Below are 263,260 nucleotides of genomic sequence, written 5' to 3' on the forward strand. Positions count from 1 at the left end.
TCTATTTAATAAATGTTTGGTTATAATGCATTATGACACATTACAGCACTTCTCTATGAGCGTTTACAACTGACTAAGTTAGGGTAGTTATAATGTGCTGTTCCACTGAGCATAATAACGCATTATGACCAGCAGTTACAATACGTTATAAATGTGGTTATAAGTCGTTATACATGATTATAAACATTTATAACGAGAATTATAATGCCTTATAAGGGCATTATAATGCATTATAAATGAGCTTATAAAGCATTATAGAGGCAACCTTCATAGAAAGTGTTACCAAAAGGGTGTGTATTGATTGTTTTTAATGTTCCGTATAATCAACACAGTCTTCTGAGTTATGCAAACTAATCTGAAGGAATCGTGCAATCTCAGCCCCCTGCCACAGGACCACAGGATTTTATGAAAGACATCTTGACAAACTGTTACAATGTGATCGTAAGATGTTATGTTAACTCTCTCAGTGCCACGCCCCGAGATATCCCAAGTTTTTCCCGAGTACCCTCCGTGCCAGCACGAGAAATCCCGAGTTTTTACTTTTGACTGTGGTCGCGCTATTTATTTATTTTTCATGATCACTTTCGCTTCCTGAGTCCTTCAGACTCATTGGGTTCCGGTTTCATGACGCAGATTCCGTTTCCGGTTCTCATTTTTTTTCCCGCGGTCATTTTCGGCCAGAATAGTGAAAGTCACGTTTTTTCACACGGTATAAAAAACGAACGGAGAGGTCCACGTCTACTCTCTTTGGTCTGGGTGACGATCAGTCATGTGTCAAGTCGTGTATCGCATCGTAATTTAGCCCGATCAACGATTGTCGAAAATGTCAACATCCGGTTATGACCGGATGTGACGTGAGCCTGTTTGGGAGGGGGCGAGTGAGCCAGCGAGGTCATCAATGTGTCGATTTGTTGCTCTCTACTGGTAGAACTGTATTATGGGTTTAAAAACCCAATCAGATCATTTATTTGAATGAAAAATTACAAAATAAAATAAAATAAAAAACGCAAATTGCTGGCACTGGGGGAGTACTTTATGAACATACTCTTGGCACTGAGAGAGAGAGAGTTAAAGGTAGGGTAAGTGATATTTTTGGGTTAAAACAAAAAGTATTTTGTTAAAAGGTTAAAGCACTATATTCTGATAGTAATCATTGCTATAGAGTGTTTGTTCAGTAACAGGAGTCTCCCCGTCTCTCCAGCTCTTTAATAAACAGAAAATACATTTTCTGGTAGGTGTCAAAATCTCAGCCAATCAGGAGAAAGTACCCATTTTTAAGCTTCATTTTTATAGTGTTCCTGTTCAAATTTTGCCTGCTCATTTCTTAGTGTCATCACTTCCAATTTCACTTGTTTAATCTATATCCTGATTGAGTTCTCTATCCTGATTGGATAAAATTGGAAATGAAACTGAAACTGAAACGAAAATGCATTTTCTGTTTTATAAAGAGCTGGAGAGACATGGAGACTCCTTATATGGACAGGACACTCTATAGTAACGAGCACTATCAGAACATAGACCCATTTTGCAATTATTTGAATAATTGCAAATCACTTACCCTACCTTTAATGATTATTACATCCTGTAGTTTGAGCATAGCTTTACAAACTCACAACTATATTTTGTGATATCAAGTGCTCAGCTGTATCAGATTAAATGATTACAAATATAGGCTGAGTGGTAACCTCAGATATTCCTGTAGATGTTGCAAACATACTGTACCAAGAAAGCTTTGCAAATAAAACACCAAAACTGTTCTGATTCAGTTTTACTCACTGTTGGGAGGCAAGTCCATGCTGCTGGAGCTGGGCCATTTCTGAGGATTCACAGGAGCCTGGCCGTCTGTAACAATATAAACATAAGAAAAATACAGTTATACATTCAATAATTCAAAATCACAACCCATGTAATGTATCTCTTTTCAATGCATTCAATCTCAGTTAATTCCTGCATCAGGAGAGTAATTGATTTAACTCTTGACAGATGTGTCTGGTTTTCAGGCTACTGTAGCACCAGCTGCTCTTTCTATGAAACACTGAAAGTTAAGAAAACCTTCTTGCTCTGACAGCAACACACACACTGCTGCATGCTGCCTGCCTGTATGTTAGATGAGAGGCAGGCAGCTCCGCAGGAGGAAACAGTGCAGTTGGAACACATAATGTAACGCAGTAACGCACCCATCTAAATCACAGTAACTATAACGCCGTTACTGAATGGGAAAAGGTAACTAGTTACGTTATTAGTTACCGCAAAAAGTAGTGTGTGTGTGTGTGTGTGTGTGTGTGTGTGTGTGTGTGTGTGTGTGTGTGTGTGTGTGTGTGTGTGTGTGTGTGTGTGTGTGTGTGTGTGTGTGTGTGTGTGTGTGTGTGTGTGTCTTCTGTATGTTTAGTCAGCTAGTAAAACAACCATATAAGGACTGACCAACTGTTCTTGTGTGACTCTGTGTATCACTTGTAGAAGGGATCACTTGGCCGGACGCCAGATGTCTCTCTATCTGTGATGAAGTTCCTAAATAAAAAGATAAAGATTGATTCCTGACATGCAGTGGTTCTTCCCCTATCTCTGAACAACTTAACATTTGAGGCCAGTCCACACCAATGCAACTCCTTGCAACTGCCATTGGGGATAATGGTTGCAAGGAGATGCATTGCTGTGGACTGGCCTGGACTTTGAGACCTTGAGAACATTATTCTTTCAAATGTGATGCTTTGTTTCCACCAAATAGATCGAAGTACAACATTGATATTCACTGGAAGTTAACTTAGATGAGGTAATGTTTGACTGCACTCACCAGGTTTCTCCAACATGGATTCTTGTTCATGTTGTTGTACATCAAGTTGCTTGAAGTATTCTGAGCCAGCCATAATGTCACACTGCTGGTTTGTTGGGGGAAAAATATTTTTTAACACCACATGGCTTAAACACTTAGTTTTGCCTTCTTAATGTGTTCATGACAGCTCAATAATATATTCATTAAAAGTAACAACAAATGTATACAACAATAATACAATATATATATATGAGAGAGAGAGAGAGAGAGAGAGAGAGAGAGAGAGAGAGAGAGAGAGAGAGAGAGAGAGAGAGAGAGAGAGAGAGAGAGAGAGAGAGAGAGAGAGAGAGAGAGAGAGAGAGAGAGAGAGAGAGAGAGAAACCACTTTAACCCCATATACATCAGCTATTTGAAAATAGCAGATCTACAAGCTCACAACACGTCCCACCGGGTTGTTGTTGTGAGCTTGTAGATCTGCTATTTTCAAATTGTTGAGATTTCAGTTTCTTATTTATTTTTCTCAGTTCTCTGCCTGCTAAGGCCTAGTTGTTGTTTTTTTGTTTATTTTTATTGATTGATTGTCATAAATGTAAACAACATGTGGTACAGTAAGACATTAAGTATAAAAGTCAACACATTATGTATGGTTTGTCCACAAGTGTTTTTCCAATTTACTTAGTTAGTTGTAGTTGAAAAAACTGTAGCAACTTACTAAAGAAGTAACACACATTGATATGCTGCCAGGGTCATTCCTGTGTTCAATAGTAGTAATAGTGTTCATTCATATACTTGACAAAGCCAGATATATCATGGTGGATTGGTGTCCACAACATGGAAAAGCACTTTACCACCTGAGCACCCCTCTATTATAGTTCTATAGGTTACCATAGACAATATTTGTGTCTGACAATCACATACGCACAACACACATCCACCATGTCTACATTCCTGAGCATAACGATTGGCTATGAATCATATTTACACTAGTTCTTGCTGATGAGACAAATACAATCCAAAAATATTGCATACTGCACATTATAGTTGTGTACGTCACGTTTCATTTCAGCATCAATTCATTCATAAATAGGGTTAACAGACTCCTCTGCATTATTGTGCTCACAGCTGCTCTGTCACACTTAACACATTGGGTGCGAAAACCGGGAATTCCCGGTTTTGCAAAAAGTGATGTTGAGTGCCAAAACCGGGATTCTCCGTGAAGTCAATCTTTCTGTTCTTTTCGTTTTTTTCCACAAGGGGGGGGGGGGGGCTTGCGCAGCTCTGGAATCACCCACGGTGACTCTGAGAAGGAAGGGACAGATGGATCACCGTGCCAGAAAACCTGGCTCCGTCCGCTCCCATTCTACTGTATCTCCTTGCAAAAAATACTCCATATTTCCATAACTTTTTACAGTGGGGAAAAACACTCATTTTCGATCTGAGATCACTCCGCCATGGTGACTCGCGTGAGAGATGTTATTGTTCCAGGCGTTAGCCAGGACCATCCACTATCGTGCACGCATATATTGTTTACATTTGGGTGCGTGCCGTGTTGTCTACAGCTGTAAACAGCGTAGCGTTACAAACGGTGAGATCTCTGGCACTCAACGTACACTTTTTAAATAAAACTCTGGCACCGAATGTGTTAATACTCTGCAGGGAGAATCTGAGGTCATAGTCACTCTCTACCAACCGCTGTACATTCCTCTCCTATTCCCACAAATGACTTGTCTTGTCCCAACCTGTGTGTTTGTATGACCCTGATAGAAACTGGGCCATGATTACAGATATCTTCACATTCATCTTGTTTCAAAATGCATTAATAATTGAGGTAGGGAATGGCTTCCAAACTGACCCAAAACTGTAAAAGAATATGAAAAAGGAAGCTCCCTGAATAAAGAAATATCATGTAATGTTCCTATAAAGCAGGGCACGGTTCAAGCACCTTACAAGCCAGTAACACTAGAAGGCTGTCAACACATGCATGTAGAGTTCTGTCTGAGGATTATAGTCTATAATCTTATATATAGCACTATTATGTGTTTTTATGAATTCAAGGAGATTCCTTTACCATGTTATTTTATTACATTTTATTTTCCCTTTTTGTAAATACAGTAATAATCCTGCATATACAATCTCAATAAACATAGAATAGGCTCATGACCTGTTATTGCACATCTATTAATGAATGGTTTATAGGGAAAGTTAAAGGGATAGTTCACCCCCGAAATGACTTTTTTTCTATGGTTCAGTCACCCCATGGAGACTTGAATTCATGGATATGTTTTAGTTTTTGTCTCATTCTTAAGACAATAATTTGATGACCGGCAGTGGTTCCAGTAGGAGACACAAACATTTTTGTTTGTGTCTCCTACCAGAACCAAACAAGCTCACAACGCGTCCCACCGGGTTGTTGTGAGCTTGTAGATCTGCTATTTTCAAATTGTTGAGATTTCAGTTCCTTATTTATTTTTCCCAGTTCTCTGTATGCTAAGGTCTATGTTGTTGTTGTTTTTTCTTTGATTGATTGATTGATTGATTGATTGATTGATTGATTGATTGAATAATCAGTCATAAATGTAAAAAGCGTGTACAGTAAGACATTAAGGATAAAAGTCAACACATTACGTGTGGTTTGTCCTCAAGTGTCTTTCCAAGTTACTTAGTTAGTTGTAGTTGAAAAAACTGTAGCAACTTACTAAAGAAGTAACACACATTGATATGCTGCCAGGGTCCAGGGTATAATTATATGAACACAACTGGACCAAACATGTTCATTCATATACACACTTGACAAAGTCGGATGTATCATGGCGGATTTGAACCCACAACCGCAGAGGCGGTGGGCAGCACTTTACCACTGAGTGCCCCTACATAATGTTCCATAGGTTATCATAGACTATATTTGTGTCTGACAATCACATACACACACCACACATCCACCATGTCTACATTCCTGAGCATAACGATCGGCTATGAATCATATTTACACTAAAGCAGGAGTTATAGTTGTAGTTCTTGCTGATGAGACAAATACAATTTTTAAATACTGCGTACAACACATTATAGTTGTGCACGTCACGTTTCATTTCAGCATCAATTCATTATTTAACAGAGTTAACAGCTTCTCTCACACTTAAGACTCTGCAGGGAGTATCTGAGGTCATAGTCACTCTCTACCAACTGCTGTGCATTCCTCTCCTATCGTGACAAATGACTTGTCTTGTCCCAACCTGTGTGTTTGTGTCCTTATGGTACGTGTTGTGTGTCTGTATGACCCTGTTAGAAACTGGGCCATAATTATAGATATCAAAATGCAGTAATAATTGAGGTAATGGCTTCCAAACTGACCCAAAACTGTAAAATAATATGAAAAATAGTGAATGCAGAAATAACATGTAATGTTCCTATACAGCAGTGCACGGTTCAACAAGCACCTTTAAAAGCCAGTAACACTAGAAGGCTGTCAACACAACATGCAACACAACATGTATGTAGAGTTTTGTCTGAAGATTAGTCTGCTTAGCACCATTATGTGTTTTTATGAATCAAGGAGCTTCCTTTTCCATGTTATTTTATTTTCCCTTTTTGTAAATACATTAATAACCCTGCATATACAATCTTAATAAACATAAAATAGGGTCATGACCTATTATTGCACATCTATGAATGAATGGTTTATAGGGAAACGTAACACTTTTAGACAACATTGTTAGAACTTTAAAATAATGATGCCTTCAATGCCAATCCAGCCATTAGTTTTGAGATATTTGGACCAAACAGCATAATTATACCTTAGAACAGTGATTACAAAATGGGGACTGAGACTCCAGTGGTCCTTGAGGGGGTTCCAGGGGGTCCCCAGCAAAATGTCAATATAGCATCGAAAGGCAGTTTAATCACTTTAACCCCATATATACGTCAGCTATTTGAAAATAGCAGATCTACAAGCTCACAACGCGTCCCACCGGGTTGTTGTTGTTGTTGTGAGCTTGTAGATCTGCTATTTTCAAATTGTTGAGATTTCAGATCGTTATTTATTTTTCTCAGGTCTGCTAAGGCCTAGTTGTTGTTTTTTTTCTCATTGATTGATTTAATAATCAGTCATAAATGTAAACAGCATGTGGTACAGTAAGACATTAAGGATAAAAGTCAACACATGTGTGGTTTGTCTGCAATTGTCTTTCCAAGTTACTTAGTTAGTTGTAGTTGAACAAACTGTAGCAACTTACTAAAGAAGTAACACACATTGATATGCTGCCAGCCGCCAGGGTCATTCCTGTGTTCATTATATGAACACAACTGGACCAAACATGGTCCAGTAGTGTTCATATAGACCCTTGACAAAGCCAGATATACAAGTAAGACGCGCAAAAGCGGGAAGCGAACGCCAAAAGAAATTATAATAATGAAAAAGAAATATAAAAAAAAAGTAACCAATAAAAAAATATATAAAAAATACAAAAAAAATCTGCGTTAAAGGGAGCATCTTAGAAAAATACAAATTCACAAAAAAATTACTTTGAATGTTTTTGAACAATTCAACAAAGTGTTTGAAGTGCCTGTTTCACCCACTTCCGGGGGGCGGAGCCAAAATCCGAGGCTGATGTATTTGTTCGTAGACCCCCCACGTAGAAAAAGTTTTGGAGCGATTCGGGCACTTTTCATTTAACATGGGGTTTCAATGGGGAGTTTTTAGGAGCCTTCTCCGGGGCGTGGCTTCCGGGGGAAGGGGCGGGCTTAAGCGCAACCTTGACAGGTGTGTTCAGTTTTCAAAGACCTTTCATTTGATGTATGGTACGTCTATATTGGACATTTACTTGGCTGCACACAGGCAGTGCACACAATACTGCACACAGAGACGCAGAGAGACACACAAGCCGAGCACAGTGTCATAGTAAGCTCCACTTGTGCGCGCCTCCTTCCGCTGCGTTCGCAATCATGGTGGATTTTAACCTAAAACCTCCGGGGTGGTGGGCAGTACTTTACCACTGCACCACCTGAGGGCCCTTTGTATACTTCTATAGTAGCATAGACTATATCTGTGGTTGACAACCACATACACACAACAAACAGCCACCATGTCTACATTCCTGAGCATAACGATCGGCTATGAATCATATTTACACTAAAGCTCAAGTTATAGTTGTAGTTCTTGCTGATGAAACAAATACAATCTTAAAATACTGCGTACCGCTCATTATACTGTAGTTGTGTATAGTATAGTCACGTTTCATTTCAGCATTAATTAAATCAATCATTAATAGGGTTAACAGACTGCTCTACTGCATCATTGTGCACACAGCTTCTCTCACTCTGCAGGGAGAATCTGAGTCACTCTCTGCCAACCGCTGTACATTCCTCTCCTATCACAAATGACTTGTCTTGTCCCAACCTGTGTGTTTGTGTTGTTATGGTACGTGTTGTGTTTCTGTATGACCCTGTTAGACACTGGGCCATAATTACAGGTATCTTCTTCATACAGTACATACATCAACATACAGTAATAATTTAGGAAGGGAATGGCTTCCAAACTGACCCAAAACCATGAAATGATAATGACAAATAGTGAATGCATAAATAACATGTAATGTTCCTATACAGCAGTGCACGCAGTTCAACAAGCACCTTTAAAAGCCAGTAACACTAGAGGTCTGTCAACACAACATGCATGTTGATGAGATCTTACTTGGAGGGTAGAGAACAAGTGGTTGACATCAACGAAACCATGTCCTCATCCCTCCCGGTGAGCTGCGGGGTTCCTCAAGGCAGCATTCTAGGGCCGTTACTGTTTCTTCTATACATTAACGACATGAATGCTGCCTGTAACTGCAAACTGTTCCTGTTCGCTGATGACTCGGCACTCCTGATCTCGGGTGAGGACAAGTTGCAAGTCGAGGAAGCTCTCAGCTCTGAACTCTCAAAAATCCGTACCTGGCTTACCGATAACAAACTGTCACTACACCTTGGGAAAACTGAATCCATCCTATTTGGAACCAAACATTCCCTCAGTAAAATGAAGGTAAATGACTTCAAGGTCAAAGTCGATGACACAATCATCACTAGCAAAGAAGAGATGACCTATTTGGGATGTATTCTTGACAAATACCTGACAGGTGAAAGCATGGCAACAAAGGTGGTCAAAGGAGTAAACCAGAGAACCAGATTTATGGGCAGAGTTTCCTCTTTTGTCAACCCTCAGGCACTCAGGACCCTCTCAGGGGCCCTGATTCAGCCCCCTTTTTACTATGCTAGCTCCTCTTGGTACTCCAACACCTCAGTGTCACTGAAGACTAAGCTTCAAACCTCCCAAAACAAACTGATTCGACTACTTTTCGGACTGGGGCCCATGACCCACCTCTCTCCCACTCACTTTGCCAGCCTAGGCTGGCTCAGGGTGGAAGACAGGGTTAAACAACTATATATATATATATATATATATATATATATATATGTATATATATATATATATATATATATATATATATATATATATATATATATATATATATATATATATATATATATATATATATATATATATATATATATACACACAGTATATATATACACACACACACACACACACACACACACACACACACACACACACACACACACACACACACACACACACACACACACACACACACACACACACACACACACACAACCACATATTAAACTATTTGAAAATAGCAGATCTACAAGCTCACAACGCGTCCCACGGGTTGTTGTTGTGAGCTTGTAGATCTGCTATTTTCAAATAGTTGAGATTCAGTTCCTTTTTTTCAGTTCTCTGTGCTAAGGTCTAGTTTTTTTTTTTTTTTTGATTACTTGATTGATTGAATAATCAGTCATAAATGTAAACATAACATGGTGCAGTAAGACATTAAGGATAAAAGTCAACATATTATGTGTGGTTTGTCCACTAGTGTCTTTCCAAGTTACTTAGTTATTTGTAGTTGAAAAAACATCATGCTCAGGCTTGGCTTGAACGTGAACCCCAAAAAGTCATATTAGCACAGTGGCTCAAATCATACAATACCTTATTTTATGAATATTTTGTTATTATTATTATTAATATTAATACATACATACATACATACATACATACATACATACATACATACATACATACATACATACAGTACATACATACATACATACATACATACATACATACATACATACATACATACATACATACATACATACATACATACATACATACATACATACATACATACATACATACATATTTAGCTCATCTTATTTGATCGTACAGACAGTACATAAACTTAATTTAATTTACCCAGGGGAGGTTAGCTGAGCATGAATACTTTCTGTTCAACAACACCCTGCTTCACATTCACACACAACCATTAGGGAGCTGACCAGTACAACCACAGTCTGATATTGTTGTACTGGGAGCTGACCAGTACAACCACAGTCTTGTTGGCCACTAAGCAGCTCCACTAGAGCAGTTGAGAGTTCAGTGCCTTGCTCAAGGGCTCTTCAGCTGTGTTGGGGGTGAGGGGTAATCTCTCAAGATAAAACAATACTTCAGAAAAAAGAAACAAGAAAATCATCAGAACTAAGGATTTCAATTAATCTGTCAGATAAATATTGTGGAAAATCTACAGGCTCACAGCGCCTCGCATTGCAAGGTGTTGTAAGCTTGTAGATCGGCTACTTAAAAAAAAAAAATTGCCACTTTCTTAGGAAATGTTTTTTTTGTATGGATTGTTGGTTACTTTTGACGTAGTAATGGTCTTATTATTTGTTTTTGTTTTTTTTTATTTTAGAGGTATTAAAAAGGTCTTAAAAGTCATTAAATTGTAACTTTATAAATGTGATGATACCCTGTATACACTTTGTTTACTGAGAAAACAATGTTGCACATTAAGATAATCATCTGGGGACCCCCCCCAAAAAAATATTTGGGGACCCACCTGGGGGCCCTGACCCCCAGTTTGTGAACCCTTGACCTATAGTACATGTTGTCAGTGCTGTGTTTGGAATGTTCTGAATCTAGTGAAGCATCAAGATGTTATCTCTCCTACCAGCTTTAAAGTTAGAGACATTATGCTGTCTCGTCTGCAACCAGGAATTCATTGCCTATAGTACATTAATTCAGCATACATTAATTACCACCTCTAGTTTATTCTGAAATGACGCCCTCTGCTGTCTGTCTGTCTGTCTGTCTATCTGTCTGTCTGTCTGTCTGTCTGTCTGTCTGTCTGTCTGTCTGTCTGTCTGTCTGTCTGTCTGTCTGTCTGTCTGTCTGTCTGTCTGTGTGTGTGTGTGTGTGTGTGTGTCTCTCTCTCTCTCTCTCTCTCTCTCTCTCTCTCTCTCTCTCTCTCTCTCTCTCTCTCTCTCTCTCTCTCTCTCTCTCTCTCTCTCTCTCACACACGCATGCTCTCTCGCTTGCTCGCACAAATGCATGCACATGCAGTGTATACATTGCATCATAAAATCTTAAAATACATGCATGCACACACAGTTTATACATTGCATCATAAAACCTTAAAAATACGTTCCCAAAAAATATCTAAAACGAATGTAAAAATGTCTTTTTTTTAAAGAATTTTAGGAAGAAGTGAAATAACTTTACTGTTAGTTAAGAATATCAATAAAAGATTAATTAGAACAACAAATAACATTCCCAATTTTCTCCTTGGGTGATTACTATTATTGATCAAACATGTACAGTATGTCTATTAAAAGATATTTTGTTCAGTTAATTGTCTTTACTCACCAACAGATTGTTCCTGCTCCTCTGAAGGATGTAAGAAAAGTGAACGGTAACATGATGAGAGACAAGCCTTATATGTAGACAGAGGGAGTGGTCTAATCTGTCTCTGTATGTGTTAATGCTACATGCCTATTCTCCTTGTGCTGTATTGTGTGATACAGTATATATTTGATTATATATATTTGATTTTATACAATCATAATTCTAAGTCTTGCAAGGTTTTGCTATCTCTTCTATAATACCCCAAATATATATTTGCATTCATTTTATGAATATCTTAATAATAATAATAATAATAATAATAATAAGGGTAATAATAATAATAATAATAATAATAATAATAATACAATTATGTTATGACATTTGAATATGGAGAATTGGATGTGTGTGTGTGTTTGTTATATAATAAGATTATGTCATTTGAAAATAGCAGATCTACAAGCTCACAATGCGTGGCATTGTGAGCTTGTAGATCTGCTATTTTCAAAAGATGAAATGGGACATTCTTTATAATGAGTACTTTAACTTTTGGTACTTTAAGTACATTCTTATGCCAATACTTTTGTTATGTAACTTATAACTGGGCCGTCTTCTTCTCAGTTTTTCAAGGCGGTTGGTAATCATATCATTAAATGTGCTTTACAGCACGAGGGATGAGCTGGCAGATGAGCTTGTGATGAGGTGAATAGTGTACTTAGTCACATATTTCAACAGGATTTAAAAACAGGTAAAGGTAAAACAAAATCAAGTGTGTGGCCGTGCTTGTGCGTAGGGAAAATTATACTTTGTACAAGATTATGAGTCAACATGCTTTTAAAAAGCCTGTAGCCTAAAGGTCTAGAGGCAGCTGACATGAATATTCAAGTTACCAGAATTTAGATTCAATCTAATTTACACAACAACAAGGAGAGAAAGCTCTTTAATAATGTTCTTACATGATTTAGTAAGTGGTCTGCACACTACTGCAAAAAAGCACCAGGTTTGAGAGTACAACTTCATATAACCGAGTAGAGGTTAATGGTAAATAGACGGGAGTGGAAGTGCGTTTTAAACATAGAAGCTAGATCCCCATTCTGACCAAGCAGCGGTCCTAGAGGAACTGGAAATGGGAACTGTGCACACACAATCACACATAAATATGCAAATAACTTCTTCTTATACACACAATCCAACCTCCATTGACTTCCAATATAAAACGTGTGTGGGTGGTGTGTGTGCACACACACACACACACACACACACACACACACACACACACACACACACACACACACACACACACACACACACACACACACACACACACACACACACACACGTTTGTGCAGTTGCCACATGTTCTGCAATAGTGTTGAGGTTTATGTTTGTTGTTTATGTCCTTGTCTTTCATTAGAGTTGCTTAGCTCTGCTCCCTGTTCTGATTGGTTGATATTTGTCCCCAACGTGGGGTGCGAGGGCCCGGTCATCGCTGCTTGCAGCTTATACAATTATTATTTTACTTTTATTCATTATTTTACTTTTATTAATTGGACATATCAAGACAAACTCAAACTTGGATTTAGGTAGGAAATACTGATTTAAATGGATTGTTTTAACGTACATGAAGACAAAAACATGTATGCCATTCTTGTTTTAGTTATTTTAGATAAACTACATTATTAGGTTATTCATGTTCTGATAGTTTGGTGATGTGGTACAGTACAGCCACTTGGACTTTCTCTCCCCAAAAATGATGACCATCATTAACTTATGGCCTATTATTATGTCACCTAACTCCCATTCAGAATGACCTAATTTGTCTTTTTCAGGGGAGAATAAAACTGGGGAAATAAAACTGTACTAGATATCTCCATACAACCACCGTATATTGATTAATAGCATCCTAGGAAATGCAGTAACAGCAGATTAGACAGGAATTTATGTTTTTCTTAAATGAGAGAAATTAAAGGAGTCCCTATCAGCACAAAAGTACAATTTCCGCCTAAACTAAAGGTATGTTTAAAGGATTCAGTATTTCTTAAGGTGAATTACATTCGGACTCATTGGTGATGCAGGGTAGACACCTGATTCATACCTCAGCAAATGTTATGAAGATTAGAGTGAGCATTCTCAAGATAAAGGCTTTTTGTCACCTTTGCCCTATTCGGACTGGCCTTTTTCAGAGATTGGGGTAGGTCTAAACCAGTGGTTCTCAACCTGTGGTACACGAGCCCACCTCTGGTGGTACGCAGTGGAGTCTCCCAAAAAAAAAAGACAAAAGACAAAAGTGGAGTGAAATATTTATATTATACTACAGTTCTTCTGACCAAGCAATTGTTTGATATAGGCTTTCTAGCCGTGCTGAAATGAACATGAAAGTCCTAGCCGTTAAGATTTGAGAACGGATTAATTACATTTAGAAATATCATCAATTATGCTGATTAGACGCTGTGGGCAGAGCAGCAAGCAGCGCTCAGTGTTGCCAGATTTTGCGAGAGAAATAAGCAACCAGGTCTATGAAAACAAGATTTTTTGGGGGTTTTCTGTGTTTTTCCCCACACAAAAAGGCAGAAAGACAGTGCAAACACCAGGTTGAAGTTCATCCATGACCGTAACAGACTGCTATGATCCATAAAATATATATATATTATAAAAAATAAAATAAAACGTTTTTTTTTTCTTTTTTTTTTTTTTTCCATCACCAGGGGGGCTGCTCCCATCACCAGGGGGGCTGCAGCCCCCATAGCCCCCCCCTTCCCGCGCCACATGAGCACTTAAAACCTATGCAAATTTTTTAAGCAAGCCTAAGCTAGTACACTTTAGAAACAAGCCCCCAAAAAACGCAACCCACAACGACCAACATTTTTGGTAAACTGTCAGAAGAACAGTAGGAAGCAGAGCAGGAAGAAGCTTTGTTGCTGAGCGCTCCAGGTCCACATGTCTTCCTCTATGTTGTCCAGCTGGGACACTTCACCGAACAGGAACGGAAGGCCTGGAACTGTCTGTCTGTGGCTCTGTCTGTCTCATCTGTGACTCTGTCTGTAAATGGTGCGTTTATATATATATATGTCTGTCTGTCTGTCTGTGGCATTGTGTGACAAATGCAGGAGTTAAAGGAGTAGTTAATCAAAAAATGACTTATTTTCTACACACCCATGAAGCCTTGAATTCATGGAGATCTTTTAGTTAATGATGTACCGTCCATGTTAAAATCATGTATACCTTACATGATTTCCAACCATTTCCTAAGGCATACAATTATTCTTTATTTGAATAAAAACTAAAACAGACTAAAACAGATACCCGTATTTTCCGTATTGTTCAATAAAAATTAATTTAATTCGATTGGTGGCCATTTTCGCACAATTTTCTCCATGCTTTCAACTACGTGACCCTATCGGTTGAGAGGTGTATTGCACTCGTATACATTATAACTCTATGAGAAAATGGCCACCAATCGGATTAAAATTATTTTTATTGAACAATACGGAAGATACGGGTACTTATACTCATCCGAAGTGAATTGTAACATCCGTAGCCATGGGGTAAGCACTTTATATTTGAAATCTGAATGTTTATGTACATCTACGGGTTGTAAATGGAGAAGTGCAAAAACCAGGTTGAAGTTCAGCCATGACGCTCAGTGCGTCATGACGACACACAGCAGTGCCAACACGATCCATGTGCCTGACCCTGACCAGAACACGTTTTTCATAGCATCACATGACGACAGGCAAACCACATAAATTAACTCAAATCCCTTTCCTAGTAGGCATATCTATCATTTCCATACAAAGCAATATATCTTCAAAGCTTTTTCAATAATATAATAATAATAATAATAATAATAATAATAATAATAATAATAATAATAATAATAATAATAACACATTTGTTTATTGCACTGCACAGCATTTACGCACAGCCTCGTTTGGTTTGAGACACAGTGTCCACTGTCCAGTCTGGTCTAATATCAAACTGTCGGTGGACAGCTGTGCGCAATCTCATCTCATGGACGCCTCTTGAAGACTTCATTTATGGGCATATGAAGTGGACTTATTACTTATTATAGTAAGTGGACAGATTAAGGTGAAAGTTTAATGTCATCATACTTCTGGTGGTGACAGAGACATTAGAATCACAGACAGTTGTTGTGAATTAGGTGAGAAAAATCCTTCTGAATGTGGCAATTTGGAGTGCTCCAAGTTGCGCACGGATGCTTAATTTATTTTTCCTAGTTCCTTAAATGCTACAGTTTCTTCGAAAATATGTAATCTCCTAGTTCACAAGGCATGGCGCTGTGATGCATCCAAGTTCATGTTCATGTTACCAAGCCATATTGTAGTACAGTCAATAGTAGGCTAATAAGCTGCTTTTAAATCTACAATGAAATGACAACGGATCTCTCTCCCATGAGCATGTCGTTCTGCAATGATTTTTCATTCATTAGAGACAGCAAATAAGCAACACATTTAACATATTAAGCTCAGATGATTCCAACCAGGAGGAAAGAGACGGGAGGGCAGGAGAGAGGAGAGGGAGAGAGACGGTATAATGCTTTTTCTTTTCTTTTTGTTGCGTGTCGACCTGCGCAGCGCGCCCCATCCCGCACCGCGATAATGGACTCTGAAATCTTGGCTCATGTGTAGCCTATCATAATTATTCACAAAAGTAACATATACACTTAGGATTTAGGGAGAACCCTGAACTATTGCGCTTGAGATTTGGGTACATTCTGGGTTAAAACTGAATCTCTCCATTGTCTCCAAACTAAAGGCCCAGAATTAATTGGAGACGACCAAAAAGAAAGCAGTGCTGTTCACAAAAATGACATAGGCCTATGGTTGAGGCAGGTGTAAACTTTAATTTTATTTAATAAAGGAGGATTAATGAAGCATTAATACACACAGGTGCTTTGATATTGGGCTAAATTGACAATAGATCAGATGCGAGTGTCTCATTAATGCGCATGAGATGCTTTACCAAGTATGCCTACATTAATTCACATTCATTGTGATTATATATTCGGAATAGTGGTGTGTATAAATAGCAATGCGTCACTGTCGGAATAGCGATGTCTTTAAAACAAATGGGAAACACCTCCATTCAGAAGAATGGAAGTCAATCTTCTAAATAGCGATGTGGCGGAATAGCGATGTGTAACCCTATTTTGGATTTTTCGATTTTGTAACGCACAAGAAAATGTACATTTTGACATCATATTCTTTTCACTGTACCAGTTTATTTTGTGTTGTGTGTATGTCCAGTGGCAGACACCTATCCTGGGCGCGCGGCAAAGCCGCGCGCCCGGAAAAATTTGGGGGTCAAACCCTCCCAATAACCTGAAATGCATAGAAAACTATGCATTATACCTGTAACAATTGACGCACCTGTATGTATGTCTGTCTGTTTGTTTTTGAAAAATGTTTTAGCAACCCATATATTTGAACGGAAATGTATATTTTTATCCTGTGCTTTTTTTTTTTTTTTTTTTTTGACCATGAGGGGGCCGCCAAGACGCTGCGATCGGGCCGCATGCGGCCCGCGGGCCGCGGGTTGAGTAGCGCTGATCTAGCCTTTATATATATCTATGTTTTGGTCTGCCTTCAGCGCATCACTTCCGGTGGTGCGACTATGTTTTCATTCCCACTAACAATATTTCTACACGGAACACTAACACTAGCCTGGTAAACCCTCCCTCCGGAAATCTCATTTCCATTTGATTTCAGGAGTGAGTCTGGCCTGATCGCCCATTCTGCAATATTGGCTGTGGGCTGTAGTTGGGCGGGAGTAATACCGTTGACTGACAACCCCTTCAGCCAATGATCGTTTTTCCCCTTCAGCCAATCAGCAGTTCACCAGACTAATGTGACGCAACGGGACTTTTGAGACGGCCATGCCCAAAATAGGTTGCCTTATTCGGATACATGCGTGTCACTGCCCGCCCCTGCCGGTTCTCTAAATTTTTATTTTTAAATAGGCTCTGTCATGATTAATTGACCACATATATGAAGTTAAACAACTAAATTCTATCCAAACGATATCTTATAAGTAAATTCCGTGCCTCAAAATAGAAGTTTGAGAGCTTTTTTAAGTAAAAAAACTGCTGAGAAAATAGCGCACAGAAAAGATGGCTGCCGTTCGTGTTTTGTCGGCTGCATTCAGGCTGCACTCGGTGCCATTCGGGCTCACTCGAACTCGCCACCTGATTGGCCAACTGTCGCTGTCAATCACAGAACGATGTGCGACGACGCTGATAGGCTTGTCCATTTGGTGTACACAGCCAATATTGCAGAATGGGCGATCAGGCCAGACTCACTCCTGAAATCAAATGGAAATGAGATTTCCGGAGGGAGGGTTTACCAGGCTACACTAACACCACTTCTCGCAGAGAACATGGATCTTGAGAGATTACACTGTACCAAAATAATGAATGACAGTACTGTCCTGTCCTCGCTATGTGTACATTTAGTGTACATAGTTAGACAGTCAGCCAAACTCCTTTCAAAAATGACATGGGAGTCAGGAAATAGCATCCAAGCTCCTGTGTTTTATTGTCACACTTGTACATCAAGAAATGGAATAAAACTATTGTTGAACATCTGGAAATGTAGTAGAACGTAATTTATGTTGAACAGCTCACTTTAGGATATAGGCTTTAAATTATGTTATCACTTGATTTGCCTAAAGAAAGAATATGATATTGACTGGTTGAAATGACTGCTGAGGTGCACTCGAAGGCTTGCAGCAGGCAGAGGCCTGCATTTCCTTTATGTGCATTTCTCGATGAGAGCTGCACTCACTGCATACGTGACATACAGCCTGCATCTATGGCTGATCAGTCAGTGAGGTCAAAGAGTACCCAAGATTTGATAGTTTTAACCAAATGTTACATGCACACATGCAAGTGTGAATCATTTGATTTTCTGATGTTATTAATGATTTAATTTAATCATATATAATTGCTGATAATATGCAGTATACTGTAATTGCATTTACGGAATTATCCTCAGGTATAAGACACCTTTTGGGGGACATTTAACCCCTCAGTATGCCCATATATGGCCATGCTGATAATGTCGTGCAAGGTGCAAAGTAAGCGTTTTTTGTGTGTGTGGGTGGCTGTTGGACAAGTCACACATACACCCACATACAGACACACTGACTTCTGAGAATCACCTATAGCGTCTGACTTCTAAGAATAGGCATGCACGCCTATTTGCACGCAAATACACACTCACTGACTTTCTTAACTTTCGAAAAGTCACCTACGTGCACACCTACGTGCACACACATACACACACTGGTGTCTGGAGAGCTTCCTTTAGACCGTACTACCGTATAAAGGGGCTCTCACAAGAGCATCACAGCAGAGGCTGGGGAGACAGAGGCTGAGGGAGACTTGGGAGGTTTTGGACACGGACGGCTGTCGGGGGCCCTTTGGGCCCCTTGGGCTTTTGGGGCTTCTTCTCTTGCACCTTGCTCAGATGTTAAACCGTCATGGCTCCATATGGAGGAAGGAAACAATTGCTTAAATTAAGAAGGTACAAAATTACTTAAATTAAGAAGGTAAAAATTACTTAAATTAGGAAGGTAAACTATTAGTTAAATCAAAAAGGGTAAATTTCTCTATTTTGAGATTAAACCTATTTAGTGCTACTTAAAGGACATTTCTGGAATTACCAAATTTAGACTAGCCTGTATTTCAGGCTGAATGAGATCTAAATGGAACCTCCTCTTTTTAATCTAAATTCTAAATTAGTTTAGGACAAGCCTAAATTAAGACATGAAACATTACTAGATTTCATTTCTATTGGTATTTTGTATTTGTATTTTGTATTGTTAAATACACATCTGTAATCCCACTATGAACTGAGCAAATAAAGGGAAGCTTTTAATCTTCCAAAAAGCCTCATTTTCTGAGTTAGTGTTATAAAGATTTAAATAGATTAGGGGTTTCTTTTGAAGGACACCATCACGCCCTCGGTGAGTATGAGAATTCCACACTACGGCAACATACATACATTCAATTCACACCCCATACAGGTAGAGATTTGTAACTGATGCAAAGTTTGATGCCAACGTTTGATGCAATGCTGTGCGGAGTAATGTATCAAGTAATGTTTTTGGAGTGCAATGTTTGGTATGCAAGGAATTGTGAGCATTGAGATGTTTTTGCAATGACTGTGTGCTAGGATGATGTGCTGTGGGTTGGCATGGTGGCGTACAGAGTGATATGGTTTGCATGTGTTGGCTCATTATCCCTATGTGACTGGACTTAAGAGTAACAATAATTCTCTGGGTGGTAGGCAATGGGGATGTAGTGGGTTGGTATAACACATGAGCTTCAGTGCATTTCTCTAGTCAGAGGAGTAGGATAGGTTATTTCAGTAGAGTCTCTTGATCGAGTGAGTGAAGTTCATCAAGTGGATATTCCTACTGAAGCGGGCCAGTACGTTTAGGGGGCCCCTCTGCCTCCTGCCTTTCTTATAACGGTGTTATCCTCAGATCCATAGTTTGTCTTAAGTCAGGGACTGGATATTATGGTAGTGGATCAAGTTATTAAAGGGCTTACAGGTGGTGACCAGACTTAGACTAAAAATTTGCCGCTAATTCCCTGAAGGCCACGGGCCTGCTAACACAGTCGAATTTGCTCTGAAATCACCATGGCGGAGAACAGGTGGTTCTTCCGTCGCCACAAGTAAATATACAGTTTATGCACTTCTGTGTGTTGCTTGTTTAAAAGGTCCCTGAGGACGGGGGACCTCCTATCTGTATCCAGTCGTGGTCTGGAACGGTTAATACTATGAAAAAGAAAGAAAAAGACAGGCTGTAACAAACAAACAAACAAGCAAGCAGGTGAACACAGCTAATATACACACAGTGAATGTTAAATAAATCAATTATGCATAAAATACACTACAAAGTTGCCTACAAATCATAAACTAGTCTCCTGTCATAAGAAAAGGTACAGATCCCACTTACAGACAATGATGTCCACGGCTCAACAAGAGATGGTGAAATGAGGAATATCAGAGCACACACATATTGAAGAGCACATTTACACCTGTGTGCTTCTCCTAATCAGGACAATACAGTACACCTGTTGTATAAAATAAATTGAATGACCAGTAGGTTGCTCTGGCAACACTTAATACACTGAATGGGGAGTTTTATACAATACAATATTCAATGTATATCTGTTCATAAAATACTAATGTTTTGCCATCTTTATCAAGTCACAATCCCTGAAATCTGTTTAATCTTTAAAAAAAAAACACACCTAAGAGTGCTATCTGTTCTATTCTGAGATACTAGTCCCACAGTGCCGTCCGGTGGAGGAAAATGGAATGAAACTATTGAGAACATCTTTCATGATAGAATACATTGTTTTATTACATTGAGTGTGACATGGCAGTAGTTGTATGATTATTTAATTTAGCAAATATAATATTGAGTCATCTAAGGACTTAACTTAGATATTGTCATGTAAGGACAATGACATAGACTATATGTAATGCAACCATGATGCATCCTACACCTGGGATTAGATAATGATATACTCATTAGGCCATGATGAAACATAATATCCCCAGTGGAGATGGTAGTGAGAAAACTACCATACAGATGATTCATATGATAAGGCTACTTCTATATTTTAAATGAAATGAAAAGGTTTGAGAAAAAGGTTACATTTATGTTTTAACGTAACAACAAAAGATTAGAAAAATACACTCTAAATCGTAAGTAAAAAGTTACTTCTGCCCACTGCATCTAATTTCAGGATCAATTACAAGATCAGTTTTAGCCAATACTGACTGACAAGTGTATGTATTGTGACCCATAAACAGTATAACCATTGTATTGTGCAGTACATTGTCACAATGTAGAATAAATTGATGGGAAAATGATTGATTTTGAAACCAAAATGATAAAGTGGCCTTATGGCTAGAGTGTCCGCCCTGAGACTGGGAGGTCCAAAGACTATACAATGGCATCCGATGGCTCCCTGCTTAGTTGACACTCAGCATCAAGGGCTGGATTGGGGGTAAGTCCTGCTGCATGCTAGCATCATGTCCAGGGTGTGTACTTGTACATCATGCTACCTCATGCTAAGGAACCAGAAGAGCCACATGGCTTGAAGGCTACTTAATTATACAACCAAGGCAATTGCCCTCATCGTCATATACTGAGGAATGCCTCAAGTGACCCTTGCTGTTGGCTGACTCAAGTTGTTTTCAACAACTGAACAACTTCTTGCCACTTAACATTGTTAATCAATTATTGATTATATACATGATCTATAGGGATCAATATGTACCAAGATGACTAAAAGATACATAATAAGAAGACAGGGTCAGTAAAGCTGACCCCTCACCCACTCTACTGCTCGCCCCAAGTCACAAGTTGAAGTAATAGCACACCTGGAGCTATTTAAAGACTCATTGCAATATGCAACTGACCACTACAGTAATAAGAAAGTGATCACACGAGTGAAGTGCATGACTTGTGACACAGCACAAAATAGATTTGGACATAGGACATCCCAGCAAAGCCTAACTAAAGGTCAAGACGCTCAACAAGCTACTTTTAGAAAAGGACTGGCGAGATGAAACAGGGTTTCCCTGCTTGACCATTGATTGTGACATAGACCTGGAAAGGTCAAGACTCTCAAGTGGGTAGCCTGTTCTGCTAATAACGTTGGTGAATGTACTTGGATTACACTGTGACGACATTCATCTCATGTATAAAGACACCCTGAATCCTGTAACATCCTTATCAGACCAGCCGCGGTATTGCTTGTGTTATTGGCCTTGCATGGCTGACTATTGGAATAAACTGACATAAATATAACACGTCGTTGTTCTGTCGATTACTTTTATTAATAAGTAACAACATCAAAAGTGTTTTGATGTCTTCCACACTGACATTTGCGGAATTTCAGCCATAATTAATATTACTGGATCTCAGTGCTACATTTGACACATTCGCCCACAATATGACTAGACCGGCTGGGAAACTGGGTGGTACTTTCTGGCACAGTACTATATTGGTTTGCAAAAAAGACAAAAAAGACATGCTGCAGAGTTCCACAAGGCTCCATTCTGGGCCCTCTTCTGTTTATCTACATGCTCCCACTGGCTCAGATCATGAAAAACAACAAAATATATTATCATAATTATTCAGATGACGTCCAATACAAGCACTGAGTAAATGCAAACCAATGCCTGCCACAATGTCCCTGCCTTTCACTAAGGTTTGGATAGATTCATTGTGCTGCACTGCAATTTTATTCTCTCATTTCTATATCTGCTTTATTTTAGCTTATTCTTATTTTCTATACTCTCAATTCTTATTCAAATGTCCTTTTATAATGTGTTTATTTTCTTAATGTTTTGTGTGAAGCACTTTGAATTGCCTTGTTGTTGCCGCAATGTTCTACACAAACTACACAAATTAACGTGCCTTGCTTTGCCTTGATGAAATGAACTATGACTGTGGTATATGTTTTCATTGGCATGGACATTGAGTCATTCAAAGACTGTAGTCAATGATGTGCTTCACACTGTACCAAAATAATGAATGACAAACTGTACTGTCCTCGCTATGTGTACATTTAGTGTACATAGTTAGACAGTCAGCCAAACTCCTTTCAAAAATGACATGGGAGTCAGGAAATAGCGTCCAAGCTCCTGTGTTTTATTGGCACACTTGTACATCAAGAAATGGATTAAAACTATGAAAAAGAAAGAAAAAGACAGGCTGTAACAAACAAGCAAGCAGGTGAACACAGCTAATCTACACACAGTGAATGTTAAATAAATCAATTATGCATGAAATACACTCTACAAAGTTGCCTATAAATCAGAAACTAGTCTCCTGTCATAAGAAAAGGTACAGATCCCACTGGACAATACAGTACACCTGTTGTATAAAATAAATTGTATGACCAGTAGGTTGCTCTGGCAGAACACAAACAGTCTAGATCTAAATCCATCTATTAAAAGAATCTCAAATACAACATTATAGTGCATCTTGATCTTCTGCTATTTGTATACACGTCTTAATCTGTTGTAAAGCTCATGATCACTTAAAATTTGGAGTTTAAATGACTGATTATAATTTATATAACAAGTCAGAAAGTAAAATATACTCGTTTTTTCTCCTTTACAGCCAAAAAGAAAAACAATTTCATATGCTGTCCCTGTCCCAGTAGATTTGCCCTCAACAATATCCTGCAACTGAACATAATTTAAAGTATGTTCAATTAGCTATGAAAACACATTGAATTCAACAATGAATAAATGCTAGGAGGAAAATGACAAGGCCTCTTGAGCCCTCTGTGAATTATGATGGGGTCCCATGAGGAGAACATGTATGAACTTGCCATTTTAATTAGCTTGATGATGAACATGTAAACATACAATAAACACATGAGATACCAACAAAACCTCTTTAAAATCACTTATATTTAAATACATTGGCCATAGCTAGACCAATATGAAGATTATAAACTGCTGATATAGTATAGACCAATATCCTCCATTCAGGCACAGAGCAAAGAAACATAAGCAAATGAACACCAGCTTGATTTCCCAATGCCATCAATTACATCATACATCCATTGTTCTGCAGCTAATTGCCTTGTTCCTTTGTGTCTTTTAACAAGCTCCAAGGACATGGAAGCGAATAGGAGAGCAAAGCCTAGAGCCAGCTGTGTATGCAACAATCCTCTTGGTGGCTCATTCATGGTATCATCAGCCTGTTTAGTCGGGCATCAACAATAACCACACACAGTAACCTCTGAGGTGGCGTGAATTCTCTCTGTTTTTCTGTCAATGGGATTCAAATACAAACTTGCAGTACTTAAAAGGGCATACTGCTCAAATAGAAGACTGACATACAGTATGTTAGTCTTATGACCAGGGGCAACCTAATTAGTATTTATGAACATTCAAGCCCTCCCAAATCTGGAGAGCATAGAATATAAGCTCTGATGCTGTATTGCTGTATAGCCTGGAGCTGCTCCATTCATAATGAAAGAGACTTGTTAGTTGCATACAATGTTTGAAACTTAACATCTACATTAGTGGTATAAGAATCAAACTTGATTCTATTATTACAATTTATAGCGCATGATAGTAATAATTATGATTATTATCTTCATAATAATTCAACAAAAACTGTGACGGCTGTTGTTAAACTGTGACAATATTCTGTGGGGAAACTGTGGGGAATAATAGTTAATTTGCAACAAAAAAATAAGCCATTTAAGCCAATTAAGACATTCTTAAAATGAATAAATAATGATTGATTGATACTCTTCAATGTTTATAAAGTAAAATATGATGTAAAACACTGCAATATGGGATATAATAATCAAAGGTTAGCTACTGAGCTGTTGACAGAAATTGTATCTCCATGAAGAAATGTTGGCACTAATGGTGCCCATAGGTGGTATAGGAGGAATGTAATGTACCCACAGGTATAACAGATCAACTCTTTATTTCTGATAGTGGTAGACATACATGCAGTGCACGGTATGACGATTTGAATATTCTCTTACCATCTTACCATCTTAACATGTGACATAAGCAAGACATTTCAAATCTTAAACTCAGAGCTATTGTCCTTTAGCTCAAGCTCTTGGCTCTATTTTTTTGTTTGTTTTGCTTTGTTGCCCTCTGAGACAATCTGACTCTCTTCTTTGCATGCCCTTAATTCACTGCCAGACTTATTTCTGGCCGTGTTTGCCCACTGCCAGCGATTTCTCGATTGTCTTACCTTTTTCAAGTAGTCACAGAATATTTATCTCCAGTATGATCGATCCCCTTGTGGTTGCTAATCACTGAGGGTTGCACTGTGTGGTTTCACAATGTCAACGAGGTCATCGCGACCTCGTTGACATTTGTTGTCTGCCTTTGAAAATAGCATGTCTGGACCAAAAATACATAGTAAAAAAAAAAGTACACAGGAGCCGAGATACAGCCTTTTTAAGTAATAAGTTAACCAAGAAGTGAATGGAGCAGCAAATCTTCGGATCACGATATCTTGGGTTTTGCTACATTGCTCTCTCGGTGTTCACATATGGGAAACAGCGCCCTCTGGCGATGTACAGAAGCTTCACATTCACTCCCTCAGGGCCAAACCCTTTTTGGCCCGATGGGTCTTCCGTCGCTTTCCGGTAGCCTCCTTACCCGAGGGCATAAAAGGAGACCGGAACGCGTAAGTCATTCTCTTGGCTTCCTTCTGCCTACGATGAAGGAGCTTCTCACTTTTCTACAAGATCGAGGTCTGCAGGTTCTACTAACTCTGAAGCGACGGGTAGGATTCTCGGTCCATTGAGAGTTCCCCGGACCTCCTTCTCTCCCTCCTATCCCCGCTGTGCTTTTCCGGACGAGGAAAACACAGCATTCTACGGACGTTAAACTAACCAGACTAGTTACCTTGGCCTAGCTAAAACAGCCTTTAGCTTAGCCTGGCCTCTAGCTAGCTCAGTGGCCTTGGCCTAGTCTAGCCTAGCCTAGCCACCTACGTCCTCTACGATGACTCGACGAGAGCTTAACACTACCGCCGATCGCCGCGACCGGGGAGCCAGCTTGGATCTCCCCTCCCCCCCAGGTGAGGACGCGACACCCGTTCCTGCTCACAGCCCCTGGATGAGTGGGACACACTGTTAGAGTTAAAACTATGTCTTTTGTCGACAATATTGATATATATGCCCTCATATCCTATTTTAGTGTGCCATCTTGGCATAACTCAAGTTTGCCTACCAATCTTATGATTTTATTAAGTTCGAGGTTGGACAAAACTAATCCTAGTATCAGGTCTCTCCTTTCCTCTAGAGACTGCATGTGTTTTGAGCTGTACAGAGCGCAGGCCCTCCAAGGTCACTGATTATCTCTGGAGGAATACAATAACAGCTCATTGGAGTTAACTTGACCATCTATGACAAAGCAACAACACCTCCATATTTGCCATCTGGTGCCGGCTCCATATGTTTCATATCAGTAAAACATGTCTTGGTCAACGCTTTGTGATCTAATGTCCTAATGACCTATATCTCTGTATGACCTGACATCGTCACTAATGTACTCTGTCAGCTGTCACCCTGTCACAGATAAACCTGCCACATGTCCTATGCTATCGAAGGGATAACTTGTTTATGAAACCATAAGATGTACACAAGGATACTATAAGATCAACAACAACTTATTATGATGACACCCTGATGCCTGACAGCTCATCAGATATGATCTGACGTCTGAGGGTCTTAACCAATCGTTAGGATCCACCTCATAACTGATGTCCGGACTCCAACTTGTGTATAAATACTATTGCCTGTCTTTGTAATGGCAGAGAGATATTTTTGCTGTACGGTGCCTCGTGGATGGATTCTTTCTCTTAATACAATGTCAACCTTTTAATTTGAGAACCAGCCTGTGTCTGCCTTTGATTTCGTCTCATCCTTTTTACACTGGGTTTTCAGCTGTTTAACTACAAATAGTTTTAATTAACATAGAGCAGGATTTACGACCCTTTATAAACTCTAATAATTGGTCCTTCGAACGGTTAAAGGCCTGTCCGACATTATTATCATAATTATTATTAATACTTTTTTCGGACGGTGCGTTTAGAATCAGCCTTAAAAAAAAAAAAAAAAAAAAAAAAAAAAGATTCTCCCATCTTTCTTTTTCACGGTCGACTCTGAGGGGCTCCGGACGACTCCTCTTCGCGCGAGGACTCTTTCCGGTCAGCTATCTTAGAATCAGCCTCTTTTTAAATATTGTTTTTGGAGACAAGCGGCTCACAGACATTCCTCAAACGTGTGGGGATTCTCCGTCCAGCTGACTACAAGACACAGGTTCCCTTTTGGTTCAGTTCCTTGACTTATAATTTTGACATTGCATTAACTTTAACACGAGGCTCATTGGCCGTACTTGTACATATATATATATATTTGTAAAATTGTTATCAGTATTGTTGTTATATCTTTTGGACAGATACTGTCAATACATATATATGCGCATATCAGCCACTTCATATGTGTCTACCAGTGTGTGCATAGATATTTATTGCCTGGTACATTTGTTCCTTTGTTTTTAACTGCAGTTGTACATAGATACATGTATTCAGATCTGTTTGGATAGGGGGTTACAGATATATATATATATATGCATTTGCCTGTTCAATTGACAACAATTAGGTGTTGTTTACTTGACTTGTATATGTGCGGTGTATATATATATATATGTAATCTTTTGTAAACTAGTTGTCAGGCAAAATTAGATTTGTCTACATGTAATTATTTCATTTTTTTGGTTTTATTTTTTGGTACCACAACTTATGACTCAGGCAGAACACAGATTCTGTACTTTATGACTCAGGCAGAACCCATATTCTGTACTTTAGGACTCAGGCAGAACCCAGATTCTGTACTTTAGGACTCAGGCAGAACCCAGATTCTGTACTTTAGGACTCAGGCAGAACCCAGATTCTGTACTTTATGACTCAGGCAGAACCGACATTCTGTATTTTATGACTCAGGCAGAACCGACATTCTGTATCCTATGTTACTTTGATTTTGTAAATCAATTAAACCTTGACACACACAGATACCTTCTGTGTGTGCCAATCAGAGGGGAATTATTATAGTAATATAATATAATATAATATAATATAGTAATATAGTCCAGATACACCAATACTGAACCCAGCTAGCCCATCCAAAGTCACTAATACTAGCCAAACTCCGTTTCTGACTCATGAGCTGCAGATCATGAATCAAAAAGGACAGAGGTTAGATATTAAACTAATAAGACCATACTGTCCTATTATTTAGATCTTGTTCTATTCCTACCTTTGGTCAATTAAAACATTATATATGTTTTTAATATTTGATTTCATTCCCATTTACCTAGAAACCAGCCACCTTTGCTCCAGGCAACCTCTGTATCACTAAAACCAGCTACAGGCATCTCATCCAATCAGACCCTAAACAGCATTACATCAGCACTGAACCGTTTGTATGATATTTACTTATTTTCTAGGATAAGACACAGCCTGCTGATTTGAGTATTTTAAATAAACTAGAAACTAGTCATTTAAACCTTCCACTTGGCCACAGACAGAAGTATTTAACCTTGGGTAGGGCTGACGGCCTCTTTATCTCACTCACTCACTCACTCACTCTCTCGGTCCCTTGAACGTGTCAACAATCTGTAGTCACTGTCACTGTTTCTCTCTCTCTCTCCCACAAGCCGTGCATCTGCTCAGAATTGTTTCATTAACATTTTATATCAGTAAATTGTCTACCTGCCCACCCACTTCTTGATAGATACTAAATAGATTTTGAACACCGTCTTTTACGTTTTAGTCACGTCTGAATAATTAAATTTTTACATTATGGGAAATATCCTTTCCCCGTCACAGGGACCCACCAGTGGTAACAAAGCACAGTGCACCACTCACACTGACATACTACCTTCATTTGATAAGTCAATGTTTGAAAGTGAGGATGATGACGAGGTTTTAACAAAAATTACTCTTTCTCCACGTTCTCAGGATGTGGACCTGCTTGGACCTGCTGTCGGTGAGCCTTCAGGACTTTCACCCCTACCCCACGTTCCATCTGACACAAGCACTAGTAAGAGATCAAAATCTTCACATGAACGTCGGGTTAACACTAAAACACACCCTACACAATCACTTACTGCACAGCATACAGTAGATCAGATAGAAACACTGATTGCTCCCTTAATGGCCTATACACAGGGGGATGGCAATTTGGCTTATAGGTACAGGAAATGGTCTCCTGAAGATATGAAGAACATTGCAGAAACTTTACCTAATATTCAGGACAATCCAGAGGGGTGGGAGACTCAAAGCAGAGATAATAGAACACCAGCTTAACACTACGGAAGTCAGGGACCTTATTGCAAAAAGTAGCCCCAAAGCCATGTCACATCAGATTTCAGAGGGGGCCCACCTCCTCGACCTACATGGCCGTGCGATCCAATGTTTCCGTACCGAGCCACCAGCTCTGGACGAACAGAGACCCCATATGATAAGACAGGTAGACCACGAGGAAGCTGTAAACAAAATGATAGGGAACGCACTAGGTCTCCTGCGTGCTAACACTAATTTATCTGTCCTCACCGACATCAAGCAGAAAGACGGAGAGGATGTCTCGGAATTCATTCAGAAATTTAAAACCCAGTTTAACCGCCACTCAGGCCTAACCAGTGGCCAGGTGGGCTACCAGAAATTGTTTAACCTCCTCTTAATGGAGGCTCTACGCCCTCACTTAAAACAGGCCATCACTATGAATGATCCCTTATGGAAAATGAAAACCACAGAGGAACTCACTACTCTAGCTCAGTATTACAACAATTGCATAGCCGAACCAAAGCCTAGGGCTAAACTACAGGCCGTGATTACTGGGGAGGGACACATCAGCCTACAGGCACCACAGAATAACCAAAACCACAACGGGGGATCCGGGGCAAACCGACAGCAGAACCAACCAGGACCATGGAATCAAGGTAATACATCACACACCCAGTCAACCTTTGGGCCACAGGGCTCACCAAATACAAGTCAGGCCCCGCGTCGAGATTATAAGACCATGCAGTGTTATAGTTGTGGAAAATATGGACATACCCAGGCAAGGTGTTACAACCTAAATGATGAACTTCCCTTTAAACGGACAAAGCCACACAGGCCTCAAACTGATGAATTTGAAAAGGACATAGATGAAATTGATTCAGAGATAAATGAACTTGATGTGTCCTAACTTTTAAAACACTTAAAAGGAATTAGTCCTTGTAGATCTGCTATTTTGCATTTCATGAATCCTGGTACAATTTGATTAGTTTAATTAATTCATATCCATTCACTTAAATAACTTTATTTTATTTTATATCAAGTTGGTTTTAAAGTCTTACACTTATTCCTCATGGTTACTTTACCCATTACTAAGTATATTAGATAATCAAATTCATCCTAGGTTCTCTGAAAAAAATTATATCTATATATGAGTTTAATATATATATATATTTCATATATATAAAATCATCTACCCTAGCCCACTCACTTCATGCAAATTGATACAGAGGTTCTAATATGATATGTGTCAATATAGTATTTATGAATACCCATCTTGAAATAATCTGATACCTGTTACATTTATATTTACCAAAGACAATTCAGAATGTTAACCCATTTAGTATTAATCTCTCACATTGTTGTCTTGTTCCCATTTATATGGGTCCCACTTTCAATTGTTAACAGAAAATTTACTCAAATATATACAGAATTAGTCCTTGATGTTACAGTATGTGCTCGCACACCCCATACCACTGTTGTTCACTAATGTTGCTTTGTTTGTGTTTAGTGTCTATCCTCCCTGCTGGTTTTGGGGCCCTCATATTGGCTAGACACCCACCTATGACCCCTATGACGCTGCCCTCTCCTTCTCTGCTGTGCCTAATGTGTGATTAGGACTTGGCTATTCTCCACGACACCCAGGGCACACCAGCATATTAATTCCATTTGAGTATTTTACATTAATTAGTCCAGTTTCTGATGGGTTGGTTTTAAGTTATATATCTAATGTTTTTTTTTCTTTTCTCGTTAGCGGGTAGTTCAAGCTTTTATTTTGTTTTGGTAGCTAAGGGGGTCCTGTTTATGACGACGGGGAAATCTTTTCTGGCATAAACGGAATCCCACCCTTTTGTTTATTTGATCTACCCATCAATTTTGACTTCATGTTAAAATTCCACCCTATAGTATTTGTTGTAAAAACCTATTTTTTTTTCCACAAATATTACCATCTATATATATTTTTTCATTTGGAAAGGAGGTAAGAGAAGGGTAGAACGAGCGTAGCCATTTGTGGCTCGAGGGTAGAAAAAGAGTAAAGAAAGTGAAAGAAAGTAAAGAGAAAGTGAAAGAAAGTAAAGTGAAGGTAAAGAAAGTCAGTTATGTCGTAGTGAAGGTAAAGAAAGTCAGTTATGTCGAGTAGTGAAAGTAAAGAAAGTGATCAGACAGAATGTAGAATGCAAAGGATTTCATTTTATTTTATTTTTCACCAGTTTTGCTGTCTCAGAAAAGTCTGTGACTGAATTGTTATGAGAACATTCTGACCTTGTGAGGGCCATTGGGCTCAATATAACTTTAACCCATTCCTTCCAATTACAGTAACTCCCTTATAGCAATATCTATCTATCTATATATATATAATATCAGTTCTATTACTGTCAGCCCATTATTAATATTATTTCCTTTATTTTTGCCATAATGTCAGCACCATCAGCATATGTGAATGAGTTTGTTCATCTAATTTAGTAACTTTAACTGTTAAGCAAACTCCAATATCCACAATCCCTTGTGGAGATTTCCGTTTCCGTTAGGGTCTGTAACAGCCACGTTGCTATGGCAACTCATTCCAAAATGACATCTTATCTACTCCATTACCCATAATTCCTTACAGGCAGTGTTAGCTTCCCTGGTAACTAACACATAACTATGGCAATACCATCCTAACGACATTGAATTCCTCCATTGAATTCAATTTAACCCATCTTAAATTAACCCTTATAAGATTCAATATGTTATAATATTATTTAGAAAACATTAACACATAATATTACAAAGATTATAACTCATTTTGATTTATTAAAAAAAAAAAACGTTTTTTAACACATTGCATGCCAGTCGCGTAGATCTACGCGAACCTATTTAAAGCCGCAGCGTGCCAGTCGCGTAGATCTACGCGAACCGCCGATTCCCATGTTAAGTGCCCCAGGTGCACTTTCCGAATTTTTTTGATCCATTTCCGTTTCCGGTTTCCGGTCGGAAACGGAATTATTCGGGTTCCGGTTTTTTCGATCGTATCCGCTTCCTGTCTGGGATCCTGTTTAAAACTCGATTTTCTCTGGTTGTTGTTTTTCTCCTCGCTGATCACTGTTTACCGTTGATCGGCTGTAGCTTCAAGATGGCGGCACGGATTTGGAAACTGTTTTCGCTCGCCGTTTCTCACGGATCCGCTGTGTGTTTAGAACCAAATGAACGCGCACTTTTAACTTATTTAGCGAGGTCTGTGGCGACATGAAAAAAACTAAAAAACAACAATAAAACGCTGGCACTGGTGAGTACATTATGAGATTAAACTCTGGCATGGAATGTGTTTTAATATTTAATCATTTTAACTTAAGATTTTTTTGTGAGCTTTTGTAGATTAACTACTTTTCGAAACTGTTTAATTCTCTACTTATCTCATTTCAATATACTCTTCAGAACAAAGATGTTTATTCCTTATTTTTCATTGTTATATTTTAATTTTAAATATTTTAATTATAACTTTAAAAAAAAATATCTTGATTTTCAGTTTGATTTTTTTTCCCTTTCTCATCTGACACACACTATATTATAGATATATGGGTGTCAAATAGAGGGGAGTTTGATTAACTTGATTTAAATGTGATTTGCTTAATATCTTTTTGATGTTGTTTTTTTGTCCTTTATCATAGTCATTTAACGATAAATACTAACTTACAGTCTTAGTCACATTCATCCATTTCAGATCTTGCCCCAGGAGTCATTGAAGTTTACAAAACCTCCCCAGGGGAGACTGAGGGTCTAAAACTCCGATGGACAACCTTTGTATTATATTATTCAAGAATTCTTAACTGTTTTAAACTACTTATGTTTTGTCAAATACATTTCATGTACACTTTCTACACACAGTAATTCTGTATTTAATTCATTTACAGATTAAATAATCTTCCTGGTTAAATTGAGTGACAGAAGCCTCTCCTCTCGACTGCTCAAAGAGGAAAAGTAGGTCCTATACGTCTGTGTGAGTAAAGAGGCATCACGTGAGTTTTTCCCGCCATAAATTATTTTGCTTAGGGTTAACATATAATTGATGGGTCACCTACCCAATCAACCCACAGTATTGCTTCAAGGAGAAGTAGGGCTAAAATTCGAATGAGCCTATACACACTTGGGGGCGGGACCTGAAACAACAGCTTCTTGGAAACAAGACTATGCTGGCTAAAGTTCCTGGTGGTACATACATTGTGGGATTTTCAGGAAAAGTTAAAAGTTAAAAAATTCAGATCCTGCCAAGGGATGGCCTTCAAAATAAAATAAAATAAAGAAAGGTTTGATCTGTTCATAATTATAATACCTTATTCTGGGAACTTATGAGGTGATGTCATTTTTCTCATTTAACAGCATATAGAACCCACTTACCATTTTAATTGTTCTATAGTCTATGTAAGATTTCATCCTACTAACGCTGATTATTTACTCATGAAATATAACCATTTTGCTTCCAAATTAATAAACAATTCAGTCCTTTTGAAGATGAAAAAATTTGTATGTTATCTGAACAAAGAAACATTTGTTTTTGCCCTTATAGTCCTTTAATACAATTTAAAAAGGTATTTAAGTCTACATGTATCTGTTTTCTTATATTAATTAATTAATTACATATTATTTTGACGTCATCTACCAATCTTGTCCACAAGAACTGGGGACTTGTTAGAGTTAAAACTATGTCTTTTGTCGACAATATTGATATATATGCCCTCATATCCTATTTTAGTGTGCCATCTTGGCATAACTCAAGTTTGCCTACCAATCTTATGATTTTATTAAGTTCGAGGTTGGACAAAACTAATCCTAGTATCAGGTCTCTCCTTTCCTCTAGAGACTGCATGTGTTTTGAGCTGTACAGAGCGCAGGCCCTCCAAGGTCACTGATTATCTCTGGAGGAATACAATAACAGCTCATTGGAGTTAACTTGACCATCTATGACAAAGCAACAACACCTCCATATTTGCCATCTGGTGCCGGCTCCATATGTTTCATATCAGTAAAAACATGTCTTGGTCAACGCTTTGTGATCTAATGTCCTAATGACCTATATCTCTGTATGACCTGACATCGTCACTAATGTACTCTGTCAGCTGTCACCCTGTCACAGATAAACCTGCCACATGTCCTATGCTATCGAAGGGATAACTTGTTTATGAAACCATAAGATGTACACAAGGATACTATAAGATCAACAACAACTTATTATGATGACACCCTGATGCCTGACAGCTCATCAGATATGATCTGACGTCTGAGGGTCTTAACCAATCGTTAGGATCCACCTCATAACTGATGTCCGGACTCCAACTTGTGTATAAATACTATTGCCTGTCTTTGTAATGGCAGAGAGATATTTTTGCTGTACGGTGCCTCGTGGATGGATTCTTTCTCTTAATACAATGTCAACCTTTTAATTTGAGAACCAGCCTGTGTCTGCCTTTGATTTCGTCTCATCCTTTTTACACTGGGTTTTCAGCTGTTTAACTACAAATAGTTTTAATTAACATAGAGCAGGATTTACGACCCTTTATAAACTCTAATACACACAGTCTACCATGACGCACACGCCATCGTGGACCACCAGGCTCAGTTCTCGCCACCTTCCCTTGGGCTCCCCAGCCCTGGAAGAAGCCGCGACACACACACATCAGTATACAGATCCGGCTGAATGGTCATGCCTATGTGTTCCCTTTGTTTGTGTGGCTCGAAATGTTTTTCCATGACAAAGTAAGTGTCTGTGTAAATTTAAAAAAGCAACTCGAGACCGGAGACGCCGCTATACCAGCGCTAGCTGAGATGCGACGCCTCACACAGGAGATCTTTCTCGACAAATACTCCACAGAATGGGCTGGTAGAGTACTCGGCTTGCGTCACCCACGGAAGGGCACGGTGGTTCACCACAGATCCGGCAGGTAGGTCCAGCTTGCTTTTCCCAGTTTTCCTCCGCCCCACCCGCTACCGACCAGAGGCGAGCAGCTTGACCGGAGGGACAGCGACCGCCTCCCCGCCTTCCAAACCTCACCAAAGAGGGCCCCCCCCCCCCCTCCTCCCAGACGGGGGATTTGCACCTGGACAAGGTGGCCACGGGCCCCAGTCCCAGGACGCAGAGGAAGAGGAGGAGATCCTCACCGGAGCTAGCGGCGACAGAGAATTGCGCCACGAGCCCCGAGTTACAAGACACACACACACACACACAATTCATAGTACAGGATTACGTGAATGTGCATGCACTTGTGTCCCCTGCTTCCGTTGCAAATGTTTCTTATATGACAATACAGTGCTTGTGTAATAAAAAACAAAATATAATTGCAACCAAAAGCCCTGCCGTCGCAATCGCAACGAAATACAGTAAAGTCTTCACTGGAGCCAGCGGAGATGGCGGACGATCACTCCCCTAGCCCCTGGAAGAAGTTCCGACACACACACGCACACACATGTCAGGGTACAAGTTTACATGACCATGCATGCCTCTGTGCCCCGCTGCTGTTGTTTGCTTGACTTGTTTTTGTCATAACCAAGGTTCGTGTATTAAAAGCATGGAATCGCAACGAAATACAGCAAAGTCTTCACTGGAGCCAGCGGAGACGGCGAAGGATCGCTCCTCTAGCCCCTGGAAGAAGTCCCGACACACACACACTTTCAGAAAGTAGTCCTACAAGTTTACTTGAACATGCATGTATCTGTGTCCGATGTTATTGTTGCTCAGAATGTTTTTTTTTATGACAAGTGCTTGTGTATTAAGAAATACGCACCCGAGCCCACATGTTACAACAAGCACGGTTGCCGGGCCAACGAGTACAGCCAAGATGGCGGCTCTCAAAATGGCCGCGCACATACACACAGATGTAACAACAAACATGGTTGCCGGGCCAACGAGTACAGCCAAGATGGCGGCTCGCGTACGCCCGACATTAATAACAACCAATCCAAATCCTTTGTCACTCCGCATCGAGCGATGCAAAGAATGCAACGCCGACCCCTGGGTGCTTCATATGAGAGCACGGGGTACAGGCCGCAGTTTCCACAAAACCACCCATGTCCAACAGAGCTTTGTTGTCACACACGAGTGGACAGTATAGTGATGTGTCGGTTATGATCGATTCTTTCACAAGAACTAGTGCTTGACGTGAACGAACGGACACTCTTCACTTTTTGGAAACGTTACGTTCACGATTTCGTTCATGCCCCCCCCAGCACACCGCACACACGAAAGGCGGACTGGTTAACTCCTCCTGCGACTGTGCTTTGTGCAGTCATGTTAGTGGGATCAGATGCACACGGTTGCATGCACATAGTAGCCCCTTACGCCCCACCGGGACCGGAAGCGCTACCGAACTTGAACGAATCATTGAACGAATCGTTTGAACGAATCTTTGAACGAATCTTTGAACGAATCTTTGAACGAATCTTTGAACGAATCTTTGAACGAATCTTTGGTCATTGCCGTGAACGTGAATTAAATCGTTCGTTCACTGAAATGAACTGTTGGCGGTTTGAACGATTCTTGAACGAATCTTTTGAACAAATCATTGCTGTGAACGTGAATTAAATCGTTTGTTCACTGAAATGAACTGTTTGGTGTTACATACTGCTTTTTCCACCAGACCACCCATGTCCAACAGAGCACTGTTGTTACACGCTAGTGGTCAAGCGGCGGTGACGTTGCGAGAGGAGACTGCCTCCCTTTACGCAAGAACGCCGTAAGGACAGTGTCACCAGGAGAAAGCCGGCTCGTTTTCGGCTCGATCTAAGAGCTCACTAGATCTCAAGGACGCCCTTCTCCACATCCCTATCTACCCGCCGCACAGGAAAATCCTGCGCTTCGAGTTCGAGGGTCGTGTGTACAGGTACCTGGTCCTCTCGTTTGAAATGTCTTGAGTCCCAGGATGTTCATGAAATGCACTCAAGCGATAGCTCCTCTGAGACAGAGGGGAGTCCGCATCGCAACCTACATAGAACAATTGGTTGCTGAGTGCGGACTCGCGTTCAGGATGCATGTCATCACCATAGACTGGTGGTGTCGTACCTGACCTCCCCGGGATTCACACTGAACTTCGAGAAGTGCACGAAGTGTGTGCTCATCCAGTCCCATCACGCTACCTTATAGGTATCGCACTGGATGCGGTCTCTCTGGTTGGGCTCCCTCAGGTTTTTTGCCGTGTGACAGTGTCCGCGGCATGCATGCAGTCCCTCCAACAAGGGAAAGTAGCTTCTTTCCTGTCGGAGGGCGTCCCGGTAGGGAGGATCATCTCAAGAATGATGATCGCCACCGATGACAGCCTCACAGGGTGGGTCACCACCTTCGGGGGCCGGACGGCCAGGGGTCTGTGGAACCGCAGCTTGAGGACAGCATACATTAACTGCTTGGAGTTGATGGCAGTGCTTTTGGCGGTAAAACAGTTTGAGCCCCACATCAGTGGACGTCACGTTCAGGTCAGGACGGACAATACCACGACCATGGCCTGTACCAACAAGCAAGGAGGTCTGAGATCTCCTACCTTGAACAGTCTGGCACGGAGGTTTGATTTTGTGGTGCGACGCACACTTGGAATCAATCAGCGCCTCTCATGTACCTGGCCTTCTGAACAGGGGAACCGATCCTCTGTCCAGAGGCGAGACTTTTATTCAGATTGGTTTCCGCACCGGGGTCGCGGACCAGATCTGGACCTAGTTGCCGCAGAGGAGAACGCAGATTGCTCGCTGTTCCTCTCAATGAGAGAGCAGGCTCCGCTGGACCTGGACGCCCCTGCGCACGAATGGCCGGGGGGACTGCCTTATGCGTGCCCTCCGCTGGAACTGATCCACCCCACTCCGGAACGGATCAGACTCCAAGGCTTGGTGGCGTTGCTGGTGGCTCCGGTACGGGGCTCCTGGAGGTCGGGGATAGCTCCCCTCCTCTACGAGCAACCTTGGCCCCTCCCGCTACGCAGGGATCCGCGACAGCAGGCGAAGGGCGAAACCTTTCATCCCAGACCCGCAGAAATAGAATTGTGGGTCTGGCCCGTGGAGGGAAAACTTGACTGCGACTGGTTTTCCACCTAGAATGGTGGCTACCAGTGGGGTATCGTTCAGGTTCGACTCGCTCAAAATAACTAGTTCCTTGCCGTGAATGTGAACGAGTTCGTTCTTTTTCTGGGACGGTTACGTTCACACTATAGTGCATGCCCCCATCCCCTCCCCCCGTATATAGGACGGGAGGTTGGGCTGTACGTGCGACGTAGAAAACAAAAACGCTCCCACGAGGAACGAGAACGTGAACGAGTCAATTGAACTATTCATTGCCGTGAACGTGGACAAAGTCGTTCGTTCGCTGAAATGACTGTTTTTCCACCACTAGTGGATACTATTCAGGCCGCTAGGGCACACTCCACTAGGTCTCTCTACGGGACAAAGTAGGGCGTGTGCGAGGAATGGTATCTGGGATGGTCCCCGGCTGTGCATGGTTCCGCTCCAGGTTTCGGTCGCAGACGTCCTGATCTTCCTACAGGATGGGAAATGTTTTCTCCACAATCGAAGGGTACCTGCCGGCTATCTCAGTGAGCCACGGTTGGCTTCGAGGGGAAAACCGCGTAAAACAGCCCCTGGTGGGCCAGTTCATGAAGTGCGCTGCGTGCACATCCTGTCTCAAGGTCCCTGTTCGCCGCGTTGGGACTTGGTCCTGGTGCTTGACTCACTCTCTCGTCCTCCTTTTGAGCCGTTGGAGACGGAGGAACCAAAGTTCCTTACGTTCAAGACGGTACTCCTGGTTGCGCTGTTGACAGCGGAACGGGTGAGCGATATTCGTGCCCTCTCGGTGACTCCAGAGTGCATGAGGTTCGCTGGAGGTGACGGTAGGGTTGTCTTCAAACCCAACCCGGCGTTTGTCCCCAAGACTACCTAGCAGTGGTTAAAGCCTACTGAGGTGGTGGCTTTTCACCTGCCTCCGGTTGCCCGGAGGAGGATCGGAGGCTGCACTGTCTCTGGCCAGTGAAGGCCCTGGGGGTGTATGTCCGAAGGACTGTGGCCCAGAACCGACCCAGCCGGTTGTTCGTTTCTTTGGGGCCCGGGTCACGGGGAAGGCGGTGGCTTAGTCAACGCCTTCCCGGTGGATTTTGGATGCTATTCGCCTAGCGTACACTAGTAGCGGAGCCCCAGTGCCTGACGGCCTGAGAGCGCACTCTACTAGGGGTGTGTCGAAGTCCTGGGCCCTCTGCAGAGGTGTGTTTTTCAGGATGCCTACACGGCAGCAAGTTAGTCGTCTACCTCGACTTTCGCTGCTCTCTTTGGCCTGGACGTGGCAGCGCCCTCCATGGCGCACGCAGTCCTGGGCGTGGTTTCCACCTGACGGTGGGGTAGATGCATGGAACAGACGTAAGGTCGGTTCATGCCCTTGTGCCTCCTAGGGGGTATTGACGTGCTGGGCCCTCTGCAGAGGCGTGTCTTTCAGGACGTCTACATGACAGCGAGTTGGTAGTCTCCTTGACTTTTTCTAGCCTGGACGTGGCGGCGTCTTCCTTGGCGCTCGCAGTCCGGGGTGTGGCTTCCACCTGAAGGTGGGTAGGTGCATAGAACGGATGTAGGATCTGTTCATGCCCTTGTGACTAGTATGTCATAGGCCGACGTCCGGGCCTTAGGTCAGTAAGGCGGACTTCGGTCTGTTAGGGCCCTCCACGAAGATGGACAGGCTGTGCCTGTCTTTTAGTTCTTAGGGCTGACAATGGTTTGTCAGGGCCCTACTTTCCTGATCCTTGCCTCAGACCCGGTGGGTCTGATGGCGCCCGGTACTGGGGCAGGTACTGTGGTATCCTAACAGGCTGTGTCACGGCCTGGTACGGGAACTGCACTGCCCGAGAAAAGGTCAGCCTACAACGAGTAGTGCGATCGGCAGAGCGGATAATGGGAATCGAGCTCCCAGCGCTCCAGGAACTGTACAAAAAGCGGTGCGTGGTCAAAGCCAAGCGCATCATCAAGGACAAGCACCACCCAAGTCACAGACTGTTCAACCCCCTACAACGACCGCGACCGGGCAAGGGGCTCTACCGCAGTATCAAGAGTTCCACCACCAGATTTTGGTGTAGTTTCAATCCAGCCGCTGTCAGAATGCTGAATGGGGCATAAGCCTGGATGAGTTCAGCAGCCTGACAGCAGGCGGCGCAGACTTTTCTGGCTCTTCCTGAACACACCTGTGGATTATACCAGGACAATTACTTGGACTTTAGCCCCCCCCTCGGACACACCTGTGGACTACACCAGGTACAAATGACTTTTTGTTGCACTCCCTCATGGAGCTACATGCGGATTATACTAGGGTCAGTCCACTCTAGGTGGACACGCACTGACCTTTTGCACCTTAATCCCTTGTATAACGCACTGACTTTTTTGGGGTCTTTTTATTGTGCTCCTTTTCCTCTAAGCACCTTAACGTCCTTTGTCTATCATGCACAGTATAAGTATAACATGCACAGTATACAATACATTGCTGCTATGCTCAGGCACCTTAGTTTAGTTTTTTAGTTTTTTTATTATCTCAGGTAATTTGTAAATATGTAGATAACTTGTCTGGCCTTCTGTTGCTCTCTTGTTTTTGATCTCCTTCCCACCTGCCCCCCACCCTCTTCTTCTCCCCCCCCCCCTCTTCTTTCTATGGAAACTAACGTTGCGATGGGAACGATGTACAAAAAAGAATTTCACCCACTTTTTTACCTTGTAAACCTGTGATGTGACAATAAAACTGATTCTGATTCTGATTCTGATTCTGGTATCTCGATTTGTAGATACATTCCGGGGGTTTATATCTCCCATATGTGAACACCGAGAGAGCAATGTAGCAAAACTAAGGGTTACTTCCGTAACCCCGGTTTTGTAAATTGTGAACGAGGTGTTCACAAAAACACCCTTCTTTTTGCTTCACCGTAGGCAGAAGGAAGCTGGTGTATCAAGTGAATGACTTCCGCGTTCCGGTCTCCTTTTATGCCCTTGGGTAAGGAGGCTACCGGAAAGCGACGGAAGACCCATCGGGCCAAAAAGGGTTTGGCCCTGAGGGAGTGAATGTGAAGCTTCTGTACATCGCCAGAGGGCGCTGTTTCCCATATGTGAACACCTCGTTCGCAATTTACAAAACCGGGGTTACGGAAGTAACCCTTAGTTCTGTATGAGAAAACAATATATATATATATTTTTTTTTTCTTCAAAAAGTCGCTTTAGTTGTCCTTGGCAGTCTGGGCCTTTGTAAAAAAGTAGTCTAAGTCGTCCTATGGCAGTGAATGAGTTAATTTTGGAAGGAGTGGGATGAATTGTGTAATGTTGCCCTATGTTCTCTAGGGCATGGGAGACTATAAATTGAAATTACATGCACTATTACAGTTTACACTGTACGTTTCATTATCACCTGCATTTTCAGGTAGGGTCATCATTTTAACTGAGAGGTTTTGTAGAAGGGATGTTCAGATATTCAAGTTTGGCATGTCAATTGGGATGATGTTTAGTATCTGATTCTGTATTTTTATTTCTGTTTACCTACAGTACTCCTAGTTTTTTTGTAGAATTGTAGAATCTACAAGTAGCTTCTACAATGTTTAAATTCTTGGCTTATAGACCAATTATTTGTTTACAAACATTGAGACTGGACGCACCACAGGTGACTGTTTCATGTAATTAATTCCCAACAGATCTTCAAAAGCTTTTTTAGGGTGCGCTGGTTTGGGGGACAACTGCTTTGAATTGTTATTATTGTTTACACACAACAGAAACCAAGAAATATATATTTCAAGAGCCAGAGATCACAGTAAAAATCCTAAGCATTCTTCATCCATACTGGGAGAAAAACAGCATCTTAAAGTTTGATAGAATGCATTTTTACACGTGAGACTGTGACCACTTTTACATTGCATCTTATGAGCGGTGGGGTTCTTTTGCTGCCGATCTGCGCGTGCATACTGGTTCTTATCAGTGTGACGTTGTCTGTTAAAGGAGTAGTTCACCCAAAAAAGTACTTATTTTCTATCAATTACACACCCCATGAAGCATTGTATTCATATAGATTTTTTTTTTGTCACATTCCCAAGCCAATAATTTGATGACCAGCGGTCTCTCCGGTAGGAGACTCAAAGAGTCTCCTTTGAGTCTCCTACCGGATACATTAGCATCTTTCCGGCGGTAATCAAATTATTGGCTTAGGAATGCGACAAAAACAAAAACATCTCCATGAATTCAATGCTTCATGGGGTGAGTAGTTGATAGAAAATAAGTACTTTTTGGGGTGAACTACTCCTTTAAGGCGTCTATTGCTCCATTTTGACGTAGGCTATTTCCTGTTGATGAAGTTAAACTGACATTATGTTTGCTAGTGTAATCTCCTATCCACAAGTTTCCTAGGGCGTTGTGGGCATCACTTCCTGTCGCCAACCTGATGCTGCTGCTGACGATGCGTAGCCCAGACGATGACCGTGTTCGGGCTCAGGGACCTGCTAAACGACCCCGGCTGCAAGTGGTGATCTACAGTGTACGCCTATCGCAACGGCCGCACCTTGTCCGTCTGCATCACCTGCATGCTCCGTGTGTTCCAGGCAAGCTTATTATAGTTTTACATTTTTACTTTATGTTTGAGTGGTGCTAGCCACTCCAAGGACTGACTTTGTGTGTGTGTGTGTGTGTGTGTGTGTGTGTGTGTGTGTGTGTGTGTGTGTGTGTGTGTGTGTGTGTGTGTGTGTGTGTGTGTCTGTCCGTCCGTCCGTATGAGCACGGCCTCAACACCTCTGTGTCCGTATGAGCACGGCCTCAACAGCTGCAGCTGATTGCAACACAACGATGCAACCAGTTACACTAATTAATTCTAGCCTGGTAAAGCCCTGGAGGGAGGAGCTTTACCAGGCTAAATTAACTCATCAAGGCACCACTCTCTTCACACTGGGTGTGATTTTTGAGTGGTGCTAGCCACTCCAAGGACTGACTTTGTGTGTGTGTGTGTGTCTGTCCGTCCGTCCGTCCGTATGAGCACGGCCTCAACACCTCTGTGTCCGTATGAGCACGGCCTCAACAGCTGCAGCTGATTGCAACACAACGATGCAACCAGTTACACTAATTAATTCTAGCCTGGTAAAGCCCTGGAGGGAGGAGCTTTACCAGGCTAAATGAACTCATCAAGGCACCACTCTCTTCACACTGGGTGTGATTTTTGAGTGGTGCTAGCCACTCCAAGGACTGACTTTGTGTGTGTGTGTGTCTGTCCGTCCGTGCGTCCGTCCGTATGAGCACGGCCTCAACAGCTGCAGCTGATTGCAACACAAAGATGCAACCAGTTACACTAATTAACTCATCAAAGGCACCACTCTCTTCACACTGGGTGTGATTTTTTATTTTGTTTTGACTTTTTGTTTTCAGTTTAGTTTTAATTAGTTTTATTTTAAAGCGGGTTTGCTAGTTGTTGTTTTTTTTTAAAAGGCTTAATTTTAGTTTGGGTTTTATTAGTTTTAGTTTTAGTCAGGGTCGAGATTCAACAAGCTCAGTAAAAATGGTGAAATAGCCGATCTACAAGCTCACAACGCGTTGCATCGTGACGATGATAGATCTTTGTCAGTTCTTAACAGGACTTAAACAAGTGGTTATTACGTGTCCTACTGTGTAAGCTTGCTGTTATGTTTGTTTAATTCAAGTATGATTAAGTATAACTGTTTATCGTACTCTCACTTATGCATGAAGGTAAAATTTTATTATCATTTGATCATTATTATTCATTATTCATGATTCATTATATTTCCAATATTCTTTCTAAATAGGAACCAGATGTGTGACACTGAGTTACATTGGGAGAATATCAAGTATAATGAATAACTCCTTGTAGGGAATTAACTTTAGGTTGAGTTAATTAGTTAGTGTTCCGATTTCTCTCTTCTTCCCCCCTCTCTTTGTAAATATACTGTACCTTTCTGTGTTTCAGCCGATGACAGGGAGAGGAATGAGTTTCACATGGTATTTAGGATGGAGAATAAATTACCATCTCCTCATGCCCAAGACCCAGTCTTGTCTGGTCTGGTCTTATTTACGTTTGTATGCCAAATTCTTGTTTTCGTGTCAGTTCGGTGTATTTTAGTTTTGTTCAATTTGAATGGGAACTCCAAGATTCATTGACATTTTCCAGTCATTCAATATTGCGTTCATCTACTGCAAAGGAATCAAAGTTGTGCCTTTCAACAACAGTGAAAAGTTGACAGTGGAAAGTCGAGAGACCTACAATCTCTCTTTCGTGAAGAATATAGACTCTAAAGAAGAATATAGACTCTAAAGAAGAATATAGACTCTAAAGACGGCTGTTGTTAACAGTGAAGACTTGCTGGCACTTGAGGAGTGTCGAAGAAAGCCAGGCGGGCAGGCAGGCGACCAACAGCCCAGAACGCTACTTGAAGAAGTGACCCCTGTCAATCAAAGGTCTGTTCCCATCGTCTGATGTGCAACGGCAATAGGATTGTATGTGTATTAGGCCTGTTTTCATCAACTTATTGACAGGGCTCTTTTAACTACTGTCTCTATTTCTTTTCAGCCCGTGCATACCTTCCCCATCTCTTTCTGTCTAGGAGCTCACAACAATTAGTATACCAAATTTAGCACATAAAGTTCTAATCAGGGACCACAGCAGAAATTACATCTTGTATGGCTGTATTGGAACATTAAGATGGTTCTCAGTGGGGGCAAAAAAAATCCCTCTTAATATGGAGTCGTGGTATAAAAAAGTTTGAGAACCCCTGGCCTATGTCATATGCATTTGAATTAATTCTTAGCTTGGTTTATTACGACAGGCCTGTCTGGGTTAAAAGTGTTATGTGTTAAGTGTTATAAAAGTGTCCTTCCTACACATCTGTTATCCATTGCTGAAGAGAACAACACAGATAGATCATTACATGCAGTGGTGGAAAAATACTCAAAATGTGTTATTTAAGTAAAAGTATCAATACTGCAATGTATAAATACTCTGTTACAAGTAAAAGTCCGGAAGGAATGTCCCAGACTCCTGGGTCTTTGGCCATGAAGGACTACGAGGAGACCACAGCCTTCCTTGGACAGTGGGGATGCTTCCAGCAGATCGTGTTCTTCCTGCTCTGTGCCAGCACCATTCCCAATGGCTTCAGTGCGTTCTCTGTCATCTTCCTGGCTGACACCCCCCGCCACCACTGCCTGGTTCCAGATGTCAACCTAACTGCAGAGTGGCGCAAGGCCATCATCCCAGTAGAGGTGAGCACCTGACGCCAGTATATTGTTCTTTAGGATATGTTTCCATATGTTAATATACAGTATGGCTTAATGCATTCCCTGCTGAAAAAAAACAGCTTAGACCAGCCTAAGCTGGACCAGCTGGTTTTAGCTGGTCTTGGTGGTTGACCAGCTTAAGGTGTGTTTTGGACACGTTTTAGCTGGTCTTGGTGGTTGACCAGCTTAAGCTGGTAGGTTTTGCTGGTTTAAACTGGTAGCTGGTTTAAGCTGGTAGCTGGTATTTATGATGATTTTGCTGGTCAAGGCTGGTTTAAGCTGGTAGCTAGTATTCATGATGGTTTAGCTGGTTTAAGCTGGGTTAAGCTGCTATCTGGTATTTATGTGTATTCAGGTGTATTCTGATATGCAGTGACCAACTTTGCTGGAGAGTATGCATGATCATGGTGAATTTCAGCCAGGTGCCCACAGCACGTGGTATATTTAAAAAACAGTAGCCTACAGTAGCTTATATAAAAGTGAGCAAAATCCACGAAGGAATAAATAATCATGTATCAATTTCATACATAACAATAATTTATTAAATACTTATAAAAAACCTAAAAAACAACATTCAAATAACAAATATGTAAATAACCAAATAAATTCATAAACGTCAACCTGAGGAACACACACACACACACACACACACACACACACACACACACACACACACACACACACACACACACACACACACACACACACACACACACACACACACACACACACACACACACACACACACAAAGAAAACAAACAAGAACCCCCACCAATAAAACAAATATAATTAGCTTAGACATGCAGGGGGAGAGTTGTATGAATTGTGATGTTTTGAGAATAACTTAAAGAAACTTAAACTTCACCCATTTTCAACCTTATCTTCATATAACTGGTCCTCGCTAATGTTCATTATACAAGGCACCATTTCTGTCTACTTGTTCTGCCACTCATTGGTGGAATGTGGACAGTTCAGAAACCTGCCTACCAGTGACATCACCAATGGAAATTCCAAGCTAATAGAAACTACAGTCTGTCTCTGCCTGGAAAGTTTGCATGCAGAAGTAGAAGCCATTGTTCTTGCATTAATAATTAACAAATAAAAAAGTAAAAAATGTTGTTCAAAATGACCAAACCTGCCTACCGATGATGTCAAAGGTAGGCAGGTTTCTAAACTGTCCACGACCCATCAATGAAACACAGAGTGAGTAGACATAAATGGTGCCATCTTAAAATGTGTATTAGTGAGGACCAATTATATGAAGATGAGTTGAAAATGGGGTGAAGTGTTTTTTTAAACCCCTGTTTCAGTTATGGAAAAATGCATTTGAATGGAAAAGGTGGGTGGGCAGTGGGCAGGCAATAAGCCAGATGGCTACAATGGACAACAACAATTGGGGGAAAAAAGCTACCCCTGCCACACATGCATGTAGGGCTGCCACTACCAATTATTCTACACGATTATTCTATTGATTACTTTTTTGATCTACAAGCTCACAACGAGTTGCAAGCTTGTAGATCGGCAATTTTTTCAGCCCTAAAATCGATTATTTTATTACAATAGAGTCTTTTCTTTAATGATTGATTAATAAGCTTAATAAGGCTTGCATAATAAACTAATAAGACTTGCATAATAAACTATTAAGGCTTCTGTGCATGACTGTAGTTCTCTTTTCCAGAAGGTGACATTCCCATTTCCCGTTCAGTTTTTCATAGCTTCAGTTGATTGGCTCGGCAGCAGATATAATTGGAAACACCCAACATCTCTATATGTGTTTCTGGTTGAAATTGATGCCACTGAGACAACCAAATGAAGGTATGAACAGTAACGCTAACAGGAATTCCACCTTCTGGAAAAGAGAACTACAGTCATGCACAGAGCCAAAACAGATTGAATTATGAGATCAAGTCATAATGAACCCCCCCCCCCCCCCCCACCCCCACCCCTCAGTAAACATACCTCTGAGTCCTGGGGTCAGGGGGGATTGGCCTCGCCCTTGCTTGTGGGGCATTCTTTGTCTGTAAGGCTCATGGTCTTCAGGGTTCTTGTCCCCCAAATGGCAACAGCAAGCTCCTTCATGAACAGGGAGTCCTTGGTGTTTGCTGCCACCATCTTCCAGATCTCCTTTTGGAGCCACACACCAGAGCCAATGTGGACCTGAAACAGAAGAAAACAAGACATGGTTTAGAAAACAAGACATGTTTTAGAACAAGACATGTTTTGGACAAAAGCAGGCACACTTCAAACAGAGTTTACTGTAAAGAAATGACATTTTCATGTCAAGGACCCCCAAATGTGAACCCCATTTGGAAAAGAGTTGGTGCCATGGACCTCCAATAGAGAAGATGTTAATTGTTGGATTAGATTTAGTACAGAATTCTACAACTGTGAGTTGTAGAAGAGAGTTAAAGTAATTGTTATACTGTACATTGTCATTGGATTACATTCTAGCTGGTAAAACAGTAGTGAAATAACCCTTTGCGCCTGGCATCCCTATTTTGTGCATGCCATAGGCAAAACTGTTCAAAAATAGTTCAGAAATAGCAAAACATAGCTGATCTACATCAGCTCACGATGCATCATGACACGTTGCCTATTTTTGAAATAGTGCTTTTGTGCTTAACTGTTTCTTATTTAGCTGGGGACACTGTGGAACCCCCTGGGGACCCCACTTTTAAGAACCACTGTCCTACACAGTATGTTTCTTCAATACCTTGTCACCGTTGGTGTCAAACATCCCAGGTGTCGATTCCAAATCGTCTGACTCGGGGGAAGAGGAAACAGAGGAAGTACTGAAAATGTAGAGAATCATATTTAAGCTCCTTTTGGCAGTATCACAGTACTTATATTGTACACATTGTCACCATTTTCCGTAGAACAGTATCACTGTCTAAACACACCTATGCTGTCACTGGTTTGCTTATCTGCAGCAGGTATGTCAGGCTTTGCTGCAGAGCTATATTGGGGCCCTTCCTCCAGTTTCTGTTTTGCAATCTCTAATTTGTTGCATCTTAAAGCATGAACAGGGTACGGGAATTGATGAACTGAATTGATGTATGCCTTAGTAGGATACCAGTTTAATAATGAACCTAGCATCTGTCCACTCCATATAACATGCTTTCTATATAATGTTTTTTTTAACATTTGTGGTCAAGATCTAAGTAAAAAAGAACATGTAAGGTCCTGTTTTTCTTATTGGCTGACTACTGAAGGTTCCTTAAAACTGTCAACGCATCTCTACACTACTGTCTGTCACCGATACCACTTCCTGAACAGTAACTGGACAATAAACTTTATTAAAAAAAAAAGAAAAAAAGAACATGAGAACAAATAACCAACATATAGATATATACAAAAAGAGAAGAGCAAACTCATGCAACTGTTTCGTTAAAATTAGTCATTGCTTACTTAGTTTTAAGATGCTGCAGGTCCAGCTCCAACTCTTTGGCCTTCTTCTGGGTACGACTGTACTTGACATTTCGTCGTGGATAGCTTGCGGTACAACAGCATCTCCACTGTATTCAGACGAGTCAGAGTCTAAAGGTAGTGCAAGTGATATATTTTGGATAAAACAAGATGTTTTTTGTTAGAAAGTTAAAGTGGAATAAAATGTAATTTTATGCAATCTGTATCGTAGAGTATATTAATACAATATAACTTATACAATCTGTATGTTAGACTATGTTAATACAAATAATAATATATAACTTATACAATTGGGGTGGTTGTATTTCGTCTCCCTGCTCTTCTATTGAGACATTTAGATGGTGTCAAAGGTCATGTCTCACCTAGACACAGGATCTGACATGAATTTTGATCTGATGGTCAAGATTCAATTTATCACCTGAGCAAGCAGGCATGTCTCTATTAGCTCAATGGTAAAAGGTTACAGCACTTGCTCAGGAAACCGGGTTCAAATCCGGGGTAGAAGAGGAAAGTTACATAGTGCAGCTTTAAAGCAGGGGTCTCTCCATCTCTTTAATAAGTAGACAATTCAGTTTCAGATGGGTTGCCAATTACAGGAGAGAGTACCTATTCATTAGCTTCAATGTTAGTGTTCCTGTTCCAATGTTGTATGCCAACTTCTTTGTATCATCACTTCCAATTGCACTCCTTTATCCTGTATGAGTTCTGAGTTCTTAAATTTGGTATTCCTGGAAATGCCTTTTCGGCTTACTAAAGAGGTGGAGAGTCTGGGAGACCCCTGTTACTGAACAACAGTTTTGAGACAGACAGACAGACAGACAGACGTCAGATTCTGAATTTAGTTTTGAGCAGCACACAGGCAAGCAGTACAGACAGTGCTTATAAATTATATTGTATATTCCCAGTATAATTTCTTGTAATTATTGTCATAATCCCTTTATCAAGACAAATTAAATAACTAAACAATGTGTAGAGTTGGGTCATGACTTGTGATTGACTTCGAACGCAGCAGCCATTCGCACTTATCAATACAGTAATAGTAGGCTAAAAAGCCTACATAAATAGTATTTCTGTGTGTCAACACTCACCTAAAATGTCCACCGCTTCTTCTTCTTTCTTTTATCTTCTGTGGAGCCGGTTTATAATTATTTTTGATGAATCCAAAGCAACGCAATTTATCTAACTTTCTATTGATGGGTTTCCGCGCGACGTCATCACAGAGCAGAGTGCGCAATCTGCGCATGCGGGTGGTAGAACGAACCGGAAGCGCCATTCACTCTGTTGTTATTTTCGGGATTTAGATAGGCATAATGCTGCTATTTTAGGCATAATAGGCATAATGCTGCTATTATATACAAACAGATCCAACTTCCGACAAATCATTTTTATTGAGTAAAGAAGATATTACAAACTGCATCATTTAATCTACTTTCATTAAACCCGGTGAAGACCATTTCTTTTTTGAATGTACATTTGACTAGAGCTGCTGCGGGTAATAGCGCCCTCTACTGCTCAACCCTCCACTGCGCGCATCATCCTCTCATGTTTACAAACAGGAAACCCATCTATAGAAGTGAGAAGCTCTAGACAGCATTCATTCTCCCCGCGACTTCAAGGGTCGCGAGCCAGCCTGCTGAGACATTGTTGCCAGATTTTGTGAGAGAAATAAGCAGCCAGGTCTGTGAAAACAATTAAGCCCAAAATAAGCGACATTTGCACTTTAAACCTATATACATGGCTATTTGAAAATAGCCGATCTACAAGCTCACAGTGCGTCGCATTTGCAACACATTGTGAGCTTGTAGATCTGCTATTTTCAAAAAGAAGAAGTGAAATATTTCACTAATATTTACAAGCAACTTTACAGAAAAACATGCTCACAACACGTCGAATTGTGACAAGATGTAGATCTGTTCATTTTGGTAACCATAGCAAAAAAAAGTGTTATTTAGAATCAAACTTGCATATTATTTGCCAATTGCGAAATTAAGTAAGTAAGTTTGGATGAATGTTGTCATGATAATAATAATACATTATTATTATTATTATTATTATTATTATTATTATTATTATTATTATTATTATTATTATTATTATTATTATTAAATATATTATTTATGTCACATCACAAGAAAAGGACAAGAAATGTAAAATAAAATAAAATAAAATAAAATAAAATAAAATAAAATAAAATAAAATAAAATAAAATAAAATAAAATAAAATAAAATAAAATAAAATAAAATAAAATAAAATAAAATAAAATAAAATAAAATAAAATATACTGTATACTGTATATACTGGGGGGGGGGGCAATTGTAACAGAAGAAAATCTTCACAGTCTAATGGCAGGTATGATGTCTCCTCGGGATCCAAACTAGTTAAAATAGCAGATCTGCAAGCTCACAACGCTTGTAGATCTGCTATTTTCACTGCATGCTTTTTTTTAATTAATTGATGGAATTTCTTAGATTTTGTATTTATTTGTTTTTTTATTGATGAAGATTTTAGATTTTTGGGTGGGAAATGTTTTGAAATAATATAGTAATATATTTTTGTAGGAAACAAAAAAAGGGATCTTTCCTCGTGATGTGTCCACCATGACCCACAAATGGGCCCCGAACCACTGTTTGGGAAACAGTGATCTAACCCAGTGGTTCTCAACCCTTTCAGGTCGCGACGTCCCAAAATAATCATATTTGAACTGGGGACCCCCCACCCTGATAAGCACTTGGAATGTAGGAGTTGATGCATTACGTTTAGTTTGACTCTATTGTGAAAATAGCAGATCTTCAAGTTCACAATGCCTCGCAAGGAAGGTGTTGTGAGCTTGTAGATCTGCTATTTTCAAAATGTTTTCTTATATTATTATTATTGTTAGACAATTTGGCCAATGTTTGACATTTTTTTATAGTATAGTTTGTTGATTACTTTTGATGCAGTAATGGTGTTTTTTTTTTTTGTATTAAAAAGGTCTTAAAGGAGGAGTTCACCAAAAAAATGACTTATTTTCTATCAATTGCACACCCTATGAAGCCTTGAATCCATGGATTCTTTTTTGTTTCTGTCGCATTCCTAAGCTAATAATTTGATTCCCATCTCCTACCGGCTAATGTATCCGTTAGGAGACACAAAGTAGATTATTTGTGTCTCCAGGGTCCTTGAGGGGGTTCCGGGGGTCCCCAGCTAAATGATGGATATGAAGCAAAAGGACACTTACGGGTCTGTAACTCTGAGAGTATACAAAATGGAATTTGTAAATGTTTTCAATCATGAAGATGTATTTGCTTTTTTAAATTTGAATTAATAACCAAAACAAAATCGGTATTGGCTATGGCCCAGGATTTCCATATCGGTGCACCCCTAGTTGCCATAAATACCATAGATACGGCTTATTGCACTGTAATAGAGGTTATTATGTTTGAAAAGGTGGTGAACGGACAGGAGGAGCAGAGCCGATGCCACCGGTACAGACTGGACGAGGTCAGGAACCTGTCTGCTCTGGGCTACATCCCCGGTCGGGACGTGAACCTCACTGAACTGAGACAGGAGAGCTGTGTGGACGGATGGAGCTACAGCCAAGACATCTACCAGTCCACCATCGTCACGGAGGTTAGTGTGTGCGTGCGTCAGTGGTGGAAAAAAGTACTCAAATTCTTGCACCCGGAAGTGTCAATCTTTCTTTACTGTAAATTCTCAACATGCAGTTTGACCTGGTATGCAGCAACCAGTGGAAGCAACCGTTCACCTCCTCAGTGTACTATCTGGGAGTTCTGTGTGGATCCTTCTTCTCTGGACAGATCTCAGACAGGTATTTTAAACCCATGGCATGATTATTTAATAATGACCCATGACGCTCCGTCTCTTCAGGCTTGTGGGGAAATGGTCTGAAATGAATGAGTACTTCACAGCCTTCCTAGAGCAGTGGAGTCAAAAGTAAAATATTTGTCTTTGAAATGTTGTGGAGTGAAAGTAATCAATAACTATACTATATCTGTGAACGTGTATGTTGGGTGAAAGTACCACTTCTAGATGTGTTGTGAGCTTGTAGATCTGCTATTTTCAAACATTTTAGTACTTTTGGTACTTTAAGTATATTTTGATGCCAATACTTTTGTACTTATACTCAAGTAACATTTTGAACACAGGCCTTTTACTTGTAACAGAGTATTTTTATATTGTGGTATTGCTACTTTTACTTTTACTAAATAAAACATTTGAGTACTTTTTCCACCACTGCTAACATGTAAATTGTAAATGGCAAAGGAAAGAGAAACAAAACACAAGTTGGCTAATTTTGTCTCCTTTTTTCTTTTTTAAAGGTTTGGAAGAAAGCCTGTTATGTTTGCAACCATGGCAGTCCAGACGTTGTTTACCTTTGTCCAAATCTTCTCTCCCTCGTGGACGGTGTTCTCTATCCTCTTCTTCATCGTTGCTTTGGGCCAGAACTCCAACCATATTGCTGCTTTTGTCATAGGTATGCAACACACATGTTGAGAATGGATGGGAATGTGCTGAATGTAACATGTAGCCTACTATTTAAGCCTGATTTATACTTTGTTGTGCGACGGAGTCATGGCTGAAAATAACTGATCAACAAGCTCACAACACGGCACGGTAGCTTGTAGATCTGCTATTTTCGGCCTGCGACTCCAGCATTAGGAAAGCAATGAAATGATACATTAGACATACTGTGCATACCGATACTATTGCAAAATACAGTGTCTAGGTCTAGGTTTATGGAAATCTGTGGAACGGAGGAGCTCTTGCCGATAAACGTGTTTTATTTTGGTGTATTTCTCTCCCTCTGCTTCCCTCCAGGTACTGAGATCTTGACAGGAAACGTGCGTTACCTGTTTTTGTCTCTGGGAATGAATCTGTTCTTTGGTGTTGGCTACATGATGCTGCCTCTCTTTGCTTATTTCATAAGGGACTGGAGGTATCTTCTGCTGGCTTTATCTCTGCCAGGCCTGGTCTACACACCCCTCTGGTGGTGAGTTGCAGTCATTGTAGAAGAACCATCACTACTGAGCCAGTTTTTTTTTTGCTCATAATATTGGGGTCTTAATATTATTTATCACTATTACCTGTGACAGCTCGCTGTAGAATAGATGCTAATAGTTTCTTTAATTATTTTATGAATTCAAATTCTAAAGTTTTTTTTAAATTTATAATTCCATTTGAACCATGATGGATTCCTTGGTTCTGGTGACTGATTGTCCTTCTAATGTTTGAGGGGCCGTGTTTTTTCAATTACTTACTTTTCATTTATTTTTTCATTTTCCAAAACAATAATTACAGAAAAAAAAGAAAAGAAAAAAAAAACATGCCCCCCTCACACGTTAGAAGTACAATATCAGTCACGTTTAACTAGCCTCGCGTAGCCAGACTGGTGGTGCTATTTTTCTTTGCACTGGCAGATTCGTCTGGTCCCAGGCTATCGTTTAACTGGTATCCTTCTTTGAAGCACTACATTGAAACTGCATACACACTTGTGCACTTCCCCTCTGGATAAGAGCATCTGCTTAAAGACTAAATTATAACGTAGCATTTTCAGTATAGATTTGAAGGTTATTTTAGTTTTTTGGAGACGTCTTTTTCTCTTAAAATTATTACATTTTAAAAGGATGATATTTTCTGTTCGCTGTAATCACCTGTATGGGACCATGAATTGCTTTTGAGGTAAAGCCCTTCCGACTGTCTGAGCGTGAACCTCTCTCTACTGTGTTCCATAACCAAAGCGTGGACCTTCTCTCTCCTACCTGCGAGGCAGGTTCATCCCAGAGTCTCCTCGGTGGCTGATCTCTCAGGGAAGGATAAAGGAGGCTGAGGCCGTACTGAGAGAAGCTGCTAAGAAGAACAACGTAGAGGCTCCGCAGGTCATCCTTAAAGGTTATGATGTAAGTTGACTTTAAGTCATACTGTTTAACCTTTTCAATGACATTTATTTCTAATATATATAATTCTTCACTTGCATATTTTTCACAATAACCATTCCACATACATGTGTTGTGTGAACACTTCCCTAAACACTATAAAATACTATTTGTAATCCCAATGTTCTGGCCCCAACAACACTGGGAATCACATTTCTTTCTAACAGATGCTGTAATGACCAAGTAGCTACAAGAGGTGTCTGTCACCAAAATCACTGAAAAATAATTTTGCACAGACGTTTTGGAGGGCAAGGCATGAAGCCTAATGTACTCTGTCATCTTCCTGGCCCTTTATACAGTATAAAGGGGCCTGCTATCTAACATTATGTTCAGAAATAGACAGCGACCATTATAATTGACTTCAAATTTGTCTTTGATGACAGCGTAGACACATAACATTTTGGCATGGAGGGAGAATACACAATGAACTGAGAGGGAGGCTGATGCTTTTTGTCCTGCAGAGCAGTGGTGTAAAGTAACTTTTACTAAAGTACTGTACTTAAGTACAGTTTTGAGGATTTTTTACTTTAGTGGAGTATTTCCAAATTTCAATACTTTTACTTCTACTCCACTACATCTCAGAGGAAAATATTGTACTTTTACAATCATTTGAAAACTTTAGTTACTTTTTAGATTTAGATTTTTATTACTAAACATAACATTAACCACTTAAGCTCTATATATATTTTAGCTATTTGAAAATAGCCAATCTACAAGCTCACAAGTGAGCTTGTAGATCTGCTATTTTCAAAAGATTTTTATACATTTTGAAAACTTGAAATGGGACATTCTGCATAATGAGTATTTTTACTTTTGGTACTTTAAGAACATTTTGATGCCAATACTTTTGTACTTTCACTCAAGTAAGTATTTCTACATTGCACTATTGATACTTCTACTTAAGTTAAAAAAAATGTACTTTTTCCACCACTGCTGCAGAGTGACATGGCAAAGGACAAATGCGATCCAAAGGAGCGCCACAGCGTTCTAGACCTGCTAAGGTTCACCAAAACCAGAAACGCAACACTCATACTCTTCCTAGTGTGGTGAGTATCCACAGGTTGTTTTGCACTCACCTTACCACACATACTGTAGAAGGGTATGTCTATAAGTATGTGCTTCTTTTGCATGTCTTAAGACAAATAGACGTAGTATATGCAGTGGTGTAAAGTAACTAAGTACATTTACTCAAGTACAGTACTTAAGTACAATTTTCAGTACTTTTACTTCTGCTCCACTACATCTCAGAGGCAAATATTGTACTTTTTACTCCACTATTATTTGAAAACTTTAGTTACTTGTTACTTTTTAGATTTAGATTATTATAAAAAAAACATACATTACCCACAGCCCTATATCAATTTCGGCCATTTGAAAATAGCCGATCTACAAGCTGAAATGTTTTGTTCTATCAAATGCAGCATTATAATTAGCTCCCACTTGTAGCAGCATTTCTTATGAACTGAATTATAAATAAAACATTACGAAACAGCAGTTCCCCAAAGGTTTCCCCCCCCCCCCCCTTTTTTTATTTTTCTCGATATTGCTAAAAATCATGAATATCGGCCCCGATAATCGGCCGTTTCGTTAATCGGTCGATCCCTAGTGTGTATACAGGCACTTTTGTGACCGACGGGAAGGGAAAGTGAGGGTGCCTTTTGTCCGTGTGAATATGTGAGCGCATGTCAGTGGGGATGAATGTTTGACCTGCAAAATATCACCAATTGTACTTTTTTAAAGTTAAAAGACTGCAAATTCACAAAATAGCACACTAAAAACAAAAGCTGAACGGGTTGGCAAAGAGAATATAAGAAATATTCAGTAATAACAGTCAGTGTGTGCTTCAAAACAGTGTATAGTTTTGGTCTGTATTCTAGTGAATGTTCTATACTAGGGAGAAACATCCATATATATATATACAGTATATATATATATATATATATATATATATATATATATATATATATATATATATATATATATATATATATATATATATATATATATATATATATATATATATATATATATATATATATATATCAATCTGCCCATCCATCTAGCCATCATCCATCCATCTGTCAATCATTGATCAGTTGTACTGCTGGGACAGATACTGTTGCTGTGTGTGTGTGTCTCCCAGGTTCACTATAAACACTGGCTACTTTGGCCTGTCCCTGAACACATCCCGTCTTCACGGCGACCGCTTTCTCAACTGTTTCATCTCGGCAGCCCTGGGGGTGCCGGCGTCCGTCTCCAGCTGGCTGGCGCTGAAGTATCTTCCCAGGCGGCTGTCTGTGTCGCTCTGTATGGCTCTCGGAGGAGGAATGCTGTTCTGCATTCAGCTGGTGCCACAAGGTGGCTGTAGGGACTTTATCATAGGAATCTAATGAATGTTGGAAGTTACAAGACTACTCCTTCTCAGTCTAAAGATGAAACAAAATGTCATCCTTAACTGCATTCCATACAGCTTTGGGACGTAATCTTATCTAAAAGAGGAAGGCCAGGCTCCAAGAGTGGCTAACTTGGCATTAATGGCAAATAAAACCAATGCCAGTCAGAATTGTGCGTGCGTGCGTGCGTGTCTACATATTCTGCTAATCATTGCAAATTTTGGATATACTGTACTGTACATTCAGTAATGTGAAGCACTTACATGCACATATGTACATACATTCATAAATATATACACACATACAACACTAAATAGATAGATACATGCATCTATTCTACTTTATTCTCTTCTATTCTTCTGTTTGCTTAGGTCTACCTTACCTGTCCATAACACTGGAGATGCTGGGTAAACTGTGCATTTCCACCAGTTTCCAAACGATTTTTGCCTACACCGGAGAGCTGTACCCAACAGTCATCAGAAACACAGCTGTTGGCACCTGTGCCATGTTTTCCAAAGTGGGCGGTAGCCTTGCTCCTTATCTCATGCAACTGAGTACGTTTCTGTCCATATATATCTGCAATGTCAAATTTTACTCTGTCAAAGAGTAATAACTATTACTATTAGTAGTAATAACTACTATTGCATCTGAACAGATACTTCCGAAGTGAGTTACTGGCACAGAAAAGTGTACCAATTTGACACAGTACTTGGCAAATGGTCTCGCATTTCTATAGTGCCTTTATCCAAATCGCTTTACAAAGTGTGTTACATTCACCCATTCACACACCGATGGTGCAGACAACCATCAAATGACACACGTCTACGGTTGTATTGAAAATGTATTGATATAAATGTGTGGGAACCTTGTGCAGTGCTGCTGCAGGGAGTATTCCCAAGAGTAGTTAGCGTACCACCAAGTCAAACTATAATTGCTATCTCCATAGGCAATAATTAGTTAATTAATTGGCCGTTTCCTGACAGAAGTATGGTACTGGTAACATTTGTGAACTCCCATGCATATGCTGCATACTAAACTATTAAGTCATTAAAATGTGCTCTTCTCCATATGCAGGTATATACTACAAGTATCTACCATATCTAGTGCTGGGTTCTCTGGCTCTTCTGTCTGCCCTGTTCACTCTCTTCCTTCCAGAGACCTTTGGTCGACCTTTGCCTGAAACTTTCCAGCAGATGCCTGAGAGAGAAAGGTATGCTCCTGGGAGAATTACTAGTTGTGATCTTGGAGATAAAGATAGGACATTTGTCCTACTTTTTTGGGCATGTTTTAGGCCAGAATTTTATTTTTTCCTAAATGTTCAAAAAGTAGCAAGAATAGCCAATCTACATGTTTGTACATCTGCAAGTTATGCAATAACTAGTATATAGGGCTTTAGTGGTTTCGCATTTATACACATCACTAATCCTATGCCTTTTCTTTGCCAGGATAAAGTGTGCATGTGTGACGCCCGGGATACGAACCCGGGTCTCCCGCATGGAAAGCCAACATCTTAACCACCAAGCCAAAGAGAATTCCCCTTGTCTTGTGGGAGATATTAGAGTTTCAGGCCATCAGGCTGAGGTTGTGAACCACTGATGGGTCTAATTTTGTACCATTTTCTTATCTAAAGTGTACCATTTTCCATTTGTATGTGTTAATATGGTTGAAAGTGTCAGTGCCTCTCAGGCAGCCTGCAACATTGTTTTGGTCTGATGGGCTCCTTCTGGTATGTCAACAATATTAGATAGCAGGTTAACCTCGTTGCTACACGGATTTGTTGTTATAAACTCTGTGCATAAATGATGCCCCAACCTTGGTTGCCCAGGAAACGGAGCCATTCAAGACATAACTGATGGCTGATGTGATGACGAAAGGCGTAACCCCACGTTATGTGTATAATTACTCTGTATCTCTGTTTTAACGTCAGAAGAATATATCTGGAATATATCTCGACGCTTGTAAGATCTCTTCTCTGGAATAAACCCAAATACTATTATTAACACGTTTCCTTCCTCCGTTTATTGATGTCATTAATTCTTATCTGACCGATAGATATGGACCGGTATTTACTAGGAAAAATAAAGCTATCAACCACTCTTACATTCACCCCCTTTTGACCTCCTCCCACGGGGAAACCCAACCAGGGCATGGCACCATTATAACGCCCGGGATTCCCGCGTAGAAAGCCAACATCTTCACCACTAAGCCAAAGGGAATTCCCGCTGGCTCAGGGGAGATATTAGACTTTCAGGCCATCAGGCTGAGGTTTTGAACCACTCTGTTACACATGTTTCGTCATTACAGAGGATGAGACCCCATCTGTGCCCCATCTACAACAAAATTCTACAAAATGTTAATGTTTGTACATTTCTGTATATTTTCAAACATACATTTATTTTACTAGTATTGGTTGAAATGTGTCAGAAATGTGTATTAATTACCATCATTTAGAACATGATTTCCCAAAAGAAAGCAGAGATGTTTCATTTTAAATTGAGCCAATTATCCTAATATTAATCACTATTCATATTTTTTATTATGTCTTTGCTTCTCAAATTATGCTGTATGACCTTTCATTTGGATGAATACACTCATTTAAGAGAAGTTTTCAATGTTGTATTAACAATTGCAAATATTATAAGGTTCTGAATAACAAACTTTATTTAATTGGTTTTATATTGTTTAAATACCAAATAGACTATTTGCCAAAGGGAAAGGGAAAAAGGGAAAATACATAAGTAAAAAGTGGTTCATCTTACCACACACACACACACACACACACACACACACACACACACACACACACACAGGGTGCATTTACTTGCTGCAGGTCCTTCAAAATATCTAGCACACAGTGTTGGGGCTGTTATTATCTCAGCCTTGGATTTTCTTTGCAATATTTCAATCGTTAAACATTGCACTGTGCCATGCTGTTGCAGCTCAGTCCGTGTCTAACTATAAGCTAGTATGCTATACTAACGTAACCTCACATGCAGCAACTTATTTTCGGTAGAGCAATGTTAGAGGCACTTTTTTTTTCGTGTGTTTGAACACCTCTGTGTTGGGGGCATTCTGTCCGGTGGCTAAATATGTCTTTTTTTTACACAATAACCCGGCGTTTTCTTTATTATTATTTACAGTAGCTCTTCTAGACCCCAATAACTTACATCTGGCCATCAAAGACCACAGGACCTTTTTTATTGTGTAAAAAAAGCATATTTAGCCACCGGACAGAATGCCCCCGCCCACTGTAAAAAATATCGCGAAAATTGCTAAAACTATAGAAAGCAGTAAATGAAAAAAAAATAACACTCAGCTTTTATTTACTTTAATTACAAGCTAAAATATAAACCTTGGTTGTAAAAAAAACAAAGTTGTCCTTTAACACAGTTTTTCTTCCCACTGTTTGCTAGAACGCACACACACATACATACACACGCACGCACAGACACGCGCGCGAGCGGCACCCCCAGGGTCCTAGCGCCCTTCGGATATAGCACTCAAACACATAGGCAGTTCGGATACAGCACACAAACATATGGGTGCGTTCGGAAATACAGCACTGAGCGCACTGGCCAATACAAACTAATAGGCGAGTGCGCTCCGGTGTGCAATATCCGAACGCACCTATAGGCAGGCAGACAGATGCACTGCCTGGCGCACACACAGAAAAATATATATTTGACTATGCATCTGATCTTCCCTTTACCCGGGACAAGTGAAGCACCGTACGGGATGCGCCTCTTTAGGTCAAAATTGTGGACTTAAGTTGGTTTGCTTCCATAATCCATAATGATGCATTTTTTAACTAAATTAATTAGACTATTTGCACTTCTACCATGGACAGACAGCTAAAACAACTCACTCACATAATTCACTGAGCTGAGCCCTGATTTAATCTTCTTGAGCCCTGTCTTAATCTTCTTGCATGAAATTCTTGGACGGGATGCGAGTTCTTTTTTTCTTTTTTTTTGGGTCCCCCTGAGGTTCGGGCCCGTTTCAATTGAAACGGGTGAAACATAGCAAAGGCTGCCACTTATACTTAATATACTTGTTATAACTTAATCTTCCAATTTAACCACTTAACAAAAATCTCACAGTTTTGTCTGCCTCAGTAGCCTCGGTCCCAGCCTCACTCATCTGCGCTGCCTCAGTGTGTTCAACATTCTAGTTTTGGTTCCTAGTATGATGCCACACTGCCCCCCTCTGTCTGTATTAAGTATAACACGAGACATTATCTTTTAGAGAAAAAAACTAAATCTTAAAAATAATCAGAGTTTGTAAAAAGGAATTCCGTGCATTCAAATAAAACATAATAAAACTGCATAATAAATATAATAAAACTGACAAGATAGCAACATAGTCATGCATTATTTTTTAATGCAAAATACAATGTGTAAACTGAATGTTTCTATTTTCTATTACACTTACATTTACACTTTGACCTTTGCCTCTTCCTGTAAATAGATAGCATTACTTATATCATATACAGTATTATGTTGTCTTCTTCCCAGTGGTGGAAAAAGTACTAACATTTTTTACCTAACTAAAAGTACTGCAAGGTAGAAATACTCTGTTACAGGTAAACGTCTGGAATTAAAAATTTACTTCAGAAAAGTACAAAAGTATTGGCATCAAAATGTACTTAAAGTACCAAAAGTAAAAGTACTCTTTATGCAGAATGTCCCGTTTCACAAGTTATCATTTGTTTAAAAATGTATCAAAATATTTATATAATAGCATATCTACAAGCACGTAGATTTACAAGCTTGTAGATCGGCTATTTTCAAATACCCAAAGTTCAATAGGGGCTGAAGTGGTTTGTATGTTTTGTAATAATAATCAAAATCTACAAAGTAACTAAAGTTTTCAAATAATTGTAGTGGAGTAAAAGTATAATATTTGCCTCTGAGATGTAGTGGAGTAGAAGTAAAAGTATAGAAAACTGGAAACACTCCAGTAAAGTAAAACATACATCAAAACTGTACTTAAGTACAGTACTTGAGTAAATGCACTCAGTTACTTTACACCACTGCTTCTTCTTCTTCTTCTTCTTCTTCTTCTTCTTCTTCTTCTTCTTCTTCTTCTTCTTCTTCTTCTTCTTCTTCTTCTTCTACTTCTTCTTCTTCTTCTTCTTCTTCTTTCAATTAGGCCTATATTTTTGGGCGGTGAAACCGCCCCTATAAGTGAGATTTGGAAAAATGTACAAATATCTTGGGCAGTGAAACCGGCCCTAAAAGTGAGGTTTGGAAATTTGTACAATTATCCTGCGCTGTGATTGGCCAATCACAATCTATTCAGGACTATGATTGGCCAGTGTCACATGACACATGTGCATAGCCCTATATAAGCAACCATAACTTAAAAAAAACCAAATTATTGTTTTTTTTAAGTTATGGTTTTGTCCATCATAAAGTGTGTTTTACAAAAGATAAATGTATTTATCTTTTGTACATGATTGATCGACTCTGTTAGCCATTCCATTCCATTCCATTCCGACTCCATTCAGTATTGTGATTAGCTAGCAAGACACATGCTGACACTAAGTGGCTCTTTCAGATCAAAGCATATATATTGGTTGACTCCATTCAGTATTGTGGTTAGCTAGGAAGACACCGCCCACTTCACACAGGGTGTGATTTTTAATATAGAACATATATTGTTTTATTATTCTATCATTGCATTGTAACAGGTCTATGTATAAGTATGTGAGGGGAATGTGATGGAGTCCTTAAAGTAATCCCTTAACCATGGTAGTGATATTCCCTTGTTCTACTCATTGAGCCATCATATACTATACTAATAGCCTCTACACACTGTACGATATTTGACCCGATTTAGTCTCTGACATGGCCTCAGGCGGCTCAGATGTGTTTGAGACAGTTCAGTTGCTTGTGGTTGGCTGACCTATGTTATGAATCTGTCACATGTGGGTGTTTGTGAGAGGGCAGACCTGAGACCGTGGGTGGAAGATGGCAGCTGCTGATGTCAAATGTGAAAAGATGGCATGATAAGGTAGCAGAGATTGAGATAATCACCCTCACATGTTTATTCTTTAAGCTGCGGTGCATCCATCCAGTTCTTAATTTTTTTTTATCATTCTTCATGGTCATGGATACACACAGGTTTCTGTAACTATAACTTCATAGGCAATGTTTGACGTGTTACACCTTAGTTCCATTCCTTGAAAAGCACAGCATAATATTAAGATAATAACAGAAATATCTATTTAGTGTATATGTTAGAAGTTCTTAGAAGTTCCTTGAAGTTTCCTGAAGCAAGACAAATACATTTTACATGTGAAAGATGTGCCATTGATGTGTTCACAGGGCACACACAGTTGATAAAATTAAGCAACCCATTGGTAGCCATTATTATGTAAATGTGGCTGAACCGGAAGCTAAAATGGAGCTCCAAGCATGAGCAGTTCTGCAGAGTGCACACACGAGCGCATGCATACATGCACATACACACATCTGCATGACAGAGAGAAAGAAAGAAACCCCATAATGAAAACCTCAAACAGCACAACTACAGCTAATCACTTAGGCAAACCACATAGACATTCATACACCTGCTAAAACACACACACACACACACACACACACACACACACACACACACACACACACACACACACACACACACACACACACACACACACACACACACACACACACACAGAGAGAGAGAGAGAGAGACACACACACACACACACAGAGAGAGAGAGAGAGAGACACACACACACACACACACGCGCGCGCGCACACACACACACACACACACACACACACACACACACACACACACACACACACACACACACACACACGCGCACACGCACACGCACACACACACGCACACGCACACGCACACACACACACACACACACACACACACAGACACACACACACACACACACACACACACACACACACACACACACACACACACACACACACACACACACACACACACACACACACACACACACACACAGAGAGAGAGAGAGAGAGAGAGAGAGAGAGAGAGAGAGAGAGAGAGAGAGAGAGAGAGACACACACACACACACACAGAGAGAGATAGAGAGAGAGAGAGAGAGAGAGAGAGAGAGAGAGAGAGAGAGAGAGAGAGACACACACCACACACACACACACACACACACACACACACACACACACACACACACACACACACACACACACACACACACACACACACACACACACACACTCAGGAAACAAAACTGGCTTATGTAAATGAACTGTAAAACGTTTGAGAGAACAGAATAATGATGGAGGCGTGGTGGAGGAGGAGTGGTAACTCTAGGGTGAGAGGCAGTAGGAAGGTGTTTGAGTGAGTGATTGAGGGAGGGAGTGCAGTTGTGTAGAACAGAAACAAGAAAGGACTACAGGAGAAAGAAAGTCTCTCTTTCAGTTAATGTTCTCAGCAGTTAAATGAGGTTAGTTGTAGAGCAATTTGTGCGTGACTGAGTGTGTGTGTGTGTGTGTGTGTGTGTGTGTGTGTGTGTGTGTGTGTGTGTGTGTGTGTGTGTGTGTGTATGTGCGCGCGCGCATGCGTGTGCACAGGGGTGCATAGGAGTGAGTGTCTGTAGGAGTTGTCTGCCTACATTCATTGTGTATTGGAGATATACATGTATAGCAGGTTACTGTTTTGTGTGTGTGTGTGTGAGACAGAGTGATTGTGTATTTGTGAGTGGGTACCTACCATGCCCAGGCTGCCATATCATTAGTATCATTGGAGATGGATTCCCAACACCGGGCAGCTCTGGACATCTCCACCAGGAACCCTCAAGATGACTTTGAGATCATGCTGAGGGTCGGAGGAGGAACATATGGAGATGTTTATAAGGTCAGCGCTATCACCTGTTCTCTTTGTAAAAGTGTGCTTTTTTTGGGTTGAAAATGCTCACTGTAAAATTAATTGATTTGTTACTGGGGAACTATAATCAAATTGTTATTTTTTCTTCCTTTAAAAAAGAAGAAGCTAACCATGACTCACACCTCTAATATACCCTAATATTGCCCCCTATAAAAGCCAGTGGTGTAAAGTAACTAAGTACATGTACTCAAGTACTGTACTTAAGTACAATTTTGAGGTATTTTTACTTCACTGGAGTATTTCCAATTTTCTGTAGGCTACTTTTACTTCTACTCCACTACATCTCAGAGGCAAATGTTGTACTTCTTCCTTTTTTATACCTAGGCTAAAATAGCCGATCTACAAGCTCACAACGTGTCACGATGCGACGCGTTGTGAGCTTGTAGATCTGCTATTTTAAAACATTTAGTACTTTTACTTTTAGTACTTTAAGTACATTTTGTACCAATACTTTGTATCAATACTTTTACTTAAGTAAAACATTTGAATACTTTTTCCACCACTGATAAAAGCCTATGTAGTATGGTAGATAATTTTTTCTTCTTTTAGTTCTTTTACACCCATTTAGCTCTGATTTAATGACTTGCTACGATTGCTCAGATTGTGTTGGATTTGCAGTACGGTTACAGTAAGTGAAGTCAGAAATGTCATGCAGCCGAGAGGCCTGTTAGGAGGAAGTGGTTTTTAGAAGTGAAAGTGCACTAAATACTGCTTTATGCATTTATCACCAAACTCTGCTCAACAAACCCCTGAAACCTTTTAACAAATTATTACTCAGAAAGTTGTCTTGGTGTTTTCCAGTTTCATTGATTGCTTCTTGTATATTATTATGTATGGATAATATGGTAAAGACTGAGGCCAGTGCCATACTCTAACAACATATTATGCAAAGTGTGTTTCACAAACCATTTCTAATTGAGAGTTGCTTCACCCCAAACACCAAATATGAAGAACTGAGAGTGCACAAATATCAGGGCACGCTGAGAGTTTTTGTAAAAAGGAACAGGGTTAAATAAGATGGTATCTCTGATTGTCACATAGATATTAGACATCCTCCACTGCATGTCTGTAGCTCAACATTTGTTTGTCACAATGCCGCTTTCTTGGCCAAAAATGTATCTATCTAGTTTATTTCAACTAGTTGGGATAAATAAAGGTTAAATAAACATAAATACTGTAAAAGAATTGCATCCATTAATGTTTTGACATGGTCTGTCTTTATGGCCTAGTTTAAAAATTAGGTCAGTCAAGTCTGAGGTTGAGGTTCATCTGTCCATGTGCCTGATGCTCAGTTATACTTAAACCCTGTATACTTTGCTGACAGGGGTCCCCCATGGGTCTGTACTTGGCCCCCTCCTTTTTCTCCCACTATACAAAATCTCTAAACCAAAAATAGCTGATCTATAAGCTCACAACGCATAACGCAACGATTGTTTGCCTATTTTGACCAAATGTTTACGGGTAAATGCCCACCCCAGAGTAGGTTCGCTAGAGTCCACAGACTATATATAATTAAGTAACCTCAAGAACCACTGTTTCCCGAACCATGTGGCCCATAGGTCATGGGCCACTCAGCGTCCCAGTCTCAGGGCGAACAGTCTAGCAAGAAGTCCACTGAGGGTTGTGGTTAAGTGTAAAAAAAAGAAATCCTGTAGGGGTGTATTGCATTGTGAATTTGCCATACCAGTGGCAGCATCATGTGTTTGTCAGTCACAGGGATGAAAGTACCAAAACCCAAAGGAGATCTAGGGTCTTGCTTGGCCCTCTGCACTTGGACTGCCCAGGATGAACATGTTGTCTGATATAAACTAGGTATACACTAGGTATAAAAATCGACAGTGTATAATGATGAATATACAATCTATACCTGGGAAACAATGTATACCTAGTGTTATACTATAGGCCCGCATGTATGGTGTGTGTGGGTGTGTGTTGTGTGTGTGTGTGTGTGTGTGTGTGTGTGTGTGTGTGTGTGTGTGTGTGTGTGCGTGCGCGCGCGTGCGTGCGTGCACGTGCGTGTGCATGCGTGTGTGCGGCTGTGCGCAGAAGTAAAAGAGGAATATACAATATTAGCAATATAAACATACAGCTTTTTGATCATTGGAACGTCTTGGGATCTTTGGCTGAAGTTGAATTAGAATTCATTGTGTTTCTGATCACAGTATTAGACAGGCTGTAGCTTTATGGTAACCTTTTGCTTCCCCATGCTGAGGTTGTCAGGGACACAAATGGATAAATGAATTCCATGGAGTTGTAAAGTGAATGGTTTAAGTCTGGATACCTTGGTACTTTCCACTGCATACATGGTACTATAGACAGCTACGGCCTTTGTAAAATATTGATTCACTCTCTACAGTAATTATTCAGAGCAGAGTGAGTCATCAATGTTTCGGTGTTGCAATTAATTATAATATAAACCTACTGAGGAGTAGTAGACTGATGGGGAAAAGGTCACACTGGAAGCAAATCAGTGTGCACTATATCCTCGGCCCCCTGGCGAAGATGATGACTGTACTGGTCTGAACCCAGTTTACGGTACTGGGCTTGCATGTGATGCAAAGCATGGAGGCTGTGGAGTGGAGCACACTTCCTCTCAACACATGGCCACCAGACCTGCTGTTTTCTCTCACAGGGAGATTTGCATGTGCTTTCACACACACACACACACACACACACACACACACACACACACACACACACACACACACACATATATATATATATATATATACATATATATATATATATATATATATATATATATATATATATATATATATATATATATATATATATATATATATATAGCTGTACTGTATGTGGCAATAAACACCTTGAGCCAGAATGCAGGCATGTGAGGTGAAATGAGGCGAGGTGGATAGAAAGAACAGGTTTGTTGAGAGTGCCACCCTTGTTTTCAGTGAATGGTCAACAAAACCAACCAGGGGACAGGTTAGGAGCGCACTCACTGACGTCACAGCAGTCAGAAACAAGTAAACAGTGGTGGAAAATGTACTCAAGTGTTTTACTTAAATAAAAGTATCAATACTGCAATGTAGAATAAAAGGCCTGTGTTCAAATTGTTACTTGAGTAAAAGTACAAAAGTATTGGCATCAAAATACACTTAACGTACCAAAAGTACTAGAATGTTTGAAAATAGCAGATCTACAAGCTCACAACGCGTCGCGACGCGTTGTGAGCTTGTAGATCGGCTATTTTCAAATAGCCTATAGGTATACAATAGGGTGGTTAATGTATAGTGGTTAATGTATGTTTTATAATGTAATCATTTATATCTGAAAAGTAACTAGTAAGTAAAGTTTTCAACTAATTGTAGTAGAGTAAAAGTACAATATTTGCCTCTGAGATGTAGTGGAGTAGAAGTAAAAGTACTGAAAACTGGAAATACTCCAGTAAAGTAAAGTGGCATTGACTGGCTTTGTCAAAAGTTCACCCAGCACAGGTTTATTTAGTTGTATTTATTTGTATTTTAGTCTTGTAAGTTTTATTAGGTTATTATGACTTTATTTATATAGGAGGACAAAGAGAGTCAGGAAGCTGAGATAGACAGAGGGAAAGACACGTGGCTTTGGCTGGAATGGAATCAACTGGTTGATATTGTCGGTGCACTACAGTAACCCTTCACCCAACCAACTGGTACGCCCCAGCTCAATGTAGTGTTTTGCTTCCTACTTGCATGAATGCTGGTTTTACCTGTTGGACAACAACATATAATAAAGGGTGGATACCCATAGCTTTTACATAATTGGTCCTCGCTGATGCGCGTCATAAGATGGCAACATTTCTATCTGCTCTCTGTGTCTCAGAGGAGGGCTGTGGTCTGTGGACAGTTCAGAAACCCGCCTGAGGCCTACCTGTGACATTATCGGTAGGCAGGTTTGGTCACTTCAAACAAGATTTCAAACTTGTTTTAAGTGTTTTATTGCCCCATACCTTGGGGCATAAGGTATGCCCTTTGACTGTACTGTTAATAATCTTGTTAATAAAGTATTCAATCGATCGATCAATCGACCGATCAATTGATCGATCAATCAACCAATCAACCAATCAATCAATCAATCAATCAATCAATCAATCAATCAATCAATCAATCAATCAATCAATCAATATATCGTTGCTGTCCGGCAGAAACCAGCTAACTCCATTTTGACGCTTTTGCATTTTTTTCCATAAATCAGGGCCATTGAACACCCTTTACGTCTGTGTGTTGGTAAAAAAATATTGAACCAGTGAAAAGCATTAAAAAGTGCTGCTGACAAAACCAGCTAACTCCATTGGATCCTCAAACTTTCTGCTAAACCAGCTAACTCCACCGGAGTTAGCTGGTTTTGCTGACTACAGGCTCCACCCCCTTTTGACCTCCAACCTCATTGTGAGCTTGGAGGTCCATTCAGCTGTTCTTATCAATGATGAACAAAAACTCAATTTTTTTAATTTCCTGAAAAATGAACATTTTGGAGTTGGCTGGTTTCTGCCGGACAACAGAGATATAGTTATGACTGCATAGCGAGTTCTGAATCTTCTGTATCCGGTTATATACTGTAGTCCAGGTATTGTATGACATGAATCTGCACACATTGCAACAGAAACCTTTTCTATTCTAGTCTCATCGACATAGACACGTCATATTTTGTCAAAAGTCCAAAGAAATCCATGTGGTTCGATGATGCCACAATTTCCCATGGCTGCCCGTGTTAACTACTTTAACTATCTTCGTTATTACCTTCATTATACAGTAGGTGGAAACATTTTTGAAAAAGTAACATAAATAGCATCGATCATTTCATATTTAGGATATTCCTCAGATACTCGTTATTGATATCATCAGACCATTCAGCCTGTGCAAGTGCTGAAATCCTATAGAACATGAAAGTTACAGAGCAGCTTTACATTTTTACTTTACCTTTTATCAGTGGTGGAAAAAGTACTCAAATGTTTTACTTAAGTAAAAGTATCAATACTGCAATGTAGAAGTACTCTGTTACAAGTAAGAGTCCGGAATTCAACATTTACTTGAGTAAAAGTACAAAAGTATTGGTATCAAAATGTACTTAAAGTACCAAAAGTAAAAGTACTAGAATGTTTCAAAATGTTCAAATAGCCTATGTATAAACTAGGGCTGAAGTGGTTAATGTATGGTTTATTATATAATAATTGATCATTGCAAAGTAACTAGTAGCTAAAGTTTTCAAATAATTGTAGTGGAGTAAAAGTACAATATTTTCCTCTGAGATGTAGTGGAGTAGAAATAAAAGTACTGACAATTGGACATACTCCGGTAAAGTAAAAAATACCTCAACATTGTACTTAAGTACAGTACTTCAGTACTTAGTTACTTTACACCACTGCCTTTTATGCTTTTTAAGTAATTGCAGTTTTAGTATTACTACCCCAAGCTCCAAATCAAATCAAATCAAATCAAATCAAATCAAATCAAATCAAATCAAATCAAATCAAATCAAATCAAATCAAATCAAATCAAATCAAATCAAATCAAATCAAATCAAATCAAATCAAATCAAATCAAACAAGCTGACTCAGCTCCTCTGTGTGTTTTCTACTATATTCAACCATGTGAAGTGAGCTCTTCCATCTTTTCCAGTAAAAAGCTCAGATGTTCTTATCTGATCTGTGGTGAGCTATGCTATCAAGCTGCTTTTTAGACACTCTAGTCTTGGTAGCATAATAAGCCACAGAGAAGGTGTGGGTTGGTGGCAGGTGCTGCATGCACTTTAGTCTCAGATATGAAATGAAGAAGTGAAATAAATTGGTGTTAGGCAAAGCCTTACTGTCTTTATTACGAGATCATGTGCATTATGACAGTGCATGTCAGTGTATCATGACGGTGTAAGGAGCTTGTGACAAATACGTGTCATTCACCCGTGGCCCTATGCAGTGGTGTAAAGTAACTAAGTACATTTACTCAAGTACTGTGCTTAAGTGCAATTTTGAGGTATTTGTACTTTACTTGACTGTTTCCAATTTCCAATACTTTTACTTCTACTTCTACTTTAGTTACTAGTTACTTTGTAGCTTTTGATTATTATTACAAAACATACTTCAGCCAGTACATTTCGACCATTTGAAAATAGCAGATCTACAAGCTCACAATGTGTCGCGATGCGAAGCATTGTGAGCTTGTAGATCTGCTATTTTCAAATGATTTTTATTCATTTCATACATTTGAAAACTTGTGAAATGGGACATTCTGCAGAGTACTTTCTACTTTTGGTACTTTAAGTACATTTTCAAACCAATATTTTTGTACTTTTACTCAAGTACATTTTGAATTCCTGACTTTTACTTGTAACAGAGTATGTGTGAGTGTGTGTGAGCTCTTGACATGAAGTACATTTGAATCCTCCCTCTAACTAAACTGCCAGTTCTTGGGTATAATTTGACCCCATTCGACCTCTCTTTGGTAGGTGGTAATGTTGTGGGCAATAGTTTCTGGCTGTGAGTGCAAGGCAGCAAGCTGCTGAGCAGAGTGTGAAAAGCTCATATTTTGAGGCTAAACTGATTCTTTAAGCAAGAAAGAGGAAGAGAAAGTTTTTATGAATGCTGTGTGTGTGAGAGAGAGAGAGAGAGAGAGAGAGAGAGAGAGAGAGAGAGAGAGAGAATAATAAAAAGTCCACTATAAAAAGAAGCTTGAAGACAGAGAAAACAAAACAATCAGGTGCTCACCTGAGATAAAATAAGTTAAAAATGGTTGAAAGTATCTAAGTATCTCCTGGATCAGACGGGATAAAACATGAGATAAAAACAGAGGATCCGGACAATCAAATGTACAGAGAACAAAACAGCCTTTACAAGGCAAATGCCAACATGTTTTGACTCATTAGGTCTTTTCGCCCTAATAAGGACGTATAGGTCAAAACATGTTGCCATTTGCCTTGTTATAATAACTCTGCTGTACATTTAAGTGGCTGTTTTTATAAAATGAAGCTGACTTTGTTGTGTTGAACTTAATTAGCTTTTTAAATCCATTGAATTTCCATTTCCACCTCTCGTTTTCTTTGTGTCAAGTTAAATTATGTCATCACTGCAGTAACCCTGGTTTGTACAGACCAGTGGTGTAAAGTAACTAAGTATATTTACTCAAGTACTGTGCTTAAGTACAGTTTTGAGGTATTTGTACTTTACCTGAGTATTTCCAATTTCCAATACTTTTACATGTACTCCACTACACCTCAGAGACAAATCTTGTACTTTTACTCCACTACAATTATTTGAAATCTTTAGTTACTAGTTACTTTGTAGATTTTGATAATTATTACAAAACATAGCACATTAACCACTTCAGCCCTGTATACATTTCGGCCATTTGAAAATAGCCGATCTACAAGCTCACAATGCGTCGCGATACGACGCATTGTGAGCTTGTAGATCGGCTATTTTCAAAATATTTGTATTAATTTGAAAACCTGAAATGAGACTTTCTGCATAGTGAGTGCTTTTACTTTTGGTACTTTAAGTACATTTAGATGCCAATACTTTTGTACTTTTACTCAAGTACATTTTGAATTCCGGACTTTTACTTATAACTGAGTATTTCTATATTGCAGTGTTGATACTTTTACATAAAGGGATATTTCACTTTAAAAAAAACTTTTGGTAATTTTATCGTCTACTCAGGCTTTTGTGAACCCCCCAGACAGTTTTTAAGTTGCTCGATTCAGTATTTAGATATTTGATATTCATTTTAGACACTGTGCTAGAACATAGAGAGACGTGATATTTTGTCACATTTGAGGGAGCAAGATCGCTCGTTCGCATGGTTTGCTCTCTGTATGCTGAACTTACAAACCAATGGTCACACCTAAACATTTACTTTCAATATTTCAAACGTGTCTCTTCTGTCTCACCTACCTTCTTTTGAAACACTCGGTTAGCAAAGCATTACTCAGTCAGTTAGGTTGCATGTTTTGCAGTGGTGGAAAGTAAATATGTACATTTACTTAAGTACTGTACTTAAGTACAATTTTGAGGTATTTGTACTTTACTTGAGTATTTCCAATTTCCAATACTTTTACTTCTACTCCACTACATCTCAGAGGCAAATATTGTACTTTTACTCCACTACAATTATTTGAAAACTTTAGTTACTAGTTACTTTTCAGATATCAATTATGATATTATGAAACATACATTAACCACTTTAGCCCTATTTTATACATAGGCTATTTGAAAATAGCCGATCTACAAGCTCACAACGAGTCGCATCACGATTTGCTATTTTCAAACATTTTAGTACTTTTACTTTTGGTACTTTAAGTACGTTTTGATGCCAATACTTTTGTACTTTTACTCAAGTAAATTTGGAATTCTGGACTTTTACTTGTAACAGAGTATTTCTATATCGCATTATTGGTACTTTTACTTTACCACTGATGTTTTGTAGCGACCATGCCACTGGGCCAGTGTCGGCCTTACATTGACAACCACAACATTAGTAGCTTAATGGTACTCTGACACTAGTCAGAGGATCAGAGGATTAGACTATCGGATCCACACGAATGAATGAACGCAATACTGGATTTAAAAGCCACTAGTGTGGCACCTTTCAATTTAGCCACTACAGTATATGGCGAGCTCGTTTGTGTTAGTGTATGACAGTAGATGCTGACTGTGTACAGTAGTTGGTCGATGCTTTGGACTGAATTCTTCATGACTCACTCTGTCAACCCCCCTGCGTCATCCCCACAGCACCCCACACTTGAAATGTATTCCCACGGCCACGTTGACGTTGTTGTTTTCACTGGTCTACCGTTTCCAGAACTACAGATGCAGCTGTTCATGTCTTCACTTCCTCTAGCTTGTCCCACACTAGGCTTTTATGTACACAGGCAGACCGTGTGCATTTTAATAGCAGTATGTGAGGTCACTGACTTTGAACTACTGTGTGTGTGTGTGTGTGTGTGTGTGTGTGTGTGTGTGTGTGTGTGTGTGTGTGTGTGTGTGTGTGTGTGTGTGTGTGTGTGTGTGTGTGTGTGTGTGTGTGTGTGTGTGTGTGTGTGTGTGTGTGTGTGTGTGTGTGTGTGTGTGGTGGTAGGGGGGGGGGGTATGCACATATACTGTATGTGATATAATAAACAGATCTGTCTGAGCCTAACTTTTAGAGTGACATCACTGTGTGTGGAAACCAGACATTTCCATCTCCCATGAGAGTGTTGTTGCTTGATTGTTTGTGCGGGGGCTTCAGTGACCCCTGTGTAGAAACAGGCATATATAGTCACAGTGACAGAGTCAGACATACATCACCCCTACTAACTGCTCCTTTGATTGAATGGAGTTTCCGTTGTCATTCTTGCCATGGTTATTTACGATCTTGGCCACTCTTCAGACAACAGACAGCTTGTGTGTGTAAGTATAGCCTAGTAGTTGCAGTATGACTGTATTTTCCCTCTCACATGTACACATTGGGCCGGTGGTTTCCTCGGCTTCAGATCATTTCATTGTTGACACTCCCTTACAGTAAGATCTCTTATGATTGTGTGCTATTTTAGAGTCACTACCCTTGAGAACAGCTAAAGTTCTCTTTAATAGCTTGTAATGCAGGCTTTGTGTGGCTACAGTTTGAAAATGGCTGTAGTAGACCCGTGGCTTAACCCATTTAGACCTGTTGTAACCTATACGTTGTTGCAACTTTCAATCCGGGACAGCATCTGTGTCACAGAGGTTGTTGCTATATAGCACCATAATATTTTTTAAAGTTTTTCAGAAAAAAATCGGCATCAGGTCTCTTACTTAAAGGACCATACAACCATCAAATACAGTAATTTTGTCTTTTCACCTTTTTATTTATTTTCAGATCTCATGTTGAGTCAGTGTCAGTGTCGGCATGTCATTTAGATTTTCGAGTCAGTTTTGTTTCCAATCCATGCTTTAAAATGCATTAAAGCAGGCAATAATGCATTTATCGCATAAAGTCCACTGTGTTTTAATGCTATCTCAGGAAAGTTTCAAATCTGAAAGTTTATTTTTTACACCATGTGGCTTCCAGTGGCTTCCTCAAATATCAAACAATCTACGGCAGTGGTTTTCAAATATTTGAATGTCATGGACCCCCAAATTGATATGCATTTGGCCATAATAATGCTAATAATAATGCTGATAATAATTGTTAATGATAATAATAGTAATAATGATATAACAAATAACCATGCATACTCTTATCTATGCATGTATAATATAATTGATACACAGTAGGCTAATCTAGATTGAATCTGAGTTTGTTCCAGATGGTGCCTAAAACAATGAATGCCTCTTCTCTGCATTTAGTTCAGACTCTGGGTTCAGAAAGCAGACCTGTCCCAGATGAACAGCGAAGTCTGGATGGTTCATAATGTAGCACAAGATCCAAAATGTGTTTTGGCCCTAAAACCATTTAATGGTATGCTTTTCAAAGGAAGAGCCGTCAATAATGCCAGCTTTGCTTTTTACACAGAACCAAACAAAGGCACCAGGTCCATGTGTGTGCTTTTACATGGCATGATGTCACAACAGAGTCAGCATCTAGAGTTCACTATTCTTCAGTGGTGGAAAAAGTACTCAAATGTTTTACTTAAGTAAAAGTATCAATGCTGCAATGTAGAAGTACTCTGTTGCAAGTACAAGTCCGGAATTCAACATTTACTTGAGTAAAAGTACAAAAGTATTGGTATCAAAATGTACTTAAAGTACCAAAAGTAAAAGTACTGAATGTTTGAAAATAGCAGATCTACAAGCTCACAACGCGTCGCGGTGCGACACGTTGTGAGCTTGTAGACCGGCTATTTTCAAATAGCCTATGTATAAAATAGGTGGTTAATTGCAAAGTAACTTCAGTTTTCAAATAATTGTAGTGGAGTAAAAGTACAATATTTGCCTCTGAGATCTAATGGAGTAGAAATAAAAGTACTGACATTTGGAAATACTAATTTATAAGTAAAAAATACCTCAGAATTGTACTTAAGTACAGTACTTGAGTACATGTACTTATTACTTTACACCACTGCTATTCTTTTTAGGATGACGGGCTGTTTTCCAAATAAGAAGTGTGAGTAAAGTTGTATAACCCAATAAGTTGTTGTTAAAAAGATAATTCAACATAACTCACTTCATAACATACAGTAATTTCACTCTTTCCCTTTCTCTCGTTTGCTCGCTCTTTCTCTCTCTCCCTCTCTCTGTCAAACATGCACAAACAACTTGAGATGGTAGCTCTTGGTATATTTTATAGTCTACATTTACAATGATTGTCTACGCACTTATTTCAAAAGATACAGACTCAGCATATTTATGTATTTTATTCATTTTGGGTAGGCAAAATGTGTTCCCACTGTAAGTTGAGGACTGACTTGCGTCTCTACCATTTTCTCACAAAATAATAGCTTTGTATTTATCAATTGAAAGCACTGTCATCCATTGGTCTTAAATTACCTGTCTGGTTCACATGAACTTAATCAACTAACTTTTCCTGGTTTCCAGCAGAATGCTGTTACCTAAGAAACAGGTAACAGGCAATAACAGTGTTATAGGTATAACCTGTAACAGGTATAACAGTGTTATAATGCTGCTTCTGACCAAATATGTCATATCTCACCTTCATTTTGTTTCAACTTGGCAAAAACCCTAAATTCAACATTAACAGATAATTTAGACCTAACCCTTGCTTTAAATGGAGATAATCAATGGTCATGATCAAGGATGAAGTTTGCAGCTTGACCAGGAATTGAGCACCGTGGTCCTAGGCTGAACTCTCTATTGTTGGTCCACTGCTATGTATTCTAATGCAGTACTGTTTGGTTTTACATTGAGACCTAAACCATGTCTCTCCAGTGAGATCAGGAAAACAACTTTTTACGTTGTTTCTGGTTCTAAATGATCGTGTTAGAAATTTTTTATTTAAATAGAATCTTTAAAACACAATTCAAACAGGGTGTGATGTCACAGGCTGAACGCCAATCAGAACATCACTATAGACAGACACGCAATGGTCAATGAGGACCTGACTGCTGACTGCTCGTTTGGTGTTTGTCCTAATCAGTGTTTCTGTTTTGATTTTCACAAATTCTGGAGAATGAATTATAGGGAATAGGGATTGTTACTATTACTATTGATTATTATGTGGGGAACGGGACTTTAATATTATTGTTTATGCTTCCAGGCTCGTAACAAGCAGAATGGAGAACTGGCAGCCATCAAGGTCATTAAAATGGAACCAGGTGAGACTTTACTCTTCAACATCATACAGGATGTGAACACTGTCATGCCTGTCATGGGATCATGACTAGATGGGAGCTAACCTTTGGCTGACTTAATTCTCTCGTTCAATGCCCTCCCCAGATACGTACTCTAATTTTAACCACACCAAACCCATGCATAAACATAACCATACTAATGTGCCTAAACACTCCAAACCCATGCATGAACTTAACCGTAATAATAGTGCATAACCTTAACCTAGAAAGAATGTGCATCAACTTGGAAAAAGGTTGGTTGTTCTAGCAGGAAGATTGACACACAATAAAATGTTCTGGTTAGGTATTTGGTTTGAAAACAAGCAACAGTTCCGAAATAACCTATGTACAGTACTGTATAAACAGTACAGTAAACATACCTCTCTCCCTCTCTCTTTCTCTCTCTCTCCCCCCCCCGGACACAGAGGATGATTTCTCAATCATCCAACAGGAGATAGTCATAGTAAAAAGCTGCAAACATCACAACATAGTGGCATATTATGGCAGCTATATACGGTAAGCAGTAAGCACACTGCCCTTTTCTATGCTTCTGCTGTAATTCCTCTCTGCATTTCTCTATATGCTGCTCTCTCACTTTGCTTTATCTGCTTTTCTCTTACGCTTCTCTGTCACTCTCCCTTCACTCCTTAGTTTTATATTACTTACAACCAGTGGTGGAAAGTAGCTAAGTACATTTACTCAAGTACTGTACTTAAGTACAATTTTGAGGTACTTTTAATTTACTGGAGTTTTCAATACTTTTACTTCTACTCCACTACATCTCAGAAGCAGATATTGTACTTTTTATTTCACTACAATTATTTGAAAACTTTAGTTTGGCTATTTGAAAATAACCGTCGTTGTGAGCTTGTAGATCTAGTCTATTTTCAAAAGATTTCCTATACATTCTTGACATACAGTATGATAACTTGGGAAACGGGATATTCTGCATAATGAGTACTTTCACTTTTGGTGCCAATACTTTTACTCAAGTAAATTTTGATTACTGGACTTTTACTTGTAACAGAGTGTTTCTACATTGCCGTATTGATACTTTTACCTAAGTGAAATATCTGAGCACTTCCTCCACCACTGCACAGAACACACTCTGCCTCCTTGTGTCTCCAGGGCCAATAAGCTGTGGATCTGCATGGAGTTCTGTGGTGGAGGCTCCCTCCTGGACATTTACCATGGTGAGTGTGTGTGTGTGTGTGTGTGTGTGTGTGTGTGTGTGTGTGTGTGTGTGTGTGTGTGTGTGTGTGTGTGTGTGTGTGTGTGTGTGTGTGTGTGTGTGTGAGTGCGTGCGTGCGTGCGTGCGTGCGTGCGTGCGTGCGTGCGTGCGTGCGTGCGTGCGTGCGTGCGTGCGTGCGTGCGTGCGTGCGTGCGTGCGTGCGTGCGTGCGTGCGTGCGTGCGTGCGTGGACCATGAATCTCTATGAATCATGCCATCTCTCTCTTTATGTGCCCCCCCCCCCTCCCACAGTGACGGGTCCCCCGACTGAGCCACAGATAGCCTACATATGCAGGGAGATGCTGCAGGTATGTTTACACCAACATTAGTACATGGTACAAAATATGACTAGAAACACACTTTATCTGTATTAAAGGAGTAGTTCAACCAATTAATTTCACACACCATGAAGCCTTGAATTCATGGAGATTTTTTTTGTCTTTGTCGCATTCGTAAGCCGCATTTTTCCGCCGGTCATCAAATTATTGGCTTAGGAATGCGACAAAAAAAATTAGCTCCATCAATTCAATTCAATTCAATTCAATTCAATTCAATTCAATTCAATTCAATTCAATTCAATTCAATTCAATTCAATTCAATTCAATTCAATTCAATTCAATTCAATTCAATTCAATTTTATTAAAGTGTCAAATCACAACAAGTTGTCTCAAGACACTTTACATGTCCTGCTTAACTGGAAGAAACATCAGGCAGAACCAGGCTCTAGGGTGGGAGGCCATCTGCCTCGGCCATGTCGGGGGGGAAGAAGAGAGAGAGAGGGAGAGACAGAGGAGAGACAGAGAGAGAGATACAAGTAGTAGCAATAACAATAATAGCAAATGAAGGCTCTAGGATGTGTAATTGATAGAATGTTGATACCGGTAGTCATGTTTTGGTGAACTACTCCTTTAAGCTCTATCAAATTGTACATTTTAATCCTCATCTCAGTGGTCTCAAGACTGCATAGATTTAGATTATTATGGTGAAATCTAAAAAGGCTCAGCTTAGGGGATTCGTTGGATTTCGCTCAGTCAATATATTTCACAGGAGCAGCACATTCAGTGCATGTGGATATAACTGCAATGATTGCAGCAGCAGTTGAGTGGACATTTGTCTTTTGATTGTGTTCGGTCTTTGGCTCTGTGATGTTTTAATGTTAAACACCCTGATGTTTAAACATTTTCAACTTGGTGTCCCCATTTTGGCCATGTCATTATAGACAAAACCTTTCAAAAGTTTATTGGCTTAGGAATGCGACAAAAACTAAATATATATTTATAAAATATCCATGAATTCAAGTCTCCATGGGGTGACCAATCGATAGAAAAAATGTCCTTTTTGGGGTGAACTATCCCTTTAAGTGGTTAATGTATGTCTGTACAGGGTCTGGACTACCTCCATGGACAGAAGAAGATCCACAGAGACATCAAGGTGAGGGGAGAGAATGGAATCATTAAATTATATATATATATAAATGTAAGGTGTAATAGGGGTGTATACATGTATTACTAAAGAGGTGGAAAGATGGAGAGACCGCTGTTACTGAACAAATACTATAGCAATGAATGCTATGGGAATATAGAGCTATTTAACACTTATTTTTACAAAAAAACAAATATCCCTTGCAGCACCTTTAATGTTGCTTTAGATACACTTAGAGCAGGGGTGGGCAACTTTGAGGCTGGAGAGGGCCACTAGATTTTCAAACTCACTCCAGAGGGCCAGATTGCATACTGTCGGGCAGACACTTCTTATCTCCGTATTTTAACTTTTTTCTTCATTCGCCATTCTATATCACACAAAAGTAGCAAAAATAGCCGATCTACAAGCTCTGCGACGCGTTTTAAGCTTATAGATCTGCTATTTTTGCCATTTCTTTATTGGAATCCTGATTTTTTTGTTATTTTTAGATTTAGTTATACTTGTTAACTTTATGAACTTAAATACAAATACATTGGACATAAAAAAAAGACAATAGAATTTTAATACTAGTCATTAAGCTACTAATATAGACTGAAGTAATTAAAGCAGGTCATGTTTGCATGTTTGGAATTGTAACAGCCGAAATCAATAATTTATCAGTTTTTCGATATTAACCTGCGGGCCGCATTAAGTGAAGGTGGGGGCCGCAGGCTGCCAGTTGCCCATGTATGCCTTAGAGATATCATCACTGCCACTTATGCAGACATTAGTCCCAGCATACAGTATATGTAGCAGTCTTACTGTCGTCTTACTGTCCTCTCTCCTTCTTTACTCTCCCACAGGGTGCCAACATCCTCGTCAACGATCAGGGACAGGTCAAACTAGGTAGGTGTTGAAATGGACAAAATGCTTTACATCCAAACAAGTCATCATCTGAACATCATCAAGTACTATAATGTAAAGTCTGCATAACTGTTGTCGACCAAGAATTATGTTTACTACTAAACGCACCACAACGTATTTCATTAGTGGCACCACTGACATTTTATTTTGAGGGCCTATTGATGTGATTTCTATATCGTGGTGTGCTCTCTCCGTTGCGTATAGCCGACTTTGGAATCTCAGCCCAGATCACAGCCACTCTGTCACGGAGGAAGTCCTTCATTGGGACGCCATATTGGTGAGGTCAAAACACAAAATGTTTTTTTTCTAGACATCACATACTTTATGATATAAGCTAAATTCAGATAAAAATTTTAAGAAATCAATCTAATAAATCACTATGCACAGTAGCTCTGCTCCATAGTCTAGAAGGAGTTCTCCTTAAGGCTATGGGATTTTCGAGCCTTTGCGCACGCACCACAGGCTGCACAGCCTCTCGTCTGCAGTAAAAATGTAAAATGCGCTTTCACTACTCACCAAAACAAAGACTGTTTTATGGAGTTGAAAGCCAACTCTACTAAGTGGGAACACTCTGAGCCCCCCACCTCACGTCTAAAATACACTTTTTGGCCTAAATGTTAAATATTTCACAGGAAAGAAAACATTATTTAGTCACAGATCCGGTCAATGGAATTTTTCTATTGACAAGAACTGCAGAGGGCGCAGCGGAGTAACACATTATTTTTTTCCTTTCCGTGAAATATTTACAATTTTGGCCAAAAAGTCTATTTTAGATGTGAGGTGGGGGGCTCAGAGTGTTCCTACTTAGTAGAGTTGGCTTTCAACTCCATAAAACCGTCTTTGTTTGTTTTGGTGAGTAGCGAAAGTGTATTTTTTTTTTTTACTGCAGACGAGAGGCTATGCAGCCTGTGGTGCGTGCGCAAAGGCTCGAAAGTCCCATAGCCTTAATGAGAACTCCTTCTAGGGCTAGGCTAAGGACCAGAGCTACAGTACATGCACAGTACATATAGGTGATTATTGTGCTTAGTCTAAGATGATATTTGATAATAATGAGCAACAGCTTATTTGAGAGTCATTCTGACAGTAAGTTATGTATGAAAGTGTGTGTACAGTATAAGCACATGCTCTGAGTGATCAGATTCTGAACGTCATTTGATGTGTCCCCCCCTCATCCTCAGGATGGCACCAGAAGTGGCAGCAGTGGAGATAAAGGGAGGTTATAATGAGCTGTGTGACATCTGGTCTGTGGGGATCACAGCTATAGAGTTAGCAGAGCTACAGCCCCCACTGTTTGACGTCCACCCACTACGGTACACACACACACACACACACACACACACACACACACACACACACACACACACACACACACACACACACACACACACACACACACACACACACACACACACACACACACACACACACACACACACATTTGAAATATTTATTTATGTCCACATAATGAGAAGTACAGGATGTACAAAGGACATAAACACTGCCAGTGCAGTCAGATGAAGGGAAAACAGTTAGTTACAAAGCGCATGTAAAGCAGAGCAACGTTACATACAAAACAAAAGATGGCATACTTGTCAAACACAGAGGACAACAATCATGGGTAAAGGAAGCAACGCCTCCTCCAAATTGAGCGGCTTCCTATAATAGCTGATATTGAGCAGTACCTTGCTAATTGTTTAGTTTAGCCCTCCTTTTGGAGAGGCCGGCCATTTGCAGGCCCCTTACAACCAACTTGTGCACATGCCCTAGACTACCAAAGATAAAAACCAAAAGTTTACATCTGTAGCCTAGCTGAGAGATGGTCTGCTCTAGCTGATGATATTTTAGCACTTTGGTTAGGAAGGCTTCCTCTAAGCTGTAATCAAAAGTACAGCCGACCTCGAGAATGAACACCTCCCTATGGTTTTCATTAACAACAATGACATCAGGGGTGTTAGCTGAAATGTTAGAGAACACAGAATCATCGTTACACAGGTTAAACATGCTCGGCTTCACAGTAGAATGCTTATGCAGCATGATGGAGGACCTGAAAATAGAAGTGATATCTTTAGATATCAAATCCACTATTCTGTCATGCCTACTTATGTAGAATCCCCTGTATACATGGCACCCATTTAAGATGTGGGACATGGTTTCAGCTATTTGTTCATGACCATGATGTATACAGTGAGGAGCATGGTTGCCTGGAAACCAGATGGAGAGGTTAAGTTCAGATGGTAAAACCTGCAACCTCGCTTTCAGAGTAAAGATAATAATGCATTCGTCTAAAGCAACATTTTTTAGCACAGAGTACGAGACAGAATGGTCCGCAGCGGGGAGACATGCAGTCTTCCCTTGCAACCTCAGTTCAGTCCAATGCTGCCGCTGCCTTTGCTGTTGTGCCCATAAGAGGCGACCTCGGGCATTAGTCAGTGGGAGTTGGTGTTCTGTTCCACACACAGTCATAGATGCTCTGACAGAGATACTGTCTGGGGTCAGATATAAAGTCCTCCGAGACAGCCATCGCCTCTGAGTTAGACCCTACCCACTTCAAGCTAACATCAGCCCAACAGCACAGATCGTTTAAGTCCGGCCAGTCTGACCACACACCGAAGCCGGGAGAGCGACTGTCTAGCTATCCACTAGGTTTCCTCCTGAAGCCTAGGAAGCAAGGATCCGAGCCACATGCCATGGGGACCTTACGTCGTTTTAGGTCCAGAAATAGAGATGAACGTGCAAGCTCTCTCACATACTGTTCATCGTTGTTCAGCATATTTAACAAGTGGTAGAGCCTCGTAGCAATATATGTCCATTCAAAATTGGGAACACCCAAACCACCCTCACGTTTACTGTGAAATATAATGTCACACACACACACACACACACACACACACACACACACACACACACACACACACACACACACACACACACACACACACACACACACACACACACACACACACACACACACACGCACACACACACACACACACACACATACACAAATCGCCATCCTCTCATTTCCAGTATATCATATCATTAGACTTTGCCTTTATGTGTGCCTGATTGATTCTGCGCATGGACACACACACACACACACACACATCCAAGTGTTCAGAAGTGTCCATTTGTCGCTAGGAGCGTGGGAAGCCCCACCCGGCGGACAGGGGTCACACCATTGCCAGAAAACCGCGAGGTGTTCTGTCTTCGGGCCCCTCTGGAAAATTGCACAACTTTCCACCACCCACTCACTGGTGGGGTGTCACTATACAATCAGTGGTGGAAAAAGTACTCAAATGTTTTACTCAAGTAAAAGTATCAATACTACTACTCTGTTACAAGTAAAAGTCCGGAATTCAAAATGTACTTGAGTAAAAGTAAAAAGTATTGGTATCAAAATGTACTTAAAGTACCAAAAGTAAAAGTACTAAAATGTTTGAAAATAGCAGATCTAAAAGCTCACAACGCGTCGCAATGCAACGCGTTGTGAGCTTGTAGATCTGCTATTTTCAAAAAGCCTAGATAGAAAATAGGGCTAAAGTGGGTAATGTATGTTTTATAATGTAATAATTTATATCTGCAAAGTAACTAGTAACTGAAGTTTTGAAATAATTGTAGTGGAGTAAAAGTACAATATTTGCCTATGTAGTGGAGTATAAGTATAAGTATGGGAAATTGGAAATACTCAAGTAAAGTACAAATACCTCAAAATCGTACTCAAGTACAATACTTAAGTAAATGTACTTAGTTACTTTCCACCACTGCATACAACACACGCTTGCTCCATCTCATCATTAACCACGTAAACCCTATATGGTTGAGCGGAGTCCCTCAGAGCCCAGGGCTCTATAGTGTCTTTTCTGTTTGCTGTTATTGTGGGGAAAGCTTTGGCTGAAAATAGCCGATCCACAAGCTCACAACCAACGTGTTGCAGCGCGTTGGTTGGTTGTGAGCTTGTCCGCAATAGGGAAGCTGCAGGGGTTTAAGTGGTTAAAGGGTCGCACTGCGATGCGTTGTGAGCTTGTAGATCTGTTATTTTCCGCACAATGTGGTATACAATACATCAAGAAAAAGAAAAAGAAAAAAGGAAAAATGTAAACAAACCAGCCAACATAAATAGGCCTATGTGCTGCACCCATGTTCAGGTGTACTGTAGAAACATACAAAAACTCACATAATGTCACACACACACACACACGCACGCACGCACGCACGCACGCACGCACGCACGCACGCACGCACGCACGCACTACACACACACACACACACACACACACACACACACACACACACACACACACACACACACACACACGCACTCTCTCTCTCTTTGTTTATCATTCATATGGTTCTTGTGTATCTTTTTCCAGTGTCCTGTTTCTCATGTCCAAGAGTGGCTACCAGCCTCCTAAACTGAAGGACAAATCCAAATGGTAGAGTACACGCTAAGGATAATTTTTAACTGTAGTTGCAAACTAAGCCTATATTAAGTTCCTATGATATCTGTCAATCAGTTGGATTCAATGTCGGTTCACTTGACCTGCATTTATTATCCCAGGGCCGGCTCTTAGTTGTTTTTGTTCTTATTCTTGTTGCTACGGAAATGCTAGCAGATGATAACAAGACACTGTCTAAAAACAATTGCGGCCTCCATGTCCATGTCTCCATGATGTTCATCTTTAGCTATCAATAGTCATGTGTGCAGTTTGTGAGTGAAGTCACACAAATGATGCGTAGTCTATGAGCTAGTTCAGGCAAATACACTTCAGAGGTTTACAAATTACATGCAAGCTTAGCACACCACTATGTGGCCGACGTGTCAAGCAGCGGGCCAAATTGGCAGTGTATTTAAGCTCACCTCATTCATTTTTAAAGTACAAATGTGCAAGAACAATGCTGGTTCGAAAAATGAAAGAGATTCACAGAAAAATAAGCATGCATAGATTATCATCTGCAATCCAATTTTTACACTCAAAAGTTTCAATTTCACCTCACCAGGCATTTCCTGGTTGTGCAGACGGTTACAATAATCAAAATATCTCACTCATACAAGTTTTCCCCAGAAAGAAATGAATGTCATTGCCAGACTATTTTCTATGTTGTTGCAAGCTCAACTATGAAATATGAAGATTGCAGTCTAATAAGACTGTAAAGATCTTTTTGCTACATTGTGAACCATTGTCAATGTGGTTTATCTTTTAGGTCTACCATGTTCTATAACTTTGTGAAGGCCATGTTGGTGAGGAACCCTAAGAAGAGGCCTAGCGCCTCCAAGATGCTCTCAGTCAGTACTTTTTCAATGTCAACATTATTATAAAACCTTCTTCTACTTCCTCGAAGTTCTCAGAATGATTATGGTATGTTAAAAAAACTCTCTCTCATCCACTCCCTCCCCACAGCACATGTTTATGACTCAACAGCGTCTGAGCCAGGAGCTTACTCTGGACCTGCTGGAGAAGTTGAGACACCCAGAGAAATTGAAGGGCTGTATGGTCCCGGAGGAAGACGAGGAGGTACTGTACTCACTAGATTAAAAAAACAAACACTCACTAGAATAGAATAGATTAGAAATGTAATTATCTTATTGTCTCAACATCACCTCATTGTCCAATAACAACATGCTGCAGGGGTTTAACCCATTAAGACCGGGAAAGCATTTTATAGATTTCTTTGGGCTATTAAAAAAATTGCTAAAAAACTGCTATTTTTTAAAAATCGTGAACATTTGTGCAAATCTTTGAATATATATATTTTTTTTTTAAAGCAAACATTTGCAACTCAAATCTTTGCTTCTGGGGATTTTTACAAAATGTCTTCTAAATCTTAACAGTTTTCTGAAACACAAGTTGCTATAATATCAGTGGTTCTAACCTTTTTCATGTCAAGGACCCCCAAAATGATATGTATTTCAAAAATATGTTGTTCCAGGGACCCCCAGAAGCAAAGATTTGAGTTACGAATGTTCACTTTAAAAAATATAGTGCAGCGCTATGAGCTTGTAGATCTGCTATTTTTGAATAGCCAAAGTGTAAAATAATGGCTATGGCTAAAATCTAAAATGACAAAGATGTGTTCCCGGTCTTAATGGGTTAAGTAAACAAAATATATAATTTGGTTGAAACTCAAATTATCTTACAGTACCTCTTCTGACCTGACCTTTTCCTGTAGCTCATACAAAACTCAGAAATGTAAATACATTCGAGGGCATCCAGCATCTGTGCAAACTCTGTACTTTGTCTTCTGGGTTATATGGCTCAACATAAAATGGACATTTGTTGTTGTTCCTAGGTGGCAGTCTCAGGCTATATGAAGAGAATCCAGTCTATAAATAAACACAACCAGGCAGAGAGGACCAACTCTGACATCAGCTGTAAGACAAGAGATATGATACTTTACTAACCATGATCAACAGTTCCTATTACATCTGTGTGAACTAACCAAGCTCCTTTGTCATGTCATGAGTTTATGAGTTGTCATCTCACACATAACCAGACACAGCACACAATGTTGCACTCATATTGTCCTTGACTGAGAGTACATTTGATTTCACTCACCAAATAGGGAGATACAGTTTGTCTATATTTAATGGTTTCTTCCAGTGGTGTAAAGTAACTAAGTACATTTACTCAAGTACTTAAGTACAGTTTTGAGGTACTTTTACTTTACTGGAGTGTTTCCATTTTTCTGTACTTTTACTTCTACTCCACTACATCTCAGAGGCAAATATTATACTTTTACTCCACTACAATTATTTGAAAACTTTAGTTAATAGATACTTTGCGGATATAAATCATTATATTATGAAACATACCACTTTAGCCCTGTTTTATACATAGGCTATTTGAAAATAGCCAATCTACAAGCTATGTGACGCGTTTTGAGCTTGTAGATTGGCTATTTTCAAACATTTAAGTACTATTAGTTTTGGTACTTTAAGTATATTTTGATGCCAATACTTTTGTACTTTTACTCAAGTAATATTTTGAACACAGGCCTTTTACTTGTACAGTAACAGAGAACTTCTAAATTGTGGTATTGATACTTTTACAAAAATTTCTGGAAAAAAAAAAATGTTTGGATTTTTTTGTAAAAAAAATCCACCACTGGTTTCTTCAACCAAAATGACCCGTTTTGTTATATGAAAGAGATATTTATAGTTTTTGTGTATTAATCATTGGTTATTCTTTCTATTTGGTGCTCAGTGGAACAGATCTACACCCAAAGGCCAGTGAACAAGAATTCACCAGAGGCAACAGTACGTTTGTGTTGAGGGCTCAGCATTGCTGGAGCAGACTGAATGTTTCAATGTTAAATAAAATGCATATTCTAGTGTGACTTTAGCAAAAGTCAATTCAAATGTATTTGCAGGTTGCCTTTCACTTTCATACACATGAAGTAAATGCATGCAAATTATATCAAAAGGTCAGTAAGTCTTACAGTGTTTTTACTCTCCCCTTGTTTTCTGCATGCAGTTACTGCCATCATCTAGATCTGCCAGGTCTGACAAAAGTCCTGTGAGGTAACTAACTCTCTTTTCTGCTTACATAATATCACAGTCTAATGAAAGTAATTAATAATAATTAATAATCAGCATGAATAGAATGAACAATCTGAACAAGTACTTTTCTCCTTTGTCTGTTGTCTCTGTCTCCGACTGGATCACTCTACCCTCTCTCTCTCTCTCTCTCTCTCTCTCTCTCTCTCTCTCTCTCTCTCTCTCTCTCTCTCTCCCCTGTCAAAGTCTTAACCTAACCCCCCCTCCCCGAACTCTTCCTCTTTTTTCTCTTGTACATATTTTTAATTTTTCTTACCAGTAACCTGTAAGCTGATTGTATGACGTTCTGTATAGTAGTGTGTATATCTGCCTGTCTCTTATATGTCATCATGATTAGTGTGCATGGGGATCTCATTTTAAACAAGCTTAGTGCTTTATGAGTCTTCCAGTTTAGTAGACCTTGTATTGTGAATTTGTACTTCCATGTACTGTTGTTCTCATGTCTTACTAAATAAAGTTAAAGTACATCAATCAAAAAATCAATCAATCAATCAATCAATCAATCAATCAATCAATCAATCAATCAATCAATCAATCAATCAATCAATCAATCAATCAATATCTCTCTCTCTCTCTCTCTCTCTCTCTCTCTCTCTCTCTCTCTCTCTCTCTCTCTCTCTCTCTCTTTCTCTTTCCCAGAGACCAGGACACAGATTCTGATGATGACTATGATGACGTAGACGTGTAAGGATACTACACTATTATGTACACACCTATTCACTTAATCACAGTTAGTAAGAGCATGGCATATGTGACATACAATCTACTGTATGTACGTGTATGTACATCGGTTTAGAGTACAAGTGTTTGGACTTCACGACTGACTTGAGGCTTTGTTTTCACTCCTCCTCTCTTCAGACCTACATTGCATGCCTCCAGGTAAGCTCCTTCAGCTAAAAAGCAGCATCTCATACATATTAATGTTTTTCTTATTACATTATGAAGACAAGACAACCCCATCTCTGTATCTTAACAGTGAGACGATACCAGCCGATGACATCCCACCCCCACTTCCTCCAAAGGTACTGTAAAAGCACTCTTTTATCTATAATACTACAAAGCAGGCATATGAAGCATTCATCTACATCTCCTCTGTATGACTGCAGTAGATGTAATAGATGAAATAAATAAATGTCCAAAGTATTAAGCTGGACATAACAAGTCAGTCCATCTAAAAGGACAGAACAGGCGGTTCTAATATTATGCAGCCTCGATCACAAAGATTACAAAGTAAGTGTACAAAATAAATGGAACCAAATGGACCCGGGGAAGCTCCCCTCCAATGGACACACTTATAGCGTAGCCTAATCAAATCTCAAAGGTTCAAATGACATTGAACCTGAGTGTTTAACAACTGAACACAATGTTAGTTGTAGTTATACAAACATGTATTATGTGCCTTATGGCCAGTGGTGTAAAGTAACTAAGTACATGTACTCAAGTAATGTACTTAAGTACAAATTCTCCACTACAATTATTTGAAAACTTTAGTTACTAATTTGTAGATATACATTATTATATTATAAAACTAAAACTATAACTATAAAACATAACTATTTTCTACATAGGCTATTTGAAAATAGTTGATCTACAAGCTCACAACGCGTCGCATCGCAACGCGTTGTGAGCTTGTAGATCTGTGATTTTCAAACATTTCTGTTCTTTTACTTTTGGTACTTTAAGTACTTTTGATGCCAATACTTTGTTACTTTTACTCAAGTACATTTTGAATACTGGACTTGTACTTGTAACAGAGTATTTCTGCATTGTGGTATTGATACTTTTACTCAAGTAAAACATTTGAGTACTTTATCCACCACTGCTTATGACTGGCCTTACTTGACTTATTGAAGAAAGTCTTAAAGATTTGTATTTGAGTACCCCTGACGTAGAGTATTCTTATTTGTTGTTGTTTGTGCCCCTGCAGCCTAAGGCCCGCACCAGCTCAGAGGAGAGTATGGCTGGGGAAGAGGAGCGAGCACGGACCCCCTGTTCCCTGTACGCCCCCTCCCCTCTCCTGAGGACCTCCAGTGGCACGCACACTCGACCCAAGCCCAGACCGCGCTCCACAAGACATATCAACTCAGGTGTGCCGTCGATTATGATATTTCTTTAGCGACATAAACCCTCTATTCGTAGTAGGCTAAAACAGACCTGAGTTACAACTGTACTTGGACTACCTCGCGCTTACAGCATCAACTATTTTGTTTACTTTCACCTTTTCTGCTTTCCAGTAACATGAGTTGTTATACCAAATTCGACTGATTTACTGTATACTTCATTCTAATGCAATCAAACTTGTGAATTGAATATAGTGTGTGTGTGTGTGTGTGTGTGTGTGTGTGTGTGTGTGTGTGTGTGTGTGTGTGTGTGTGTGTGTGTGTGTGTGTGTGTGTGTGTGTGTGTGTGTGTGTGTGTGTGTGTGTGTGTGTGTGTGTGTCTTACAGACCCTGTATCCTTCCAGGTCCAGCACACTGATGGTGCAGCAGAGCTCCTCCCTCCACAGCTTCCTCCTAAAGATCCCAGAAGAAGACAACATCATACAAAGGTACTGTATTGTAACTGTGAAACATACGTACTTTTGGCAACTGCAAATTATAGTATTGTATTATAATATCGTTGCTGTCGGCCAGAAACCTCTTATTATCTTATTATCTTATTATGGAAATAACGATACGATGGGAACAAGCTCAAAATGCAACGCGAAGCGCCGCATTTTGAGCTTGTAGATCTGCTACTTTTGCAATTTTTTTATTTGAATCCTGAAAAGTAACAGTTTTGGACATAATGAGGTTTCCACAGAGAAGATACATGATAGCAGTTACAGTCAAAACAAACAAGCTAAATTGAATTTGTGCAGAATGTAGAGTAAGTGTCTTCTCAAATTGTCTCTGATTATGTTTACCTCCGTCCGTTCCCAGGAGCCAGTGGAATGTGTCAGCCCTGTCCCAAAGAAACCCCCAGTGAGTTGAATTGATCTTACATCATGCTTCCTAAGCATTCTGTATGGGATAAGAGCACTGGGTTATTGCCTGCTTGCCCCTGATGTTAGCTCCAGCAAAAGATGCGCAACCGTTATCGCTTATTACTGGGGGAGATGCAGAGTAGCATCATTATAAATGATATGATATATATCTTATCCACACGCACGCACGCACGCACGCACGCACGCACGCACGCACGCACGCACGCACGCACGCACGCACGCACGCACGCACGCACGCACGCACGCACGCACGCACGCACGCACGCACGCACACACACACACACACACACACACACACACACACACACACACACACACACACACACACACACACACACCTTTAAGCCTTATATGCCTTAATACATTACAATGCATAATTGCCCTCTATAACAATTTTTTTTACATTTATTTTAGAAACATTTAATCTTTTACTCAAGAGGGACAATGCCCGCTGCAAGTTCAAGATGTCATTTGTCCATGTGTGGTCCAGCCTTATGGAATGTATGGAATGCATGTGCAAATAAAACATATTTAAAACATTGAGTTGATGCTCATATTACCTTAGAAAGTATTAAGTTGGTTTTCATTTGCACATGCATCTGTAAATTAAGATTTAGTTATAGAAGGCAATTATAATGTGTTAAGGCATACATAATAAGGCTTATTAGCCAGGGATCCTTTTTTAAATATGTCATTACATTAATAATGTTCCGTGTCTGAGGTACATTGTCTAAAACAGAAATTATTTGGTGAAAGTGTGAGTACATTGTTTTTATGGTGGTCACATTTATTTTTGTAATTAAAATCTAATTAAATAAAATCTAACCTGGTTCTACATTCAGTTGCGTAGTGTTATATCATCAATTATGTAAGATGATGTAATATACAGTAATAGTTTCCACCATTCTATTCCAGGTGTATTTTAAGAAGGTATTCCATGGCTGCCCTCTCAAAGTCAGCTGTTCAACCACCTGGGAAAATCCAGCTACCAAAGGTAGGTTACTGTACACAAATTAATAACCAAATGAACCATAGCATCACTCCCTATTCTGGGGGGATCATTCGTGCAAAAATAGCCGATCTACAAGCTCACAGTCTGTTGCGTTGCATGACATTGCGATCTTGTAGATCAGTTATTTTCGGCAAAGATATTTATTATAGACTGTACAGGTGGTATAGAGCCCTTGGGAATCCGGTCAACTAAGTATAGGGTTTCAGTGGCTTTTTATCTGCTTGTTTTGCTGTCTTTCTGTCTCCTTATTGCATCCGACTGTCTGTCTTTCTGTCTGCTTGTTTTGCTGACCGTCTTTCTGTCTGCTTGTTTTGTCTGTCTGTCGTTCTGTCTGCTGTCTGCATATCTACATTCCAAATCATGTGTAACTGTTTCTGCTCTCTCCTTAGATCAGCATCTGATCCTGGGTGCAGAGGAAGGAATCTACACCCTCAACCTCAATGGCTCAGAGGCCACAATGGAGCTAGTAAGTAACCTTGATTAAGTTTCCATCTATAGAAGTAATAGAGCTTTGCATAGTCAGTGTTTATTTAGGTCTAGTGTGTAATTCCATGGGTATACTGTACAGATTGAGTGGTTTTCCAAGGTGAATAGATTAGTAGCCTTATAACTAAGTAAACTGAATTAATTGAAAATATTTGTACCCTTTACAGGTTTCTGCAGTGTGTCCAAGCAGAAACCGTAACCTTAACCCTTTGAAAGTTTGGGTTCACAGTTAAAATGTTTGGATATTTTGACAAATTAAGGTGAAGGGAGACATGAAAACCTTTGGTTGGTTGGATGGATGGATGGATGGATGGATGGATGGATGGATGGATGGATAGATAGACGAACTGATAGACTTTGATTGATTGATGTCTTCTTTCTGTCTCTCTCAGTTGTATCCAGGGAAGTGTACCTATGTGTACATCATTAATAATGTCCTCATGTCTGTTTCTGGTAAGTCTTACCACTATTTACTTCATCGTACGACGAAGAGACAAAATAGCCAATCTATAAACAGCTTGTAGATCAGCTATCTTCAACGTTTTTTTTTACCATTTTGACATTCTTTGCCCAATGCCTATAATGACATGGTTATTAATATTAGAGGTTTGAAGCTTTAATTTCTTACTGTACCATGTGCTGTTTACATTTCTGACTAATCAATGAAAGTGGTTAAAGGGCAAAGAGAAGTTAACTATAGTTGCATCATCGTTAACCATGCTCTCTGTGTCTCAGTAAAGCCATTTGAGCCATCTCATTGCAATCAATTATATTAAAATCCCAAATGATTGACCTGCAAATTATGCAGTATATCATTGGCCACTGCAGTTCAACTGTATTCCTTGATTAATGGCTTTTAAATGAGTTTATGTGTTTATATTTTTATGGGGAACATAATACGTAACTACAGTCCCAGGTTTCCAGAAGGTGGCACACCAGTTTCCTGTTCTGGCATACAGTTTCCCATTGCTTCATTTAATTGACACCTTTACCACCTCCATATGGCCAGGACTCCCTTAAAACAGCAGGCACAGCCCGGACGTTTGCTGCGTGTCACTCCCCATCTCTCTCTCCCCATTCCCTGTCAGTGTACTATCTCTATCAATAAAGGCAGAAAAAGCCCCAAAAATATCACACAAAAAACAAAAAAACACCAATCTACACCTACACAGTAAAATTGAGAGTGTTACCTTAACTCTCTCAGAGTTAAATTAGCACAGATTTTACTGTACACCCTGATTAAATAAAGGAGGGGCATTATTTTGATGCCTTCATCTAAACTATATGGCTGCATGCTATATGACCTATTTTTGTGTCCAGGAAAGTCATCTCAGCTCTACTCACATTCCTTGAAGGAGTTGTATGAGCAGGCACGACGAGATCAGAGGATGGTTGCCCTGCCAACGCACAGATTGTTACCTAGGTAATACTTTAACCACTGATCGGGAACAAGCCACTTTACCAAATTGACTCACTCTTTTCTCTCTGTCACTCTGATGTGATGCTGTATGCAACAAAAATAATGCATTTTCTAAAAATCATTTTGTCACCAGAGCGTGAATCAGTCTTTGTAGAAGTTTGATGTAGAAATTAAAACTCAATGTGATTTGTTACTGAAAGACCTGTTGCAAAAGCGTACAAAAAACGTACATGGGCAAGACTTGAATGAGTGTTAATACAGTATATGCAGTATTTGTATTACAATCTTCACCAACCTTTTTTTTTTTTCTCCATATGACTCCGCTTTTGGAATTTTGACAGACAGTATTTTTTATTAACTTCTTCTGTACAAATGACCTTTAATCAATTTTCCCTATTTTCAGGAAACATGCAGTAACATGTAAAATACCTGACACCAAAGGGTGCAAGACCTGCTCAGCAGGTAAGATGAGCTAATGCATCTGATATGTTCTTTAAAAATGTTCTTGTGATGAATTTGAGATAATCCCCCAGAGTTCTCTCCTCCCTCCTATAGTTGGTAACGTGCAGCGAGGCTGTGTGTTCCTGTGCTGTGCTCTGGAGTCCAGTGTGGTGCTTCTGCAGTGGTATGAGCCCATGCACAAGTTCATGCTCATCAAGGTACACAGTAAAATAATCAGTGTTCATTAATTTTGGGGTTAATCTTTGCACCCAGTGAGGCTCTGTACAAAATGCCCTCTACTTCATGACTTTGACTTCAATGTCATGCTCCTCCATCGGTCAGAAGTCAAGACTGTGTGTGCGTGTGCGTGTGCGTGTGCGTGTGCGTGTGCGTGTGCGTGTGCGTGTGCGTGTGCGTGTGCGTGTGCGTGTGTGTGTGTGTGTGCACGCACGCTCGTACATGCATACATGCGTGCGTGCGTGCATGCACAGGTACCAGGTATTGCAATACGTATGAGTAGGCCAGATGTCCCCACAAGTATGGTAGAATTTGAGAATTCGACCTTGTGAGGACCATTGTCCTGGACCCCACACAGATGTCATTTTCATGGTTAACAAAGCTTTTTGGAGCTAAGGTTACAATTGGGAAAAGATTCATGTTGGGGTCAGGGTTAGGATTAGGCATTGAGGGCTTAGGTTTAGGGGCTGTGTGGATGGTTGTCACATTCATTTTCATGTCCTCCGGTCCCAGAATTTTGACTTCCCATTGCCCAGCCCCCTGCGAGTGTTCCAGATGCTGGTGGTTCCCAAGGAGGAGTACCCTCTGGTCTGTATCGCTGTGTCCCGGGGGCCTGGTCCCAACCAGCCAATCACCGTAGACAACATTAACCTTAACTCCAACACTTCCTGGTTCACCAGCACTGGCTTGGGTAAGCAGATTTTGAATGATTAATTCATAAACTATGAATCTATTAGTGGTAGCTAGAGTATGCAGCTATGTCACAATTTCAATGCTCAGTTTCAATGCATTGCTGCCTGAGGAAGGTTGTGTGTGACCGAAACGTTGCCTTAATAAATCAGCGTACGCGTACCTTGCAAGTGGCAGAGTGCGGGTTATCTTTTATTGTTAATGCTCCGTTTCAGCAACCAGCTGCGTTTCTGTATGATTTAAAAGTCTAATCTTATGGCCTGTGGTTTCATCATAAAAAGTATACCCATAAATTGTGTGTGTGTGTGTGTGTGTGTGTGTGTGTGTGTGTGTGTGTGTGTGTGTGTGTGTGTGTGTGTGTGTGTGTGTGTGTGTGTGTGTGTGTGTGTGTGTGTGTGTGTGTGTGTGTGTGTGTGTGTGTGTGTGTGTGTGTGCGCGTGCGTGTGTGCGTGTGTGTGCGTGCACAGAGAATCGATGCACAGATGTAGTGCAGGTGAACCAGTTGGACAATAGCTCATTGCTCGTTCTCTTAGAAAGTAAGTAAATATACGTTTGTACATTTGTTGTCTATGTGAAAGAGTTTTGTATTCAGAAAATCTTTCATTGGGTTATTCTGGTGTCTATCAGAATCTGATAGACTCCAGAATAACCTAATGAAATAGTTTGCCATTATAACTTTGCCATTACAACAATCCAGAACAAAGTATATTATGTATCACAAACATATCTATTATATGACTCAGACAAGGCACAAATCTGGTAAAGTGATCTCAAACGCCTGATTTCAAATTCATTAGAACATTCTTCTATATTGCCGCTATGTTTATTTGATCCAAGGCTTCAATGTATCTTCCCTTTAAGAAGTGTTACACTTTTATTTCAGTTTCATTTTACAAGAGCAGGAACTACCTCATTCAAACAGTCCAACAAATATCTACATCGAGCTGGTAAACATAGCTCAATGTATTGAATGTAATAAAATTCATATAGGGAGTAGTTGAGTGAATGATTTCAGACAGCTGTTGTGCCAGTCCGAACATCTCCTACAATTCCCCACAATTAACATTATTATCTTCAACTGCAGTTACCTGTCAAAAAGGTTCCATTGTAAAGATGAAAACGTTCCATTGTATTTGACCCGGCTTAGCTGATTAGCTGATACATGCTTATAATGACACCATAACTTGGAGTGGTAAATACACATGAAAATGTCTGTATATGATGATTTTTTTTTGGTGTGCAGATTTCATCCTGGATATAATAATAATAATAATAATAATAATAATAATAATAATAATAATAATAAACTTTATTTATATAGCACCTTTCATTACATGAATGCAGCTCAAAGTGCTTTACAGAGCAAAACAATTATAATAAAGCAGAAGTGCTTTACAGAAAAGCAATAATAATTTAACAATAAAGCAAAAAGGAGAGCAAAAGCAAAAACAAAAAACATTTAAAATAATGGCAAAAAAATCAAGCAAAACAGTGAAGACATGAATAATAACACAGATATATACTGTATCTATTAACTTCTAGCTTTAAACTATACAGTATTGAGTGAGTTGTTTCCTACCTTTTAAACTACCAGGCTAATAGGCCTCCCTTCCTTTCCTCCAGAGTCTGTACACATAGTTGGCCTAGAGGGGGAGCTGAAGAGCAGCAGGAGTCTGCCGCAAGAGGCTACCTTCTCCTTTGATGTGGAGGCTGTAGGTGAGAACTAAGTCTGAGATTATATATGACATGGCTGTAGATGTCAGACCATTGATGCCATCCCACTGTCTCTGTCTGTCTGTCTGTCTGTCTGTCTGTCTGTCTGTCTGTCTGTCTGTCTGTCTGTCTGTCTGTCTGTCTGTCTGTCTGTCTGTCTGTCTGTCATAGCCTACATACGAGCATATACAGTATGTATGTACGTATTCACAGTAAGTATGTACGTATGTATGTATCTATCTGTATCCAGCTATTCATCTATTAATCATGCATTGTAGCTCTCTACCAAACTCAGTTAAATATTCAGTCCATTCACTGCCCCCCCCCCCCTTCATTCTGTCTCTCTGTAGTGTATTTTGAGGACTCTCTGCTGGCAGTGTGGCGTCATGGCTGGCAGAGGAGAGCGGAGGACTTCAGTGAAGTCATCCAGGAAACAAAAGACCCCAGGAAGATCTACAGGCTGGTGGGGACAGACAGGTTGGCACACATACACCCTTACAGGTCTTTTACTCTCTGAGTTCAATTAACCCATTAAGACCTGAGGCCGATTCTACAAATGCCTTCTAAAATCAGTAGTTCTCACAGTTTCAAGATTTAAAAAAAAATTATGTTCAAAAATAGCAGATGTACAAGCTCGCAGCGCGGCACAAAGTGACGCGCTGTGAGCTTGTACATCTGCTATTTTTGATTAAAACTATGGCGAAAAATGTTCGTCGACTACCTTTTTTCACTGACGAAAACTAAATAAAAACTAAATAAAAACTAAGCTTCGATGCCTAAAACTAAGACTAAATATACTGACAATTTCATCAACAAATAAAAACTAGACTAAGATGGCAGGGAGGGAACTAGTGGAGAAGAGATCCAGTAGAACTAAAAGACAAGTCATTTTATGTTTGGTTGCGCTCAGGTGCTGCGCTCTGAAAATAGCCGATCTACAAGCTCACAACGCGTCGTGCTGCGACGCGTTGTGAGCTTGTAGATCGGCTATTTTCAGCATGCATTTTAGTTGACTGAATAAACTGTATATTTAGTAGACTATAATCTTATGTTATTTAGTCGACTAAAACTAAAACTTTTCAGATGACTAAAATATGACAAATCTAAATGGAATTTTATTCAAAAGACTATGACTAAAACTAAATCAAAATGTGCAGTCAAAATCAACACTGGTGTATACATGATGGCCTTGCTGTATCCTGTCTATTAGAGTTTAATTACGTTAATCCCGGCATCAGAATAATAAACTGGCTGTGCCATCCACTAATTAACTTCTCTGATCCTTTCAACAAGGCTGGTTGTCATGGAGACGCGTAACACCGAGGACCAATCAGGGATGTGTAACCTGTACATCCTGGAAATTGCTGAGAAATGCGTCCTCTTGCCATGACCCCCCGACCCCAGGCAACGGCAGAGGGCGCCATGGGAAACTCACAGCTCCTCTTCCACTGAACACCTCTATCCAAATAATTATGGAAATGAGGAGACGGGCCACAAATATTTGGACCTGCTGTCCGGCTTGTCCGCAGTAATAAGTTACCTTTTTTCAGAAGACTATTTCAAGGAATCGCTGCCTTTAGTATAAGGCAGAGAAGTAGTATGGCGTGCTACAGTTCATGAACAAGATTCAAATCCATGACGTTGAGTGTATACCCGTACCTGTATACCTCTATACCTGTGCCTATGTTGTATGCACACTAACCAGCTGACCCACTAGGATGCCCTATTATAATAGTAGCCTTTAACGTCTATGGATATGTGTGAGCCCTACAGTGGTCCTTCATTTTGCATCGAACATGGAAGTTTGGACCAAACATTTAAAAACAACAACAATAATATCCCTCCTTTGCTCTAAAAGCAGCACAAACCATAGTGTGAAGTGCCTTCATAGTGTTAAAGGGCAATTGGTTTGTGAGAAACAGTTTAATATCTATGACCAACATTACAGGTCTGAGTGGAAAGCCCAGGCCTAAGCTCCTCCTTTGAAAACTAATGTCAAGAGTTAAGACTTTTCTTGCACCTACTCTTACTCAGAATACTATAGGCAGTAGCAGTGGTTGTCTGCAATGTGATGTCAAACAATGTGTCTACAGAAACCTTCACCAACACATGAGCATTCAACTAAAAAAGGACTATTCGGGGTGCAATGCATAATATACGGTATGTTGAGTGATGACGGGTTTGTGTGTAAATGATTGATAACAAATGCACCTAATAAAATAAAATAAACTAAATTAAATGGGAGGTGTGTGTGTGTGTGTGTGTGTGTGTGTGTGTGTGTGTGTGTGTGTGTGTGTGTGTGTGTGTGTGTGTGTGTGTGTGTGTGTGTGTGTGTGTGTGTGTGTGTGTGTGTGTGTGTGTGTGTGTGTGTGTGTGTGTGTGTGTGTGTGTGTATTTGACTAAATTCCCACAAGAATAGTAATACCTGTCAAAATGGACTTTGTGTGGATATTTTTCAGGTCCCTTTAAGGGAAAAGATCATTTTCATGATTTCAGAGCTAAGGAATAATATAATTAAATCGAATACAAGACAGGCAAGAATAGCAAGGACATTTATATTATGAAGCTATATAGTGTTTGATCTGACTAGAGTGTCCTATAGGTTGAGAGGTTTTCTGTATAATTAAGAGAGAAAAAGAACCAACCAGAGGGACGCGTTTCCCCCCCCGTTGACAAAACGGTGGGGAGGGGTGGGCCGGTTCACACCAAAATGCCAGGGCTGAATTTTGGTTCCAGTCCGCCCCTGGTAAAAGGTAGTGTGAACATATACCTTTATACAGTAAAAGGTAGTTTAAACATACCTTTATACAGTAAAAGGTAGTGTGAACATACCTTTATACAGTAAAGGGTAGTGTGAACATACCTTTATACAGTAAAAGGTAGTTTAAACATACCTTTATACAGTAAAAGGTAGTTTAAACATACCTTTATACAGTAAAAGGTAGTGAACATACCTTTACACAGTAGAAGGTAGTGTGAACATACCTTTATACAGTAAAAGGTAGTGAACATACCTTTACACAGTAAAAGGTAGTGTGAACATACCTTTATACAGTAAAAGGTTGTGTGAACATACCTTTATACAGTAAAAGGTAGTGAACATACCTTTATACAGTAAAAGGTAGTGAACATACCTTTACACAGTAGAAGGTAGTGTGAACATACCTTTATACAGTAAAAGGTCGTGTGAACATACCTTTATACAGTAAAAGGTTGTGTGAACATACCTTTATACAGTAAAAGGTAGTGTTAACATACCTTTATACAGTAAAAGGTCATGTGAACATACCTTTATACAGTAAAAGGTAGTGTTAACATACCTTTATACAGTAAAAGGTAGTGTGAACATACCTTTATACAGTAAAAGGTCGTGTGAACATACTGTACCTTTATACAGTAAAAGGTGGTGTGAACATAACTTTATAGTTAAAAGTAGTGTGAACATTAAGCCTTAAGTTAGTATTTTTCTGTTGTTTTGCTTATGTGTCCATGGCTTGTAACCTATGGCTCATCAGTAGCACATGTCTTACACAGACCCATCCCAACATATGTATTGTGTTCTGTCCCACATATTTATTTCTTATTATATTCATAATATAATCATATTTATATTTGAAGTTGGCAACTACGAGTTCATGGCTAATGAGTTTTTTTTTTCCTTCACAACTGCAGTTTCTTTGTATGCACATTTATAGTGATAATTAACCAACAATATGTTATGAATACTTAATTAGGACTCTCTAAACACAACAACCAAACGTAAAAAACCCAACTAAGCGTTTCTAAGCTTGAGGGAGGAGCGCACCAGAAAAAGAGGAAGAAAGGCAAATACTTTAAAGAGAGACAACACATCACTTTTCTTCAGTGTGTGTAAAGCAGTGGACCGTATCACTTTAGAATCTAAGTCATAAAGGTAAAGGAGTGGACCGTATCACTTTAGAATGCAAGCCATTAAGATAGAAATGTCTGTGGCTTTAGACTCTGAAAACATTGAGATGGAAGAGACAGGTGATGTGATCTATGTCTATGAGAATCCCCAGAACGATGTAATCTATGATGATATAGACAACCCTCCATCTCAGGAGCAACAGCCACACAAGATACTGCAGTCTGGTAAGATATGTTATCAAAACCATCCATATATACAGGTAGATACTGCAGTCTGGTAAGATGTGTTATTAAAACCGGTACACAGTATCTCTATAGTCATTAAAAGAAACGGCTCATTTCAGATTTTTCATATTCCATCCTGATTGGCAAAAATTGTCTTTCAAAGTTTGCAGGAGTACTCTGTTTCGAACAAAATGCCTCAAATCATGAACACAGCATGCAATTTCCGTGAAATTTTGTACACACATTCCCATTAGGCAGAGGAAGAAATGCAATTTGAAAATGTTCAAATCAACCTCATGGTGGCGCTGTAACAGGCCGATTCGTGTTTTTACTTATAACTGCACCAATCAGTGTAAAACTTTGTATGCACACTCTCTAGAGGCCAAGGAAAAACCTTTGCCCTGCATTTTTTACATTTGCCTTTTATAGCGCCACCAGGAGGCAGACTTAATGTAAAACATTTTTTTTGATATTAAGCCTTCAGATTTGATCAAGATTTCACGCAAATCGGTACACATGATCTCTATAGTCATGTGATCAAGACAGATCTGTTTGATTTTTCATATTCCATCCTGATTGGCTAACATTGACATGTAATGTTTGCAGGAGTGGCCCGTTTTGAACAAAATGCCACAAATCATGAACGCAGCGTCCGATTGCGGTGAAACTTTGAATGCACATTTGCACTACGTTGAGGAACAAATGCCACCCTTTTAACATTGGCCTGTTATAGCACCACCAGCAGGTCAAATTTAGCAAAACAAATTTTTTGAACAAAATGCCTCAAATCATGCATGCAGAGTCCGATTGCGTGCACGGCCTAGGAATAAATGGCACCCTTTTCACATTGGCCTATTATAGCGCCACCAGGAGGCCATAATAACCTACCTGACCTGGCGGAGACTTATGCTCCGAGGAGCACTTTTTCTCTTTTACAAATGTGTTTTGCAATCACAAATTGTGACTTTTGTAAATATAAATTTGTAATTTTTACAAAAAATTATTATACTTGTGTGCATTTATCATAAAATATATCTGCCACTCCGCTTCATTACAGTCAAGATCCTCTTTCTTGACCGCGCTGTTAATATGGAAAGAATTTAGTTTGGAAATAAAGAAAATTGATAGTCCGAAATTGACAAGAATAAAAAGATAGGTGTAGGATGGACTGCAAGCAAGAAGGAGATCATACCCACATTTTCTGGGATTATCCAAAATTGAAAACTCATTGGGAGGGGATACATACAGAATTATTGACAATTCTAAACATTGATTTACCGTTAGGCCCAAGATTGTATATCATAGCAGTTCCGGAGGGGTTGTAAAATAAGCGAATAGTATTACAGATTCTTCTTTTGGTCCATGGCAACATTTTCAAGTAATGAATTATAACAATTAGTCAGTGGCAAGAGAGGTTGTTGAGAGTGTATACTGGGGGAAAAAATAACTTTTTAAGAATTTGGGACCTTTACTAGGATTTTAAAATCATATTTTGTTTTAGTAGCGTTATTCATTTTTTCTCGCTTTAGGTTTGATAATGAGGGTGGTGTTAGGTTACTCTTAGTAAAAACACAATTGTTATGAAAATTTACAATTTGAGTGTCCTTTTACTTGTTTTTGTGTTTTTATGTCTGCTGAGTTGCACATAGTTCTTTCATTTTGTTTATTTTTGTATATTTGCTAATAAAAATGGCATTGTTTATTTTATTGTATTGATGCAGAAAGGAAAATAAACATCATGTTAAAAAGATTATAATAAATACCACTTTGAGTGTCTTGTCTTGTTGTGTTGTGTCATCTTTTTTTTATTTTGCAGGTTTATTTGAGAGGCTGTAACACAACCATGTTGACATGAAATAGCAATGTAATAATGCTGCTTCCTTCACATGTGTTAACAAATGATACTAATTAAGCAACTTTAAAATATGGGGGAAAACTACTACAGGTCAAGAAAATTGTTGAAATTGGTTCACAACACAGTTTTATAATGATTATTTTTAGCTGCCAGCACATTTCTGTCATGTGTTTCTATGGTAACAATCTGGGAACCCATTCGGTAAAAACAAAAAACAAAACAATTACAAACATTTTTCCCCTTTGTTTTTGCCTCTGAGGACACAACCTTATTTGTTGTGTCTAAAACAGGAACTCAGGAAGATTTGGCTCCTCCCCTGTCTTAGTCCACTTCCTCCCAGGTGCTTCAGTGTTTATCCCTACTAACAACAACACTACATGTTTAACACTACATGAAACTACATGTTTAACAGGCCTTTCTGTAAACAGGACCTCCTGAAACTACATGTTTAAAACTACATGAAACTACATGTTTAAAACTACATGAAACTACATGTTTAACAGGCCTTCATTTTCTATCAATTACACACCCCATGAAGCATGCGGCAGCATAGGTAATAACAATAGAATAATGATTTAAAGAAAAGAGAGGGTAGGGTAAAGTGATATTTTGGGGATAAAACTAAAAGTTTTTTGTTAAAAGGTTAAAGCACTATATTTTGTAATCAGTAATCATTGCTATGGTGTTTGTTCAGTAACAGGAGTCTCCCCGTCTCTCTAGCTCTTTAATAAACAGGGAAAAAAAATTCAGGTAGGTGACAAAATCTCAGCCAATCAGGAGAGAGTACCTATCTATCAGCTTAATTTTTAATCTGTATCCTGATTGGAACATTGGTATCCCGACATGAAAATGGCAAAATGCATTTTAAAGAGCTGGGGAGACATGGAGACTCCTGTTACTGAACAAACACTCTATAGCAATGAGTAGGCTACTTTCAGAATAGAGTCGTCAATTGGGTATGGCAGGCTATGGCAGCTGCCATACCCTGGCTCCAGGAAGAAAAAAAAAAGAAAAAAAAATATTATACTTTTTTTTAAATTTTTTATAAAAAAATAAATCCATGAATGTCTCTGTCTATCTGCGTTGATTATTCTGTTATTAAATTTCAGTAAAATAACTACCAATGCAAAATTATTGCTTTCACAGGGTATTTCATTCTTCAAAACTGCTTGTATCTCCCATATTCTCCCCTATCTTGTCAAATGGTATATTCCCAGGCCCAGCCTGGAAATCCCAGGTTCAACACAGGTGCAATGCATTATTGTTAATTAGCAAGCAGCAGAGGCGCGTTTTTTCAATAGCAGACAGGCTGTTTTATTTACTTGTGAACAGTGAGTTAAAATGAAAAGGAAGCAGACCTCTCTGCATGCATTTTTTGGTAAAAAGACTGACACAGCAACCCCCGCAGCAGACAAGCCGTGCGGCCGAAAAAGGGCCCCCCCAAAAAGGGGCCCCCAATTTTTTTTTCGAAAAAAGGGGCCGCGCGGCGATAGTTAACCCTGCCATACCCTAGCTTTTACTGAACTGACGCCACTGATAGAGCTATTTAACACTTATTTTAACCAAAGAAAATCACTTATAACACAGCGTCACAATCATTTTAACCACTTAGCTTTGGCTATTCAAAAATAGCAGATATACAAGCTTGTAGATCTGCTATTTTTGAAAAATGTGTGCATATATCTTTGAATATTTTTATTTTTTAACTCAAATCTTTGCTTCTGGGGGTCCCTGGCACAAAACATTTTCAGATGGTGGTCCGCGGCCAAATGTATATCAATTTAGGGGTCCCGGGTGACCTTGGCATGAAAAAGGTTGAAACCCACTGGTGTATTAATAGCCATGTTCATCCTCGGAGTGGGAACATTAGTAAATGTGCGCAGTGCTTAGCTTGGCCGGGGATGGGAAGGGTCGACGCACCATATCATCATCACGCTCAATGATGGTCACGCTAGACACACGCACGCGCACACAGACGCACGCGCACTGGATGAACGGAGGCGAGAGGCTTCAATCACGGCTAAAATGTGTGTGTGTGTGACTGTGTGAGTGTGTGCGCGCACTGTTTAGCTCTCTGTTGTGATTGTGTTCAGCGAAACATCAGTCTGGATGCCGGTGTCTGGTGGGTGTAGCAGCAGGCGCGGGACCGGACCGAGCAGCTCGCCCCCCACCCAGCTCCCTTTCCTCCTCGTCGCTCCCATTCCCATTGTAGTTTTTTAATAACACGGCGTGTTATTATTTCCAGGTCAAAAACCTCGGGGGTTGTTTCCTGTGCGGCTTTGTTTTTGTACTAAAGATGGCCGGAGATGGCGGCGCACTGAAGGATATCAATGAGATTAAATCCCAGTTCCGGACCAGAGAGGGCTTCTACAAGCTGCTCACCCTCTCGGACTCGCAGCAGCGGGGCGGGCTCCCGCGGGGGGGTCCGTCCTCCGGAGCCACGCTGGGCCCCGGGGCGGGGGGCGGCGGCCCGGGGTCCATGCCCGGCGGAGGGGTAGGTCTGCTGCAGGGGCCCGGCGGAGGGGCCGGTGCCGCCTCCTCCTCCTCCTCCTCCTCCGCAGCCAACTCCTCTCCGGGGGGCTTCCTCCCTCCCGTGCGGGTCTCCATGGTCAAGCTCCAGCCCGAGGATCCCAGCGAGGACTCCGAGAGAGTGTGCTTCAACATCGGGAGAGAGCTCTATTTTTACACCTACACCAACATCAAGAAGGTGAGGAAGACGACACGTTTGGATGATGATGAGGCTAATGCAACTAGCCTGCCATGCTAATTTGATGCTATATTAATATTCCGTCATCGTTTCAAATTGTCGATTTGGCTACAGTTATTAGCCGACATATGCAGTAATTACAGATGTGATACTGTGTAATGCACCATGTCGCCTAGTGGACAGCAGCCAACATCCATGTAATGATGCTGGTTGTTGTGGCATGCAACAGTGTCTTAACAGTTGTGAAAGGTTTTATAATTTTGTAATTATGATTGTATTTGTAAGCACTGAGAGATTATAAAATACTTTATAAGAAACACAATTACAGTCCTTAATTTACAGCAGTAAATGACAATGGAAAGACTAAACATTGTGTAGTAAATCAGTGAAAACATAAAGTGACCCAAGCTCTTAAGTTTGTAACTTAAACATTAACTGCATGTTTAGGTCCAGGCTATATATTAGCAAGTCATCATGTCCACTCATTTATTGAGAGAGGCGCCTCTACAGTGTATAGATTATTCATTAGTGGAGTTTGTGTCAAAGGGATAGCCTACTTATGATGCACAGCAAGGACACCTATGAAGTACTTATAAGGAGAGTTTTAAACTACCAGCCTACTTAATGTCAAAACAATGAAAACCACCCACTACAAATACAAATGATGTCTGCCTACAGTTTCATAACCAGTTAACTGAACTTCTCAGCCTCAGGTGATGTACTGTGACAAAACAACACATCAGGTTTATAGAAGTGCTTAACATTGAAACCATGGCAAGGAACAAGTGTATACCTATTCATGTTTTGCTACTTGTCCACTGGCTGCTTAAGCAAAAGAGCATGTTTATTTATTTACAAACATGGTAGCTGTGCTCTGTGTATTTATTCCATAATAAATCCTTAAGTGGAAAAGTGTTGAAAAGTCAACGTATCTCTTGTTGTAAGTCCATATCCTATATCTTCAGTTTCCACTCTGGTTCAGTGTTTTTCCACTACTTCCTGTTTGTGACACATTATTGATCCTGGAGGGGGGCAATTCATCTCTCCATTTGTCCTCCTCCCGAGGGAGATGAGAGTGCAGAGTCGGCTGAGGCTCCAGAGCTGTGCTGCTTTCTGCTAGGTGGAATCTTGTCATCATAAGGGATTGAACCAGTGTTGCCAGATTTTGTGAAAGAAATAAGCAAAACAATCCCAAAAGAAGCGACTATTCGGCCACATGAACAATTTGAGCCTGTATACAGCAGCTATTTGAAAATAGCTGATCTACAAGCTCACAACACGTCGCAATCGTTGTGAGATTGTAGATGTACTATTTTCTAAACATTTTGGATATTCTTTGAAACACAAATCTGGTACAGGGGTCCCTGGCACAACATATTTTTAGATGGGGGGGGGGGTCCGTGGACAAATGCATATTCATTTGGGGTCCTTGACAAAAACATTTTTTTTGAGAACCACTGGTTTAAACATTCAGAAACAAGCCCAAATAAGCAACTACACTTTAGAAACAAGCCAAAGCAAAGGCCAAAAAAACGCAACCCGCAGCTACCAATAATGTACAAGCAACTTCACAGAAAAACAAGCCAAAACAAGTCGCTTATAATAAGCAGACATGGCAACACTGGATTGAACTTGGAACCTTCTGCTTACACGGCAATCTGGCTAACATCTTGTTGCCTCTCTCTACGTCTCTCTCTCTCTACCTTCCTCTTGCTTTTCCTCTCTGCAGGCGGTGGACCTCAGTAAACCCATAGACAAGCGCATCTATAAGGGCACCCAGCCGACGTGTCATGACTTTAACCAGTTCTCGGCCACAGCAGAGAGCGTAGCCCTCATAGTGGGCTTCTCAGCAGGACAAGTCCAGTACCTAGACCCCATCAAGAAGGAGACCAGTAAACTCTTCAATGAGGAGGTGTGTGCGGATGCATGTGCTGCACGTGCATGTAGGGGTGCAACAGTTAATCAGACTAATCAATTTAATCGATTATAAAGACTAGTTGATAATCGAAATACCAACACATTGTGAGCTCAGCTATGTTTGGTATTTTTGCTGCATCTTTGAGTTCATTTTATAAGATAGGGCTTAAGATAGGGCTTCAGACTAATTGTCAATTGTCGATTCATAAAAACCTATTAGAATTATTTGATTTTGCGTTGATTCAGATATACTTTTATATTTATTATCCAAAATACGCACATTTGTACAGTATGTGTGGGTGTGTGTACTCATGCATGTGTTCATGTGCGTGTGTGTGTGTGTGTGTGTGTGTGTGTGTGTGTGTGTGTGTGTGTGTGTGTGTGTGTGTGTGTGTGTGAGAGAGAGAGATAGTATGAAAGGATAAGATGTCCCTGTTTGACTTTGTCTGATACTCTCCTCTGAGATTATTCAGCTCCCTGGGTGCCGCTTGTCTAAATCTACTCTTCCTTCACCCCCCATCTCCCCTTTTTTCCTTTTCTTTATCTCTTTTTGGTTTCTCTCTATCTCTGCTGCACTCTCTTACTTGTTGTCTCCTGTCCTTTTTGTGCTTCCTCGATTCACTTCTGGTGGTCTCTAGCTGGGGTCCACATACAGGCATAAAATAATGATAAATCAAAGAGGTGCATGAAATAGACAAGTGTGTCTAATATGCAGTACTTGTGTTCTCTCACTCCTCTCTTCTCTTCCTTTAATCTTCCATCCTTTTCCATTTCTCTGCTCCACCGCCCTCTCTCCTTCCCTGACTTTACTCTTCCCCCTTCAATTCTCTCCTAGAACTCACACTTTTTTCTCCTCTCCCTCTCTATGCTGATTCCCCCGTCCCTGTCCTTCACCCTATCTCTTTCCCTCCCTGTCGTTACCCATCCTCCTTCCTTTCCTTTCCTTCCCTTCTCTTCTCCACACCTTTCCCCTCCATCATCCAGAGGTTGATAGACAAGTCCAAGGTTACGTGTCTGAAATGGCTCCCCAAGTCCGAGAACCTGTTCCTGGCCTCCCACGCCAGTGGTCACCTCTACCTCTACAATGTGGACCACCCTTGTGGCACGACCGCCCCGCAATACTCTCTCCTACGCCAAGGTGAGGGCTTCGCCGTGTATGCCTGCAAGACCAAGACGCCACGCAACCCGCTGCTCCGCTGGGCCGTGGGCGAGGGGGGGCTAAACGAGTTTGCATTTTCCCCGGACGGCGTGCACGTGGCATGCGTGGGCCAGGACGGGTGCCTGCGGGTCTTCCACTTTGACTCCATGGAGCTACAGGGTGTCATGAAGAGCTACTTTGGCGGGCTGCTCTGCGTGTCGTGGAGCCCCGACGGCAAGTACCTGGCCACGGGTGGCGAGGACGACCTGGTGACCGTGTGGTCGTTCTCAGAGAGCCGCGTGGTGGCGCGGGGCCACGGCCACAAGTCGTGGGTCAACGTGGTGGCCTTCGACCCCTTCACCACCTCGCTGGAGGACGACGAGCCCATGGAGCTAAGTGGCAGCGAGGAGGACCTGCATCAGGGCGGAGTGGGAGGGGTGCCGAATCCTCCCCCTCCCTCCTCCATGCACTTTGGCCGGGTTCGAACCAGCAGCACATTGTCCCGCCTCTCCCGGCACAGCTCCAAAGGGGGCGGGTCGACATCGGTGACCTACCGCTTCGGCTCCGTGGGTCAGGACACCCAGTTCTGCCTGTGGGACCTGACTGACGACGTGCTCTATCCACGCCTGCCGCTGTCGCGGGCGCTCACCAACACCTTCGGTCCCTCGCTTTCTAACTCCGGCATCGACAGCACCACCACCGTGGTAGGGGGTGGAGTCACGGGCGACGTGGAGGGCCACCACCACCCGCCCAGCACCAACAGTTCCACAGTCCCCTCCAACCCCCCAACACTCCCGCTGCCCCTCCCTCGCTCGCTCTCGCGCTCCAACTCCCTGCCCCACCCGGCCGTGGCCAACGCCTCCAAGGGACCGAGCGCCTCGGAAGGTGGAGGCAGTGGCAGTGGCGGCGGAGGAGGAGGAAGTACCAGCGCCGGATCGGGAGCAGCTAACTCCACCCCGTTTAGTATCGGACGTTTTGCCACCTTGTCGCTCCTGGAGCGCAAATCGGACAAGTCCGGTGGCGGGAGCGGAGGGGTGGAGAAGGAGCACAAGCGCTACCACAGCCTGGGTAACATAAGTAAGAGCAACGACAAGATCAACGTGGCACCGCGCAGCAGCCGGCTGGACGCCGCCAAGGTGCTGGGCACCACGCTGTGCCCGCGCATGCACGAGGTCCCGCTGCTGGAGCCGCTGGTGTGCAAGAAGATCGCACACGAGAGGCTGACTGTGCTGGTGTTCATGGACGACTGCATCATCACGGCTTGCCAGGAGGGTCTCATCTGCACCTGGGCACGGCCAGGCAAGGCGGTAGGTCGACTTTCAGAATTAGGGGTGCAACACTTAATCGAACTAATCGATTTAATGGATTATTTAAAATAATACATTTCAAAGGTACCGAAAAATAGGTAATCTGCACAGGCTCACAAGCAAGCTTGTAGATCAGATATTTTCGCATTGTCCGAGGAAATATAAAACCAGCTTAAGTGGTTAATCAGACTAAACGATTTAGTTGATTATAAAAAATCTATTAGAAATGTTCATCTCAATACAATACATCTCAAGCCAATTTTAATATAGGATATATAAATTATATATATGTGTATATATATGCACTTCTCTTTATTGTCACATCACACCATTACAGTTGTAAAAGAGATGATATTTTTGTGCAAGCTCTCAACATTTTTCAGTTAGAATAGAGAAAGAGAGAATTGCGAAGAAAGGTATACAGTCAAATTAATATACAAAATGAAGTATACGTACAGTAGGGTGCATGATTAAAATTAGCAGTGGATAGATGGCACTATGGAAGGCAGAAATGTGTCTTGTGCATTTGGAAAACATATCCAGCACATACAAAGCAGCAGGTATATATTCAAATTGTGATCTTATTAATGTGTATTGCATAACCGGGTGATAATAATTACTGTATTTGTACAGCATCTTCTTTACAGCAAGTTGCAGCACAAAGTGCTTCACATGAAAAGAATTATGATAATAATAAGATAATTGGTACAATAAAAGAAAAGTCAAATGAAACTAAAAACAAGAAACAAAATGTAAGGATAAGAACATAAAAGCCATGGACATAAAATAGGCTCCAGATTATTTTTAAAAACACCAAGTTAGTTCAAGTAGCACGGTATTCCACAGCTGGCAGCTGTTTTTCTTTTTTTAAATACTACAATGGAAGGTAGACTGGAGGAAGACCTACGTTTTATGGCTGGAATATAAAATGAAACAGAATCTGTAGTATATTATGGTGCAAGGTTAAACGTGCTTTATAAACAAAAGGTCTTTAAATGCAATTCTAAATGTTACAGGTAGCCAATACAGTTTAGCCAGAACTGGAGTAATGTGATTCTGGCTGCAGCATTCTGAATTACCTGTATTTTACTTATAGATTCTCTCAGTTATCCAGTAAAAAGGGAGTTGCTGTATTCCAGCTGGCTTGTAATGAAACCATGTGACCAAAATAATAATATTATTATTGTACATTTTAAGGCACCTTTCAATGCGTGCATACATTAAAGTACATATTTTACTCTATACTCACTCAGGAGTATTTGGATTATATGACTTGTTTTCCTTGTTCCTTCTCTCTATCTCTATTCTTCCCTTTCCTGAAAACTACAAATGATGGAAGGAAAATTCACCCACTTTTTCCAACAGCTGTAAACCTTTGATGTGACAATAAAGTTAAAGTTGAAGAGAAAGCCTGATCATAACCGTTTGGATGTACAAGTAGAGGGTATATGTAAAGGTTGGAGTAAAATAAACATGCAAATATGTTAAAAGTCCGTCAGAAAAGTGCACAGTATTGCTGTGTCTGGATACAGATATGTCTGGATACATTTGTGTCTGGTTAACTTAAAAAAATCTACAGTTTAACTTTTCTTCAGCACAAGCGAGAAACTCTGATATAGCCTATTTGTTAAATAGAAATTACACTACTTAATTAAAAAATATATATTTATTAATGACCAGATCAGGAATCCTAATTGGTTTTTATTTCTCATTCTACCTCTCTCATTCAGAACTTGACAGCACAGAACGGGAACTCTCCGAGCGGCACTGTGGTATAGCTGGAGGAGAAGCTTTGCACCCCCCTCCCCCCCATCTATCTCGACTCCCCACCCCAACGTTCCTCTGCGTGGGACTGGGCCAACTATTCCTCCCCCCAAATGTCAACTATGGGGCCCACAGCCAGTGGCAGTGCCCATACCTACCGTTGCATCCTCAGTCAGTATAACTGTTGTTACTGTCCACGTCCTAAACCTTGCCTTTTGGCATTTCTCCACAGAAGGACTGCATCAAAGTAGCGATGGGGATGATTCATCCCTCCTTCTATACCCAGAGCATTGAGGAGAAAATGCCAGGCCAGGCTCTTTTCTTTTCCACTTTCGATCCCCCTCCTTCCTTGCTTTCTTCCACCCCTTCCTACCTCCCTCACGCACTGCGAAAGCCACGGCCATTGTATTTAAGTTATTTATTTTAACACAAGACTGTGTAGTAATTTATACTGTAAATACTATAAATACGCAAAGGACAAAATATGTATGGAAGTAATGAAAACGTGGGAATGAAGAAACTCAAAGGCAAAGGTGAAGAATATTAATATATGAAGATCCTTATATTGTACATAGCGACCACAGTTACAAACATTTGAATGTCTGCTGTTTTAGGGAACTTGAAGGTGTCAAAACAAGTGTTTTTAATTTTGTGTGAAGGTTTTTCTTGGTTTGTCCCTAGATAACAAGCTTAGCGTGATCTGTCGACAGAGACGGAAAAGCATTTCGGGTCCAATAAGACACTACTGACTGCCTGGTCAGTCAAAGAGAGCAATCTTCAAAATGGCTGCTAGCTGTACATTTCAGCCGACTGTCCAATAATAGCCAGAGTTATGCTAATTTTCTTGAACATTATATGGGGACAAGTGTCAAGAACTGAATAACCACGCACGCACGCACACGCGCACACACACACACACACACACACACACACACACACACACACACACACACACACACACACACACACACACACACTTTGCACACTCCCAGGTGAAACAACTCACACACATGCACACTCAAGAGGTAAACCATGCACAAACACAGACATACATGAGCAGATTGTAACCTGCCCATGCACAGACAGACAGACACACACATACACAATCCCCAGTGGTGTAGCATCATGTATACTGTACTTGGGTCCCATTCCAGTTGCGCCGCTTCCTGCGAGATTTTGCACATACAATAAACTGACAGTCCATTGTGAGTTGACTTGGACGATGCTAGAGGTACCGATGTCCTGCTTGATCGGAGCTCTTCCCAGAAGCAACTTCTGTTTTAACCCTCATTCATTATGTCTTTTTGGTAACAAAAACGATTGATTAGGTGTATACTAGCTCGACTCACTTGAAAGAAAGAAAACTGCTAACTAAATCGCTTACATGCAGACGAAGTCTTATCCAGGTCTGAACTGGCGACCAGAGGGAAAGGCCTGATTTCTGAAACAGTGTTTGTCTGTTACGTTTCCTTCTCTCTCTGCTTATTCCTTTTTGTTGTCATCATGGCTCCTGTTTTTGGTCAAGGCAAGCTACTGGTCCTGATACAAGTGACATGTTATTGTGGATTCTGAAACACCTAGTAAGACTATTTAATTTTTCAGCCATTAGGTTCTGCTAGCACCCACGTCTTGAGTTATAGCACCTGTGATGATTTATCTGAAAATAGTGGAGCTGAAGCTGATACCCTTGCACCAATAATTAAGCAACCAGATGCAGAAGAGATTCTTGCTGCATCTGAATGTGTATACTCGGTTCATCCACCTTACTACACCTTACTTGGCTGTCATAGCAACGGCATGTGTCTCAGCTGAGGTTATCTTCAACAAGTTAATCAGTTCTGAGTTTCCATATAGACAAGAATCAACATCCACATTTTAGAGCATTGTGCGTGCATGATATGAGCCGATATGAGGTCAGTGTCGGTCATATACTAATCTTTGGCTGCCATAGCAACAGTTTGTCTTCATCAGTCTCCATAAGTCTACGTCGTCCCAAAAGTACTTTAGAACTAACATTAGATTCCTACTCGACCGTTTTCTCTCTTTAAATGTTAAAAGGCTTTTATTTTGAGGCTGAATTTGCTAGGTGTTTGAACTGGGCATATAGCCCTTTGTAAAACAGATTTTGTTCAGGAATACAATGACATGATATGTGACAGCTGAGTGGGCAGACTTATAGGATGTGAATGATTGATAAGTAGCCATTTCTGAATGTGAAGTGGTCAATCAGTGCTGTCAAACTAAAATAATGCCCTGGGGGGAAAAAAGAAAAGATTACGATATTTCCTGTCCTTCAGACAACTAGATTTTTTTCCCAGAAGTTTGACCTTAAGGACCACTTCCAGAGCAAGCAAATAGTTTTCTTACAGCATACAAATGGAGTAATGGCTGATTCCTACCAACTAACACAGGCACAGCTGTACAACTTCTCATATATATATTCGCCACCTGCTGCAAACCTGAACCTAACTTTTGACTTGTGACTGGTGAAAATGATCTGACATGCATTAAGAGAAGTAAATACAATTTTGGTTACGATGATATTGCTGGAGATGGTATTAAAAATGTCTTCCATTGTCTTTTCTTTGAATATATTATAAATTCCTATGGAGTGGGCAGGGGTCTTCAGTTGGGCATAAAGAAGCACTAATTAAGGAATTTGTACTTGTTGTATTCCGCCATACTTATTAATATTTCACGCAACAAAACGTTGTCTGTCCGTAACTGCCGCACGGTTTACACTACCGCGGCAATATATACATCAAAACGTGCGGCTTGGCCGGGAATCGTGTGCTCGGAAGGGGCTATTACTTTTATTGACGTTTCGCGTTACCACGGCGACGTAATTGGCAAAACCACGCAGTCATGCCCCCTTTTTAGTCCCCCATTCAAACCCATGTTAAAAAATAAACCTTTACAGATCCGGTTCAGAGTGCAGGTTACACTGTTTAACACTGTGTGGTCCTCTCCTCTCATTGGCCACACGTCCAACTGGTTATCAAAGAGGGGTCCGGGGACCCCCAACCATGTAGCCACGCCCCCTTTTAGTCCCCCATTCAAACCCATGTAAAAAAAAAACGGTTACAGATCCGGTTAAGAGTGCAGATTGCACTGTTTAACACTTTGTGGACCTCTCCTCTCCTCTCATTGGCCAAACGTCCAACTGGTTATCAAAGAGGGGTCCCTCCTGTCTTCCTATTGGCTGGCTTTTGAACAGCTATAACTCCAGATGGCAGCATGCTACCGAGTCCAAATTTGGTGGGTGGACCCCTACCTTTTTTTGTTTTGTTTAGTTTTTTCCGTAATTGTTTTTCCCGATTTTGTTTTTTCAAACTTTTTTTCAGGATATACAGTAAATGCTCAGTTTCTGCCTCAGACCACCAGAAGTGGGTGAAACAAGCACTTGAAATCATTTGAGTAATTGTTTATATATATATATGTTTGTTATTAAACTTTTTTCAAACATTGTTTTAGATGCTCATTTTTTCCTTACATTTTTCGGCTTTTTTATTTTCCTTTTTTAGGTTTCGGTAAATTTTTTATTCGTTTTTTAATTATGTTTGTGATGCTTTTTTTTTTTTTACTCCACCGAAATGGACCACCCAAAAACCTGTTAGGAGCACGTTTGAGGCCATTTGGAGTCGATTGGTGGTACTTTGTAGTGACACTATTTTGAGTCTCCAGCCAGCTGCAGGCACACTTAAATTTTCTTAGGAAATTTGTTTCTAGTATTCCTTGCTATTTAGACAGTCTTACTTTGTGAGATTTCCCAATGCAGTCCAACACAGTTAATTATTTTCATTTTGGGATTTTTTTTTACTGAACATCATTGCATATCTAAAAAGGGTAAAGTTAAGACATGGTGTCCTTAACCAAATTGTAGCTTTTGCGTTCTGGAGCGGAATATTACAGTTCTCGCCTAAAGGGCCACCATCAAACCACAAGGCAGGATACTCTAAACAAAACCCTGCTGGGTGGACCAAGATAGATGGAGAAATTACTACTGTATGTTGTGTGTTAAATGTCAGACCACCAATGGAGTGTTCTACTCAAGTGTCACTAAAGCGGCATTGTTACTCAACCCTACTGGGTTCTTCTACTGTGCTGTTGAACTAAGAGATCTGCACAACTACATGAAGATATGTTAATTTGCTGTACTTGATGCAGTTGAGTGTTGTAATTTCAGTATATTCCCATTTTGCTTCAGCTGTGATCTAAATATTTCTCTGTACTGGGTGTCTTTGAGGCGATCATAGCACTTGTCCTAAATGTAACACTAGCTGTGTCTCAACAGAACAACAGAAAAATCCATATTGGCAAACACTCAAAAAGGGTTTGATGCTGCAATACACTGACTGAAGACTTTGGTTTCCCCTTATGCCAATTCCTTGTAAACAGTTAATAATTAAATAAATGAAATGGCTGACCACTTTTGTCAAGAGAAGCATTATCATTACAGCTCTTATTAATTGATTTAGCATAATTTAGCAACAGCTGAAATTGAACATTTAATGTTTTTTTTGTATACTTGTCTGCATCATCACATATTACACACAGACACACACATTTACTACACATGCTCTCCCATATGCCTGTTCTGGTGGATGTTAATGGCAGAATAACATCCCTGTATCTGGTTTGTATATTGAGATCTGTTATTAAAACTTTAAACCCTATTCTTGTGAGTTCTCTTCATAGATCTGTGTCAGTGAGTTTGTTGTACATGGACTTTGTATTTTTGTTTTGACTGAAAGGTTAGTAAGCTTCTGTAGGTGCATAGGTTCAGGATTTGTAGTGCGCCCCCCATCCAATTATTGGGAAGAGAATCTTAAATGTCATCTTAAATTAATCTTAAATGTCACTCCACGCTTCACTGTAGTGGCATTAACCCAGAGAAGGTATACTCTTGAGTTAAAATAGCTGGGTTTTGCTGTGTAGAGTGAATCAGACCACCCATACTACAAGTGTGTGCACCGCTCAAGTGATACTGCAACATCCTCTGCCCAATTGAATACACTGTCCCAAGCCTTTGGGGCGTATCAAAACCAGGGAATGAGGGTATAATGAGTTACAAATGTAGGACATGTGTTTTGCTGTAACATTGATGCAGGTGCTTTATTTATGAAAGACGTTTGTTCACAGTTGTCACAGTTGTCACAGTTGGTACAGGCTGTAACTGGTACTTTTTTTTTTAAAACATCTGTTTATTGTAGTTTTTTTCCCCTCACACAGGTATTTTTCAGAGAATAATAACAGGATTTGCACAGATAAAAGAAATACAATACAAAATATAAATGACATTTGAAAGACAAAAACAACATGAATACAAGAAACAAACCAAAGGCATACATAACAGAACAACAACATACATAACCTAACCAAAACAACATACAAGCAACATAAGGCTGATGACGGCACACACCCAGAGGGCAAAACGAACAGCATCACAATCTACTGCAATATAAAGGCATACAACAGGTATGACCCCAGGGGGCAACACAACACTATGTTCACTAACTCCATCTCATCGAGCAGCCCAAGAATAGGTGCCCAGATCTTCTGAAATAGGGGCTCCCTATCAGAAAGGGTGAACCTTATCCTCTCCAGGTGCAACACTCCTCCCAGCTCCTTTAGCCACATATTGATTGTCGGAGGTTTCTCTGATTTCCAGGCCTGGAGAATTAACTTCCTGGCTATCAGGGTAGATAGCAAGATGTGTAACTGGTACTTGACTTGTCCTGTGTGCTGATATGTCCTATAGGAACCAGTAGAGAGCAATGTTTGCACAGTCCTTTGACTTTGGTGTCAGTACCAAATATGGTATTGATCATCATTAGCAATACATTTCAAAATTAGTAATAAAAACAAACGTTACAACAGCAACAGCAGTTGGCCTAAGAATGATGCACAGGAGATGTAGTGGTAGAGATTTACAGTGAATATATGTCTATCACCACTTAATATATGTATGTCTAGTCTATCAACAATGAATATGAGTTCATTAATATATGGAGACAATCAATATGGATACAGTCTATCAACAATGAGTATACAGGTACAGTATGTGCAGACTATCAACAATGAATATATGGTATATAAATATTTTTTTCTGTGCTTTATTTCTTTGGTGCTGCAATCCCTGCTGATGGAGATAAATCTTTCAAGGACCACAGAGCTATGCGTGCGTGTGCGTGCGTGCATGTTTGCGTGCGTGCATGCATGCATGCGTGCGTGCGTGTGTGCGTGCGTGCGTGCGTGCGTGCGTGTGTGCGTGCGTGTGTGTGTTTTCTACAGTCCAGAGTATAGCAGATAATGTTCTATTGCAGGGATTACAGGGAAGGCCACAGTTGAGTGGGTAGAGAGGGCGTCTGGGTATCGGTAGGTCGCCGGTTCGCTCCCCGCCCGGTTCGCCCCGTGTTGAAGAGTCCCTGAGCAACACACAGCATGTGCTCATCTGGCTGAATCCCCCTGGGAATAATAAGACCATCTTGAAACTGCTGACCCCAATCAATGTCCTAGTCAACAACAGAGAACGTCTACCACCAACAAAATACTGGCATCTGAAAAATAATACTATGTATATCCTTTTACATTTAAACCTTGTTATTTTATGCTCTGTTCCAAATGTAAATTATACATTTGGAACAAAGCATAAACAGAGCTCCATACAATTATTTAATCTCTTTATTATTATTTACATACTGCATCTTTGCATACTGAGTAATATTAAAATTATTATTATTAATAATAATAATAATAATAATAATAATAATAATAATAATAATAATAATAATAATAATAATAATAACAACAACAATAATTGCGAACGCAGCGGAAGGAGGGCAACACAACACTATGTTCACTAACTCCATCTCATCGAGCAGCCCAAGAATAGGTGCCCAGATCTTCTGAAATAGGGGCTCCCTATCAGAAAGGGTGAACCTTATCCTCTCCAGGTGCAACACTCCTCCCAGCTCCTTTAGCCACATATTGATTGTCGGAGGTTTCTCTGATTTCCAGGCCTGGAGAATTAACTTCCTGGCTATCAGGGTAGATAGCAAGATGTGTAACTGGTACTTGACTTGTCCTGTGTGCTGATATGTCCTATAGGAACCAGTAGAGAGCAATGTTTGCACAGTCCTTTGACTTTGGTGTCAGTACCAAATATGGTATTGATCATCATTAGCAATACATTTCAAAATTAGTAATAAAAACAAACGTTACAACAGCAACAGCAGTTGGCCTAAGAATGATGCACAGGAGATGTAGTGGTAGAGATTTACAGTGAATATATGTCTATCACCACTTAATATATGTATGTCTAGTCTATCAACAATGAATATGAGTTCATTAATATATGGAGACAATCAATATGGATACAGTCTATCAACAATGAGTATACAGGTACAGTATGTGCAGACTATCAACAATGAATATATGGTATATAAATATTTTTTTCTGTGCTTTATTTCTTTGGTGCTGCAATCCCTGCTGATGGAGATAAATCTTTCAAGGACCACAGAGCTTTTTATTGCAGGGATTACAGGGAAGGCCACAGTTGAGTGGGTAGAGAGGGCGTCTGGGTATCGGTAGGTCGCCGGTTCGCTCCCCGCCCGGTTCGCCCCGTGTTGAAGAGTCCCTGAGCAACACACAGCATGTGCTCATCTGGCTGAATCCCCCTGGGAATAATAAGACCATCTTGAAACTGCTGACCCCAATCAATGTCCTAGTCAACAACAGAGAACGTCTACCACCAACAAAATACTGGCATCTGAAAAATAATACTATGTATATCCTTTTACATTTAAACCTTGTTATTTTATGCTCTGTTCCAAATGTAAATTATACATTTGGAACAAAGCATAAACAGAGCTCCATACAATTATTTAATCTCTTTATTATTATTTACATACTGCATCTTTGCATACTGAGTAATATTAAAATTATTATTATTAATAATAATAATAATAATAATAATAATAATAATAATAATAATAATAATAACAACAACAATAATTGCGAACGCAGCGGAAGGAGGCGCGCCGAAGGCGCGCCTCCGCGCAAGTGGAGCTTACTATGAAACCGTGCTCGGGTTGTGTCTCTGTGTGTGTCTCTGTGTGCACTGCCTGCGTGCAGCTCCTCTGAGATAAGTAAATGTCCAATTTAGACGTACCATTTTTTTATTGGTTACTTAAAAAAAAAAAAAAAAATCATATTTATTTTATTTTTTTTGCGTTCGCTTCCCGCGTTCGCGCGTCTTACTTGTAATAGCTTACTCTGTGAAGTAGTCTACCTACAGGTCTGTTGTTGAAGCTTTTAGCACTTCCAATGAATGAGTCTTTTTATTTTTTATAGTCCAGTGGTTCTTAAGACCCCCAGGGGTCCTTGAGGGGGTTCCAGTGGGCCCCCAGCTAAATTATTGATAGTTAGGAACCAAATGGACCCTTACAGGTCTGCAACTCTGAGAGTGTAGGCCTACCTATGGAACCAACTCCATTTGGTTCCATCTGTACACTCTCAGAGAGTTATTGGGGTCCTTGAAATTATAAAGTTTGAGAACCACTGTAGTCAACTCTACATCTCTTCCACCCAGTCAATAGCAGTGATGGGAAAAGTACTAAATTTCTTTACTTAGGCAAAGTATCAATACTGCAATGAAGAAATACTCTGTTACAAGTAAAAGTCTGGTAATTAAAGTATTGGCATCAAAATATACTTAAAGTACCAAAAGTAAAAGTACTCATTACGCAGAAGTTTTTTTTTTTTTAAATGTATACAAATCCTTTGAAAATAGCAGATCTACAAGCTCACAACAAGCGACGCGTTGTGAGCTTGTCTGAAGTGGTTTTGTTTTGTAATAATAATCAAAATCAACAAAGTAACTAGTAACTAAAGTTCTAAAATAAGTGGAGTAAAAGTACAATATTTGCCTTTGAGACGTAATGGAATAGACCTATGTAAAATTATTGAAAATTGGAAATACTCCAGTATAAGTAAAGATTCCTCAAAACTGTACTTAAAGGTAGGGTAAGTGATCTTTTTTGGTTAAAACTAAAAGTATTTTGTTAAAAGGTTAAAAAACCATATTCTGATAGTAATCATTGCTATAGAGTGTTTTTTCAGTAACAGATGTCTCCCTGTCTCTCCAGCTCTTTAATAAACATAAAATAAATCTTTCGGTAGGTGTCAAAATCTCAGCCAATCAGGAGAAAGTACCCATTTTTAAGCTTAATTTGTATAGTGTTCCAGTTCCAATTTTGTCTGCTAATTTCTTAGTGTCATCACTTCCAATTTCACTTGTCTAATCTGTATCCTGATTGAGTTCTCTGTCCTGGTTGGATAAAATTGGAAATGAAACTGAAACTGAAACGAAAATGCATTTTCTGTTTAATAAAGAGGTGGAGAGACAAGGAGACTCCTAATACTGAACAAACACTCTATAGCAATGAGTACTATCAGAATATAGAGCTATTTAACACTTATTTTAACCAAAGCAAATCACTTACCCTACCTTTAAAGGTATAGGGTAAGTGATTTCCTTTGGTTAAAATAAGAGTTAAATAGATATATATTCTGATACTCATTGCTATAGAGTGTGTGTTCAGTAAAAGGAGTCTCCAAGTCTCTTAGTCCTTGGGCCAGACCAGATATCGGTACCACTAAGTCGGCAAAACCTTACCTATACTAAATTGTTTTTTGGGCCAATATAAGTAAATAAAAATATGATAGCCTTTCCATTGGAGCAGCTTTTTATATTTTTTGACATTTTGTTATTTTTCTCTATAGGCGGATTTTCATTCATAGCTAACAACATATTAAAAGTTATATAACACACTTTTTGGACATCACACTGCTCCTTTTTTTAATAAATTAAACAAACCTGTGTCCAATTAAAGTAGTTGATGAAGTGGGTGGCCTATTATTTGGTGGTGGAGCAGTTTTTTCAGGAATCAAAGCTGAAGGGGACAGCTGTCACAGGTGACTGGTAAGAACAATCCAAATCCACAATCCGTAAGACCTATTCTGAACCTCAAGGGTTTGAACAGATTTCTGAAGGTCTTCAACTTTCGAATGCTCACAACGGCGAAGTTGTTGCAAACGATACGTCATGGAGATTGGTGGACGAGTATAGACCTCAAGGATGCCTATTTTCACGTCCCAATCTATCCACGGCACCGCAAGTTCCTGCGCTTCGGCTACGAAGGCAAAGTGTACGAGTACACGGTGCTCCCCTTTGGCATGTCACTGAGCTCCGGGTGTTCGTGAAATGCACAGAGGCGGCGATATTTCCGCTGCGTCAGCAGGGTCTGCGTCTGGCGACGTACATAGACGATTGGCTGCTGGCAGCGGAGTCGAGGGAAGAGGTAGCTCGGCACACGGAGATGGCCATTGCGCACCTGCAGTCCCTGGGGTTCACAATCAACGCTCAGAAGAGCGTTTTGATTCCATCCCAACAAGCCACCTTCGTGGGGATATCCTTGGATTCCACCACGATGATGGCGCGCCTGTCCCAGGACAGGATAACGAGCATCTTGGCATGTGTGCGCTCCATGCGCCTAGGGCGCAAAGTCACGTACAGGACATGCATGCAAGCTGCGGGCCTCATGGCCTCGGCCATACACCTGATCCAGCTGGGCAGATTCTACATGAGACCTTTCCAGAGATGGATGTGGTCTCTGAGGATACCGCACTCCATGGGTTCTCGGAAAGTGGTAGTGTCACCACGCTGTGTTTTGTCACTCCAACCGTGGACACAGGTGACCTTCTTGTCCGAAGGGGTCAAGATAGGCGCTGTAGTGTCCTGGAAGGTGATAACCACGGACGCCAGCCTCTCAGGTTGGGGGGCTGTCCACGAAGGCTACTCAGCCCGGGGGTTGTGGGACTCCTCCCAGAGCTCGAGTGGCCGAGCGGTCTACTTTTTGCCTTTCCACCCCTGGGTCTGATCCGTCCAACGTTGGAGAGGATCAGGACCCAGGGTGGGATGGTTCTGCTGGTAGCACCAGCATGGGGCACGTGGAGGACGGAGATCTTTCCCCTCCTCTACGACGAGCCGTGGCCTCTCCCCCTGCTCAGAGACCTTCTGAGGCAAGGCGGGGACGAGGTTTGGCACGAGAACCCCCAGGCTCTGGATCTGTGGGTTTACCCCGTGAAAGGTCGAGTCTAAACTCGCAAGGCCTGCCCCCTGCAGTGGTGGCCACTATACAGGGGGCTAGGGCAGATTCTACCAGACGTCAGTACGACGTTAGGTGGAATATGTTTGAGACCTGATGCCTGGAGCAATCACCTCCGGTGGTGGCTTTTCAGGCCCCTGTGAGAAGCATGATTTGGCTTTCTCCACCATCAAGGTGTACCTGGCTGCCATCACCGCCTGCCACGATGGGTTCGATGGCCAGTCGGTGGGCAAGCACTCGCTGGTGCGACGGTTTATGGCCGGCGCCAAGCGTGCTAGGCCAGTGAACAGACCTTTGTTCCCTAAGTGGGACCTGACTGTGGTGCTGGACGCACTGTGTCGGCCCCCCTTTGAGCCTCTTGAAACGTTAGATCTGAAGATCGTGAGTTTGAAGACGGTGCTTCTGGTGGCCCTTTGCACGGCGAAACGCGTCAGTGACATGCAAGCGCTCTCTGTGAGCGAGGACTGCATGTGGTTTTCAGACGACGGCAAGAGGGTTTTGCTGAAACCCAACTTGACGTTTGTGTCTAAGACCGGCGCGGTTGCCCAGGCCCCAGTAGAACTGGGGGCCTTCCATCCTCCACCGTTCATTTCGGCGGAGGACAGACGGTTGCACTGTCTGTCCAGTGAGGGCCTTAAGGCTCTACTGTCAGAGGACGGCGGCCAATCGTGAGTCATCTCAGATTTTCGTCTCCTTTGGCCGGGGTCAGAGGAAGGTGGTGGCTAGACCGACTCTGTCCAGATGGATCGTGGAGGCGATTCGGTTGGCATATGTGACTAGTGGTGCCGCTGTCCTGTTGGGACTGAGGGCCCACTCTACTCGGAGTGTAGCTGCATCTTGGGCCCTTTACAAAGGGGTGTCAATGCAGGAGATATGCTCTGCCGCTGACTGGTCGTCATCTTTGACCTTTGCATCTTTCTACAGCCTGGACGTGGCGGCATCTGAGATGGCGCGCACGATCCTGGGTGTAGGAGCTGGCTCAAGCTAGGTGAACACATGCCTAAGGGCATGTGGTTTCTTCCTACTTGTGGGCAGCAGCCGGATTAGGCCAGGGAATGCAAGACATGCCTGGGGGCATGTTCTCTCTCTCTGCCTGGCTGGCCCCTCAAGCCCTCTCTGGACCTGCTAGGCAGGGTCCGGGAGGAGGAGGCCTTGGTTTCTCTGTCACGAGCCGGTCAGACCAGGGTCTGTCTGGGCTGGTGACTAGGGACAGGACTTATGTCTGTCAAGGTCTTACCATAAATCCTTTTGCTTCCTGACCCACAGGGTCTGGGTTGCCTGGGGGCCATGGCGGCACTGTGCGCAGTGTGGCGTGCAGAGTGGAAGGTTTCAGAGGGCGAGTCCATGTGACGCAATGGTATTTATACCCCCACCGGTCGCCAGTGTTTTGCGTCACACGACCCTATCCAATAGGAATTGGAATTCGGGAGTCCAGTGTGTGCTCTGTGTGATCGCCAGGGGGCGTTGATATCCAAAACCTAGGGTTACGACACCAAAACCAACTTTCTAGGTTGAATGGTAATTGAGATATAGACATTTTAAGCTCCTGGCAACCATCTTGGATGCCATCTTGAAAATTATGCCTTTCTGCTAAGTATATTTTCCTGGATATTTGGGATGTTCTCAAGCATGCCTAAAGGTACCAGAATCAATTGAAAACCCTTTTGTATCAATGTTTAGGGAGGTTTAGTGGTACTCTTTCTTATATGCCTATTGACCGGTCTATTTCTCATAAAAAGTGCTTGTTTAAGATAAGGCTGAAAATGACCACCTCAGAATGAAATACTATGGGTAAATTATACATTTCCTGAATCCTTAGGGTCATGTCAGTATTCCAGTTGTTGTGTTTTGTGTCTCTGATGTTTCTTGATGCCACAGAACTAAAAGAAAATATATGGTTTAGGCGGAAATTGTGAGAAAAAAAAGGTTATTAAAGGTTTGAAGAGCTCCAGTGACCACTGTACTTATCATACATAGTCACCGAAGGGCTTGAATGAAAGCTCAAAGTGTCCCCTTACAAATGATACCAAACATAAAATATAAAACATTGTAATATGTCCTGAACGTGAGCCAATACCAAGATATGCACATGTGTCTAAAATGCCATTTTTCAATGGGGGGTGGTAACTTTAGCAGCTGATAACCCCAATTTAGCTGGGCCTCAGGAAGGTCTATCATACAAAAATAATATCTAGGGATGTATAGGAATAAAAAAATCCCAACTAGAATTTGCCATCCCAGGTGGTACCGATATGTGAGATTTTGGGGTTTGGCCCAAGGACTATCTCCAGCTCTTTATTAAACAGAAAATGCATTTTCAGTGCTCTCTCCTGATTGGCTTAAATGTTGTCACCTACCTGAAAATGTACTATATTCTCGTTGCTAAAGAGCTGGAGAGACTCCTGTGACCGAACAAACGCTCTGTAGCAATGATTACTATCAGAATAGTAGGCTACTTTAACTCTTTTAACAAAAAAAAACAAAAAAATCACTTACCCCTACCTTTAAGCACAGTACTTGAGTAAATGTACGTAGTTACTTTCCACTACTGGTCAATAGATGGTGCTAGAGAGACATACATAAACCCAAACAAACATACCTTGTAAGTAGAGGAAGACTGCTTGGAAAACACGCGTCTACGTGCTATACGGGGCGTGGTTTAAAACCATCCGACTTCTTGCGTGTTGGCATGCTTGTTATTATAAGACAATAATAAATAAAGGCATCGCAAAGGACTGCATGCAGGTTTTCTTGTAGACATGGACACCAAGCAGGAGACAGTCAAACGGTAAGAATGCATAGAAGTGTGTCTGTGATCGTGTCTTCTTCACAGAGTAAGTTCCATGGAATGCTCTCTGTCTCTGTGTTCAACTTTCTGAGTGCTTTAAAAATCAGACTGTTGTGTGTTAAGGAAAAGAATATATCTCAATTTTACCTTGACAATGGAATAATACATGGTGTACTTGGTTATAAAGACCGAGCATTTGATCAACAGAGGTTCAAACCTGCCTTTAACGGTGTCTTAAGTCTGTATTCAAAGATTGAGTGGATAGCCTTGGATCAAGACTGTCATAGATGTCTTTTTTATCGAGTCTTGACTTTTACTTTCTTATCTAGCAAATGCAAATGTCAAAATCGATAATAAAAAAATACATACTTATGATAGCCTTGATAGTTGATCCTAACCGAAGCTAGAGTGGATACAGTCTTCATTATGAATATTTTGGTTTTGTCAGAGCATGATGGGCCTTTGTATGATTTATTTTCTGCTGTATAAAACTGCTGTCTTTCTTCACCACACGTTAGGTGTGTGATTTTAATAGCTCGCTGGTTATGGTAGTTATGCACGTCTAACAGCCAGTCTGATCTACTTAATGCAACGGGTCTCATCATCGACGAATTCCATTCAAAAAATCTCTCATTTGAAGGGATAATAAGGGCTAATCACCATTGATTAGTGGCCACTGGTTGGTTGGCATAAAATACACGGATTTATTAGCCCTCAAATCTTGCATCCACCACAAGCCTGGGATCCGAGTTAGATTTCCCCACTTCCCAGCAGTTGTGAATTGCTACTTGACATTTTAGTCATCATGTTGTTAATGTATTGTTAATAATACTGATTGAGCACCAATCAACAAAGCAAAAAAGAGACAGCAGTAGACTGACTCTACTGTCCAGTGTTGCCAGATTGTGCGAGAGAGACAAGCAACCAGGTCTAGGAAAACAAGCCCAAAAGAAGCAACTAGGCCACATGAGCACGCGTTGTGATCTTGTAGATCTGCTATTTTCGAAAACTCTTGCAATAACATGTGGAACATTTGGATTTTTTACAAGCAACTTTACAGAAAAAGAAGCCCAAAGTAGCTTATAATAAGCCAACATGGCAACATGACACCGGTACTGCGTCGTCTCAACAGTGTTAACATGAGTCTATACTGAGTGATTGATGTACTTTATTTAGTAAGACATGAGAACAACAGTACATGGAAGTACAAATTCACAATACAAGGTCTACTAAACTGGAAGACTCATTAAGCTCTGAGCTTGTTTAAGATGAGATCCCCATGCACACAAATCATGATGAAAGTAGAGAGACAGTAACCTGACCTGACCTGACCTCACAGCAGGTTACCTAGCCTTGTGGCCCACAAGTTGTGGGTGTGACCAATTATTCATCATATGCAAATCAGCAACGGGGAGTGTTTAATATATCTATCACTTTCAATCTCCAAATTGTATGGAGTTTCCCCCTTGCCCCTGGCTACTCTCTACAAAACACTTCACATATTTTGGGCCCCTATTCTGTGTGTGTGCGCATGCGTGCGAGTGTGTGTGTGTGTGTGTGTGTGCCTGCGTCCGCCCACGTGTGCGTGCGTGTGCCAATGACGCGTGTGACGCATGACTAGGCGCGTGTGTCACAGAAGGGGGTGTCGCCAAGTTACGTTACTACAATCCGGGTCGCGCGTGGGCTTCCCCGATTGGCCAACTGGAACTTTGCGTCACGTTTGTGCTGCTGCGTCAATGTGTTTCTCTCTTGCTTTTTGAGTGGTGCCAGCCATTCCTACACTTGACCGTGTGTGTGGGTCTGTCCGTCCGTCCGTCCGTCCGTCCAGTGGCGGAGCGTCCGGGGAGGCCAGGGAGGCGGCCGCCTCCGGGCCCGCGACCCGGGAGGGCCCGGGCCGTCAGATAATAAATCGGTCAAATCAGGCAAAAATAAGAATTAAACAACATAACCCTAACCTAACCCTAACCCTAAAACCGAAATAAAGTGACAAAAAGCCCCCCAAAAAGTGACCGAATCCGCCGAAAACCTGCAAAATTTCAGGGGGGGCCTGATCACTTTGCTGTGCCTCCCGGCCCGGCTTTGAGTTGTTCCGCCACTGCGTCCGTCCGTATGTTTGCGGACGGCCTCAACATGTTGCAACACAAAGATGCAACCAGTTACACTAATTAAACACAAACAGGAGTGCAACACATACGCATAATGAACTCATCAGAGGCATCACTCACTTCACACTGGGTGTGATTTTTTCCCTCATCAGAACACCCCCACTCTTGGGAAAGAAATTGAAAAACATTGGACAATTCATAATCTGGTCTTATTCCCACTCAGAAACACCAAGTTGTGGGAGATGTACACAGAACAGTTAACATATTATTTTAGAGTTATCAAAGGAACAGACAATTTTAAGCTGTAATAGAGACACACGGGGACTACAAATTTCACGCCCACTTTTGAGACAGCGCCGCTACTCCCGGTCCGTTAGAACGATGAACTGCAGCTGCCAATGCATTCCCTATGAGAGGATATGAAAGTTAGCCTACTTTTAAAATTATCCTGCATTAACTGAAGACGATATTGATTTAAATAAAAATATGTTTCCAAATGTATGGATTGTCTTTGTCAACATATCTTCTTGTTTTCTTAATATGATGATGTGTTTCACATTTAATTTGCCACTTTAACGAGTTACCCATAATGCTAACGCAGCAGAGGGTAGACAGCAGACGGGCATTTCAGTGACATCACTGTCTTTACGAGCGCCGAGTGCCGACCACTGGCGTACCCACTGTAGAGGCAGGAGAGGCGGTCGCCTGCCCAACTAAGATCTCACCTCCCCTAAAAAAAAAAAATAACCCGAAAATGTGTCATTGCGTGCTTAATGTCCTCAAAGTCACGCATCCAACAAGCTTTGAACTGAGCAGATTGGACCTTCTGTTCCAGAGATAATGACCAAAACCTATTGAAAACGGCCACTTTCGCCAGTTTTCTGGGTATTGAAAACCTCAAGGGATGCGTCCGTGACGTATATGCCATGCGACCACTTAAACTCTGGATCTACGATGCTAGCGGTTTTGACATACTGATGGAGTATATTATAGTATATTGTGGGTAGTATATCGAGATGAAAGATATGGGACATTAAAAAGGACAAATTAAACAAATGGGACAGATTATTAGAACACAAAAAAAATCGCTACAACCTCAGTAGTTAACCAGTGAAATGACAGTATTTTACAATGCCTCTCATAGAGATTGCATTGAGAGCTGCAGTTCATCGTTCTAACGGACCCCGAGTGTCAAAAATGGGCGTGGATTTGTAGGCCTTCCGCTTCCGGCCGTGTGTCTCTATGGGCATACTGAAACTCGAAGTGAAAATACGAAGATGTAGAGCAGGAGAAAACTCAGTTTGAAGTACTAGAATGAACCCCTCCCCCACTGGTTAAAAGGGTTGGTGGATGACTGTATATTCATGAAATGATGGTGACATTCAGGTGCAGGACAAAGAAGTGAATAATACAATACTAAAGTACTAGTTTAGATGAAAACAAACCCAGTTTTCCCCCTGGAGGTGAGAGGGAGGTCATGTGCCTGCCTTACAGCGTGGGTGAACTAACAAAACAGAACATCAATGAACTGAACATGCTTGATATCAGGTACTGTCTGCCCTGTATAGTTTATATATTGTATAAGTATGTATGTTTATACTGTACTGTGTGTATACTGTATATTTTGTATGTATACTGTAGTCATTTCTGTTTGCATTCTCCTGGCTCTGGCTGTTAAGGACATTTTGTTCTTTTACTGTGTGATAGCCAGGACAGCATGGTGGTGATTCTTTAACTTGCTGACCTACTGCACTATACGGACACCTAGAGACACTATTGTGTGTGTGTGTGTGTGCGCGTGCCTTCACTTGTCTAGGCTAATCAACCACTGCTTATGTAACGGTTGGCTGAGTTCCAGGCACTGTTATTAGCCAGTGAGGGAGTGACTTGCCTGTTGGTGTTGCGGTCAATTGTAGAGCATGAGTGCAGACTCAGAGCATGGCTTCAAATGACTTCCAAGTTGCACGGTGCAGCCATTCAATACACATGCATAACACACACACACACACACACACACACACACACACACACACACACACACACACACACACACACACACACACACACACACACACACACACACACACACACACACACACACACACACAGACAGACGTGTCATGAACACATTAATTGTTATAATCATAAAAATCTTAGTGTATATGTCACAGGGAAAATGGCATTCCAGGGAAATTGACAGGGGAGCGCTTGTTTTATAGGCACGGGGCGGTGCTGCGAGGCGGGGCTTTGATGCGAGGACGACGACCACAACAACAACATACTAACCAGGAAGCTACGCTAGGGGAACGCTGAAAATAAAATGGATAATATGAGAGAAATACTCAAGTAAAGTACGAATACCTCAAAATTGTACTTGAGTAAATCTACTTTGTTACTTTGCACCACTAGAACAAGCCTCAGTGGCGCACTTCGATAATCATTGGACTCCCCACCCACTACCACTGGGAGCCGGGGTTTGACTCCAGCTTGGGACATTACTTTTTCAAACAACCGCGGACTACTTTTTTTTCGCTGATAAAGTATAGTTTTGGACCATGACGGAAGGCGCTCCGACTTAGCAGACCTTGAGGCCGAGGAGTCGCGCCCGAGCGCCTCCAGGCGCGAGTGCCCGCGACGACCGGCCGATGGTCTGCTAGTCGACTTAAGCGCCGTCCGAGTTATGTACCGATAGGCACAGAATCGTAAATGATGTTGTGTGGGGACTGCGTTTGCCCCAAGTGCCACTCACTGCACTAACATAGCCCGCCAGGCCCGCCCCCTGGAGTGTGTGTGTGTGTGTGTGTGTGTGTGTGTGTGTGTGTGTACACGCGCGCGTGTGCGCATGCGTGTGTGCGTGCTGGTTTGTGCATGCGTGCGTGTGTGGTGTGGGGCTCATGTCTGGCTTGCATTGCCCTCTAGCGTTGATTCTACAGAATTGCATGAGGGGCATGAAAACAAGCGTACCCCTTTCAATTTCCCTGGAATGCCATTTTCCCTGTAACATATACATACTTAGGATATAATATCATGGAATACATACAGTTATGCCCCTATATAATAAATAAGATGCTCAAATACAGAGAAGGATTGCTAAAAAACTGTATAGCACTATAGGAGCACAACAGGTGATAGGAGCTTATCTTATTAACATAACACACATGAGTAATAGCACATCTTTGCCAAAGTAATATCAGGTAATTCTTCTACATATTTCTTTTCTGCTGACTAGGACATACTGTTCTCACATACTCCAGCCAGCTGGCAAGCTCCTTCATTCTCTGTGTGTTTACATGTGAAAAAGGGAGTGTACATGTCTACATTAGTCTGTATATTAGCATTGTTTTTTGTTTGTTTTGTTTGTCTGTTTATCTCTGTTGATGAGTGTCTATTATGTCTTTGCGGATGTACAGTATGTGTTTTGTCTGACTGTAAGCGTGGAGCATGTAGGCCCTGTAGCGAGCCACTGAGATGAACCAGTTATTCTATGCATTTGATGTATTACCTTGTGTATACCTTGCTTACTGTAAATTGCTCTGGATTAAGAGTGTCTGCTAAATGCCTGAATTGTACATTTGTAAATTGTAATTCAAATGTGTGTGTGTGTGTGTGTGTGTGTGTGTGTGTGTGTGTGTGTGTGTGTGTGTGTGTGTGTGTGTGTGTGTGTGTGTGTGTGTGTGTGTGTGTGTGTGTGTGTGTGTTTGTGTGTGTTCCATACATGCTAAAGCTTATCGTAGTCTACTACTTGCATACTTCAGTCACAGATAGCTTATGTTTTGTTTTCCATAGCTTAACATCTCAGATAGTGTACATACAGGTCTGGTGATGCATGGATAAAATAGCAGAGGATTAAGATCTGGACTTCGTCTGAGAGAAGCTCATATCTTATTATGGTATGTGTGTTTACTCTGGGGTCAATGTGGCGTCGCTGTTTCATAATGGTTTGTCCTTAGCTGACTTTTACACATAGAGACACATGCATTAGCTGCTAATTCACACACGTGTTAATGATTGACATGTGTGTATGTATATGTGCACTCAAATTCATTCACTCTCTCTCTCTCTCACACACACACACACACACACACACACACACACACACACACACACACACACACACACACACACACACACACATGGCCGTAGCAGACGGGGGGGACTCATCCCCCGCGGGCCGCGGAGCGGCCTCGCGTGGGCCGCGAACCGGTATTTGGGCCGCGAGGCCACGGGGAAAAAGAGGAGGAAAAAAAGCCTCAAATGAGGCCGGCACTAACCTAACCCTAATCCTAACCCTATAACCGAAATAAATAAACCAAAAACTGGGGGAAAAACGGACCCAATCCGCCCAGAACCGCGGAAACGCGCGCGTGCATGAGGCGCGTGGGCCGGTACAAATATGTCCCCCCCAACTGGGAATGGCTTCCGACGGCTCTGCACACACACACACACACACACACGTGTGTGTGTACATGTCCAGGCCACTATTTATTTAGTCTAGCTGAAATGACGCACATAGCCTTGATGGGTAGGGAGATAATACTGTGTGTGTGTGTGTGTGTGTGTGTGTGTGTGTGTGTGTGTGTGTGTGTGTGTGTGTGTGTGTGTGTGTGTGTGTGTGTGTGTGTGTGTGTGTGTGTGTGTGCGCGTGTGTGTGCGTGTGCGTGCGTGCGTGCGTGCGTGTGTGTGTGTGTGTATACTGGCCTCTTGAAACTGAATGGCATTGTTCTTATACTCTCATCTGAAAAGTTTGGGCCTGTTCCCATCATCTCGGACCTACAGTACTGTAAAAATGCCAAAATCTGCTCCAGCTGGAAGCAGTTCCTTCTTAGCTGCCATGTCCTCAAGTTAACTCAGAGAAACATGTTATCTGACATGAATATGTGAAGATCCCACCCCCAAACATCAATTTTGTGTTTTTTTTTATCAAACGATGACACTAGTCACACTTTATTATCCATAAAGTATGATTTACTAGGTATTTCAAATCGTTTCACAATTAGCTAGCATTCTTATCTCATCCATTATGACTTGAAACAGAGGTTCCCAAAGCTTTCCTTGCCAAGAACCCCCAAATAGCCATAGCCTGGTGGGCGCGGGCGCTCTCGCTTGGATCAGCAGGGATCGCGCCCCGAGCATTGTGGTTTTTTCCTCCTGTGCGTAGCGGGGAAAAAAAGCTCACCACAATCTAGCTCTTGACGCCTGCGAGCGTGTGCACAAATGAGCACGAGTGCAAGAATCCCAGGGGAAATGAAGAGCACCCATCACAAACTCATCACAAAAAAAGAAAGAAAAAAACACCGACATCTTCACTTCATGGAGTACATTTTTGGTACCAAATTAACCGAATTAACCACATTAAAGTAACAAACCCCCCCAAAAAAGGTAACAAACCCGGAAAATAACCGCTACGCTATGCGCGCACGCGGAACGTTCGCGCATGCACGCGCGCTGCCGCTGCGCGCTTGCGTTGCGCGCTTGCGTTGCGCGCTTGCGTTGCGCATCCAGAAGCACGGGACATAAATCGGCGCCCCTGTTACCACCCTTCAACTTCTCGGCGCGTCCCAAATAATCGCCCGCCTCTTATTGAAAATGAATTACATAGGCGTGTCAGCTGCTCGTCAGCTGCTCCCCGTCTGAAACGACCCATAGCCTTTTCTTATCTTTTAAGTGACAATAGCCGCTCTATAAACTGACACAATGCATTACATTTGCAACACATTGCAAGCTTGTAGAGCTGCTATTCTATTTTACACGAAAGTGGTTAAACTGGCACAGTAATCTTTTGTCTTTGATTACCTGTTGCACCCTAGAGCTATGCAAACCTTTAACTATTAGGGGTAATTACAGTAAGCTTGGCCTAACAGGGGAGACGGGGACATATCCTACTACTACCATATATGCCTTAAATTGTATACTATATGCCACGCTGCTTGAGTGCTGACTGATATTGAATGTTGGATGAGGACACGTCAAGTTAAATTTGTTGCATTGCCCTTGTACTGTATTGTACTGTAAAGGTAACTCCAGACCAATCCTAGTCGGCCCGATTTTGGGCCGACTTGGCGTCGGGAAGCGTCGTCCAGTCGGTTAGGGGTCCGTCGGGACCTTTTCGGCCGACCCAGAGCCGACCGAACAGCTTTTTAGCCGACTGGTAGAGCAGTGGCAGTGACAACAGAGGGCTGTCAGTGTTGCCAGATTATGTGAGAGAAACAAGCGACCATGTCTATGAAAACCTACATTCACTGTTTCTCGTTGTTGCTCCCAGAGAGAGAGAGATTGATTGATTTGACCTACTTTTGCCTGTGGACCACAGCGCAAAAGTAGGTCAAATCAATCAAGCCTGTGGTGATGTAATTTATTGGGAGCAGGTGTGTAAATTAGTTTTCATGTTGTGTACACGTCAGCAGTGGTGGAAAAAGTACTCAAATGTTTTACTTGAGTAAAAGTATCAATTTTCCTGTCAATAAGTTTTTTTTTTAGACACCATGCAGTCCCCTGTTCATTTGTCAACAATGATCTAAATGGGAAGTTTATTTCAGCAGCTAATGTGACAGTTTTAGTCCGTTTTTTGGTGTGCAACACAACCCTCGTTTAAGTGAATTGCTTTCACCTGCTGCTGCTGTGCGGAGTGTGCGCTACAGGGCATATCTCCGCCAAGCCAGGGTGACCTACCCAGGCTCATGAAATTCATATTCAGGCATAGTAGCCAATTAGAATGAAATCTGCAAAAACGGACTCATATACTGATACAGAACCATATATTGGCTATATATTATGGCTGTCGGGTGGAAATCTTGTATGTTCCTTTTTTATTATTATTTAAAAACAAATTTAAATCGTGAAAATAGCCAATCTACAAGCTGTAATTATTAATAATTAAGAAATACTATATTTTAAAGAGTGAAAAATCAACTAAAGTCATTATTAGTGCAAGTTCATTCACATTTCATTTGAATGAAAATAACTTGTGGGTAAAATACATTCTGTGAATCTAATGTGATTAATGTGACCCCTACTTCAGTCAGTGAAGTCCAGGGCTGAATGTGACATGTTGAGACCTATATAACTAAATATTGGTCATTTGCCAACACATTATTTTGTGAAATAAATGGGTTATATTTCACAGATAGTTATACTATTCTTATAATATATTAAAATACAATCATCCTTAACCTTCAAGTTAAATGCATATTTTCTGTGGACTTAAAAATCATTTTTGGACTTACAAATATTTATTATTTTTTTGGATGGCCTTCCTGCCCTGGCATTTGGCCTTTGTGCCCTCCAAAAAATTACAACACCAAAGGCCAAGTGGCCTTGCCCCTAAAATGACAAAATTCCAGGCTTGAATGCAATAGATGTACTCTGAGTCTGTTACAAGTAAAAGTCCGGAATTCAACATTTACTTGAGTAAAAGTACTAAAGTATTGGTATAAAAATGTACTTAAAGTACCAAAAGTAAAAGTACAAAAATGTTTGAAAATAGCAGATCTACAAGCTCAGAACGCGTGCATCGCAACACGTTGTGAGCTTGTAGATCTGCTATTTTCAAATAGCTTATAGGTATAAAATAGGGCTAAAGTGGTTAATGTATGTTTCATAATGATTTATATCTGCAAAGTAACTAGTAACTAAACATTTAAAATAATTGTTTTGGAGTACAAGTATAGACAATTGGAAATACTCCAGTAAAGTAAAAGTACCTCAAAATTGTACTTATGTACAGTACTTGAGTAAATGTACTAGTTACTTTACACCACTGCACATCAGTGAAGAAAAAACGCTGGGAATATCCCTATGTCCAAGTGGCTTTGCAGGGAAACAAGCCCAAAGTCGCTTATAATAAGCAGACCTGGCAACGCTGGCAGGCTAAAAGTCAAATTAGCACATGAATGGCCAGTCGGCTGACAGACTTAAATGCCAACTTTTGCCAACCGAATACCAGTCTGTTGCAGTCTGTTGCAGTCTGAAAGTAGTCTGCAATAGTCTGGCCGACTAGGATTGGTCTGGAGTTACCTTTAAGCTCTGTTGCACGTGTGCATGTGCTCTGTGCTGTGATCAGTTAATATGTCTGTACTTTTTGTGTGCATTGACGCCCCTGTCAAAATAAAAACAGTCTCTTTCTCACGCTCCTCCCCCTGGTTCACCAGTGAGCTGCGGAAATTGAAGGCAGCAGGCCGTATCCTTGAGCGCCGCTACATGGCGACAGGGCTCACTGTCCACAAGCTGATTTACAGAGAGCACCGAAAGGCCTATTCAACGGCCCTCAGAGACGCACGGTCAAAATTCTATTCCAACATCATTAATAACAGTTCCGGTAACTCCAAGCAACTTTTCTCCACCATAAATAACTTCCTTAAACCACAATCACCCACCCACACTGCCACCACAGAGGATCAGTGCAACAATTACCTGGATTCCTTCAGATCAAAGGTAAATACCATCCGCTCTGTTCTCTCTGCCTCCCCCACTCTACCTGTCCTGATTGCTGCCACACAGCCAGTGATCTCCCAGCCTCTCTGCTGTTTTGTTAACATCACACAGCGAGAGGTTGAGGACACCATCCGCAAGATGAAATCCTCCACTTGTGCCCTTGACCCCTTCCCCACAGCCCTGGTAAAAACCAACATCAGTGCCATAAGTCCTCTCATCACCACAGCCATTAACCACTCCCTCCAAGCCGGCCACGTCCCACCTGCTTTAAAGACTGCCATCATTACACCCCTCCTGAAAAAACCCACCCTTGACCCGGAAGTCTTCACCAACTACAGACCCATCTCCAACCTGCCCTTCCTCTCCAAGGTGCTGGAAAAGGTTGTCGCCACTCAACTTCAACAACATCTCCAACACAATAACCTCTTCGAAACTTTTCAGTCAGGGTTCCGCTCAGCCCACAGCACAGAAACGGCGCTGGTCAGGGTCACTAATGACCTTTTGATGGCAGCTGATGCCGGCTCCCCCTCCCTCCTCATCCTCCTGGACCTCTCGGCGGCTTTCGATACAGTCGACCACAATATTCTCCTCAACCGTCTTCACTCCACCATAGGACTCTCCGACTCCGCACTACACTGGTTCACCTCCTACCTCACAGACAGAACCGAGCGTGTCTCCCTGGGAGGGGCAAGTTCCCGGACACAGCCTGTCACCTGTGGCGTCCCCCAAGGTTCTGTTCTCGGCCCCACCCTCTTCACACTATACATACTCCCCCTTGGTCGTGTCATCAGCCGGCATGGGATTTCCTACCACTGCTACGCTGATGACACCCAACTTTACATCAGGACCAACCCAATCCACTCTGCCTCCTTGCCGTCACCATCTTCAACACCATCATCCACACTGACCACCTGCCTTGAGGAGATAAAGGCGTGGATGACTCAAAATTTCCTACAACTAAACAGTACAAAAACAGAGGCCATTCTAATCGGCACCCCACACCAGGTCAAATCATCCCCAATAACTAGCATCACTTTCTCCAGCCAGATCCTTTCACTCTCACCCGTAGTCACCAACCTCGGTGTTAAAATGGACCCCCACCTGACTTTCGATTCCCATATTAAAAACCTCTGTAAAACCTCATTTTTCCACCTCCGAAATATAGCCAGACTCCGCCCCACACTCACTCTGCCAGATGCCGAAAAACTCATCCACGCCTTTGTCTCCTCAAGGCTTGACTACTGCAACGCACTTCTCATCGGGATCCCTAGCAAGAGCATCCAAAAGCTCCAGTACATCCAGAACAGTGCTGCTAGGATCCTGATGAGAGTGCGGAAATACGAACACATCACACCCATCCTCCATTCACTACACTGGCTCCCCATCTCCGTCAGAATCGAATACAAGGTCTCCCTCCTCACTCATCAGTGCATCTACAGCAATGCCCCCTCCTACCTAAAGGAACTCATCAAACCCCCGAACTCCACCCGCTCCACCCGCTCACTCCGCTCCAGAAACTCAAACGTACTGGAGCCCCGCACGACGAATCTCCGCACCATGGGGGATCGGGCCTTCTGCTCAGCTGCTCCTCGACTGTGGAATGCCCTCCCGGACCATCTGAGAGCACCACAGTCGATTGACACTTTTAAAAAGGGCCTAAAAACCTTCCTTTTTAACAAGGCATTTGCTTAGACAGAGATGTAGTTGTTTTATCCTTTTAAACTTCTACTGTGCCTGCTGACTTGATCTGAAGTTTATTCATTTCACTGTTTTACTTTTATTGTTGTTTTCTTTTTTTCTTTTTATGTTTTTAATCCTGTAGCACTTTGAGATTTGTTTCAAATATAAAGTGCGTTACAAATAAAAATTATTATTAAAAATTATTATTATTGAGTTGGATGGACTGGGGGGGTTGACTCACTGGGATAATACTGTCATTCTGACAGACACACACACACACAAGTGTATTTTTTATTTTTACTACAGACGAGAGGCTGCGCTACCGCGGTGCGAGGGGAAAGAATCAAAAGTACCATAACGTTAAGGAGAACTCCTTCTAACGCTATGGATCAGAGCTAGGTCATGCCCAAAGATAGGGTCTATGATGTCAGGCTTGGGTGTTTTGGTTAGCTCCATATATGGAGCCCCAGGAGGGGGTCTATGATGTCAGGCTTGGATGTTTTGGTTAGCTCCATATATGGAGCCCCAGGAGGGGGTCTATGATGTCAGACTTGGGCATGTCAGTTATCTCCGGGCATCCTGAACACGGTCTAACTTGCGGTGGTATCCATTTATGAATAATGCTGGCAAGTATGCACTGAACCGTACTTTACAGCCGCCCCCACAGATTTCGAATCAGACTTCACCTAATCTGGAGTACTTAACACTCACCTTTACCATCATTACTCCAACTCATCAGCAAGCGATCACCCTAACCATCCTGCATAGTGCAAAACCAGACTGTTCTTGATAAAGAATGACAAGAGTGGAAAGCCAGAGTAGCACTTGTCTGGACACTACAGATTCAGACTGTGTCCATAAATACGCTTTGACAGGGCGGATGCATGCCTTTGGGCTTTAGATGAAGACCGGACCTCTGTGTGTGTGTGTGTGTGTGTGTGTGTGTGTGTGTGTGTGTGTGTGTGTGTGTGTGTGTGTGTGTGTGTGTGTGTGTGTGTGTGTGTGTGTGTGTGTGTGTGTGTGTGTGTGTGTGTGTGTGTGTGTGTGTGTGTGCGTGCGTGTGTGCGTGCATGCACATCTTCCTGCCTTTGTAGCAGACAGCACACAATATATGCCAATCTCCTGTACGATACAGTCCTGAATGTAATAATCACCTCCATTGTTGTAAGTGAGGTCTATCACAACAATATCCTCTCCCATATCTACTGGTGTCTGAACCCATTAAAGGAGAATACCACTCATTTTCAAAATTGAACTATGTCTTCAATACACCTTAGAGCTGTTGTGTGGAAATAAGAAAAAAGTCCCCCCACCCTTCTATGTTGCCTAGAACTGGATAATTGATTGAGGTCATGTGATCAGTGACATACGCACGGTGTACTTTTGGCTCCGCCCCCTCAGCCAAAAACACACCCTGCGTATGTCACTGATCACATGACCTCAATCAATTATCCAGTTCTAGGCAACATAGAAGTGGGGGGGGACATTTTTCAGTGTGTACAGTTCTAAGGTGTATTAAAGACATTTCAATGTTGAAAATGAGTGGTATTCCCCTTTAACTCTGCGTTGCATAAACCTTTTTCTTCATCCTCCAATATGCATTAAACGTTACGTCAGTACTAATAATTACTAAACAAGTGCAGGGATACCAGATGGCTGTCAAGGAATGTGTGGAGAGCAGTTCCCAATAGCTGGGTTAGGGTTAGTTGTGTTTAGTTGTGGTTAAATATTGTGGTATTGAATTCAAAGTATCCAAACTAAGTAATCATGGCCCATGCAGGACTGCAACCTGTGCCCCCATGCTTTGTGATTGAAGAGCATTATAAAGCTCTAAAACTGGAGGTCAGTGTGCTGGGGGTCAGTGGCTGTGTGCCCATATAGCCTGTTTGTGTACCTACAACTACTACTGCCTGCCTACATCCTTTTAACTGATCGGGTTCATTGTTTGTTTGTTTTGCTGTGGTATTGTAATCTTCTTAGAACTGCGATCACAGGATGTTGTTGTTGAACTGTAATAACTGTTATCAATGTCATCTGAATGAAAAGGTTTATGTTTGTCTTTGGTCAGAGCTTTTGGGGCTGAGAGGTTACAGTCTATTCTGAGCGTTGTGCCCTCAAGGCCTAAACCTGAGTCTTTAATACAAAGCCTAAATAGTGATTTTTGTTTTGTTATTTTGTGAGTTATAATCCATGGCTAAATATAATTTTGAGTGTGAACATAGTTATAATACTTCGGGTGAGACCCATTCAGTAGTGTCTGTCTGTCTGTCTGTCTGTCTGTCTGTCTGTCTGTCTGTCTGTCTGTCTGTCTGTCTGTCTGTCTGTCTGTCTGTCTGTCTGTCTGTCTGTCTGTCTGTCTGTCTGTCTGTCTGTCTGTCTGTCTGTGTGTGTGTGTGTGTGTGTGTAGAGAGACTTGTACTGTACATTACTCTCTATGTCTGGTATATGTTTGGTACACTGGGGTGAAACATACAGTATAGCTCACTCACAGGCTATTGTAATGCTACCAGATATTAACTTTCACCCCAAGCAATCAACTAATTCAAAGCATTTCCGATGCTGAAGATTATTATTGATCTTCTTCCTGGTCTGTTTGTTCATAAACCTGATTGTGTGGGGGAAGTAGCTATTTTGAAGCCTATTGCCAGTGGCCTTGTGGCTTCAAAGCCACTTCCCGAGTGGCACCATTTAACTTAATGCAATAACGGACAAGTTTTCTTTGCTGGAGAAGTGGTGTCTATTGAAAGCTGGCAGCACCAAAACGCAATCAAATCGCTTTTGTCGCTGATTATGCCTGTGCTGCTGTTGCATTTATTTGACTATTATTATAACTGTGTACTTATTATATTTCTCATTATTTACAGTGATTCATGGTCATTATCACTTAAATCAGGTTGCATTTAGTTTGTAGCTGAGCAAACGGGGACAGGAGAGGACTGGGGTGGTTGAACTCGCAAAACAGCTGCATGTGTAGAATGTTTGAGAGATGAGAGAGAAAGTATGTACAGTATGTACTGTATGAAGAGAAGGAAGAAACACTGTTGTTGCCTGACTTGACCTGAACCTATCAGGACACAGTGTTCTGACACAGACTGCGGGTGGGGGAGGGGCATGACAGGAAGGACAAGGCAGGGAGTGAAGGAAGGAGGAGCTGTCTCGATTAGCAGCCGTCAAAATAAAATGTTCTGTGCTGCTGTCTTCTATTTTTTTCTTTCCACATTGACAAAAACAGACAGGGAATGTTTATAGAATCAGACTGTGCCAGCTGTGATCTTTCATATATATAGAATGGATGATCTGTACATGTTGTATCCTTGTACAAATAAACACCCTATATAAAGTTAAGGCAGTGATAATACGAGTCTGCAGAGGCTTCTTATTATGATATGGTCACAAAGCAGGGAATGTTTAACTGTCTCAGATTTTGTGCAGAGCTGCATAGTTATGATGGAAACATCAGTGAAGAATGTCACTTGTATTGCAAATAATGTATTCAGCAGATATATACTTTTGGAAAACTGCAATGTGAAAATGATAATAAGGTGGATAATGAGAAGTCCCTGTAAAATAATAAATACATATTGTATTTATTTTTTGTTTTTAAATCTTCCTCTCTCCTCTCTTCTCTTTCTTTTTCTTTCTATACTGCAGCTCCAGTTCTGAGCAGAGGAAGGTGCGTTCCCGTGATGCGGCCAGATGTAGGCGGAGCCAGGAGACAGAGGTCTTCTATGAGCTGGCGCACACTTTGCCCCTCCCACGCAGAGTCTCCGCCCACCTGGACAAGGCCGCCATCATGAGGGTCACCCTCAGCTTCCTGCATATGCACCACCTCCTCAGAACAGGTGAGGAACACCCGTCACGTGGTTCTGGTGAGGAGACTAAGAACCAACCTAACCAACAAGTTTTGTACAAAACAGTCACACACATTTTCCTATGTGTCTGCATTTTGAGCAAACATGCAGCGGCTGTAGTGATGTACTGTAGAGTACCATGCAGTCTATGCACTGAATACAGACAAAAATACATTTACCTCCGTTGCGATTTGTGAAAGGGTTCCCGCCACCCTCCTTGCAAGGCTAAACAGCCAAGCAGAGAGCTCTACCCCCCTCTCTGCCGCCCTCTCCGCCCCCTTGCTGCTATTGGCTAATGACATCTGACAACCGACTGAGCAGGCTTGGTCGGCGAGTGGCACCTCACTACAACTGACGACCCGTCACGACCTCATACACACCACACAGACTACAACAGATTTTCGGCCACTGACGCTTTCCAACACTTATCAGCACCAACGTCAGGCCGGTGTGTGAGGGCCTTTAGAACGAAAAACATGGTCACTCATTGTAATTTAGCCTGGATAAGAGTGTCAACTCAATATTTGCTTATAATGGGAAGTTAAAGGTAGGGTAAGTGATTTTCTTTGGTTAAAATAAGTGTTAAATAGCTCTATATTCTACTGTATAGTATAGAGTGTTTGTTCAGTAACAGAGTCTCCATGTCTCTCCAGCTCTTTATTAAACAGAAAATGCATTTTCAGGTCAGGATACACATTTTATCCAATCAGGACAGAGAACTCAGTCAGGATACAGATTAAACAAGTGAAATTGGAAGTAATGACACAAAGAATTGAGCAGACAAAATGGAATTGGAACACTATAAAAATGAAGCTTATAAATGGGTACTCTCTCCTGATTGGCTGAAATGTTGTCACCTATACCTTAACATGTATTTTCTGTTTATTAAAGAGCTGGAGAGACAGGGAGACTCCTATTACTGAACAAACACTCCATAGCAATGATTACTATCAGAATATAGTGCTTTAACCTTTTAACAAAAAACCATTTGTTTTAACCAAAAAATATCACTTACCCTACCTTTAAATGTTTATGGCTTACAAATCCAGCTTAGTATGCCTGTGTGCCATTGTGGTGTTGTGACCTCAGATGAGAAGCAGGGGGAGGAGCCTAAACAGGAAGCGGAAGAGGATTTGATGGATACGTTATATCCACAAGCACTGGCTGGCTTCGTCATGGTGATGACAGAAGAAGGAGACATTATCTATCTATCGGACAGCGTCAGCAAGCACATCGGCATCACACAGGTACCGTACGCACAGGAATCATGCTGGTTGGTTTACTTTTCTACGATAGGAAGTTATTTGTGTCTAACAGTACTCTTGGTCCCTATAGGATTGGAGTTGAGGAACCACTGTGACCAGGGTTCTTATGTCTAATTTATACTTACAGCATTGATCTAGACTAGAGTTTTCATGGTAGATACATTATGTAAAACAGAGCTAAGAATAAATGGTTGCTTTAAGTCTATCTTTCTGAGGGAGATGATCCCTCTATGCAGAGTCGTGTTTACTAGTGTGTACACACACACACACACACACACACACACACACACACACACACACACACACACACACACACACACACACACACACACACACACACACACACACACACACACACACACACACACACACACACACACACACACATACACACACTCTGTACTATTTGTCTGTAAATGTGTGTGCTCAGAGAAACCACAGTTAAATGTATTCAGTATATAGGTGTATTTGTGTTGATACTCTTGTTCTTATTGTCCATGTACAGATGGAGTTGCTGGGTCAGAGTGTGTATGACTTTGTCCACCCCTGTGACCAGGAGGAGCTCAGAGACCTGCTGGCTCCCAGGCCAGGTCAGTCACTCTCCCTGCACATGAGCAGTGGTACTCTAATGTTTAAGTAAAAGTATCAATACTGCAATGTAGAAGTACTCTGTTAAAAAAGTCCGGAATTCAAACTTTACTTGAGTAAAAGTACAAAAGTATTGGTATCAAAATGTACTCAAAGTACCAAAAGTAAAAGTACTAAAATGTTTGAAAATAGCAGATCTACAAGTTCACAACGCTTGTAGATCGGCTATTTTCAAATATCTTAGGAATAAAATAGGGCTAAAGTGGTAAATGTATGTTTTATAATGTCATAATTTATACCTGCAAAGTAACTAGTAACTAAAGTTTTCAAATAATTGTAGTGGAGTAAAAGTACAATATTTGCCTCTGAGATGTAGTGGAGTAGAAGTAAAAGTACTGATAATTGGAAATACTCCAGTAAAGTAAAAGTACCTCAAAATTGTACTTAAGTACAGTACTTGAGTAAATGTACTTAGTTACTTTACACCACTGCACATGAGTCATGACATGTCCCTAGCATTTACTGTCTAGTCTATGGATGACATAAGATGACATCACACTCACAGTGACCTGATTACTAAAATCAGTAGCAAGCAGTCATGTTAAAAAGACAAACATAATATGTTTAATAGCATATTATGCTGCTATTAAACCTTATATACTTTGTTGATCGGGTTTCCCAGGGCTCTATACTTGGTCTGCTCCTTTTTTCCCTCTTCATCAAATCTCTTTGACAAAAAACGCATCACACGCGACTCATTGTGAGCTTGTATCTTCTTTGCTGAATATACACCCCATAAGAATGTCCGGGACTTATTTTAATGAATAAAACTTTATTTTAACCAATCTGTATGGTAAAATATGTTGATACAGTGTGGTCTCCCTACTCTTCCATGGAGAGATGTCAACCCTGGTGTGGGGTAGGACACCTACTGGCTAACAATGTCAATAAAGTTATTTGAAGCAGACAGACACACTGGATTGGATACTAGATCTAGATCTAGATTAATTTATTATATCCCCATTTGCTACTGCAGTGTTACAGCAGCTACTCTTCCTGGGATCTCCAATAGCATCATCAACAACAAAAATTACATCAATTCAAAACATTCAACAGACTCACCACAACACACAGTACAACACAGAACACTAACTCAAAACTTGTCACATATACAATAGCTCTATATTACAATTGAATCTCTAACATAATTGATGGATCACTTAATTCACCTTCAAAATCTCACAAAATAAAGAAATGTTATGTATAGCCCTCTACTGTACTTTCATATCACATCTTAACTGCCATCTTTATTCAAGTTCAGAGTTTACCTTTCTCTGTCGGGAGAGGGAGACAGGCGGCTTTAAAACTTAAGTTTGGAGTTTAGAATGCCAAAAAAAATCCTGATTCAATGTTGATAAAGGTCCAGATTAAACTTAAACTAAATGTATTGTCATTAATGAATGGACCCTTCGCTAAACCCCACCCCAAAAGCGATTGTCCAATGCCAGCTTAGCAACCGTTGTTAGCCTGGCATAGGTCTGGCAAACTTTCGTCACCTGCCATAGCTGTCAATGTTATTTCGCCCGCACACACAATCATTTGCAACATAATAGCAAGAATAGGAATACCACGATAACGCAATGGTGACTATTTGGAGGCTGCTTTTCCCAAGCTGAAATCTGCACTTAAACTGCTTGTTGAACACATACACAGTTTAACGTCAGGAAAGTTACACGACACGACTCACTCGCCCAGGTGGTGTCAATAATAGGCTACTAATCACCGTAATCGTAACAAAATTCAGAATCACAGCGCTGCCTGTTTCAGATTCCGCACGTTAAAGTATATTAATTCATTTGTTCGTCTATTTATTAACTGCTACTACAGTCTTACCCTGCGGTACATGAAAACTCCTGTTACAGTCATGGATCAACTTTAACCTGGTGTTTGCACTTTCTCCATTTACGGTCCGTACATCTATATAAACATTCAGATTTCAAATATAAAGTGCTTACCCCATGGCCACGGATGTTAAAATTATGCACGGGACTCTCAAAAGTACCCGTATATTCTGTATTGTTCAATAAAAAGCATTTTAATCCGATCAGTTGAAGTTCATCCATGACGGTCGTGACAGTAGACAGTCGTGTATCCATGGCTATTACTCCCTCTAACATTTCCCATGTTTTTAGTTTATTGAAATAATGTCATGCACATTTGTCCAGTGCATAGCCTACTGCAGGCCGTGTTGACTAGATTTAGAAGAGATTTTGAAGCTCTTGCTCCTGAAATGATCGATTATTTTAAAGGGGAAAAGCCATCATTTAACATGCAAGTCAATGGGTGAGAAGCAAAGTTTGACAGGCGCTGCCAGGCCTGGGTGTGACTAACTTCGCACCACCAGTCACAGAGTGGAGTGGGTGGGGCTTAGCGAAGGGTCCATTGCATTGCAAAAGTAACTTTTACCTATCTACCTATCTTCATTGCAGGTGTGTCTAAAAAAAACCTGTTACAACAGCAGACAGGGAGAAACTTCTTCCTGCGCCTGAAGAGCACTCTGACCAGCAGAGGGCGCACCGTCAACATCAAGTCTGCCACCTGGAAGGTTCAGTACACACTCAATTATGTTTATTGTCCTTTCTATCTCACAGATGCTGATGCACACACATTATATGGACACACAGGACAGTAGTAGTCCAGTACAATCTGAAATGTGAACCTCCTCCAGTTCAGTTGACAATTTTGTTTTCCCATATGCAAACTTGTCACCTTTCAGCAAAATTCTCAGTTTTCAATCAGAAATAGATGGCCTATATGTAATTTGTGTAGGCGGAGATGAAAGTGAAAGTGGGTACTGAAAGTGAAAGACGCATGTCTACTTAAAGTAAGAGTGATGCATTTCTATTCAAAGTAAGAGTGGTTCATGTGACTCACACAAATTGAAAGAGTTTGATTCGTGCCTAGAGGGATCATCTGGGTAGACACATTGGTGTGTTCTAGATTTTTTTGGAGGGTATACTATAACTATTCCCTCGCTAGTTCCTCCCACACGCACGGCACGCGCGTGTGTATAATTAATTCATGTAAAAAAAAAATCGTGTGCGAACGGCCCCGCACAGACTCGGCCAGGCCCACTCAGGCCCAGTTTCACACAGTAACACTGAGTACAATTACAATATGCTTTGTACTGAGTTTCTGATGTTAATAATCACCCTGTAACTCAACCACTTCGGAGCTGCGTTTAGCCTTAGATGCATTTTCAATGCAAAGCATGGATTATTACCATGAAAGAGTGCAAGGATTATAAATAAATGCTGGTTAGGCTTATCAGATAATAGCAGTGTTAACAGCGAGCATTCCTGTATATATTACAGAATAGTATTAACTTGGCATTGAAGACACAAACTGTATTGAAGATTCAAGTTTTGCTGTGCTATGACGCGCAATTTGAATACTAATGAAGTAGCCTACTCAATTCAGTGACCTACTACGTTCAATGAAGTGAATGGCAGGTTGTTGAGTTAATGTGTGAATTCCGTCGCCAGTAGCCATTAATTATCACCTCAAGAACAATAGCCACACACGATAAGCTATCAACTCAGAGTTAGACTAGTCAGACCACATTCTTGCTGTTTGTATTGCTGAGCCTGCGCCCCCCCAGCCCAGCCACTCCTGGGTGCATCGTATCAGATGCGTATCAACGTATCAGATATGCCGTTTCGAACTGTTTTTGGATGTATACGGTGGCGACGGAAAAAATCTGTAGGCCATACGGCGTATACAGCGTACCACGGTAGAACACACCTGGGTAGACATGTCGTTTGGCCATAGACTTTCTTCCTGTGCCTATTCAAAGCCAAAGAGTGATGTGTGTTTGGATCCTGTGGTTTTCTTTCAGAATAATTTTAGGAGAACATGATGCAGGTGGATGCAGGGATTAAGTGGAGGTGGTCATGGTTGACATTGAGGTTAAAGCGGAGCATACGTTTCCACTATGGGATGCTTTCAAGAAAATACATGAAATAGGTCATACAAAGTGCGCTCTCTGCCACAAAGATATGAACGTTGCAAACAAGGGCAGCCATGCTTTGCTGACATATTATATTATTGTAAAACCTCCAGTGGTGGAAAAAGTACTCAAATGTTTTACTTAAGTTAAAGTATCAATACTGCAATGTAGAAGTACTCTTTTACAAGTGAAAGTCCCAAATTCAAAATGTATTACTTGAGTAAAAGTACAAAGGTATTGGTATAAAAATGTACTTAAAGTACCAAAAGTAAAAGTATTAAAATGTTTGAAAATAGCAGATCTGCAAGCTCATTACGCGTTGCGCTGCGACGCGTTATGAGCTTGTAGATCGGCTATTTTCAAATAGCCTAGGTATAAAATATGGCTAAAGTGGTTAATGTATGTTTTATAATGTAATCATTTATACCTGCAAAGTAACTAGTAACTAAAGTTTTCAAGTAATTGTAGTGGAGTAAAAGTACAATATTTGCCTCTGAGATGTAGTGGAGTAGAAGTAAAAGTATAGACAATTGAAAATGCTCCAGTAAAGTAAAAGTACCTCAAAATTGTACTTAAGTACAGTACTTGAGTAAATGTACTCAAAGTTACTTTACACCACTGAAAACCTCGAATGCACAGGAAGATGATATCATAATTATTAATGACACAGAGTAGCCAGCAGCCTTCTATCCAGAAAGATCCCCGGACTCCCTAGAGACCGGACATACCTCCAGCCTCCTCTAGCAGGCCTGTGTTTCCCCTGCTCACGCATCCTTGTCATTTTTTCCACTTTTCTACAAATGGCTTCTAAATCAGTACACACTTTCAAGATTTTTCCAAAATGTTCAAAAATAGCAGATGTACAAGCTCGCAGCGCGGCACGAAGTGACGCAGTGCAAGCTTGTACATCTGCTATTTTTGAATAGCCAACGCTTTTGATTTGATTTGATTTTGATTTGAATATTTGATTTTAAAACAGCACAATTACATTTAAAATACTTTTTTCTAAAAGGTCAGCCCAAAAAGGTCCTTGCGGTCTGCGGTTTCCATTCCATTGAGGTCCTTGGTATTCAATTCACTGTCGTATATATATAGCAGCACCAAACAGTTCAAATATCAACACAAAAATACATTTGTCGTCTGTCTGATGGGAAAATGGTACTACCTCCTCTTTTGTCCCCCTGAAAGGCGAATTTTCAGGGCTGCAAAAATCTAAAATGCCACAAGATGGTTTCCCGGTTTTAATGGGTCAACCAGTTTGCATGGCTGCAAATTAGCTTGTCTCTCTCTCTCTCTCTCTCTCTCTCTCTCTCTCTCTCTCTCTCTCTCTCTCTCTCTCTCTCTCTCTCTCTCTCTCTTTCTCTCTCTGTCACAGCCCCTCTTGCATTTTATGTCCTGACAATCTCTCTCATCTCTGTCTGAAGGTCCTGCACTGCACAGGCCACATGAGACCCCTCGGAGTCGGTACCAGCGGTAGTGGTGGTTCAGTGTCGCCCCCTGGTGGCAATGTGATGACACTGCTCTGTGAGCCCATCCCTCACCCCTCCAGCGTGGAGTTCCCCCTGGACACCAGTACATTCCTCACACGACACTCCATGGACCTCCACTTCACTCACTGCGAGGGCAGGTAGGCCTAGTTGAACACACACACACACACACGCACGCGCACGCACACACACACACACACACACACACACACACACACACACACACACACACACACACACACACACACACACACACACACACACACACACACACACACACAGGGGAAAAGTACATGTGTATAGACACACCCCTAGTCACAGAACCACAGTTACAGACTCAAAGTTGAAAGTTGAAAATAATTCTACCTTTTCCTTAATTCTTTATCTAGCACTTTTATCACGCTAAAGACAGGAATGTTTATGATGTTTATCGATGTGGGCCTTGTGGCTTTGATCCTTGCACGTCTTGCTATTTATTAATGTTGGTGATCTACGAGCCTGACTCCTTTTACAGTAACGGCTCTGGATAAGTGTCACCTAATAGCCTAAGATGTAACCACATGCATTGTATGTCATTACATACATACATTACAGAGACATCAGCACATACAGTGAATGGACAGGTTACCGTATATGAGCAGATTTGTTACTGAGCTGGCCAACTCTTCATTGACTTGTTGTTTCATGCTCTGATCAAGTTAACAATCCAGTGCGAGTATAAATGTCCTGCCGCTCAATAACCAATATCCTTCATAAATAATAATGGGTCTAGGGTATTGGAATAAAATAAAATAGAAATACGTTTTGTTATTAGAGCTAATGCACTGGACCATGACTAATACATGTAATACACCGGTAGCCTATTATTTTCTTATGGACCACCGTGCGCAAATATGCTTATCTTATGTTAGGCTATGTGATAATAATAATACTTTTGGTTTTGTGCTCCGCACCCCACCCGTGCGTTTAAAGGTGATCAGATCAGGTGGTCAGTTCGCCATTGTGCTTTTATGGGCGATCCAGTTTAGAGGACCTTGTATTGTAAACTGTACTTCCATGTACTTTTTCCTTGTCTTTCTAAATAAAGTACTTCAATCAATCAGTTTCACCATATGAAAAGCCCAAATGGATTATTTTATGTATTTTTATTTATCGTCTATTTCCTTCTCAGTAAAAATGGAGACGTCACGGGAGGTGTGGGGCGGCGGTCGGGGTGGGGGTATTGAGTTGGGGGGCATGAGGGTATGGAGCAGTGTTGTATTGGTGAATCTATCCCTGGTGGGACGCTGTATTGAATTTATTATTATTTAGAATTGAGGTGTGGAGATTGCCTTGTGACCAAAGTGGCCTACCTATACACTTGACAATATATTACCTTAATTCATTCTGATAATCAATAAACATATGATTGGCCATCTTGTTTTATGTGCATTCACTATTGCTTGTTAGCTCTTCCTCGATAAAACTAAATGTGTTCAATAAAACTTTTCCACCCTGAGCCATGTTGGATGAGATTAGTTTATTGTTCCCTGTGGGGAATTCAATAATCATGTCAGCAAGTAAATTATTAAACAATTATATGTCGTATACATGAGTAGTTAGCTAATACATAACCATAATAACCAGCTGTAATGAGACACGTAGAGTAGACAGTAAAAATATTTCAGCATGGATGGAGAGTATTATTTTCCTCCTTTATAATTGCTGTGACTCAGTGGCCCAGATGAATTTCAGATCCATGTCGCCCATCCGCTCCTGAAGGATCTGATCAAACATCTCACTCTGGGCCATGGTAAAGGTGTTCTTCCAGTCACCGACCTTACCTGCAATTACAATAGAATCACCACAGTCTCAAGATGTTGAACCTTTTCTTTCTCACTGAAGTTGCTATTATGGCTATTTGATAGTAGATCTGTGTCAAGGTCATAGGCTTATTGCCAACAGTGAAAGTGAAATATTTACCTTTGCGCATAAAGTCTGTTGGCAAGAACTTAAAGTTGGCTTGAGGGTCTTTCTTCATGTTCTTGAAGGTAGATTCTTCCACAATTTGATCAATGGAATGTTCACTGAGGTCTTTTCCTAAGAAATGGCAGATCTCTGTTACTGCTGTCTTCAGATCCTACAAGAACAATGGGCAGTGGGTGAAAGAAATTCTGAATTGTAGGTATGTTGAGTACCCCAATGGAAACCATGGGTTGTGTGTGCCATGTTAAATCTTACCAAAATCATATCCTCATATGTCAGGAACAGTATGTTGTACTGGTCTCTCTTAGCATGCCACTCTCTTACGTGATCAAACCAGGAGCTTCCGCCAACTGCATAATGACATGGTATCAGTGATGTAAAGTAACTAAGTACAATTACTCAAGTACTATACTTAAAGGCTACACCATGCATTTAAAAAATAATAATAATATATTGTTTATGTCCCTCAAACGTTTTTCAAAAGGTTTGAGCCTAAATCAAGCCTCAGATATACTCATTCCAACTAACTTCTCTCTGGCTTATAAAGCACTTTCACCTGCAATACCACATTGTCCTGTTTGGCACGGGGCACTATTGAGCCAGTTTGTATGCATGTTATCTCCTGGTTCTGTGTGGAAAAAGTAAAAAATAAACAAATAAAAAAAACCTGATATGCTGTGAAAGCCTGAGTGTTCAAACTGGGGTATTTTTTGGGATAGAAGAGAGGTAGGGGAGACCAAAAACACACAAAAAAGAAGGAAAAGTTAAAATTTATGGTGTAGTCCCTTTAACTCATTGGCCGCCATTATCGCATTAACGCGATCTAATAAATAGCGCGCTTGGCCGCCAGGATCGCGTTAATGCGATCTATGGTCTTTATTGATCTTTATGCTCTGATCACGCTATTCTGTTATGAATCAGGCTAAGTTTCGGGTTCCACTTACTTCAACCACCACTGCATCCGGTTCCATGACTTGGGTTCCGTTTTCGGTTTTACATTTTTCCCCCCAGTCATTTTCGACCATAATAGGGAAACAAATGGTTTTTCACACGCTATGAAAAACGATCGGAGACCTCCCCTCCTATAATCTATGGTCTGGGTGACGAACAGTCATCCCCGTTGTGTATCACAAAGTAATTTTCGCCGATAACAGAATCTGAGACATTTCACTTCCGGTTCATGTGTTTCACTGTGTGAGTGGGTCTGGGAGGGGGCGAGTGTGATCGAGAGGCGATCAAGCTTGGTATGTGCTGCACTCTAGTGGTGGAACGATCAAAACGATTCAAGTGTCAAGCCAGACTTTCTAGATGTGAATTAAATAACAAAATAACGAAACAAAAAAACACGAAAATCGCTGGCAAGGGCTGCTATGAACGAGGTTTTAACTCTGGCAGTCAATGAGTTAAGTACACTTTTGACTTTACTGGAGTTTTTCCCATTTTCAGTACTTTTACTTCTACTCCACTACATCTCAGAGGCAAATATTGTACTTTTACTCCACTAGATTATTTGAAAACTTTAGTTACTAGTTACTTTGCAGATATAAATGATTATATTATAAAACACATTAACCACTTTAGCTCTATTTTATACATCTACAAGCTCACAACGCGTCGCATTGCGACGCGTTGTGAGCTTGTAGATCTGCCATTTTCAAACATTTTAGTACTTCTACTTTTGGTACTTCAAGTATATTTTGATGCCAATACTTTTGTACTTTTACTCAAGTAACATTTTGAACACAGGCCTTTTACTTGTAACAGAGCACTTATACATTGTGGTATTGATACTTTTACTTAAGTAAAACATTTCAGTACTTTTTCCACCACTGCATGGTATTTATACTGTCAATGTAAAGACGTGCATAATGACATGTAGATTTGAATGACAACAGGCCTACCATTCCCTGACAGATACTGCTCCAAAAAGTCCTCGAAGCTTTTTGGAGTTTCCAGCGCAGCCCAGACACGGCAGAAGTGGTAATATGACACAATGTTGTCCTTTGGGTTCCGCATTACATAGATAACCTGCCATTAAAAAAAATAAAACAATAATAGCCTACCGCACTGCAACACCAGCGAACATGAGGTATTAAGTCAACCAACGGGTCCTCTTACTTTCCCCCTCTCCTTCAATCCTGGAGGCGTGAGAGTCGGGGTGAGGTGAGGCAAATAACCGAGGAGAGGGTCGCAAGGAGTAATCTGAACGACCTTCCAAGTATTCCAGCCATGGCATTCGCTCCAAGTTGTTGGGATAAGAAACAGAAACACCTTCATCTAACTCGTATATGGAAGTGATGATTTGCTGAGTCCATATAGTGCCTGTGTGTCAAAATGTTCAAAAAGCTTTTGAGACATTATTAAAAGCCTATAATGGGTCATTTTGGTATGTTAGCACTTAAAGTACAACTCACTAAACAGACAGTCCAAATAAGTTGTCTCACTCACCAGATTTTGGGTAAGTGACAAGAAAGACGTCATCATCACGAATCCCAAACCACTGAAGAGAATCGATGTATTCAGCAGTTGTGCAAACAACTACAAAATTATAGTTTTTATACCTACAGAGATACTCTGTGATCTGCTCCATGTGGAACTTTTGAATAAAACAAAGATTTGCCATACATAGATGACGACAGTCCACATGTAGACTGGACTTTGGACCTTTGTAGTAATAAATGCTGAACTGATAAAGTATCAAATCAAATCAAATCAAACTTTATTTATGTAGCACGTTTACAACAGCCAAGCTGACCAAAGTGCTGTACATGGCCGCAAATGCACGGTCACCCCTGCTCCTTTTATTCGTCCTATGAGCGACCAGCAACAGCTTAGCAGCACACCTCAGGTCCCTGGCTGGGATGTAAGGTTCCACGAGCGCAGAGAGGTGTATGGCGGAGCCAGCCCATTTAGTGATTTAGTAAATAAAAGTAGAAAAGGAATTATGCTATGTTTTCTTTCTATTTCTTTTTTTAAACTGTTAGGATTTAGAAGACATTTTGTAGAATCGGCCTCTGGGCTAAGACGACTGAACGGCGCTCATCTCTCCTTCTCTCCATGTCATTGTCTCCAGGGTTACAGAGTTAGTGGGCTACCAGCCGGAGGATCTGATTGGTCGATCGGCCTACGATTACCATCATGCTCTGGACTCTGACCACATCAATAAGAGTCTACATACCTGTAAGTTCTCTGCACAGGTCCAGTGTGTGTGGTGCTTGGCCCACTCCTTTTCTTACCCTCTACACACCAACTCTATAGACCCCTTATCAGACAACGTCACACTGATTAGAACCAGTATGCGCACGCAGGCCGGCACCAAATGAACCCCATCGCTCATAAGATGCAATGTTAAAGTGGTCTCAGCCTCACATGTAAAAATGCATCCTATCAAACTTTCAGATGCTGTTTTACTCCCAGTGTGGAGGAAGAATACTTAGGATTTTTACTATGATCTTTCGCTCTTGAAATATATAATCCTTGGTTTCTGTTGTGTTTAAACAATAATAGCGATTCAAAGCAGTTTGTCCCCAAACCACACCTACTGTCACAAGATCAGAGGGAGCGCTCTATGATCACGGCACCAGAGCATGCTTGGCTCGTGCTGCTGCAGCCCATCAAGCCTAATGTATGTGCGGTCGCGCGAAGGTGTCGTGAGCAGAGAACGGCCGAGAATAGCAGACCTCCAAGCTCACAGCGGTCGCATCCGCAACTCGGTTGTGAGCTTGTATGTCAGCTATTCTCGGCGCGCAATACCGTTGCGCGATTAAGTATAATGTCTCGCTAGGGCGCGCCTCACTAGCCAACACACAAGAGGAGGTTGAATGAACTGAAACCAGCGCTCCCCAAAACAACAGGTTTGGGGATCTGTTGGGAATTGATTACATGAAACAGGCACCTGTGCGTCCAGTCTCAACGTTTGTCAACAAATAATTGGTCTATTCACCACAAAATAGCCGCCGATCTACTTGGCTCACAGCACCGTCGCAATGCATTTAACATTTAATTGAAAGCAATTCTATCATGAACGGCTGCTTTCTCTAGTGTTACTCTCCTTTGTTTTCTGCTGGAGGCGGTAAAATATCTCCATGGTAACGTCTCACCTGTAATGTTACTGAATGATCGTATGGAAGACTGACTTTACGCAGTAAGCTTACATGATCTAGCAATAGTGGTGAGTAATCCCTGTGAGATAATGGACAGGAGGAAATAACTGGTTCATATACAGTACATACATCATACCACTATATACCCTCAGGTCAGAAAGTCGGCCCTTTAAAGGGGTAGTTAACCCAATTATTTTTTTGGAGACTTGAATTCATGGATATTTTTTGTTTTTGTCACATTCCTAAGCCAATAATTTGATGACCAGCGGACCGGTAGGCACCGGTTCCGGTAGGAGACACAAAGGAGACTCTTTGTGTCTCCTACTGGAAGCGCTGCCGGTCATCAAATTATTGGCTTAGGAATGTGACAAACAAAAAAATATCATGAATACCATGAATTCAAGTCTCCATGGGGTGACTAATCGATAGGAAAAAAAGTCATTTTGGGGGTGAACTATCCCTTTAATCTGGATCAATTGTGTCAGATTGACAAATATCTTAAATCTGTCTCTGTGTCGGTCGTTTCGTAATTTTAATTTTGTCTTCATCTCTCCCTGTCTCTCCTCCTCATGTCTGTCATTGCCACGCTGTCCAAAGTATTGTCAAAGGGCCAGGTGAGTACGAGGCACTACCGTTTCCTAGCAAAGAGAGGAGGCTTTGTGTGGGCAGAGACACAGGCCACAGTGCTCTACAACAACAAGACATCCCAGCCTGAAGCTGTGGTCTGCCTCAACTTCATACTCAGGTACAAACATCAGTCAGAGCAACGGTTCTCAACCTCTGGGTCGGGATTACATACCTCAAATGATTAAAAAAAAAAAAAGAAAGACCATTACTGCATCAAAAGTAATCAACAAATACTAATAAAAAAAAACTGCTCAAACATTGGCCAAATTGTCAAATAATATAAGAAAGAGGATAGTTGATCTACAGAGCTTGGAGATCTGCTATTTTCACAATATTTATCTGTGGAACAGAGTCAAACTAAATTGAATGCCTCAACTCCTACATTCAAAGTGCTTGTCAGGGTGGGGGGGTCCCCAGTTCAAAAATAATCAGTTCAAATATGATTATTTTCACGGCCTGAAAAGGTTGAGAACCACTGATTCAGAGGACAGGGACTCAACTCTGACCTGTCCAAGTAAATGTAGTATATATGTAGTAAATGTAGTAATGCCACATGACCTTTCAAGCGATTTCACTGTTACGGACACATTTCCAATGACAAAATCACGAGAGTTTTGCTAGAGTGGTGACGAGCTCCTGTCATCTCGATCGTTTGGTGTAAGGTGGTCGTAAAACTCAGTCCGAGCTGTCTTAAGATCAGTCTTTTTCTTGTCTTGACATTCCAATAAATTGAAACATGTTTAACATTATGTGAGGTCTTTAGTCTTGGTGCATACTCATGAAACAGGAAGCAGCTAACCGAGTAGATAAATTATTTTTCAGAATAAACCACCGCACACACAAGAATATCTGTGTCCAAAAGCTGCTTCTGTTTCTGCTCCACAGGTTTACTTCAGATACATTTCCACCAGGAGCATGATATAGGAAATAATCTCATAAGGAATCTAGTTGCATTCTTGCAAATTGTGACCCTGCAAAATTGTTTGTCGCGTGACACCCTTGCTCGAGTCTAAATGAATGAATAAGAATGGATGTTAAAGTTTACAAGGAACGCAAGCAGATTAATGTGCCTCATACTACTGTGGTATTCCCTAGGATAGGTGATGTAGCAAAAATGTGGCAAAGAATATGGAACAGAATTATCTGAGTCTACTTCATGTCTAGACACAAAGGTATACCATTCCATATACTACTCATATTTTTTGCTAACCCTAACCCTTGGGGCATAGTACACTGAAAGTGTAAGACAATTTTGCACTGTATAATTTTCATATATTGCAGGGTAAATTATTGTGGAAACGTTTTTAAAATGAATTGGTAAAATGGGTGGGAACCCTGTATAGTCTCTGACTAAAACTGTGATTTATGAGTGTCGTCAGATTTGAAAGAGTATCACTCTGGTCTTCCCTCTCTCTCTCCACCTTCTCCCAGTGTGATAGAAGAGCCAGATGTTGTGTTCTCCATGGAGCAGACCCGTGGTGTGCAGCCGAAGGTGGATCCAGAGTCACCAGCAGCCCCGACGCCAGAGGAGACGGAGAGCTCCAGTCCCTCTGACTCTGTTCCTGACTGCAAGGACAGCCAGGATGAGGAAGCTGTTCCCAGGCCCTGCAGTACTGTGGAGCTGTTCTGTAAACTCCAGGAGAACCCTGAGGACCTTGTTCTGCCAAAGTCTAGAGATACTGTACCATTGACGGGTGATTACACGCTCGCACACACTCTCACGCGCGCATACACACACGCACGCACGCTCACACACACACACACACACACACACACACACACACACACACACACACTGAGGACCTTGTTCTACCAAAGTCTAGAGATACTGTACCACCGACAGGTGATTACATGCACACACACACACACACACACACACACACACACATACACACGCGCACGCGTTAATGCTCTGGTGTGAACTTTTAGAAGCGCTTTAATCCACCGAAAAAGCATGTCAACGTATCACTGTTAAGAAGGCTGGTGCTTCCTTCAGAATCAGAATCAGTTTTATTTGTCACATCACAGATATACAGTTGTAAAGCAGCGGGTGAAATTTCCCCCTGCATAAAAAGGAAATGTGCACGTACCTGAAAGCATTGTTTTATTGCAATCATAGTTTTCAGGCCACTGGATTATCCCCAACAGCATTGCAGTACATTACAGTTCATCAAGAACTATTGATTCATAGGCCTGTCACGATCATGACATTGTACTTGCGACTATACTTTTACTTAAGTAAAACATTTGAGTTTTCCACCACTGGGAGCATCACAGACAAGTGAATGTATTTTATTTACAAGGTGCTGGGTAACAGTGATTAACGTTTCGATGCCAAGTGCATCTTCATCAGAGTCATCAGCTGTTACCCAGCACTGTGTGAATAATAAAAAAAAAAGTTAATTTCTTCTTTTGTCTGCTGATGTGACCTGCTATTGTGAGAAATACAATGACACAGAAAATCCAATCAGAAGGACATAAAAGACTAGACCTCTTCAACTCAAAATTGGTCCCCTATTTTGAGACTGTGTCACTGTGACCTACTGTTTCCTGTTGACTGCGGTGAAACTAAGTATATTAATAACTTTATACTTTCAAAAAACATATAACAAATCTATAAGCTTGTAGATCGGCCCCTAATTTCTTTTTAAATATATTTTTGAAAATGTATGAACATTTTGCAACATGGAAACGATTATGAAGATTATGACAGACAAAATGATTGCTATTACGCGATTATGTAAGAATTGTGACAGGCCTAATGGATGCAGAAGATAAGAGATACACAACCTGCAGGTATGTATGTACGGTACATCATGCACAGCGTACCTAAAGCCAGTGGTGTAAAGTAACTAAGTACATTGACTTAAGTACAATTTTGAGGTATTTTTACTTTACTGGAGTATTTCAAATGTTCAGTACTTTTGCGTTGTGAGCTTGTAGATCTGCTATTTTCAAACATTTTAATACTTCTACTTTTGGTACTTTAAGTATATTTTGATGCCAAGAATTCTGTACTTTTACTCACGCAACATTTTGAACACAGGCCTTTCACTTGTAACAGATTATTTTTGTATTGTGGTATTGCTACTTGTACTTAAGTAAAATATCTGAGTACTTTTTCCACCACTGCCCTAAAGCTCTGTCGGTGTTTTGTCTCCCAGACTTTGTGGAGCTGTGCTTCGCCTCTCCTCCCAACCTCACCACCTCGGTGCCAAGCTGTCCTCAGGAACTGTGCTCTCCAGAGCTCCGGGAGCTGCTCTCTCCCATCTTCGACACCTTCACTCCTCCTCCGTCAGCATCGCCAGTAACAGCCTCGCCTGAGCCAGCACCAGTAAGAAGAAGCCAGACTCTAGATCATTGGTTCTCAAAGTGGGGTCCCGGGAACCCCCAGGGGTCCTTGGGGGGGGGGGTACCAGGGGGTTCCCAGCAAAATTAGTTAATAAAGCGTCACAATTATTTTAACCCCTTTATCCATATTTTATACTTTGGCTTTAAAAAAAAGCAGATCTACAAGCTCTGGTGCCGCGCTATGAGCTTGTAGATCTGCTATTTTGAAAGATTGTGGAGATTTGTGCAAATCTTTGAATATATATATATCTTTTTAAAGTAAACATTTTAAACTCCAATCTTTGCTTCTGGGGGGTCCCTGGAACAAAATATTTTGAGATGGGGGTCCGCGGCCAAATACATATCATTTTGGGGGTCCTTGACATGAAAAAGTTTGAGAACCACTGCTCTAGATATTTGCGTCTTTGTTTTGTTGTTTACGACCCCCAATTCAACTAGCCATTAAGAACAGATAAAACTACAATGCTGATATGCATGTGTGGGGGGATTATACTGTATGTTTCACTCTGTATTTATTTAGCTTATCTTTTTGTTTGTTATATCTATGATAACTTCATGTAATAGTCCATGGGACGTTTCGTTGTCATGTTAAGAGACTCTGCCTCGTTTTTCTTATTTTGAAATGAAATGATTGAAACGGACAGCTCATCTGCCTGTCCCTCCCTGTCCCTGTTACAGTCCCCCAGTGAGGAGCGGGAGATGGAAACGGATAAAGTTGAAAGGTTCTTTGCCATCTATCCAGAAGACAGCCAGAGGATGGACGGAAACACGGTCCACGTGGGTGCTAACCACACACACACACGCATGCACACACACGCAAGCACACACGCACGCGCGCGCGCACACAGTAGCCAGACCATTAGTTTTATTGAGGCGATTACATTTTCTCCAGCATAATTGAGTGATTTTGGTACCATGCAGATCAATGTAATTTGTGATTATTTGAGGGTGTTATAGTTACTGGGCAAGCAACCTAGTGTTTTTCAGTGAGCGCCCACACCGTGGGTAGTGTTGACAGTGAAAGTTGTTTTCTGGAAATAGCAGCAGTGAAACACTCATCTGTCATTCTGAAATGTAGTAAGGAACTAGGCTTATTCCGTGCAGATCAGTAACGTAACATCCAGGTGGGTCATGGTAGTCCCCAACGCCCCGAATCAGTAGCCGGATACAAGACGTTGAGCTGCATGTTTTTTGGAAGCTCTTCAATGAAATCTTCAATTTTTGAATAGCCAACTTATAAAATCTAAAATTACACAGATGCTTTCCCGGTTTTAATGGGTTAACCCCGCTCCATTGCTGTGATTGGCTGAGACACTCCCAGCCCCTGTTTCCCTAGGAACATTAAATACTCTCAATATGCAATTTCATGTCGTCTTTAAGGACATGGTCCTGTAGTACTTACAGTATGTGGTCTGTACATACACATTGTGCACAAATGTGACACATGGTGAGTTTTGAACATTGGACCCAGACATTGTGGGTTCAATGTGACAGTTCTGTCTGTCTGTTCTGTCTCACCCTCCACTTGTGTCTCCTCAGGACATGGACTTGGATATGTTGGCTCCTTATATCTCCATGGATGATGACTTCCAGCTTACGTTCTTCCCCTCCGCCTCCTCCTCCTTGTCATCCACATCGGACCCTCCCATAACACCCATCACTGCAGTCAACAGGAAACGGTAGGTCCCATGTGACACTGTCTCAAAACTAGGAACCAATTTTGAGTTGAAGAGGTCTAGTCTTTTATTTCCTCCAATTTTGAGTTGAAGAGGTCTAGTCTTTTATGTCCTTCTGATTGGATTTTCTCTGTCATTGTATTTCTTGGAAACGGCATCACAGGAGCAGGTCACATCAGCACACAAAAGGATTGAAGAAATTAAATGCCTTTACAAGGTGTTGGGTAACAGCTGATGCACTTGGTAAATAAATGGTAAATGGTGCATTTATACAGCGCTTTTATCCAAAGCGCTTTACATAGATTGTGAATTACATTCACCCATTCACACACACATTCATACACCGATGGCGGAGGAAACCATGCAAGGCACCAACCTGCTCATCGGGAGCAATTAGGGGTTCAGCGTCTTGCTCAAGGACACTTTGACGCTAACTCTGGAGGAGCCCGGCATCCAAATGGGAACCTCACGGTTCCCATCCGGCCGCTCTACCGGCCACTCTACCCCTGAACCACTGCCGCCCCTTGGCATCGAAACGTTAGTCACTGTTACCCAGCACCTTGTAAATAAAAGACATTGTCTGTGATGCTCCAGTGTGTCATTCCTTTTGTCCCTTCAAGGAACCGTGAGGGTACCTGCCCTGGACCCCAGTTTGAGAACCACTGGCCTAATCCTTCTGTCCATCTCTCTTTTTCTCTCTCTCTCTTTCTCTCTTTGTTTCTCTGTTTGTCCTTTGTCTCTCCTCCAATAGAACCCATGGCCCCGATGAAGATGCTTCCTTCCATGTTTTCATTCAGGACAAGAGACAGAGACGCGCCTCTTCCCGTATGGAGCAGGAAGTACTCTTTACCAACAGATTACTGGTGAGAAATTTATATTCGTAATAATAATAATCTTTATTTAGCACCCTTCTTAAGAAGGTTACAGAGTGCTTTTCACAACACAATGAAAGCAAACACAATGAAAAGAAGAATAAGCAATGGAATGACATGATTAAAAAAAAATATATATTAGCAGGCAATATTACATAGAATGTAATCAGTAATCAGAACCAAGCTATGTTAAGGGAAAGTGAGGCTTCCCTCCAGAACAAAAATAGTAAACAAATATCTGAACATACTGATGTCCGATAGTGGGATTGTTTAATTCATGGGCCAATGCTCACACTGATATTTTTAATACTGGTGAAAAACATTGTCTCTACCCCGTGCCTTATGGATGCTGTATTCAGGATTGTCTGGTGGAAACTGACCAATCAGATCTGGATTTGAAGCCACACCCCCAGAGTCAGTTGTTGACGGACAGAGACCCTGTTCTAGGAGGCATACAAGGACTTTGTGATACAGCAGGTTGGATATCTCTCACACACACACACACACACACACACACACACACACACACACACACACACACACACACACACACACACACACACACACACACACACACACACACACACACACACACACTCTCTCTGCTGTTGCTATTTTGTCAACATCTGTCAACATAAAGAAAGATATTCATTCATAAATAGTGAATAGTTTATTCTTGGTCCACTCCCTTTTACCTTCTCCAAATCTCTTGGCTGAAAATAGCCGATCTGCAAGCTCACAATGCAACGCGTTGCGACATATTGTGAGCTTGTATATCTGCTATTTTAACTGAATGTTCGCCCCAGGATAGGGACGGCAGGGTTCATGTGGTAAAGCTGTTAAGAAAATACACCCCAGAACCCTGGAAAAGAGAGAAACATTTGAGTACTATTCTGATTAGACTTCTCTTTCCCCCTCCCTCAACCTCCTTCCCACCCCTTAGCTCTGATGAGAGACATCTTCACAGCCCGCCCACCTGACTTATCGCCTCTCTCTCCTCTGACTTGATGGAGCACCTATCAATCAAGCTGCTGGATGGGCTGCTCTGCTGTGAGAAAGTGAGAAAGGCATCAGTGGATTCACACATACGACAAACTAAACGCAAACACGTGTAGTATGTGAATACAGACTCCATCATATGCGCACATCTCTCTCACACACACACACACACACACACACACACACACACACACACACACACACACACACACACACACACACACACACACACACACACACAAACAAACACACACACAAGTGCTCTCACTGTACACGGTGCTAAAACACTACATTTGACCGGGTTGCTTATAAGGCCATGTTGAACAAAGATAGTTACGCTTCTCCAAAGGTGCCAACTGTGGGATTTGCTCATCAGTAGATTAAGAAAGAAGCGCTGATGATGACTTCTAAATAATGCCAAAATGGGCTACCTCCTTTAACCTGTTTATATGTATCGTCTTCATGACAAAAATTGATTTTACAGGTGAAACCAACTTACAGTAAGATCGCCATTTTCACTTTGTGTCACTTGATCAATGTTTTGTTTTGTTTATGCTCCTAATAATTATAAAGTGTCAGTTGGAGTCAGTGTGTAGAACGAAAGAGAAAATACACCAAGGAACAATATTCAGGAGCATATTGGTGGTCCTGAATGGTCCACAGATGCGTTGTGAGCTTGTAGATTGTCTACTTTATGAAATATTTTGAAATTTAGGAAAATGTTAAAATAGGACGTAAGTTGTTAAACTACACATTGTAATGTCTCATGTGGCACACCACATCCATCTGGCACTTCAAACTGAATTATTTGCAAATACTATGCAGCCCAGGTCGGGTAACCAATATCTATATGCAGGGGTACTGTACTGTACTGTACTGTACTGTACTGTACTGTACAAGCGCACAGTGGTCGACTTTGGAACAAACGTTCCAATTTTACCTCAAGATATTCAGTGGCAGGAATTTGTTGACAAATTCTACCATAGATTTATGGCAGATGGTGTATGACACACACACACACACACACACACACACACACACACACACACACACACACACACACACACACACACACACACACACACACACACACACACACACACACACACACACACACACCTGCTGTGACTTTAGCCTAACACAGAGAACTTCCAAAAATACAGTCCATGACTTGTCCACACCTGTAGCCCCTTCAATCAATGGAAATGATTCCCAGGGATAATAGGCAAGCAACATAGTGTCATATGACACTTGCACGTTTCCACAATTCTCAGTCATGTGCTCCATTCTTCTTTGTCCGGTGTGAGATGGGGGAGTGGTTGCCATGTTGCCAGGACAATACAAGATCATGGCAAATTAAATCAGGTTACTGTTCTCAACTCACGTATCTCAACTGTTTGACCTGATGTGGTACACTTCACAGTGTAATGAGTGTATAGCTATCAGTCAAACCATAATCAGTCAACTGATTATTTCAGTGGCATCTTTTTACGTACATGTTTTTTATACTTTAAATATTAAACCTTTTTGAAAAGTATAAATTATGATGGTAGCATTTATTTTTGTTTCCTGTTGTGTGTGGGACTGTATCCACCAGGTATTTTAGACCTGGATTCAATGTGATGATAGTCGATATTGTTTGTTTTATGACTTTCGAGTAACCAGATGGGTGGAGGTCACCTCAGCATGGCAATTCAGTTACAGCCTGTTGTCACTCATAGGTAGGGGGACAACAGGCTAAACACTCCGGCTCCAAATGTATTGTGCTGCGTGACAAACCACACCCATCTGGCACCTAAGTTAAATATAACATAATGTAATATTATATATTGTGTTTTTTTACACAGGTCTAATTTGTTGCTTCTATCATGCATACAGTATATTTTATCATTATATAATCCATGTAACTTGTACTGAAACAATGTTTTATCGCTAATCTGTGCAAACAATATGGGAAAATATTAAACATTATTCATTTATGACATTTTGAGTTCTACATTGTAGATTAGGCTTCTGATAAGCAGATGTTGGTTTGAAGCACAGTTCTCTATATGCTTTAGGAGATACTACAATGCTAGATGATATTCTCAGATATGGATGGTTTGTGTTTTGTATATCCATGGATTTTAAAATGTGATTTTATTTTCTTCTTTAATTTGAATGATATAAACGGCCCAATTCAAGTCCTCTACAATTACAATTTAAGCATTTAGCAACTAGCAGACACAAAGTTCAAGATCAGCGAGGGGTTCATTTCCAGCACGGTGCTGAGCGTCTGTCTGTACGAACACAAATGTCCATGTTCAGGGGAGGGAGGCCGGGTTGGGAGGGGGAATCCTTGTCACTGACTCCTTTGGTCTGGGGCAGCATCAGTCTGGGGTGTTGAACGGAAGGAGTAGGAGCGGAAGCGCTACGTCCTCCCGGTGGGGGCTCCTCACTGGCAGGTGGGCCGGTAGTGTACTATAGCAGCCACAACACAGAAGTGTCTGGGGAGGGGTAATTGTTATAATGACTAAATTGGAAGAAAAGGGGTCAAAATAATTGGCTACTCAAAAAATTTATATTCTTTTTTAAATGAGAATTTTCTTTTCATATATATATATATATATATATATATATCAATTGTAGCATCTGTCTAAACACATCTAAATAACATTCTTAGCATTTGCGAACAAGTACCCAACATACATCTGCAATTTATAAGGATGAGGAGTTCTAGGGGGTGAAGTAGAGTCTGAACAGGTGAGTTTTCATACTGCGGTGAAAAGTGTAGAATTAGTCTGCAGTTCTGACTGAGAAGGGGAGGTCATTTGAGGGAGAAGAGTCTAGGACGCTTGGAGTGTTGGCCAGGGTGTAGTAGGGAAGGGAGGGACAGACATAATGTGTTAACTGATCTAAGTGTGGGGGAAGAGGTGGATAGGAGGGGGCTGCCATGCCCTTGATTGATTTGTTGGTCAGCACAAGTGTATTGAATTGGATGCGGATAGCCACCAGTGAAGGGAACGCAGAAGGGGGAGATGTGAAAATGTAGGACCAGTTTTCCCAAGGCATTCTTGATCAATTGTAAGGGTTCGAGTCAGCAATCTCAGAACAGCAATGTCATTTTGAAAGTGTGTGATCGATGACTGAGGATTCTGAGGAATGTATTTTCTTTTGTTTTACAGAAGAACATTTTATTAGTATTATGAACCAGTTTCATTTTCATATACGAGCATAGTTTACATGTAAACATATTCATTCTTCCAAACTTTTACTGTGCCATATCTAACAAAAAAAAAATACTTTTAGTATACTTTTACCATTTGCCGATACATAGGATTGGATCCTATGACTTGTACTTTAAAAACCAGGATGACAATAAATTACTTTTAATATTGTGCTTGTGTTTGTCACATATATATTACTGGTACACACTCTAACTGTCCTTTGGGGTTGAACCATTTAAACCACATATACTTTGTTGCACATCAAATAGCGAAAATTGCTGATCGATTGTCAGCTTTTTTTGTCAAACTTTTTTTTGCTATTTTCCCCATGCAACACTATCGTATGGGGCATAAGTGGTTAATGGACTCAAAGCGGTCACCAAAGGTGTGTGTGTGTGTGTGTGTGTGTGTGTGTGTGTGTGTGTGTGTGTGTGTGTGTGTGTGTGTCTGTCTGTCGGGGGGGGGGTTGTTTAAAAAACAAAGTTGGTCCGTACAGTGTGGTATGTTGCCAGGGGGGCCAGAATGCCAAGCTGCTCCCATGCCTGGATAAACACATACACACAGTACAGTTTTTGGTTTAGCCTCTGCAAACACTATTCTCTTACACAATAGATGGAAATGAATGTCAGTGTCTGGTTGAAATGGGGAAACAATTACTATGCTTGTATCAATGACTGAACCCATCCATTGATATATGTGACCGGATATTCAGCCCTGAGAGATGCTTACCGCAAACAAATATATTACTTCTCCTTTTCATTTCCTAACAAGAGGATGTTGCAAGTTCCCCATTCGATAGAAATATCCTCAAGCATTGTATTACACAGGAACAGTTCAAAAATGTTATAAGGAAATGTGGAAGTCTAAAGTATGCATGTTTTTTAGACAGCCATGGTAAGATCAGCCATGTGCTACAATGCAATGGTTTGGCTTCAAATTCCTGGCTCAGGAACAGGGGTCGTCAAAGTATCCACGGCAAGACTTGTCCATGTCCGCAGCAAATCTTTGATAACAAAAATTACAAATTGCCAGTCTCCAGGTTTTCTTCAGAATAGGTAGGACACTGATGTAATTAATGCAGAGATAGTGGTGTAAAGTAACAAAGTAGGCTACAAGTACTTTGTTACAATACGTCTATACTTTACTTGAGCCTATTCAACACAACTTTCACTTTAAAATAAAAAATATTATTTTACTCTACTACATTATCATTGGACAACCCGTCACTCAAATCAAATCAGAATATAAAAGTCTCTCATCATCATCATGATATTGGATTATCCAGTTCATATTCACAACAGACTCTCTCATCAAGACATGATGCCTGCTGTCCATTGTTGTATGCTGATGTATATAATAGGTTTAAAGTGATTAAACAGATTTTGGTGCTATTAAGCAGTTTTGCTGGGGACCCCCTGGAACCCCCTCAAGCACCCCTGGGGGTCCCCAGACCCCACTTTGAGAACCACTGGCCTAGGGTGCCAGTACACAGAGAAACGCCACTGCCGAGAACCATTCCAAAAAAATGTCTTCCGTTCCGTGCAAATGAATGACCTGATTTTAACTTGGTTTAACAGGATAAGAGCTGGGCTTCCCAAATGCCCTTTGACCTTAACACTCTAATAAAGATACTGCCAAACAGGTATTCAAACCTTGTTAAACCACTTATCAAACAGTGGCAGATACAGAATGTGCCTAATCACTGGGACTGGAAAAATCTGTCTGAGCCCTGTTTAATGACGGGTGGATGATGTCAACAAGACCATTCTTCTCACCGTCTCTAATTGTCTTTCATTCTTTGAAAAGTTCAAAGCCATCAGTTCAATTTAGAAAGAAGAAGGCGGCGAAGTAGAAAGTAGACAAAAGTACAGAGATGTCCATGGAAATCATGATAATAGCACACTTGACTTTTAAAGTAATTTTTGCAACTGGGTTACAAATTGCTCCATCTCTACGCCTTTCCTCTCAGCTTTCCTACTTACTATCTTCATAAAATAAAATAAAGTACAAAGGGATAAGGACTAACCACTCTCCCTCTTTAAAAACACAGCATGTGTTCTCCATCGTGTCTACTGGACTAGTAGGGACATTTAGGGCTAGATCTATGTGTTTCTGGTAATATTATTGACCACTCATTTTGTATGTCTGTGGCAAAAATTGCATTTGAGGAAAATGTTCATCACGCAGGGCATGTTGATGACTATACTAGTGTTTCTCAATGAGGCGGTACAGCCCCCCAGGGGGTGTACAAAGAAGTTATACATACTTACATAACATGATACTGACATAATACTGAAGAAGACTTTTTACTGTCGAAATGTTGGGAAAAAATATTTTTAAAAGTTATTGCATCGTGGCTACGAGCTGTGCAACCTTTCTTTGAAAACTGACATGATACTGACCATGATACTGACATGATATTGACCATGATACTGACATACTGACCATGATACTGACCATGTTCTGACATGATACTGACCATGATACTGACCATGATACTGACATGATACTGACCATGATACTGACATGATACTGACATCATACTGACATGATACTGACCATGATACTGACATGATACTGACATACTGACATGATACTGACATACTGACATGATACTGACCATGATACTGACATGATACTGACATGATACTGACCATGATACTGACCATGATACTGACATGATACTGACATCATACTGACATGATACTGACCATGATACTGACATGATACTGACATGATACTGACATACTGACATGATACTGACCATGATACTGACATGATACTGACCATGATACTGACAGGATACTGACATGATACTGACATGATACTGACATGATACTGACATGATACTGACATGATACTGACATACTGACATGATACTGACATACTGACATGATACTGACCATGATACTGACCATGATACTGACCATGATCTGACATGATACTGACCATGATACTGACATAATGACATGATACTGACCATGATACTGACCATGATCTGACATGATACTGACCATGATACTGACATAATGACATGATACTGACCATGATACTGACCATGATCTGACATGATACTGACCATGATACTGACCATGATACTGACCATGATCTGACATGATACTGACCATGATACTGACCATGATCTGACATGATACTGACCATGATACATGATACTGACCATGATCTGACATGATACTGACCATGATCTGACATGATACTGACCATGATGCTGACCATGATACTGACCATGATCTGACATGATACTGACCATGATCTGACATGATACTGACCATGATACTGACCATGATGCTGACCATGATACTGACATGAATACTGATGATGTCAGTATCATGGTGACTGGGTTACATTTTAATTGGGTGTGGGGGAGGTGGGGGGGGGGGGTAAGGGACCTGGCATTGGATATACTTTGTTGCACAGTGGATGGGCACTGGCCCAAAAAGGGTTAGAGGTTGAGTAACACTACTATACCTATTGAGTAGAAATGAATAACAACGAATATTAAAGTTGATCACATTGCCATTTAAAAATCAGACCTCATCACTCCTGCATTTACTTTCAGTAAATATTCACACATACTTTCATCATGAGCAATCCTTTTGCTTTAATGTGGCATAGAAATGCCAGCCTGGAGTGCTGGGAGCATTGGACCCACCAGTGCTAGACTGCAGCAGCAGAGATTTCTGATATGTGATTTTGTCATGTTTGTAAATGGAGAAATACAAAGGTGTTTATTTTCTTCATGTTTACGCAGCACTCAAATCATATACTGTATGTGACATAAATTAGAATATTAAACCACAGTTCTGTCAGGCTACATGACTATGGAGAAAGAGAGCTTCCCTGTCTATGGTGGTTCCTATGGTGCTTCCCTGTCTTCTATGGTGCTTCCTATGGTGCTTCCCTGTCTTCTATGGTGCTTCCCTGTCATCCATCTATGCTGCTTCCATGTAATCTATGGTGCTTCCTATTCACCATATTCACACGGCGGGCCATTTTGCTATTAAGTTGATGAAATAATGCCACCCTGGGTCATTTCTTCCCCATGCACCCGTGTCCCGTGAATATGACGTGTGAGCAAAATGGCCACTGTGTGAATATAGACTATAGTCAATGGTGCTTCCCAGTCATATATGGTGCCTCCCATCTATGGTGCTTCCTATGGAGCTTCCCTGGCTTCTATGGTGCTTCCTATGGTGCTTCCCTGGCTTCTATGGTGCTTCCTATAATCATATTGTTGCAATACTTCACTTACTATCCACAAACATGTAATATAATGACTATAACTTTTTTACGTAGTCGATTTGTGTTAACCACAATATTGATATGCTTCCTCCCTGTGGCATTGTACACGATATTCAGTTTCTCTTCTAACTCTGCGCTAGTTCTCAAGTATCAATCCAGTCAATGTTGTTCAGGAGTAAATTCAGAACTACATTCATTAACCTTATTACACAAGTTTTTAATTTAACTTAGATAAATGCAAGGAATTACTCCGATTTCAAATGAAAAGAATGACGTCAAAATGATTCACAGACAATAGATCTCAATATGAACACAAGCTCAAGGCACTGAACAATTAAATATATCAACTTTTATTCATCTTAGAACTCTGTGCAATAAAACAATATACAAAGTATAGGCTATATGAAAATGTCCCACCTGACTCCACCACCAACAACTTCATCATGTAAATAGGTACATTCCATACACAAGATTTGTTTTTCCCCTACTACAAAATATGATACAGAAAATACATTCAAGGTCTCTAGAATACATAATCCACACAGTTTGTAGAGCTGAATAAGTAACATAAAAGAGAAAAATTGTGGGGAAGATGGCACAAAGAAGAGATGGGAGGAACATTATTAGTCAATAGGACAAAAGTCCAGTGCTGCACATTTATAAGAATCATCATGGTGCAAACCTGTATTTTGCCATGGGCCGTGATGACAGAGGTCAGTCATAGTGGTTACCAGTGGTTACGAAAGACTTATCACGAAAGCAGCACTTGTGATGTTGTTGTATCTTCCTCTCGAACAAAACAAATGGCCAAACAAAACGAGAGGCTTGGGTGTTCGAATTTAATCATGGAAAGTGAATTATAACAATAATAAGGCTATGAGGTGAAATCGTTACAATAGTCTTGAACATGGCTGTCTGTCTCTTGTCCTCACAAGGCATTGATGGTGGCCATTGTTTTTTACTCTTGAACTGTGCTCATCATATACGTATCAACCCCGTCAGGGTGGTTATAAGAGCAAAATGGCTGCCATGGTAATGTGGTCAATGAAAGGCATCCAGAGCTTTATTGTTGGGGGTCATTTTGGTTTTTGGTTTCACTTCCATACCCCCATGGTACTGGTACTGTATATAGCTTATCTCTCTGCGACAATACCACCAAGACTAACTCCTTTATATAAATTATACATGGTGAATAGAGTCTAATTTTGAACATGGTCTCTCTTTTTTGTGTGTTTTGGGCATAGGGCATAGACTGGTTTTGGGCCAAATGTATCAAAAATAATAACTCAACTAGAAAAAGTGCTCCTCGGAGCACAGGTCTCCGCCAGGTTATTGTGGCCTCCTGGTGGCGCTATAATAGGCCAATGTGAAAAGGGTGGCATTTCTTCCTCGGCCTAGTGGGAATGTGCGTGCAAATTTTCACGGAAATCGCACGCCGCGTTCATGATTTGAGACATTTTGTTGAAAACGGACCAATCCTGCAAACTTTGGAAGTCAACCTTAGCCAATCAGGATGGAATATGAAATATCGGACAGATGCGTCTTGATCACATGACTATAGAGATACTGTGTACCGATTTGCGTGATGTTTGGATAAAATCTGAAGGATTAATATCCAAAAATGTATTTGACATAAGTCGGCCTCCTGGTGGCGCTGTAAAAAGCAGATGTAAAAAATGTTTTTTCCTTGGTCTCTAGGGAGTAGGCGTGCAAAGTTTCACGCAGATCGGTGCAGTTATAGTTAAAAATGCAAATCGGCCTGTTATAGCGCCACCATGAGGCTGATGTGAAAACTTTTAAGTGCCATTTCTTCCTCGGCCTAGTGGGAATGTGCGTGTGCAATTTTATGGAAATGGCAAGCTGCGTTCATGATTTGAGGCAGTTTGTTCAAAACGGACCAATCCTGCAAACTTTGGATGGTAACCTTAGCCAATGAGGATGGAATATGGGAAATCGGACAGATCAGGGTTGATCACGTGACTATAGAGATACTGTGTACCGATTTGCATGAGGTTTGGTTAAAAACTGTAGGAGTAATGGGAAAAAATGGGTTTTGCACAAATCGGCCTCCTGGTGGCACTATAACAGGCCCATGTGAAATATTTGAGGCAGAGGTTCTGAATTGGCATCCAGGGAGTGTGTGTGCACAGTTTCGCAGCGACCGGGCCAACGGTGCCGGAGATTTGGTGCTAACACACAGACAGGACACACGGACGGACGGACGGACGGACGGACGGACACACGGACACACGGACACACGGACACACGGACGGACGGACAGGGGCGAAAACATACTCTCTCGCCATGCCTTTCGGCCTGGCGGAGACAATAAATGTTTTATTTGACTCTAGCAGTGGTTACTTTTATTGCTGTGGTGATCCACCACTGCTGAATATAGAAGAAAAACTAAAGTCAGGTTGAAAGTGGTTAAAATATATTTTGTAGGGTATAGAATTTGCCTCTGGGCACACAAAGTACTGATAAGATACAATAATCATAACTTACAATATATTATGTTGCAAAAATAATGTGTGGTTGTCACAAAATCCCAAGGCACACATGAAAGACACTTGTCTCACGGCACACCGTTTGGGAACCACTGCTCTTATAGAGCACACAAAATGACCATTAAGCCTGATTCATACTTTGTCCCACTACAAAATCCTGTGTCAAAAATACCTAATACAAGCGCTTTTTTTTTGGCACTGTGACCATGACACCGTCGAGCAATGGAGCATAAATGAGGCTTTACTGAACCAAATCCTATGATACTAATCCAAGCATTCCCATTTCATTGCTCACTTCAGTTTGTCCAATTTGAAAGCCTTCAAGTCATCCCAATCCATTTTGACACAGAACAAGTTGCAAATGGGGACAGGGAACAGAGTTAGTCTTTGAAACAAATAGGGTTTGGTTCTATGGCACATCACTTAACTTCAAGAAAGTTACCGCTGGCCTACAAGGCCTCAGCCCCATCACTGATGGGATAGATACACAACATCTCCAGCACAGCGCTGAAAACACAATACAATACAATCAATAATAATCCTTAAGACACTTCTGATGTTAAGCCAATCAGAGCCACTCAGCTGCATATAAAATAACCCGATAGGGTGCTGATGCTGATGACCTGCAGCCAACCAGGAAAAAGGGCACAGGTTTGTACAGTCAGGCTATGGTTTCAGACCATCGCTGGTTGGTTGGTTGATGAATGGATGACAACAATACATGACAAGCACACCAGCTAGCCAATGACAACTGCCAATGAAACCAATCATTTTTTTCATAAATCAAACTCATTCAGTGCTCCTGTGCTGCACCGTGTGTCAGATAGCATCGTGAGAAAAATGACAGCCAACAGGTCTGTCAATTAGGTGTCCTTGTGACCCAGAAGTGCAACTTGCAGCAGGGGGACATCTCCTGCACCACTCCTCTCTGCTCTGGGACGCGATGGGACCTCCTCATAAGGGGGTGGGGGGTGCTCTGGGCTTTGACTGGGTCGGAGGGGGCGGTGACTGGTGTCTGATTGGTTGCTGACAGGTGACTGATTGCTGCTGGAGGACTCCTGAGCCAATAGTAGCTGAATCGGACCGGGTGCGGAGCAGGGGGAGAGGCGTTGGCCCCAGCTGCCGTAGACAGCCTCCTCGTAGGAGGGGAGAGAGATGGGAAGGCCGTCCACCATCAGATCCATCTGGTCTGATGAACGACGGCTGCCGGGAGAAAGGAAAAGAGGGAGGAGGCAACGGAAGAAGAGAAGAGAGGGACAGAGAGACAAGGAGAGCAGGACAGAGTGGGGAGGGTGTAAAAGAGAGCGAGGGAAATGAGAGAAAGAGAAGAGCAAGGGATTGAAAATCAATGAATTTGTTAGAACATAAGTATAACATGGTCAATTGGAACACATTGTATCTGCTGTATAATCGTGATAACCCACAGCTGTGCTATGTTATAAGTTAGGTTATGCACCCAAAATTGGAGTGGAGCAGACTAGCAGAACGCAAAAATCAGTGAGAGAGCCAAGTTTCTCCTCTGCTGAGTTTTATTTCACCTTCTCAAGTGTTTCGACATCATTTAGATTATTCTAATTGGTCTAATTACTCCTATAAAGACTTGCTCACTAGTAATAACCCTGATGAAGGCAGCTCTTGTCAAAACATTAGTGAAGGTAAAGTAAACACAGAAAGGAGTGTGAGGCTGTCATTTACCGTAATTTTCGCACTATAAGCCGCACCTGAATATAAGCCGCACCTGAATATAAGCCGCAGCAGCTAAATTGAATGATTTGTACATATATAAGCCGCACTGGACTATAAGCCGCGGGTGTAAAATCCATAGATTTAGGAGGTCCCCTAGTGGCCGTTAGCTGTAAAAATCCATAGATAAGCCGCACCGTTATATAAGCCGCAGGGTCGAAAAATGGGAAAAAAGTCGCGGCTTATAGTCAGAAATTTACGGTAGTGATGATTTAACCATTTAATAAAATGTATAATACACACTTGAGCCTGGGATATACTGTATTGTATTTTACCACGGCGTCAGCTACTGGCGTTTGAGGCACTCTGCTTCACAGCTATGATATAATGGTACATCACAGCTTCTCGTGTATTTTTTTAAAGCATGGCAAGCCGCATAGAACAGCGTTTGTCGTATATCCTCTGTATGTATTTATTATCAGTAACATTGCCAGCAGGCCAAGGAAGTGAATCCCAGAATATTTTTTCAAATCCCTCAACGACATTAGTGAATTTATAATCTCAGGTCCACGTTCCTTCCAGGCTATCCAGTCTCGTGTTGTGCTTTGGCCAAGACTGATGTCAGTAATATGACAGAATTAATTTAACGTCAGAGATTCACAGGAAAGCCATGCCATTATTAGAGCAATAGAGCCGGTCTTGTTTTACTGTATTTCTGTCAGTATAACGTGCACGCTCCATTGTGCTCCATGTCCACAATTTTATCCAACCAAAGATTCAGTTCCTCCATCAGTGTGTTTACAAATCATTCTCTCTCTCTCTCCACTGTCAGAGATATTCAGATGTTTATCATGGTCCTCACAACCAGTCACAAGAGATTCAGACAAATGTAGTCCGATCCTTTACTCTAATGACTTGTATTTAAGCTATTCTCCTCATGTTTTCATCTCGGAAGGGGTTTAAATATAACTTTTGAATTTGAGCATTTGAATCAAGGGCCGGACTGAGAGCAGCGCCCTCTTAAAGCTAGAGATTCAGAGTTAAGCAGGGCTGAAACCTGGGTTTCAATGGTGATCAATGCTCCTGTCTTGCCACATTACAAAGGCTTAAGTATACTTAAGCCGGATTTATAATTCGTTGTACAATGGTGTGGTGAAAATGGTGAAAATAGCCGATCTACAAGTTCACAACGTGCATAGTATAAATGAAGCTTATAGGCCTATAGGCCTTTCTTTTGACCATTTTGTCTATAATGACATGCCCAAAACAGGGATGCCAGGGTTGATATGACTAAGAGGTCTAATGAGGCACTCCTCTGATGTGTGGGTGACGGTGTATGAGAGCCAACCTCATGGTCTTACCTGTGTGAGTGACATGGGTAGAGGCGGGACTTGATGACCATGCAGGCAGTGGTGGTGAGGAGGAAGATGGACACGCCCACTGCTGTCGTGGCAACACTTGGCAGGGAGTGGGCCGTCCTGTCCTCGTGGTTTATGTTCATGTTGTGTTTATCTGAGGGAGAGAATAAGGCCATCATTGGCACCATGCCACTGATACAGTTACATAACATGCTATGTGCGGCTCTCGTGTGGTGCAAGTCAAAGCAGAGCACAGATAGCTTAGCGATGAGAGAACCGTGCTTGTAGCCACAAGGTTGTGGGTATCAATCCCCTTGGCGGGGAGATTCTGGAAAACTGTCAGGGTGACGTTTCAGCAAGGCACATAAAGCACCCATGTTCCAGTGGAGCTGCTGAGACCCCAGGGTGGATATAAGTTTTTATTTATTTTGCCAAGTACATTAACTCATCCTAATTATTAGGAGCAGTGGGCAGCCATTCTGCCATACCCGTGGACCAACTTCAGCACTAAGCCCATTGCACTGGTCCCTAATAAGCCTGTCTTTTGGTGTGGGGGGAAAGTGGACCACCTGAAGTTAACCAATATGAATACAGGGACAACATGCAAACCCATCAAAAGGCCCCTCTGGTTTTGAACCCATGGCCTTCTTGTTTTGATACAACAGAGCTAACCTCTGAGCCACCATGCCACCCATGTAAAAGTGCTGTCGCGCACAACTATTTTTGGTTTGAAAGCTAAAAGCAGGCCATGGCCTTTTCACCCTTAACGTTAAAACTTTGATTTCTGAGGTGTCTTGGCAGATAAGGATGACCACGAACTTGCATTGTTCAACGTTGTGAATCTATGTCACAAGATTCAATGAGAGCTTTGAAGTATGTATGGATAAAATAAAAAATCACGTGCCTTACCAGAACTGTTTTGGTCTACTTGTGTACCCCAAATGTACATAAAACCTAATGGAACATGCCATTACGTGCACTGCAAGGATAGCAAGACGCATGCAGTGGAACGAATCAGAGAGACAATCTATACACAACCTATAAAAAAAGGTTTCTATCCAATTGTGTGGTTTGTCTATGCTGTGACGGCACAGCAGTAGATTTCCATGAGGCTCCACCAGTGATGGCGGAGAGCTTTCAAGGTTATTATGGCGGTAGCCCACATCCTCTTTCGGTGCTCTAGCTTCCTGTCGACACATGCCAGTCTGAGCCTTGAGAGAGGAAGTCAGAAATTCGGCTATGATACCGTTGCCGTCGGAGCGGAAACCTCATATCTCCATATTTCAACATTGTACTTTTATTTGTGTAAATTAATGCCCCAATTCATCATACTACAGTGTCACAGAAATGTAACAAAGATAGTGAGCTTGTAGTCATAGATCTGCTATTTATGCTATTTTTTAAATGTCTTTAAAATGCCTGTGAGTATTATAAATATGTAAACAATTAAAAGTATTAACAAGAGCTTATGACTAAATAATAACTACTTAATAACAACTACATTTCTTCCAACTTCCATTTCCTGAAAAGGTTTTGGACATACAAGGTTTCCACCTGACAGTGACGATAAGAAAGGCATTAACCTTTAACTGTAGGGTCTCCATGTGTCACATTTTGTATTAAGTAGGTCAGCTCTGAGGCTGACATTGCCCGCTCTGTGATGTTGTCAGGGTGACACTTATTTAACGTCAATATACTGTAGCTTTGGAATGAGGAAATGCATAGGGCTATTAAGGGTGTGTGTGTGTGTGTGTGTGTGTGTGTGGTGTGTGTGTGTGTGTGTGTGTGTGTGTGTGTGTGTGTGTGTGTGTGTGTGTGTGTGTGTGTGTGTGTGTGTGTGTGTGTGTGTGTGTGTGTGTGTGTGTGTGTGTGTGTGTGTGTGCGTGTGTGCGTGCGTGCGTGTGTGTGCGCGTGCGTGCGTGTGCATGTTCTTGTTTTACATAAGTAGGTCAATAGATAAAGTGTCTTTTGTTGTAAAAGGAAATGGAGTTGTTGGCCTCACTCTAAATGAATGCTGGGGTTTAATCATGTATTAGTTCAAATAAAATCCTCAGTGTTAACTCTGAGAGTGTAAATATGTACCCACATCCATTTGGGTCCATTTCTACACTCTCTGGGTTAAAGGAACACATGGGATTTTGCAGGTGAAGAATAGGATCAAAATCACCAAGGGTTGTGTGCGTGCGTGCGTGCGTGCGTGCGTGCGTGCGTGCGTGCGTGCGTGCGTGCGTGCGTGCGTGCGTGCGTGCGTGCGTGCGTGCGTGCGTGCGTGCGTGCGTGCGTGCGTGTGTGTGTGTACGTGTGCGTGCAAGCGTTTTGCATGTGCATGTATACTGTGGGTGGCCATGTGTGGACTACTCCCACCCACATTCTCATTCTGATAAGCACGAACATCAGTCAAATATGGCCTCAAGTTAACATATCATTAAGGAAACTCAAAACCAGTTTTAAAATGTCACGGTTACGCACACAAAACTTTGCACTCCACGTAGCTGAATGGGTAGAGAGAGGCTGCCTGGGAAACAGAAGGTCCCAGGTTTGAGCCCCAGCAATGTGTCAAGGTGTCCCTGAGCAATATTCTTAAAGGGGTTGGTGCCATGTTTTTGCACTTTTTCTGTTTTTCATGTGTCTATGAGGTTGATAGAACTTCATTTCAATCACTGAAAATCACGGCACCCCGTCTTTAACCTCTAACTGTGCCCCCCGCCTACCACACTCAAGTCTGACCACTTGGGCAGCAATCAGCTGAGAGAAGCTGAAAAGTGAATTTCCCCCCTGGGATCAAATAGGTGTAATTATTAGTAGCTGTATGCTCTCATAGATGGAGGGAGCCGTGTCATCATAAGATGACGAACCAGCATATGAACAAAGCTGTCATGAGTCAGTTGATAAATGATTAGCCTATGTGCAATAATAACCGTCCGTGCTGCATTATGAAATAAAAGTACCAGAAGGACTTCGGAGTGCTGGCTATTACTTTATCTACTGTGAATCTTCGTGGGCCGTGCACCCGTAAACTGCTTCATACACTGAGAGTGCTCGTTGTTATTTTCTACAATAATAACATAGCCTACAGTATGAATGCCTTGCCACTGACTGATGCTGGGAAATGGTTATTGTGTCTAGGAACAAGTCTGCACCAATACCATCGAGGGGCTGAAATCAAAACACTACGTAATAGACTCTTATCCAAAGTCCATACCGTACTGCTCAGAAACCAAAAACAATTCAATTGACAAAATGACTCATTTTGGCTCATTGAGGAAATGTTAACCGCACAGCTAAATCATGAATGGAATCTAACTTCCTCTCCTGCGTTCTCCGCTGGATGTTGCTGTCACTATACCTTACCAGCGTCACAGCCTCACAGATCTACAGTTGTGCAGATGCAATTTTATTTTACTTTTATGCTATTCTATTTTGCAATAACTATTTGCACTGCTTTATCTTTTGCTATTTTGCTTTAATATGACTATTTTGATCTTCTTACTGTCTTTGTATGTTTTTCCTGCAAAGTTGCACGAGACCAAAAAACGAATACCTTGAACCATAAGATCATATAAGATGATACCTTCATCGATCCCATGAGGGAAATTCAGTCACCAAAGGCAGCACAGCCGTTAAGATACAGATTAGAGGGCAACACCATCAAATAATTGGCTAAATATATAATATACAACAATATACAATATGCAACACTATACACCCTCAACAGTGCTTGCATAGTCATAGTGCAGCACAAAGTAAGCATGTCAGATGGTGTCCATACAGCAGTGGTGTAAAGTAACTAAGTACATGTACTCAAGTACTGTACTTACGTAGAATTTTGAGGTATTTTTTACTTTACTAGAGTATTTCCAATTTCCATTACTTTTACTTCTACTGCACTACACCTCGGATCCAAATATTGTACTTTTTACGCCACTACATTTATTTGAAAAATGTATTTACTAGTTACTTTGTAGATTTAGATTATTATCACAAAACCTACATTAACCACTTCAGCCCTATATACATTTCGACCATTTGAAAATAGCCAATCTACAAGCTCGCGTTGTGAGCTTGTAGATCTGCTATTTTCAAAAGATTTGTATACATTTGAAAGCTTGAAATGAGACATTCTGCCTAATGACTACTTTTACTGTTGGTACTTTAAGTACATTTTGATGCCAATATTTTTGTACTTTTACTCAAGTACATTTTGAATTCCAGACTTTTACTTTTAACAGAGTATTTCTATATCGCAGTATTGATACTTTCACTTAAGTAAAAACATTTGAGTACTTTTTCCACCACTGTCGTACAGTACTGAACTCTTGTTTTCCGAGCAATTACCAACACTGATGAGGGAGTGAAGGAGAAACAGTTTGTTGGGAATCTTCTACAGTCAGTGTGACATTTATAGCAGGGCTGGGAAGTATCTGAAAACGTTGTCTGGACATTGACTGCCTTTGATGATGAACGTAGTGTTCACTGCACAGCTTAATAATTACCATTAGTTGTGGCTTCAGACCAGACAGTGTTTCATAATAAATGATGTCACGCTCACAGCTCATACTAGGAAATATGTCACAGTCTGGGGGCCTGTTTCCAATCAACTCAAGTTTCGAACACAACTTTAAAGCTGCTACCTGACCCTTTTACCACTGTAATAGAAAAAAACTGTACAAGAATTAGATATATATATATAACACACAAATCCCCTATCCCGACTTCAAAGCCTCCCAACAAATCTGTTTCCCATTCATATACTGTATGTCTAGTTCATACATGGGCAACTGGTGGCCCGGGGGCCACATGCGGCCCCCACCTTCACTTAATGTGGCCCGCTGGTTAATATCGGAATACTGATATATTATTGATTTCAGTCGTTACAATTCCAAACATGCAAACATGACCCGCTTTCATTACTTCAGTCTATATTAGTAGCTTAATGACTAGTAATGTATAGTCCTGTAGCAAGCCCTCAAAAAAGGCCTTAGTTTTTGAGATACCCCCACCCGAGTTAGAACAAAACACAACCATGTTTTTTCTTATCTTTAGGGTCTCCCATTAATGAAATGGATTGTTGTGACATTTTATTTTGGGTCAAAATTTGTTTTTTTGGCTATTCTTTAGAACTACCTCAATCTCTGAAAAAGGCAAATCCGAATATGGCAAAGGTGAACAAAAATGCTATAACTTGAGAATGCTCACTCTTATCTTCATCAAATTTGCTGAGGTATGAACCAGGTGTCTACCCTACATCACCAAAGAGTCAGAATGTAATTTACCTAAATAAATACTGAAATATAGTCCTTTAAACATACTTTTAGTTTAGACGGAAATGGTACTTTTGTAGTGTGGACTACTCTACTTTCCCTCATTTAGAAAAAAACATATATTTATGTCAAATAAGCTGTTACTGCATAGCCTAAGATGCTATTAAACAATTACCAGTGGTTGTGTAGAGAGATCTAGTACAGTGTTATTGCAAATTAGACTTCTTTAGATATATAATCCTTCTCTGGAAATAAAACATTATTAAAATGTTGGAATAACACTTTACTTTTAGTCCTTTATATATACCAAATAAAAGTCAAAATCAAATTAAAAGTCAAATTCCTTCTCAGTTGGCATTGTTTAACCCTCCCTGAATATCTATTGTTGTGATTTTGGGGCAACATTTGGGGCTATGTTGAGGCAATTATGTAAGTACAGCACCATATTCAATCACACTCACACATGATTGCTGTGTGTGGCAGGGGCAACATGAAGCCATGTCATGTCATTAATGTCATGTCAGCCATGTCATTAATTCATGGAAATATGAATTTATGATTTCAGCAGTAAGAACTTTTTATATACACATCCAAACCAAAGGTGCATAGATTCATTCATTTTGTTGAGAATTGCAGGCCTCAACACAGAGAAGCATTACACAAATGCAATACTGTGATTACTGTTTCTTTAAGCAGTAAATTGAAGTCAATTAAGTTCAACCAATGAGAGCAGGGGAAGGACTGTGGCTTCACAATTCTATCCAAAAACTCTCACATGGCTTTCCAGGGGGAGAAATGTGCACTGTGCCATAAAGTAAAGAAACCACCAATCAAAAGACCGATAACAGGTAACACAAATGTCTACACAAATGTAATACTATGGTATTCCTTCATTTGATACATTTAGATTGTAGAATATGTTGTGTTGTATTACTTTTATATCACCAATCAGCTATCTGAAGCAATGATAGAAGTTAGCATACATGCATAACAGTAACAGATCTTTAAGAGCTTAAATTTGAGGCCTATTTCATGTTACCAAGAATAGTATCAAAATTAAATGTAAAAAAATAGGCAACTCTAATTAACTGTTCCATATTTACCAGAGTTCACTGTAAAAATGGAGCCAACAGAAACAGCAAGCAAGCCACATTCACAGACACTGGACGAAACATTATGCTTAATATGTGAAAAACCTCTACAAGGAGATAAAAATAATCCACATGTCAAGAACGCAACCTTGGAAGGACTCAAAACCATATTGAAGGTTGCCCAGGAACGGGGTGATGAAGTCCATAAGAGACTATCCCCCCACTCAGACGACATACTGTCCTTCAAGTTTAAAGTTTCATATCACAGGTCATGTAGGGCCAATTATTCAAGTTCAAGCAACTATATGCCTACTGCCAGTGGCATTGAGCAAGAACCAGCCAGGGATCAATGTCAAAGCAAAAGACTGACCAGAGAACCAGGATTTGACATCCGCAGCCAGTGTATCATTTGCAGCCAGAAAGCCACAAAGAAAGAAGGCCTTACCCCTATAAGTACTGGTACAGGTGAAAGTACAAGGTCAAAGGTCCTCGATGCAGCCTCAGAGAGGTTTGATGACAAAATTCATCTTCGTATGCTGACGCATGAAGATTTATTTGCTTATGATGCGAAGTATCACAGAAGCTGCCTGGGACATTATATTTCTGAAAATAATATCAGAGCAGCCAGAAACAAACTTCTGTCAGAAAATAAATTAAATGCACATGAAAAAGCTTTCATGTCATTGACTGAAGAATTAATTATAACAGTGTTTTCAAAGAATATGACTGTCACAACACTAAGCGCTCTAACTCAGAGCTATGTAGGAAAAGTAAGTACTGCTGAAGAACCTGCAAATTATCCAGCTTGGAAACTCAAAATAAAGTTGATCCAACATTATGGGGAGAAGCTGGCTTTCATTGAACGTCCTGGAAAATCTGATTTGATCTGTTCTGGTGGCATTACTGATTACTGATTACTGCAAGAAGCTGCTCTCCTCAGAGAACATATAACAGAAGAAGATAGGGAGGCAATGCCTCCACAGAGAAGAGAGTCTCTAACGGATACACAAATTCTACACCAGGCTGCAGGTATTTTAAGGAAAGCCATGGAAAAGGTTGAGCATGAGCCTCAATTCTACATAAGCAGTGATAAGATGTCCCTTCTCCAGTGCAGTAAATATGTACCAGACATTTTATATGATTTTGTGAACTGGTGTGTTAGTTCACATGCATTTAAAAAAGTGCAGATGTGTAATAATGACCCAGCAACAAAGGATAACATAAGTGTAATAACCTTTTGCCATGATATAATTGCAAAGTGCTGCAGCACACACACACACACACACACACACACACACACACACACACACACACACACACACACACACACACACACACACACACACACACACACACACACACACACACACACACACACACACACACACACACACACACACATTTCATTCTCCTGTTTGTTGTTTTCTGAAATGACATGGAATGTTGAGATTTGTCTGATAAATGTTATTATTATTATTACATTATTTTGTCATGTCAAGACAACATCAAACTGTGATTTAGGTAGGAGATACTGATTTTCATGTTTCAATAAAACTCAGAATTATATTTATGCCTTGTATCTCTCTGTTTCACACACCTTAAATGTAGATACACTTTATTAGGACACCTTATTAGGTTACTCACATCCTGAGTGTACATCCACCTGGACTTTCTTTACCAAAATATGACGACCATAATCAACTTAGGCTTACAGTCACCTATTTTCCATTCAGAGTGACTTAATTTAACTGTTTCAGAGAAGGGGTATGTCTAAAGAAGTCTCATTTGCAATAACACTGTACTAGATCTCTCCACACAACCACTGGTTATTGTTTAATAGCATCTTAGGCTATGCAGTAACAGCTTATTTGACATAAATATATGTTTTTTTTTCTAAATGAGGGAAAGTAGAGGAGTCCTCACTACAAAAGTACAATTTCCGCCTAAACTAAAGGTATGTTTAAAGGACTATATTTCAGTATTTCTTTAGGTAAATTACATTCTGACTATTTGGTGATGTAGGGTAGACACCTGGTTCATACCTCAGCAAATGTAATGAAGATAAAAGTGAGCATTCTCAAGTTATAGCATTTTTGGTCACCTTTGTCATATTCGGATTAGCCTTTTTCAGATATTGGGGTAGTTCTAAAGAATAGCCCAAAAAACAAATTTTGCCCAAAAATAAAATTTCACAACAATCCATTTCATTAATGGGAGACCCTAAAGATAAGAAAAAACATGGTTGTGTTTTGTTCTAACTCGGGTGGGGGTATCTCAAAATCTGAGGGCCTCTGCTACAGGACTAGTAGCTCACAGCGCAAATTCAATAAAGAAGATCTAGAGTTGTTCATATGCTCTGCAGCCAATCTGCCAACCTGCAGTCAATCTGCAGTCAGCCAATCAGGCGGTTGGACTCCGCCTTTAAATATCACTGCCTCTCACACTGGTCATTCTCTTTCCAGCATGCAAACATGCTCTCTCTGTGGCTTCACACACAGAGCTGCAAACAAAGCGCGTGCTCTCCATGCTCTGCAGCGTACATACACAGAGCGCAAGCGGCAGCTCATCAGCTTTTTCTCAATAATTTTTCAGGGTTACTTTAGATCTGATGTTTCGCATTTTTAACTCATTCCTTCCATGACTAGGTTTTTTATTTTTCCATCAATCACCAGCCGGTGCTTCAGCCTTATCCAACAATCTGGCCACACACCTTCCAGGTTCAATGGCTGCCTTCATTCCAGCCCCGCTTTCAACAGTGTGTAAGGCTATCATGAATGCAATAATGACTCAGCTAATGCTGACTGCTCTTGCTCCTGCTGCTACAGCTAATGCTAACTCATGTCTGCAATGATCACTGCTAATGCTAACTTTTCAAACTGCTGCTAACATAACTGCTACTCATCACAGCTAATGGTACCTTTACTCAGGCTACTGTTAATCATGTCAACTTCGCATGTCAACGGCTGCAGTCATGAGCCTGCAAATTCTGCTAAACCGCATTGCAACTACAGCTTCAGCTAATGCTACTCTTAATCAGTGTGCTGCTATCATGTCCAAAACTTTCAACTATACTACTTCAACCGTTGCTACCACAAGGTTAGTAATGGGTCTGCTCATGCTGCTGTCTGCATTTCAGCTTTAGGATGGATAGATGAGAGCAAACCATCGCTGCGTGCTGGAAATTGAGCTATCATGTCCATGCTTCTAAATCGCTTGCTATTACTAATGCTATTCGTTTTATTACTGCAAACTCAAGGCAGTCGTGAGTCCGCTAAATGCTGCAACCGCATCGCAACTACAGCTAATCATACTCAAATGGCTGCTATCATGTATGCTAAGAATTACAGCTATACTATTTCAACAGCTGCTGCTATGAGCTAATGCAAATTTTACTCAGCCTGCTGCTATCAGGTCGGCTATCATTACAGCTAATGCTACCATCACTCAACTGCTGTTAACATGTCTGCTAAGTATCACAGCTATGCTATTTCATCTGCTGCTGCTACGAGCTAACGCAACTTTTACTCAGCCTGCTGCTTCACGTCTGCTAAATCCCTAAAGCAGTCAGTCATGATTCTGCTAACACTGCCGACTGCATTGCTACTACCGCTTCAGCTCATGCTTCAACCGCTGTTAAAACAAGGTTAGTTACGAGCCTGCTAACACGGCCGACTACTGGCTAATACAGCTAATGCTATTTTATCATGTTATTGCTAATGTTGCCGTACTAAATGGCTGCATCGTCTCAATCTTCACGTTAATGCTAAAGTTGCCGTACTAAATTGCTGCCATCATCACAATGTTAATACTCAAGTTGCCGTTTCTGCTGGCCTAGCAGGCCATTTCTTTATCTATTTTCTCATTCATTACTACATGGCCATTGCTGGCTAAATTTCTCCTGACTCAAAGGGTCTATACTATTTCTAGTAGCTTTAGCCTCCTTGGCGACTACATTGTATTTGGCGTAAAAGCAGTCTATGCTATTTCTAGTAGCTTTAGCCTTCCAGTACTGGCTAAATTTCACCTGACAAAATGGGTCAGTCTATGAGCCGCGATGGCCCTCTAATTTCTCTTTCACCTCTAATTTCAAATCGCCAACCGCGGCGTCATGCTGCCAACACGGCTTCATGTGCAAGCAGTCAAACGTGCTGACTGCAGTCAAACGTGCTGACTTCAAGAGAAGAAAACAGCTAGTCGCGCTGACTTCAATTGACTTGCAAACGGCCGCTGTGCCGGCAGCCAATTGCGCTGACTGCAAGAGAAGAAAACAGCTAACCGCGCTGACTTCTCGAGCAAACAGGCAATCGAGCTAAGGGAAGAAAACAGCTAATCGCGCTGACTTCTGAGAGAAGAAAACAGCTAATCGCGCTGACTTCTCAAGCAATCTGCCAATCGAGCTGAAAGAAGAAAACAGCTAATCGCGCTGACTTCTTGCCAGCTCGCACTGACTCTCTTGTCGTTCTAAAGAGCTGAAAGAAGAAAACAGCTAACCGCGCTGACTTCTTGCCGGCTCGCACTGACTCTCTTGTCGTTCTAAAGGCCGCGGTGGCCACGCATCTCCTTAGCCTTCCATTGCTGGCTAAATTTTCCCTGGCTTCTGCCGTTGCGGGCTCCGGCCACGCTCATTTCCTCGCTAAGTGTCATCTCATGTCTGGGCTTCTCTAGCCCATCACTCGCTGTTCGTTTCTGTCTTCACGGTGTTTTCCCCTTAAACCTAACTCTCCTTGTTTTGGGGCTTTCTCTCCTATTCCTAATCTGCTCGATTAAAATGCAAATGGAGTCTAATCGCCATAACCTGTACATTTTATTAATGTTGCATTGTATCAAGTAGCATGATCTCTCTTTATTGAAATGTAGCTCCAGGTGCAAATTCAATGAAGATCTGATACTTCATGCTCGTAGCACCTCGCATCATCTACGTCACTAAACGAGCACCCCTAATCAATAGGGCTCTGCTCCCTATCTGCAGTCAGCGACTGGGTTTCATTTTATCAAATGGAAGGAAACTGTAGTGCTGTTAGAATTATGATAATCTAGTCCGCACCCGGTTGACACATCCGTGGAGGGATATGCGCACACGATCTGGCAACCTGGGAGGCAGTTCGTCCCATAGCTGGGCAGCCCCGTAACCATGGCATCATATTTCACACAAACTCTAAACAGCCGAGAATTGGTGAAATCGAAAAACGGGCTTCGCAGTTCCACGCTCATGGTAATGGTCAATGGCTGCGGTCAACGTTCAGATCAATTGCTCCAGCCACTGAGGAGATCAGGGCAGGTCCGAACTTGGCCTCACCTCGCTCTACAGAGCTTTGTAGAATCATAGTAGGATTGTGTTAAAAATATTTATATGCATGTATTGCTGGATAAAGGTCATGTCAACGGATAAGTACGTTTAAGTGTCTGTGGCGCTAAGGACTCGCTAATCCCGAGACAGACGAGCCATGTTGACGATCTGTGTAATGCAAGTACTTTTCCACTTCCCACTGCAAATCCACAAATATCACTGCATCTAACCTGTCATTTCTCAGTCAGCAAGCATCTCAGGAATGACTACTTTAACATCAAGCTACATGTCTTAGGATATCACTGCTTCTAACCTCTCATTCTCCTTTCAGTCAGCGACCAAGCAACCACCCCTGATGGGTATCTGCCAGTTGGCGTCAGGAATTGCTCCAACTTATTCGCTAAGCTACATGCATCACTATAGCGGATTATATACGGACGCATGCTGCATCCCTCTTATCTGTGCTGTTAGGAAAGGTCTGCAGCACGCTGCTGTTACACATGGTAGTAGACTTCATTCTCATTAATTGTAGGATGACCTCTCTTTAAGATGCATGCTGCATTATTTTAGTATAGTTAAATAATGAAATGCTGAGGTCCACAGCAAGATGCTGTTACACATAGATTTTTCACACAACTATATATATTCATCAGATTTATTTAAGGAATAGAATGTCCTTTTCGCTCCTACTCGCGATGCGGCACAGCAGTGGACATCGCTTTAGGACACCGTCTAGGACTCCTGAAGTTCAGGAATCAACAGGTTTCTGCACTTATCAGGCCTGTTGAACACATAGATAGACATGTATCACTATAGCGGATTATCCCATATCTTCAGTGAATTCTGGCCGTCCCTTTTCAATAGGAATACTTCAGCGTAAATAACTTCACCTCTCCTCCCCATGGATTGGTGTTCTTCTGTCCCTGCCATTGCCTCGTTATTTATCCTGTTTCTGTTATCAGCTAAAACACTTTAACATGCCTAAGATCAGTTCATCTGCTTAACGCCTTAACTTGCTTAAGAACCGCTGACGGTTTCCATCGTCAGCGACATATAGCTGGTGGTGGTGGTTTCTCACGTCATTAAGACGCCTTGAAGGCCTCTAGCCTTTCTTGCCGTCTCAAAATCTGGTGTCACTCCCTGCTTAACACTCAATCCCGGCTCAAGAACATATGCAGTTCTTCATCACGAGCCGTCCTTGTTCCTAGTCGCGGTGGGGCACCGCACAGCAGCGGACATCGCCTAGGACTCCCGAAGGTCAGGAATCAACAGGTTATTCTGTTTATTCAGGTCTCACCTGCCACGGTAAGTTGTTTTGGGGGGTTCTCCCTATTAAGCATATCCTATACATATGTACGTTGCATATGTACGATAAATGTTAACGGAGTCTAATCGCCAAAATGTTTATTGAATAATTGCCTACAATGTTCCATTCAATAAAATTATCTGTATAACAACTCGATCTCTCTGTTATTGAAATGTAGCTCACAGCGCAAATTCAATAAAGAAGATCTAGAGTTGTTCATATGCTCTGCAGCCAATCTGCCAACCTGCAGTCAATCTGCAGTCAGCCAATCAGGCGGTTGGACTCCGCCTTTAAATATCACTGCCTCTCACACTGGTCATTCTCTTTCCAGCATGCAGCAAGCAACCCACCTCCATCCCCGAACTCCACCTTGTCTCTAGCGCCTAGAGTTAAGAAGGAAGGAGGGTCTCGTCTCCGCACTGCCACCACCAGCGTCTAGACTCCCGGAATTCTCCCCTTAATCATATTTCATACTCATGTACAGGGGGGGGTTCTCCCTATTAAGCATATCCTATACATATGTACGTTGCATATGTACGATAAATGTTAACGGAGTCTAATCGCCAAAATGTTTATTGAATAATTGCCTACAATGTTCCATTCAATAAAATTATCTGTATAACAACTCGATCTCTCTGTTATTGAATTAAAATTATATTGTCTTTTTTATGTCCAATGTCTTTGTATTTAAGTTCATAAAGTTAACATAAGTATAACTAAATGCATTTGAAATTAAATAAAAAATGTTACTTTTCCAATTCAAAAATAGCAGATCTACAAGCTCAAAGCGCATTTTGAGCTTTAGATCAGCTATTTTTGCTACTTTTGTGTGACATAGAATGGCTAAGTACGGCATTAATTTACGGAAAAAAACTACGGAGATAAGAGGTGTCTGCCCGACAGTATATGCAATGTAGCCCACTGGACTGAGTATGGAAATATAGTGGCCCTCTCCATCATCAAAGTTGCCCACCCCTGGTCTAGTTCATATAGTGAGCTCCCTTGCTGAGGGACACTGCAATCTGGCTGGAAGATTAAACAACATGCCTGGTACACAAGCTCTCTACTCAAACCTTTAGGTCAGCGGTGTCTCAAGGCCTAAATTATAATTTGTCACAAAACATCGTCGCTCGCGGGAAAATAACAAATTTGTGTCAGTTATTTTCACCGAGTGACACCATCGTGTGGTGAGTATAAATGAGGCTTTATTCTTTATATAAACATTTGAAAATAGCTGATCTGCAAAGCGAGCTTGTAGATCAGCTATTTTCACAATATTTATCAGTGGAACCGAGTCAAACAAACTCCTACAATTCCAAGTGTTTGTCAAAGTTCAAATATGATTATTTGGGGGGAGGTCTGGCCTCATGGCCTGAAAAGGTTGAGAACCACACCTGTGTCCGTCTACCCCGCTCACCTTTCAGCGGCACACATGCTGGTACGGATGGCATCCATTTCCCGTGTCGGCACCTGGAGCTGCGGGTCTTGCTGGGGATGTAGAAGCCCGGCTCACAGAAGTAGTGGACGAAGCTCTTCTGGGGGAAGCCTCGGCACGGCGACGGCTCGCAGCGGAACCACCCGTGTTCTGGCATCACGGGATGGCTGCAGTTCCCCTGTCTGCCTGAGGGAACAGCAGAGAGGCATTTGTTCGAGACTAATATCGTTGCTGTCGTCGGGCAGAAAACTCTTTGTGTTTTTTTTTCCCGTAAATTAACGCCCCTACTTGATCATACTACACAGCGTCACACAGAAGCATCAAAAGTAGCAGATCTGTGGCATTTTTCTTAATCTTAAACAGTTACAAACCACTTTGAATAAACTATGGAAAAGATGAAGCAATGGAATTTGATTAACTGTCAAATTATCATTAGTATAGAATAAATAATAAACAAAACAAATTTATAATAATAACAAATATAGCTACAAAGCTGCAATTCTGGAATTCAAGCTAGCACTGACTGTTAGAAGTTGAATTCTACAAAGCATCTATTTGATATGATACTTCCAATCATTGGTGAAAATGTAATTTTTCTACCATTTACCATCTCATGGGAATTTACAAAAGGAGGAAAATAATAGGTCAAAAATGATTGAACCCCTAATAATAAAAAATAAGACGTATGTAAAATCAAAATAGTAGGTTTTAAGAAGTGATTCAAAGTCTAGGAGCCCTAGCCTATCATCTTTTTTCTTCAGTCTAGACCAGAGGATCCTATAGGCAACGAACCAGCTCATATGGGCATGTTCAGCAAAACCCTCATGTTGTATAAATACAGGGGGCAATATGCCCAATGTCTTCAGACTTTCAGGGGGAGAGTGACATAGTGGAAAAGGCAGAGATGATACTGGAGGTATGCCGAGTGTACACGGCTTCAGTGCAAATGGACAGCAAAGCGATATTGTCACTGTATACAAGTGTTGAGTGTCTACAAGTCTGTGAGGGACGGGTCAGGTCACAGTTCGGGGAAAAGTTCATTTTTTAGAAGCTATATTTACATGTGTGTAAGCACTTCCCCGTAATGTAAGCACTTCCCTGCTTTACACTAATTCAGTTACATACTCACAGCTAAGGTGAGGGGCGATTCGAGGATAAGACTTATAGTATAGCGGGGCTCAGCTCTAAGCCAAACATGAATTACAACATACATTAAAACATACAATGCCTACTGAGTACCTGCTGCCCCATTAAGGAGAGTTAGGAAATGAAAGTGTCTCAAAACAAAATGAACTGATCCATTCCAGACAAAAGGAAAGAAAAAGGCTTTTTAGCATGAGTATCAAAATGAAACTACTGATGGTTAATATATACCGTAAACATTGCAGACTGATAAAGTCACAGTGGTCAGAATGAAAATGAAAGTGCTGGCTATGGTTCCAAGTATGTCTATTGCATTTTACTGCTGGCTCTGCTGGAGCAGCGTTTCGTTTTGTAAATCTGCAAGAGCAGTATTTGTTCACTCCTCCCATCCAGACTTCCTCTCTACTTTGGAGATTCAACCTTCCGTTTGCAATGCAAATGTGGCACGTCTGAGGCTCTTGTCATTAGGCTCCCAGCTCCTCCACTATTCCCTTAGCTAGTGACCTGGACACGTACAGAGCAGGTCAAGAGTGAAAGCGAGGGTGGAAAAACACTACAAGATGTATTTTTGGCCAGAATGAAGAAGGAGGAACTGAAAGGTATTCTACCACTGCCATTAAGTCGCTCTGCATATAAGCACTGATATGCTTGAAACGTTCAATGCTGGCTGCCCTTGAGATTCATTGAAAAGTGGTCTTTATGCACAGCCTGTTTTATTGTGTAAATGTGCGAGTGTAGTGGTGGACGCCATGAGGGGTCAGAGGTCGTACCTTCAGTGAGGCGTGGTAGCGTGGCCAGGAGAAGGAGTCCATAGCTCAGACTGATGGGCACACACAGCCATGGATACAGGACCGGCGTAGACATCAAAACAGACTTTCTGATGGTACAACAGAGACAGAAACAGACGCTCTGTCAGCTATACAGAATACACACGAACACACATGTCTTGTATATGAATTATGCAAATAGACAGCCAGGCTCACAGGCTGAACAGTGCTCACACCACACAGACTGAGGCGAGCAGAAAAGGGAGACGAGTACATCTTTATTTACAGCAAATGAAAGAGGACGTTGTTGTTGCTAGAGGATACAGGATACATACGAACACCTCACCACAACCACTTAAGCCCTATATACTGTCATACGACACATAGCGGGGAAAAAATAGCAGATCTACAAGCAATACCCTACGTCCTCTGTGTATTTCTCTGCAAAATGTTGAGGTGGCAAAACGACAACATCAGATGTGTTGTTTTACGTTGTCAGGCATACATTCTGGCAACATTTCACTGAGAAATACACAGAAGACATAGGGTATTTTTAGCTCCAATTATATTACTGACCTCACAAGGAAACAATGGGATTTAGGTTGAAAATAGATGACATTGTCCTTTAACTCTGAGAGTGTAAGAACTGACCGGTAAGGTCGATTTCGCATCACACCTGGGGTTCTATAAAGACACTGGCCCAGAACAGACAGGAGTGGAGATCCTTTGTTGCTGCCCTACATGCCAGCCGGCATAAAGGGCAGTAAGTTAGTAAGTAATAAGGTTGATTTTGCAGTGTAGTCGGTCTATTTCATATAGTTCTGATATGTTGTACACTCAGCGTAGGTCACCCCGCTGTGCTTTCACACATACGGGGCAGTAGGACACAGCTGCAACAACAATACGAACAACAAACCAAAGGGCTGTGTGAAATAGTGGGGCCCTTGACACGACTTTAACACAGGGTCAAATGGGAACACTCCATATGAAAGCAACACTAATCCAGACATTTTGTGCCAGGCTAGTGGGGCCTCCTGTTAGTCCTGTACCATAATACCTCCAGCCCTACTTGTTGCTTTTCCACCAGTCAAATAACCACATGCGGCACAAAACAAAAGTTCAGTTTATTTTATTTCATTCTTTATTTTTGCAGCAACAGCAGCAGTGAGGACCGACTTTGGCAAACACGCAATTTCAGTAGTATATCAACCACATTTACAGTGCTTCATTTCAGTTAAATTGTAGTCAATTCTTCAGACGCCGTTCAGTTCTATCGCATTCTCTTGTAATTCTATTCAAACATGCCAAGATGTGTCAGTAAACTGGGACTGACCTCAACATTTGACTCAACCAAAACAAACACGTATCTCATCTTCAACACTGACAAAACTCTGCCCCAGAACCCTGCCGAGCAGTATGACTCCTAGTATGACTACAGCACACCGCTCAACCCAGAGTGATATTTCCTGTGCTATGCCAGTGGACCAAGTAGACTAGTTAGAATGGAAGCATGAATGCCACAGTGTTTTCAGAATGTGTGAGAACGAGTGGGTGTGTTTTTGATGCTCTACGGTGTGTGTATGCATTGCATGCCATGCTTTAATGTCAAGACCTGCGGCAGTCATCTCAGAAGTGGTGAGGGAGGGTCCCCAGGCATTAACATGTCTCACACACACACACACACACACACACACACACACACACACACACACACACACACACACACACACACACACACACACACACACACACACACACACACACACACACACACACACACACACACACACACACATATATATACTCTATAATGGTCCTTTTGGGTCCCTTTTACCCTTGTTGAGGTGGATTTTACTCACTCTTTCACACATGTCTGTTTGATGTGACCACAACCTGTAGGATGGTGCTACTGTATATTAGTCATCAGGTCTCTATGTGATATTAAAATATACTTTCTTCAGCTTGCCAAGCTGGGAAAAGGGAGAATTTATTATTACCCCGCCATCTATCTACATTCCCTTCATACTGTTGATTTGTTGATTATTCTTATTTTTTCCAGTGTTGAATAAATAATTTTGACTCCTGAGGTAACGTTTACGATGTGCATACACATATTTGTGTGATTATTTATTCAGGCAAAGCTGACTGAGCACAACATTTGTTTTTTCATTTTCAGCAAAGCCCTGTCACTTCATATTGACACAAATTCACATCTAAAGGCTGGTGCCCTGTACAACCACAGACCTACAGTATACTACTATATAATATAGCAATCGAGCAGCTCTACTGGAGCATTTGGGGGCTGAAGTGCTCAAGAGCACTTCAATATCCGTTGTTAGTTGGGGGATGGGTAAGTGATTTTCATTCCAAAGGCAGTGATTGGCTGGTTCCAGGCCCTTTGACCTGCCCTTTGATCTGCTAATGGCTACTGTGTTCATTATGAAATCCAATAATCAGAACAACAAGTCCGAAATGTTATATTCTACATGGACATTCCCCTTGTTTAAAAAACAAATTGTGGAACTCCTTTGCTTTCTCATATTTTGTGTTGTTTAGAATTGTCATAACTTGTAACCAATTATGTATGTTTGCTTTTGTAGAGCAGAGATGCAATCCACCACTCATGATGGACCACATGAAACCTGAGCCATTATTTACATGTTTTTATATCCTCTGTTTATACAGGTAGAGACTATGCCTCATTTAGATTTGCCTCTCTTTTGTCCTGTCTGCAGGACATCTATCAAACACCACAAAACATACTTTGACTGTACATCAATGCTTAAATGAATCGGTGTATGTTCGAGGGAGGGGTCCTAGATTTAAGCTAGAGAAGTGTTGGGACCCCATTCACATAGCATACCTGGTTCCTGATTGGACAGAACAGAACTGTACACGTATTTTACTCAGACCACGTGGACCAAGGAGGAGAGCAAGATATAGCAATGATGGTTTCTATACTGTACACAACTGTACCACATGGACTGTTACTGAAGTCCAAAAGAAAACAAATATTTCACCCACTCTAATAGTGTGATGGGACAATAAAGTTGAATCTGGAATCTGAATATGACTATCCCCATCCCATTTACTGTATATCTAAGCCTAAACAGATCCAAGATCACTTGCCCATTTAATGTCCAACTCCTTGATGATAACCTAAGCAAACAAAACCCAATGCCCCAGACCCAGGACCTTCACACACCTGACCTAAATGCTTTACAAATACTAGACTAATGAAATGTTGTTCCCTGGTTGAGGTTTAGGGAGCCACGGACCTTTGCATGCAATAGCCCGTTTGCTGCCTGCTTTGCAGTGGTGTAAAGTGACTATAAGTACATTTTCTCAAGTACAATTTTGAGGCATTTGTACTTTACTTGACTATTTCCAATTTCCAATACTTTTACTTCTTCTACTCCACTACATCTCGGATCCAAATATTGTACTTTTACTCCACTACATTTATTTGAAAACTTTAGGTACTAGTTACTTTGTAGATTTTGATTATTATTACAAAACATATATTAGCCCTATACATTTCGTCTATTTGAAAATAGCCGATCTACAAGCTCACAATGCATCACGATGCAACGCATTGTGAGCTTGTAGATCTGCTATTTTCAAAAGTTTTTTATACATTTCATACATTTGAAAACTTGTGAAATGGGACATTCTGCAGAGTACTTTCTACTTTTGGTACTTAAGTACATTTTGATACCAATACTTTTGCACTTTTTACTTAAGTACATTTTGAATTCTGGACTTAGAGTATTTCTAGATTGTAATATTGATACTTTCACTTAAGTAAAACATGTGAGTACTTTTCCCACCACTGCTGCTTTGCCAGGTAAAGTTATGTATCCTTGATTTGAATACAACCTGCCAGCTGTGCTCAAGCTATGGAGAATAAATCATCGCAAACAGAATGATCATCCATCTTCAAGGATCTTAGAGAGCGTCTTTAAATGGAATATCAGTCGATAGCTGGTTATCTCAAGATATGTCGTAAAGACCTATAATTCTATGGTAAAGACCTGGTGAAATTGTTCCCAATTCAAAGCCTCCATTCTTCTTCAGTGACATTAACCATGTGTTAACATCAGAGAAGGTTCATGAGACAGGCTAGCAATTAGTACAATTTTGACATTTTTTTATACCAATACTTTTGTACTTTTACTCAAGTACATTTTGAATTCCGGACTTTTACTTGCAACATAGAAGTATTTTCTACATTGCAGTATTGATACTTTTACTTAAGTAAACATCTTGAGTAGGCTACTTTTTACACCAATGTTCATGACTCAGAGACAGGCTAGCCCAGGTTGTAGTAAGTAGGCTATTATTATCGACAGTGGGAGTATGATCCCGAAGCCCACACACACGCAACGGACGCACGATTAAACGTGGATCATTGAGCGATGATGCTGAGAGGCGAATTCTACAACCGGATTAAAAGGATGGTCAGCGATCGATCACGATCAATAGCCTGAATCATTATGAAATCCTTTTCATCCAGAGAATATTACACTTTTATTATAATCGCAAGAGCACAAGTCGTCGAATAGCCTATATTACTGAGGCTACCACTTAATTATACAATAAAGTTCTTAGATTAAAATGGTGCTCATTTGATGATCATTAAAAATGATAAAATGCTAAATATATATATATTTTTTTAAATCACTCACCTGATCACCGCTATGCTTCTTCTCCAGGGTGTCAGATCAGACCAGAGACTGTAAATGAATGGTTCACTAAAGACTAAAGCAACAAGTGGAGCCTGTTTGACTCATCGATCAGCTGTTTGACGGCCGTGTTCATAAGCCCCGCCCACCGCTCCATTCCGTCATATTCTGGAAATCCCTCTCTCAGTCTCAGCCTCTTTCTTTACCTCTATCTCTCTCTCTCGCACACGCGCACGCGCACACACACACACACACACACACACACACACACAATAGCCAGGGGCTCAGTGGGCTCACCTATTTATTTCACTGCTCAGTCACCATACAACAGTGAAGAGTCGCAGCCAGCTCAGCTGCATATAGTTACTGTAATCATCTTCTGTTATGATGTTCCTTTCATATTTGATTGACTGATGTCATTTAACTGTTACAATGATGGACAATGGGCCACTACAGCAACAGGGCACTTCAGTCACTGAAGTGCCCTGTACTGTACAATTTTGAGCTTTCTTCAGTATTTACAATTTTACAATACTTTTAATTCTACTCCACTACATCTCAGAGGAAAATATTGTACTTTTACTCCACTACAATTATATGAAAACTTTAGTTTCTATAGTTACGTTGTAGATTTTGATTATTATTACTAAACACACTAACCACTTCAGCCCTATATATACTGTATATTTTGGTCATTTGAAAATAGCAGATCTACAAGCTCACAACGCGTCGCATTCCGACGTGTTGTGAGCTTGTAGATCTGCTATTTTCAAAAGATTTTTTAAACATTTGAACTTGTGAAATGGGACATTATGCACAATAAGTACTTTTACTTTTGGTACTTTAAGTATATTTTGATGCCGATACTTTTGTACCTTTACTCAGGTACACTTTGAATACGGGACTTCTACTTGTAACAGAGTATATCTACACTGCAGTATTGATACTTTTAGTTAAGTAAAACATGCGAGTACTTCTTCCATCACTGCTGACAGCCAGGAGAACAGTTCACTAAAGGTACCCTGACCTAAATGAAGCTAAGAAATACAGCTTGTAAAATAAAGAAGCAAAGATAACATTGTATATTATGGTGGATAACAAGGCAACAGAAACCTTGGTGTAAAAATAAGTCATCATTATTCACAATATGCACCTGGTATAAATCCTGCCCACACCAACATCTTGTGTCTCTCACCTCTGTTCCAAATATACAGTATGACTAAGATTCTTTTTTTAATTTTATCATCTCTTCAGCACAACTCTAATGAAGTTTCATGAACATCGTTTTTTCCTTGTTTTTCTTGATTTTGAACTCGACTTTGATCATTTCCACCCAAAAGTTAATCCTCTCTTCAGAGCAGTGTCATGAAAGTTTCATGAAAATTCGCCCACCAAGTGTTTTTGATCGTAGAAAGACACAAACAATTGCCAAAACTCTGCCACACTTTCCTGGCAGGAAGTGTAATTACTCACCACACCTAATAGGCTACTATAATATACTGCCCTAAAAATCCAAAGTGCAGTTAAGCAAATAATCAAACTGATAGAAAGGCTTTAAAGTGTTTCAATTGGCCAGCCAAATGGGTAATCAGTGTATATGTGATTATATTGCGCTAATTCTATCTATTCCTGAAAATCATGAAGGCTGATTTGATCTTTGAGACAAATAAATAACTCAACACATGTAGTTCCTGCACTATGGCTTATCATTATTCCTCTGTCATCATCATTACACTTTAATCTTTACTACAGTTAACTTGTCCATAAATGTTAAATGCCAAACAATGTAATTAAGATGACAGGACAGGACACACAATGCTACATTGGACACGTGCAGTGATGGCTGCTGAAGCATTTTCTTTAATCTGACTAGCAATGGTCTGTTGTCCGACATGGGTTGTCTGAGAGTGGGACAATTTGAGCATATGAATTAAGATGTGGCGACAGTTGCTCGCTTAAAATAGTCAAGTTAGTCTATTTGTCACAGCCTATATTTATCAGAACAGTGTTGTGTAAATAGCAACATCAGTCTGGTTTTGCAGAAATCCAGGCTGGTTTGAGTATTCAAAAAGTTGCTTGTTAAGTTCCCTGTACAGACAAGATAGCATATAACTCTGAATCTATTATAGTCAGCTCCAGGGGTAGCTACTAAAAGCTTGCTAGCAAACAATACTGAATTTAGCACATCTGGAACTGACTTGTTCTATGGCTTTGTGGATGTGTCCTTGTATATAACATATACAAAATAAAATGTAAAAGCATACAGAATCAAAAGGCTAATCATAATAAGGTGGTAGGTAAACACAGAAACAATTCATACATTTTAGAAACAAACTGTATTTGCAAAAAGAGGAACATTTGCAAAGTGAAATCATCTTTTTTACAATATCAGTGAAATTTACAAAAAGAAAATGCTGTGGGTGTGGGTGCTGTAAAAACATCTGATAAAAATCTGTCAATCAAATCAGCATAACACAAGAGGAGAAGAAATCAAAACCATAACATTCGGTATAGGAATAATTCTTTGTTGTACAAAGATTTTTCGTGTAGGGTGGTTGGTCATTAGTAGTAACAGCTCAACCATTGGAGGCAGAGAATGCTCCCTCTGGACAGAAACTCAGGCTCCATAACCACCAGTCCCTGTTGACATTAAAGAGACGGTTCCGTTTTTTTTTGGTGAATTTCACTATTTTTGTCCTAACCTAACCAGAGAACTCATGGATCCCTTTCCCCCCCCATCTCTGGTGCAGTTTGAAGAAGTGTAACAGAATTACCGGATGCCGGAAGAGATCAAGTAGCAGCTGCTCTCAGAAGTAGGGAAATGCACCTTTTAAAGTTCTCCAAAGATGGCTGGTCATCTTTACACGTTACAATTTTTATACATCGAACAGCAGATTAATATGAATGTATTTTGTAAAAGAAAATCCAAATTATGTTGGGATTTTTAATCGCAGAAACATAAAAAGGCATCCATGAGTTTGTCTGACTCTGGGTAAGTAGCCTAGGCAAAACAGGGGGGGGAACAACTACTCTTTAAGTGCTGTAGAGTATTTCAAGAAGCAGGAACACTTAGCCAGAGATGCCTAAGCAACTGAGGTGTGTGTGTAACTTTGAGTGTTAATCGACTCAGACTGGTTGGGGGGGGGGGGGGGGGGGGTCCCCGAGCAAGGCACCTCACCCTTCAATAGAGCCTTTTCAGAGGACATTTTGGCCTGTCAAATGTAGATGGTAAATGGGTCCGTTTCATTTAGGTGTTAAATTACTTACTGTGTCCAGACATACACTGTGGAGTTGGCAGGGTTCCTCTTGTGTATATGTTTAATTTGGCAAACTATATTAGGATAATTCAATGATAGGCACAGTCCATGTTTGCAGTCATCTGACTAAATAGTAAATCATGCTTCATGAAATACCCTCCCAATGCAAGGCATCGTGTGACTGAACAACTATTGATCAGAGGAAGTAAGTCAGTAGAAAGTCATCTTTGAGGCACTCAATGCAAACCCTAGACCTGGGAAAATTCTGTATTTGAAGTGATCTCAACTATACAAAAAACCTGAGGTACCTTGTCAGGTATAAACAACGGTCACCCTGATAAACATCAAACCAATATCTTTCAAATAATATGAGATGTGTTCAAGTAGGAATTTTGCCCAGGTCTTATGCAGATGTGTACCGCATCACCAATTTGTTCTTTGTTAACAGTCAGTGTAAAGTCATATTGGAATCAGTATCAACTAAGTAACTAATGTGTATGTTAAGGCAGAAACACTCACCCATGCACAGAAGTACAGCTAAGAACATGTATGCTCAGACCAACTTGTGAAAACTAGCAAAAGTCTACCCTGTCAAGACATCCAGTACAGTGTCATCAACAGGAATGTAAAGTCACCAGCAGAATGAACAAAGTTTGCATTTTCACATTAGTACTTGGAAAAGATTCATTCCAACATGGTTCATAATCGAAAAACGAAAACGAAAAAAACTTTAACGGATGTCTAAGATAACAAATGTATTATTGACATCAGAATTAAGCTCACTATGGAATATTATTGCAGTTGTTAGCTTTGTTAAGGCCTTTGCTTAAAAAACTATTGACATTACAGAAGTAGTGTATTTTATGTCCCCAGAAAGTGGTACAAATGGGTTCGTTTGGAATGAAAAACTAAATTCTGTTGAGTGTTTGGGGTAAATAAAAACAGAGATGACAAGGTGTCTGTGCTTATTGATACAGTAAGTGAAGGAAGGAATGCTAAGCATATTGGTCATCAATCTATGTGCCACCATTAAGTAGAAGGCATTACGGGGACAATGAATCTAGTGGGGGAAAAAATAAGAAAAAAAAGAGCAAAAAGAAAAATATTCAATCTAAATAATATCTTCACATTTGGCAGCTTGCTTGTGATAAATGATTCTCTCCAATGTAAGATTTGGAAATTATAAGTGCCTGATACGCAATAATAATCTCACATAAACAGAAATGGACTTTAGTGATTGTCATACAGACCATCATTCAGATGCTTTGATTTTAAGTTTGAAAGAGTGACATGGGCTACATTTGTCTTAGTTTTTCTCCACACCGTCATACAGTATCAGTGTTTATTTAGCTACAACAGTACTTGACACACATCAGCGTTGAATTCAGATACATAATGCATTGTTTAATGACAGTTGAGAATGATAAACATCTATGCAACCGCTGTAAGCAACTATTAATTGTGGCAAAAAACAGGACAATTTGGTAGTGAATGTTGAAAACCGGGACATTTTAGTGTTTTAGAGATATTTGTCGTGTACTCGACACAGTTTGAAACTCAGACGTCTGGTCTCCCTAGTGTTTCTCCTATATTCTCTCCATGTTGTCTGGATAAACATTCTGGACATGGAACTCAACAGAGTTGAGATGCCAACTGGATTTCGAGCTAGAAACTATTTTTTTCACCATTACAAAGATCCATGGGGCATTATTGTTTCCGTAAGTAGTGTAGTGTACTACAAGTACAAATGACTGTGCAATTAAAATCGAGTGTCAAGTAAATCAAATGAATCCAAGTTAGACTTTACAACGTATAAAGTTATGCAGGCACTCAACTATGAGACAGTAGTGGCAGTGCACAATCACACCACACGGAAGAACTTATGCCTTGGTTGTGAGCTGTGTCGTGCACTGAAAATAGCAGATCTACAAGCTTACAATAAGTCATGCTGCTGCAATGCTTTGTCAGCATGTAGATTGGCTATGTATGGTGTGCAACACTGGCACGGAACTAAGCATAAATCACCCATAATAGTGTACACACTGTTGTAGAATTGCATTCTAGCCTGAAGACAATAGCCCGAAGGACAGTCTGTACTGTGACAACAGATTAAGACATTGATGGATGCTGGCTAGGTTTCACCATGTACTGTCTGTAAAGCCCAGTCCACACCAATGATTCGCAATGAGTTGCAACTTGCAACCATTTGTCAGAAATTGCAGTGGTCCAAATTGACCCGCTGCAGGTCCCAGGTTTTTGGGATAATGTTGCGAGTGCTTGCAGGTGGTTGCAAGTTGAAACTCAACTCGATGCGTTGCGAATTGGTGTGGACTGGGCTTAACATTCGAGTACCTCTACACACAGTAAAGAATGGCTTCTAGGTTATCGTTTACTTTCATACAGCAGTTAAAAACCATGTGCACTGTATGTCTAGATTGTCTACTGTACGAGCAGCTTATGCAAATAACACTAAAACATCATGATATGACTTCACTGGCTGGATCACTGTTAACCACAGGAGTTATAGCAACCAAGTCTATTTTTGATCAAGCACAGCTACTGATAACCTTGCTTGGTATAAATCAACTCTTGTATACAACAGTGCAACTGTCCTTGGTCCAAGGCTTCACTGTCTTTGGTTGCCATCCGTCCTCTTTAAGGATGATCAATTCACTGTCATTCAATCATTACAGGAGGTGGATTAAAATGGTCCATTTTCATGAAGCGAAATGACATCCCTGTGCACACATTAGTGGTAGCCATTTGTATTAGTGGAGAGGGAGATCATGTGCTACAGTACGCTACAGTATGTATATAGGGAAATATACACGTGTGCTGGCTCTTTGTATTTTTATATTTGGATTACAGTAAGTGTGGTACTTTTAATTTCTACAAATATGAATCAAATTGTTTCTTTCTTTGTCTAGATGAGCGCTGTCACTGGCAGCTTAGATTTTTTTGTTCCTAGAACAAATGCTGCTGCAAACAATGGATGTTTGCAGACCAATAATTCTTTACATTTGTGTTAACCTGCATGGTACTACTGTACATGTATATTGAGATTCAATGCATCGGCACATATTAGTTCCAAGTAAGTTGTTGTTTATCACAGAATAAAAAAGGATGCTTTATTGACTTTCAAATGGAGCTGTTGCCCATTTAATCTGGCTTGTTGATAAATGCTTTTTCAACAGGAGAACAGAAAGATCTCAGAGGAATGGAAACTGAAGTCTAGAACTTGGGAAGAAAGTAGTTGCGGTTAAGATTATTTGACCTTTGTGTGTAATTGACTAGACGCACTCCTGTCATTGCTACATTGTGCAATTAGAAATAGGCACATTGTGCCACGGTAATGAAACTGGTTTTCCAGCTTGACAAGCTGCAGAGCAAAAGCTTCTTAGAACATCCAGAATAGGGTCACAATGTTGGTGTTTTTCCCCCAGACAGGCGGGGTGCATACTGTACAGCGCGTGCCAGGACTTTAAACCCATTAAAACCGGGAAAGCATCCGTGTCACTTCAGATTTTAACCACTTTAACCATTATTTTATACTTTGGCTAATAAAAAATAGCAGATACACAAGCTCATAGCGTGTCGCATCACTTCAGGCCACGCTATGAGCTTGCACATCTGCTATTATGTTTTTATTGTTAAAATTTGTTCAAATCTTTGAATATATATATTTATTTTAAAACATTTTTAACTCAAATCTTTGCTTCTTGGGGGCCCTGGAACAAAATATTTTGAGATGGGGGTCGGCAGCCAAATACATGAGGGTCCTTGACAGGGAAAGGTTTGAGAACCGCTGAAATAGGAATATAAGTTTTTCAGAAAACTGTTTCAACATTTTTTGAATCGGCCTCAGGTCTTAATGGGTTAAGACAATCACAGGAAAGCACTTTATATTACTTTTCTGCAAGTGGCAAATTATCGGACACCATCTGACCTGTCCTCGTGTGCTAATCCCCACCCATCTGGCACTCCAAACACATTAAATCAAACACTAGGCATTATTTCCAAATACAATACAGCAGAGGGGCATGGCTAAAAAGCCATGTGGGCATTTTCATTGTATCAACACCTGTTGCCTGCAGTGGTCAAGAGTTGATCTAGCTGTAACAATGTCTGTATTTTTAAAGTGTGTATGTCTGGTACATTCACACAATCTGCAGCACACAGGCGCGCCGCGCACATGTGCACGCACGGGACAGAGGGTAGATAAAACAAGATTTGGAAAGATTTATCTGTATAGTTTGGAATTTGGAATTTCCAAATTGTGGAAATGGTCTTGTGTCTAAATTATCACTTCAATTGTGACAGCGTGCAGACGGTGCAGTAAACTGAATTAGGATGTAGTCTAGAGAATATGTTATCTGGTAAACAACAGAAGCACAGAAAGAGCCCTTCCTCACATTAGCAACTGACCACTCACAAAGGGTATGTTATGTTTGTGAGAGGAAAGCATAAATACATAGAATGGAGACAGTATTGCTCAAACAGAAGAGGCCAATGTCCTCTTTTTCTTACTTTCGTTTTGAGTTTTTGCGTTCTGGATCACGGCGATGTGAAACTGGGTCTCACAGCTCTCTTGACCATGACACCGTAAAACATCGACATGCGAGTTAAAAGCTCAAAGATTTCATCTGGACTCTTAAAATGTTACAAATACCCACACAAAATAACGATCAAAAAACAAAGTCAAACGTCTAATTCCATTTTTCACGTGTTGAATCAACCAGGAGTGCAGCTTCTATCTCTCTTCGACAGTGCTTTTTAAAAAAATCATTAGATCTCACTGTATAGAGCAGAAAAATAATTAGAAAATAATAAATTCACAAAATAGAGATAATAGAACAACAAAACTGATATAACTCTGAGAACTCTCTATGTTCAGTATACTTACACAGGAAACTAAAGAGGAAGTTAAAAGAATGAAAAGAATAATCTATTAAAAGAGAAATCAACTCCAGTGTTTACCTTGTGAATTAGTGGGTGTCTGTAATGGGAAGCTAGTGTTGCTATGGATACAAAAAGGTTCATATGACTCCTTTCTGAAACCAGTGAGGTTGTCCTTCAGTAGTAAGTTCCGGTTGTCTGGAGATAGCGCGAGTCTGGGGTCCATTCTTCCAGCGGTCTTTGTAACGAGGGAATCGGGGGCACCGTCCAATACGGAGATTTGTAGGCCGCTGCATATCGCTGAATCATCCAATCGGCTTGCAAGCTCCCGGCTCAAATAAAGGCATCCAAAGGGATGCAAAGAAACAGTCCAAACTTCAAATCCAGGTTATGCAAATGGAACATAAGATAGCCATAAGTGATATTTTTTCTTTTTCTTTCCAGAAAGGTCTTCTACAACACAAAAGTTGACCAAAAATTCATTAAAAATCAATCAAATAGGCAGCCAGTGGCTTCTCTGGGGATCCCCACCCTGCTTCCCTTCCCACAGCTTGGAAGTTGAGTCTGCACAATTGTGCGTGCATTGGGGCAGAGGGTTCAGAACACACCGTCATCAACAGTGCTGGTAAGTCACACTAACACAAACATTCGTTGAGTGCATGCACACACATGTGCACACTCACACGCACACACACACACACACCACCCTTTTTCCTCTCGTACAGGGAATACGTCCCCATTGTTCAGCAATCGACATGAGATACAAAATAATCCTAGCACACCCGAGTTTGAAACCTGCACTTCAGGAGCTCGCACTACTTTTTGTAAGTGTTCTCCTGGCTCCACAGAGGGAAACCCCCCCTGACCATCCACTTTGCGTTTTGCCACTGCTTCAGCACAGAGGCGAACACCTCCACTCTCCGTGTGTATGCAGGGGTATTCTCTTCTCTACTGTGTGAACTTGGAGACACTGCCCTCTAGTGTCCGGAGGCCTTGGTGTCAGGGTCGCCGGATCTCATCTCATTCTGTTCTGTCTCATCAGAGGGACGATGCAGGAGGGTGGGCCGGCCTTGCTCAGGAAGGGGTGTTTGAGAAGCTCGTTGGCCGGGGCCCGCTGGGCGGGGTCTCGTACCAACATCCTGTCCAGGAAGCCCTTGAGGAGAGGAGACACCTGAGAAAGAAGGAGTCGGGAGGAGAGAGAAAAAAAGCCCTCCTAATTACTTGAGTTCTACAGCGCCTCAGCCAATTTAAGGCAGGTCCAGTGAGTCACAGGAGAGGGACACAGTGGCAGTAAACGTGTTAGAACACACTGGAGCAGCCCGGGCTACTTTGAGTCTTTTTAAGACAAATGCTAATAAGACAAATGACTGACGTTTCGATGTTATACTACATCTTTCTCATGTGTCATGATTCAGAGGAGGATGTAGTAATATCGAAACGTCAGTCATTTGTCTTATTAGCACCTTTATTAACACATTGCCTGCCAATCGCGTAGACCTACGCAAAGTGGTCTTTTTTTTTTTTTTTTTTTTTTTTTTAAGTTCACATTGCACTTTTTTCACTTCCGGTACGACACATTTCATTGTAGCACCACCGGAAACGGAATTATCCGGGTTCCGGTTTTTCCGATCGTATCCGCTTCCTGTCTAAAACTAAACCTAAAAGTCGATTATCTCGGTTGTTGTTTTTCTCATCGCTGATCGCTGTTTAGCATTCACCGCTGTAGCTTCAAGATGGCGAATTGCAAAGCGAAGCGGTCTTCACTGCTCGTCTCACACAGATCCCCTGTGTGTTTAGAACCAAATGAACGCGCACTTTTAACGGATTTAGCGAGGTCTGTGGCGACATGAAAAAAACAAAAAAACAACAATAAAACGCTGGCACTGGTGAGTACATTATGATATTAAACTCTGGCATGGAATGTGTTAATGAAAAATTAGCTTTATTAATAAAAAAGTAGTCCGAGCTGTTCCAGTGTGTTCCCTCGAAATTAGTATATGATAATGTATATATAATTAAAGATATTATATTATTTTGCAATTACCTTTATTACATACAGTATGCAAGTGATTTAGACTCTAAAGGGGTATTCAAACTTGGTCGTGCACCAAAAAACGATCTACAAACTCACACGGCGCACCACAATAGAAACAAGCCCCCCCTGGGGCTTTTTGTGTAATCCTTTTAGAAAAGTTTCATTACTGTACCTCTGTGTAAACGTGTTGATACAGTTTTTAATCAATCAATCAAAAGTGTGTGGTGTTCCGTTTGTCGTACCTTGTGTAGGTTCTTGAGTTTTGGGGGCAGGTTGTCTCTGATCATCTTCATGGCTTTGAGCGGCGGCTCGTTGAAGTACGGTGGCTCGCCGTCCACCATCTCAATCACCATGACGCCCAGAGACCAGATGTCCACCTGGACACGATGAAGAGGGAGGAGGAGGGGTTGTGTCAGAATTCAACTAGTTCAACCGTCCTGGCTTTCCAAAACACACAGAAAAGTCAGAATGCGTCTCTTGTGTGTGAAAGACTGAGTGTGCATGCATGCCTTACCTCTGGACCATAGGGCAGTCTGGAGATGAGTTCTGGTGCCATCCAATAGGGCGTTCCCACCAGAGACTTTCTCCTCTGTACCTCTTTAGAAACCTGGGCACAGAATCCAAAGTCTGACAGCTTCACCTGCAGATGGTGGTGGGGAGTTCAAAATTGACAGAGGGAGAGAGGAGGAGAGAGTTGTTCATATACACCGTCACAACATATAGTACCACTGGGACATTATGTGGATAATGCATTAACACTTCTGAAGCGCTGTGAGACTAACCGCTGAGTTTGAGCAAATATAAAACATCTGTAACTGCCAGCTGACTGGTGTGAGTCATAGAATCCTGGGTGGGCACCATCTTACATTTCTGAGAAAGCCTCTCTCTGCATGGAGGGTGGCTAGACAGAGCTTACCAGTGTCTGAACACTGGTAAGCACAAAGCGTAACAATGAGAAATGGAGGATATACATACTATATGCACACGCAGACACAACATGCACCTCTCATTGACATATGTATATAGATAAGCTGTTAAATGTTGTTATAATTTCCCCATATAAGCTGATTTTGAGCCTAGCTAGCCCCAACCCTTAACCTCAGTGTAGACCTTATCACATTTTCAAAGACATCTGGTGGTTTTGCCAGGAACTCCTCCTAGCACTGCATTTATGGCCTTATATGTAAATCGCTACCTTCACACACAAAGAAACAAACAGACACACACACACACACACACACACGCTCTATTAACTGATTCACTGCCAATCGCGTAGATCTACGTGAACTTAAAAAAAAAAAGTTAATTTTTTTTTTTTTTCAATTTGACCCAAAGACCAAGGAGATATGATTTTTCAAAGATCTAGACTCCTATCCACTTCCTTGTTAAATTAAAACAAAAAAAATCTGTATCTCGGCTCCTGAGTACTTATTTTTTTTCAATGAAAAACTCTGGCACTGGCTAAAAAAATATGAAAATACCTCTGGCAGTTAATGGGTTAATGAGAAACTAAGCTTGATCGAGACCATTTCCCCATGTAGACCAAACCACAGGCAGAACTGGAGCCCAGCCCCAGGGCCAAAACCATCATACCAGCCACCAAGGAAGTTGAAACTCTACATTTCAGCAAGTTTATGCCTGATTTCTAGTTGGTTGTGTGCCGTGTCGTGCACCAAAAAACGCTGATCTTAATCTGTGGGTGAGTGCGACCCAGGGACACAAAGTACAAAATGACCAGAAAATTACCAAAAAAAGAAAGTAAATACAAATTCAGCCAGCGATCATATTTCAGCATCAGCAAGCTGCTGAATGCATATAGGGGAAACACTGGGGATGAAGGGGTGAGAGGATGAACAGGCATGATGTGAGGGGCGAGGGGACGATAGGGAAGAGGGGGTTGGTGGATGAGGGGATGAAGGAGGATGGGGACAGAGGAGAGAGAAGGCAGGAGCCAGGGCATGGAAGGGATGACCGTCACATTTGCGTGACGAAGTTTCCATGGTGGTGGGGCAAAACCCTGAGACTTAGCCGTAATACAAAAGAAAAAGGGGTAAAAAGAAAATCGCCTGCCCCCGACACTCACGCTCACACTCAATATGGTTTCGAGAGGTGTCCCCAAAAAGACTACTAAAATGATGTTACACCGTATTACTCTCACGAGAGCAGAGTGCTCCGTCTTGTCTTGTCCCATGTCTTTATAAACCAACTTTATATTATTTTGTGACATGGTCATCACATGATATGGTCATTTCATATCTAATTCACAGAAAACAGGGGCTCTGTCTATATTCCACGCTATGAACGCTCCATATCTAGGTCAACTCACACACTGTGGGAAAAGCATCTAAACAAGAAACATAGCGTCTACCTCATCATGCTTGAGTTTTGGTTTGTTTGAATATGATCAATGATGAAATGTAACTTGTACAGAGATTCTCCACAACACTGGAATACTTTGTCTTTGAGCCTGACTAGATAGAACATGTTTCCCTCTGAAGAAAAAATAGCAGCCACTTGGAAATAGTCCATAACTGTTTCAATTATTTAGTGATCAACTGTGCAGCCATGTCACAAAGTTGTGCATGTGCATGAGCGCTACGTCCGGCCTGTGCACAGTCAAACAACTTAAGCAACACTGTGGCCACAAAAGCAGCAGCGGAAGACAGCGTTTCTGATAACTGAGTCAAATTAGAATTAACCTTGTTCTGTGACGTCGACTTGCTCAGCATTAGCAGGGTCACAGCTGTTGAGGTTAGGTCTGCAATAAGCAGTAAATGTGACTCTGCACCCAGCTGAGAGGGCTGACAATGAGCGTGTCACTTGTTTGTGGTTCCCACCCCACTTCAGAGAACTTCAAATTCAGATTAAATAGGTGTGTGTGTGTGTGTGTGTGTGTGTGTGTGTGTGTGTGTGTGTGTGTGTGCGCGCGCGTGTGGAGGCTCAGTTCCTCTCCCCCTAGCTCTCACAGTGAAGCCATGTGTTAACCACATGAACCCTCGCATCACTGTCTGGGCAGGTCATATTTGCTGTAGATTCTGCTAAAATAGGCAGGCATTCCGCGAAAAGAGGTGAACATTCCGTAAAAACGGGCAAACATTCTGCGAAAACAGGTAAACGATAGGCAGCCGAAAATAGTAGCTCTAAATATTAAAGAACATACTCCGTAAAATCATCAATGGTAATTTAGCCCTTTGTAACTCAAACGTACCAATGTAACCTTTGAACACTCAGAGTTTAACGCTCAGGATTTGACAGTGTAGGCTCACCTAACATCACTGTAGAACACAGAGTAGACGCTCACTGCAGCATGAGCAGGTGCTGCAGAGACATTGGGGTCCACGGTTGTGGTTTGGTGTGCAGTTATAGGGTACGACAGCGAGCGTGGGGTACATGTTTATATAGTTTGGACCACGGTGAACTCGGGGCACGGGGCTGTAGTTTGAAAGTACAGTTAGGGTACATACCCTCCCATCGTGGGTGAGAAGGATGGAGTCACTCTTGATGTCTCGGTGGATCACTCCCTGGGTGTGGAGAACGGACAGAGCCTTAAGGACAGACAGACACACCGTGGCGATCTGCTCCTCATTCATCCTGGAGGGGAGGGGAAAAGTTAAGAAAAAGAGAGATTGGTATACGCTTTTATTTATTTTACGCTTTATTTCAGGTAGGTCCAGTGGTGGAAAGTGTACTCAAATGTTTTACTTAAGTAAAAGTATCAATACTGTAATGTAGAGGTAGTAAAAGTGTCAATACTGCAATGTAGAAGTACTCTGTTATAAGTAAAAGTCCGGAATTCAAAATGTACTTGAGTTAAAGTACAAAAGTATTGGTATCCAAATGTACTTAAAGTACCAAAAGTAAAAGTACTAAAATGTTCGAAAATAGCAGATCTACTAGCTCGCGACGCGTTGTAGAGGTATATAATATGGCTAAAGTGGTTAATCAGGGGTCATCAACATGCCGGCTTGTGATGGACATTTTCAACAAACAAAATGTTTGCCACGGACATACAAAATGAGTGGTCAATAATATTACCAGAAACACAGCCCTAATGTACAGTATACTAGTCCAGTAGACACGATGGAGGGAGAGTTATTAGTCCTCATTCCTAGTAGTTTATTTTATTTTATTAAGATATTAAGTAGGAAAGCTGAGAGGGAAGGCGTAGATGGAGCAATGTTACCCAGTTTCAAAAATTGCTTTAAAAGTCAAGTTTATTATTATTATTTCCATGGCCATCTCTGTACTTATGTCTAATTTCTGCTTCACTTTCTTCTTCTTTCTAGATTGAACTGATGGCTTTGAACCTTTCAAAGCATTAAAGACAATCAGAGACAGCGAGAAGAATTGTCATATTGACATCAACCACCAGTCATTATAATATCTAAGCTTAAAAGGCCCAGTCATTAGGCACATCCGCCACTGTTTGGTAACTGGTTTAATAAGGTTTGAATACCTGTTTGGCAGTGTCTTTATTAGAGTGTTAATGTCAAAGGACATTTCGGAAACCCAGCTCTTATCCTATTAAACTAAGTTAAAATCAGATCATTCATTGGCATGGAAGATCTTTTTTGTTTGGTTCTCAAAGTGGGGTCTGGGGACCCCCAGGGGTCTTTGAGTGGGTTCCAGGGGGTCCCTAGCAAAACTGCTTAATAGCATCAAAATCAGTGTAACCACTTTAAAGCTATTTTATACATCACCAGCATACAACAATGGACAGCAGGCATCTTGTCTTGATGAGAGTGCCTGTTAATATGAACAGTGTGGATAATCCAATATCTAGATGATGACAGACTTGCAATTATATTGATTTGAGTAACGAGGTGTCCAATGATAGAAGAGTAAAAGAATAATTTTCATATTTTAAATGTATTGAAGTTACAGTGAAAGTAGTGATGAATAGGCTCCAAACTCAAATAACGTACACAAGTATTGTAAGTACTTGTACTTACAATACTGTTACTTTACACCACTGGTATTTCTGCATTAATTAAATACGTGTCCTATCAATTCTGAAGAAAACCTGGAGACTGGCGAGTCAGCCACTGTATACTGGCTCTAGTAATAACATGTTTTAATCAAGGGGCCAGTTTGAGATTTTTACATTGACTCCAATACGGAAGAGACAGTTCATATGAATGGCCTGTAGCTTCGCTGTTTTACCCCTGCGGGTGTCAGAAAGAATGTATTCTAACGGATGGGTTTTTGACAAACTTTAGACTATCTTCTTACCTTAATAGAAATTGTCATAAATTCTATATGCTTCCAGTCGCTAGTTTAAAGTCTCCTTTCAATCATCATGATATGCGTTTTGCTAAATTATGGTCCCATTTATTCTAAAATTGACGATAAAGTAGGTTATTCTCTAAGAGGGGCGGGATGATTTGATTGACAAGCTACACAACCAATAGCATTCATTCCCCGCCCCCGCTCTCGATTGACAAGCTACCCAACCAATAGCATTCTTTGGGGATTGTTTTCCGGTTCCTGTTCCCGACGTGCTTTTGGGCTTATATTAAGATGGCAGATTTCAAATTCCTGAACAATCGGCCTCATTTTCGGTTCTGTAGAAACCAGCGGTCTGTCTTTGTCCATCTCTTTTATACAGTTTATGGTTTTAATCAAAGATTCGCAGCGGACACGGACAAGTCTTGCCACGGACACGTTTGTCCGTGTACGGACACATTGATGACCCCTGTGGTTAATGTTTCATAATGTAATAATTTATATCTGCAAAGCAACTAAAGTTTTCACATAGTTGTAGTGGAGTAAAAGTACAATATTTGCCTCTGAGATGTAGTAGAGTAGTACAAATAAGTACTTGAGTACATGTACTTAGTTACTTTCCACCACTGGATAGGTCAGTGTACAGAGACAGGAAACCAAGGGCAGAGATAGAGGAGAGACATGCGAGACAAGATGGGGATCTGATTCAAACCCGGGTTCCAGTCCACCAGGATCATGGGGTCCATATAACTCAAATGGTTCTCAAAATGGGGTCCGGTGATCCATATACTTTGTTGACCGGGGTCCACAAGGAGTCTATTACTTCCCTCCTTTTTACTACACCAAATGCTTTCGCTGAAAACAGCTTAGTGTGTTGATCGGTTATTCTCAAAATATTTTTAACAAATGTTGGAAAATGATTAATAATGTTGACACAACACCTTTTCAAATGGGTGTCCGCAGCCAAATACCCATCATTTTGGGGGTTCTTGGCATGAAAATGTTGGAGAGCCACTGCACTGGGCTGAACCACCAGGAGACCAGTAGTAGTTTCAACACCAATGGCGAAAACACCAAACAATACTGCCCTCTTGTGGTGCTAACATGCTACACAGCTGCCACACAAGGATGAGAGGTAAAGGGGGAAAGCAGTGGTAACAGATCTCCTCTCAAGATGAATAGTGTGCAGAAATAAGACAAAGAAAATGTCATTACAACTGACCAATCCACTGTCAAATAGATACGTTTATTTTATTTGATATATATTTTTTTTAAATAGATACGTTTAAATGAACAGTATACTGACCGTATACTGATATATAAGAGTTAACCAAGGTTAACTCTTAATACTGTGACATGTTGACTTTGTTTCATGTTTTATATCTACAGTACATTTATGTGTGTTCTTAGTACTCTTACACAGTGAAATAAGAGTTAAATTATCAAAGCTACATTAAGATGTTACTGTGTCATTTGTAAGGCACAAATAACAGTGCCTGAATGTAACATGACAGATATGTATGTGTAACATTTCTCTCGCGCCTGTGGGGTTGGGATCCAGAACCGGAGTCGGTTCCGTCACATTTGAAACAGTTTCCGGAACCGGTTTTATCACACTGTCAGAGATGTGGATTCATGTCTGCTACACAATTACAATACCAATTGGTTCTCAAACCTTTTAATTTCAAGGACCATAAAAACTAAATAAAAATTTGCTGTCAAAATCAACACTGGTTAAAGGGAACCGTTAAGGAATCGGAATCGAATAAATCCTAAAGGATCCCAAGCCTACTCACCTGGTGTGAGTGACGATGTCAGTCAGGGCCCCTCCCTCCAGGAACTCCATGACCACCCAGAGCTCGTCTCCTACCAGGTAGCTGTTGTACATCTCTACCACGTTGTCGTGGTGATAGTCCCGCATGATCACCACCTGTTGGTTTCATCATTACATAACACATACATTTATGCCACTGCATTGAGTAAAACCAAAAGAAAAGACATCTACGTCAAGGCTGTCTATCTATTCATTCACAAAACCTGTGTAACTGTCTTTTTTTCTCTATCTTGGGCACGAACGGCCTAAATCTTGGCGTGTGTGTGTGCGTGTGTCCCATTATATGACCCAGGTGTGTGCAGTGCCGAGACGTAATTGAGTCGGACCAACAGTTTTAGAGGACCGAAGAAAAAACACGAAATTCTGCATGTCTGTCCGCTGGTCTGCGGAGGACACACTGAATCTCCGTGTTTGGGAGGGGGAGGGGTATGGGCACTGGCTTTGCTGATTGGCCAACCCGAGTACTGACCCGTCAGATTTGTGTAGATCAGGGCTATGTTCGCGAGACACCAGTGTACGGCAAAGTATAAAATAGGACTTCAGTGCTTAAAAAAAGTGGTCAATCAATTTAATCGAATATAAAAACTCATTTGCATTTTTTTGCGTTGGTTTATATATATATATTTTTTTTTTTAAGATTCTTGATGAATCGATTGATAAAAAAAAATTCATCAATGGAATAACCACCAAGAAGATGGATAGTTGCAGCCCTAGTTGTGACATGTACAGCCCAGAATTTCATACCTCGTTGAAGAGGAGTTCTCTGCGCTGCTGTTTCCTCAGGTCCATCTTTTTGACTGCCACCAGCTTGCCCGTGCTCTTCACTGTGGCGATGCACACTATGCCCGTGGAGCCCTCCCCTATCTTTATGTAGTGGTCCAGGTATGTACGCGGGTCGCCCGGGTCCACCACCATCTGCAGCGCCGCTCTGAACTGCTCGTGGGACACTCTCTGGGGCTCCCTCTGTGGCGAGCGGCCCTGAGGCGGAGCGTTGGGTCCCGGGGCCGAGGCGGGTGGGCCTTGGGGGGGCCTCGGGGCAGGGACACCAGGATGCGGTGTGTGGGGATGCGGCTGCTGCTGCTGGGTGGCCGCAGGGCCCAGGGTGGGGTGCGAGGTGTGGTGGGGGTGCGGGTGGCTCACCGGGGGTTTGGCGGCGGAGGAGCCATGGGTTGAGCCGGCAGAGGGTCCGTTGTGAGGCGGGCCGTCGTGGTGCCGGCCCGGCTGGAACAGGGAGAAAAGAGAGCGGTCAAAAGAATCCTGATGGCACATAATGATACACACACACACACACACACACACACAGGGACAACAGAACAACATCCTTATGGATTTGCCTATTACCATGTTATCACTCAGAACCACTTATCGCTGACAGTAAACCTTTAGGGAAAGGAACAACAAGCACAGCTAAACACAAACAGGGCAGTAAACAAAGTGGTAAGAGCTAATCTACGAGCCAGTCTATCAATTCACCTCCCTTTCTGTCTAGCTAGAATTCCTGCTAGGGATATATTATGCTGATGTCTGTCCCAGGCTCAGGTCAGCTTTGTCGTCCCAACTCTACACAGTATAGGTATACTACAGTAGGATGAAATAGCATTTCTCCCAAGACCTACAATTAGACATTATGGTCATTAAAAACAATTCTCAAGAGTGGACACAACTGTATGACAAGACAAAACACATAACAATGAGAGGAAAAAAAGTACAATGTGCAAAGTTGTCATATATTTTTAGATTCATAAATCTTAGTTGAAAATAGCTAAAAGTTGATAAATAAATAAAAATCTAAAGAGAAAGAAATACAGTCCGGTGTTCACTTGGTTTGAATGGGAGTACAAGTGGGGTAAAACAGGGGGGTGGGGACCAGGTTGAAACAAGAATATGGGTGCAGCAGTGAGTTCAACCATCTGACAGCCTGAGGGAAGAAGCTGTTGTACAGCCTGGTAGTCTTTGTATGGATGCTTCTGAACCTCCTGCCAGATGATAGAGGAACTAAAAGCATGTGTGACGGGTGAGAGAGGTCCTCCACAATGTTGGAGGCCTTCCAAACAGAGCGTGTGTGGAAAACCTCTTGGATGGACAAGAGAGAGACATTTTCTCAACTGTCTGCAGAATTCTTTGTAGAGCTTTGCGATTAGCGGCGTTTCAGATTCCATACCAGACGATGAGGACTAGTTAGGTCAATAGTTACTGTGCAGAAGGTGGTGAGGATGGGTGGGGGCCTGCTTCACCCACCGCAGGAAGTGCAGTTGTTGCTGGGATCTCCTGACCAGAGAGCTGGTGTTGGGGGTCCAGAAGACGTCCTCCGTGATGTGTAACACAACTTGGTGCAGTTTATCCTTTCCACTGTAGAGCCTCTGATGTACAGTGGGGAAGTGGTCAGGGCTGGACCTTCTAAAGTCAACAATCAACTCCTTTGTTAAAATCGACATTCAGGGACATTATTGTTGTTCTCCGACAGCTGTTCCACCTCCTCTCTGTAGGATGTTTCATTGCTGCCAGTACTGATGAGGTCCATCCAACGGTGGTGTCATCCGTAAACTTAATGATGTGGTTTGTATAGGCTGTGGAGGTGCAGTTGTGGGGTCAGTAGTGTGAACAGAAGGGGGCTGAGCACACAGCCCTGGGGAGGGCTGGTGTTCAGAATGACCGTGCTAGGACTGCTGGTGCCATTCTGTACCGACTGGGGCCTGCTGGTGAGGAAATCCAGGATCCAGTTACAGAGGGTGGAGTTGAGTACCAGCAGATTGAGCTTTCCTATTAGCTGCTGAAGGATGATGCAATTAAAACCGGAACTGAAGTGCATGAAGAGCATTCTTGTGCGTGTTTTTCTGGCCCAAATAAGTCAGAGCCAGATGGAGGGCATGTGAGAAAGCATCCTCTATGGAACTATTTGAGGGGTACGCAAACAGCATCAAGTCAAGTGAGGCGGAAAGACTGGATTTGATGAGTTTAAGGACTAGCCACGTGAAGCACTTCATAGTGATGGGGTCAGTGCCACAGGGTGGCTGTCACTGAGGACAATACAGACCTTTTTGGCAGCGGTCGGATGAAGGTGGTTTTCAAGCAATGTGGAACACCTGCTCGGCGGGACAGACAGAACACCTGGTTGCCTGGTGGAGGGGTGTCTATTTCCCGCTGGCTCAGTGTTCAGTGCCTCAAACCATGCATAGAAGTTGTTGAGTGCATCTGGGAGTGAGACATCTTTGTCACAGGCAGGCGGAGGGGTTGTATCATTCATGATGGCCTGTATACCTGGACGGATTACCAGCACTCATGGAAATGTCCTTCAGGCACTTTTTATTTAGTTGGCACGGGCAGCATATGGAACAACAAACACATTTTGGCACACAGCCAAAATGTGTTATACCTTGGTATAAGTATTGTATGAACATCTCTTGTCATAGGCAAGTTTCTGATCACTTAGACACACTGCCTGAGATAACTCTTAACAAAATAATAGTAAAAAATAAACCAAAGTCAATATCTGTCCGGAGTGGCTGCTGCGTCCTATCACGCCGCCATGTACAACAACTACAACACAGCTGTATATCTGCCTGTCTGGCTCTCTATACTACCACCTTTCGTGTTTGTCTTTAGTGTCTTGTTAAGTCTTCAAATGACCTGGATGAAGATTTTTGTCTGTTTAGTCTTTACGTTCGCGGTTCATATCTGTCCTAGTGCTGCTTGTCAGGCACTTGTAGCACCATCAAGTGGCAGTTTTATATCAAATGGTGTTACTGTGACTCTCGTCTGTCAAGCCAGACAACTATTCCACAATCTTCAAAAAGGTATATAGTCTGTAAATATGCCCCCTGAAAGCGGTTCAAAGAAAGTTGTCATCATTTGTCATACATGAAAAGTATTTAAAAATGTATCTAAAATATGATTCCATTGCAGCAGCAAGCTGTATGTGCTTAGACTAATTTGGAATGATTTACGCGACTGTAAAAAACATTTGGTTTAATGCCTTGAACCGTTTCAGTGCTTCCCAAGTACAGACTGTATGACGGAAGCATTTGAAAATTGTGCGAGTCAACAGTTTTTCGAGAATCTATTATTATTTCAATCAATGCAGTCTAGTCTGTCCTCTCGTGTATACCTGTCCCGTGGGGCTGCGTCCGCCCTCGCTGTCTGTCCTGGGGTAGGTGTTAAATGGCCGGGTGTTCTGCTGAGCAGTTTTCATCACCCCCTCTGTGACCGGCAGGTTGGGGGTTCGAATGTTGGGCCCAGACAGCGGTCTCTTGTCCCGGGGAGACTGAGGGCTGCCGTCCCGTCCAGTGTAGCTAGACTTGGGCCTTCGGTCACCTTGCTGCTCCCTACGAACCACTGGGTCCTGGAGAGAGGAGCGGGAGGAGAGGAAGATGGTAGGGAAAGATGTAGGGAAGGAGAGAGGGCAGAAATGGTGATCGGAGGGAAGGACGGGTGGAAAGACACGGTGGGTGAAAAGGAGAATTTGTAGGGAAAAATAAACAAATGGAATAGCAAATTGGCTAATTTAATTAACCTATATGTGTCATTGACTGGGGTTTCTCAGGGGTCTGTACTGGGCCCCTCCTTTTTTCCACCTAGACCAAATATCTTCGCCACAGATCTGCTATTTTCAAATGAAAATGAATTTGACAAATTAATTTAGCAGAATGTCCGTCTATTATGACATGCCCAGAATAGGGACGCTAGCGTTCACGTGGCTAATATAACAGAGACTGGAGATTCAGGGAGAGATACTCAATTATGACATAATTTTTTACCAAGGGACCATTGAACTCCAGACATTGCATTAGGTGTCACATCCATCGTTACCTGGTGGTGTTCACGTGGCTCTCTGTCTCTATGGGGAGGAGGTGGGGGTCCAGACCCTGGCCGGTCCCTGTGGGATCTGGGCTCCTGGCCGCGGGGCTGCTGATGGGGCCGACCTGGGACGGGCTCATCTCTCTGAGGGGGCCGAACTGCACGCTGTCCCTGGCGGGGGTCCCCGCGGTCCCCTCCTTGATCCGGTCTGGGCCGATCTCTGAGGGAGAACAGAGACAGGAAAAGGGTAGGAGGGTCTGTATTTACTCTGGCTTGTCTTTACATTTGTACCTATCTGTCATACTAGTGTGGCATGTGAAGAGTTGTGTTTTATCTATGAAAGCTATACTGTACACATGAAGTTTTGTTTATTATTATTTGTAGTAGTAGAATATAGATTAGATACACGCTGGCAATTTGTTATCTGACAGATTATAGTTAACAGGATAGTGTTAGCCTAATCCTTCAGTGAATCTCTATGCTGTTGACACCATATATAGTTCTCATTGAGAGAACAAACAAACAACATAATTATGTAAATGACATCATAGCATTCATCATAATAGGCCAACAAGACTTTGCTTTGCCAACTCTTTATATATACAATATATGGATTGGCTGGAAATCTGAGTGGTAACCTCGCTATAGTCCCCTCCGTGTTTCTATAGGTGTCGAGTTACTTAGCATATTTCCTGGTACCTGTCGGTGTGTGGGTTATGTCTGTGGTGAGGATCTCCATTCTCTTGTCCTCCTCCAGAGGAGCCAGAGTCTCGCCGGGGCTGGACAGGGGGGCTACCTCGTCTGAGTGAGTTGGAGCGAGTCACAGACATGTTGTCAAACTCGTCCAGCAGCCATGTTAGAGAGCCATCCACTCCCAGCTTACTGCCACGCACAATGGTCTGGAGACACGCACAAACAGAGAGATACAAGCACATGGTCAGTTAACAGCAAACGCTGACAAGCTTTGGGACTGGCTGGTCAATTTTGCCTGACGGCCTCTCTTTGGAGGCAGACTTGTATGTGGGACCAAAGCTTGCGTTCAAGTCATTAGAATGCCTTATTCTTCATGCAAAATCAATTACAATAGTGCCAAACCTCAAATAAAATGTTCATGTGCCCAACATTTGTCAACGCATGTAAAAAAAAAAAAGAAAGAAAAAAAGATGTCAACAATCTATTTGCTTGGCGTATTTCGTCAGTTTCCGGTTGCATTTTATGGTCTTAAATGGGGCGTGGAGCAATGCAAATGATTCTCTGCGTGAACGCGCCTATGACTGTCAAAAATGACATTTATTAGCGTTTTTGTATTAACACCTACAGTCTATGGTAAACACTGGAGATTCTGCGATCTGGCTATGGGATCTATCGTCACCATGGTTACAGCTTTTGTATAAACACCTACAGTCTATGTTAAACACCAGAGGTTCTGGCTATGGGATCTATTGTCGCAAGCTGTGGGATGATCAAACTGCACATGCGTTGACTTACGGCTGCCGACCACGGCCACTGCCACACGCTGCAAACTTATAAAGGACTTTCATTTACGGCCCGTGTCCACACACACTGCGTTCACTTTTATGAGCGGGAGGGCGCTTTGGAGATCATCTACATAGCACTAGCACGCAGATTCACACGTGCAATATTCAAATCCAGGTTGCGTTATTAGCGCACATAGCTTAGCTTAAACAGCTTAACACATTGCCTGCCAAAGACGTTTTAAAACGTCATTAAAAAAATAATTATTATTTATTTATTGTTTTTTTACGTCAGAATCAGGAGATAACGTGATGGCGTATAACAAGGGAACGGGAGGTCGCGTTTTTTTTCTTATTTTTTTTCGAGGAAGCACACTGAAACCCTCCGTGATAAATATTCTGTGAATACTTGAAAAGGTAAGAAAATTGTTAAAAATGCTGGCAGAGGTTGCAGCCTGTTTTAGAAAACCCCTGGCAGTGAAATTAACATCAACTTCTCATGGTTGTGGGAGAGAGAGCACATCCCCGGGTAGCGCAACAGAGCAGAGCGTCGGGTCCGTGGACCCCCGCGAAGCATTTGCTGGGGGTCAGACTTGCCTCACGGCTGCGGAAAATCACTATGTGTGAAGCTGCCCTGTGTGTGTGTGTGGTAACTGTCACAGCTAGACAGACATCGACTCATAGGAGCACAACACACACCTTGCCCACACATAACTAAAAGTCTGCAAATATTTTGAGTGCGCACATCCCCGGGTATGGACTAGTAGTATATGCTTTTTAATTACACCCGTACTGATGACCCCGTGACCCCCTCCACTACACACACACCTTGCGCGGCTCTACGGTGGTGATGACGGTGGCATCGATGAAGGGCTTGGGCCTCTTGGCTGTGTCCTCGATCAGGGACTGCCATTGCCGCGGCAAGCCCACGAACTTCTGCTCCTGCTCGTCGAAGTCTGTGTGAACGCGGTGCTCGAAGTTGGACGGCGCCGAGATCTGGATGCGAGACTTCTTCTTTTTGGTGAACATGGTGGCGGTGACAGTAGCAGCAGGGACAGAGGGCGAGGCTGCGGCCTAGCATCAGACCTGCAGGGCAGACAAGGAAGGGAGTGAAGAAGAGAGAGGGAAGGAGAGGAAACAAGGAGGGAAAGACGGGAGGGAGGGAGGGAGGCAGGGAGAGGTGCATGTATTACAATTTGGATTCTAAAATTATACATGATAAGTAATGAAACATATTTGTAAAAGCCTAAAATAACATGAAATATAAAACATCAGGTTGATCGTGTATGGGTTAAAAATGCTAAATAAAATACAGTATTGGCTCTAGGATAACAAATCATCTCCCCGGTACTCTTTCCTTGACTGATGTGAAATACAGGGAGAGTCCGCAGCACAGTGCAGTGGAGGAAGTAGAATTTTACAAAGTGCATGTTTCCTCAAAACAATTTACATACAGCACAAGCAACAAATACACACAAGCTCTGGCCTCATATCTGAAAACCACTCTGTTCTCTTTTGTTTGCATTGGACTATGTCCTTCACTGGTCTGTAATGCTGAGCTTAGAAGGAAGGTGACACCAAGTGGAAAATCCCCCAGTAAACAAACAGGACACAATAACACACTATATGGACAACAAGACGAACACACATGCTCTAACATAATGTTAGGCCGATATCTGTTAGCCTGGGACCAGACGAATCTGCCAGTGCAAAAATAAATTGCCCTCAGCGATTAGGGTCTGTCACCGCTCCGTTGTGAATCCATTTCCTGCTCCAGAAGTCTGGGTGACCAATCAGGGCCCAGTATTCAAATATGGGAGACTGTGATTGGTAGTTGGTTATAGGTCTAACCAATTGCGTCCAGAGCCATTGTTTTGATCCCGCCCCCTTGAAAAAAAAACATCCTCATAGAAGCACCAGACTCATATCCACGCAGTGATATAGTCTGGCTACGCGAGGCTAGATATCTGTCACATGTTTGCATTAGTGTCCCTTCTTACTTTGTACAGCTGTGTTAGGTAACTAAAGACAGATAAAGACAGGGCAAGGTAAAAGAGTTGAGAGAAGTTAAGGCTGAGTGCAAAATCTACAAACATGTAGCACTAGTGTCACAGCCCATGCAAAACACAAAAACACAGAGACTCCCCCCCCATGTCTAAAGGCTATAGCAAATGTATCCTACCATTTCTCATTTGTCGATCTATACAGAACTTTGTGGTGTTAAAAAAAGTATTCACTGTGGTACTGTGGACACAGCCAAATTGGACACAGCTAACTGGTTAGTATTTGCTTCTCTCAGCCTGTTAGAATAACAAAGTCATCGGCTTTAACCTTTTTCTGCCACAACAATATATGTCAAAGTTGACATGTCTGGCATCATGACAAAACAGTCAGTTTCGATTCGGCTCAACAAACTCATGAAGAATGTGCTGTGGATTTGGGAAACACAGTACAAGCAGGGACAAGTGGATAGTTCACTTGTGTTTCCCGCAAAGCCACACCTCTGCACATGACAAGCCAATACAGTAATGGATTCAGAACAGCAGAGGCACAAACATTAACAGAGTGATGATCATGGGGGGAAATGGGCCTAAACGTTAACTAACAGGCAAAAAAAGAACTGATTCTGGCTGTAGCTGATGTTCTTGTCCCCTTTAGCAGACATGATCATAGATGGTTAAAATAGTGAAATATTGACATTTTGACTTAACTGGCCACAGTGGTTGGCAGACAACAAAGACAAATTAATTTGCTGCTCAGGCAGTTGGCTCCGTTTAGTCCACTGAGCTTTAAACACTGACTGAGCATTCAACGTCCTAGTGGCATTTACACTGCTGTGACCTTTAGTCCTAGTTGAAGGTCAATGACTTACAGCAACTACAATAGACTCCCCATTACTAATACGACAAGCACTCTCTAACATTTAGCCTACTAATGGCAGCTAGTGTGAACTCAACATCAGTCAGAGTTCTAAGTACTGCCGGAGGGAGGACAATCTATGGATCAACTCATGAAAAGCGATGGACCATTGGACCGACTACCAAATGGTGTGTAATTTACCTTTAAAGGCGGGTTGATGCTGGACATTGCTGGTATAAAGTAGTGGTGTTGGACTGGGAAATTGAATACTACTGTTGAGGACAAGCAAACACTGTCGCCTCTATGTCCATGCACTTGAAGAAAACAGACTTACAGTATACACACACAGTTTACACTAAAGTGCTGCTGGTGAAAGAAAGAAACAAAACAGCTGATCTCCATGTCCATGAACTAAAAACACATGACTTTACTTTCCCTGAATAGGCCTATTGCTCAATGCTCATATGAACGCTTTGAACTTGGCGAAATAACATCCACGGTAAATGTGCCAATATGGAAAGTATTCCTGTTTCCCCACAAATAATGATGTTAACAATTTATAAAAAAAACTAAATCCATTCCAATTCCCCACCTGGGAAAATCTCAAATGTTTTGGTCTAAATGGGTCGCATGTGGGAATGTATGCTATACCAGCCAATCAGTATTTAGTGAGCGAATGACAACGACTAAAGCAACTAGGAGACCCACAGACAAACTCCGTAAGGCCCACAATTAGCTAAAGTAGTCAAAAACATAGGGCACACTCATTTAAGGTCTACCGGGCAGGAATTCATGTGCTGTACCAGCATGGGCGAAGTTTGCACTCAATTTAAAATGGCTCTAAATAAGCAGCAAGAAGTGGCCTTTTCATTCAAAACAAGGTCCACGTAGTGTTAGGACCAATCAAATTGAATAAACAACGGTGGGTTTGTTTTGTCACAGCTAGAAGCTGCTTATATATTCAATCATTGCAACACTCGCTGCCTTTGCCGTTCTCCATCCATCTTATGCTATAGACAGGACTCAGTCTGCATTCATATACCTATACTGTCTCTTGCTTTGCTTTTAATTGAGCCAGAGTTAAAATATTTGACTGACAGATCGGTCAAGTCAAGTACAAGAACCATGTGGTATGTTTATTATTGTTCAGACAGAGCAGATAGGCCTACTGTTTGTTGGACACACACACACCATTGCTTTGTCAGTGGATATCAAAGGAGACACTCCCTGTAGACAAACAGCGGCCTGTTATGACTAGCCGAACAGATACAGACCGTTCTTAAAAACAGACCAAACTGGCCACTGATGTTTATATATGATATGATATAATACGGCATCTTTTCATTGCACCAAACAGAGTTCATGTATGGTTGGTTTAAGAAGGCAGCACAATAATCGATCACCTGTAGTGCACACACTTATGGTGGCACAATTAATCACACACACACGATCAATACACGAGTATGGCTGCATACACAAGTAGCCTATAAAGACATATGCCTACATTCCTAAACGTGTAAGGAGTGTAATCGAGAGGGTGAGTGAGAGGACATGAGTCATGTTGTTGCCGTAGTAGCCAGAGAGCTGGCCGCAGCACAACAAACCCTCCGTCACAGTCAGACTATTTGAAGTGTAACAGGACCCCACCCAGAAACACACTGAGACAACAGTGGTCTACAGCAGTGGTTTTCAACCCTTTTCATATCAAGGTCCATTGTTTATTCGGCATTTGAGCCACGGACCACCATTTGATGAGATTTAGACTCTCAGACCCAAACCTTAGAATATTTCGTTGTTGGATGAAATTTTGTCCACAATTCCATGCTGTATTGATGTTGGTACCACAGGAGGGATGACAGGCAAACGTTGATCAAAATAACAATTCTTTAATAAAGTAATGCAGATGTTTAACAATAATTTAACTCTTAGCGTAAAATGAAACCAAATGCCATTTGGTTTTACGCTCATTTTACACTCTCAAGAGTTAAAGATCTATAAGAGTCCATTTGGTTACCAACTCTCCATCATTTAGCTGGGGACCACCTGGAACCCTCTCAAGGACCACTGGTGGTCCCCGGACCACCATCAGGTGGAAACCTTGCATGACGTTGACACAATTAATGACAAAATATTACAGAAAATATGACAAAACCAGTCATACTTCATTGGCCTAGGATTGAAGCCCGTCTGCAGACACCCACCATACCAGGTTTCCTAATGTTTATCTGAATGTATTATTCCTATTCAATTTGCTGTATCCTTTCTGTCCACAAAGAGATTTAGCAATGTCCTGGTCAATTAGGGGAAACAAATGACAGGGCATACAAATCCCTAGGTCTCAATCATTAATGTTCAAATTATGACAGCAATAGGTACAGTCAATTGGTGCACACAACACAAGCTCCAGGCTTTCAATAACTAGCGCAGCTTGAGGTTTGTGGAAATTATGGAAGACTCAAAGAATGATGTGGCTGCAGGGAATTTCACTGGTCATCATTACACAAAGTGATGCAATGTACACTCTCTGATTGGCCAAGCCTTAATATAAGCGAGATGGATGGGCAGCCGGTTTGAGTCATTTGTTGGTGGCCCTTATTAAAAACACCAGGCAGTAAATAGGCTATGTAATAAGACACTACCAAGTGGGGATTGTGAAACGATGTCACCAATCTCAAATTCACATGTGGAAGTCTGGATGTGTGCAAGGATTGTGGCTTTCAAAATGGAGGCAGTACTGTACTGCCTCCTCCTCGGAGTATCCAGCCAGCCTGACTTATACTTGTCTCTGTCTCGTGCTGAGAATAGCTGATCTTGTGAGCTTGTAGATCGGCTATTTAAGTATAAATCAAGCCTTAGCCGTCAGAGAATAACAATTACAATTTCTTATTGCAGTCGGCGAGATCTGTGGAGCGATAAAGGTTTGAATCTCTGAGAGGAGCCACAGGTGCTCCTCAACACAAACGGATTCAAGAGCCACTGAACTCAAAGCTCATATGAGTGAGCGGCGTTCATTAGGCGACGTGCGTGACTGATTGTTTGTAATAAATAAAACATTAGCCGAGCTGAGAGTGGAAACTGCGTTAATTGCTGCAGCACAAGGTCAGCCGTTGGCACTTCATTCAACCCATTAAGACCGGGAACACATCCGTGTCATTTTAGATTTCTTTGGCTATTCAAAAATAGCAGATATACAAGCTCATAGCGCGCCACAGAGTGCCGTGCTACAAGTTTGTAGATCTGCTATTTTTGAAAAATCGTGAAAATGTGTGCAAAACTTTGAATACATATATTTTTCAAGCGAATATTTGTAACTCAAATCTTTGCTTCTGGGGGGTCCCTGGAACAAAATATTTTGGGATGGGGGTCCGCGGTCAAATACATATCATTTCGGGGGTCCTTGACATGAAAAAGTTTGAGAACCACTGATATAGCAACATAGGTTTTTTTCAAAAAACTGTTAGGATTTGGAAGACATTTTGTAGAATCGGCCTCAGGTCTTAATGGGTTAATAGCTCACTGCTGCATTGTCAAGTATGTACACAATACACATGTCTCTTTATATACCGTCCTGTGAGATAACTTCTAAGAAATCAAAGTAGACAGATACACGTCACGCACACACCAATGCAGACATGTGGGAGCAGAGACAGACTGCCGCAGGCAATCTGACTTTTGCCAGATGAAAACGAAGGCAAAAGCAAGCAAAAAAAGATGCCGATGAATAAAGAAACATATTACATAGCAATGTAAACAGCAGCTGGCAGTGTGCACCTGTTCAAAATGAGTCAATGAAAGATAGAGGATTAGACACGCGTTAGCAGAACAGGTGAGCTTCAGGCAGATTGACAAAGTGATTGACAGCTGCAACAGGTGGGTGCATAGTACCTCCCCCTTAGGCCAGAAAGCACCACAGTAGCCAATCAGACACTTTCCCTGGCAGAACAGTAAAGTGAAGAAAACAAGGCTAGGTGAAACCTAGCATATGGCTGTGCCATGTATGGGCAATGGGTTAAAGTGTATGTAATTTGTTAGAGGGATAGCCAGTGTAGTATCTATAATGTGAATGCGACTGGATATGAAATGTTTATCTGCAATTTGGTGTACAACACATTGCTACATAACACCAATTTGCTAGGTAGCATGTTAGCAACCCCTGGGCCCTGATGCAAAGCAGAAGCAGACTCGCTAGTAGACAAAACATAGGTAAACAACAGCTCACAGACACGGTCACCACCACAACACAGGGAATCTAATCCATGGACTCAGACAGGTGGTTTAGTCATATATTAAACTTATTTAATGATTAAACCATTAAGACCGGGAAAAGCATCTGTCATTTTAGATCTTAACCACTTTAACCATTATTTTATCTATTAAAAAAAAACAGATGTACAAGCTCATAGCTCTATGAGCTTGTAGATCTGCAATTTCCACCCCAAAAAAAATCATGATTTTCTTTTGCAAATCTTTGAATATATATGTTTTAAAGCGAACATTTAAAACTCAAATCTTTGCTTCTGGGGATTCTACAAATCTTCTAAATCCTAACAGGTTTTTTTAACTTATATTTCTATATCAGTGGTTCAAGATTGAGTTAAAAATGTATAAAATACTATATATATATATATATATATATATATATATATATATATATATATTCAAAGATTTGCACACATTTAAAAAATAAATAAGAAAATAGCAGATCTACAAGCTCGTAGATCTGCTATTTTAGTTGAGTCCAGGAGCTGAGGTGCAGTTGCTGGCCGTCTAATACATTGCATCCCATCGTGGGAAAGCTTTCTCCTCTCATTGGCCGTCAACAACCTCTGACTGTCTACCAAATGACTGCTTGGCAAATGTCATCACATCCCTGGCAAAGTTGCTGACATACTATACACTCCTGGACATGAGCACTAATTAGCCTCGTTCCCACCCTTTTCTCATCTCCAAGGAGAAAAGCCTGGCAACGACCTAATGCAGAGAATGTCTATATAGGGCTGGACTTCCGTCATATCATATGCACTTCCCCCGGAAACTGTCTTTTTCAACCAATCACAAAACTTGTTTCATGCACGGAGCGGAGAATGTAAACAGATCTGTAAAGCATCAACGTCATTTCCTTGGGCGGTTCTGCCGCCAAATGTCAGTACTTCCGTTTAGACACTCAACCGGCTAGGTGTGACTTGCAACAGGCTTAACTATCAAGAAATGTATTGTACTTTTTGCCTATTATCAATCATACAAGGTCCCACCCTCCACAGACACTGTTTATCTCTCATTCACTTTCTTAAACTTAGATATCGCACTGAGATTGCATGCACTGCCTAGTTTGCAGCGAGTATGGTATAAGAATAAAGTTCATTTTAAGCCTAGGCAATAATGCATCATCATTGTTGCCGTTTCTGTAAATGAAGGGAGGGCTGTTTAAAATAAAATGCTGTCTGCCTTGCCTTGTAGTTAAAAGAGAGAATTACAATGCTGTGCTTCGACACTCACTAGGGCGTGCACAACACACACACACACACACACACACACACAGACAGAAGTTAGAGGGCCCCGGCCTCTGCTCACACAGACAAATTAACAGATCCCTCCCTGAACACAACAAATACTCCAGTTCCCAGTTATTGTTTCCATCTCTCTCTCTCCCCCTCCCTCCTGCTCACTTGCCATATATCACTCTGCCATAGTCTCTAGTCTTCTCTCCCTCTGTCACTCTCTCAAATGTCTCTTTCCTTCATTCGTCTCTCTCCCTCCCACTCATTACCTCACCCCTATCCCGCTCTCTGTCCACCCTGACTGTCTTTTACAACCACTTTCCCCATCATTTCCATACTACTTTGATTCTCTACTAAGTACACCACTCTCCCCCTGCCCTTGACTGTGCCTATCCCCCTCTCCCTACATTCCACTAGTGGCCTGTATGTATGCCTGGCTGAGCAGTGAGAAAGACGGGGCTGTGAGAGGGACAGAGACAGGCTGATGAGCTCTGGCCTCCACTGCTGTCCCTGGGCTAGGCACTTCCTATTGAAGTAGATGGGTGGTCTTGAAGTGAAAACATACAGTCAGTAACAACAACCCACACTTTAGGTCTACTGTCTCATTAGTAGGGAACCATAATCAAACCCTGACCCCACGGTCCGCTGCAGCCTGTGCGATGTTACAGAGTGCTGACCAAGAGTGGATAACTCTGTGGGTAGGGTTTTTTGCCCTCGTATTTCCCATTTTCCTTGTGTTGCAATGTCTTTCGTGTAATTTGGGTTCATGTCCTATTGCAAGGACTGGTACTAGCAGACATTAGCTAGAGCACAAGGCAAAGGACTTGTTTCTAGCAATGGCTATGTCTTTGTGGTTCCACCTGCCTGGCCCTCTGAAAACAGAGCACAGACAAACAAAAACTAATAATTTCAATGTATTCTAGACTCTAGAGAATGACACACTACTAGTGTAGGATAATATATAAAAGTTTTTTAAAAAAATGGTTGAAATATCAAACTTTGAGAACCACTGTGTTATAGTTAAGGGCTATCAATGAGAAGTAGGCTACATGGATTATCTCCTCATTTTCCCCCTATCTTTTCCTTTTAGTCTTTGTTTGGTAGTTACAAACACATAACTGATGCATTTGATATGACAAGGTAAAGTTTCTTGGTGCAAAATTCAGAAATTGAACAAAAGCTAAAGTGGGTGGTCCGGAGTGGGAAAGGTGGGTCACCACCGCAAGGATATAGGATACACCGTTCATTAGCATAAAGCAACACCAAACACTACGGTCTCTGGGGAGCTTCAAATGCTTGTGTTCAAGTTTCCAGAAAAGCACCATTGGATGAGACTCAAGTGTGTTGCAGGAAGTGTTTCTTGGTTTGAATTATCCATTGATCTTTCTTTGTATTGTACTGTGATATATAAACTAAATAAAACTAAACCAGCACATCTATGCACAAAACAAAGAAATGCTCCAACTATCAGCACTCCACCGTCCACACTCATTCGCCATGTTTTAACCATAACCCGTTATATAAGATTTACACAAGTTAAATACTGCAGTTTGTCAACAAATGCGTATTTTATGGGGGGACCCATAGAATTTCCCTGGCTGGAACCCATTTGAAAACCTAGCAAGTAGCAACATCACTGATACGAGATATCAAATAGCCTACATCTTGTAACAAATGACAGTTACTTAACTGCTAAGAGAACCAGCAGCAGTGATCATTATCATTCCGTTATTAATATTTCAGGGTACCAAGCAAGCAAGACTAATTGAGCAGGATGCCTCAAAGGGATAGTTTGACTTTGTTGACACAAGCTGGTGTGAATTACTTACTAGCAGTGAGTGATGTGGATGCATGGGGGTAGCAAGAATCACTCCTGTCTGTTTGCTGCTGTTCCATTCGTCTAATGAGCTGCAAAGCATCTAGGACAAGTAGCCATCTCTCTGAATGAATGCCTCTCCATGCCTAGTGTGTAACTCACTTGTGTCAAAAACCTGATCTATCCCAGTTTACAGTAAGTCCCGCCAGCCAAATTCAACCCTTCTAAATATTATTTTTAGCCCTCCAAGCTATAGGCCTACGTTATGCTATCATAAGCAACTGTATGTTAGTTTCATCTTATCTAAGAAGGTATCTTGGACTCACTTGTTTATCACCACAAAGTGTATTAACAAATGCAGCCACAGTTTTGGGCTCACAGCCTGACAGCAATGCTCCTTTTAAACCCGTAGTAAGCTCTGTCAAAACGTTATGGTAGTCCGACTCCTGGCGCTGACTGGAAGAATGCCAGCAGAGGAAACCATTACTCAGACAAAGACAACACCTCATCAGTATCAGTCACAACACAAAGCCCATGCTTCCCACATCCCTTCCCTAATGATTTTTCTCTCCACGGTGCCAGTGAGACATACCAATGACACATGCCCTGCATAGCGCGCTTCGCCTCTAGACACCAGTAACACTTGAGGGTTGAAAGGGCAACGTAAACATACTTGAATACAGCCAAAACAAAACCAAGACCAGATGGATTATTGGCGAGACAGTCTAGATGACAGTATAAAACTGATACTAGGCTAATTAACCCATTAAGACCGGGAACGCATTGTGTCATTTTAAGATTTCTTTGGGCTATTCAAAAATAGCAGATATACAAGCTCATAGCATTTGTGCAAATCTTTGAATATGTACTATTTTTTTAAGCGAACATTTGTAACTCAAATCTTTGCTTCTGGGGGATTCTACAAACGTCTTCTAAACAGTTTTTTGAAAAAACTTATGTTGCTACAATCATTGTTGCTCAAACTTTGTCATGTCAAGGACTCCCAAAATTGTATTTGACCCCCATCTCAAAATATGTTGTTCCAGGGACCCCCAAGAAGCAAAGATTTCAGTTACAAATAGTCGCTTTAAAAAGAAATATATATATATATTCAAAATATATTGCAAAAATGTTCATGATTTTTTTTGTAAAACGCTATTTTTGGATAGCCAAAGAATTCTAAAATGACACAGATGATGCTTTCCCGATGGGCTAACAGAACCTTATTGAACATCTTGGGCTACAGCAATGACAAGAAGATGTCGGCAGACTATGCTCAGCAATGTCATTCGCTCTCAACCATGGCCAACCTTGTTTCACATGACAGGCTTCTAAAACAACATACTGTCGCTGTTGTGCAGAAACCTAGTACACCATATTTTCATTTTTTTTTTTTCATAAATGAATGCCCATTTTATACTTCGTCGTATCACGCAAAAGTAGAGGAAAATAGCCACCAGGTTGAAAGTGGTTACATATGCCTGCGGATTTAAAAAATATTTAACCAATGAAAATATTTGCAAGAGCTTGTGACTAAATAATAACTACATTGGATCCATTTGGAACAAAAGGTTCTATCCCCCCCCCCCCCCCCCCCATGTCCTGAAAAGTAACGGTTTTGGACATACAAGGTTTCCGCCCGACAGTGACGATATGCTGATGTTATGCAGAACCCCCCCCCCCTCCCGCCCACACCCAACAACAAGGGGAAACTCCATATTTACGTCGAAGCACTGCAAATCCTCAACATTTCATCTACTTAACGGACTCAAAGAAACACTTAACCCATTAATTTTATACTTTGGCTATTAAAACATAGCAGATCTACAAGCTGATCTACAAGCTCTGCAGATCTATAAGATCTGCTATTTTGGAAAGGTCGTGAGTTTTTTTTGCAATTCTTTGAACATTTTTAACTCAAATCAATCCACACATTTTCACGATTTTTCAAATAGCAGATCTACAAGCTCATAGCGCGGCTATGAACTTGTAGATCTGCTATTTTTGAATAGCCAAAGTTTCCCGTTCTTAATGGGTTAAGATTAATTTCAAGGAAGGACAGGCACTCATTATGGCATCATAGACAGACCGTTATGTGATTCTGCTAAACGTTATCTGGCTCTTCTGTAAACCCTCTTATCACAAATATGAGAGGGCAGCACAAGTAAGAAATCACAGACACACGCAAGAGAAGATTCAAAGACACTAATTAAACTGTACTCGAGAGATCCTTATGTAGCCTAAATCCTTCCTTGACCCCTGATCAGCTGACCAACACCGACAGTTCACAGGGTCAGGGTGTCATGCAGGGGTGTTTAACCACTTAAGCCCCCATCTACTTTGTCGTATGACACAAATGGCAAAGAATAGCTGATCTACAAGCTTACAACGCATCGTGGTGCGTTGTGAGCTTGTAGATCTGCTATTTTCACTGTTTAAAATAATAATGATAATTTTTCCTTTTAATGACTTAATGACCAAAATATGGACAGTGGACACCATGTCCCTACAGGGTTAATGTCTAACCAGCTCAGTGGCCTCCGCCCTGAGATTTGTAGGTCGGGGTTCAACTTCAAATCAAAGACTATAAAAATGGGACCCAATACCTCCCTGCTTGGCACAGGTTCAATTGGGGTTAGGTCCCTGCGATACAAACTAGCGTCATCATGTCCAATGGTGGTACTTTGTACATCATGGCTGGGGGATGTACTTGACTGTGCATCAAGCCCAATCACGCTACAGTAACAGGAGATAGGCTCCTCCCCTATGGGTCACATGGTTCAGGCTACTTACTTACTTGCTGGTCATGATCAGTTTAGCATTTTCCGTTGGTATGGCAGAGGGATTCTGCAGTACGAGCGTTTTAACCAAATCTGCTCTGATGATCAATTTACTGGACTACAGGGAAAAATGTCTACTTTTACATTATTTCCACAAAACACACTCCTTTAAAGGATCTACACCATGAATTTAAAAAAAATATTTAACATTTAATATCATATTGTTTATGTCCCTCAAACGTTTTTCAAAAGGTTTGAGCCTAAATCAAGCCTCAGATATACTCATTCCAACTAACTTCTCTCTGGCTTATAAAGCACTTTTACCTGCAATACCACATTGTCCTGATTTGGCACGTGGTGCTATTGAGCCAGTTTGTATGCATGTTATCTCCTGGTTCTGTGTGGAAAAAGTAAAACAAAAAATATATATATATTTTCTTATGTTGGAACTGAAAAACGGGAGGGATTGTACCGCTAGTGACGTCACTTTCGGGGGCAAATCAGTTAAGCCTGTTTTGAGACCAATTTACATAAAACCCCAGATATGCAGTGAAAGCCTGAGTGCTCACAATGGGGTATTTTTTGGGATAGAAGAGAGGTACGGGAGACCAAAAACACAAAAAATAAGAAAAAGTTAAAATTCATGGTGTAGTCCCTTTAATTGCGCTGACCAGTGCTGGACCATTAACAGCAGATACCATGGAGTGACCTGATAGGGCGATATGACTTCAAATTAATATCACGATTATTTCAAACTTTTGCATCGATTACGATTAATGAACAATTCTTTCAAAACAAGTGGAAATAGCACATATACAAGCTCTGAGCTTGTAGATCGGTTATTTTCACTATTTCACCATTGTGCAACGAAGTAAAATACAGGGTAAAGTAGTTAATAAGACTAATCAAGTGGTCGATTTAAAAAGATCTATACAATTCTTTTTATGTTGATTTGTTGAAAACCTTGCTTCTCGATTATTGGTTCTAGTTTCTCAGTTTCGATACATTTTATTTTCAGATAATTGCCCAGCCCTACAACCCGATAGCCGAATCAGGACGCGTGCAACATTCGTGTAAAAGGCCTCTTCAGCGGGTCCCTGCCGGTTCGACTCCCGGCCGCCTGTGTCATTCCCCTGCTCTGTCCGCCTTTCCTGTCTCTCTCTCACTGTCACTATCAAAATAAAGCAGAAATGGCTAAATAATTAAATCTTTAAAAAGCAGCAGAACTTTTACGTGGCTGGGAGAGTAAACCAAGTTACCAGCTACAGTGAAAATCTACCAGCCGTTGGATGGTGGTAACCTACTACTTTGTCTTTAATGTGGAGTCATTACTCTCAATGTAAGCTGTGCCTGAAGTTGGCAGCAACATTGCTCATCATTCCATGAGACAAACAATACAAGCCAGCCCCTGGGATGTTAAAACACCACAAACCGATGCTTTAGAATCTTGGATAGAATGAGGGCATAAAAGTATTCTGGTTTCCATTGTTGCTGGGGAGCTCTAACATTAGCTGGCTAGTGCTGAATCAGGGGTGATAATTAATAGCCTGTTCTCACACTGGTAGAAGCCAGGGCGGGTACATTGTGGACACACACTCTCTCACTCACACACACACTCTCTCTCTCTCTCTCTCACACACACACACCTTTTCTCCCAACCATTAAGTGCTGTACAAACACACATATTGTGACCTTGGATCTACCTAGTAGGTAGTTACATCACACTGTGTGATGTAACTACATCATCCTGTTCACTGTTACTTTGTGTGTGTGTGTGTGTGTGTGTGTGTGTGTGTGTGTGTGTGTGTGTGTGTGTGTGTGTGTGTGTGTGTGTGTGTGTGTGTGTGTGTGTGTCGCACGCTGCAATCTCAGCATCTATATTGTACTAAGTGGGTCTACATCTGTCAGCTATTACAGTAAATGAGGGAGTTAAGATTAGACACCAGCTTGCTTCACTTCTTAAGAGTTCCCATGACACACAACAGCACAGTCCTGACATCTAAAAAATGATCAAGCAAAATCTGTGAGCCCAAACGTCCAACGGATCTAAACCACTGAAAAACTATTGTAGTTTTGCAAACTTAATAAACGATTGTAGTTTTGCAAACTTAATAAAACGAAGAGTATCTTTTCACGCCTAGTTTTCACCTGAACCCCAGCATGCCTATTCTGGGGGGAACATTCACCAAAAATAGCAGACCAAAAAGCTCACATAACGATGCATTGTGAGCTTGTAGATCGGTTATTTTTGGCGAGGAGATTGGCGTATAATTTACGTCCGTTTTACTAAGAAAAGAGTGGTTTAACAAGCAAAATTATTATTTTGTTTTGCCACTTTCAAATACCCACTGTAAACTTGAAAGGACCTTTAAACAAATACAAACTCTTTTTGTTTCTGAAAAATGAAAGCCAAAGTAACCAACTGTCCACAGAATTTTTGCATTTTATGAACAAAGGTGATTCTGTGAATCACTATTATTTATGATCTCCTCACCATGTGTGACTAACAGCAGCTGTGTGCAGTGTAACAAATGTCCTTTTGACAAATCACTGAACTCAACTAGCAGCCTAAATAATATAACCCCCCCCTTTCTGATTTCAGGAGCCATTCTTCTCTTGGCACTTTTTTTTTAACACTGACATGAAAACAAAGGCAGTATGCGAAGCACTATCACTTCTGTTGTCCCAGCGCACACACACACACACACACACACACACACACACGTCCCCAACACATGTGTACTGTAGCCTGATAAGGCCATGAGAGTGAATGATGCAGTTTCTAGGCCTCACAGCTGTCTTCTATGTGGTTATTTTATTACTGCAGACAGTCACAGGTTCGAGTACAGTACAGGAGTGCATTTTTCCATTTGTAACTAATTCATCTGAATGTAAATGCAACCATTTGGTTACATTTGTACACTCTCAGAGTTTACATTAAGGACTTCACTGCAGTGGTTCTCAAGGTGGGGTCCGGGGACCCCCAGGGGTCCTTGAGGGGGTTCCCAGACAAATATAGCATCAAAATCAGTTTAACCGCATTAACCCTATATCTATCCTATACCGGCTATTTAAAAAAAGAATCTTGAAACATTTTAACACAAATCTTGTATGGGGGTCCCGGCTGGCACAGAATCTTTTTCAGATAAGGGTCAAACAAGCACGTAATCATTTTGGGGGTCCCTTGACGTGAAAAGGTTTGAGAAACACAGCTTTTACCATACAGCAGAAGTTGGACAAACAAAAGCTCAACAAACAAGAGGCTGGCCCATTGATAAATCATTTCACTCCCACGCTATGCACTTGTGTTCCTATGTTTTGACTGACAGTTGGATCCTGGCAGACTGGGAGGTACAGTATAGGAAAAAGTACTCAATTTCTTTACTGAAGTAAAAGTATCAATACTGCAATGTAGAAACACTCTGTTACAAGTAAAAGTCCGGTAACGAATTTTTACTTGAGTAAAAGTACAAAAGTATTGGCATCAAAATATACTTAAAGTACCAAAAGTAAAAGTACTCATTATGCAGAATGTCCCATTTCACAAGATATCAATGTATAAAATGTATTAAAATCTTTAGAAAATAGCAGATCTACAAGCTCAAGATGCCGACGCATTGTGAGCTTGTAGATCGGCTATATTATTCAGATGGCTGAAATGTATTTGGGCTTAAGTGGTTAATGTATGTTTTGTAATAATTGTTTGGTTAGTAAAAGTACAATATTTGCCTCCGAGTAAAAGTACTGAAATTTGGAAATACTCCAGTAAAGTAAAAAAAAAAAATTACGAGTACAGTACTTGAGTAAATGTACTTAGTTACTTTACACCACTGATAGGGAGAGATGTCGGCCCACTAGCGGGTCAGAGAAGTGTTTTCTTCGGCAGAGAGAACTTGGGAGGTTAATTTACACACGGTCTGAAGCTACGTGCTGTGAGCTTGTAGATCTGCCATTTTCACAACTTCTTAAAAGTACCAGATTAATGGATTTTTTTATAGCCCTTTAAATCGGCGCCTGACTCGGCTTTTCCTTTCCATACATATTACACACAGTCCAGACATGCAGTCCAACAATAAACAAGTAAGCTATTTATCATTCGAACAACACCGTGGTGGAACACTTCGTGCTACTTACGTTGATCACACAGCTATTTCAGTTGATCACAACAACGTTCCATTATAATCCACCTGATGTCATGTCGCCGGCAGCACAAAACACCAGCAGCACCGCGACGCGGAACACCACCAGTAGTGTTAGTGTACACTCAAAAACAAAGTACACACTACTACACCGTAAAAAAAAGTTATTCTCCAGTTATTTCCACGACGAGTCCAGTCGTTGCCGTATTCCCACGGTCCTTGTGTGTCAATAGTAAAGTGTTGTTGTTGCTGGAGGGAACACGACAGAGTTCTATGGAGGAGGAAGCGATAGTAACAACTGAACTAAGCTCTCTCTCTCTCTGTATGTCTCTCTCTGGGTACAAAAGTGTTGCGCTGCATTCCTCTGGCCCAGTATCATGACGTCACCGGGAAACAGGGGATTGAGAACACGCCCCCCCCTCTCAACTGAACTTGCTACTGTAGTGGAGAGCCTGTGTGTGTGTGTGTGTGTGTGTGTGTGTGTGTGTGTGTGTGTGTGTGTGTGTGTGTGTGTGTGTGTGTGTGTGTGTGTGTGTGTGTGTGTGTGTGTGTGTGTGTGTGTGTGTGTGTGTGTGTGTGTGTGTGTGTGTGCGCGCGCGTGTGTGTGTGTGTGTGTGTGTGTGTGTCTGCACTTTCCCCCAAAAAAATCTTAAATAGTTTTTATTAAATTTTGAGACTTTCTTTGACACATTGACCCTTTGTTTTCTCATGCCAAAGAAGCTCTTTTGAATTGAATTTTTTGAATTGTGCATGTGAGAGCGAGTGCACTCACTCACTAGTACAAGATGACATAGTGGAGTCACGGGAGGATATTTGGCAATTGGCATACAGCTGATTCTGACAGCATTTTTCAATTTAATGCTATTAATAGCCTGTATGATTTAAGACAGACTCTTGTGAAATACCGTGTCTATCTTTGATGACGATGTATTACCAATGATGGCAAGGAGAGACAGTAAGGGAGCAGTAAGGTCAACATAAGGCAGTGTTACACAGGGCAATGTCTGGGCAACTTGTCTATAGAGCAATATGGTCTACAGATTTAAGCCTTAGTATTGTCAATCTAATAAAACAGGAACCCCTCGTTACTTTGGACTGTTCAGCAGGAAACATTTGCATTAAAAGATATGGCAGATTTGTTTTTGCATGGTAGGAAGTGTGGCTAAATATTTCCTATTGCATCACCACCGAATGGAAACAAGCTAATCTTAATCTTAACCAAACACTTCAGTCTGAGAGCGGGAACAGCTCAGCCAGGTAACTGTAACTGTGGCATCAAGTGTAAGTATTGATGTTTTTGATGGTTTCTCATATAACACTTGTCTGGTTGACAGTGGTTGTTGTGGATGTCTTTGTCCATACCTACAGATCATGTGACATCTACAAACACTAGGGCTGATCGATCGGTGATCGTCTAAATGATAAAATCGAATTGGCCTTTATGATTTCATTTAAATTAAAAGAGAGGTTTCCAAATTCTAAATGTGTCACTTCACTTGGCATGTGTCTGATATACTGTATATTGAAACATATAGCTGATTCAAGAGTTTTTAATAATGGGCACACTTAAAGGGGGTTTTAATCATATTTTAGTGAAAGCTGAGTGTTAAATAGCTTGATACTCTTATAGTAATCATTACTGTATAGACTACAGAGTGTTTGTTCAGTAACAGCGGTAAACCATCTCTTCAGCTCTTTAGTAAACAGAAAATACATTTTGAGGTTGGGAATTTTATCCCAACAGGAGAGAAAACTCATACAGGTTACAGGATAAACAAGGGAAATTGGAAGTGATGAAAGAAAAAACAAATAGCAGCCAAATTGGAACTGGAACACTATCAAATTGAAGCTGATAAATGAAAATGTATATTTATGTATTTATTACATATCACACCAATCAAACCAAATGTCTTTGCAAAGACAGTGTCATCATATGGGTATGATATGAGTAACTCAAAGAAGAGACAGCTAGTACAGATACTGTAGTAGCAACATTTTCTTCTTCCTTTTTTTTTAATCGGTATCGGTCAATCCTGAGGAAAATAATCTGTGACTGGTCCAGCATCGGCCGGAAAAATCCTGATCAGATCCCAGCTACACTAAACTCTAAATACTTTCAAGATGATTTTAGCAGTTATTTGGCCAAACATTTTGAAATATTTTTGATATTGATGTATCAGATCAGTCACTTCCAATTCTCTGTCCCTGACTTCCCTTGCATATGAAATTCATTCCATACGCCCACTTCATAACATCTGTTTACCCCAGACATCAAATATCTTCATAACAAACATGCACATCCTTCCCACTTTGCTCAGATCCCGTGTGTTGATCAAGCCGCCTACAGCGCCTTGTTTTCAATAACATCTTGAAATGAGGCTATTTGAAGTATGGTTATATGTTTATTATAAGACCTTATATTATAACAAAAAACCTCGTCCCAGACAGACTAACCTGCAGCTACAAGCAGTGTCTCTATTTTGGGGCCTTGTAAACTGACAACAAGCTGTCAATCTCAATAGGCCTAAGGAAAAGGCCTGTTTGATGCTGTTCAGTCAGTGTGTAAAAATACAGCAGGAACAGGTCCACTTGACAGTTGGCATATCGGAGCAAGGAACAACACAAACCGTCCAATCCTGAGTTTGAGTTCAAACAAAGCACGCAGCAGCACAGCCAATCCGCGCCAACTTCCAGGAGAAGGTTGTGGAATGTGGAAAGGTCAATGATAAAGGAGGCACTGAGATCATGGAGCGGAGCTGAGCACAGCTCATACATGCACATACAAATATAGTTACAAACACACGCAAACGGACAGGCTCTGCACATTTCACTCACACACGCAAACGGACAGGCTCTGCACATTTCACTCACACACGCAAACGGACAGGCTCTGCACATTTCACTCACACACGCAAACGGACAGGCTCTGCACATTTCTCACACACACACACACACACACACACGCACACGCACACACGCGACTGTTCATGACGGGACTTTGAGACTTCAACTTGCCCTGGGCTCACTCTCAGCAGCTCAGACAAACATACATCATTGACATTAAAGAGCACAAGTTCAAGGATTCCCAGCAAGCCCCCGGTCAGTCTATAACCTTTAACCTTTGAGACACTCAGAGTTCAACTACTAAACTAAACACTAGTGATTTACAGGACAGGACTTCAAGACATGATATGATTAAAGTTATTTTTGGGGGGCATTTTTAAAACGTTATTTGATAGCTGACATTGGAGAGAGCGTTCAGAATGACATAGAGCAAATGGTCTGGCTGGCCGGAATCAAACCGGGGACTTGGTGATCAGAGCATTTTGTGCCCCTGTGGTATGTGCCCTAACCACTTGGCTATCCAAAACATGAGAACAGTTTATTTTAGAAGAGAAAATATCCTGGTTGGACACACCGACTACTAGAGCTGGCACAATTACTCAAGGCTTTTCTCGTTCATCTCGGAATGGAACGATTAAGATTCTAATATTTGTGTTAAAAAACATTATTTTATTTTAGGTTAGCAAAGAGTCACACGAGCCAAGTGAGCAGCGCAGTTCGAGCTCCGCGACTCATTAATTCCCAATTATTTCATTTTTATCCAGATATGACCAATTATGTAAGTTTTAACCTTGATCTTGATTGTGCCCTTGATCTTTGACCTTTGTTTTCAACCCACAATGTAACCATCTCATCAGGACTAGACTACTCATCATTACCACCAACACCAAGTTTCATTACCATCCACCAATCCATTCAAGTTATTTTGTTCACACACACAGGAGCTAGGTCATTAACCACATTAAGTCTGGAGTTCCAGCATAATAAGCCGATCTACCAACATGGCTGCCTAGCATGTTGCATTTAAAGGGAAATGGAATGCTATGGAAATTTTGTGAATTTGCTGCACTGTCCAAAGGTTAAAACTAATATAAAGATCTAAGATGGTAGATGAGCGTGGTACACTGTGACGAAAGCAAGACTACTGCAGCTAATAAAATAAAACTGCTTTATATATACACATTACACGTACATATATAATATTTTTTTCTTCTGCCTTTTAGTCCACAGTAAAGAAAGAGAGGGGAGAGCCCAGGAGTTAAATGCAGCACCAACCACTCGGCTATCGGTGCCCCAAATAGATAGGTTATAAATGGATGTTAGATTTAGGTGACACTAGGCAATATGTCAATACTTGCACATTGGCACCTAAATCTTTTCATTTTTAACGTTTAGATGGCAGCAAATTTACAACAGTCAGTGACCTAGGGTTTAGTTCCCCTTTATAAAGATTCAGAAGTCTGGTTAGACAACCACATAGCTGTCAAACAAATAAAAAGTGTCTTTCTCCGTGTGTCTTTCTAATAGCAAGGGAAGGTTGACATAGCACATGGTCTTTTTTTGGCCCACACCAGCTTCACATGAATTCCTGGGGAGGTACACAGCAAGTGACACAATTAAGTGCCTTGCTCAAGTACACCTCTACAGCAGCTGTTGGATGTAATGGAAAACGTTCCTAATCCGATCAGATTTTCCCAAAACAATTTGGGTTACGAACCGACAACCTTCCATTCCCAGGGCCACCTGTCTAATGCCTAGTTGTGTCAAGTTAACAGAAACACATCTAGCCTACAATCTGACCATTTCAGCCAGCAGCAACAAAGCCTGCTGTGTAGCTCAGTTTGGAGAAAATGTATGAATCATGGAGTTACTGTAGGCGTGCACCGTGCAGTCATAACTACATCATTAGATCGTGAGTAAACTCTAAGCCAAGGTGATGTTCTTGTTGAAGAACCTGTCATTAGTTGACTGTAATGTCAGTCATCACAATGAGTCAACATGCTATCAAACATCTGGTAACATATTTCACGGTCTTGTACTCGAATGTTACTCAAACTACAGGAGATCTACAGGAAAAGCCAGGTTTGACCATTATAACCAAATATAAGTCTATAGAGTGAATTGAAACTTACCAGACAAATGCTGCTACCATTGGCCAGTGAATGTTAGTTGGTTAGCCACAGTTAACTTGACTAGCATATTGTTAATGGTATTTCTATCTATTTTACTGATGAAACAAGGGGGGTTTCCTGTTCGACCTTTACAGTGCCATAAATTAACATTACACAATTATAATGTATGTAGTACCAAATCTCACGATCACCCCTCTTTTCTCAAACATTCAAGACAGTCACTAAACATTCACAGTCACTAAATAGCGTGGACGCTTCCATCGGATCATGTGTATTAGTAAATGTTGCATAGACACATTTAATCACATGCACTGTTCTCTCCATGGCCCCAGAGGCTGCATGCTGCTGGGTCAAATCCTAAACCTATTCTCTAGACTGGAACAAAAGACCTTCTTCTGTCACTCAGAATATTCTAGTATTATGCCACTGTGAAACGTCCACAAAAAAAACTGTTTTCCCTCTTGTTCTGCCTCCTATTACAATTCAACATGCTGCTATTCACTAGCACTGAAACAGTAACAACTAAGGGGAAATACGCTCGCTACCCAGAATTATCTCTCTGTGTGTGTGTGTGTGTGTGTGTGTGTGTGTGTGTGTGTGTGTGTGTGTGTGTGTGTGTGTGTGTGTGTGTGTGTGTGTGTGTGTGTGTGTGTGTGTGTGTGTGTGTGTGTGTGTGCGTGTGCGTGCGTGCGTGCATGTGTCCATATCACCTAGGACATGCAGGTCCTAGCTTGATTGTGAGGCTGTGATTGAAATCATTGCTCGTACAAGCACAAAGGACAAATCCTTGCTCAGTCACCATGTACAATACTACAGTACAGACAATGACACACACACACACACACACACACACACCTATGCATGCACGGCACGCACACAGTACAGCAGGGAACTGCCTGGTTGACCTGAACAGACAGAGCATTGTTACAGAGACAAAATGAGCAGAGATTCATTCAACATTATGTGGCATCATATAGGCTACAGTAGCTTCCCTCATGAAGATAGTTATCAGCCTTCATTGAAGAGCACAATAGCCAGTACTGCAAACAATGACTATTGTCTTTTCTAACCACCATCTTGTCAACCTCATGATCTAAAATACAACATCAAGCTTGGCCTGTCACCATTATGAGATAACGACTTGGTCACAGTGGCTAGTAAGGACCAGTGGAGTAAAGTAACTAAGTACACATACTCAAGTACTGTACTTAAGTACACTTGAGAGGTATTTTTTACTTTACTGGAGTATTTCCAATTTTCAGTACTTTTACTTCTACTCCACTACATCTCAAAGGCAAATATTGTACTTTTACTCCACTACAATTACTTGAAAACTTCAGTTACTACGGTAGTTACTTTGTAGATTTTGATTATTATAACAAAACATACATTACCCACTTCAGCCCTATGTACATTTCAGCCATTTGAAAATAGCCGATCTACAAGCTCACAATGAGGTGCCGAGCCCCGCTCTGTCTCACTCACGCGAGTTGATATTTCTCCTTCAGATTTCAGACAGTATAACTGAATCTATAGAAAGTCATTTGGGTGCACAAGTATAATAAACTCACACACTTAAACGCTCAAGCTGCTCAGCTGGACCACAGCTCGCTTATCAGTTGTGAATTTGCAAGATGCATGCCTTTAAGAAAATACAACTACACGGTGAATATAGCAAATACGACATTATTATATTAGGTAATACTTGGTTTATTATACCGTTTTTGTTAGGCACAAGAGGTGGAGGGAGGGGCGCTGGTGGTAGTCGGGTGTGGTGTGGGTGTCTCCGTGACTGAGGCTGACAGCCACAGCTGACAGAGATGGTCCATGGCACTTGTGTACAGTCCTGTTGGACAGCTGATAAAAAGCTGTCATTACTGAAAATATTAAACTAGGCTCAACTTTTAAAAGTGCTCAAAGGGGCTCTGATCAGCGCCTTCTAAAAGCAGTCCGTATGTGGTCGCCTTTTGGTAATTTCTCACAGGGTAAAATGCCGTTGCCCACATTTGGAGGACCATAGTCCTCCAAGGACCATAGTGTGAACACTAGGGCTGGTAACATTACTCAGAAATGATATTCGAATATTGGTCTTAAAAATTGGCAGAATATCGAATATATTCGAATATTATTATTAAAAGATTATAATAATAATAACAATATTTAAAATATATATATTTTAAAAAAATGTTTATTTGACAGGGACAATACAAAAAACAATGTATGAAGTGCTCGGATCCAATAAAAACAAAAAGTTTGTTTTTATAACTTGATACATAGTTTTTTGTATTGTCCCTAAATCCCTATAGTCGAGGAATATTCTAATATCGAATATTGATTTACCAGCCCTAGTAGTGAACACTACCTAAACCTATTAAACGCAAGTGTGAGGAATGTAAACATAAGCCTAATTTGTACTTTGTTGCACGATAAGTGTCACCAAAAATAACATACTTTTCGAACTAGCTTTTCAACGTTACTTACATTTTTTTATTCATTTAAGTAAACATGTGGCCACGGCAGAAAGAAAACTAGATCACTTTAGGAACCGCCACTAACCTCCCATCAATAATATTAAAGCCATATTCACAGGTAACTGAAAGATAAAATATTTTTAAATGCAATGGTACGGGAGGAACACAGGTTTAAACACAGATACATATTGCATAGCAGATACCAGCAGAGCGAGGCTGTAGGTAGAATGTTATCAGTTTATTTTTATTTGGCTATAAATCTTTCTCCACCTTAACACAATGCTGGCCTACTATCTGGACTTGCTGATGCAACTGGATCAAACATACGTAGATCTGGTATTGTTATATTATTGCAACTATTGGCTGCTGTGCTCATTCCAAAAGGGATTTTATTTGCCCCTTTCTAGTTTCTCCCCATTAAAGGCAAAGTATCATAGTATGCCTCTCATTGGCTTTCCAATTGTTTTTCCCTCTACTTGTTATTCCACACCCTGTCTTCAGACAATGTCACATATTATAATTGTTCAGTTGGGTAAGCAAAAGCATGACTGTTTCATTGTAGTCTTTTTTTCTCCTGTGGATAAAACACGAGATTAAACATGGACAATGTGTGACCCGTTAACATTTGTGGAGAACTCTGGTAGACGGCCTAAGCCCCAGAAGGGGTAATAGGCGTAAGTAAAAAGTTAGTACGTTAACATTTGTGACTTGATAAAACAGCAGCCGGACGGAGGGACAGATGGACGGGCGGGCAGAAAGAACGAATTGATACACCTACCCTGCAGGTTTTCATTTACAGAGTATTAGCCTTGCCCTGCTGCTGTGTTTTCTCTGGAGGTCTGGCTGTTTGGCTATCAGACCAGGCTAAATCTGTAGAAAGAAGAAAGGCGCCTTGCCTTCCATCTCTCACGCTCTCTCTGGACTCTCCATAAACACACAGTCTACCTGCCTGGGGAGATGGATCTCCTTTCATCTACAATTTCTTACTTTCTCATCCCTTGCGCTGCTCTAGCAGAGTATATTTCTCTCTCTACTCTCTCTCTCTCTCTCTCTCTCAAATGCCAACATTCATCTACACTTTCTTATCTCTCACTGCTCTAGCCCCGTTTTTCCTCTCTCTCTCTCTCTCTCTCTCTCTCGCTCTCTATTCATCTTGCTTTCTCTCTTAGCTCTATCCATTCATCTACACTTTACTTATTTTCTCATTACTTGTTCTGCTCAACCAAGCCTCTCTCTCTCTCTTCATTCCATTCTTCTCAGTCTTCCTCAAGCCTGTGTCATCTTTCTTCTATGCAACCTGATCTTTGGATGAAGATGAGAAGATTTGAACAATGTTTCAGTCTTTGCCAGTCAGCTATCCCTCTTCTTCTCGATTTCTCTTCAGTCCTCACAAGTTCACATTCCAACAGCAATGTAAGTCAGTCAGCCTGCCCAAGCCCATATTCTATTCACTCATTGACTTGCTACCTTTGCACAAAGTGCTTTCTCCAGTTTCGGAAATGTACATGAAACCATTAGACACAAAGTTAGTAAGACGGAAACTTGCTTTACTTTATACTACAATCTCAACAACAGAAATCATGTTTTCTGTTACAACCGGTCTTCAACAAGCATATACGCTACTGCATATATCATAATACAAACATGGACTCTGTTTACTGTAATACTTCCCTATCACTCACTATAGTATTAGAACCTAGTTTCTGTCAGGAGTCAGGACCACACCAATGATAACATTGCTCCTGGACCCTCTAGCCTCTCAACTTCACTTCCTGTTCGTCTGACCCTACTTGGAATCATACCACAGCACATATTTTGGTTCACAATACATTTGACATTTATAGCATTAAAATAAATATAAATAATTCTACTGTTCAGATTATCTATATATTTTTTAAATCACAGTTTTCACTCTATGGTAAACTCCAACCCTGCAGTAGGACTATATAGCTGTGTATAATTCAATATAACCTATATAAATCCGACAACATAAAACTCATTGGATAAGTGGTCTGATGAAAAGGATGTCCACATGCAGCTCAATTTGAGGTTACATGACATGAAAACGTTTGCCGGCCTTTACATAACAGGTCAGTCAGTACAGTGAGAGAGAGGAGGGGTAGAACTAATTGAAGCCTCCTGTAAGAAACTGAGTGGAGAGAACATCTCTGTTTGCAACTTTGCAACTATAAACTCCATGCAGTGCCTCAAGCAATGTCTCAGAAATTCTAAAGGAAAAACAAACCGTAACACGCAGGCCAGAATACACCATCTGGGTACTTGAACAGCAATAGCAACAGGTCCCTGTGCCTGCTAGTGATGCAAAATCTATTCTTCATTCTTACATTTTACAGAATTTTAATGAGAGAGAAAGAGGACAAAATTAAATAGCAACAATCAAGAAAGGGCTAAACACAAAATGCACGTCATGTTTCTTTCAAGGCATTCTCTCTAAGTGATGAACCAACTACTAAAATGTTTCTGTTTTTGTTGTTGTTGCTCAGCTCTGCCTGTCCCGTTGCATCTATTTCTCAGCCAACCACAACCACACAAGGGGAAATGTATTAGGCCTATAATACTAACATCACACAAAAGTCAAGAGGCTCAGATGTATTCATAAGACCCCAACAATGCAACAGAATTTACCATCAACTGGCCTAACCCAATAATATGTCTGGTAGATGGAAGTCTGACTCCTGCCAATGACTCCAAACCAAAAAGGTGGGGTTTAGTTTCAGTAGAGTGCACTGCTGGGATATGGGGTTATGTGTGTGTGAGTGACCCCCTCGGCAGAGCTCTGGCATGTTAGGAATGTGTGGAGTGCCCAGCACTAATCGCACAACCTTGCTGACTAACTGACTGACTGACTGAACCCAGTCTGTCTCACTTTCCCTCATCCCTCCATCCATCCTCTCTCTAACGCCGTGGCCGTTCTCAACCTTTTAGACCGTGACACCCCCCCCCACAAAATAACCATGTTTGAACTGGGGACCCTGACAAGCACTTGGAATGCAAGAGTTGAGGGTTGAGGTATTCAATTTAGTTTGACTCTGTTCCACAGATAAATATTGTGAAAATAGCCACGGCTCGCAACGGCATGTAGATCGGATTTTTTTTCTCCTTCTTATATTGTTTGACAATTTGGCCAATGTTTGACCAGTTTTTATAGTATAGTTTGTTGATTATTTCTGATGCAGGAATGTTATTTATTTTTTTTAGGTATTAAAAGGTCTTAAAATTCCTTAAATTGTCACTTCACTGTCATCTGAGGACCCCCGCCAAAATCATGTGGGGACCCCCCTGGGGATCGTTACGAGCCGTTGTGAGCTTGTAGATCGGCTATTTTCACAATATTTCTCTGTGGAACAGAGTCAAACCAAATTGAATGCCTCAACCTTACATTCCAAGTGCTTGTCAGGGGGTGGGGGTCCCCAGTTCAAATATGATTATGAGGGAGTTTGAATACATAGGACCACAATGGAAAGTCCCCAGGACTTTTTTGTGTTATCCGTTAAAGCTCAAATGTCTGACTGTACCTCGTGCTGTTTACATTTCTGTCTAATAAAGTATTCAATCAAATCAAAAAAAAAGTTGTGCACTAGGCCAGGAAGTTAAAGTAAAGTAAGTATTCCAGGTTGTATGTTATCTGAAGATCAGCAATACCCTCATTCTTTCGATGATGCCACAAGGCTGACATTGACACATCGCTATTAGTCCACACTATATATTTTTGTCAATTTTGTGAAAACAGAAGAAAGCAATGATTGATGTGATGTATCTAAAATTCTTAGTCTTTTGGGGGTTGTTTGCATTATCATGCATATTAAAAAAAAGAAGAAAAAAAGGTGACAGGTCGGGTATGACAATGATGACTGACAAGAAAAGGCTTTGTTACCCAAACCAGCTTGTGTGGTTTGGGATGGATTTGCCAGTAAGCTGTCTAGCAAGCTTAGAGGGTCTTAGCAAAGAGCCGGGAGGACAACCCAGTTAGCTCCTTGTTGCTGTGGCTATTATTTGAACAACTTTTGCAACTATAGGTGACTCATTCTCCTACATGCGTTCACGGAACTGCCCTTTAGTTGTGTGAATGAGTCCGTGTCGTACAACACAGAGAACTAACACAAAGTGATAACGATCCGTGGCAAACACGAGGCTGGACAGAGCTTTTTAACAGATCTAACCGATAGCATTAGCCACCAACAGATTGTGAAACCAGCTAAAAAAAAAGTAGTGTTGCCATGTTTCATGAGAGAAATAAGCACCCAGGGTCTAGGAAAACAAGCCCAAAGGAAGCAACTTAGAGGCCACATGAGCACTTTAAACCTATATGCATCAAGCTCACAACGCTGAGCTTGCAGATCTGCTATTTAAAAAACTCTTGCAATAAAATGTGGAATATTTGGAATATTATTTGGAAACATTCTAACAACACAAATGCTCCCTGGCACAAAATATTTATGAAAATATTTGAGAACCACTGATTTAAATAATAATTAGAACAATTGGAAGCAAGCCTAAATAACTTCACAGAAAAAGAAGCCCAAAGTCGCTTATAATAAGCCGATATGGCAACACTGGCTAAAAGGGCTAAACTCTTGAATGAGTTTTGCCTGGCTATGCTAGACAAGGCAGGGGGGGACGCGCCACAAGCTATAAGCAACAACAAGCTTCAACCCACAATGTACAATGTACTTACCTCAAAAGTCCGGGATAAACTTTTTTTCTGCCACCGGGTGTGTGTGGGTCTAAAACTTTTGTTCCCCTGATCGTGGAATAATTTGTCTGACTTTAAACCGCAAACGGTGTAACATTAGCCAAAAGTCTCACTTTCCAGTCGCCATGTTGAACTGGGGGAAATGCTACATCCGGGGAGTTGCGCTCAAACTCTCCATGGCAACCATACCACTCTACCCCCCCTCCCCCCCTCCCCCCCTCCCCCCCTCCCCCCCTCACCCCCTCACATCTCTCTGTCTGTGTGTTCGTTCAGTGGGTCAAACAGTGATGGAAGAAGTACTCACATGTTTTGACTTGAGTAAAAAAGTATCAATACTGCAATTTAGTAAAATTTTGTAATGCGAATTTTACTTGAGTAAAAGTGTAATGTTTTGGCATCAAAATGTACTTTAAAGTAGGCCTACCAAAAGTAAAAGTACTCATTATGCAGAATGTCCCATTTCACAAGTTTTCAAATGTATGAAATTCATAAAAAATCGTCATCATATAATTGTAGTGGACTAAAAGTACAATATTTGCCTCTGAGATCATGATGTAGCCTATAGTGGAGTAGAAGTAAAAGTATTGAAATTTGTAAATACTGAAGAAGGTAAAAAATCACACCCTGTGTGAAGTGGGCGGTGTCTTGCTAGCTAATCACAATACTGAATGGAGTCAACCAATCATGTACAAAAGATAAATACATTTATTGAAACACTCTTTATGATGGACGAAACCATAACTTCACAAAAACAAATTTATGGTTTTTGTGAAGTTATGGTTGCTTATATAGGGCTATGCACATGTGTCATGTGACACTGGCCAATCACAGTCCTGAATAGATTGTGATTGGCCAATCACAGCGCAGGATAATTGTACAAATTTCCAAACCTCACTTTTAGGGCCGGTTTCACTGCCCAAGATATTTGTACATTTTTCCAAATCTCACTTATAGGGGCGGTTTCACCGCCCAAAAATACCTTAAAGGTAGGGTAAGGGATTTACTTTGGTTAAAATAAGTGTTAAATAGCTCTATATTCTCATAGTACTCATTGCTATAGAGTGTTTGTTCAGTAAAAGGAGTCTCCATGTCTCTCCAGCTCTTTATTAAACAGAAAATGCATTTTCAGTGCTCTCTCCTGATTGGCTTAAATGTTGTCACCTACCTGAAAATGTATTTATATTCTGTTTACTAAAGACCTGGAGAGACCCCTGTGACCGATCAAACGCTCTGTAGCAATGATTACTATCAGAATATTGTAACCTAACCTTTTAACAAAAGAAAATGTTTACCAAAAAATAACACTAACCCTACCTTTAAGTAAAGTGCTTGAGTAAATGTACTTAGTTACTTACTTTACACCACTGGTCAAATGCATGCCTGAAAAACCAGGCAAAGGGCAACGAGTCACAGCACAGGTGAAAGGGCTCAGTACAGCCCTGTGCCTTTTTGATTGATTGATTGATTGATTGATTGATTGATTGATTGATTGATTGATTGATTGATTGATTGATTGATTGATTGATTGATTGATTAACAGTTTGCAAATAGTACAAGTGGCACGATTATACAATGGTGCTAAAAAGGATAACACAAAAAGCCCTTAGGGCTTGTTTCCATTGTGTCCTGTAGATTCAGGGCTACCAGAGGGCTGTGACACTTCTGCCTTGAGCAATGCAGTGCAGGAGCAGCCCAGCCCAGGACCAGCACCAGCGCTTCTGCACTGGTGGAGATCAGTGGTGGAAAGTAACTACTGTAAGTACATTTACTTAAGTACTGTACTTAAGTAACATTTTGAGGTATTTGTGGTGCTTTACTTGAGTATTTCCAATTTCCAATACTGTTACTTCTACTCCACTACATCTCAGAGGCAAATATTGTACTTTTACTCCACTACATTTTTATTTGAAAACTTTTGTTACTAATTACTTTTCAGATATACATTATTATGTTATAAAACATGCATTAATCACTTTAGCCCTATCTTATACATAGGCTATTTGAAAATAGGCGATCTACAAGCTGTGAGCTTGTAGATCAGCTATTTTCAATACTTTTGGTACTTTAAGTTTATTTTGATGCCAATACTTTTGTACTCTTACTCAAGTACGTTTTGAATTCTGGACTTTTACTTGTAACAGAGTATTTTTGGTACTTTTACTTACGGTGAGTCTATTATGGGGGAGGAGGTGGCAGGAGGCTGCTGACTTTGTAGCTCCTGCATGTGGAAGAGGAGGCTCCAGTATATTGGGTCATGCACAAGGGAAAGGGAGGGAGACAAAGGAAGGGGGTTCAGAGTGGATGAGGATGGATGGACCATATAGATTGTATATGGTAGCAATTTAGGGTGTGGATGCATGCAGACTCTCTGTGATTGGACAACATCCCCACTATCAAAAAGCACAGATTATTTACTGGTTGAGAACACTGTGTAGGTGAGCATCTTTTGCCCAAACATGTGATCTGCAGCCCCTAGTGCAGTGGTGTAAAGTAACTAAGTACATGTACTCAAGTATTGTACTTAAGTACAATTTTGAGGAATTTTTACTTGCTTCAGTATTTACAAATTTCAATACTTTTACTTCTACCCCACTACATCTCAAAGGAAAATATTGTACTTTTAACTCCACTACAATTACATGAAAACTTTAGTTACTAGTTACTTTGTAGATTTTGATTATTGTTACAAAACATTAACCACTACAGCCTTATATACATTTTGGCCATTTGAAAATAGCTCACAATGCGTTGCGATGCCACGCATTGTGAGCTTGTAGATCTGCTATTTTCAAGATTTTTAATACATTTTATACATTTGAAAACTTGGGAAACGGGACATTCTGCCTAATGGGCACTTTCCACTTTTGGTACATTTTGATACCAATACCTTTGTACTTTTACTCAAGTAAATTCCGGACTTTTACTTGTAACAGAGTATTTCTACATTGCAGTATTGATACTTTTACTTAAGTAAAAAATTTGAGTACTTTTTCCACCACTGCCCTAGTGAGAGACAGACAGACCCCCACAGTCAATGAAGAGTTGCTGACTAATTCCTGTTCTGTTTGTCCTGTGCTGCATTCCAACCCAGCCCGCATGGTTAGATTCTGGAAGACCATTGGTCCCAAAAGCAAACAAGGATGAAGGTACTGATGTGAGAGTCAAAGCACTGAAACTGATTAAAATGTGTTATTATTTCAATTTATTCCATTGTTATTTTTCTTTATAATTATTTTTTTACTGTGTAGGCCTGCTTTGTAGGCCTACAGAGCATGCACACTTCAATTTGTTGATGAAAACAACCACATCTATCTCCCTCTCTTGTCACCCTCCCCCACCATGCTTTGCTATTCTAGGTCAGCAGCACAGCTGTAATGTCCAAACCAACTCTTGGTCAAGTGAATCAATAAGGCTGGGGCAAGTGTGAAGGTGAAATACAGTATGTTATCTAATGCTATGTTTATGGAGTGTGGTTAACCCATCCAACACTGCCCCCTAATGGCAGATACATACACACTGTGTAAAATTATGCAACTTTTCTGACACTAGCCAAACTAAAATGATTCCAATAACCTTTTCCAGTAATTAAGTACAATTTTGAGGTATTTTTTACTTTACTGGAGTATTTTCAATGTTCAATACTTTTACTTCTACTCCACCACATCAGAGGCAAATATTGTACTTTTACTCCGCTACAATTATTTGAAAACTTTAGTTACTAGTTACTTTGCAGATATAAATGATTACATTATGAAACATACATTAACCACTTTAGCCCTAATTTATACCTAGGCTATTTGAATATAGCAGATCTACAAGCTCACAACACAGCGATGCGACAAGTTGTGAGCTTGTAGATCGTCTATTTTCAAACATTTTAGTACTTTTACTTTTGGTACTTTAAGTACCTTTTGATACCAAATTGCCAATACTTTTGTACTTTTACTCAAGTAAATTTTGAATTCCGGACTTTTACTTGTAACAGAGTACTTCTACATTGCAGTATTGATACTTTTACTTACTTTACTAAAAGATAAAAAGAAAGGAAGAATTCTCAATGCCAGAAGTGCTGATGCAGGCCATTCTAGCTATCGAAACACACTTAGCTATCTGAGGTGGCTCCATCTACCAGGGTGTAAGCAGAATAAAGTGGGCTCAGAGTCTCTGTAACGCCTTTTCCCTGCTTTCATTCCAATGCCGATCAATGTACTTTGGAACAGGCTGACACTGCAGTGCTGAACATAATTAGACTTTGATTTCTCCTGCACAGTTGGCCATATTTCTTAAAGGCTTTATTTATCCAGTGACTGGTTTTGCTGAACAAGCGGGCTATTTTCTGTCACTAGTCCTGTGAATGAGTGTATACATGTAACACTCATTCACGTGTGGTTATTTCTTTGTGTCACAGACACTGTACATTTGTACAAACATGAAATGTGTACTCTGCGATGCACTTACCCATCCTAACTGTTAGAGGCAATGTCGTGGGCACCATTAGTGCCCAAGTAGTTTTAAGTGTCTTGCTCAGGGAGTGGGAAACTTTGACACATATAGGCAAACTTACAGAATATTATTGAAATGTATATATTTGTTTATTTCTGTCTGTTAGGTTTAGGGTTGCATTTTATTCTGGTGCTATTTGCAAGCCGCAAGTGGAGCCTGCAGTAGGCCTACCACACAGCCCAAGAAACCATCACGCCAGAATGAAATGTTTGGATCGGGGGGAGTCTGGTGCAACGCTCAGGTCCTGGACCTGGTGAGACGAAGGAGGAGCCCGGCCAGGAGGCCATCCACACAGCCTAGTCCCTCCACGTGCCAGAGCCTCCCCCAGTCCCGGCAGAGTAGTTCCGGAGAAGCGGACTGAGTGGCCCTGTCTTTCCCTAATAGGACTGACCGTGGGTAGCTACTGGGACGTAAGTCGGGGCTTGATCAAACCCCGGCTGGGTCACCTGGGCGAGGGTGTATGTTGTTGCCAGACCCGAAACACCCTATGACCCCAGGCTACAACACTGATGATACGTCCCAGGTACATCCACGTGATGTTTTATTTATTTATTGTCCCAGTGTTGAATTCCTTCTTCCCCTCAAGAGGCAGATTTCATCCTTCAAGGAACATCTTCTTCATAATAGGCATGGGTTCACCACTTTGGCTGAATAAATGTTCAATGAAAGGAAGGTCCATTGTGTATTCCAGTGCCCCATCACTAAAAAACGAAATGTTCTCCCCTCTGATTGATTTCTCCAGGCCCAAAGCAATAAGACCAAAGAAAACATGTGAATTCAATCCACATATCTAATACAGGAAAACATGTACATTTAAGTCAACTGCATTTTACATTTACAATTCAAATGAAGTATACTGACCCCATCCCTGTATTCTGTTCTATACACCCACATTTACATTGAAACATTTTCAAGTATTCAAGGCAGCATTGGCTCGCAGCATTGGCTCGCAGCATTGGCTCGCAGCAGTGGCGGCGGTTTGATCCCCAGCTCCTCCTGGCTGTGCATCAACCCCATTCACACATGCTTGAAATTCTGGCAATTTAGGCATGAGTGAACGTACGCCGATTTTGAATGCATTCACTGACGATTTTCGTGGTGGCAGTAAGCCACACGATAATGCCTGCGTTGTTATCCCAGCATGGAAGTGTGAACAGTGAACACAAGTTGTTCTTGAGCAAACTGGTCCCTTGCATGGTTGCCTCTGCCATCAGTGTGTGGAGGGGTGAATGTAAAGAACTTTAGACAAGCCGCTATGGAAATGCAGAGCATTAATAAAAAAAAAATGCAGACCATTTACATGACCAATACATTGAATCACTCAAACAAATATCTATTCCATATAAATGGGCTTGAGATTTGAGAAAGTTGTGAGGTTTATTGCACTGAACATGACTCCAATGCTACCATGACTAGAGGTTCCTTATCGGGTTCACAGGTTCAATTCCCACTTGGACAATCCATGCTAAAACGTATGCACTCAAAAATGTGTCATCATCCTTCTCTGAATAAAAGTCACAATGAGTAGCGGGTTGAGCATGGGTCACTACTACATTAAGCCCCAGGGGTTCCTTTCTTATTCGCACCATCAGTGCTTACAGCATACCCAGTCATGGTGCTGCAGCTTGCTTTGAATCAAAGAGTCCAACAAGAGTAGTAATAGACATGCAACTTTTGTTCCCTGATCCTGAATGAACATCCACACCCAAGCCTCCTCTCTTAACCCATTAAGACCGGGAACGCATCTGTGTGTCATTTTTTAATTTCTTTGGCTATTCAAGAAATAGCAGATATACAAGCTCGTAGCGCGGCACCGAGTGCCGTGCTACGAGCTTGTAGATCTGCTATTTTTTTGAAAAATCGTGGAAAATGTGTGCAAATCTTTGAATATGTATATACATTTTTAACTAAAATCTTTGCTTCTAGGGGTCCCTGGAACAAAATATTTTGAGATAGGGCATAGGGGGGTCCGCGGCCACATAGGCCCTACATTTTTGGGTGGTCCTTGACATGAAAAAGTTTGAGAACCACTGATATTATAGCAACATAAGTAATATTGTAGAATCCCCAGAAGCAAAGATTTGAGTTAAAAATGTTCGCTTTAAAAATATATATATTCAATGATTTGCACACATTTTCAAGATTCTTAAAAAAAAAATAGCAGATCTACAAGCTCATAGCGCGGCATAGCCAAAGAAATCTGAAAATGACACACAGATGTGTTCCCGGATTGAATGGGTTTGAAAGCACAGCAGCAGCATTGGTGTGCAGACTTCCCATTAAAACTGAACAGCATCCATCCCTTCCTGCCTGCCCGCTTCGTTAGAGTAACGACTATTTCTGATTGGATTGTCGCAGCCTTTCTGCTGCACTGCCTCGTCATCAATCATTCCAAGTGAGAGAGCTGGCTAATTACTATAAAGAGCGGAAGTGGGACAGACATTCAAGTCCATGGGTGGTAACAGTGGGTTCACCTTTAGCTGCAAACTGCAGCACAGCGGGATATTTGTTCAGTTTTGTATCCATTAGACTCTAATACTGTATATATGTAGACGCCATCATACTCTTATGATTAGAGTATGATAGTGTCTCCATACATACAGTATGTTTCCATGAATGTATACAGCAGAGTGACTCATGTGCAGTTACAGTACACTCTCTTTAATAACATTTGGTTGTGTTCAGTCTATAACCAGCTTCAAGCTCAAATATGGATCTGGCGCTAGAGAATTATAGGCTTTTAAGCAGGGCCGGCCGCTGGCATACTGTAAGCAGTCTATGAGGTTGCTTAGGGCCACAACCACTATGGGGGCCGGGGAGCCCGTCATAGTCACAGAAATTGTTCAGACTAATTGAGAAACCTGTGAACGTTGGCACTTCAGAAGATCACACTTCTTGAGAAATATTCAGTCATTTCTTGAGCTGGCAGATCAGCTTTATTAATTTCACACCGTCCTGGCACTAGACAGAGGGAACTAGCCCAAGCAGGGTTGAGGAGATGACTTATAGGGAAGTAAATTGGCCATCACACTCTGTGATGATTGTGATCGAGGTTTCTATGGTTTCTGCAGGAGCAGGAAGAAAGGCAATCAAAAACTCGCAGGCAATCAAAAAGTGTGATCCGATATTGAATACCTGTCACTGTGACTGTGACAGGTACTTCAAATGACAGGTGAGAATTATAAGCCTGGTCAAATTATTAAAAATTGCAGTTTTGGACAGTCACAGTAAGTACAATTTTGGTATAGTTTTGGTATATACAGTATTTGTACTGTATCAGCTGATAACAGCTGATTGCGAACGCGGAAGGAGCCCAAGTGGAGCTTACTATGAAACCGTGCTCGGGTTGTGTGTGTGAGGTGTCTCTGTGGCTCTGTGTGTGTGCGTGCACTGCCTGTGTGCAGCCGCCAGAGTGCGCCAGAGTGCACTACAGTGTCCGCCTGCCCCTACAGTGTGGCTGCAATCCGCCTGCCCCTCGGTGACTAATTACACTCCTCTGACAGAAATAGAGCAGCTACAGTCAAAAATAACACATCGAAAAGCATCTACACAAGTTCATCTATTAGGATATCTAAGAATTCCATGTCATTTATGCATATCAGGCCGGATGGCAAGTTGAAAAGAGGACAGTTTCGAGCTGCGTTCGCTTCCCGCGTTCGCCCGTCTTACTTGTACTATACTTAAAAGTAATGACAACGTAACGGAGTAAACGTAGTGGAGTTAAAAGTATAATATTTGTCTTAGAAATGCAGAGGAGTAAAAGAAAAAAGTTAAGTGGGCTTTATGGTATATTTACAGCACATTTATGGACAATTAATCGAATAATCACTTACTGATAATTAGTCTACAATTAGGCATGAATTAGGCATTAGGGGCGAAGCACCCCTAAAGGTCTGACCCTAAAAATGCTCCTGATATTTACATTAACAAAAACGCAAGCTTTAACTATTCTTTTTGCCATCCTTTTTAATTTTAATCTATGCCTGTGTGTGTGTGTGTGTGTGTGTGTGTGTGTGTGTGTGTGTGTGTGTGTGTGTGTGTGTGTGTGTGTGTGTGTGTGTGTGCGCACGTGCGCGTGCATGTGATTGGGAGGTTGTGCTGGGAGTGTTTTGAGGCCACAAACAATCTTGCTTAGGGCCACCAAAGTCCTAAGGCCGGCCCTGCTTTTAAGCCATGGTCATATGCTACGTTTCAGTATAGACTTTTATTTTGACGAAATAAAAGATTCTGATTGTCTGAATTAATCTGATTTAACTCACAGAAAATAAGTGCAACTATTAATGAAAGGAAGCTGCTACAGTACCAGTATTCTTCTATTCAGTAGATTCTAGAATTTCAGGAGTGCTTCTTTTGGAATGACACTCTTCATTTGTCAACTGAACTAACAAGTGAATGCCATAACAAAATGAGATATCTAAGCTTATAGTGGAACAATGGCAGAACAAGGTAGCAACTAATGCAAAAATTATGCAAATATCTTTTTGTAACCAGTCTTTACTTGTAAGACATCTTGTAAGTCTCATCTTGACACCGTTGCAGACCCTGGCCCATCTGTGAATGCTGCATTTCAGTTTGTCTACCTCAGCACTTCTTGCCATAACCAATTTTGCACAAACTGCAGCTACGTGTTTATCCCAGCCAGCTCTGTACCTAAAATTACCTTGCTATATCTGTGTTGCGCTGCAGGGCTTAATGCGTTATGTTTTTCCACTTGAAAAGCAGTCATTTACTGTGATCTCTCGCTCATGGTACACTGGCCCAGGACACACTGCAGCCTGCAGGACATTTCACCACCCTGCTCTGCAGCTAGGATAAGCTGGCTGAATGCACAAAGTGAAAGTGTAGGCAGGCCTATTTGTAGAGTGAGAGTGGAATGTATAGTTTACAACCGAACCGACAATACATGCTGCAGTCTTGCAGTGATTGTGTAAGGTCCTGCTGTCCCTGCTGTCTGTCAGTAACGTATGCTTGGTGAAATGTACTGTCTCACTCACACAGACTTATTCCTGTGTGTTTATTAATTGTAAAATTAAGTTAATAAGGAATAAAAATACTAAATGTGTGTATTTCAGCTCCACAGCCCTTTGCCTAATTATCTATATAATACATGTTGAATAGAATAACTAGAATACTGTAGCTACTACAACCCTATTCAGACGCTATGAGTCTGTTCAAAATCTGGGGGTCATCTGGGAGAGCTTCATGGGTTGGAACCGGATTCATGACCTTTCTTGTACATAATTGATCTCCCTTCTTTTATGTCTCTTTCAGCTATATGCTTTCTCATGAAGAGGAAAACCTTTCACAATAGCCATAAGTAAATAAAGATTCAGAATATCTCCTTATATATCCTTCTGAGGGTGCATTCTAAATGAAAGTCAGGGGTGAATAACCTGGAAGTGACCAGTGACACAGATAGGGTAATTGCTCCCCCAGGCCCAGTCCTCCCCTGCAAACAAGACTGTGTCCTAACACAACCTCCCTGTTCAAGTATTAGAAGGAAAATATTTTGAATGTCAACCCTCAGTAGTCAGGCTGTGTGTGTATGTGTGTGTGTGTGTGTGTGTGTGTGTGTGTGTGTGTGTGTGTGTGTGTGTGTGTGTGTGTGTGTGTGTGTGTGTGTGTGTGTGTGTGTGTGTGTGTGTGTGTGTGTGTGTCGCGCGCGTGCATTGAGGGTTACGAACATTGTGAGAGACAGCAAGGGGAGGATGAAAGTGAACAGGGAAATGTATTAATAGCTTTGATTCCTGAATGACACCTTCACCCTTTGAATTGAATTATGCCTATTCTTTCAGAATGATCAAGAGCTGATTTGTACCACTGGAGTTACATTTTGTATCATATTAAAAAACAAATAAAAATTTGAATTACAAGAGCATGGTACTGCTATTAAATAGCTAGTAGGTACTAGTCTTTGGTTGAGCATCTCTCTGTTTGGTGGCTGCTGAGTCATTGGTTTGTCTTCAGAGTGGAGGGAGATGAGAGTAGTCGGGGAGAAGGAATGGCTCCTGACAACTTCAGCTGCTAATCTCATAATTGACATCTTCTCTCGCTCGCTCGCACACACACACACACACACACACACACACACACACACACACACACACACACACACACACACACACACACACACACACACACACACACACACACACACACACACACACACACACACACACACACACACACACGCTTTCTTATTTGTCTGTTGTATTACGAATAATGCATGCCACACACTCCCTGGGGAAAGCAACAAAGTGACCCAGAGAAGGGGAGGGGGCGGGGGTGAAGTCTACAGAGTGGGTGCATGTGTGTGGGGGCGGGGGAGTGGGATTGTAGTGACAGATTGAGTGATGTGAAAGAGCAAGAAGGCAAAGGCAGAGGGTGAAGACGAGTGTGACACTGTCCTCAGTGTCCTGCATGCAATTCGAGTTTACATACATCAGCTGTTTCATCCATGTTTGATTTAGAGGTGAAAAGTTTCTGAAGAGGTATGATGTGATGTCATGAACTAATATCCTAGGATGGAAGTTATCCACTTAACCACTGAGACAAAACATTTAATTGCCAATCTGCAAACTCACATGTTGTGAGTTCATATATCCACAATTATTTTTTTTACACATAGAACATGGAATATATTTACATTTCTGCCTGTAATGACGCGGTTAAATAGGTTTACTAAACCTGAATATTTGACTGAAAATCAAAACAGCATATCAAGCACTTGATAGCTACTATAGCTATACGATACTGTGCCAGAAAACATTTTGTCAGAATAGTTTATCAAAATCAATATATGTAAATAAATACAAATAAAAACAGTTTAAAAAAAAAAGATTTACCAGCCATTTTGAAATGAAACTATTCAATTATAGGTGTAAGTGATGTTGTTTGTGTGTGTGTTAAATAACTATATTGATTGCTGTGGAGTTGTTCAGTTGCAGGGGTTTCTCTGTCTCTCCAGCTCTTTAGTAAACAGAACATTTTCAGGTTGGTATAATAATGTTATCCAATCAGGAGTGTTAACTCATACAGGATACAGGATAAACAACAAGCGAATTTGAAAGTGATGAAACTGATAGATTAGCAGCCAAAATTGGAACTGGCACACAATAAAACTGAAGCTGTTTTCTCTCGTCTGATTGGATGAAATTGGCAACCCACCTGAAAATGTATTTTCTGTTTACTAAAGAGCGGGAGATGGGGAGAACCCTGTTACTGAACAAACGCTCTATAGATTAGGTCAACTATCTGAATATAATGATTTTTTAACTTTTTAACAATAGGGCCTTCACTTTTAGCTTTAACCCCAAAAATATTGCTTACCTTTAACAAAATTGAGATGTGCTTTCTGGCTGTTTCATGCAGAATGACAGATTTTGGTTGGTTGAGTTAATTGTCTCATTCACAAAAGTCAAATTCGACCACATTCACAACAACAAAATAATGACACCAACAGCTGAGTAGACTAATGCATAGTTTATCATATAACCGTAAACTGTGAAGGCTACATTGTAAATAAAACAGTCCAGGTGATATAAAAATGAAATGATGAACAGGGAGTGAAATCAGTTTGTATGGATCTTTCTTAGGTAAAAACGTGTGACATTGCATTGATTATTTTTGTTCGATCTGTGCAGTGAGATGTAGGATAAAAGTTGCTCTAGAAAGGTCAAACCATTGCAACAATGAGTAGCCTAGGCTATATATTGAGTGATCGCCTTGCATTCATACAGCTAAAAGCTACTTGCAATCACAATTTTAGGCTACAGTTTATGCTATAGTACAGTATAGCTTTAAATTCCTCTAAATACCTGAATGAAAACAGCACATATTGCTGTGGGAAAATGGAGAGAACAGCATCATTCATTCCTCTATCCAGTGGATATAGGATAGTATCCACATCTAAAAAAAAAAATCATGTCCATTTAGTGCAGGATATCCCAGGTTGTTAGAGGGAGTGGGTGATTGTGTGAAAGCTGGTTAAATCATCACTTCTCCCGGATACAGGATAGGTGGGCACTAGGGACATCTGGGCACCTCGATGTAAAATTGGCTATTTTGTCCAAAAAGTTAAAACAATAAAATATTAGAAAATGTTCTTAAGTAATGTGCAGTATACATGTTGTGAACATGAACCGCACATCATTATCAGACTTAATTTTATCCTTCAACTTCTTGTTGAAGGATGCCGCAAAATGACAGGTTTTAAAATATACAGGTTTTGTAGCAATTCATTTGTAACAATTGTAGAAATATTAGACCTTAATTGTCAAATGTTTAAGCATGTTCTAATCATGTATACTTTACTTTACTTGAGATCATTTTTTAAATATTTTATTTTATTAACATTTTGGACAAAATAACCAATCTTCCATGGAGGTGCCCATGATGTCCCCAGATGCCCACCTTACCCCTGCATGCGGAACACTGCAGCCCGGCAGCGTGTCCTGTCCTCTCGTCCAGTCCAAACCTCTCTGCGAGAGTCTCCAAACTCCATGTGTGGGATCATGTCTCTCTCTCATTAACCGAAGAGGCATCCAGCTCGATACCAACCGATCGATCCGACCTGACGTATGGTCATCCTAACCTTGGAGCGCACTCGGTGCGGTTGGTCAC

The 263,260-nt window shown here is 41.0% G+C and overlaps 7 protein-coding genes and 1 pseudogene across 13 annotated transcripts in view; 4 read left to right on the forward strand and 4 right to left on the reverse strand.

The window, feature by feature from the left end:
- The window catches only part of LOC308085679 (uncharacterized protein), a 26,512-nt gene extending 14,966 nt beyond the window's left edge, over positions 1 to 11,546 (reverse strand). The window contains exons 1-4 of the mRNA XM_080428932.1: positions 11,529 to 11,546; positions 2,792 to 2,873; positions 2,422 to 2,508; positions 1,777 to 1,842 (exon numbers count right to left, since the gene is read on the reverse strand). Of these exons, the coding sequence (XP_080285058.1) occupies positions 1,777 to 1,842; positions 2,422 to 2,508; positions 2,792 to 2,864 (226 nt within the window). The 5' untranslated portion in view covers positions 2,865 to 2,873; positions 11,529 to 11,546. The remainder of the gene's footprint in view (positions 1 to 1,776; positions 1,843 to 2,421; positions 2,509 to 2,791; positions 2,874 to 11,528) is intronic.
- Positions 11,547 to 45,389: 33,843 nt separating this feature from the next.
- Positions 45,390 to 58,961, forward strand: LOC308085201 (organic cation/carnitine transporter 2-like; the record flags this gene model as incomplete). Its single annotated transcript, XM_080428283.1, has 11 exons — positions 45,390 to 45,596; positions 52,466 to 52,648; positions 52,744 to 52,847; positions 53,359 to 53,513; positions 53,858 to 54,029; positions 54,810 to 54,936; positions 55,912 to 56,018; positions 57,116 to 57,336; positions 57,737 to 57,919; positions 58,440 to 58,575; positions 58,811 to 58,961. 11 exons carry the CDS (start codon positions 45,390 to 45,392, stop codon positions 58,959 to 58,961), a joined length of 1,746 nt encoding a protein of 581 aa, XP_080284409.1.
- Positions 58,962 to 64,684: 5,723 nt separating this feature from the next.
- On the forward strand, positions 64,685 to 99,842 carry map4k1 (mitogen-activated protein kinase kinase kinase kinase 1). 3 transcript variants are annotated; one of them, XM_080429570.1, is made up of 33 exons: positions 64,685 to 64,834; positions 65,063 to 65,237; positions 77,438 to 77,495; positions 77,936 to 78,026; positions 78,639 to 78,703; positions 78,993 to 79,048; positions 80,124 to 80,171; positions 81,005 to 81,047; positions 81,270 to 81,342; positions 82,244 to 82,375; positions 85,436 to 85,498; positions 86,268 to 86,349; positions 86,465 to 86,578; positions 87,354 to 87,435; positions 88,268 to 88,320; positions 88,538 to 88,584; positions 89,260 to 89,304; positions 89,479 to 89,499; positions 89,597 to 89,642; positions 90,548 to 90,707; positions 91,068 to 91,168; positions 91,542 to 91,583; positions 92,522 to 92,600; positions 93,008 to 93,084; positions 93,497 to 93,557; positions 94,425 to 94,527; positions 94,928 to 94,986; positions 95,080 to 95,183; positions 95,716 to 95,893; positions 96,360 to 96,428; positions 97,516 to 97,608; positions 97,956 to 98,082; positions 98,899 to 99,842. In XM_080429570.1, the coding sequence occupies exons 2-33, from the start codon at positions 65,130 to 65,132 to the stop codon at positions 98,993 to 98,995; spliced, it is 2,577 nt and encodes an 858-aa protein (XP_080285696.1). In that variant the 5' UTR covers positions 64,685 to 64,834; positions 65,063 to 65,129; the 3' UTR covers positions 98,996 to 99,842. The 3 variants fall into 3 exon arrangements, with proteins under 3 accessions (XP_080285696.1, XP_080285695.1, XP_080285694.1); XM_080429569.1 differs by having other exon boundaries at positions 64,685 to 64,827; XM_080429568.1 differs by having other exon boundaries at positions 64,685 to 65,237.
- Positions 99,843 to 105,529: 5,687 nt separating this feature from the next.
- On the forward strand, positions 105,530 to 115,783 carry LOC308086153 (WD repeat-containing protein 20). 2 transcript variants are annotated; one of them, XM_080429573.1, is made up of 4 exons: positions 105,530 to 106,280; positions 108,010 to 108,192; positions 109,182 to 110,642; positions 112,373 to 115,783. In XM_080429573.1, exons 1-4 carry the CDS (start codon positions 105,870 to 105,872, stop codon positions 112,418 to 112,420), a joined length of 2,103 nt encoding a protein of 700 aa, XP_080285699.1. In that variant the 5' UTR covers positions 105,530 to 105,869; the 3' UTR covers positions 112,421 to 115,783. The 2 variants fall into 2 exon arrangements, with proteins under 2 accessions (XP_080285699.1, XP_080285700.1); XM_080429574.1 differs by lacking the exon at positions 108,010 to 108,192.
- Positions 115,784 to 126,244: 10,461 nt separating this feature from the next.
- hif1al (hypoxia inducible factor 1 subunit alpha, like) lies at positions 126,245 to 164,451 on the forward strand. Its single transcript, XM_080428867.1, has 15 exons — positions 126,245 to 126,365; positions 142,232 to 142,422; positions 143,521 to 143,678; positions 144,202 to 144,286; positions 146,774 to 146,889; positions 149,718 to 149,920; positions 154,819 to 154,925; positions 156,446 to 156,593; positions 157,907 to 158,169; positions 159,640 to 159,809; positions 160,505 to 160,603; positions 161,366 to 161,505; positions 162,254 to 162,365; positions 162,734 to 162,851; positions 163,318 to 164,451. The coding sequence occupies exons 1-15, from the start codon at positions 126,337 to 126,339 to the stop codon at positions 163,380 to 163,382; spliced, it is 2,004 nt and encodes a 667-aa protein (XP_080284993.1). The 5' UTR covers positions 126,245 to 126,336; the 3' UTR covers positions 163,383 to 164,451.
- LOC308085133 (amine sulfotransferase-like) lies at positions 151,476 to 154,335 on the reverse strand (annotated as a pseudogene). The gene is made up of 6 exons: positions 154,194 to 154,335; positions 153,864 to 154,067; positions 153,647 to 153,773; positions 152,001 to 152,095; positions 151,743 to 151,899; positions 151,476 to 151,603 (listed from the first exon to the last, which is right to left on the reverse strand). The product of its transcript is annotated as an amine sulfotransferase-like (transcript).
- Positions 164,452 to 171,220: 6,769 nt separating the features above from the next.
- On the reverse strand, positions 171,221 to 197,434 carry LOC308085291 (sushi domain-containing protein 6). Its single transcript, XM_080428370.1, has 5 exons — positions 197,369 to 197,434; positions 192,684 to 192,790; positions 190,753 to 190,956; positions 176,394 to 176,544; positions 171,221 to 174,552 (listed from the first exon to the last, which is right to left on the reverse strand). Exons 2-5 carry the CDS (start codon positions 192,775 to 192,777, stop codon positions 174,213 to 174,215), a joined length of 789 nt encoding a protein of 262 aa, XP_080284496.1. The 5' UTR covers positions 192,778 to 192,790; positions 197,369 to 197,434; the 3' UTR covers positions 171,221 to 174,212.
- A 6,294-nt stretch (positions 197,435 to 203,728) lies between these two features.
- Positions 203,729 to 250,263, reverse strand: pak4 (p21 protein (Cdc42/Rac)-activated kinase 4). 3 transcript variants are annotated; one of them, XM_080429539.1, is made up of 11 exons: positions 250,118 to 250,263; positions 221,711 to 221,968; positions 220,107 to 220,306; positions 219,420 to 219,627; positions 218,719 to 218,952; positions 215,358 to 215,834; positions 214,576 to 214,709; positions 211,018 to 211,144; positions 208,068 to 208,193; positions 207,796 to 207,930; positions 203,729 to 206,689 (listed from the first exon to the last, which is right to left on the reverse strand). In XM_080429539.1, exons 2-11 carry the CDS (start codon positions 221,909 to 221,911, stop codon positions 206,534 to 206,536), a joined length of 1,998 nt encoding a protein of 665 aa, XP_080285665.1. In that variant the 5' UTR covers positions 221,912 to 221,968; positions 250,118 to 250,263; the 3' UTR covers positions 203,729 to 206,533. The 3 variants fall into 3 exon arrangements, with proteins under 3 accessions (XP_080285665.1, XP_080285667.1, XP_080285666.1); XM_080429541.1 differs by lacking the exon at positions 250,118 to 250,263 and adding an exon at positions 244,670 to 244,799; XM_080429540.1 differs by lacking the exon at positions 250,118 to 250,263 and adding an exon at positions 237,970 to 238,274.
- Positions 250,264 to 263,260: the final 12,997 nt, after the last annotated feature.

The sequence above is a fragment of the Gymnoscopelus braueri genome, assembly GCF_963280865.1.
Source record: "Gymnoscopelus braueri genome assembly, chromosome: 5".
NCBI lineage: Eukaryota > Metazoa > Chordata > Actinopteri > Myctophiformes > Myctophidae > Gymnoscopelus > Gymnoscopelus braueri.

Bases quoted from the DNA above. Each gene is read 5' to 3' on its own strand.
- hif1al (XM_080428867.1), top strand. From the start codon at position 126,337: ATGGACACCAAGCAGGAGACAGTCAAACG. The intron at 126,366-142,231 runs GTAAGAATGCAT...TCTATACTGCAG, and splicing joins AAGCAGGAGACAGTCAAACG to CTCCAGTTCTGAGCAGAGGA. The intron at 160,604-161,365 runs GTGGGTGCTAAC...GTGTCTCCTCAG, and splicing joins TGGACGGAAACACGGTCCAC to GACATGGACTTGGATATGTT.
- LOC308086153 (XM_080429573.1), top strand. From the start codon at position 105,870: ATGGCCGGAGATGGCGGCGCACTGAAGGATATCAATGAGATTAAATCC. The intron at 106,281-108,009 runs GTGAGGAAGACG...TCCTCTCTGCAG, and splicing joins CCTACACCAACATCAAGAAG to GCGGTGGACCTCAGTAAACC. The intron at 108,193-109,181 runs GTGTGTGCGGAT...TCCATCATCCAG, and splicing joins GTAAACTCTTCAATGAGGAG to AGGTTGATAGACAAGTCCAA.
- pak4 (XM_080429539.1), bottom strand. From the start codon at position 221,911: ATGTTCACCAAAAAGAAGAAGTCTCGCATCCAGATCTCGGCGCCGTCC. The intron at 220,307-221,710 runs GTGTGTGTGTAG...GCGTGTCTCCAG, and splicing joins CCACCGTAGAGCCGCGCAAG to ACCATTGTGCGTGGCAGTAA. The intron at 207,931-208,067 runs GTAAGGCATGCA...CATCGTGTCCAG, and splicing joins GACTGCCCTATGGTCCAGAG to GTGGACATCTGGTCTCTGGG.
- map4k1 (XM_080429568.1), top strand. From the start codon at position 65,130: ATGGATTCCCAACACCGGGCAGCTCTGGACATCTCCACCAGGAACCCT. The intron at 78,027-78,638 runs GTAAGCAGTAAG...TTGTGTCTCCAG, and splicing joins TATTATGGCAGCTATATACG to GGCCAATAAGCTGTGGATCT. The intron at 94,987-95,079 runs GTAAGATGAGCT...TCCCTCCTATAG, and splicing joins GTGCAAGACCTGCTCAGCAG to TTGGTAACGTGCAGCGAGGC.
- LOC308085291 (XM_080428370.1), bottom strand. From the start codon at position 192,777: ATGTCTACGCCGGTCCTGTATCCATGGCTGTGTGTGCCCATCAGTCTG. The intron at 190,957-192,683 runs GTACGACCTCTG...CTGTTCCCTCAG, and splicing joins GCTACCACGCCTCACTGAAG to GCAGACAGGGGAACTGCAGC. The intron at 176,545-190,752 runs GTGAGCGGGGTA...TCTCTCCCTCAG, and splicing joins AGCATGTGTGCCGCTGAAAG to ATAAACACAACATGAACATA.